The sequence below is a fragment of the Chamaea fasciata genome, unplaced genomic scaffold (assembly GCF_029207755.1).
Source record: "Chamaea fasciata isolate MVZ Bird 193981 ecotype frontalis unplaced genomic scaffold, bChaFas1.0.hap1 SCAF_1, whole genome shotgun sequence".
Lineage (NCBI taxonomy): Eukaryota > Metazoa > Chordata > Aves > Passeriformes > Sylviidae > Chamaea > Chamaea fasciata.
In genome coordinates this window covers 5,712,279-5,984,554 of record NW_027094086.1, presented here as the reverse complement: position 1 = coordinate 5,984,554, position 272,276 = coordinate 5,712,279, and the positions used below count along the sequence as shown (strand labels likewise).

General features: G+C 39.8%; 1 protein-coding gene and 1 long non-coding RNA gene across 3 annotated transcripts; one reads left to right on the top strand and one right to left on the bottom strand.

The window, feature by feature from the left end:
- Positions 1-45,691: 45,691 nt before the first annotated feature.
- FAM135B (family with sequence similarity 135 member B) lies at positions 45,692-174,710 on the bottom strand. Its single transcript, XM_066175549.1, has 22 exons — positions 174,625-174,710; positions 174,427-174,473; positions 173,458-173,553; positions 148,191-148,270; positions 115,201-115,340; positions 109,641-109,711; positions 107,150-107,323; positions 96,531-96,657; positions 73,513-73,666; positions 70,808-70,857; positions 67,605-67,760; positions 65,465-65,538; positions 62,476-62,630; positions 59,930-61,300; positions 59,254-59,419; positions 57,286-57,452; positions 55,939-56,030; positions 53,702-53,799; positions 53,225-53,376; positions 52,328-52,438; positions 49,732-49,845; positions 45,692-47,882 (listed from the first exon to the last, which is right to left on the bottom strand). The coding sequence occupies exons 3-22, from the start codon at positions 173,532-173,534 to the stop codon at positions 47,677-47,679; spliced, it is 3,735 nt and encodes a 1,244-aa protein (XP_066031646.1). The 5' UTR covers positions 173,535-173,553; positions 174,427-174,473; positions 174,625-174,710; the 3' UTR covers positions 45,692-47,676.
- Positions 166,927-170,912, top strand: LOC136284978 (uncharacterized). Of its 2 annotated transcripts, none has more exons than XR_010719336.1 (4): positions 166,927-167,016; positions 167,642-167,756; positions 168,166-169,342; positions 169,510-170,911. It is a non-coding gene; the product is annotated as an uncharacterized lncRNA (long non-coding RNA). The 2 variants fall into 2 exon arrangements; XR_010719338.1 differs by lacking the exon at positions 166,927-167,016 and adding an exon at positions 167,104-167,194 and having other exon boundaries at positions 169,510-170,912.
- Positions 174,711-272,276: the final 97,566 nt, after the last annotated feature.

Genomic DNA, 272,276 nt, shown 5'->3' with positions numbered 1-272,276 from the left:
AAGATCACAATTTTCTTGCCCAAAGAACTTAAATTTAGAGAACAACCAGGTTGTCTTCCTCTTTCTAATTTAAAACCAAATGGTTATCTCAGTTAAATCAAAGTGTATTATAATTAAGGGAGGTTACACTTTGCCATCATATTTGTCTGGGGGATGCAGCCCTCCACAGGATGGATGATTGCAGCATTATAACTGATTTCCTTCAGAGGATTTCTGATGACCCTTCTGACAAAATCTCCCCACCGTGCACAGTCCCAAAGTCTGCAGCAAGAACAGAAGACACTGGACACTGGCTATAGGAGTCTTGAAATGAGACACTGTGAATCAGTCAATCATAGAATCTTAGAATCATTTAGGGTGGAAAGGACCTCTAAGAACACCAGGTTCAACCATTAACCCAGGCACTGCCAGAGTCCATCACTAAACCATATCCCAAATTCCAGACCACACACCCTTGAAATAACCTCCAGGTTGTTGTTCTGAACCACTGCCAGCCTGGTCCAATGCTTGACAGCTCTTTCACTTAAGAAATGTATCCTAATATCCACTCCAAATCTCCCTTGGCATAACCTGATGCCATTTCCCCTTATCCTATTGCTTGTTCCTAGGGACAAAGACCATTATATCCTATGATTTGAGAGTAGGGTGGTGTACCAGAGCAATACCGGAGGTGATCGTTTGTGTAGTACCACACTTGGTTTCATCTGTTTTGGTTTTGTTTTACTGTTTCCAGACAAGTCACTGTCATTTTCTGTAATCAATATGACTTTTTTATTTCCTTGATTTTCAAGGCAGGAAATTACGCTAATACTCCTGAGAGAGTGTGATGTGATTTTCATGCAACAGTTCTCAGTCTTTCTCCCAGATTAGCTTCCTTCACTGGGGAAATTGATACTGATAGTGATGTTTTAGTGATTTAAATAGTATCAGATGGAGTTGTCTGGAGAAAAAGAAAAAAACAAACAAAAAAAACAAACCTCACAAGTAGCAATTTACCCAACAAATCTGTTTTGTGTAAACAATAGCTTATTTCAGGATTTTATATAAACTGATGACTGGTTAAAAGGATTTCCCAGGTGGCCATAACAAATGTAGCTCCTTCCATTAGCACTTCTGGTGTGGTGGGAGAGCTATCTCTAACGTGAGAGGAATGTGTATTTTGATGGATCATCCTTTCATTCATACATGCATGGCAACCCACCCTGAAAGAGCCACAGGTGGTAAAAGGAGTCATGGTTTTGTACAAGGGATGGACCAGCATCTGTCACTGACACGCAAACATGGGGCTTTCCCTCAACAAACACTAAAACCAAGTGCAAGATAAAATCAAGCTCCCACTATGGAAAAGCTTTAAAAATTATTTTGAGAAATTGAAATTTATTAAGTCTTTTTTGCTCTTAAATACCCTTTGTCAATGGAACAAAACCCATCTGATAAAATACAAAGTTTTCTTCACGGTAATTCTGAATGTTGACTCTCCTGTAGGTAAAACCACTTTGCAATGTGGCTTAATTCCCCTTTCCTCTTCTCTTCTCTTCTCTTCTCTTCTCTTCTCTTCTCTCCCTTCTCTTCCCTCTTCCTTCTTCTTTTCTCTTCTCTTCTCTTCCTCTTCTCTCTCTCTCTTCTCTTCTCTTCTCTTTCTCTTCTCTTTCCTCTACTCTTCCTCTTCTCTTCCTCTTCCTCTTCTCTTCTCTTCTCTTCTCTTCTCTTCTCTTTCTCTTCTCTTCTCTTCTCTTCTCTTTCTCTTCCTCTTTCTCTTTCTCTTCTCTTCTCTTCTCTTCTCTTCTCTTCTCTTCTCTCTCTTCTCTTCTCTTCTCTTCTCTTCTCTTTCTCTTCTCTTCTTCTCTTCTCTTCTCTTCTCTCTTCTCTTTCCTTCCTTTTCCCCTTCCTCATCCTTTTTGCACCATGTCATGATGTGGCTCTGATTTACTTTGTCAAAAGTTCCACTGGAATAGGTGCCCACTGTTGGGCCTTCTTTCCCCCTTAGTTAATAGTAAGGTAATGTGAAAATTTATGTGTTTCAAAGGCAGGTTACCTTGGGTTTGGGTCTTCTCTCTTTCTTGCAGAGCAGGGTTTAGCTAGGAGGTTTCCAAACCTGATCTGAAGTCAGTGTGTGCCTTGGCTCCCCTTGAGAAAATGTGGGAGTGATGGTTCCTCGTGGTGCCAGATTTTAATGTGTGTCTATGACATGAACTTCAGACATCAGCACTTTGTACTTTTAGGCCAGTCTAAAAAAAGAGCTGTAACATTCCCAGGAGACTTCACATCATCCCTCTCACATACCTGCTCCAAAGGAGTTTTAGATCCCAGATGTCCTTCTGTAGCCAAAGTCAAGGGCACAGCTCAAAACTGGTCCCAATCCCAACCACTTAGTGCCTGGCATGGTTTGTCACACTGTCCAAGAACTGTTACCACCTTGGCTGAGCTGAGCATCCCTGGGCTGTTCACAGCTCTGGAATACAGATTAATTGTTGGCATCCCTGGCCAGATGCTCCCATAAGGAATTTCTAGTTAATTTTAAGTCAAAGATACCTATATACAGAAAGAATGGCTTTCCTGCATGTTCTCATCACTACTTCCTTTTAACTGACTTAGTTCTTCCCCCACTATAGAGCAATTTTAGGCCTCCAATGCCTAGTTCATGCCTTCCCCTACATGGCAAGAAAGATAAAAGTTAAGCATTCCATGGCTCAGTGAACGTCACTCCTAGAGCATTAAGCTTACTGACTCTGAAAAGGGTGGCTTGATTCCTTCCTTTAACATAAAAACGAGAGCACATTAAACTCTTACTTATTGCTCCAGTGGATTTTTAGTGCTGTGGGTGGAAATAAAAGCATAGCTAAAGCATGATGAGAAGCCTGTACTGTGCTGCACTGTACCCTCTGGGCACACTTTCCCCTAGGGCTATTCCCTTCTCTTTTCCACAGGATCTCTGCCAGCCCTGTCACCTAATCAGCTGGATGCCTTCCAGAGGAGGATTAGCAGCTGTCTCACGGCTGCTTTCCATTTTGTTCCCCTGCCTGAGGAAAACCAGGCTGTCAGCCTTGCACAAGCACCCAGATCTGACTTGATTCATCATTTCCCAGAAACAAATCTCTACTCTCGTATTTAGTGTAGAGAAAATTATACTCTACTAAATAAATCAGTCTTTCTTTTTTCATTTCTCTCCCCCACTTGTGTCCTTCCAGCCCTCCCTTCGCTCCCTCCCTCCTACGTGTACACGTATGAGCTGCACTGTCTATTCCACCTCCAAATTCTGTGGTAAGCTCTCAGGTGAGGCTCTTTAGAGAGAAACTGCCACATAGTAATTGTATGGCTAGTGATATTTGGGGCAAAGTAATGACAAACAACCCTAAAGAGAGATCCCTAAATAAAGTTCTGCTAAATAATGCAGACTGGGATGTGAATCTGGACATGTAGCTGGTTGGTTGGTTGGTTGGTTGGTTGGTTGGTTGGTTGGTTGGTTGGTTGGGGTTTTTTCCTGCTTTTCTTTTTTTCCTCTCAAAATCTTTCTGTGGAGACTATGAGAAAATTAACTCATCCAATCATAGGTGCAGCTGCTTCATAACACCAATCTTCCAATCAAACACAAAAGTGAAATGTAACTCTCTTCACTTAGGTAACACAAAGTTCAAGAAAATACTCAGGCTGATGACAGCCCCAGGGCATTAATGCATTTCACCTTCTGCAGCGGCTCCTTCCTTTTGAAAGTTACCGCCCCTAACCCAATCCAAGAAAAACATACCCAAAAGTCAACCTAGTCTTGAAAGCAGACATCACTGCTCTGATCAGGGTGGCTTCTCCTCAAGGAGGAAAGTAAAGCAGGAAGATTTTCCTGCCATACAAGCAGCAGCTGTGCTCTCCTAAAGCCACCCCACACCATGAGATCTGTGGAAGGAAAAGGATTTGTTATTTCACCTCTCTCTGGCAGGTGCCACAGCAATACAAAAGTGTCAGAAGACTTGGCTGCAATAACAGCAGAAAAAGGAGTGGGGAATATCTCTAAAGGAATTAGAAGCAGAAGGAAAACAGATAGTTTTTGTTTTCATCACAGCTTTGTCCTATGTGTGTGCATGTGTGTACAAGGGATGGAGAGGAAATAAAAGACACTTCCTTCTGCTTAAAGCTTTTTTAAACATGACTTTTGAAAACTTACTCCTCCCCACACACCTGGTATCTTGTAAGAAAAGTGTTTTTCCCCTCACAGTGAGATCTCAGAATTAGTGCTTACCAACACAGCACTCACCATCAATCATGCATTGTCCATTCTTATTGAGTTCCTGCCTTTGCCATGTCAATATATTCCCATTTTATTAAATCCTCTTGGTTTGTGTTATTCATTCCCTCCCACACTCACTTCCTCACAGTTTGCTCTGGTTGTGGTCTGCAGCTTTCAACAGAAATAGCACAAAACCTCCAGCATCTCAGAGTCAGAGCTTTCTCTGAGAAAAGAAAAACTAACAACAAAACAGCAATAAAGCCATTCATATAATGCCTTTCATATTCCCCCTATAAGAAATTCACTGTCACACAGTGTTCTTCACTCAGGCATTGTCATAGTTTGGATGAAGAACTAAATGCATTTCAATATCCCATCTCTAATCCCCTAAGATTAAGCTGTAATCATCAGGCAATGAAGTATCCTGAAGGAATGGGTGGGGGGAGAAGGAAGGAGGACATGGACAACTCAGTTGTTTAATTTCTTGCATTTTGTGTTAAAATATTTACATAGTAATTGAATTTGCATTCCCTCTTTCACAGGGTGAGTCTTAACACCATTGTAAGGTCTCTCTCTCTCTCCATGAGAAGGCAGAGCAGAATTCCAGAATTCCTGGTATCTTAATCTGCTAGACATGGAAATGGGGAGAACTGAGCATTCCTTGCAGTATGTTGGAGGATTTGGAGCACTGGATTGCCAAAAGAAGTGAACCCTGAGAAGAAACTGAAATCTCAGGGCAGTCGAGAGGTAAGCTCCAACATCTTTGAAGGAACTGTATTTTTAGCCCCTTTCTCAGCACTTGGGTTTTGCTACACCATGTTCACGATAATGTCCTTTGCAGGTCCTATAGCATCTCCTTCAGTGTCATGAATAAATTTAGGAGCTGGGGAACCTGAACATCTTAGGGTCCCAGTGTTCATTTCCTTGTGCAGAATCCTGGAGGAGTGATTCCACCTTTGCTCTGCTGTCACCAGAAACACACATCAGTTTAATCATTGCTAAGGCTTCAGAGGGTACCAGAAGTATTTATTGCAGTACAATATATTAGCTCATCCATAATTTCTGACAGAGTTCTACTGCTATATGGCAGTGCCAGGAAAAGAGAAGCTGTCTCATAATGGTGTCTGCCTAGAAGAAGGCATTGAGCATGGGACTCAACTCAAAACCTCTCAGAAATATAAGTCAAACCACTACAGCTCCCATCCCCAGGTGCTAATTCACCAACACCATTATAAGGAGGTACCAGCACCACCCTGCCTTTCTTGGGCTCCCAGGAGTAAACAATGAATTCTGCTGCTGACTTTCCTGGCCCTGTGCTCAGTGCTGAGAAACTTCCAGCCCAGGGGCTACGAGGGGGCTCTCACAGCCCTGTCACATCTCCACTGACCCCAGCACCAGCCCAGCACTGCAGAGTGGGCAGGAGAGACTGAATGTGCCACAAAGGGAGAGCACAGTCAGGCACAGGGAGAGCAGCAGCAGACAGTGCCATTACTTAAACAAAATGGTGCATCCCCTTGCTTTTTGACCCAAACTGGAAAGGATCCTGCAACAATTAGTAATTTCTCCCATTGACCAACCATAAGAGACAGGTAATACGAACTCACTAAAGGGCAGAAAACTGCTGCTGCTTTCAGATCATTATTTAATTAAGTGCGGCTTTCTGAACAAGCACCTTTTTTTTCTTTTTCATTACTATGAAGTAATGAACCCAGGGCTGACCCCATAGGCTTCGAGGCTTTAAAGACAGTAACTTAATGAGGCAACTTACATTGTGTTTATCCTCCCACCGCAGGTGCAAACACTCCACGGCCCCCGGGCAGGAGCTGAGAAAGGAGCCAGCCCACCTAGGATTCAGGATGCAACTTCGACCTTTCTGTGAGCAGATCCAAGTTAGCCAAATTAGCCTGAGGCTTTTTCTCCCGTGGTTTTAATTGCCCTGGATCATTCTCAGAAGTGCAACTGTTTTAGAACCTAGAAAAATTTAAAATCTAGATTATTTTTGTCAACGGCCTCCCCTCTGCTTCCCTTTCCTCACGCAGAGAGACTCTTTGCTATTTCTCTTCTATGTCTGAGGCTTGGAGACAGGCTCCCGGTGAACTGTGCCATGATTTTAAGTTAATAGTGCCATCTAGTGATGTAGAGAACAGTGTGCCTCAGAGTCGCTGGGCAGAACTTCAGGGCTCCGGGGCTTCCCCAGGAAATAAACACCTTGTGTAATATTTAATATCTCAGGGTGACCTGTGCCAGGAGCGGGCAGAGTCCCACGCACTGCTAACGGATACCCTGGAGGTGGGAGCAAATGTGAGGAGTCAGTACCCAGACCTTGGGAGAAAAAGAAAACCCACTGAGATTTGTGTGTGAGGTCTTAGGATATTTTGCTTAGCCAGAACAGGAAGGGAAGAAGGTAAAAAATATGATACTGTGATGCTCTTGAATATTTCTGGCACATATCTACACTTGTATTCCATATATATAGATATGCAGCACACACACATATATATATGTAAATATAGGTATATATATATATAAAGATATCTTTCTATATATAGAGATATATAGAAAGATATACAAAATATTAATAGATGCATCTATCTCTAAATAGAAGCATCTGCCTCTCCCCAGTGGTATAAATATCAGCTGAATTCTCAAAATTCAGCAACCCCATTCCCAGAGGCTGTATTTCATTAGTCAATTTCCAAACAGGGGAAAAAGGAAGGTGGACACACACACAGAGTAGCCAATCCCAAATTCATGATCATTTGAAGTTTTTCACTATGGTAAATTAATCAACTCTATGCAAAATCTAAGGGACTCTTTAATACATCCCAGAGGTTGAATTTGCAAAAGTAGGTACACTAAAAGTTTATTCTCACTCCCTTTGTGCATTATTTTCTGCATTCTTCATGTACCTTTCAGAGTTTGCCTTCATGCCTGTCCCTTAAGATATGAAGGACCTAAGGACTTCTTTTTAAACCCAGAGCGTGCAATGACAACACTTTGTGTGATTTATTTTAATGAGAAGGCAAAACACTATTATGCAGCCAGACTCCAAACAAACCTTTCATTCCAGCTGCTACAGGAGGATGTTGGATGATACATTTCTGTGCCTTCCTACAGCTAAGGGAATGAAATGAAGTAAAAGGTGTTCTCAGTTTCCTGAATAAAAAGTAGGAAAAGTGAGTCTTGAAAGAAGGTTTCCGGGGACTTGAACCAACATGTTTGTGTCAAAGGTCTAAAAGGAAACCTGGCTGCTCTTTACTTGACTTCTGTTTATTCTGTACTTCGTGTTTTGCAGTTTCCCCTAGTGACTTCCAATAGTTTGGGTAAAAAATGTCTGATTGTTTTCCTTTCCCTGCTCATTATTTCTTTCTGGTTTTAGTTACTGTTGGTGTTTGTTTGTTTCCTTGTTTTCCTCTGACATGTGAGAGTTTACCCAGAGGTGCATGGTGGGATGTGCTGGTGATGGGAGTGAAACAGAATTTCCTCCAGAATCTGGATGGCAATTCTTCAACATGCACTCAGGGTGGAAATGTTTTTCAGGCTGAATGCAGAAGGCGATTTGTAGGACAAAGCTCTGCAGACCTGTAAAGTATGGTTTGCCTATTTAATTTTTTTTCCTAAATCATTTCTGGCTTTGCAGGAGGTGGGTACACTGGCAACACTCAACATCTCTCTAAGCCTTTTTCTTTGACGTGTCATATTTGGAGATTTTGTTCTCACACTGTCAAATTTAAGATTCACGTAGACTCTTTGAAAGTATTTTTTGCTCCAGGGTTTGAAGTATGTTTTGCAGACCAAACATTAATTGCATTGTTTCCTGAGTTTGAGGACTGGACTTTATGACCCTGCAAGTTACCTTGTACTCCTAAAATTGTTTTCCTCTCCTATTTTGTGGGTTTTTTTGTTTTGTTTTTTTTTTTTTTTTTTTTTTTTTTGGTTTTGTTTTGTTTTGTTTTTGGTTGTTGTTTGGTTTTTTGTTTGTTTTTTTGTGAGGCATAGTTTTCTTTGAATCTTAAAATAGCTGCAGCATCTAGCTTAAAATCTAGTTGAAAAACCAGGCTAGGATCAAAGGAAGCCTGGAGATATATATCCTGGGACTTGATTTTTCTCTCTCCCCTCACCGTTTGTTGTCCCAAATTGCAGAAAGTAGATGTACTCCTGGAAGACTCTGTCTGAAAGGCTGATCTGAGGAACAGCACATGGCTTCAGTGAGGAGCTGCAGGGTCAAAGTGTTCTTTGAATGATTCAGGCAGGGAAATTATGTATACATGTGGCACACAAAGACTAACTACAGTCCTGCAGTCCCTAAGGGTCCTGCAGAAGAACCTTCATGCACCCTGATGCACGTAATTTGTTACACAGTGGGTTTGGGTTTTAGCATCTATGTGTACCCAAAGGAAATGCCTCTCAGTTATCCTGATCAGTGGGTCTTTTGGATGCAGAGATCAGTTTGAAAGGTCCAATGTTTTGTCAGAAGAGGCAGAGGATTTCACACCATTCTGAGTTGCCATTTGCCTGCAGGTGAAGTGCATTGCTGTGCCAATTAGAGCAAATTATGAATGGGGTGACCTGCCACGACATGGAGATGTCAGGCAGGATTTACTTTGCCTTTGCAGTACAGAGAAGGTAGATCCCATACTAGTATCTAGCATTTTCATGTCTGGGTTTTCTGCAGCCTTTGGAAATAAGTTTGCTTACTTTTTCTTTTGAGGGAACATATTTGGGATCACATCTGTATGAGGTGCCATAGTGCTGTGGGTCATGGCAAAGGCCTTGCAGTGACACATGCACCAATTGCCTTCTCTTTCCCTTCCCAGTATGGATCAGCATTGCACCTGTCACCAGTGAACAGGCTACAGAGAACCACAGAATATTTGGGTTGGAGGGGACCTCAAGGGTATTTTAGCTCCAACCCCCCTGCTAGACCAGTTTCCTCAAACGTGAGCCAATCTGGCCTTGAACATTTAAACAAAAGGTAAATATATGGCTGTACTTCCTGCAGATTTTTGCAGTTGACTTTTTTTTTTTTTTAAATCTGAAGTCTAAATTGAGAACCAGACTCTATCCCCTGTCCCCAAAATTTCCATTCCCAGATTTCCATCTATTTTTTTAAGATCATTGGTAAATCCCTTATGTCAGGAGATTTGTAGTTATTCAGTGTTCTTTGATGTGTTTTCACCTTCTGTTTGCTCTTCAAAGAGAACATCAGACTAATAGGTTGGTAGGCAAAGCCTGTGCCATGTCAGCTCTGTGACACACATTGTTCTGTCCCTGAGTGTAGATGAGTGCTCAGGAACTGTTGTTCTCTGCCTGTCTCAAAGCACTTGTGTCAGGTTCCAAAAGAGGGCTGTGCTGTCATGGGACTGAGGGAGATGACGGTCTTGTTTGGAGCAGTGGATGTGAAGCACGTCCAAAGAGATGAAGTCACTCCTGTACAGCACAGAGCACTGGATTCCTCTGTGCCTGTGTTTTAGCCTGTTGTATTAATCAAAAGATAAGAGAATGAATGTGAGCTCTCTGAACACTCCTGCAGTGAGGCATCTCAAAGGACAAAACTCAAACACAGACATTCCCACCCCTGTCTTAGCCTGGGCTTTACCACCAGTGCTCCACCCCCTGCAGGTGTCTCTGAGGGTAAAGGATTTGAACCAGGTGATTTTAGGGTCCCTTCCAATACAAATCATTCTGTCATTCTGTGTTGCATCAGAAGGATCCCACACACTCTTCACAGTCATCCAGCAACCATATCTAAGGGTCCAAATATTTAAATTAGAAGACTCTAGGCAGTACAATGGTCTTTAGTTCCCATTTTCAGTTTGGGCAACTGCCTCATATACCTTATGGAGAGTTTGAGATGTATATAACTATGTGCAAAGGTATCACAATGCTGAGATTCATATATTTTCCCACTGACTTCAGAGGGAGCCAGAATGTCATAAAAAAACTAAAAACGAAAACAAAACCAAGAACAAAACAACAACAAACCACACACAGAAAAAAAAAGTGGAATTGTAAATAAGTAAAAACCTAAGTAAACACAGAATGTGTTTTTATGACTGGAAGTGTAATGGTCCTTTCAATAATGCAGTATCTTTGGATCACCAAATCCAGTTTTTGAAAAAAAAAAACCTCTTTGGAGCCATTTCAGATGAATATGGTTAGTCTAATTAGTAGTGGGTATATCACATTCCCCTCTTATTCAGAGGAGAATACATTCTGAAAGGTTGCTGCCTTTGAGCTCATTAAGGTTGTATGTGCCATTACATTTACAAAACTTATACTTTTGCTTATTCTTTGGGAAAAAAAAAAAAAAAAAGATATCTACTTGGAGCAGTATCTGGCATATTCAGATTTTTATATATTCACACCATCAGGACCTTATCTCATTGTCTCTACTCCTGTCTACATTTATAGGAAACACCTTCAACCCAGAACTAAACAATGCTACAAAAATCACAATTTCTTTATGCTTTGATAGCTCTTGAAAGAGAGCATTTACAAACATAAGTCTTGCTTTTTATAAGACTCTTATCCTCATTTTCAGCTATGATGCTGAGCAGGGTTACAGCTCTCCTAATTCAAACTCTGTCCCAGCAGCTTGGAGGGAGCTGTACAGAACTTAATGGAGGGTGGTGGCAGGAATTGATATGGATCACAAATGCAGAAAAAGAACTTAACATTTTTTATTAGAATCATGGAATAGTTTGTGTTGGAAGAGACTTCAAATATTATCTCATTCCAACCCCCCTGCTATAGGCAGTGACACCTGCCACTATCCCAGGTTGCTCCAAGCGCCATCCAACCTGGCCCTGAACACTCCAAGGGATGGGGCATCCACAGCTTCTCTGGGCAACCTGTGTCTGGGCCTAGTCTGGTTGTTCTTTTTTACTTTGTTGCACACTACTGATGCTTTTGGGCCAAAATATCTTTAAAATACCTGTGTAAACTTAAATCAGGCATTCAGGTTTTTAATTTCCCATATTTGTTTTCCCAATTCTTCCTATAAGAACAGTATGATATGCATGATACAGTGTGCACAACCACACATGCACTTACAGTGATGCCACATAATTCAAACCTACACATCTCTCCTAGCACCTTGTGCTGGGATGGTAAAGGACACTTGATTCCTTGGGTCCTCAGACAGTACAAAATAAAGGACAGAGGGGAAGAGTAGGACAATGTGAAAAAAGATCAAATGTTCTAATGATTTTAACAAAGAAAGCAGTTGATAGAGGAAAATTGAAACCAAAGAGCATGTAAGGAGAAAAAATAATCCCACGTATAACATGCTACCTGTATTAAGACCCAGACAGAATTCACTTTTCATTTATTTGGGTGGAATTGGTGTTTCAGAACATAGTCTGCTGCCACTGAAGTCACCAAGAAATTTCATAGCAAATGAGACTATTATACAACATAGGTCAGCATGGGTTAACTGAGACCATACTTGAGGACTCTACAAGGATGGATTTCGAAGCTCATTTTAGAGTGAAGTGGTGGTAATTTGACCATGATGAACATTTAGAATAGAGATAACAAGGATAGAGACCTGCATCTACAAAATGTGTGAGCAGTACTGAGGTGATGGTAATGCCCTTTAATACATTCATTGCTGAGCTAAAATTCTGTAAAAGCACTGGGAGCTTCTCAGAATTAGCAAGCCAATGTCAGAGAAGGGAGGAATTCTAATTATTTAACTGAGTGTGTAAAAGAGAGAGAAAAAGAGTAAAGAATGCATAAAGTTTAAAAAGAAGGGAATTCCAGAGAGTATTTTTTTTATTTAAAACAAAGAGCGTATTGTGAACAAAGAAAAGGACACCATTAATGCAATTACAGATCTAGATGCATGTTGTAGACAGAATTGGGCCAGTTGTTACCAGAAGACCCAGCATTCATTATAATTCACTTAGAAAGGAAAATCAGGCTGTTGAAAAGGCAGCAAGCTAGTGGAAGAGAATTAGAACCCAATGTAAAAAAGGAAGAATAATAAAAGACATATCCAGAATTTCATATCTTTCTTTTTTCTCTCCACATCTTCAGACCCAGCTCCCCAGGAGGAGATACCTTCTCTGATCAGTGCCCATGATCCCTCTTGTACCCTGAAAATACCCTAAGGTAAAAAATGGGTTGCCAAGTCAAGAGCATTGTTTCAGTAGGAACGGGGTAAAACTGGTCATGTGTCGCTTAGAGTGTGAGGTAATAGTTTCATACTAACCTTTTTTGGCTTGTCCTTGGTGGGAATACTGGCAAATAAGTCATGAGAATGAAAACAAAACAAAAAGGAAGGAAAAAAAAAAAATGGCAAGATAAATAGGGAAGCCCTGTAGATGGATTTCAGGATGATCTCAGACACGGATGCCTTTGTTCTGCATTGATCTAAAGACTTGATTTCCTAGACCAGAAGGCAGGCAGAACTCTTGTTGACATTTTTTTTTTCTGTGGCTTCATGGGACATTATTTGTGAAAGAATCATCCAAAATATTAAAATTTAACATATTTCAATCATCTATGCTCAGTTGAGCTTGGTAATTATTTATCTTTTTACAGGTAACTGCTAATTTAGGTTAATAAATTATTTTCACTGAATTCTACAGCCTGTGTATTTTCAGATAGCAAACTATGTATTTGTTTAATTTCAGAATTTGTGTGCTGTGGGACTGTGTTCTGCTTGAGAGCAACTGCTGTCATTTGAAAAATAGCTGAAAATGTTCCAGACAAAGAGAATGAACCCAAACCACATGGGAGCCTGGTTGTCTGTGACTGTGGCCATGGCCCCTTCTGAAAGTGACTGAAGGCTCCAAGCAGTTTTCAGCACTAAGGGGCCACCGCTTAAGATGCTGCCAGAAACTTCTCCCATGTCCAACAGAGCCAATGCCACAGCTTCACGGTGGACCCAACACTGGCCAAGGCTGAGCCCTTCAGTGACAGTGACACCTCTGGGATGATGTAATTGGAAAGGGGTAAAGTTACTGCACAACAGCAGCTTAAGGCAGAGAGAGGAGGGATAATGAGGGATGTGAGAGAGACAGCTCTGCAGAGTTTCCCCTGCAGCCCCTGTAGGACCCCACAGTGCAGCAGGGGGAAGCCTGAAGGAGGCTTTCATCCCATGGGAAGACCACAATGGGGCAGGGTCCTGGCAGGACCTGTGACCCATGGAGAGAGGATCCCAGGCTGGACCGGGGTCCTGTCAGGACTTGTGCCCCCAAGGGAAGCACACAATGAAGCAGACTGTTCCTGAAGGACTGACCCCATGGGAGAGATGCCACTGGAGCTGTTCATTAAGAGCTGCAGCATGCGAGAAGAGATCACGCTAGAGAAGTTCATGGGTGGCTCTCCCCTGTGGGAGGGACCTTGCTCTGGAGCAGAGGGAAACTCTGAGGAGTTCTCCCCCTGCAGAGGAAGGGGCAGCAGAAATGTGATGAACTGATTGCAGCTCCCATTCCCTATCCTCCTGAATTACTGCAGAGGAAGAGACAGAGAATTTGAGAGTGAAATTGAACCTGAGAAAGGATGTTTGGGGTGTAATGGTTTAATATTTCAATTTATTTCTGATGTGGTTGGTAATACATTAAATTAATTTCCCCTAGTCAGTCTGTTTCCCTATGATGGTTACTGGTGAGTCATCATTCCCTGTCCTTATCTCACCCCCAAGCCTTTCATTTTATTTTCTCTCCCTTGTCCATCTGACAGAGTAGCTTTGGTGGGCACCTGGTGGTCAGCCCAACACAGCAGTAGATGCTGGATGGCCCACGCAGTTATCTAAATCAGTGTACCCAGAGAGTTGGAGCCTTTGGCCTCCTTTTGTGCAAACTGTCTGGAAGTAAATTTGTGTTGCTATAGAAACACTATACCTGGCACATGAATTGTGTTGGCAAGGAAAGAAAAAAACACAACATGCATTCCTTTAAAGTTCCTCTGAGCTGACCATGCCCTTAGGGAGGATCTGCGGCAGCAACGTCTCTGACTAGTTTATTTGTGTCATTGAAATCCCTACAGGAATCACAGGGCTGGATGCTCTCCCCCTGAGACCGTCTTCTCCCCCACCAACTGTTTGTCCTTTCCCTGGTTTAGACTCACAGTTGGTTCTGAGAACTGAACTCTCTTGCTAGACGTTTAGGCTATTAAAGTCTTTGACTACAGCCACTCTACCCCTATGGCATATTTCTTTTTATAAGCTTAAGACATCCATGGCAGCATTTCTTTTCAAAGAAAGTTGAGGTAGAAGCACCCAAATTATTTGTTTTCTCACAGTTTTCAGACAAAGAGTGGAAGGACTGAAAGACAGAAGAACCTGCAGGCACCCACCCTCTACTATCATATCCATATCAAAAATACACCGTTGTTTTGTTCTAGCAAGAAGAAAATTTCCATACCTCCAGTCACCCATGAAGTACATAACCTTTGTGTTATGAGGGAGTACTTATCATATTTGAACAGAAGTTGACGTAAAATTCTAGAGAAAAGCAACTGACTTTTTTTAGCGTTGCACAAAAATAGTACAGGCTGCACAATGCAAGCCTGAGATATTGATGTAGAAGCAACAGCAATAAAAAGATGGTGCCTTCAGTCTTCAAAACATCAGAAATTTACCTTAGTAATTATGCTTACACATTAGTAATGGATTAGGAACCGAGTTACTTCATTATGAAAATTACATGTATTTGTATTCATCACATTTTATCAGTTGAGAGCAGACATTGAAATAACTTGTTTAAGAAGTTGATAAGAATATGCAGCATGCCAGTGGCATTTGCCAAGAGTACAGTTTAGTAACAACATTAGTTACCAGACACCCAAGATGTGCTTTCTTCAGTGTTTGCACTGATATTGTTATCTGACCAAAGGCTAAGTAAATGGAATACACTGGGGAGCAAGGAGAGGTGAAGGAACACTGATAACTTCATCAGGGAAAGCCAGAGCACTGAACCAGCCCATCAAAAAAGGACCAGACCATTGTCCTGGTCAGGAACCCACCATGATGTGCCAGACCCTCCCCAGAAAGTTGTGCAAACTAAAGGGGTTATTGCCTAGAGCAGTTAACGCATTGGGGAAATGCTGCTTTTTCCGCAGTTTTGTGATAAAAGTGCTGAAAACCTGTTATTTTTCATGTGACTGCAATGGCACAAAGTTTAATGCATGGCTGGATCACTCATCACGGCTGGCAGTCAACACTGAAAATTTTTCCTGCCTGTCTTGAAGCTTACTCAAATATGAAGCCTTCCCCCAGCCTTCTGTACTTGTAGCTTTTATGACCATTCATGGCAAATTTTGGAAATGTCTGGTGGTTGTGAGCTTCACAGATCTTTTGAAAGCCTGCCTTGCGTCAGCCTGGCAAACAGGGAAGCTATGTTTCAAGCAGTGAGTTAGCCACTTCTTGGAAAATCTGTCTTGAATTTGTGCTTTATTCATCATGGATGTACCTGCACAGAAGTCAGGAAGAGACTGATTTCCTTTCTATGTCTGCGTCCCAGGACTGCACTGACCACTTCTGTTTTGCATTGAGATGGAGCATGAGAGCATGCATTTATGTGTACTGAGCAAAAATATTCTACTTTAAATTGTACTGGACATTCATCATCTTCACTTTCCCCAGTAGCTATCCTGCACTCCCAGGGAATGACCTGGGATGCAATGAGCATCTATTTTCAGCTCTGTTTTGGAGGCTAGAGCCTGAATTTGCATAGAGTCTTTAGGGAAAAACTTAGTTCCTCAGTTTTATTCCTTGTTTTATTTAATTTATGATATTTTATTGGTACTCACAAAAAATGAAGAAAAAGCATTTATTTTCTTCATAAAATACATATAAAATGATGTTTCAGAAATAAGGTGGGGGTTTTTTTTCAGATATTAAGCTTGGGATTGCTTCCTCAAATGGTTCTTCAACAGCTTCTTCCACAAAAGTTTATTCTTAAATATTTGATTTCAGATTCTGCAAAGTAACACAGTGCCATAATCACCATTTAATTGATGTTTTAATCCTTCTGTTTGTCTGAGTGACAGCAAAAGGGATTTCAATTAAACAGCAGTTTTGCTGTGCTAATATTTAAAAGCCCTCTAAAAGAAAAAAAAAGTATTTGACATTTCACAGCACTGACACCTTCCTGAAAATATTATATATTATTACTTAATGAAATGTGCCTTGAAAATGCATTTTTATGCAATATACAGCTTTCAGTTGAATTGCAGATTTTTTATCCTTTAAAAAGAAGATGCCAAAACGTAATTGAATAGACCAGTGATTAGGTTACAGGCTTGGTGAATGCTGTTTGCAAAATGCGTGATTTTCTTGCATAGCTGTGAGAAACTTCTAGGTTTGAGTTTTGCTGTGTATTTTCCACATATAAAATGGAGAAGAGTTTGACATAATGATGTAGTCTAATGATACATATGACACAAGGCATAGTTTTTGGAGGAGAAGCTGGAGAGCAGCCCTGTAGAAAGAGATTGGAGGATCCTGGTTGATGGCAAATTGAACATGAGTCAGCAGTGCCCTGGCAGCCAGAAGGGCCAATCCTGCCCTGGGGGCATCAGGGACAGCATCACCAGCTGGGCAAGGGAGGGGATTGCCCTGCTCTGCTCTGCTCTGCAATGGGGTGATCTCATCTCGAGTCCTGGGGCAGTTTTGGGTGCCTCAATATAAGAAGAATATAAAGGTCTTGGAGTGTGTCCAGAGGAGAGGAGAGACCAAGATGGTGAAAGGCCCCCAGGGCAGGACAGGAGGAGCAGCCGAGGTCACTCATTTTGTTCAGCCTGAGAAGGGATGTTACACTGCACCAAGCAAATGATTCAACATAATGAAAAGAATTTTGGTTTAACTTTGAACATATAAGAAAGCCAAAGTAGAAAGTTCTGTGCCCTTTTCATTGACATTGGCCCAGAGCCACCACAGGGACACTGGTTGGGCTTTGGGGATGTTTCCCAAAACCTGTAGCTGTTTCTATTGGCAGCAAGCCAAGTTGTCCCTCTTTGATTGTTGGATACTTAAGGAGGGGCATAGAGGTGCTGAAGTCCTTCCTGAGGTGTCTTAGTCAGGTGTCAGATGCTTCTCTGGCACCTGCCCAGAGCTTTGTTCTTTTGTCTCTGTATTGTTCGTTATTTTCTATTTTATTAAAAACCTTGCTTTACAAAATGCACCCAAGGAGCAGTCTGGCACTATTGTTAAGCCACTCTGGGAGGTTGCAGGTCAACACTCAGATTTGATACATCTTCATGGGGCTCATTACTGCTGGCCATGTGTAAGACTCTATCAAAGGGAAGGCTGAGGGTGCTCTCCTTGCAGTCTCCACCTTCCTCCAGAGGAACAGTAGAGGAGGAAAAGTGATCTCCTCTCTCTGGTGACCAGCGATAGGACCTGAAAGAATGGGGTGACATTGTGTCAGATGAAGTTCAAACTGGACTTTAGGAAAATGTCCTTCACCCAGAGGGTGCTTGAACATGCTTCCCAGGGAAATGGTCATGGCACCAAACCTACCAGGATTCAAGCAGCATCTGGATGATGCTCTTACTTACATGGTTTAGCAATAGGCAGGCCTGAAAGGAGCAGGGAGCTGGACTCGATGAGTCTTACTGGTCCCTGTAAAATTGACTTATTCTATGATTCTCTCCTTCTATGTTTTTCCAATAGGCAGTGGCTGAAATTTTTCCAGAAGTTAGCTTTAGCTCAAAAATTAACACATTCCAGTTATAAAGCATGTCTACAGATGTATTTATCACAACTATCTCATTCTAGTTTATTTCAGAATAATCAAAGTGCAATTGCTTTCTTCCTTGTCAGCCACTGCCGCCTAGGTGTCAGTTCAAACCATCCTGAAGCTGACACCAAGATTTGGTTGACTTCTGTGTAATCAAAGAAGATTGAAGGAGATTTTGTTTGTCCTTTCAAATCAGAGTAAGAGAAAAACATTATTAATGACTGAAGAAATTAATATGTATTTAATTATGTATTAATGTAGGATGCAGATTCTAGTTGAGATAAATTTTTCCCTGGAACATCCTCAAAGTTGGTATGGGGAGCCAGAACATACACTGAGATGGAGCTCTGACCTCTGCCATGACCGAGGTCTGATGGGAGGGTTTGAGTAGAAAAAAAACAATTCAAGTAAAAAAAAAAAAAAAAAAAAAAAAAAAAAAAAAAAAAAAAACAATAATTATTTAAGACTAATACAGACCCAAACCAATTGCTGCTGATGGGGTGGGGTATTTACTGTGGTCTCATCTGCAGTTAAGACTTATATTGTCTTTTAGATTAGGATGGTGACTGACAGTGGAAAAAAAAGGAAGTTAAATGAAAGAGCTCTTACTTTTCTTTGAATAGGCACACCTCAACAGGGTTGCTCTGACCTGTATTTAAGGTCCAACTTGAGTTTCCCTAATTAATTTAATTTCTCTTTTCTATTTTATTCTGTCTTTCTCCTTTCCCTATCAAGAATTTCTCTTGACAGATCTTGAAGGTAAGCATTAAGGACAAAAAGAGCTTCCTGGGCTGCATAAAAGGAAGCTGTCCAGCAAATCAAGGGAGGTGATTCACCCCTACTACTCCACTCTTGTGAGACCCCATCTGGAGTATTGTGTCCAGCTCTGGGGTCGCCTGCACAAGGAAGACATGAATCTGTTAGACCAGCTCTAGAGGAGGTCACAAAGATGCTCAAAGGGCTGGGAAAGTTTCTGTTGTTCAGCCTGGAGAAAAGGACATTCCAGGGGAAACATCTTCCAGTATATAAAGTGTGTCTACAATAGAGCTGGAGAGGGACTTTTTACAAAGACATTTAGTGATAAAACAAAAGGAATTATTTAAAAGTGAAGGAGGCTATATTTAGATCATAAGGAAGAAATTTTTTACAGTGAAAGTGGTGAGGCACAGAAACAGGTTGTTCATAGATGAATTGTGAAGGGCCCCTCCAAATCAAACCATTCAATGATTATATGAAATCTGATTTCCAAAACCTCTTCCTTTAAATCTTTCTTTAGCAAATTTCTCTCTGCAATACTCACTCATTTATTTTAATTAGTGAGAATTCTGTAGCCCACCACAACAAATAGAATCAATAAAATAAAAAAAAAGGAACAACCTGGTCAACATCTTTGTTGTAACTATTTGGTTTTTTAATAGATTTCCCCCAGTCCCTCAGGAAATGAAACATCCACAGCAACAGCCCACATACTGTATTGACATATTTCAGTTCATTTCATCTCTTTGGCTTACTCATTAAACAGTTTACCAAATTGAGTCTCCAATACGAGCACCCTCTCCCTCACTGCCTTTTTGTTGTGTGTTCATTTGCTTCTCTATTGAGGAAGAAATTACCACATAGCCGTTTTTTGTTTTGCTTCCTTTTGGGTTGTTTGTTGTAGTTTTATTTTTCTTTAGGCATTTTTTGGTATGTGTATCTCAGCTTTCAGATACGTCTCACATACTGATTCCTCATGTGCCTCGATGACAGAATTTAAGACACTGCACAGTTCATGCAATACAACTGAGCTTTCATCCTAAAGTAGGCTATTTAGTAAATCCATCAAAGTAATAAAAATAGTAATGACAGGTCATCTTAGGAGTGATTCTTACTCCGTAGACAAAAGAGAAGTCCAGGATTATTAACCTTGAAAAATGACAAATCAAATTTAGTGATGTTACCTCACTATTGATTTCACCATTCCTGTTGAGGGAATTCTCATGAAAATAATAAAGATCTTCCAGTGCTGTATTTACACTGTCTCTGAGAGTCCTGAGATTTTCTGGAGTTACTTATGATGGCATCTGTGTTACTTACAGAGTTGCAATGGATTATTTCTCTTAAGATGTGACTTAAAAAAGGGTAAGGAGCATTTTCAATAAAAGATAAGCAGGTTCCCTTAAAGCAATATACAGAAAAGATGTCCTCTTAGAGAGTCTTCAAGGACTAGAACAACACTGGGAGAAGGTCGCACCATACTCAGTAAGTAACGAAAGGAGAAAAGTGCGTTGTTTGCCTGCCTGCCTGCCATGGGGTACATGGGTAGGAAGAGACCTGTTGCCTCCACTTTGTAAAACTAAACTGTCTTGGACACAAGGGTTGCAAAGAGCAGTGAAAGGGTTTGCTCTGAGCTATAGATATCTGGAGCATGATGTGCTCCCCTTGACCTTTCAAGTTTCCTGAGATTCACAAATACCTGGAGATAAGGTAGCACAGTGGCAGGAGGGAAGGGAGAAATTAGGAGTGCATTGATAGGGTAATATCAAGGGTGGAAACTGATAGTGGGTTTGGAGAAGGCTAATGAATTGCTATTTTAGAGAATCATAGAAGGATTCAGGCTGGAAGAGACATTAAAGATCATCACATTCCAGCTCCCCTAGACCAGGTTGCTCAGAGCCTCGTCCAGCCTGGCCTTGAACACTCCCAGGGATGGGGCATCCACAGCTTCTCTGGGCAACCTGTGCCAATGGCTTACCAGACTCAATAAAACATTTCTTCCTGATATCTAATCTAAACCTGCACTCTTTCAGCATAAAGCCATTCCCCCAGTGTGATATTTTCAGTATCTGTATCTGTTAAAAGCCTGATAGCATTTTCCTGATAGCAATAAACAGTAACGTGCAGTTGTGCAGAAAGTTGCCATTTCACTTCACCAGGTGCAGTTTGGTGACTGCAGGAATTACATTTAATTGGGTCATTCAATACTCAGTACTTCAGAAAATTTAAAATGCTTTGTTTCGTGTTTATGAAAGAAATCTTCACCCAAGGTCCTTGCAAATTCCAAAATGATAACAATATCTGAAAGGGTTTTTTTCATAAAAAACATTTGACAAAATACAAAAATGCTTGGTGTCCATATTTATAGTTTATATCTTAATCTTTTATTATATTTCTAAATGCAGACTGCTGTCAGACAGGTAAAATGCTGTGTATTGAATTCCTGTCTTTTCAGTCTGTATTTTAAAATGTTGTATAGATATTGCTAACAAAAGTGATATTATTTAACAAATATAAAGTTGTTTTAGTCATGTGTCATCTTGGATGACTAATACAAGCCTAGTGCTGTCAGTAGAACTGCAGAATTTTGAGTGGAATGGGATGCATCTATTCTAATGGCTTTTCCTTTCATATTTGCTGGAAGCTCTTTTTTCTTGTATCAAACCCTCCAGTCTCAAGATGAATCAGTAAAAGCTTCCTGATTTAAAAATCCATTATTGTTAATGGTGTTTATGAAGCATTTTAATTGTTTTATAGCTTCCTATTATTTTGCAGATAGCTTTTTTTCATTGGGTTAGACCTTGAAATACACTGGCATGAAGCTTTTAAGACCTGTGTGCTCAGTAGACATTCAGGGAATAAGTGGATAGCCTTTTTTAGCGGGATGGGTCATGTGTAATTCAGACTACGTAATTCATATTGGGCAGGATGAGAACAGCAGATGTTATTGTTTTCTGAAAAAAATTCTGTGTAATGGAAAGTAAAAAAATGGACCAGTTGAATGGAATTTCAGAGTAATGTTTTGGTAAAAATGGACAAAATGCTTTTCTTTCCTCATATTTCTTTTTCGGTTTTTTACACACCACTCCCTGAGTCATACAAAAACCAAATAGTAACAATGTCAATAATGAAATCAAAAAAGGCAGCCTTCTACAAAGGGCATCCAAACTTCTCCCACACACCTCTGCCTGCTCCTCCCCACCCCTTGCCCCACTAACAATGTCAATCTCTTTATATAAGCAAAGCCTTGTATCTCAGGAAATAGCCTGGCTTCTAGAAAACAGCTGAGCTACTTACAGCAAAGTGGATTTGACTTTATCACTAAATCGTGAAAAAGCAGGATTAAGGATTGTTTCCTTTTCAATTTCTCAGGCTTGCGCTTCAAAGCATGTAGAAGCCTAGCATAAAGCATGGCTTCAGTGCTGGGAGCTAATCCCTTTCCTTTGTGCAGCAGTGGGGAATGGTTTTCTCCACTCTGAGATACTGCCCTGTATTTACCCATCTCTGCCAGTGTCACTGAACAAGTTTTCTTCCTCCTTCTCTTATCCCTCACCATGTTTATACCAATCTTGTCCTGTGCTTGCTTCCTTATGCCCCAGATAGGCCAGTTGGGGTGGTTTCATTCAGGGGATAAAAAAGGCACCAACCTAGTGAAAGCAGTCAGGAAACTGTAATTCTTCAGTTCAGCCCCTGATGGGGATTTGAAGGATGTGTGGGCAATCGGGGGAAGAGCCTTTATTAGGGCCATTGAGAGCATGCAGACATCAAAGTATCCCCAACAATTCCCCAGCTCTCAGAGACAGAGGTGCTGGCAGCTATCATGGCTTCATGTATTATGCAGGCAGTGGTCTTTGATCAGGGGCAAACTGAGAAGGAAAAGCACAGGAAATAGCCCAAGAGGGTTGATGTGAAGAGTGCCTGCTCTTCTGCAGTTACCTTTGCTTTCAAGGCTCTCCCTTCTGCCTTACCAAGATTCAAAAGCTGGAGACGAGCTGCTTTGTGTTTGATTCCAAGGTAAGGCCTTATGGAAAACAAAAATGCAAGGAGTAGGCAAGAGGCTGAGGGTCTGCTTCTGTGAGAGAGTTTGTGTTAGCTCTTTGTTTACATCTAGTGTCCTAATTTAACAAAAAGTGAAAACAGGGACAATGTAGAGCAGAGGAGAGCAAAGGAAGGATTCCTGCAAATATCATTGTTATTATTTGCTGTTGCCCTACCTTTTTGTCTTGCCTGAGCAAAAAATAAGAGCGTACATGGGGAGGAAACAGGAGTTTTCTGAAGGATGGATCCCTTCCTGTCCTGCTGCCATTTCAGCTTGACTTTGGCTACACAGTGGTTATTGCAAGGTGAGAACTCAGTCTGCAAGACAAGCTTCTTACTTTCCACTGAACACTGGCCTGATGAACTATTAAAAGTCTAAGGATTGCTGAATTTGGGTCCATCTAGAAACCACTTCCATGGAGGTGGGTCTATTTGGGGCAGAATCACTTCTGTTTGCCACAGACGCCTGGCAATCCTGAATAGCTACAGCAGATAATCAGCAGATAATCAGGCTGCTGGAGGGCAAATACACATCTGCTTGTTGGATCATTTGGCTGTGTCTATGTCCTACTCAAGCTCTGACATCACCTTTCTATATAACTCTGTGGATTTGTTAAAATGGTGCCTGGCATGGTTTTGGTCAGGACCAGGCAACACTCTCTAGACCAGCCCCAGGCATTAACCAGTCAATGAGGGGGCTATGGGGCATTTCCAAGAAGCACATCAGATGCATCCATCTTGCTTTGGAAGGCAAGAGAGTTTCACAGGATAGATTTGACTTCTGTGGTCAGTGCCAGAGGAAAGTCACAGCACATTTAATGGTGTACTTGTAGCCTTGACTCATTTCTGTTATGCAAGCACTGGCTAGTAAACTGAAACAACCCAAGATCTGGGGTGAAAACTGCTCCCATCCCACCCTCACTTGGAGCTTGTCCTCTCTCATGCTGTTTTCCTCTTGCAGCCATACATTTTGCATTCCCATGCCTGCAGCAGCGCAGGTTCATCCACAGGTAGGATGGCAGCATCTGTACCCAGGTTCCAGGATAGCTTTGGAATTCCCACTAATGTTATGAGAGACCTCCAGTGAAAGAAGTCCTCACACTCAGGACTTAACCCTCTGAGATCTTCTTTATGAATATGTTTGCACAGGCTTGGTCTGGCTGGAGTTTGTTGTACACTTCCTAGCAGCTGGTCCAGAGGTGTGACTGACATTCATGATTAAGCCTGTACTGGTGACACATTCACATTTTATCTGTTGCTGAACAGTGTCTGCAGATCGACGAGGCCTTTCTTGTTTCTTCCTATGCTTTCAAAGTGAAGACATCAGGAATAGAAGGTTTTTTTCTTTAAATTCATCCACTGTTTTCTGGATCCAATCCCTTTTCTCTCTATTTCCCCTTCTTTTTAAAAGATCAACCCTGCAGAACTAGGGCAGAAGTAAAGCAAATTTGGATTGTGAAATGAGAAAACTGAGGAGTCTAGATATTTAACCTATAGCATACCTTATTTCTATTGTTTGGAAAATGCATCTTAATCAGATGTTCATCTATTTTAGGTGTTAAAATGAGTAGAACACATGCTATCCAACTCACCTGGAAAGTACTTATTACAGCAAATAGCATATGCCAACCTGCACCAATAATAATAATAATATTTAAGTTAAAAAAACCCAAAACAGAATGTTATTTGTAAGAAATTAAAAAAGAAAAAAAATAAACACCCGCCCAGTGTGTTCCTGACTTATTTATATTTTTAAAAGACTTGGTGTCTTCTTTACTTGCTGAGAATAGTCCCACAGCAGATGTCTAATGGCACTTACCAAGGTCCTGGAGACCAAGTTGGTAATAACTAAAAAGTGAAATAATAATTTTCTTGGAATGCTGCTGGGTAAAATCCACCCTGTTACCGTGCACAGGCTTTTAAGCAATTTTCAATCTGTGCCTCATTACACAGTTAGCAACATGTTCTTTCTCACCCCCAGCCATTTGGAAGGATAAGCAGGAGTGGAAGGGCTTTTACCTCAGCACTGTTTTCAGGGTTATTTTCCCATTTTGTTGTGCTGATGAGGCTTTTCTCTCAACAGCTACAGATTTCATCCTGTGTTGGTCTCAGGGAAGTGAAATCAAACTCAAGAAGGTAATTCAATTGCATGTCTGGCACATGAAAGCTGACAGTTTTCAACTGTGCAGATTGTTCCATTTCTGAAAGTTCCCAGTTACCTTTCGGTCATACTTTGAAATCGCAGGGACTCGTGGGCAGGAACTGCCAGATTTTCTTTTAAACTTTGTTGAGTTGCAGTGTTTAGCACAATGTGGTGCAAGGCTCAGCAAAATTAGGACATAATGCATTTCAGTCGGTGAAATTTCAGGTGAAATTCTGCTGTTGGTAGAATATACACTGCAGAGTCTCCATGGTTCCTTCTGGGCATAATATTTTACCGTGAGTCAAAAACTCGGCTTTGGAGACTGAATTTAATGGTATTGCATGTATGACTGGGAAGTAAATAATATATATTGACTGAATATTGATTTAGAAAGTAGGTTAATATTTCAGATCCTGAGATAAAGACTGAAACTTGCAAGTCCAGTGTGTCTACATTAAGTGACAAAACAATAACCACAATATCATGCAGGTATGTACATGTTTTTAGCAAACATACTAAATTTCTTCTTTGTATATTGAACTGCTTTAGTATGGGTTGAAAATAATGTAAAGGGAAATCTTCCTTAGTGGCAAAGGATTAAGAATATTTCAAGTCTTATTCAGAGCTTTTCCTCCCTGATTCATGGTGCCCTTAGAAACAGCAGCATAAATGAGAAATTATTTCTTTTTAAGGTATTGGAATGATGTAGGCTTCTAGTTTTTGAAGGCAAATAGAACTTTGATTTTCAAAGTTACTTGAAGATGAAACTTAAGCCACATCATTCATGTGTTTTGAAAACTTAAGCCATGAATATCTGTCTTGGGTAAACAAATATCATTGCAGAAAAAAATCATATTTTCTCTTGAAACAACTCTCAAATTTCAACTTACTTGAGAAATTTGTTATGCTTTCAGCTGTGAATGTTCCTGCTTCTTCTTCTTCACTCATAGCAGACCATGATCATTTTAATAAATAGTCAATAGCAGCTTCCACTCTCAATTTTATTCCCTATTCTTGACCTTTATTTTAATAGAGGTGGACAAGATCTGCTGAAAGGAGAAAAGGTCACTGCTCTGAGACACGATGAGAATCAAATTTTGATTTGGAAACACAGGCCTATATAAAAATTATGATATTTGATTGAAAGGGATATCTTAGCTTGCAGAGAGAGTTCTGTAACCTCAGTTACAAAATCACTGACCAAAATCTTGAGGCAAGCTCAACTTCTACTTCTCTTTATTCCAACCAGAAGGTTGTTTCAGACCATAGTGTTTGGTGGCTGGAAGCCTTTTATATTCAGTTAAATTATATACGCAGCTTTTTTCTAAGGGTTTGGGGGTTTTTGTGTTCTATTTTTCCCTTCTTCTCCCTGTTACCCCTTCTTTTTTACAGGCAGCATTTCTGCCCTTTAACCATGATTATTTCTTTTAGATTAAAGCCAAGCTCTTTAGATTTTGAAATGTTTTTCTTCTACTCTTTTCATATTAGTCTATTTATATACTCCTTCATCTCCTTATGTCAAGTAATCATTTCTTAACATTGATTGAACAGAGCGGCCAACACTGTACATTCAGTTTCAAAGGAGATTTCACTGGTAGCTATTCTGACAGATAAGATCTATGACCTTTTCCCTGTCTTTTAAATTAATTATTGTGTTATTTTGTCTTGGCTTTTTTGTTGACTTACGTTGAATTTTGTCTTGGATTTGCAAGACGCACAGTCTTTTTTCTTAATCCTTAAAATATTGCATGCTAATCATATGCAATGGATGGATTTGTATTTATTCAAAGTTACTTTTTCTCCAGAATTCCTTCTGTCCTGTGCATCAACAAGGTACAGACTGTGAGAAGCTCATACCTGCTCCTCTGGAGTGCGCCAGAAAAGAAACAGGAGAGAAGGGCCAGGTCCTATTCACCCACTCCCTTTCTGTTCCCACAGGAAAAAGAGGACCTAATGCTGTTACAAAACCAGCCTGAGTATTCAAATAAACTGTTTTATACATCCATCCTTCTAGACCTTTTCATAAAGTAACACCCACAGCACAGGAGATATTTTAGCTGGAGAAGAGAAGGCTGTTAGATAACCTTATAGCAACATCCCAGTACCTAAAGTGTCTACAAGAGAGCTGGAGAGGGACTTTTTGTGAGGTCATCTAGTGACCAGAAAAAAATGGAATGGCTTTAAACTGAAAAAGGACAGGCTCATTTTAGATATTTGGAATAAATTTACTCTAAGGGTGGTAAGACACTGGCACAGGTTCCCCACAGAAGTGTGGCTGCTGCATCATAAGAAGTGTTCAAGACCAGGCTGGATGGGGCTATGAGCAACTTGGTCTAGTGGAAGGTGTTCCTTTCCATGGCAGAAGGGTTGGAACAAGGTGATCCTGAAGGTCCCTTCCAAACTATTGTGTTTTTATCATCCCTTGGTTATCTGTCATAACCTTTTACATCTGCCTGCTTTTCCTCATTACCTACCTTCCTCTTCCTCTTCCTCTTCCTCTTCCTCTTCCTCTTCCTCTTCCTCTTCCTCTTCCTCTTCCTCTTCCTCTTCCCCTTCCCCTTCCCCTTCCCCTTCCCCTTCCCCTTCCCCTTCCCCTTCCTTCCTTCCTTCCTTCCTTCCTTCCTTCCTTCCTTCCTTCCTTCCTTCCTTCCTTCCTTCCTTCCTTCCTTCCTTCCTTCCTTCCTTCCTTCCTTCCCTCTGTGATCCGTTTGTCAAAATCATTGAAGGAGTTTTTTTAAACAGGTGTGGATAGATGAAGAAGTTTTGCTCAAGTGTCTGTCGTACATGAATCCCCAGGGAGGGGAACTGCAGAACTGAGCAAGTGCTTGGGGTTTGGTTGGCTCCACAGTCACACCTTACATGTCCTCAGACACTGACTGACTTATGAACTTCCCACTGTCTTCAAAGGTAAGACTGCAGAAGCTTGAGAGCATGGGGGCTTAGATTGTTGAACAGATTAGACATTATAATTATTTAATGGTCCTTGTAACAGCAAGGTCAGGACAAAATAACTCTGCTCCCTGGCCAGAGCAAGTGGTGTTGTATTCTGCCCTGCTGAATCAAGCATGCCATATAATTTAGATCTAGCACTGAGACACCTACAATTCCCCCCCAAAATAATATTTCATTTGAGAGGAGTCCCAGCTAGTTCTGTCAGGATGAGTAGTTATTGCTAAGCATAAAAAAGCCTCAGAAGAGAGAGGGTAACATGGACAATTTGTTATCCATCATATCATGGTACTGCAGAAAATAACAGCCAGGAAAGCTGAACTAACTGCCCACTACATTAATTCCCATGCTGCAAGTTTTCAGGAGTCTGCTGCATCTGGAAGCCCCAACAGGCCACAGGCATTTTGTCAAAAAATATCAGTTACAGTTTGACAGCCACCAAACAGCAAAACAAGAGTGGGTTTTGTCACTGAGCTCTGATTTGGCTCCAGGACAAAACTTGCTCAACCCAATGGGAAGGGACAGTAGCTCAAGCTAAGAAATAAAAATATAAGTCTGACAGTACAGACCTGTCTGTAGTGAAATCAGATGTGAGATGAGAATTTTTTCCATCAGGTTCTCCAATACAAATGTAATATTTGTATTTGAAAACACACAGCCACTGCAGTGTAGAGAGTGGGTACCCTGGGGGACAGGCACCTTGGGAATCATTTGTTACGATTTGCATTTGATGTGCTTGTTTATAACCCCACAAGGTGCATGTGGCACACTGATAAGTGAGAAGATCATCCACCTCTGCCACTAGTGAAGATGGAGTGGATGAACAAGACCCCTGGTGAATTTTTTTGCCCTTTTCTTTAATTCAGAGTGAGACACAGCTACTTGTGAGCCCAGACTGAATTCAGCAATACAGAATATCAATCTGAGAAAAATTCTGGATCTTGTTTTATACCTATAACTTTCACCTCCTCTGTCTTTCATCATGGCATATAAATTTTAACTTTGTAACATTATGAGGTTTTAATCCCCTCAATATTTCTAATTTAGATCACAGTTAGTTTAGCGTTCAGATGAGCACAGTGATCACTCAGTTCATGCTAACTCCTTTAGAAAGCAAAGTAAAATATTGACTGCTTACAAGCAAGACTGAGTAAATGTATTTTAAAATTTAAAGGGGAAAATGAGAGTAGGAGGAGAATTAACAATTCACTTTATTTCTTAAGAACTCCAGGAATTACTCAATAATTTTAGATTTCTTAGTGTTAGGCATTCATTTCAAAAGCAATAAATAATCATTATCAATTAAGTCTATACTTATGCTGAATTACTCTACTGCTAAAACAAAATGAGCAAATTATCATATCTAATGAAGGCCAAGCTTGCACTTCAGTGTTTGTTTTGTTTCAGGTTTGCTGGGTTTTTTTGGTTTGGTTTTTTTTTTTTTTTTTTTTTTTTCATATTTGTTCTCCTGTGCATAGGAGTAAGAATTTAATACCTAAGTGAATTCTATCTCCCCATCAAATTTAGATGAAATTGGACTCCAGCTGAAATGCTTAGCAGGACGGTATATGCATCATTTCCTGAACAAAATAGTCTACAAAACAGCTGAGGGAATATTGAAACTCCTTTACCCTGAAAGAACAAGTGGAACAGTGATACTTCTTCACCAATCACTACTTCTTTAAGATCAATTGGAAACCTCTTCTCCCTGGACTGGCAGTCAGAGGATATGTTTAATTGATTCCACTCTTCCATTTTGTCTTGTTCAAAGGAGAGGTCAATATGTGCTCTAACTGAGGAACCATTGAAGAATCTCTGTTAAAAACCTTGAAACTACAAAACCTATAAGCACTCCTCTCTCCTAGGAATATTGCTTCAAAATTGCCCTGATGAAGATTAATCAGGTGGTTAAAACATTGTGACATCATATGAGCATTTTCAGGGTCTCTCAGTTAGATTTGTTTTGTTCCTGCTTGTTTCTCTTAGCACTTCTGCGTAACAATGTACTTGTTTCCTCTGTGAATGATAAGCACTGCAGAGATAGCTGAAACAGTTTTTATAAATGTGTCTGAAGCTTTAAAAGCCTCTGACAGAGTCTTGACTGAGTGTTCTCTAACAAAAGGCTTTTAAAGTTTGTTTGTTTGTTTTTCTTTTAAATTACTATTATTTATTGTTCTTCATTAATTTCTCTCACTTGGTGTGTTTCACTCCACATTAGGACTGTGCTTTGTCTGGCCTCTGATACCTTATTTCAGCCATTTATCATCTGACTTGGAGGCTGCACCCTTGGGGACAATGTGCTTAGTTGGATCTACAAGAATATCCAATTAAAAAAAAAAAAAAAAAAAAAAAAAAAAAAAAAAAAAAAAAGTTGAGGGAAATTGAGTTTTCTGAGTGCAGCTCTAAAGATGTACCACAAACACTTCTATGAGCCATGAAGACTTTGCACTCCTTGGGTCCTTTTCCAATTAACCTGTAGCAGAAGATGGGAATAAACCTGATAGACGCCTTGGTAGTGAAAAAAAAAGTTTGACTCAAGTTGATTCAGTTCCCGTCTGGAAAAATAACATGAACAAGTAATTTGCATTCCTGTGGGAGGTACACTGGGCAGGAGGGCATTCAGCACTGGTGAGAGCAGTCCCAAAGGGGAAGAGAGGTTTGGGGTTCTGGGGGTATGTTTCTGTGTTTGGGTGTGTGACATGGGAATTTTTTTGTGGAAATTTTCATCCAAGAGAAACTGAATGGCATTATGGCATTGCAGGAGGCTCAAAGGAAGATAGGAGAATTCTGTCTGAGGATGTTTTCCATAACTTGAACTTCCATTTTCCTTTTCAATTTCCATTTTCAGTTATGAAAAAAAGCTCGATTGAAAGCCTTTCACAGGGAGGCTGTGACATTCACTATTTTAGGTTGGTTGAAAGAAAGATCACCCTCATAAAATTAATTTCACCCTACATTTAGATCCCAAGATAAAGCCGGAAGTAGTGTCTATGCCCTGAATCCTCCCTCCCTCAGGATTAAGAAGGAATGGAAGAGGAAGAACAGTGGTATAACGTGATCCTGTCATTTGCTGAGAAAGGCAGAAGAGCTGAAACATTTCCACTTTAGTTCTGACACATTTTTACCCTGGATTTTGTTTCTGGAGCAGAACTATTTACTGTGACACTTGAATCTGACCTGAGCCGGCGAAAGTAGGCAAATGGACTTGTTTCATCTCAAGCAGAAGAGTTATCAAGGGTTTCCTAGAATGCTTCAAGAGAACCCTAGCTTGGAAAAACCTCACTGTCTCTAGCAACTGTTAATTTCCATCCATTTTAACAAAAAGAGAAGCAAGCACATAGGTAGCTGTTCTGCTGTCCTTAGGGAGCAGCCAAGGGGTAACAGAGGAATAGTGAAATGCAGGTCCAGTTCCTGCATCTGTTTTTCCAGAGACGTCCACAATGGAAGATTTCAAAATAAATATCTTGCAAAAAAAAAACAAACCAAAAAAATCTAGAATTAAACAAAAATAGAAACTTGTTTCTTAACTATAACACTACCAACAGCTGGCTTCCTGATAAAGAGGTTTAAGAGGATTTCAGTATTTGAATATGATTTGTCTTTTTGCTGTTGTTTGTGTTTATACCACCAAAAGTATGGCAATAGAGAAAACAATTGTTCTAACACAGAGCTAATCTTTCTCTGTGTATGAATCATCTCCCAGAAAAGGAAGTGTAGAACACAAGCAAGCCAGAAACCTAAAAAGGTTTCCAGAATGTACCCAGCTTATGCTTTCAGCTGAGCTTTGACATGTCACCAGTAGAATGGATTAATTTTTTCAACTCAAGCTCTAGAGCAGCATTCCTTAAAATAGTTAGGGATGTTCAGACTGAAGGAGAAATCCAGCCAAGTAGCAGATCTGTTCCATTTCAATTTCTGTACTTGCATATTCTGTACTGGAAAAATACAACCAAGATTTAACTTCATACCAAAAAAAAAAAAAAAACAAAAAAAAAAAAAAAAAAAACAAAAAAAAAACACAAAAAACCAAACAAACAAACAAAAAAACCCTCTTCTTCTGCAATCATAGAACCATTAAGGTTGGAAAACACTAAGATCATCAAGTCTAACCATCAACCCTGCACCACCACCATGTCCACCACTAAACCATGTTCTTAATTGCCATATCCACACATTTTTTGAATGTTTCTTGGGATGATGACTCCACCACTCCCCTGGACAACCTGTTCCAGTTTTCAAAAACCCTTCCACTGAAGAAATTGTTTTGATTTTTGGGAGGATGTGTTAATGCCAAAGCTTCACTGGCTGTTTTAAAGAAAACTGTAAGAAGCAACAAGTTGGTATTTGACTATCACCTCATGGCAATTCCTGTATTAAGAGCTTGATCTATTGAAATGTTCTAGTTAAATTTCAGGAAGCTCTGTGCCCTCGTGCTTTTTGATAGTGAAATATCCTAATCTTAGTTCAGTTATTTTAATAAGAAGCAGTGAGTTCTGAAGAGCTTGTTCTAGAAAAATCAGATTTGTGAGAAGTCAGTGTTCATCTTCTGAGAATATCATGATGTAACGCACAAAGCAATCCATGGGCACTAAGACACATGCTGGGTCTGAATCTCCAATTCATGTCATCAGCAACTGGAAAAACATAAGAAAACTGTGATTCATTTACCCCCAGGATACATGGTGATAATCTAGAAAAGAAAAATTATTTACCAGCAGCAACATTTCACATCAGAACACACAGCTTTGCCTTTATATCCATTCACTCTGCACTTGGTTCTGTGCTTAGCCATGGTGTTACACTTACCTGAGGTTACTTTTGGCATCATCATATCCTTGGCCTGTCACAGCCCTGGCAGGTGCACAACTACATTCAAGGGAATGCACAGCTCATTCTGTTTGTATGAGCCAATACTGACCTCGTGTGGCTGCTGGCAAGGGCAAGATGCGTCTTCCTCAGACTTCTCTCCGGACTGTCCACTGCCTGTAGGACTGAGAATCCCTGTGATTTTTTAAAAGCATCTGTAAATGATTTGCAGCTTGGGAAGCCAACCTAAAAGTAATAAAATCTGAATCATCCTTCCTGTTTTCCTTCTGAATACTTCCAGTGCCAATGGCTTTCCTGTTGTGTATGAAATGAGTTTGCAGGTTATTTGGGAGTGTTAATGCCACCCCACTGGTTCACTAGTCAGTGGCCTTTCAGCTGTGGAGGAAATGACATGGACATGCAGGTGCCGGCCTGGGCTCAGAATTTATATTGAGAATAAGAGCAAAGATGTGCTGCCTGTTTAGCCCTGCCAAAGATCTTGCTTGTCAAAGCCACTCACAAGGAGATGAGGCAGGGTGCAGTTACACAACCACAGAATGCTCTTGGGAATGTTCACATCTAACCCAGACTGAACCAGACAGGGAGAGTCTGCAGTTACTATTAATGGTGATATAAAATAACTTTCTTTTTGACTAGCTATGTCTCCCTGCCATGTACAGATTGTTTTATGATTTATCAAAGCTTCTTAACGATGCTCTCTCTGAGCTGCCTGCTGCTTCTTTACAGTCAGTACAGTAGAGCACAGCTCTAGAGAGGTATTGCTGTATATGTCCCACTTTAAGATCAGACAGGGTAATCCATAAATAACTCTGCAGCTAAAAAGCTTGTGGCAGCTTTGGATTATACAACCAGGCCAAATCCATGTTTGTAGAAAGAGTTTGTACTATTTAAAGTGAGACAATGTTATGAATTTTATGTCCCAGTTCACCAAAATAATTTGAAAGTTGGTAGAGAAATCACCACATCTGTGTAACACAAATTGATGGAGCATAGTGATGGATTCCAGAACTAATCTTGCACAGCGCAAGGCAAACTTTTCGTGTTTCTATGTCTCTTTTCAGTCCGTGCAATGAACACCTCATGGTACTTATGGGATGAATATACCCTAGATGCAGGTTCAAAAATTGCTACTAATAATTAATTAATGGGGGAATTTGAATGCAAAATACAGAAGACATAATGGGAGGGAGAAAAGGCAAGCAATGATGAAAGACAGCATTTTCAGTCTGGATGTTGGCTGTTATTTTCAATGTCATGGCTCAAGGAAGAAAAGCACAGGCCAAGTTTCATCTGTCTCCATATGTGGCAATTTTGTATGAATATGAAGCTATTAGTTGCCTACAGTAGATTTAACTGTAGGTGTAGTACAGTGTGCATGTACTCTGTACCATATGTACTCTGTACTCTGTGTGCATGTGTTTGTGTGTGACAGTGTATGAATGTTTCTCTTACTCAAATCAGAGAGGAAACCTCTTTGGAGAGCAATAATAAAAACCTTATCAAGCCAATGCAAGCTCTCAGGACCCATTCAAGCTGAAGGACAGGTTGCTAAAGCCACCAACCACCACTCTGTGCAAATCAGTGTCTGACCAATGAAACCCAGGAGGATGAAATGCAGAAAACCCACACTGATTCTTTTCTTCAGTAATTAACCCTCAATTCCAGCACTATTTAACTCAAAGTCCAGCAGACCATTTTTGGCTATTTTTTTTGCTAATTGCAGTCTAAATTGTGTAAATAGGTGCTTGGGTCTTCCCTAATTCAGTCTCTTTGAATTTGCCGTCTGACTTTTGAAGTCAATTGCTCAACACAATGGGTACCCTCTTTGGTAACAGTCTGGGAACAGGGATATGTTTATGTGGGAAACACTGGCTACAGGAAAAAGAGGGAAAAATTGGAATATAAATATTGTGGGAAGGGACACAGGTTCCAGTTACCGGTGTGAGTTGCATCTGGAAGAATAGGACCAAAGCCAAACCATCCAAAAGCTAGAACTACAGGGAACACATTGTGCTTCCAAGTGCTGGAGACACTTTAGACCAGATTTGCTTTGGGCTATAGAGAGTAATATTTTACCAGATTGCCTACTTGCATTTGGTTCTCCAATTGTAAAGGAAAAAACAGACTGTCCCTAGGCTTGAAAAGACTATAAAAGCTTCTGTCACCCGTGCTCTGCCTCACATTGCTCATGGAGTTGTTTGTGATTCTGCCGATTTCTCAAGGGCACATGCATCCTTTACTGTTACATTCCCCTAAGAGGTTATTCAAAGGGCCAAACAGAGCCTTTCTCCCGTAATAGTCACCTTCCTATTGCCTTTGACAAAATAGAGGCCTTCTTTAAAAGTTTTGCTCTTATGTTACTTTATTGGTCTGGGAATCCCACATGTCTATGACTAAAACCTAACCAGGATGTGGACTGTTGTTGGGGGTTAGGTTTGTTCCTTCTTTCTCTAAAGAATTTTTTCCCCACAAGTTACCAAGGAGACCAAGTGTTGGATACTTGAGAGTACTTAACCGAAACAAAGAGGTGGACAAAGGTGGAAGGGGGAGATAACGCAAGTAAAAGACAAAGCTTGAGGCAGCGGCATGCTTTTCTTTTTCCGGAGTTCGAGGAGAAAGAGAACGGCTGTTGCTGGCTGGAGAAGTTTCAGTGTGGCCAAAGGGATCCAGTCCTGGGAAATCTACTATCACCGGTTCGGCCTGAATCCTGAGTTTTCCCTGCCACCCGCGGGAGCTGGTCCAGGCACTGCCTCGCCATCGGCTTCTTTGGCGCTGCTCCTCTTGCTACAGCATGACCCTGCACCCCCTGCACTGCCGGGACACCCTGCCCCTGCCTGCCGGGACACCCTGCCATCCCAGCTACCAGCCCGGGACTTTTCCACTATTTCAGCTTGGTGTTGAGGATCCTGCAGGGACACCGAAACCAAACTGCCCTGGGTTTTGTGAAACAAAGCCCTCAAGGTTCTTGGTACTGTTGTCGTTTGTCATTAATGCTGTAGTTGTTTGGTGGGGGGGGGGAGTTTTTTGTGTGTTTGTTTGCTTTGTATTACATACTAGTAAAGAACTGCTATTCCTATTTCCCAAATCTTTGCCAAAGAGCCTCTGATTGTAATTTTACCTAGCAGATACCCGTCTTCCCAAACCAAAACAACTGTGCTACAGATTTTTTTGAAAACACCTACTTAATTTTGGACAGCCATGACATCAAATCACTGTGTTTCTTCACTAGGAGACCCCAGCACAAAATTAGATTCTGATGAGAATATAGTTTACCATATTACCACAATTAGATTCAGAAGAATAGTAAGGGTTATTTAGAATTTTTTTTAAATAATGCATTAAAAATATCAATTTGGACCAAACATCATAAAACTGACATTGGTTTGGCTTTCCTGCACAGTTGTGATGAGTCTTTCCTGGCACTGACCAGAGCACCTGCTTATCTGCTTATCCTGATTGCTTTGAGGTGCATTCTGCCAAATCACAGAGAATATGCCAACTCCTGGATGTAACGTTTTGAGGATGGACAAACAACTTGTTGAGATTAAGGTGAGGTCAATTCATTTTCTGCCTGTGAGAATGGAATGTAATTATAATCAAAAGGAAAATGCATTTAACCAATGCAGTAATTATGCCCTGCCTGCTGCTGGCCCCTTTGCCATTAGATATGATTGTGAAATGAGTTAGGGAAAAAAAACTATCTATACAGACACAGGCACGACAACACAGCTTCTGCTGACTGCTAATCAGTTTGCAACAGGAAAGCAGCAATGCCCTAAATTTTGTATTCCCTCCCTGGTTTTCTAAGGGCTTCCATCAACTTCTCAATGCATTTGCTGTCTTTTGGAGTCTCTGGGGACGACACCTCTGAATAATTATTTTTTCACAAGAATTGCCTGAAAGGGTGTAAAGCACTGGTTAGGACCAGGAAACTGGACTGGACTCTGTTCTGCTTCACTTCCATCCTTTGCATTTCCCAAGTTAGATACCATGGGTTGTATCCCATCATATAACACTACACTACCTGTGCTGCCATCAACAGCCTGTAAATATCTCTGGAGAAAAATTAAACAAATAGAGAGGGATATATCCCTGATAAAAGGATAAACAGACGCTTGTGTTGCTGATGTACAGCTGTGACTAAATTTAAGTACAGATGCATTTTTATGGAATTTGTGAGTTAAGACCAGAACTTATGGCTGTAGTCCCTGTCTATTTGACTAGAGTAAAAGCAGAAATATTCTCTATTTTTTTTGGTTAACGGGTAGAGACATGACCATAGAGTCATGAAGAAACAGCAAATCCCTTCAACCCCAGCCCACTGGTTTCCATAACTTCCTGGTAACAGGGTGCAGCCAGGTGTAAGGAAGTCCACAAACACAAAATGAGGGGCCAGAGGAACTCAAGTCTACTTCTGCATAACATTCCTGAAAGTCGTTCTTAAATATTGGACTCAAAAATACCTACAAAGTGTCCTAGATTTTGCTAATTTTCTGCCTTCGAGGTTTTGCTGTTTCAAGACCTTGTTTCAAGGTCTCGTTCATTCCACTGGTCAAAAAAGAGCTCCATGTTCAAGGCCTTATGGACCACGATTATTATACTTAATAATTGTGTATTCAATAAGTCAGAAATGGTTTTCATTCTTAAAACAGAAGGAGAGTCTCAAGCATAGAATCACAGAATATTTTGGGTTGGAAGGGACATTAAAACCATCTTGTTTCAATCTCCCTTCCACTAGACCATGTTTCTCAAAGTCCCATCCAACCTGGCCTTGAGCATTTCCAGGAATAAGGCACCAGCCACAGCTATTTTCTTGTAGCTGAGCATCCTTTTTTCTGCTTCTCTTTATCACTCTCATCATGTTTGCCATGACATACATGGACAAAATAGTTTGGGGAATTTCCTAACAATCAAGAGCCACAGAAAGTACGGACAAAAGGAAGCAAAGATTTTATTGACATTTCTTTACACAGAACACAAGCTACACAAAATGCCACAATAAAGCATATGTAGAAAAATAGTAGAATCATATTGGCACTGATGACTATTCATTATTATTATTATTATTATTATATTATCATCATCATCTTATTGTACAGGTTTCATCATAACCATAATAAATAAGCATTAAAATTTCACAGTGGCATTATAGGCTTTACATTCATGATCTTATTTATACAAGGGACCATGTCAGATTTCTTCAGCTTTTTTGTATGGTCATGATTCAAAGTAGTAGATTTAGAAATTAAAAGCCCTTTCCCTTAACCTATAAGGATCTGTCCACAGTAATCCATTGACTTGATCCCTTGGAGAGGTCTGCATTTGTCTTAAAAGACATTACTTTTAAAACACATTTGACCAACTGGAAAATTGGCCTTAAAAAGAACCCAGAACATTTGTTATCTTGTGGTAGTCTGACTTTGAGATGCCATGGATGCTGCTGGTTGCCATTGTTAAGATCTTGTAGCTGTATAAAGCTCTTCACCAGGTCAATCCACTTGCAGATTTGGTCCATTATAACAAGAGTGTATTTGACCAGCATTTCTCAGGATCAGACCTTTAATAAAGACTTTGTGAATGCTATTGAGTCTGAGTCTACATTCCAAGAAAACTGATTTGCATTTCCATTTTCCTAAAATATCACAGAATTGACTCAACTTCACATGTTTCCACTTAGTGAGATTACTTTTGGTTTTTTGTGTAAGTCTCACTTAAATCTTGACAGACATAGTTAAAGAAAATTGAAGTGTGTAGCAGTTGACAAATGTTCATTAGGGAAAGGGAAGTAAATTAGACAGAGGCAGACAGAGCATGTGTTGTAAATCTTGGTGTCTTAAAAAATAGTACAGATTTTCTAAGCTCTTAGCCTCTAATTATTGCCTCTTCTGTCTGATTTGAAATCATTCTGGAGAAACATAACTGCCTCAATCAAATATAATAATGTCTCATTTAAAAGTCCAACCTCTAGTTTCACATGACAGAATCAGCTGTACTCATTTTCAGACCACAGAAAGGGTTATAATTAAAAATACCATAGACTACTCATCTGCAAAGTTCAGCCTCAATATTAAGTTACAGTATAAATTCAAATTTGCAGAATGTTGTAGTTACTGTTACATGCACCAGTTATTTCATGCATATTGCTTGCCCTGAACAATCAGCCCCAAAGGAAGTACTTGGAGAAGGATATATCTCTGATGCTTTGCTTTGCAGCCTGTGTGCACAAACATGGGCATGAATCCAATGCTAATATTTTACATCCACTTTGCAAGAGTACAAATGGTTATCAAGTTCAGGGGCCAACCTCTCGATTTTGTATAGTATTTTTATGATTAAAAACCCCATAAATTTGAAATGTATAAGATGAAATTACTCATTTGAAACTCAGCCCACTAGTATTTGGCAGTTGCTTATCTGAAGAAAACTTCAAACCATATTATTTCTTTCAAAAAGCTTTCTAGCCTTGCCTTTGTTAACTAAAAATTGTAACAGTGTGCATACAGAAAACCACTTTCAGAGCTAATCATTTACAGGAAAGAGTAGGGTTTAATTCCAAGAGGTATTTTCTTACCATTTAATAAAGTAAGTAAAAGGTTACTCTTTGAAACACAGGATAAGGATCTTCACAGAACTATGCTCCTGTCCATTGAATTCTAGACCACATGTCAGTTGAGGAACAGTGAAGGTCCAGTTTTAGTTGTTACCATTGAGCTGGGAATTAATCCATCAGTGTGAGGAGCTCCATTTGAATAGATACCATAAAAATGTGGTTACTTCTGCTGCCATTGTTAACTTTAACCACTAAAAAGTCAAAGTCTGATTCTGAGAGCTACAATTTTAATACACTTTGAAGAGAGTGTCATTAAGGTTTACAATACTTCAACGAAGAATAGGGTTCCAGTGTCAAAACCAGGGTAACTCTGTTTGTACATTGCATACAGGGAAAGGTAAGACATCAATCAAAAGCTGCCTCAGGGATGTTTTTTGTTTGTAACACAAACGAGAATGTTTAATTTTAAGTGCCTGAATTTGCAGCATGGAACAGAGGGCTAAGAAAGAGGACAGAATTCATCTACTTTCTTTATTGGCTAAATTAGACTCATCTAAATAACCTTCCTCTAAACAAGAAAGAAGATCTCCCAACAGACAAGTCTTTCCCACTGAAGGCTTGTACTGTTCATTGAAGGTAATTCTGTATATAGAGAAAGTTTCATTTTCTGCTGTCTCAGATGCCATGGCAAATTGTCTAAGCATAATTGAAAGATAGAGATTTAAGACCAGATTTTTTTTTAAAGGACTTGAGTATATTTTGAAGGAGTTATAAAGATGATTGATGCCAGAGTCTAAGACAATAATGAATCGATTCATTGTTCAAGTCCAAGAAAACAAGTTTTAGGTTAAACTCTTCCACTTTTAAGGAAATTTATTAGTAGAGACAAATTCAAGTAGAAAAATGTCAACATAATTTTCAATTTACTTCTGAACTTTTTATTTTGGAATATGCTGATGTGTGTTTTGACCTGATACTTTTACCAAAAATCCAATTCTGAAGTGATTTATTTTGATGAATTGGATAGGATTTTGGAAGGTGTCCTTTTTGATGTCTCTGTCATTACTTCCATCTCAGTGAGATATACTCCTGTCACATCCTAGACAGGAGGAGGGTTTATCTTTGCCTTCTCCTCAGTCTGTCAGAGCTATATCTAGACTATGACTCACCTGGAGACCCAAAAAGGAATGGCACAAAACATCACTGTATGTTTTTTCTTGGCCAAACAAACACAGCAGAAAATGAACACAGAACACTCTACAAATACTAGACAGTTTTCAGTGGTGTGGGTTTATTTTTCCAGACGTTTCATGGCAAAGGAATACCATAGCTTGTCTAGACTTCTTGACTGATCTTGTCCATATTTCATAAGAAGATTTAACTGCAGAAAAAGGAAGTAGCTAATTTCCAAAACTGGATGCATAGTCAAATATATAGAAGACTAAAATTAGTAAGAAGAGTGGCAAAGCTGATAAATCATAGATCTACCAGCTTAAAAAATGAATGCTTGGTTGAAGAGGATGGATGTCAAGGAAAATTAAAAGATGGTGACAAGCTTCCTGTTTTAGGAGACAGGGTAGCTCAGTCTGACATGTTGCATTGACCACGGAAACCATGGGGGTGGGAGATAACACACATCAAACTCGGGAGTGCTTAGATAAGCTTACTCAGCTAATGGTGTGCCAAGAGGTTGACAAATCACTGCACAAAACAACCTCTCGCCTCCAACGAGGTGGATGAAGCCAAAAAAATGGCTCCTTCACAGGACCTCTGGAGGACAACTGACATAAACTGCTCCCGGAAGCAAGAGAAACCTGTTAGGCTGAATGATCACCACCAACTTCCTCCTAAGGACGGTGTGGTATGGTCTATATACACTGTGTATGGGAACACAAGTTCACCTCTAATGGGAACAGCATACAGCTCCTATGGGAAAAGACACTTTCTGTGTACATCCACAATTCATGTGTATTTAGGGTATATATCATATGGGAGAGATGACATATAAGAACTATGCCTTAAATTAGCATTTTTGCTGAAAGTGATGACTCGTTTTACATCAAAAACGTTCCCACTCAGCCTTTCCCAAGCATGTAGCTGCATATTTGATAGTATCAGAAATGCCTTGGCCTCTTTGCACAGCTAGGAATGGTGCACATAGCCTTATCCTTATGAAAGTAGCAAAGAGTAAGTGTCCTCAGGGCAGGAACAGGTAGCACTTATGTTTTCAGGAAGGAATGATAAACTTCTTAAATTAGTTGCTTGAAATATTGGAGTTTTCAGCACCAAAAGTTCTTATACTTATTAGTGTAACCCCATTTACAGGATGCATAAAAAAGCGAGGCCATCACAATATTCCAACCACCCACTCCAATATAAAAGAGAATTACTGAAGACTGGATTTATGTGGAGGGTTTTTTTTGCTCCTTTGGATAAGTTGTTTGTGTTTGTAGCTGAAATCTTTCAAAGACTGGAAGGCATGATGGATTGCAGGAAGAGTTCACTGTATCACAGTTTCATATTTGAAGAAGCAGAAGATACTTGAAGACATGAAGCTCCATGCAATTAGCATATAGACACTGGACTTATGGAACATATATGCATGTGTGCAAATCCTATTCAGACAGATATGGTTAGGTTGCTACTCAGATAAGAATATCTTGCAGCACTTGGGTGAAAGTAGAGAATTGAATTTTTAAAAGCAGACAAATCAAGTTTCAAGGTTGTAGCAGAAGTTAATTTAGTCTGACCTTTTGCATAAGAAGAGTTTATATGTATTTATTCTTTATGCTTTTATCCTGTGAGGGGAAGGCCTGACTCATTTGCATTTAAAGCATTCTAACTGTTTAACACTGATTAAACTATTCTCATAAGCATTTCTATTCAGTGCATGGATTTCTCTTGGGGAAGTACAGATGTATTATACAGTCTTCCTAAAATGGAGAAGAAACAGCAACAACTCTGGTCACATTAGGCTTCCTCACTATCTGCACCTCATAGGAAGATGGAAGATTCCAGTTGTGGCAACAGGAGAATGACTCCAGCTCTTCAGATTAGAGCCTGAGACAGAGAGAGTATGTGATGAGTGCCAGCAGCCAGAGGCCCTCCTGAACAGGAAAAATGCACCAGTCGGCAGCAGGGCTACCATCCAAAGAAGTCTGCCAGTTCCTGGTGCCTCTCAAAACCAGTTCAGGGTTGAGAAACTGGATGGGGCCCAACAAAAGATCTCCCAGATGGTGAGGGGTCCAGGCACATAGCTTCTGAGGACAGACTGAGTTAGGCTTGTCTAGTCTGGCACAAAAGACACCTAGTGACAAAGACCTGTCTGAAAGCATGGAAAAGGAAGTTACAACTGTACCAGAAGCAAGAACAACCCCATGGAATAAGAAGGTGGGATAAAAAAGGTAACAGAAAGAAGCTGCAGCTCAGAAAGTTTAAATTGGATTTGTTGTTGTTGTTGTTTGTTGGTTTTGTTTGCTTGGTTGTTTTCCCTGGTAGTGATATACAGCAGTTGAGAAGGTATTCCAGAGTCCCTGTAGTACATCACCAGCAAGACAAAGATATGGCTGACCTTACTATAAGGCTCATGATAATCCTGCTTTGAACAGGAATTATACAGGGATACTTCCAGCACTTTCTTCTGAAACAAAATATTCTGTCATCTGTAACACGTCTGGACAGCTCCATAGCAGTCTTCATAAAATGCTGAGAAAATTGACTCGAATGAATGTGTGAGCACGATGTTCCACTCCTGGATAAATGGAATGGCAGTGCTGGATATATTTGTGAATCCCTGTCTGCTCTGACTTCACAGTACAGGGAGGGGATGCAGTCAGGTCATGGAAAGGTGATCAAGCAAATATGGGAATGTCTGGACAAAGCAGAACAGTATTTTAGGGCAATTTAGGCATCTCAAAGGAATAGCAAATTACGGGAACCATGAACAGAGCCAGGGGCACAACCTTGCTGTGGTTGTTTGACCCAAAAGGCAAAACCAAACCAGAGAGTGAACTGCAGCTAAACGAGTCCCCACTATGAATTACATTACTCCAAACATTAATGGTCTAATTTTCAATGCAGTGATTATTTGTCCTGAGACTGTGGTACTACAGCCATAAAGCAACTGTATTAAAGAAGATGAACACTAACTCCAACAGACCTGTATTAATATTGGTTTATAACTTGAAAACAATTCAATGATTAAATAAACACTGAAAAATTGGGGGAGAAGGTAAATTCAGCTAGAAACTATCAATTAGATAACCTTAGCTATCAAAACTGCTGAGCATATGTATTGAAATAAAGAAAAACCCTCCATAAGAATTCTTTATGGGCATGACCTTTAGCATCTAAATAACCAGCTAGAGTGAAATAGGCTAGGCTGTTCTGATGATAATTTATAAATGGAAATTTAAGTCCACAAAGAAAATAATCATTCAGCTAGGCTGACACATTTTGGCATGCTGAGACTGCCTCAGAAATGCTCCATGACTATTCATTATACATTAAATTTCATGGGATATTTGCATAAGCCTTCACAAGAGTCTCACCCTGTTATTAGAAGTTCTCATCTTTCTCCTTCATCACCACTCAGCTATTTTTAATTCAGAGGTAGAAAGTAAGATAACTTTTTTTAAAAAAAAACATGTAAAAGTACCAAAGAAAACTACAAATTCTAATGAAAATTTTTACTTGAATTCCCAGTTTTCACAGTGTCTTGTGATAGCTTTCTCTCTCAAGTGTGGCTCTTTTCTGGCAAGGGAACAGTGAAGAGGATTGGTATGGGGATATTTATGAAATGCTTTGAAGTAAAATAGTGCTCAGAATTTGTGTAGGTAACTCCAAAGCTCTGTGCTGAGGTTTCAAGTCTTTTGGAAAATAATTTTTTAAAGCTAAAAAATTTCAACTTCCTCCATTGTCAACGGACAGACCTGATTTTTAAAACAAATTTTGAATTTCATTAAAGAGAAAATGAGCATTCATTGGAGGCTGGGAAAAGACCCATTTCCTGCCAGATTTTAAAGGAGCCTTATTAATATCTTCAGTGTTTGCTTTTGGTCAAGGTGTGCAGTCAAAACTTGCAGTCAAAACAAAAATTATGAAAAACTGAAGATGTCATCCAGTCCAGAAATGCTGAGCCTTCTGTTTCTGTCTATGCCATAGACACTGAGAAAGTGAGTCCTATTATAAGTTTCCTGGACAAGGAACAGAGGCAAATAACCCTGAATGCCACCAGAGCAGAAAACAGGAAACCAGGATCACTCCTGCAGACTATGAGAATTCCAAAGGTCGTGACAGAAACAAAGATGCCAACTGTGCACTTACTTTGCTAATTTTTATGAAGATAATTCTTGTTGTATATTTCTTTCCATGTAAATACAAATCTGAAAATGAGTCCATGCTGATTACTATACTTTGATGAAGTCCAAAAACTTAGATATTATTTATATTACAATGACAATGCAGATTTCTTTGCAATATAGTCTACACAATTGAGTGGATTTATATTATTGAGAGGCAACATCCCATTAAAAAGAATAAAAGAAGGAAAACTGAGGGAGGCCATTCTGAGAACCTTAAAACGGAAGCTCAGCTAGACAGCTACTGCCAATATTTCCCACCATGTTCTGCCAGTAGAAGGAACATAAAATCTGTGTCTTATCATTTGACAGGAATGACACTTCCCAGATTTTTCTGAGGTTCCACAGGAGCTTTCTTCCATACCCCACAAGATGTAAGTTATGTGGGCCTGATCCAAGCCTATAAACAATCCAACTCTGAAATCAGACTGAGCCATCAGAGAATTCTGTATGAATAGGAACACTGGCACCTTTAAGTATATTTATCCATCAGCCAGAGCACTGGTAGGAGTGCAGAACATCAAAGTGAACATAAGGAAAGGCCCACCAACTCCTGCAGCAATGCAGAGACCTTTTCCCATGTCCATTCTCCCACAGTCAAGCAAACAGAAGGCTGGGAATGCTGTCCAATGCACAAGGCAAGGCAAGAACCTCCCACCTGAGTGTAAGAACAGCTACACTGGTTTCCTGTCAGACCCAGTACTGTGAAAGTTGGTGTGTGAGACCTGAAAATAAGCAAACTTCTTTGAACAGACTGTATACGCACACAGCAGGCATGTATATAGGTGTAAAGTCACTTCTTTCTAAACATTTTTCAGAATTTTCAGTTTGCAGGCTCCTGAACATTTTCTACAAGTGGACCAGACCCTCACACAGCACACTGGAGGTTGCTTATAGTTAGAGATTGCTCTTCTTTCCTGTTTTTCCATATAGAAGTACTAGTCCTGGCTCAAAAGTGCTGCACTATATAACAGCTCGACCTCCATGTGTCATTATATTTAAAATTCTCTAGACAATTTACTGAGGAAGAAATAAGTTGTGATATGCCAGTGTAGATGGTACTAGACTGCTGAGGCCAAAAAGTCAGCAAGAATTCCCAAACAAGAAGTGGAAAACACAGGTTTCCTGATAGAATTTGTTTACTAACTGGGTAAAAACCAACTGTTAGCATTTAACAGTTAGTCTGTGAGGGAAAAAAAAAAAAAAAAAAAAAAGAAGAGAGAGGGACCGAGACACAAAGAGTATCTACCTATTTAATTCGAGTACTGAAGTATTGTTTAGGAAACTTGTCAACATTGAATCACACCATGGAATTGTTCACATATGATTTCTGCCTTTATGAGGGCACAAGATTTTTACATGTAATACTCCTTTTCAGGTGGTTTAATCTCACCCTTTGGTATATACCTTCTTTCTCCTTCCTATTTTAAAAAACATGCATTAGTTATGAAGCCAGCCTTTTTCCTTTACCAGCATTTGCCAGTCTGCTTAAAACTCTGTTCTTAAACTAATTTTGTGTAAGTTTGTTACCTTTTTCTTTTGATAAAAAATTATTTTTACTTTTTTGCAACTACAAATATTTCCCTATGGCTGTGATATTTTTTTGATTTCATTTTGTATTCATTATTTCACAAATCTCCACCATCTTGATCCTAGTTTACTGATGGGAGTCTTGACACCTATACACAACTTTTTAATTCTTTACAGACATTGTTTGAAGATATAGAGACTTGTTCATTTGTATTTTTAAACAAGTTGTATTTGCATTAAAAATTGCCTACCTTCCAAACAAAAATAATTGTGAAGAACTATTCACTTTCTTTTTTTTTTTATTTTTTTTCAAAAAAACTCCTGTGAAATTGAAAATTTATCAAAATGTTATGAAAATGTGCAGAAAGCTATTGAAATTTGTCACTTTATGTCTGGTAACTTTGTGAAAAAATCTTAATGTAAATTTGACAAAAAAATTAAGAGTTGGGAAATATGTTCTTTTTCATACTCTTAAAAACAACCTAGACATCATTGCATTAATAAAGTTTTAAATAGTTCAACCAGCTGTAACCATATAATAATTAAGACTGTATATAGCACTGCAAATGGGCATTAACAAAGCATTTAGAGAGTATTGCAGAGGATCTGAAGACATCCTTATTTTTTTATGATTTCCATAATCCTTACCATAATATATCTCCAGCCTTTTATTTCCAAATGCTTGGGGTTTTCAAGGGTATAAATAGATTTTGAATTCCTTATCAGTGTAATAAATTAAAAAAAAAAAAATTGTTGAGACAAATGTACTTAGATACAAATGTAAATGTAAAAATTGTACCTTTAAGGTTATAACAAACACAGTCAGTTATGATTCTCTATAAATGTAAACAGAAGAGATGTTAACAGATGCCACTGATATTTTACAAGTAATCCAATACAGTTCTCTTGGTTTGGCAGCTTCTAACTTGAATGAAATTCTTCCCAAACTAAAGTTGGGGTTTCTTTTTAGAGACAAATGTCAGTATTTGTTCATTCTATGTAAAATATTTTACTCCTTTCCGTTATTTGAATGTACAGTTTGTATTTTACAAATTATTACCAGTAATGGAACCGTCCAAATATTTTCTTCCAACAAACAGAAAGACTGAAACTTTTATAAATGGTTTTCAGACTTTTCAGTTCATTACAAAGAAGGTTTTAACCTGAGTTCACATACAATTGTTTCCTTGTGTTTTAACTACCCCAAAAGTGCTACAAATGTAGAGCTTTGTTAATACATAAATAAGCAGTAAATCAAGGACAGACAAGTTCCTGGTTTAATATTCAGGAGAAACGAGAATTATTTTGGTCCAATCACATTTGGAGAAATAACCTTCTTTTTCTGATTCTGTACTTCAGAAGTGGCTCTTGTCTTTATGTGGACAAAAAAACATAGAAACTGAGGAGGAATATTTATTTCTTCCAAAAGCACCAATACTTGGAAGCTTGAATGCCTTAAAGCCATAGCACTTAATTCTCTGAAAGAGAAATGGAAATGGAAAGTTTGAAAGTCCCACCTGATCTCATTCCTAACATTGCAGTCCTTTAGCTAAGGGAGTTCCCTTTTGCTCAATGGAAAGGTTGGCCTCTGTTACCCCATACTTCAGGCACTATTTGAAGTAGTTGAGTCCCGCCACGAGGAAAAACTTCTCCAGGAAAAGTTCAGAGTCCAGCACAGCGATGTGGGCAGCGCGGCCTATCAACGTGTTGGCGGTGTTGGGCAGAGCATGGAACACGTTGTGTCTGATCAACGTGCAGTCCTTGGCCCCAATCAAAGGCTGGAGCAGGTTGTTGATCATTTCTGCGTAAACAGGACCTGAAAAAGAGTTGAGATATCACACCTATACAACAGAGCTCCCAGATCATCTCTTTTCTTCTGGTACCATTTAATTGCAGTCGCAGTGAGAAGGAAAATGGAAGCAAGGCCAAAATAAATGTAAGAGGCAGCAGTCTGTTGCACTGCACCAGGTAGATGTTTTCTACGTAAGGAAAGGGTTTTAGTTTCACCAGGACCTTTTAAAGGAAGAACATTAGAAGTTTCTATTCCCTCCTGACTGCAACTGACTTGGTGCCAAGACAAAAACACTGATAGGTCTCTTTACCTGTTCCTCAGAAGTCTAGCTATTCTCTATCAGGCTGTTTGCCAAAAAAACCCACGTAAATAGTTCAATACTTAAGGGAGAGCACGAGGCTTCTAGGAGCATTTTTGGGGTGTTGTAGCAGGTGTGTGGGACCTGTCCCTATACTATGTTCATCCTTATTCTTTTGTTCTTGTATTATTTTCTTCTTTTATTAAAACCTTTTTGCTTTTTCAAGACACACTCAATCATGCCATCTCGCTAGTTATTTTAAGCCATTTTCTGTGAGGTGCTAGACACCCTTAGAGGTATTAAACCCTCACAGAGCTAAATACATTGGGGTCTTTAAGAGATTCAATAACAGTCCAGTTCAAAGATTTGCCAGGTGCCAGAGTGGTGCTTATCTAATGGAGGCACTGGCCACAAGGAGGGATCTGCTGAAGCTGCTTAGCATGAGGCCTGAGACATCCTCAGCCTTTCCTCTGTCAGTGAAGAAAATGCTCTTGTTTCTTTTAGGGGAGTGGGGTTGGACTCACAACTGCCTATGAATTCAAATGTGAGAGGACCTGGCAGGACACAAGTCCATTTGGGTTTCCCTGAGGATTCTGATGCAGGAAAAGCATCATGTAGAGATAGCTGAGGTGTTTATAGAGGCAGAAAAAATGGCTCAGGAAACATTTACAGATAAATGATCTGATGTATTGATAAATGTACTGATCCGGCTCTTGCTAGGTCAAACATGGCCCTGAGGAATAACTACTGTAGGTCAGTTGAAGAATTTCCTTTTAATTCATGTCTGAGATAGGATAGAAAGAGCTGTCATTTAAGTAAGAGGTGTGAAGGCAACCATGCTGATTATTGGGCCTGTGTGTCTCTTTCTACTTCCAAAGAGTACCTCCATTTCTAGGTAATCACATATGTGAAATGGGGATGAAATTGCACTGAACATTATTCCTGGATGTGGTGTTAAACTGAAACCATGAAACATTTTATAAATGAAGAAGGCTGCTAATAACAAAAGCAATACACACAACCTGAGCTCACAGGAGGGCCTCTGGTGGAGTGAGTCCTGATGTATTTTACAGATTTTATTACAAAACAATATTATTTTAGATTTGTCCCCTAAATTATCTTGCAATCATTCAAACACTATTGAAAACAAAGGGAAAACCCCCTTACTTTGGATGTGCTAAGAAAGATTTCATTGCGTAAAAAAAGGGAGAGAATATAAGTAAATCAGTAGACTACAGAAAAACATTGCCAAGAGCTAGCTTTACTATCACTTAAGAAAAAAATAAAATTAGAGGGAAGAGGAGAAAGCAGTAAGAACCCTTTGATTATGACTTGAATGAAATTTGTTTTCATCAGGCAAAGAGCTTCTTGAAAAGCTTCTTGTATTGATTTCAGTAATTTCCTGTGGGAACCAAACACTTTCTTCCTTATCAAATAAACATTTGAGTTTTCATCATGTTGATGAAAAATACTTCTAATGTAATGACCTCAGTTGCACAGAAATGCAATTCTTCAACAACCTTGGGAATATATGGTGGTACCGCAACAGGAATATGTAAAAGATCTAAAACATACCTGTATGTCTGTCCTTCAGTGCATTTTTGCACATTTCTATTCTTGCTGAATGAAAAGGTACATATCTGTCTTGGGGTGAGGCCACTAACACAACATTTTTAAAATACTGAAGACCTGTGGCAAACATATTAAAAAAATTAATCACAATTAAGCACAGTGCTGAAAATGAATACAGTGTCAGTATGACTATTTCATGTTCAAAGGCTTTTGAAAATCTACAGTGCAAAATAGATTTTAATTATTAAAACATGCAACACAATCTTAGATTCATAACAGCTTAAACACATTTCTGTTGCTTCTGTGAATTATTTGTTACTTATCAACACTCACACAGGTTAACTGTATGTAAACAAGGAAAAGTAAGAACTGTCTGCAAAAAAATACTTGTATTAAAACCTTATTCTTGAAAATATTTATACCTCTAAACAGGATCAAGTTCAAAAATAACAAATTAGTAACATTCTCAAACAAAATAGAGGGAGAAGAAAAAGAATTGCTACAATGTCATACTGTTACATTGGTGTTGAGCGAATCTTAGGGTCCATCCAGTCCCTGCATGGAGCAGTCACTTGACAAATCCAAACTGCTGGTACATCAACTGAAAACCCCAGATCCTCCCTCTTCCCTGGAGTTGATGGGGCCACTGATGAACTCCTGATGTTTGACCTATCTATGGTTTCTTGAGTTCTCCCCACATTTATCAGAAAGGTAAGAAAATGGACACTGATGACATAACCTACTTTTTCAGAGAATATCCTGAACACACAAGAGCTGTGGGTTTGTCCTTCATCTTTCCCTCTCTCTTATGGGAAAGTAGTCGAGAACCAGAGCCAGGGTGGATGGTGCTTTTAGCTACATGGTCTAGTGGAAGGTGTCCCTTCCCCTTGCAGGGGGATTGATACCAGATGATCACCAAGGCCCATTTATATGTATGTGATGCCACAACTATGATTTCTAGACTTTCATAGAAAATCTGATGGTCACCACCACAGTGAGAAGTTCTTCTGGCTGCTTTTCCAAAACCTGACCTAAGATGTTTATTGTTTTCTCCTTGGGCAGTCAAAGCAACTGAGTTTGGAACTTCAGTCTGAAGTAAAAGGTAGGAGAAGCCCCAGTGTGTGTTACCATATCTAAAACCTTAGTGAAGAGGTTCAGTAGGGAAGACTATTTTATTCTGGGTTTTGTTTTGGTTTATATTTTTGCAACAAGAATGAGGAACATTTGTTAAAGAGATTGAAAGGTAGTAGGGACTTCTACTTTAATAAAATATTCGGAAATTGTTGGAGGCTTAAAGAGTCATCTAGCAATGTAGCACAACTGCTTCTAACATTTCTCCATCTGTATGTTCTCCCCGCTTCTTTTGGGAGTAGGGTGCCAGACTAGGGACGTCTCTCTATAGAATCAGTATGCCAACTCATACATTCACATATAGGCATATCTGCATCTTCAGATATTTTTCCTAAGCATCTACCCAGATGATTCTGACTTTACAGACAACTCTCTCCACATTAAAATTTCTGATTTCTCCATTTTCAAGGACAACACGTGCATTTGTAGCCTCTTATATCTCCAGTCCATCAAGCTAACAAGTAGTAAATCGTTTTGACTCACTACACATGCTTGGGAATTCATTGCTTGGGAAGTTAAAATTCATTGCTTGGGAAGTTAAAAGGGAGCTTTTTGTGTAGACCCAATTTTATGTTAACTTGATAGTAGTAAAGCAGTCATCAACTGTATTCCATGGAAATAAGAACTAGGGAAACAAAGGGAAAATTCAAAGAACACCAGTTTACATCAACTTCCCGTCATTGATTGAGTTTTGCAGCATATCGGTAAGATTTAGATGTTTTATTCATATTAACATGGTCTTTGTTTCCTATTAGCAGTGTACAAAAGTATGAGAAAAGTATTAAACTTCAAGTAGTAACCTTGTCACTATCTACTTAGCACCAGTTTGCTCACACACAATATTAAAAATAACTCTTAAAAGAAAACAACTGCTTCAACAGAAGGATCATGCTTGCTTTCTTTTCTTAAGAAAAGCCTGATTTATTTCATTTATTCAGCACAGACTAAACAATAGGAAAAAAAGATTCTCTATTCAGACATCCTTTTTCTAGTGTGAGGCCATACATCTCTCTGTAGTACAGAAATGTCAGAAAAGACATGAATAAAATTTGCTCTCCATCTCACAGAGTAATTTTTCCTAGAGACAAGAGATGTTAAACTTACAAAAAAATAATGAAAAAGGAAAAATGGTTTTCATCTCATAGCATAAATTAAGCAATGATGGCCTGTCAAGAATGATGTTTCTTGCTCACAGAATATAAACTTAGGTGCATGTTTACTGCAGCATGAAGGTCTTATTTAGTGCTAACTGTTGGGCAAAGACATTATCAGATAACTTTCACAGAAAAAAATGCACAGATGAAATTGATATTAGATTTTAGACAGGACAGCCCTTCTAAAAAGCATGTTTAAAGAAAGATCATTAACAAAATGCAGTTTTCCTTTACTTCCTGGAGAACAGGCCAATCCAGCACAAGCCAATGGAATAGCCCTTGGTGTTTACAAAGGCACACCAAGCCCTACTCACCCGTTTTTTGGCTGAGCTGATAGAGGAAACACTTGCGCAGATCCGCATTGTCCCTGAAGGTCAATTGCAAAAGTGACCCTGACTTTTTCAACTTCTGCATTAGCCATAGACCTGGAATGAAAATTGGTGCATGTTTTTATCCTTTATAAATTGTCAAGAAGGGGAGTTAAAGACATGTTTCTACAGTAAGGATAGCACTGTAATTTAGTGGAAGTTTTGTTTGTTCTTGTACTCCTAATCAATAGGGAGAAAAGTCTAAGGGTCTCACAGGATAGAGGAAACAGTTTTTAACTAAAAGAGGGTAGATTTAGGCTACATATAAGGAAGAAATTCTTTACATGAGGGTGGTGAAACACTGGAAGAGGCTGCGCAGAGAGGTGGTAGATGTCTCATCCCTGAAAATAATCAACGTCGGGTTGGACAAAGCTTGGAGCAAACTGATCTAATTGAAGATGTCCCTGCTCATGGCAGGGGTGGAACTAGATGATCGTTTAGGTACCTTCCAACACAAACTATTCTGTGATTCTGTGGCTGTTTCATGGTGGCAGGAAAACACACAGGAAGTCTGAAATATGGGACATTACATTTCCATAAGTATGTCTCTTTTTCAGCCATGGAGATGCCTCTCTTTGTTTGCAGCAGAGAAGTGGATGACTAAGTGGAAACAGGTTCATCTCTCACTGCTGTACATCCCTCAGCTTTCCAGGGAGTAATATGATGGACCTTGTAGATATTGAAATTCCAATTTTTTCTGCATGGGTTTGAAGTCTTCAGCAAATTTTTTCCCCAACTTCAAGGTAAAAGTCATGCTACAATAAATTCCTACCTCCACTTGTTGCCCTCTCATGCACTCTGCCATGGACCACAACCAGTCAAAGCTTTCCCATCAGCTCTTACCTGTACTAACCAAAGTGCTGTTGTTGTAAAGGGTTCCCAGGTGAGGCCCAGAGAGGGACAGGAAGGTGTGTAACTTGTTGAGGTAATAACGAAACCTGGGACGAGTTAGTACAGATCGAATGATGACGTTACCAAGGGAATGTCCAATAAAACTGTTGGGAAAGGAAGAATTACATTAACATGAAACACCATCTGTGTTTTATTTAAAATAAACATAGGGCTGGCACAAATGGCTCTGAAAGGAGGACTCTGTTGGGGCCAGTAAGATCCTTTAAGTTATCATTGAATGGTTTTTTCAGCCTACAAGATTCTCTTTCATATGAATCTTTCTCTTTCATTCTCATCTACAAGAATGTAAAAAATAATCTCACTGATTCAGTGACCTTTGACACAGGGCACTTTAGGAGAAGCTCATTTCACTGGACATTGCTCATGTAACTCAAACAGTTACACACTATTTGCTGTCATAAAGCTTACCTTATTCGGGATATGGAGAGGTTGTACAACTGGATATGCTGAATAATTTCATCCAATAATCGGTCAGTCATTGTATCAAAATCAGCAAAAGTATCAGTCTGTTGAAAAAATAAATGAGGTAATGAATAAAAATATATGACACTTATTGCAGACTGATGTTATTTTCAAAGTCAAATACAAGCAGAAATGTAACGACCAGTGTAAATTTTCTGTATACATGCTCAAGGGGGAAGAAGGGAGATTTTTCTCAGTCCCCAGGTCCTCTTTTAAATTGAAGTTCTTCTTTGAGACAGGTTGCTTGGTGATTCCAGAATCATAAGCATGATGCTAAAGCAGCCTGACTTGAAAATGCTGAGAACTGCTAATGCTCAGCTGCTCTAGATACCAGGCTCTGAACATGGAAGAAAAGCTTTTGACGTTTAGGATTCAACAATAAAATACTTTACAAGATTATACATTGACATGAGGGTTATGCTGATGCTAAGGATGCTATCACAAAATTATTTGGCCATCTTAATCAAATGCTGTGTGTTTGTTAGTCAACAGTCATCAGTAAGAAAATGAGTGCTAGAGACAGACAAATAATTTGTTGCTCACAACAGTACTGCCAGTTGTGAGACAATAAAATAAGCAATATATTTTCAGTCTATACAATTACGGGCAGATTTTATTTAGAACTTTGTAATTTGGCAATACAACAGGACTCTAAATCAAACTCGTAACTAATGAGATGCCACAAAACAATCATCAAATCTTGGAACAGCTATTCAGAGCAAAGATATGAGTAATTAATGCTTTTGAAACATATCAGTAATTAATGCTTTTGTGACAAAACTCATCTTGCTAATTGCAGCTCTTGCACAGGAAAACATGACGATATTCACTTTGCAATACAGACTTAAAATAAATGTTCTCATAAACTACAAACAGTCCGGTAACCTTCTGCCTGTTTGTTATGTCTGCACTGATAATTAATGATTTCCTCCTAGGCTCATTATCTCAAACCTTTCTGGTTGTTTAAAAGCCCAAGAATATCAGCCTGAATGTGAATCATAAACAAAACATGTCAAACATCATATTCCACCTGATGATATTTCCATCCTTTACTATCATTTCAGCCTGATTGAGCTTCCCAAATGCAACACAAATGAATGCCTAAAAAAGTGATTTGAATTTTCCTCTATGAGGCAAACCATCTAAGTTACTGATTTCTTGTGTCATTTTTGGTATGGTTCTCAAAGAAGTTAAAAACAGTGACGAGATGCTTTACAACATTAAAACAGCCACCAAGCCACCCGGGCTCCACTTCCAATGCTATGAGAACTTCCCCATCTTCCCAGACAATAAGATCACTAAGTAGTTTCCATTATGGACTCTGGATAATGTTAAATACAGATGTAAGATGCTTCATTCTCTGAAAACATTCCCTTCTCTTGGAAGAGGCCTTGATGGAAGTAGTCTTGTGGCTATTTTCCCCTTGCTTACATTCACTTTCCAGGCCTGCTGCTGACAGAGCTGTGCACTGGAAGGTGGCAAGTTCACATACACCAAAAAGCCACTTCAAAATATAAAAGCTTTTGAACAAAGAAGGTTTGAAAGTTTTTAGTCAGATTTCTCAGGCACTCATAAATCAGAATAATGTTTCTGACTGCACAATGGAAATCCTTATCTTGTCCATAAAGTTAGGCCTTTGGTCATAAATACGGCTTCACTGCCAAGAAAAGCACAGGATTCATTTCTGTTTCTCTGCCTAGACCAGCAATCAATTTTTTGGAAGGCATTTCTTTATCATTGAAGGAAATAAATCCCACAAACACTGCAACAATGGAGAAACAATGGCTGATGCAGCAAAGGGAGCTGACAACACCTACCAGATATTCCACATACTCCAGAGAATTTAGCATCACTAAACATGCTGCTTTCCATTGGTGCTGTGTTGCAGAGGCACCAGGCTGCCAAGTTTGCAAACTGTCAGGTTAAATCCATTTTCTTCCTCTAAGGTCTAGTCCTATTACTGCTAATGCCATTGTCTTTGGCTTTAAAGCCAGGAATATTTTCCAAGAGGTTTGAACATTGTATCAAATTAGAGAGGAATAGAACCAGGCCCTTTGCACTAACTACTACATACAACTCCCTGAATTCCCCAGTGCTTTTGTTTCACTCAGCTGGTGAAAAGGCTTTTGCTGAAGGCACTATTTCAGCAATCAAAAGGAAGACAGAAATTAGCTCTGTACTACCTGATTTCTTTCAGACATTAGGAAGTCCAGTTTTCCACCAGGGAGTCCCAGTTCTATAAAAGTCTTTACCAGCCGCAGATCTGCGCTGTTACCTAGGAACAAACGGTACTTTATAAGATGCAATTCAATGGAAAAATAACCAATATGGAGTCAATTTAACAAAACAACCTCGACACCACAGAGCTTTTTCTAAGTGCTGCTAAGAATGTTATCACACCTCAGGATAATGCATTGCAACAGCAAGAGAACAGGAATTCCCACAGCTTTCCCCAGGTGGGCTGGATCTCACTGGCTGCTGGGGAGAACTGCATAAATGGTGGGTACGAAAGGGCAAGGATCAGGTCCAGAATAAATCTGTCCTCTATTGGCTGAACAGCAGAGGTAAGAAAAAAAGACAGAAAGCTAAGGTGAGGCCCCCAGGGAGATATCAATACCTGTGCTGGGCTACAGGGCTGTACCTTCAGATGCAGAGGGGCCCGTCTCATGAATTCACAATTACAGGTGGTGCTGAAATACTACTAGAATCCTATATTTTGAGAGATGCCTCATTCTGCACTAGGAAATTCCTATGTTTTCTGAAATATTTTGTGGGTGAAGAAGGTACCACTACCTCACAAGAAGGGCATTCCTGCTACTGAGATTATTAAATGGCAAACAGTCCTGACTCATGCGGCTGGCGGGTGTTTTTCTTTCTTTTTTTTTTTTTTTTTTTGAGATTTCAGAGCCTCTACCACTTCTCTGTTTCTCTGTAGTTTCAGTGTTAACATCTACACCTTTCTAATTGATATCAATAATTTTTCAAGAGAAACTTCACATTTAACGTAACTGCTTCCTGCTTAGAAAGCATATACGTAAAAAATTCCAAGACCTGCTTCCTCTGCAGTAAAGAATGATTTTTATTTTCTAATTTTATGAAGTCAGCCACTATCTAATCTATAACAGTGTTTTGGGGGGTTAAATAACATTTCTGTCCTGGGGACATACTGCAAAACTACCAAGCTTCTGTGGAAAAACAAGGAGTTACTGCAATGCACTCTTCTTGTACAGGGGAGGACTGATGTGCTTTAGTGTAGACTGCTGTTGAAAAAAAACCCCAAAAACAAAACAGAACAAAACAAAACAACCCACAAAAAACTAAAAACAGATAGCAGGACTCCTTATATTAGCAACAATATTTAATATTCTCGTAGATCCTTTATTAAAATAGACTGAATAGCATAATAATGAATAAATACTTAGCTAAAACAAATATTTAGACTCTCTGTTCTTTCTTACTTGCTGAACAACTGGATTGTTTTGGAATTTACACCAAAATGACTTTCAAACAGCAATTCTTCCTGGCCTTACCATCCAATCCATGGACACAGACAACCAGGTGAATTCCATCTTCCAAATTTTCTTCCTCTTCCTCTGGTGGAAAATATGGGATATCAGAAGCTAGTACAGATAAGTCACTGTACAGAAATCCTTCAATCTTCATTTCTTTTTTAAATTTTTCTTTGGCCTGATAAAAACTGGAGAATACATTAGTTAATCACAATAGAAATGGGTGGTCAGCAACAAACCTTCAAACTAGAAATGAGGACGCTTGTCTTTGCAAGAAATTACATTTTCAACTTTCAAGTACAGACCTGGATGCAATTCCTTATCTATTAGGACTGAGAGAAGTCAGAATGAAGGGAGTAAAACTCTGTTTCTTTGTTATTTGTCTACACACAGGAAAGAACTAAAGTGCATTAGCAACTCACACTTGCAGAGGAATGAAAAAGTAGCAAAAAGTAATTTTCTGGTATCTCATAAAATGATCCCAAGGTACAGGATTAGCAATTTTGCCCCTTAACAATGTTATTGGCCCTATAGGAACTGAAATGCAAATATATATTTTTGCTACCATCAGATGCAGTTAGAGTCAGGTAGAAGGTGTTCTCCCTCTTCCTCAAACTAGAGTTAAGGAATGCACCTCATGTGGTAGATATTTTTAGTTTGGTTTTTTTGGTTTGTTTTTTTTTTTTTTTTTTTTGATTCTTTTGAAAACATTTAATAGCATTTAGAAGAATATCTCAATGCTGAACGAATTAAGATAACATCTTTCCTACTAAAGGTCTAAAATTTGACATTAATTCACCCAGAAGCATTCTTCCGGCTGAAGATCCCAAGCTCTTCAGCGGCTTTTTGACTTAGTAAAACTTATCCAGATAATTTAGGAATTAATAATCACAATATAAGTGTAGAATTAAGTAGAAAACTGGGACGGACAAGCTTCAGAGGTATAACCTTTAAGGTCTGGGGATCTCTTAAGGCAATTTGATATAATCATAAAATCATTAAGATTGAAAAAGACCTTCAAGATACTCAAGTCCAATGGTGAGCAATTATTTACATCAGCCCAACTAATTTTAAGGGACACAAGAATGAAAAAAAAAATAGCTTTTGGGCCATGGATCTAGAAGCTTTGGATTCATGTGCATGAATACATGCTCATATGTTCTGTTTCACAAAGAAGAAATAAATTCTGTCCTTAGATTTGTCAGGACTTAAGCATAGTGTATAAAACTTCAGGATGCTTCCAAAAGAAAAAAAACAAAGCCTTGGGTTGAAAATGAATGTACATGTAGACAGCCAACATTTTGGGCAGCTGAATGGATTGAGAAATTTCAGTTCTACTCTTTTTCATCAGCCCAGCAGAGGCACCAAACTATATTGAAAAATATCAGTGCTAGTGTGCCAATCTGTGAAATGGGTCCCTGTGACATCAAGGTCACAACCTGACACTTTTGCTTTGGGCAATGAAGCAAGAAACAAAAATAATGCCTCTTCTCCAGCTATCCATGGTTTCAATTCTCCCATTTTTCCAGTGAGAAGGTGAAGTTGAGACATATCAGCCAATCTGAATTCCCCATTTCATACTTTAGCTACTGAGTGCAATTACTGAAGCAGAAGAGTAAAGCAGTCTGTGGCACTGCCCCAGTGATCTGACTATTTGGGATCAATACTCTGGTATGCATAGCCCTGATTTCAGGAAGGAGGGTCAGCTTACAAAGATTATTTAGATACCTAAATCTCACTATTTGTCAGGAGAATCGAGGACCTGATGTATTTGACAATCTTGGTCTCTATGTGTTTTCATCCTTCCTGAATATATAAATTAGTCATTGTATATGAACCATTTGTCTGTTTGGATTATTTATACAGAAATTCCTCAGGCAACTGTCTCAAATGCAAGCTTCCTGTATGCTCAGTGCATTAGGGTCCTGAACTGTGTCAGGGTCTCCTGGCATTAAAGGCTACATTAATGAAGCAATTAGTCATTCTTACTTCAGCATCCTTTCGTTGGTCTCTTCATCCATCTCCTCTGAATTAGAACAGACGACGCCAAAGGAGCCCAGCGGCTGACGCGTGATGGGGAACGCCGCCTGCTTTGCCGAGGAGCCCGCCATGGCTGGGGTCTCTTTGAGCACGGAAGAAAAGGGAAGACAAGTGGCTGTGCAAGAGATGGACAGGTTAACCACATCAGCAGCCTTCCTGCTTTCCAGGGCTACTCCCTCTGTCGTGGCCAAAGGAAACCCGGTGCCGTTCGCTACAAGTTTATTCTCTTGGCTGTTGGGCTCCTGAGGATGTTCAGCCTGGTGGGACCCTGCAGCAGGGTCTGCTGAGGCAGGTGAGTCATTGAGCTCAATTTCTTGCAACCCCTGCACTTCTGCATGCACTGCTGGGCTCTCATCAGTGAGAGAGCTGCCACATTCTCCTCGCAGTGAGCCAAATTCAGTGGAGGTGTCTGAAGGAGCTGTAACAGGGTAGCAAAAATCTGGTACCACCTTTAGGCTTTGTGAAAAACTCTCCTCTCCTGAAATGTTACTATTGGAAGAGCCCTGTTGTATTTTTAAACTGTCCGGCTTAGGTTTATCCTTTGGATCCTCAATGCATGTATCAACCTTATCTATATTTTTGTCCAAGTAACTACAAGCCCTTGGTGTTTTTAAGCTGCACTCACCATTGCTCTCCAGTGACAGGCACTCAGAGACATTATCTTGGAGCTGCTTCGGACAAATGGGGGGTCTTGTGTTTTCCAAACTACAGCAAGTCTCTGGAAAACCTTTCTCCTCCTCCCCCTGTAACTCAGTGTTACTGCTACTGTGTTTGAGGGGTTTGGGATGTCTTCTGAGTTCTATTTGTCCACTCTCAGTGGTCATTTGACACTCAGAAAAGTCCATGATCATTTTTCCATCTTTATTCTCTGTTTCCATGCAGCTTCTTAAGTTTTGATCTGAATCTCCTGAGGTGGCTTTGCTGTGTTTTGATATATCCACCTCCTCCGTGGGTTCTTCTGGGCTACTGATCTGAGGAGCAGAGACAGATTTCGTCAGTTTGGTAAGCTCCACTTCCCTCTCCTCTTCCTCAAAGGGCAAAGAGCTGATGGATGTGAGCGATGCCTGGATACCGCTGGGCAGGCTGGTGTTGCTCTCCGTGTGGCCACCCTCCAGGGAATTGCGGTGGATGGCGTGCCTCCGGACCAGGTGCTGCAGGATTTCTCTGTCACTGGGCAGCTCCAGGGCCCGGCTGCGGGCATCAGACCACGCCACTGAGCTGGGTTCGCTTTCAATGCCTGAATCAGATATTATCGAGGAAGATCTTTTTATGACCCCTGACATCAGGGTAAATTCTTCACTCTCCTCACTTCGTTGCTCCTTTGTGACCGATTTCACTTCACAGCTGTGTGCCGGCAAAGCTTTCAAAACAGGGAGATGAGCCTTGCTGTCTGCACCCTCTGGTTTTCCAAGGCTAGCCACTTCATTCAGTGCAAGCTCAGATGAAGTGCAATTAGTTTCAGGGTGACCAAATTCATCTAGTTCATGCATTTCAGTCCTGTCTTCCAAACCATCAGTTCCACATGCTCCACACTCATACTGAGCACTGACAATTAGTATGGGCTCACTTTTTTGTGAGTACTTATTGCTGGATTCCATGTCTCCACAGATAACATCCATCCCAAGTCTATTATCTTTTAATAAGACTTCCTTGGATGTTTTAAAGTCTTCTGACATGTGTTCTGTATTGCCTGGCTCTGAGTCAGAAATAGTTTCCTCTCTTGAAACAAAAATATTTTCAGGTTTCCTTTGGCCTTCATTGTTTATTGTACATACCTGAGATGTGGGGTGCTGGTTAAAACCCTTAGCAGCAGCTTCACTACTGCTGTGTAGGCATGAGGGATTCCTGTTTATCCTGTCTGTGTGTATTAGTGGAGTATCTTTCCCAAAGTCTCCTTTCATTACTGCAGTGGCATCATCTGATGCACTGTCTTCATTGTCCAGTTTTACATCCATTTGAGTATTTGCAGGAACCTCAAAATCTGGGAAAACTTCCTCTGAAAAAAGAAATTAAAAAGAAAAGGAAAAGGAAAAGGAAAAGGAAAAGGAAAAGGAAAAGGAAAAGGAAAAGGAAAAGGAAAAGGAAAAGGAAAAGGAAAAGGAAAAGGAAAAGGAAAAGGAAAAGGAAAAAATAAAGTAAGTAGTATTACCTGTAAGAACAAAACAAATCACCCCAAAGAATTGTGAGACTTTGAAAAATGATTTAAAAGTCTAAAATATTATTCTATCCTTTTATATTATTAAAATTATACATGAATTAAAGGCATATTAAAAATGCACATGCCAGAGTGCACTTAACTAAAACTACACTCACTGAACAGTTATAGTTAGGCCAAAGAGGACAATATTAATAAAATACACTTTCCTCAGTATAACTGTACATATACTGCTAGTTTTTCGAGCATAGATAAGCAAAACAAAATGGATACTTCTTTGTATTCCTGGTGTCAGTTAATATTGTTTATAGTATAGCTCTTACTTTGAATCAGTTTAATACTCAGTTTAATAATTTAAATACCTTTAATGAGTATTGTCACAATTTAAGCAGTGGAATAACTGTGGAAGAATGAAGATTTTTTATCACAGGCTGTATTCACTAGACTATGGACACCTATAGTCTTAATATATATTGCTTCCTTGGTAATCTTAATGGTTGAGTGAAAAGGAAAAAAGGTAGTAAGGGCTATGAGATTTCACTAAATAACTATGGAACTAAATAATTTCTTAATTAAAAATTTGATTTGGGTACTCAGAGGGCAAGATATTTTGTGGAAGGCAATGCTGCCTTTCACGGGAGTGTGGAAATTTACACTGAAATTGTGGGTTTTGTTCTGAGATTTCTTACCACTAGGTGTCATAGTGGGGATATCAGTCTAGTGTTTATTCTTTATATTAGTACTGTAGCAAAAATCCAAAAGATTTTATTTTCTTTGTAGATTTTTCCTCCAGCTCTTTTTCTAAACAAAGCTTAATTTAAAGATGAAAAACGTGAAAAAATACTCTGCTGTCAGGGAAAACACTAAAAATCAGCTGTATTATTTAGCGGGGGGAGTAATTTTTCTTTTCCAAATTCATAAGCCCGAGGGATGTGAGATCACTTGTCCTGAGCTGGGGAAGTACCTCACTCAGCTCAGGCTGTCTCATGAAGCTGTGCCCTGTGTGTTTCACTCACCTTTGCAAGGCATGTCTGTGTACCTGTCTTCAAAGATCACTGGCAGCGTGTTCCAGTCCCCGTCGATGTCCAGGCACTCCGCCGGCAGCGGGGGCATGCTGGTGAAATAATCCGAATTACGAATTTCTGTAGAAATCTGGGCGTGGCTCTGGATCCTGGCAGCAAAGTACAAAACAAATGGAGTCCTTGAGTAGCTGCTGTGCTGTTTCTCCATTACACCTGCAAGCCCAGATATGCAGGCAGAGGACAGAGTCAATGTGTTTAAAGGTAAGCAGCATTGCATGATCGGGGGTACTCAGAACTCTCAGAAGGTTTCCATCTCTCAGTTAGAGATATCTATAACTTGCACAATCGCACCCTGAAAAATCTCAGTGTTTTTGAAATTATTTCAGATCCCACTGCCACAGGCTCCTGTTAGCTGCCATAACTCATTGCTGTCCTCCCAAGGGTCTCAGCTGCTGGCTGGGGTTGGATCCCTCAGCTGGTTTCTGGTCAGGAAATGAGATCTGTCCTTCTGGCTGTGGTCAGGGTTTCAAAACCCAGATGCAGGAAGCAATAATCAAAAATTTGGTTGACCAGTACAGGGAGGAATATACCCAAGGAAGATGCATGGCAAGTCCTCTGTCTCACTTATATCAGACCTCAGAGCACTCACAGAGAGGTGTCTCACACATGTACAAATCTGGAAAAGCTAAGGCACATTACTCAGCCACTGTTTCTTGACAGAATCACAGAACCATAGAATAGTTTGGTGTTGAAAGGACCTGCAAGACCATTTATTTCTATCCCCCTTGACATGGGTAGGGACACTTTCCACCAGACCAGGTTGCTCAACCTGGCCTTGAACACTTTCAGGGATGAGGCAGCCACAAAGTTTCTGAACAACCCATTCCAGTGCCCCATCAACTTCACAGCAAAGAATTTCTTTCTAACACCTAATCTAAATCTACTCTCTTTCAGTTAGAAGCCATTTCCTAGTGCTACATGTCCTTGTAAACAGTCCCTCTGGCTTTTTTGTAGCCCCCATCTGTTTCCATCGTTTAGGCCACTCAAAATGCTGCCTGACTCTCCTTAGTGAACGTGACATTAAACTGGCAGATGAATATGTGTTTGGATATAATAAATACAATAATTTTTATTTCTGATGAGCTTTCCTATTTAAACATCTGTCTTGAAAACTGGGTAAAACGTGAAATACAGAAAGTAAGGCAAAAAGATTTTCATTGATGGTCAGTGGAAAGCAAATCTGTTCTTCATCTTAAAGCCATTATGCCTTGTCTGATAACTACTTAACCTTGTGAAAAAGATGAATAATTGATATTAAAGTGAGAGAGGAGAAATATTTTTGTCTGTAAAATCTAAGGAGGAATGTGACCTCCTAGAGGCCTCCACCCTGTGCCACACCCAGCCTATTGGGAACGGTGTGTCCTCTTCTGCCTAAGTAGTCAAATGCTGTCAGGTACAACTGTGCACAGCTTCACACAAACCCACAACAGCATGGGAGGCAAAACCCAGCTCCTGTCTGGTAAGAAGGAAAAATAAAACAGGGGGAAAATCCTTACTGCTTGAGGTGGCTGTACAGCACCTGGTACACTGAGCCCTGATCTCAGCTGGTGATTGTATGAACCCAACTAATAATCCCTACTACCACTCCCAGTATCAATAATACTCTGACAGCCAAGACTCTGTTTTTCCAACTACATCATCTAGCAAATTCGGGAAGAAAACCTAACTCTGCAATGTGGCCTGTATAGACCAGATTTTCTACACAGACCGAGTAATAATTTTTTTACCTTCCTTTTATATGTTGTGCCTTTTTTTTTTTTTTTGGTGTTTTTTTGTTTGTTTGTTTGTTTTTGGTTTTGTTTTGTTTTGTTTTAAACTTATTCTTCTTGATAACCACTGAGAAAACCATGGAGTTTATCTGTAGGAAATGGGCTACTTCTGTGACAGCCTGAAGAAATAGAAGCACTTCATGCAATTAGGCTTTCCCCTGTGAGGGTTATGTTTGTTTCAATGGGGCCATGAGTGTGTGTGTCCTCACCCCAGGATCCTGACATGGGGTTTTCCTTGTACACAGCTCCCTAAAATCCTGACATGGGAGAACCAAATGAACACAGCTGGGACCCTGCAGCTATGGTGCTGCTCTAATTTGGCAGAAAAAGGCAGCCTTGTACAACCCATCCACTAATGAAGTCAGGGCCCTTTCCATCAACACTGAATCAGCCTTAATGTCCCCAGTGACAGCTCTGGGAAAAGCAATTTTCTCCTTTGCACTGGGTCAGAGGCAAATGTCTCACTTAAAAATCATCATTGTGACAGGACCTGATGTCATGGCCTTTCAGCCCCTTCTGAAAGATGGGTTTCACACTGATAATGTTGTGGTCTGCTCATGGTAACAAATAGTCTGGATAACCTTCATTACCTAGATATTTAAATCTTAGCATCCTTATTTGAACTCTGCCTTCAGGGGTCAGGTCCTGAGTATCATCCAAATCCTCCACTAGGTTTCATGGGCTAAAACCAAAGGCAGGATTTGCCCTGGTGTAGCTTTAAGACTAGCTCCTCACACTTCACAGTTTGGTTACAAGCAGGAAAATTTCCAGCAGAAAGAAATGCTTACCTTGAAATGGTTTAGGGATGGTAAAAAACCAAATTTGTAAATGTTAAGATTTGTTGCTTTTCAACAGTTATTTCTCACTAAAAGTAGCAGTACTAGATCTGGTGTCTTTGGTTTAGGAAGTTAATTGAAGGATAGTAATATATGTATTTATATATATATCTTGAAATTAATTATTTCTGGGGTCTGCCTGATCAGTCACTTACTTTTGAAATTCATTACAATATGGAGGTGAAACAGAGACAGTGACCTCTGTCAAACCAAATTCGTTCATACCCTGCAGAAAAAGATCTCGTTCTTGATTGCAAAATATTTTAAAGTAAATTTTTAGTCATTCCAGAGACAGGAGATTATTAATGAGTTACTTACAGGCCTTCCTGGAACATGAGCACAGCAGGTTTCTGGTGCTCGGTGTAGAAGAAGGCTTCTGAGAATCTTCTCACCTGAGAGAGAGACACAAACAAATTAAACCTAAAATCTGCTGAAAGGTGACAAGTGCCATCAGTCTAAGAACACAGCATTGACTATCAGGACCAGATTCCTTAGTGTTGACATTAAAAAAGAGTTCAATTCTGCTTCATTTTCCCAGTCCAGCACGAAGCAGCTGTTGTTGCATATTTTGCTGCGAGGTAATAAGACTCCCTTGACAATAAATCAAAGTTTGGTTATCTGCATCTTCTGGCTACTTTTCTCAAAGCTGTCAAATTTACCATTTTCTCCTGTATTGTTAAAGCTGGGAAGATTTATTTCTTTCCCACTGTGCAAAAAGCAGTAGTGGAGTGACTTACTAAATTAGAACAATTCATAATTGATCATCTCTTCTATGGGAACATCTGCAGTGACTCTCAAACTACCATGACAGCAAAGGAAGTCTTACATATCAGTCCAGAGGAGAATGAGCTCTATCACAGTAAAAACACACCTACCTATGTCATGATACAAACTGAGAGCTCTTCAAATCCTTTCATGGACATTAGATGTGTTCTGTGTTGGATAATCAATTACAAAAGAGCCATGGATCTGAAGTGGCTGGCAGAGCACAGAGTGTGAAATAAGCTATAAAAAATTCAGTGCTCTCATCTGCCCTGGAATTAGCTTTGAGTTTAAATGAATCTAGCATAATATGCAATCAAATGTACTGAGCTGTTAAACTGCAGCCTATACATTCCTAATAATAATTGTAAAAGTGACCTCTGTTACAGGGACAGAAAATGGAAGTGAAAAGCATATGTCAGAGCATCTCAGCATCTCCCTAAATCCCAGCTGTGCTTTAGCAAATGGCCTTACTGAACAAAGGATGAGCATCCCTTCAAAAAGACTGTGTCTTAACAGTAGGACTTTTCATTTGGGGCTCTCAAACCATCTTACAGAGGTGAAAAAGTATAATTACACACAGTTTATATGGGGAGGAACCGGTGCATACGAAGTTTTGCAATTTGACAAAGATCAAGAAGGCAGCTGGCATCAGTCAAGGCTGGAACAAACCAGAGGTTGAGATTTACCTTGTTGGAGCTGGGAGCACACAAAGTTGGGTCCTTGACTGAAGGCCACCCAGACCCCCCCAAAGTCAAGGGAGACCTCATCAGACTAACCAGGGGAGTTTCATCATCAGGCACTTAGCCACCTCTTCCTGAATTTTATGCCCCATTTTTGTAAGCTCCAGGGAAGACTCACTCTGGTCACTCTGACCTCCACTGACTTTGACAGGAGCAGAACATAAGCTGAGGTGTCAATACCTACACTGCACACTCCTAATGCATGCACTAGGTGAAGGCAGGTGAATCCTGCCCTTTTCTCTACTGTCCCTACTCTAATGATTAGATCAGACTTTGAGTTCAGCTCAGGTGATGTGCTGCACTGCTGTCTGGTCAATAACCAAGAATGTCCTGATGGAAGACAGAACACTTGCTGAACTAATCAGATAAGCAGATCTGACAACACTCGCTTGAATGACAAGTGGCTTTGTGCCTTCTTTATTCCCGAGTACGAGAAGCAATTTCAACATCAACAATATTAATGTTTTGTTCTGTGCACCACTTTGTGAGAAAGGCAAATAGCTATATACATGACAGTGAAGGAAACCAATACATATTCCTTGTGGTAGTTTTGTGAAACCATTTGAGATGAAATTGTATTTTTTATATTTGTCACTGTGATATTTGGATTTTTTAAAACATGTGTTTATGATTTATGGATATCTATCAAGTATAGGTGACATACACCCCTTCCCACCCACCTCCTGTTCTATGTCTGATCAAAGTAACTCATTTTATGTAGGATCCTGGGCCACAAAAATTCAACCATGTTCATTCCAGAAACTGAAATTTATAATTTCAAATCCTGGGCTTTGCCTCTTCTTCCCCTCCTCTTTAAGTCTTGTTGTGCTCACCCCATTTCATGTAAATAGTCATAGAGGCAGAATTGGATTGGAAATACACTTCCAAATAAATCTCTAATGTTTATCTGAAGGTGACCATTACTGAATTTGCTTTTAGCTTCTTAAGATTACCCTTAGCATGTGATGTTCCTGAGTCAGATAAGCTGTGACTTCTGGATGGAGCGTTGCCACCTCTAGGAACTGGGTCCACAGGGCCAGGAGGTGAGAGCAAAGCCAGGCCAGGTCCTTGCTTATCTGTTCTGCCATCTTCTCTGGATTGCACAGCAGCTGAAGGACAGAAAGGGGAAATTATGAGATCAAGAATATTATGGAAAAGAATCAGTTTGTACATCAGATTAAGTCCTTTCAGAAACAATGGCAACAAGAAAAATTTTTTCTTGATTTAGGAATATTATTACTAAAGCTACCATTTTCAGTTATTTTACCCCAAATAAAGCTGGTGAGACATTTTATTTTTCTCTTTAATATCACATATTTTAGTGTAAATGGTCTCAGCTATGCAATTAGAGAGCAAGAAGTGGGAAGAGATAATTTTTTACAGACACTTTACTGCAGGTGTAGTAACTGGGAGTGGGGGAAATCAGTGTGTGGGTTCCAAAATATCCACCAGATGGTGCTGGATGCTCTGAAATAGTAAACCATGGCCGGACTGTTTGCAAAAGGAGCCCTCTCAGCCCAGTCACATTAGAATACAGATGGGTGATTGAGAGGGAACCAAAGAAGAAACCTCTCACCAAAATACTGTGTCCTCATCACATGCTGAAAACAGACATTCCAGAGTGTGCTGTTGCTCACTCTGTGTGTGTCCACTCTTGTGTCCCTGTGTGCCCCCAGCTCTGTGCTAAAGCTCTGCAAGGAAGCAGATTCTCTGCACACCAAATTTCCTCATTTCACAATTTCATAGAATCACAGAATCGTAGAATGGGTTGGGCTAAAAATCTTCTTCCAACTCCCTGTCATGGGCCGGGACACCTAGCACAAGACCAGGTTACTCAGAGCCCACTCCAACCTGGCCTTGAACACTTCCACAGCTTCTCTGGGCAACTTGTGCTTGTGTCTCACCACTGACAATAAAGGATTCCTACCTTATATCTAATCTAAACCTTCCCTGTGTCAATTTAAACCATGCCCACTTCTCCTAGCCCTACATACCCTTGTAAATCATCCCTCTCCAGCTCTCCTGTAGCCCCTCTAGATACTGGAAGGTGTTAAATGCTCTCCCTGGAGTCTTCTCCAGGTCGAAAAAACCCAGCTCTCTTAACTTGTCGACTTGTTAATTTCTTTAATGAGAGACAGATATTGCATTTTATCTCCATGTTATTCACTGGGTTTTTTGTTTTGGTTTTTTTTTTTTTTGTTTTTTTTTTTTGTTTTTTTTGTTTTGGTTTGGTTTTGTTTGTTTATTTTCCTTAGGACTGCACTCTAGCTGAAAGCTTTTCTAGCTGAAAGCCTGCTTAATTTTCACATTTTATTATGGAGGTAGTTTCCATGTTGGTGACACTGCAAACTGAGCCATGATTTTAAAAAATTGTCTGTGTGTGAGAGAAGCAGAGAAAATTTGTGTGCCGATAAAACAGACATTGTCACTGTGTTTACATTGTTTGGATGCTGTTCTGTTTTAATGACTTGTCCAAAATAGCACAAGCTCCAGCACCCAGTCAGGTACAGGAAAAATCGGGGGATATACTGGGAAACAAAAGATCTTGCTCAAACATTTCCCTTAGCAGAATCAGGGCACTACTTCGTTTATGGCATCCAATTTTATATGCTGTATGTCACTGTTAATTTTTTTATTTGTTAAGTCAGTAAGCTGTTTCTTACATCATAAACTGAAAGCTCAGTCTTCAAGCAAGATGAATTATTAATGCAAGTCACCTCAGGAGTAGGTGTGTGATGGCTATTTGTCCAGTGTGCCAGGTATCAAATGTTTGAGTTTGTCAGGGAGGGAGGGAGGGAGGGAGGGAGGGAGGGAGGGAGGAAGGAAGGAAGGAAGGAAGGAAGGAAGGAAGGAAGGAAGGAAGGAAGGAAGGAAGGAAGGAAGGAAGGAAGGAAGGAAGGAAGGAAGGAAGGAAGGAAGGAAGGAAGGAAGGAAGGAAGGAAGGAAGGAAGGAAGGAAGGAAGGAAGGAAGGAAGGAAGGAAGGAAGGAAGGAAGGAAGGAAGGAAGGAAGGAAGGAAGGAAGGAAGGAAGGAAGGAAGGAAGGAAGGAAGGAAGGAAGGAAGGAAGGAAGGAAGGAAGGAAGGAAGGAAGGAAGGAAGGAAGGAAGGAAGGAAGGAAGGAAGGAAGGATGGATTTCTAATTTTGAGAATCTTACTGCACTGAGAATTAATCCAAAGGAGACTCTAGACTGTGTTATCTGCCCTATACCCTTACAACTTCTAAATCTAGTCAAGATAAGCCCAATAAGTTATGCTTCTCTAAATCAATTTTATGTGAAATTACATTTCCTTCAAAAGTATCCAAGTCAGGACTTTAAATGAATAAATTTTTCATTTGAAACAGTTTTAAAACCATGGTTGACAAACACTAGCTCACAGTTTGTAACAGGAATGAAAATGGATTTCTTATTTGGTTTGCACTCATCTTCCCTCCGTTAATTGTTACCAAATTCACTTCCCCAGGGAAGTGGTAGAATCAACAACCCTGGAATTGTTCAAAAAATGAGCAGGTGGCACATTATTTATATGGTTTACTGGGAACTATGATATTGGGTCAAAGGATGGACTTGATGATCTTGGAGGTCTTTTGAAAACCTATTGATTCTATGATCCTATGATAAATAAAATATATGAAATCTCTGGTTTTTCCAGTGATCAGCTGGTGCTTGCATTTCTTCCTGGCACTCTTGATGACTTTTCTTTGTCTCACTTGAAATAAACTTGGCAGAAGCAAGTTCAAGAGAGTAGTTCAGTCACTTCTGTGCCAAAATGACTTTTTTGCTCCCATGATCCTCCAAACACATTTAGGTATTTTTATTTGAAAATATATGGTTGTACAACCTGCCAAAGTACCTTTTCTCCTGTCAGCAGAAAAGCAACCTACGCCAAGTAATTTTTTTTGTCATCCTGATACTCAGTGTAGGCTCACTGAAGGATGCTAGAATAATCCAGCTGGTGGCTTGGTAAAAGTTACAGGAACACCTTATAAGCTACTAATCAAAGTTATGCAAAATAGTTCATGGGAGAGAAACAGTAAGCAAACTTTCTGATGACACCAAATTCCTTTTTTTCCTGCTCTGATATATTGCTGTGTGTCCCAGTGCACTTGAAAAATGGACTTGAAAAACCTATGGGCAGGTTCTGATGAAGGAAATACCTGCAGCTCCATACAAAGCTGTGATAATGTCTCTTCCACAGATAGCTCCTCTGGGGGAAAAAAAAAAAAAAAACACAAAGAAAGACATCAGGTTTGAGAACAGTGGATGTGAAATATTAGTTCTCTGCTGTTTATCTATAAGAGAAATCAGTCATTTGGTATTCTTCCTGACAGAAAAGTTCCTGTTTGGGTCTGGGTACAACACAACCGACTTTGTACTCCTGCAGGTGCAATTTCTGCTCATGCAGTCTGGACCACTGAACCAGTAGAAAATGTTATTTTTTTGGTGACAAAGACAACAGAATTTGACTCTTTGTTGACTCTCTTTTACTAGAAATTTGGTTTTTAGCCTTTGGTATTTACGGCCAACTGTAGAACTGAATACAGATTCTGAGAAAATGATATGCAAGGAATGGTTGTCCCTGGTGTGCTACAGAGGACTGTGTATCAACATCAAATTCCTGACTAGTGAAAAATTGGGCATCTCTGTACTGCCTTGTGAAGTTGGAATTACCTCACCACTGCAAGCAGCAGTGTTTTGATGTAGTCCTGAGAGAATCCAGCACAGGGACAATCTGCTTTAAATGCACCACAAACTATCAGGAAAAGGAGGACATCAATCAACTCCCCAACTGTAGCAGCTTGATTTTGAAATGTGGAATTTTCTAATGGCATCCGTAAAGAAACAAAGCAGGAACAAAGCAGAACACCTCACCGACCAACCCCCTCCTCAATCCCCAATTTTCTCTTCTTAGACAGCACTAATAAATGGGAAAGGACAGACCAAGATGGGTTGCGCCTTGAAAAAACTCAATCTGAGCTGGTAAAATTTGGGAAATAAATTCCCACTTTTAATGTCTAAAGTAAGCTACTTTCTTTTTAAATATACTGCTCAGGAAGCTAGGGGGGAAAAAAAATAAAGGAAGTGTGCAGAGGTTTATATTCTAGGATTTATCTTAACCTTCTGTAAAAACCTATGAGATTAATAAGACCGATATAGATATTACTACTGAATGAGCCATTTACATTCTTCCCCTGGTCAGTGGAGAAATATAGCAAGTACAAGGTGCAGTTTATGCCATCCCAAATTAGAAAGAACTACCTGTGTCAGATGACATATTTTTAATTGGGTGTGTTTCACCCCAACAAATGTGAGACAGATATAAAAATTTGATTTATATTCATCTTACTGCATGAATCTTACACCCCATAATTTTACTGACTTTTGCAACAGGTGTCAGAAGAGCAGCCTTAAAACTAAATCTTTAGTAGATTTTCAGACTGTGAATAAAATGATGCAAATAACACTCTGCTCAGGAGGCTAAAAAGGGTTTTTGCATTTTGCACATTTTCATGTGTTACAAGAAGTGCATTTGAAAATGAAGTGCCTGCTTCAGTACCAGTATTCATTTCAAAACCAGGAAAATGCTGTTTAGAACATAAGTATGTGCTCTGGGGTGATCCTGGAGTGGTGGCCACTCATCCTTGCATAGCTCTTCCATCTCACAACCTAAAAACCTGTCTGGGTGAACCACAAATCCTCTGTTATCTATCCCTGATTACCAAGATGCATGAAGCAGTTTTGGTGCATGTTGTGTTCTGTCTGAGAGCTCATAAGCTGCAAATTAAAATGTTGCTTTGTTGTTTTTTGTGGATTTTTTTCTCTTATAGTTGGATTGAATAACACACTGCTACCTACCTATGATTTTTAGACTGTCTTGCAGGGAAATATATGTTAGGGAACAAGAGATAAAGTGGAAAATAGGATCTATCAAGTCCACCAGTGTGTAAAGCATAGTGCATTGTGTTTGATAGTTCTTATATACAAGGACTATACTGGAAAATTTTACTCCCTTTTAAAACCTGCTGGCCAATGCAATCAACCTTCCTGAAGTAATTATCTCTGCAATGTAACGAAACTGATAACTTCAAAACCTGCACACCACAGAAATACAAAAATACAAAATCACAGATGTGAAATTATGAGGCACATTCCTTGAATTCAAAGAAACAGGTGAGACAGCAGGATTTGAATGAGATTAATGAGCCTCATTTTCATGGGACCTCATGCTGTCATTACAAAGATGACTAAACACAAATTCCAGAACTCCATCCTGTAAATCCAGCCAGCACTTGCACGTTAAACCTAATAGGCCTGACCAGCCAAAAAAACCTTCAGCCAAGAAACCAGAAAATCTATTAAACAATTGAATTAGGAAGAAAATCAGAATAAATTTGAAGAGCAAGTTAAAATTGATAGTAGAGAAATATATTGTGAGTTATAAAGAGGTATAATTTAAACCCACTTGTATCACCTTTCAGATTTTTTTTCAATTACAAAAAAAAGTTTGCTCAAGAGAAAAAAAATATGTTAAGAGTCTTCCCAAGATTTCATGGCCATTCAGAACTGGAAGTTGCATTTTTCAATATGCAACTGAGACCAAAAATCACCAAAAGGCAAGCAAATATTCTGAGAAATGTATCAAAATATTTTATCTATCTACACATCAGGCCACATCCTATGAAAGGATTCACATAATTTGAGGAGTGAGTCATCTTTAATATCAAAAATAAACACTAATCAGGAAACACAGATGAAAATCCCTTTAAGTTTCTGAACAGACCAAAAGTTTTGGTACTAAAATATGTGCTTTAAAATGCAGCACTATGAAATATTCAGTGATTTTAAATGTCTTTTCACTTACCCAACTTCAGCTGTGGTAAATCAGGAATCTCATTCATTATGAGGTTGTAGTATGTGTGAAGACCCCTTTGAGCATTCAGGAGCAGAAGACAGAGATCCTTATGCCACTTGTATGCATGCTGCATGCAGTTTTCAGATGGGACATAAAAGCTGCCCTATGTAGCAAAAGTATCAAGAAAATAAAGTAGAGAAATTAAAATTCATGGTCTCCATTTGTGTGACAAAAACCAGGGGTTTGTGTTTCCACAAAAACCCAGTTGTGGACAGTCATTCATGTCTTTTTACAAAAGTATATAGTCATAGGACAAGGGGTAATGGCTTTAAACTAAAAAAAGTGTCATTTTAGACAGGATATTAGGAACAAAATCCTTTACTGTGAGAGTAGTGAGGCCCTGGCACAGGTTTTCCAGATATGATGTGGCTGCCCCATCCCTGGGGGTGTTCAGTGCCAGGCTGGATGGGATTTGGAGTAATCTGGTCTAGTGGAAGGTGTCTGTGCCTATGGCAGGGTGTTTGAACTAGATGGTATTTCAGGTCCTTTCCAACCCATGTCATTCTCTGATTCTTCAATTCTAATCAAGCAGATGGCACCAAAGAGAGATTTTAACTATCCCAACCTCCCAGCCACCCAACTAGCTAGATGTGTAATCCAATAGTATCTCATTCTACATGTTCATTTTGCCCAAACCATAACTAAGCTGTTAGGTCTCAGCAAGGCTGTCACATGAAAAGACCCTCAGACCAAACAGTCCAACAGAGAAATCTGCCTCCAAATCTAATTAATCTAATCCATCCCCCATGTCCCAGTGGGGAGCCAATGTCTCTCCCCACAACACAGAGAGTCCTGTGTAAAATACCCTCTCTGCTGGAGCAGGAAGGGTGGAAAGAACTGTAAAGATGTCTACACTGACTTTCCTTTACCCTCCTTATCGCGTCCTGCCAAGGTTATAGCTTGATGGTACCATGGTGTGCTTTGTTACCTCTATTAGTGAACAAATGCAGATGTCATTGCTATCCCATCAACAAATATCAGCCACTCTATACTCCAGGATCAACGTCTGTGTTACTATATTTCATTATTTCAATATTACCTTCTCTTGTTGGACAGTGTAATTGGACAGACCACAGCATGTCTACCACAAATGTTTCCCAAACAACACTTTTATATTTAGAATGTAAAATGAGTTTTATTAAGGCACCATAAATTAGAAGTTTTCACTTCTGTGAAAAGATGCTTGTATAAATCACTGGTATTGGAAATCGGAACTGCTTAGGTTTAAAGTGAAACTACTTATTAATCCTTGGCTTTGTGAAACATGGACAATTTGCAACTTAGTCCACTGCTTATCACTGCTGGGGTAAGAAAACAATTCCTACAGGCCAGCCAGGTGCTGACTCCCTTTTTGGGCAGTTCCAAAATCTGCACATCTCCAGGAACAACAGAGAAGAACCAACCACATGCCAGTGCATCTCCTCTGTTTTTCTGCCTTTGACTTCCCTATTCCACAAATGCTGGCCTGAGCCAGGATGTTTCTCTCAGCTTCTCCCGAAAATCCTCAAGGAGTTAACTGCAATTCTGTGGTAGGCACAAAGGGAACTGCTCTCTAGACCCACAGAGAAAAAGCTGATGATAATTGACAGAATTGGCTGTTCTTCAAAGGTTTCAAAATCTCCAGCCTCAGCACGATTATTTTTTACTCTCACCATGGCCAAAACAAAAAAGGGAGCATAAAGCAATACTGCTCAAAACAATAGAAAATTGGAAATAGATTGATGCACAATGTTACAATGTTGTGAAAATATGCCCTCCTTTATTATCCACTTCTGATTTTTTAAAGCAAAAATTAGTCTGGCATTTAAATGCTACATTGATGAGAAGAAGGAAGAAAGTGAGTTAATTTCATAGGTTATACGAATACTATGACATACTGTTGTGCATGACTACATTGTAATAGGTCTATTTTCAGCCATTTCTTGGCAAAGACTGTAGTTTAAAAATAAAAAGTAATAGGAAAATAAACCTGCAGGTAGGCTTAAAACTTGCTTGAATTAATGTTTAAGATATTACTCAATTAGTCTAGTTTTGAATTCTTTAGCGTTTGTTTTCCTGCCTTACGGTGCTTTTTCAAATTTGCCCTCAGCTGATTTACACTGGACAATTCACGACATGTTCTAAACTGCAGACAAAGAATTAGCACTGAGTACAGCCACAACAGGCAAGTAAAATTTTCTCCAGCATTTCTCTCCATTGCAATGTAAACTTTCTTCAAATTACTGTAAGATGTGGAAGGTATACCTGTGTGAATAGAGAGCTGAAAAGATTGCTCCAAACTCTCTTTTCTCCACAGACAAGGTTGGGCTGCGCATGAGTAAGAGGGCATATCATTAAGCAATTTGATTAAATTCTATTAAATGGCAACTGGCTCTGCAACCAGTTGTTTAATGGGAATATCCATTCTAATTTGAAAAATCTTTTTGTCAAGGTGGAAAGTGAGCGTGACAGAAAAAAGGTGACAAGCTTCAAATTTCTGGTTCTTCACTGACTTAAAAGATATTACTGCTCTCACAGAATTGCTTCTGCTTATTCTGAAAGTTGTCACACACATACAGGATACAGAGCAGGACATTACAGAGATTATTAAGCCCACCTCAGGGACAGTTTAAACTAATGTGAACTAAGGTCTGTGCATCTTCATCTGCAGGGACCCCAGCAGGGCAGGCATCTGTCAGACGATGCCATTATAAACTGCTGCAGCTAAATCAGCTTATCCATCACTGTTCAGTAAACTGAGAAATGTCAAGAAATGTCTTCCTCTGGGATGGTCTAAAGATTGCAGACCTTTCACATTTGCTATTTTAATTGCCTCTTCTGTGCATTTATTCAGGAGATTCCCTAGTTCCTTGCTAATAGCTTGAAACATGGATTCAATACAACACTAACAAATGGAGTTGGGTAACAAATATCTCACATGCTTTTCTAAGGGAAAACATGGCTGCAAAACCAGCTCTCAGAAAAAAAACAGTGGCTATGACCCATTAAACAGCTACAAAGTTCTCAGCTGTCCAGGTTTGCCAACACAGGATGACAAATACTGGTTTACTTCTGGCTAAGACAAAACTCTCAGCAAAAAATAATACTGAAGCTGACAATCCCACCTTGCACAAAGCCTGATGGCTGTTCTGGGCTTGTAATATCTGTTGTAAAAGTACATGTTGGTTTCCTTTCTAAAGATTCTCGTGACCTTTTGAACTAATTCCTCTGGTTATTAAATATTGCTATTTTAATCATATTAATCGGTAGGTAGACAGATTATTCTATGTTGATTGTAAAAGACATCTGTGCTGATTTCCTTTTCGCCCTCTCTGTCTGTAGTGGTAGGCTGCATCTCTGGTTTTTGCCCTTTTCCATTTCTGAAAATTTTGGGAGGACATGAATTCCTGACATATTTCACTTCAAGACTTAAGACCTAAAGGTACTCTGATAGCAAAGATGGATGACAACATAGAAGCCAATAGTACAAAACAATTTTTTCTATTGTGACAACATCATTAGGGCAAAATAGATCCAAAATTCTCTTAGCCCTCTCTTTGTTCTAAATGTACTTATAGAAATATCTTGTATTTTTAAGCAGTAGCCAAATAAAGTTCTGCCTGAGTTTTGGCTGTTCTAATTTTCTCCTTGCATAACCTTATAACACCCCTGTAGCCCTCCTGAGCTTCCTGCAACTTCTTCCAAAGGTCATAAACTGTCTCTAGCTAAAGAGCTCTGAAGCTCTTTTCTCATGAAGAATCTAAGCATATAGGCCTAATGTCTCCATTTCCCTGTTTCCTGTGATCATGGATTCATAGAATGGTTTGGATTGGAAGGGATCTTAAAGATAATTTAGTTCCAAACCCCGAGTCATGGGTAGGCAGACCTCACACCAGATGATCACATAAAGAAAAACCTAGACAACTGTGAGATAAAAATGACTGCCTAGTGTTTTGGAGATGTAAAGGCTTCAGTTCACTTTGATCGTGATGTGCAAAGTTGGACCCCAACACTGGACCATCACTGACCCTTATCCATCTATTTTTCAAGCTGGTCTTCTGCTAGATTTACCCAGCTAAGTAACATAGCCTTCAGTACCAACAAGCCCAAACAAACTAAACATTTTTGCAATATCCCTCTTGAATACAGCCTTTTAAATGAATAGGTTCCCTGTGCAATGCTCTTATCAGTCAACAGATTCCTCCTATAATTAGACTGTATTACTTTATAAATGTACTTTTCCTTTATAATAAGAGAAAGGAAAATTGCTTGCAAAAAGCAAACACCTTCATCAAATAAGGTTCATGTCAACTCATTATTCAAATGCAGAGAACAATCTGTGGATATTCACTGTGTCCTACGTCTATTCAATATCAAAAGGCACCAGCTGAATTTTATGCTTTGTAATGTGCAGTAAGTAGCTTGTATTTGTTTTGTATTAAAGCAATTTCATGAGCTATGTTAACTACGTGCAATGTTCAACAATAGCACTAACAACTGGTAAATGAGACTCTTTATGCTTAATCTAACTCCTAACACATTTCACAATTCAGATTCAAATTGCTTGTCAAGAATTTTAATATACTAAAAAGCCATTCCAGACTAAATAGACAAGTTTTTCAGTCTCCAACTGTTTTCCAGTAGCAGAGAGAACTGCCCTACCCTACGTACTTCTGGGAAAAATCTACAGAACTGCTTGAAACTGAGGGATAAATCTCAGGGCCCCAAGATAAATGTAGTTTCTGAGTTCACAGCATCTGCCTATTTGTCTGCAAGCCCGTTTTGACTACCTAATATAAAAATTTTATTCTGGCCTCAAACTCAAGGGCCAAGGCTTTACTCTTTACTTTCGATTCTGTTTTCTAAGATAGGAGATTTCCTGTTATTTGATGGTTGGAAATTAAGTAACAGTTATGTGTTGAGCTAAAACTTTAGTGTTTCCAGTTCATTAGTGAAAGTACTTGAGCAGTGGTGGAAGAAATAAAAGGTTTTATTACGTTTTCTGAAACTGGTTGCATATCAGAAATTATTTTTGTCCTAAAGAGGTTATCATGAAAATAGATTAAAATGAATGCTCAGAGAAGACTGAAGAGGCAAGGAATGTCTTTTGAGCCATTCTTAAGACAGAAATTACATGCAATTTAAAGAGAAAAAAAGAATCTAGATGATTGAAAATGAAAAACTGTTAATGATGGTATTTCATGAGGAAAACAACAATCAACAAACAACAGCAACAAGGAATCAATCTGCATTTGGGTCAACCAAGAATATTTTTATAAATCTGTATGGTATATATAGAAAAAAACCCCCATACGTATACACATAGAGTCATAGTAGAGGTTTAGATTGGATATTAAAAAAAGATTTCTTCACTAAAAATGCTGCAAGCTTAGGAACATGTTGCCCAGGAAAGTGGTGGAATCACTTTCCCTGGAAGTTTTCAAAAATCCCTTGGATGTGGCATTTGAGGATGTGGTTTAATAGTATAAATGATGGTGGTGCTGAGTTGATGGGCTGGACTTGATAAAGGTCTTTTCCACCCCTAATGATTCTAAATGTTTGTATATGTATATTTACATATCCATTCAGTTATGGAAAACTGCCAAACCCAAACAACTCCCCCTCATTAATTCATTCATCAATACAAACATCTTTTATGTCCCTGTGCCAGGCAGTGAAAAATTATTAGCAAATCTAAAAACAATCCCTGTAGTTCAAAGACATGGAAGCCCACAGAGGCCAGATTGTGGATGCCATTCTGTGGTGACACTGTTTCTTCTCAGCCCAGTTTTGGGATTTTAAATATTTTTATTGAACAGAGCAACCATAGGATACATATAACAGGCATGGGACATAAATCTTTGTCCTATTTGGCAGAAAAACAATGCATTTCTCTTTTTCATCTGACAGCAGCAGATATGTGAACACAACATTCCTGAGGGGAGGGTTACACCCACATAAGCCAGCTCCTGTAAAATTCTTTCCTCTAATATCCACCGACGGACAGATAACATGCTTAAAGGAGGTACAGCTATGGAAAACTGAGAAAATTAATATTTTCCATTAAAAAATTAAAACTGATGACCAAATATTTAAGATAAATAGAAATAGTGGACTAGGATGTGCATATTCTATCAACTTAATAAATTGCTTTGTTTGTATTGTTTTACTAGTCTGTATTTGATATGTTGGTTCATTATCCAAAATTCTAAAATAACAGTAAAATCATTATGTTATATTTAAATTCTATTTCAGTTACATTAAGAACCTAATCCAAAGCTTCAATAACAGGCAATAATTAGAAAGGCATTGACAATATATGGAACTATTTATGTTATGCCTCTCACTAAATCTGTTATGTAAGAAAACGTAGGTTGGTATTTCATAAATACAATTTGACATTTATATTACCTCTAAAAATTAGAGCTACTTTGTTAAAACCCCTGGGATAATAATGCAGTAGAAAAAATATTTGACATTGCAGTCAGATTTAGTGACAGGTTCAGTGATAATTTACAGTTTGTACAAAATTAGCAGTTAGAAAGTATTTGATTTGAGGCCCTCAAAAAATAGGAACTATCAAGCCTGAAAAAGTGCATTTTTTTTGAACAGAGAGAAGAGAATTCCCCTGATCAGCTCGAATGATTGTGTCTCATGGTTTCAATACTATGAGTCGCTGTTCTAAATGGAGGCTTTAGATTTATTACTTGCAATTGGCCAAGGAAGAAAGAATGGCCAGGAAAGTATTTTTTTAAGAAAATTACCGTCTAAAAATATCCTTCTAGTAAATCAAAAATATTTCACAAATTGCACTGATTTCCCTTAGAGTTCCTCTAGGAAAAAAAAAAAAAAAACACTGATAATGTTCCAAATGTCTCATATTGATGCCTTAAGAAGGATAAAAAACTATTTCTCATTTAAAATAAAATTTCTGGCTTTTTTTAAAATGTTCTTTTTATCAAGATAAAGTTTATATAGCAATATATTTTAGAATTTAAAGGTTAAAACAAACCCCAAGAAAACAAAACAAAACAAAACAAAACAAAACAAAACAAAAAAACAAAAACAAAAACAAAAACAAACAAAACAAAAAAAAAAACCAAAACAAAACAAAACAAAAAAAAAGCCAAAATACTTTAGTTCATGCACAGATGTTTTGGTTTCTCGTGGTTTTTGTCCCAGATATTTTCTTTTAGGGGGAATTTCACAATTTTTTAGATCTATGCAACTATTTACAGTCTATTTCCCACATCACTTTAAAAACTGAACCTAGTGACTGGAGGCTATATTGCATCCTATATATCATCACACGTGTCTACAATCACAATGGCTCTTCATGTAAAAGCACATATAGGGTATTCTATAAAAGTTCTTGAACAATTCTAATTATGATAAATAAGAAGGGGGAAAATCCTTTTTCTCCACCTGATCTCTATGGTTATACATCACCACAGAGAAAATTAAAGCCATAAAAACATTGCTTTAGCAGTAAATTAAGCACTGGGGGAAATGTCTCCTGAAAGGCATGCCCGCACCTGAGGCATCCTTCTTCTAAGAAGAGCACTGAATCACCTGGTACAGGAAAAGTTGTATGAGTCATGCATCACAGAATCACAGAATCTCCTGATTTGGAAGGGACCCATTAAGATTATTGAATCCAATTCCTAGTCCTCAACTGCTTCTCATATATCTTCCCCTCTAAACCTTTCACTATCTTCATAGACCCTTCACAATTTTCATAACTCTTCTCTGGACACTCTCTAGTACCTTTATATGTTACATTGTGGTACCCTAAACTGCCCCCGGGACTCAAGCTGTCCCAGCGCAGAGCAGAGCAGGACAATCCCCTCTCTTGCCCAGCTGGTGATGCTGTCCCTGATGCCCCCAGGACAGGGTTGGCCATTCTGGCTGCCAGGGCACTGCTGACTCACATTCAATTTTCTACTGACCAGGATCTCCAGGTCCTGTACCACAGCTGCTTTCCAGCCCCTCATTCCCCAGTCTGTCTGTACATCCAGGTCTGCCCATCCCAGGTGCAGGATCCAGCACTGCCCTTGTTAACCTCCATACTGTTGGTGATTGCCTATTTCTCTGACCTGTCAAGGTCTCTCTGCAGGGCCTCCCTGCCCTCGAGGGAGTCAAAAGTTCCTCCCAATTTAGTGCCATTGACAAATTTACTCAGTAGTTATTCAAGTTCTGCATCCATGTTGTCAATGATGATGTTGAAGAGAATTGGGAAAAGGATGGAGCCCTGCAAAATCTCACTATTTACACTGCCACCCTCATGTCACCCTTTCCACTACAACCCTTTGGATGTGCCTTTATTTCTCTCAGTTACATCTGTGTCTGACAATGACATATTAGTCCATATCTTCATATTCCTGTTACTAAGAGTCTGCGTAGGAAACGTTCACAAAGCACACTGTGATATCCTTTGGCTATGAGATGATAGAGCAACACTGAATAATTACTATTTTGTGTTGAAAAACCACCCAAAATATTCAAAAATAACTATTTATGAAAAAAGGGGGACAGATTAGATACAAAGATTTATATAAATATCTTTCTTTCTATCTATTTGTCTATATAAAGTTGGCCTTTATATGTAACTTTAAGTATTTATTAATACATACATACCTACGGTGCAAATTCTGATCTCCTAACAAAAACTAACGCAGTGGAGTCATCAAAAAGGGCCTTAACACATTGTCCTTTCTGATTTAAGAGAGTCCATGCTGCCTACCTACAGATAAGGAAGGCAAATCCACTCCTGTTTCTGTGATCAAAGACCCCTGAGCTGAAGAGCTGGCTTGTTATTACTCATCTCTGCAGGCAACAGCATAAAACAATAAATTTTTATAAGAACACTTGTTAACATCTTTCTGTCTCTCCCACCTGTATGTACACATATACACACACACATGCACAGAAAAGGAGACCCTGTTCAGTGATATTAACACAATTGTGCCATTACAATTGGCATTCAGGACATCAGAAAATGTCAAAAAAAATTTGATTCAACTTGTATGCCTAGCAACAAGGAAGGATGGGCTGAGCTGTGGCTCTGGCTGGGGTGGAGATGGCTTTATGCTATGTAATTATACAGCTTAGCAGCAGGAAGAGTATTTCTCTTTATATCAATGCTAAATATTGTCCAATATTAGGTATATGAAAAAAGAGATAAGTATTTAAATAAAACATTTTCCCCAGGATTTTATAGATTATTAATGGCCTCATTTACAAAAGTTTACAGTTAATTACATAAGAGTTAGTGAGCAAAGCTCTAATACATGTCACAGTTTGTTTGTATAAGAGTGGTGAGATTAGCATCTAGCAAAACTCTTATATCTAGACAATAAACATGTCCAGCTCAGCTCATCACCCTGGACTCCCTTCATAGCACAGAGAGAGAAACAGACATTTTTGGAGCACAGCTCATCCTCTCTACTTCAAATGTTGTTGTTGTAGAATCACAGAATGGTTTGGGTTGGAAGGGACATTAAAGGTCATCCAGTTCCAACCCCCTGCCATGGGCAGGGACACCTCCCACCATCCCAGGTTTCTCAGAGCCTCAGCCAACCTAGCCTTGGACACTTACAAGGACTGGGCTTCTCTGGGCAACCTCTTCCAGTGCCTCACCTCTCTCATAGGAATTAATTTCTTCCTAATATCCAACATAAATCTACCTTTAAAACCATTACTCTTTGCCCCATCACTTCACACCCTTGCAAAAAGTCCCTCTTCAACATTCTTATAATGCACAATTCCCTAGAAATCCTCCTTGCTTTCAACTGTGTATGAAAGGAAAGGACTGTGTATGAAGGAAGATTAAACTAGAAGCTCAAAGGCAGACAATTCAGAGTTGAGAAGAGACGTTCCACTCTAGTGCTTATTAAAAAAAAAAAATTAAAAACTTAATTAATTCATATAGTTTTGAACAGAGGAAAATAAATGTGGAGCATCCTGAATTTGAATAGGTATTTTCTTCCCTCAGATAGAAGAAATGTTTCAGACATCATGATTTGGATTCTTCACTCAGCAGTAATTGCTGACTCTGATAAGCTGTCAATCTGCCCCAGAGCATATATTTTTGGGCCTAGTGTGAGCTTGGAAATCCTCTTAGAGAAAAAAACAGGAACTGAAGGTGTGTCGGGAGGTGAAGGACTCATCCTTACAAGACAGAATGGTCACAGCTGTTACAAGAGCTGGCTGAAGCTGAAGATACTTTGCCAATGCACATGGGCCAGTGTGGACCTAACAAACAAATTAAACTCAGTTCTCTTGCAGGTGCCATTTCTCTCATGGTGTGTGGCAAAATATGCTATCAAACACAGTGAACTTCTATCGAAAAGCATATACCAAACTACTTGGCTCTGTGTTGCCTTCTGAAGTTGACATGAAGGAAATGGTCACTCTGACATGCTTTTTATTTAATAAAAGCAACAAGGACTGCAGTTTCCTATTTAGAAATGCCAGGCTCTATTATGTACTGCCAGAAAGAAAGTGACTTCAGGCTTCGATCTCTGTTCACATATGACAAGAGCTACAGGAATAATTGATTTTACAGTTCACTGCCCAAATGGGAAAAAAAGAAACGTGTTAAGTCAACTTAGAAAGAAATATTTCCTTCTTCAAAGTGAAATGAAACATCCTTTTGTGGTTCTTTTTTCTTTTAAGACATTTTCCTTAGTGATTGCAAGCTTTCTAATCCTTGTGACTTCACATTTCAAGACCTGCCACTTAAGCACCACAACAAACCTTTTACAACCTTATAATGAGATACAAATACAAATTAAATCATACCTTAAACTCACCCGTACACTATGGATTTAGATAAATTGACATGTGCCAAGTCATGTAACATAGTACAGGATGCCATAGCAATTATTTAATGCGGGGAGCAGTAAACATTAGGGTGAAGAGGAGGTTTATTTGGACAATATATTCCAATCTATTATAGTATATGCCTATTTCACAGTTTCCCACAGAGGTGGTGCTGAACTCAGCAGTCACACCACTCCCTCCTGTCTCTGACCACATAGTCTGGGGTTTCTTTCTTACCAGGAAAATGGCATGTCAGTGGGATATACATTATGCAGGAGGAGAACCAGGCTGACACTGCATTGTCTGCACATCAGTCAGATTCTAGAAATAACCCAAGTCTCACTGCACTTGTCCCACTGATGTTCCATTTGGGCTTTCTGAAATTTGGGTTCTTTTTTACCTTTGCAAAATGTTGACAGGAGTCACCTCTAAATTAAATATCAAAGTGATCAAATATTTGATGAGTTCTATTTCTAAGGCACAGTATTATCACTGGAATCAGACTGGTTAGGGTTATCCTGACTGATACCCTGCCCCTAAGCACAGGATGATGCACTGAAAACAGTTTCATTAATGAAATGTCCCTATTGTAACCACTCTTGCTCTGTTTATGCAGAAGGTCATGCCAGTGAAAACTTATTTGAGACTACTTGACATTTCCCAACAAATTGTGCTTGAGTTGTGTGAAGACCTTGGGCACATGAAGCACACAAAGCTGCCATTTTAAGCTTAAAAATTTAAAACCTTGACATCCTGTTACTCTCTTAAAACTATTCTCAGCTACAGATATGTCCATGTATGGGAGAAGAATTGCTTACTTCAAACACTGGAGCACCATTTGTGCAGAAGGAAAGACTCAAAGGCAAAGACGAGGATCCTCTTGTCCAAAGAAAGGAATATAGAAAGAACCAGACACAACAAACATGCAGAAAGGATACAAAAGAGATGATAAAAATTAAGTCGCACTTAAATGAGGTGATGAATTGGCTTATTTCCTGTTCACATTTTGTAGAAAAGATGTTTATGAACTAGATCCTTCCACAAGCAAAATCTGAGGACAATTATTCAAGCATCATATAAATACAATAAAAATAGGAAATATTTACTTTTCTTGGGAAACCTAAAATTCAAAGAGGCCATATGCATTAAAAAAAAAAAACAGTCTATTTGACTATATTCCACATCAATCCAACAGGCTGAGCTTTTGCTTGTACCAACACTCACTGGTATTAGTTGTGGGGAACATACATCTACTGTCTTACAACATGGCATGGTGGCATCAAGAAACTAAAAGAACTGTGAATTATTTTAATGACAAGGGTATAGACATGAGAGCCTTGGGACTTTTGATACTCCTGTCTATTAGCAGGATGTTTATGAACTGCACCATTTCCTTCCCAGGCTACTACAGCAGGTGCCCAAGATCACTGAACCCTGTCATTTTGCTACCACTGGCTTGGCTTCTGAAATTATATAGCTACAATCTGAAAATAGGTTCCTAGTAGGTTATTTCAGTTCTTGATCATGCAGACTCTCATAGAAGGGAAGAGATATGGTGCCAACCATGCCCACCCAAATCTATTTATTGCGATCTTTGCCCAGAATTCACTGTTGAAATGCCTACAATCAGAGCAGTTGCTGCATGCTGGTTAATTACCTTTGTCTTCACAAATGGAGATAAAAATGAAACAATCACAACACTATTTCTGATCTTTTCCTTATCTTTGCAAATTTAAACATTAGCAACAGTGTCAAACAATGGCTAAAGGAAATACTTTACTGTCTTTTGACAGCGAAAAATTACTTCAACCTTTATGAGTTCATTTTTTAAGCAGTATGACATTTCGTTACCAAGGCAGAGTTTTTATTTTATTGTTTCCTTCAGCCTATTACACAGCCACAAGTGTTACCAAATAGGTTCCTATGATTCATATGCAAGTGGAAAGAAGTCATGACTCTATTGACAGGACTGTCATTTTTTATTATTATTTAAAAATGCTCCTGCATATCACAGAGTTTCTACTTGGACTATGATTGACTTCCATTTTTCCCCAAAGAGGCGAGTAAAAGATTTTGACTTTGTCAAACTGGATCAGAAGAGTAATCCAACAAGTCTTGTGTTTTGCAAGCAATCACAGTCAAGTATTTGATACTCACAGAGAAGAGAGAGGTAAACAAAGAGAACAAAATAAAAGCCCTGACAGCTTCAGAAATTGTATGCCTTCAAGCAAAGTCTTCCTCAAATTACCCCAATATTGATTTATATCACAGCCCTCACAGTCCCCATCCTTTCAGAACTAGGACTGTGTCAGTGCTGTCATTTTCCACAATTGTGTCAAATCCTACAAAGTTCACAGAAGCACCTTCCAGCAATGTGTTATACCAGCTCACTTATGGTCTACAGAAATGGGGTAAAAAAGAATCTTTTTATTGGGTCTAAATGTGCAATTTTTCAGGTTACCTGAATTTTGTGCATTATTGTATTGTGAAAAATAATCAACAGAAGATCTGTTGCGAGAATATACTCCAAGATCTGTTGTAAAAGCAAGTCAAATAAATTTCCATTACTTCCCTAGTTATTTTGCTGAAGATAATTCTAAGACTCAGAGTCCCATCACTAAGGTAATTGAAATTGTCAAAGTGACCCAATGAGATATATTAGATTTTTCATTCAGAAATATTTCAAAACCTGTTTTTAATGTGTATTATTTTATTAGTATTATTTTATTATTTTATTTCAAATCACACTCAGAAAAAATCATTTACAGCCTGGATTAAAGGCACCTTCCTTCTTGCAAAAAATTAGTCTGCACAAAAATTTCTCCTCCTTGGCCCCGGTGCTGTAATACTGGTCTGGTTTCTTCGATGTGGGGGATGTGGTTTCTATGCCTTTTGCTGCCAGGAAACGGCTCAATATCCAATCCTGTGATTATGCCACATTCCTGAAGTCTTCACTTATGACACTCTCAGGGAATGAATCATTTATAGGTCTTTCACATGCATGCAAACATACATCAAATGGAAAAGCCAATGATAAATTAATATACAGTCCTTTTTATCACTGCAGAAATCCATAATTTGTGTTCTAACACTAAAACAGAAATAATGGCTAATCAGAATATTTCCTGGGTATGTTACTTTAAGGCAATTACACTGATATGTTTTAATTTACTGCAACAAAATAGGGAACTTTTGAATAGCTGGAACTGTATAAATTTGCATAACTATTACATCTTCACAGGTTCATTTTCATAGCCCCATAGATACCTCCTGTATTATGCATAGTACATATACCAGTCCTCAAGTAATTTACACTCAAAGACAATCAAATTTCATGAGCTATGAGTAGCTCACCATTTTTTCTGCAGGCCATAATTTTATGGTTTTAAATAAAATACTTCTAATGAGTTCAGTAGCGGAGAAAGAGACTGATTGGCAGCTCTGGAGAGTTGAAATGTATTTGTTTACAAAAGAAACAAAATATGTTGAGCAGAACCAGAGCTTTTCCACCCACATGAACATTTTTTAACACCGCCTTGGGGGTGTCCTGCTGTCCTGCTCAGTCTTTCACCCCTGCTTCTCATCAGCCAACTCTGTCTGCCAATGCCAGGAAGACTTAATCCCAGCAGAGACATTGCAGATTGCATCCAGGCCTAACAAAAACCTGAGAGATGGCAAAGATTTCTGCCTTGGATCAACAAAGAAGAGATATATGGTGCCTTCAACTGACTTTATGGTTTTATCCTACCCATGGAAAGAATTTGGGAATATCTTGGGAGATCTTTTAGCAGCCTTTCAATACTTAAGGGCAATTTATAAGAATTATGGGGACTGACTTTTTAGCAGGGATAAGACAAGGTGTAATGGTTTAAAACTAAAAGAGGGTAGATTTAGACTAGATATTTTGTGATGAAGGTGCTGAGACACTGGGCCAGATTGCCCAGAGACCTGGCAAATATTCCTGGAAACATTCAAGGCCAGGTTTGAGGGGGCTCTGAGCAGCCTTTTCTAGTTGACAACAACCCTGCTCGTTGCAGTGGGTTTGGGGTAGATGGTGTTTAAAGGTTCTTTCAATCCAAACCATTCTATGAGTCTGTGAAGAAGACAAGGAAGGAAAGTGATGGGTAAAGCCTTATCTGACTTGGTCTTATCTGATCTGTTAGGAACCAGAGGCAGCAGAACAACACTGCAGCTCCTCCACATTTCATGACACACCCAACTAGCCTGGGATCATGCAGGGCTGAGTTCACAGACATTAACAGTACATCAGACCCTAGTAAAATACCATATTGTGGAGCTGGGAACAGTAGAAGGAAATACTATTGTAAAACTAGGCTGACTGGAGGCTTGATTTCTCAAGGTTTATGCCAGTCAAAGAAGTAGCATAAGCTCATTTGCCTCTGTGGCTGGCTAACCTTAAAAAAGTCTTTAGACCCCTATTCTCACCCAAGCACTCATGTGTGTAACTGCATGAATGCACACTTTTCCTGGTTATGCAAAGACCTTCCTTGAAGCATTAACCAATTTTGATCCAAGTTTCTTCTTTTTTGTCACTCATTACAACACTTGAGTACAGATTCTGGATATGTGATTAAATCATCTTCAGAAGATGATTCTTGCCCTTAAGAGCTTCTAAAATTATTCTTCTTTTGCCATAAAGCTACAAAAAAATTCTTTGTTGGCTAAACTTTTGTCTAATGCTATTCACCTTATCTGGCAGTGCTTTTGAGGATCATAATACACTCACCCATCTCTTTCTCTTAGCCCATTCTTTTCTGATTGCCACACTGCCGAATCTTGTCTGATCCTTGGAGAAAATATGAGACCATTTGAGTGGGATCAGTTGGTTTTGCACAAACTGGTGTTGCAGGGACTGCACTTCTAAATGTTCCTGCCTAGGACTGCACCAAAACTCACAGTTCTTACCAGCTGTGAAGCTGTTTCTTGGGTCGTTATGACTGACATGATAGCTGTGAGCAGAGGTGTAGGCTTTTGCTGTCACATGAAGACTTGTTTCCACAAAACAAGTCAAAGTAGTTAAAAAAGAGGGAATCTTTTTTCTCATTCCCCAGTTCCTGAGCTGCTGTCTGGGACACTTGCCAATTGCAAAGGGTTGGCTTTCAGATGATGGATCTTGGCTGTGCTGTTGTTGGCATCTTTGATCACCTTGGAAAGGCCATCAGCTCAGAAGCTGAGAGCTGATGTGGTCTCCCTTCAGGAACTCTCTCATCATCAGTAGTGGAAATTATTGTTCCTTAGGAGCTAAGGATTAGAGTTCCTTAGGGCAAATGAACATGATTTTTAAGCAAGGTACCACTGGAAAAAATGCTGAGAATAAAGGAAAGGCGAATAATAAAACATTCTTTCAAAAGGTAGAGAGCAGCCAAGTCCCGTTCCTGGAGTGAGGAGTAAAAAGTCAGTTCCCACTGCTCCTGCACTTTACTTCAGGGAAGAAAGAGAAAAAAAAAAGGTATTGCAGAAGCCCCTTCCTATAAAATTCCTGAAAAATCAATGCTGAAATCTCCAGAAAGGAAAACCTTGAATTGAAAGAATGCCAGCCAAGTGAATGGTACTAACCACATAAATGGATTTGGACAAAGTGAGAAATTACGGTGATGAAAGCCAAATAAATTCTTCAGTATATAACTGTAATAGTAGCTGTGAAAGAGAAATAAATCCTTCATGCTTAGTCTGCCTTTTACCACACTACTCACAACTCTCTAAATTAGCCATAATAAAAATCCTTTCAGTTATATACCTAGGTAAGATTTGGAAAGAGAATGTAGCAATCTGATTATTTCCAATACAGAAACAGTGCATAAAAACAGCAAAAAATACATATGAAAAGAGCAACTTCCTATGCAAATTCTATTTCTTAACAAAAGGAATAAATTATCAGTCCAATATGAGCAATTCCCGAGAATTTTCTCCAGAACAAGGCACCATCACCCTCCTACCTGGAGTCTCACAAGAATCTCGAGTTGATTTCATTGCATTTTCATTGAATACCCATAGCAAAAAGACTGCAAGGCTTTTTTAGCACCATGTTTCAGGCCTAAACCCAAATTAATCTCAGTTTTGAACTCTATAAAAATGCAGATCATTGCTTTGCTATATGCTGCATATGTTGGATCAAAAAGTAAGAACCATAAAAAAGAAATATGCCAGTGATTAAGGAAACCAGTTATTGTTACATTATTAGTGACATGTTTTCTGCTACAGCTAGGAAATCATTTAGTTCTTTCTAGAGATCAGCCATTTATCTTCAGGCAACCAAAGATTAAAGACTTCATCAGTGATTATCACAAATAGTGCCTTGAACATACTGATTAAAGATACTTGTCATTTTACCTTATAAAGAGTAGTATATCAGCTGTCTTAGTATTTCAGAATAATTATGTGTTGGACATCTGCTGGAGTCCCAATCACAGCTAATCACCATTTGCTTCAGCAAGACACCCAAGGAATCTTTTAAAACTACCCATAACAAATGCATTCTATAGCATGAAAGTAGTGTTTGCCATTAAACACCATTCACACCAGAGCAGAGAAGTTTGAGATGAAAACTAAAGGCATTTCCACAAATAATTAACAATTCTAGATGAAATTCTGATGTAAAATACATTGAGCAATTATAAGAAAAAGCTATTTTAAATACTGGAAATTTTTTAAATTATTTTTTAAAAAGCAGGAATATGTATCAGCTGTCTGAGAACCACAGAATCATATCAATTTTTGCAATCCCCACAATGGGTGCTCCTCTCTGATGCACAATCACTACAGAATCAAAGAATATTCTGAGTTGGATGGGACCTACAAGGATCATCAAGTTGAACTTTTAAGTAAATGGCGTGGACCAGGATCAAACCCACAACCTTGGGGTTATTAGCCCTATGCTATAAGGAACAGAGAGAATCTCAGGGCCTTACTACTTTGAGAGCTGAAAAAGTTAATCATTTAGCCAAAGAGCCATAACTATAGAGAAGAAAAGATGACTAAACCACAGATGACTGCTATGACACATAAAAATGTGGGTTTGAATAATGTTTTGGTGCAAGGCTAGAACAGCCAAGGTTTTGCATATATAGCTGAAAAGATGAAAATATTATCAAACTGTCTGTGGAAAAGAACTCTTATCATCAACAAATTTTATTTGAATGGCACTCCTGGTTCTTGTGTTATGCCAGACATAAACCTCAGGTCTTTTGGGATTGCTACATCAGTGCTAGATGAAAGAAGAACACTTCTTATCAAACACCAGTGCCTTATTAATGAGAAATCATATGATTAATCAATCTGATTACTTAGAAGTCAATTTATCTGCAGTGTAACTGCTAGCCAAGTGAAAATAAGATTACTGTGAGTAGAGTTTATTAATAATCCCCAGTATGCCATTGATTCAACTTGATTATAACACAGCAGGCATGTGATGCACAATATTACAAAGACATTAAACCAGCCTGACAACAGTGCATACAGAAGAGGTTTATGCTACAGGGTAAGGCACAGAAATCCTGAAGTGTAAGTGGCCATCCAACTTGCAGATCTGCAAGGAATAGTTTATTTTATTGTAGATAAATAAAGCTGCTGTGATTTTCCAGTATCCAGCTCTTAGAACAGTTGAGATCACCTGAAAGAGTGAGTCAGTGTGGAGTTGAGACACAGACCTTGTAACATCCAAAACAACCCCTTGAACTTCCTAACACAGAAAAGCAATTGAGCAGACACAAAGGGGAATTCAGGTTCCCCAAAGGAAAACCAATCACACATAGCTCATGAAGCTGTTTCACCCCACTGGCATCTCCCAAGACTGCAGTAGATCTGATCCTATTTTGAACACATCTACAGTGATATATATTCCCTGTGAGCATAGGTTGTGGGCTGAAAATAACTTGAAAAAGTTCTAGCACTTCTTATTATTTCATAGATTTGATTATTCTGTAGATTTTTCCCCTCTAGTTTGTTGTCCACAAAATTGTCTTCCTTCATATTTATCTGACAACACAAAAAATACATTTTTTCAATAATAAATATCTTTGTTGTCTTAGTCGGGCTTGAAGGGAAAAGTGTAGTATAGATATAGAGAAAATATTAGAGAGGGAGGCAAGAAGGAAAGGAGAAAAAGAAGATTCCTGTTTGCCAGGTAGTGGAAGAGGAAGAGACAGAAAGACTTTAAAAAAATCACCTAGGTTTAAATAGAATTAGTTATTATAATTACTCTGCTAAGCCAGGAGAGGAGGAAAGTGTTAGTGATGTCCAGAATTCATTTGGTGAGATCTAGGGAAAATGCACATGTACAATTCAAAGCTGCTGGCATTTAATTAGTCTCCACAGTGAGAAGTCACAAGTGCAGAATGAGAAGCCTTTGGGATCTGTCATTAAGCAGTGGCACCTCAGCAGCCCAAACACAGGATTACGTCAGGAACTGGAAAGAAGAGTTGATTGATGCAGACTATCTTTAAAAGTTAAGGCATTCAATTGCCTTTTCAGTGAGGAGAAAGCAAATCAGTAACATAAACTAGATGAGCACAGTCAACCTGTGGACCTAAAAAGAGCATTAACTCTCTGATGCATCCAAATCCTATCAGGAAAGGAGGGTAAATGGAAAGTATGACCTATATATGATATATCAAGGTAACAGTCTTCTGCTTTGAATTCAAGAGATATCTGGAAAATATAACTTGGCAGTTTTAACATCATATTTCTGCATGTTTCTGGCTTTCCTGGGGGTTTAAGACTACTGTAAATCTAGCCACCACTCTACTGTGTTCAAGTCTTTTCTGAACCTTGAGTGGTGAATTATCTTTATTTAATGTGGGGGAAGGTTCTTCTTTCCTCTCACAGAAGCCTCCCCTGCTCCCATTCCCCTCTGGTACAAAAAACCTTGCCACATATACCCAAAATACCATGCCACTAATTCCTCTACTGCATAGGATGACACTAGTGAGAAAAAAAAAAATACTTTTGTTATCCAATCTGCTTCTTGAATTTGTAGAATTTATACCATACCTATGAAATTGAATAAATTATGGAGTTAGTAAGGCTTCAGACACCACAAACTACAACTTTCCTGGGGTTTTATGCCTAGACCTGGGGGAAAAAATGCAATGGTAATGATTTAGAGTTCCTACACTTTGAAAACTTCTGCTCATTTGTAATAGTTTGGAAAGTATTCTGGAAAAATAATCTATCTGCAGCTGTCAGGGGAAAAAGAAGCTCTTTTTGGTTTACTCACAATAGCTAAGGCTAAAATAAGGAAAGTCTTGACTGTTTGCAGTCTTACAGTAAACTGAATAATCAGATTTGGTTCCCTAGAAAAGATACTAAATAGAAGATGCTTGTCCAGAAGATGCATTTTAAGAAGCTTAAGACTGAAGACTTCTTAGATCAAGGAAAACACAGAAATGCACATGAAATGTAGAAGGAGATGAAAATAGAACTAAACAAAATTAAAACCAGGATAGATCAACACTAACTGTTCCATGGCAGTTTATGACAAAAAAAGAAAGTAACCAAAATCCCTAAAAAATTGATTTTCCCATGTCATGCCTCTCGGTGAAGCTTTGTCAGCCTTGGAAGACCAGATCTATTAATGCTTCACCCTAGATTTAGCCAGTTGCATCAAATCAGAATACTTTACAAACAGAAATAGGTGCGGTATAGTTTGAGTTCTTATATTCAACAGTTACTAATTCAGACATGCAGTAGGGAAGGTCCAAATAAAAATATATGTAAAGTAATCAGAGAGGTCTGAAGATTTCAGGGTTTTTTTATTTCATGCAAAGGGTAGGATCCATTCTCATGCCCACTGGCAGTGATGCCAAATTCTAAAAACCAATTGAAGTTTAACAAACACATTCAAACCACCTGGAATAGTATCCACAAGTTTTTAAAGGGAAGAAAACTTGACTCAGTGCCAAGTACTGCAGCTCTGTAAGAACTAATACAGACTGATATACAAACCACTTAAACCAGCAATCAGTACTCCTTTGCTTGGAGTTAGGTCTAGCCCCATAACAGTTCCTTTTCTACTTCTAAATTTTTTATTTCTTTATGTTAAGCCAAGAGAAAATACCCTTTGCTCATTGTCATGCATCAGGCATAGGCAAAAAGGCCATCACGGTCTATTAAATTAAACCACTCAGCTCAAGAACAGATGCCATGAGTTATGAAGGTTTCTGAAGCTAAGTAAATGCACATCTGGCCGTGTGGACTGTGCAGCATTATATTTATGATGGTTTGGTGCATGGTATTCTGATGACTGTGGGGTAGCAGCATGCGAAATCCAGTTCTTGGTAGAGCAATTTCCTTTTGGTATTTCATGGTTCATCTGCTAGGATAAAATTAATTGTATTGGATCTGCCGGGGATGGAGTCAACCTTCCCCATGGCAACCCTCCCAGGGCTGTGCTGGGCATTGGTGGCTACAGAGGTGTTGGTGACACTGAGGGTTTTGGCTCCTGCTAAGCGGAGCTTGCACAGCATCAGAGCTGTCTCCATCAGCAGGCTGGCAGTGGGCAAGATCCTGGGAGGAGACACAGCCAGGCCAGCTGACCCACAGTGACCAAAGGGATATTCCATACCATAGGATGTGTGCTGAGCAATAAGAGCTGAGGAAAAGGAGAAGGGGGAGAATTCACTATTATAATGTTTGTGTTCCAGAAAAACCACTTCACGCCCTGAAGCTCCACTTCCCAGGAAATGACTGGACATCACCTGCTGAAGGGAAGGAGAGAATGAATCTTTTGTTTTGCTTTGCTTCTGCATTTGACCTTGATTTTGCATCATTAAACTGACTTTATCTTTACCCATAATTTTTCTCTATTGCACCCTGTCCTGTTGAGGAGGGGAATGATAGAATGGCTTGGTGAGCACCTGGCTTCCAGTCTAGGTCAACTCACCACAATTACCCTGCCATTAAAAAAAAAAAAAAAAAAAAAAATTAGTCTACAGAGATAAGTAGATAATAGAGCTTCCATCTAAGGAAGAAGATTGGGAAGAAAATAAGGGTTTTTTCTAATTACAATAGACCAAGATTTTTCCATGGAGTCTAAAAACAAAAATGGGAGTGGAGAGCTTTCCATTTCTCTTCTTTCAACAGAGACTTGTCCAGAGGATAATGAAAATAGGCACCACTCTCCAAAGAAGCCTCTTATGTAATGTACAGAGATGTACAGAGATTGGCCTAAAATACCAACAGTTATTTAAATGTCTATGATGTGACTGTCAACCAGAGAGGGAGAGGTTAAGGTCAGTTTGTTCGCCAAAAGCATACACTGACCCAGTGTTTGGGAAAGCAGCCTTGGGCCAAACATTCTCTCAGTCCTAGTCAATTCCCTGGTAGTTCCTCTGCACCAAGTGCTCTAGGCTTGCATATTTTGAATATTTATACAGAAAAGCTTTGACAGAAAAGGTTGAGGGAAGCCGAGGGCAGCATGTTAATCAGAAGCCTTGTATCAAGGTTTCTTAACAGGTTAATGGTAGCAATATTCTCGAGTGAGTTTCTAGAGCTGAGGAAACATTTTTGACAAAAAACCACAAAAATAAACCCCCAAAGCTAGCGCTTAAAAACACATCAAAAAAATTTAGAAAAAAGATCAATAAAAAATCAATTAATCACTTTAAAACATCCAACTTTCTCTTTAAAATTGCAAAAGAGGTCTCCTTTTTTATCTGTGGTATGTAGCAAGATCAAGACACCCACTAACTGCAGGACCTGCCATGAATAAGGCATTGTGTGTAACACCCCATCACCAACACACACAATACTCTGGACAAAAAAACCTTCTTTCACAACATCCTTAGTAATAACTCATATCCTCTGACTCCCATAGACAAGAACTGAAAGCCAGGACCTTTTCCTGAATAATTTATTTAATCTTACAGCAAACACCTGGGCAGGTGAATCCTGTCTTAAAAGTGTCACTGTCAATGGGGGGTACATCCACAGACCTTGAACCATGAAATGGTCCATGCAGGTGGGGGCTGAACACCCAGAAATTGTGTATCTAAGTGCCAGGTGACTCATGCAGAAATGTTTGAAGGGTTGTTCTTCCAAAAAAATCCCTCTACAGGAAATATAAAACCACAACATGTTCTCCACAGACAATGTGGACACTCTGTGTGATTGAACTGAAGTAAGAGAGCATTCCTCCTCCTCCTTACCTCTGAAGAAGTGGGTTTGCAGTAGCCAGCTCCAAACACCAGATTTTCTAATGACATACTGGACTGGTCTGGTCCTGCCTCCATGTTGCCTTTACCAAGCCATGAACCTTTCCCTGGACGAGCGAAACTAAAAGGAGAAAAATTGAGAAGAAAAAAGTAATCAGAGGAGCATTGTTAGAGAAGAATCATTGTTGTCCTAATATTATTCCCTTGCTTAGAAAAGATCTACAATTTTGGTGAGTTTTGCTTTTGTTTATTTCAAGTTGCACTGTAAATTCACGTTTTCCTTGAAAATGATTATTGTCCAGTGTGCAGTAGCTCAGGCAATGTGAATGAAGTTTGTTTTCTAGGCATTCAGTTGAATGGTTTGAGTGTTATCTTTAACTCACTCCTTTACCTGCTGTCTTACAAATCTTTGTCCAGCTCAACATCTCACAAAAAAACTTTTCCATCTATCCAATGGATCACATTCTTATGCAACCTCTCATCAGCTTGCACCTAGATGGATGCAACATCTTTGTCTCTGGTTTTAACCACATCATCCTTCCTCTCTGAGTTGTGCATGACCTCTCCTAACTACCAATATCTTTTCTAGCTCATCCCGAACTTATTTTATAGATTGGAATTTTGGTTGCAATTTCTCATTTTCCCATGGCATTAGCTTTCACTACCAAAATGATAAGACTTCAGGCAAAAAACTACATCTATTTTTTATGGGTGCAATGTGATTTCACTGTTATCCAAATTCTTCCTCAAATAACTGACAGAATATAAGTTGTTTTATTCTCAGTGCTGACTATTGTGGTCAGTGCTCTCTTCTGACTATATTTATACATTTCCTATTAAGAACCAAGAACACAATATGGGTGGAATAACCTGTCTGGAGTTTATTCAGCATCAAGTCCACCAGAGTACTGATGCACAGCCAGGGCTCATACTCTGGATTAATCTGAGCAGTACTTACACCCCAGATAATGATGGGGGCTGCCTTTATATTCATTGGAGAGGAATTGGCATTTCCAGTATATGAGTCATCTCTTGCTGAAGCAGTGATATCAAACAGATCAGAGGAATTTTACTCTCCAAATATTTAATTCTAATTGTGGATTGTAATGGATGACTGCCTCATCAACAACTGGAGATGAGATAACCCCACTGTTAGTCCCTCTGATAACACATACTGTACACAAGCTACATCAAGATTTCAAGAGAGAAATCAGTCCCCTTGTGGGGAATGCAATGAGTCAAATTACAAACTGTGATCACTAAATTGCAATGTGAGTAACCAGAAGGGTTCTTAAAAACATGCAGGCAAAAGTGGAACTGAAATAATGAACTGTAGAGAAAAAGAGAAAACACATTTGCTGTTGGTACCAAGTGCAGAGGTAATGCCACTGGCTTTGTGCTACAGCTCCCAGACTGGGATCGCCATCCACAGGTATCTGATGCCCATCCAAGCATCCCAAATCCCATTTTACCCAGGAGATCTGGTCTTCTTGAAAAATCAAAACTCCCAGGATGGAGAGTACAAAAAGCCTTTTAAATGTGCCAGAACTAAAAGCCAGAGGGAAGTGCCATTCCTGCTGCAATGCCTTTCCAAACCAACGTCATTCCTCTGTGTAGATGTGTATCATGTAGCCACATCAGTTCAGGTAAAACTAATTAATTGATATTACACCCGATTCAGTTTTTAAGGACAGATTAAAGTGGTGAGTGCTGTACAGAAACACACAGAAAAGAGAGAATCATAGAATCACAGGACATCCTGAGATGCAAAGGATCCACAAGGATCACCGAAATCCAACTCCTGACCCTGCACAGGGCAGCCCCAAGATTCACACCATGTGCCCAAGAACGCTTCCAAAATGCTTCTTGAACTCTGGAAGGATTTATATTAAAGATACAATTTAAAGAAAAAAGTTTAAAAGTCATTAATAGCCATACAACAGGTGAAGTTCTGGTGTGAAACAGTTTTACAACATTGGAAAAGGAATCTTAATCAAAATTACAAATTGGACCAGTTTCAGAATGTCAAACACAAATCCCCATCTTTTCTGTGGAACAAAACTGCTGCTTGTTATAGATAAATACTGGCAAAAAGGCCATTCTATAAGAGGGAGGATGGGGTAGAAGAAATAAGTAAATACCTATTCTTGCTTATGTATATTTCATTTTATGTGAACAGAGCAATTTCCAGCTGGTTGCTTCTAAGCAGCATGAAGCCTTTCCATGTATTTCCTACATGCACCATTTAAGATAAAAGCAATAAATAAATAAACAAATAAATAAAGATATTTCCAACAGACAAGAGGTATGCACCTCTCTGAATAATTTCAGCTGTTGTTGAACGATGATGTCTGCTGTGGTCTGCTGGAAAGGCTCTAGTAACCAAAATAAAAAATTATTTCTGTGGTATCAGAGAGAGAAGCTTAAACAAATGTCTGTGCACATTAGAAACTCCTCATTTGAATATGAGCAAAGCTTTCAAAGGTTTAAAGGGAAAGAAGAGCACTTTTTAATGCCTTTTTTATTTATCTTTTGCTTTTACAGTGGAGAAGGTTTTTAATCTGTTGGTTTTATGGAAATTGATTTCACATAGCACTGTAAAACAAAAACATTTTTTTTTGGAAATATGCCAAAACATCATTTGTCTGCTGAGGGAATTTAAGAGGAAGGTTTACAAACTGCTGAGTCCCTCTAATGTTTTCTGAAGTACATTATGCTTGAAGGAAATTTTTATTAGCAATAACAGGTTAATTTGCTACACCCTACACCTTTTTTTTTTTTCTGTATTTATTACTTCTAATTATTTCTGCAAACATGCTCATTTGTACGAATCATGAACCTTGGTTACTTATGTGTCCATTTGGACTATCTATTTAATAGCACTGATTTAATATCAACGTTTAGATCCTTATCCGCTATGATAACCTCAGCTTTTAATTGGAGTCAGGATAAAAAAGGTCAAAAGAGGTAACATGTATGTGCCCAAGAGGATTAAAATGTGTGCAGAACTATTAATATTTTCAGTGAAATGTTTTATGGGATATTTTTGAGCTGGCCTTTTGATGACCTTATCCATGAGACCATGGGTGGTGAGGCCCTGGCACAGGTTACCGAGAGAATTTGTAGATGCCCCATCTCTGGAAGTTTTTATGGCCAGGTTGGATGGGGATTGGAGCAACCTGGTCTAGTGGAAGCTGTCCATGCCCATAGCAAGGAACAAGATGATCTTTAAGGTCCCTTCCAACCCAAACCATTCCGTAATTTTATGATTTTATGCCTTTATCCTTCAAAGGAGCCTCACAATTATTACAGCAGTCATCTGTGGCCACACAGTACAGTAAACTGCCTTGAAAAGTCCATTTTTTTCCTTCGTTACAGCCTGCAAGAGCCAGCAATCAAAATTTAAGACCTTTCTGACTCAAAGGTTATGTTCAAGCAATTATTTCCTGCAGTCATGGTTACCTTCTATGAATTTGTGTCCATGACTTTGTGATTTATATTTTAGCCTCTGTAACATCTTTTGTTGAATTGCACATTGTAATAAGTGCTGAACTTTCTGGTTCTTTTGAACTTGCTGTTGCAGAATTCAATGTAGCAACACTAGGTTCTCATATAGCACAAAATATTAAATAATCATTCCCTGTTTTTTTCTGTTCTGTAGACAATTCTCTTACATAAAAATGAAATGACAGTTTCCTAGTATAAGAAATTGAATGGCCTTGATAAATGTTAATTCAGATGTGTTATTGAAGCAAATCAGAAAAAAATACTTTTAGGGCAGTTTAATAGAAAACCATCTTCCCTTTCAGATTAATCTGCCAAAAAAAACCCCAAACTTTTCTTTTATTTTTTAGTTTTGTTTTCGGGCTTTGGGGCTTTCTTTTTTTCACAGGGGAAGGTTTGGTTGTTTGGAGGGTTTTTGGTAAGGAAAACAATTTCTTTTCATGAATCAAAGCTTTTAGCAGAATGGGAAAAAAAAGTGAAATCCAATTTTTTCATGGAATAAAAACCTATCTTGCACTGTATGAAATTATCAAACTGTAAAAACACCAAACCAAACAACTCCATACACACACAATGGTCACATTTTTAAGAAGTTCTTGTCTTTCTAAGAAAGAAATTACAATCTTGTGAGTAAACCAGGAGTGGAAATTCAAGAAATGAACTTGCATCCCATTTAGGCCAGATCCTTGGAGAAACCACTTCTATTTCTCTCAGTCCCTTATACATAAAATATTACTGCTTTAAAAATGAAAATATAATTCAGTCCCATAGAAATAGCATTACTCAGCATTAATCCCTCATGGTCCCCACTATCATGTGTTTGCATTTCACCAGGAACTGCCTTCTCCCACAGATAAGGAAAATTGTAGTGACAACAGCAATTTCCCTCATTGTTTTAATATAAAACTTTAATATAACTTTTGGCAAATTCCTAGTGGCACATGACCATAGAGTACATGGGTGATCTGTTATTTATTTTTAAGAATAGTCTGTGGATGTTTACAGATTGTGCTCCTCTAGACATGGTTTCCTCTTATCCAAGGAGTTTCAGTAAAGTTATAATCAATGACTGCAAAATGTTCTGAGCTTTTTGGGTGAAACTGATAAGATTTATTAAAATAAAATTTTAATGAAAATAGGTATCTCTCCTTAGATACCAAAAAGAGACTGGGGGGAATCTGGTTTGAAATCTTTAGTGATTTTGACTGCTGGAAAATGCTGGCTCATTTGTCCTGAACTTAACTTTAGTTGCTATAAAACTTGAAAGCAGGTAAAACCATGTGGTGATATTTAATTTACTTTTGAGTGGTATTTTTCTTTTTAAATTTGACTGAGAAATTGTCATGTTTTTCTTATGTGATTTCTCAGCTGGTAGCACAGGAGAATGGCATGCCAAAGTGGTGGTTTATCTTTGCAGATACATAACGAACTATCAAAAAAAGAAAACTCAAAAGAGAAATTGTCCAGTTATTATAGGTAAGTTCTTAGAGGAAAATAATATAAACCAGTATTCTTCTAACATATTATGAAAGGAGTAGCTCTTTACTGCATAAAAACTCTTTTTTTTTTCCTACAGATTAATTTATTTGCAGACAGGGTGGAGAGGGAAAATAAGTGAAGAACTTTAGTCCCCAGTACAATATTTGTGCGGTTTCAGACACGAGCTGCCCATAAGTAGGAGCCAGCTGCACTTACAGCTGTAGGGAAATAGACCTGCATAATCTGCACCCAGATTCAAGATACACAAGGCAGCACAGTGTGTGTATCATTTATAGATGGATCAGTTGTGCTTTTGAGGAACAGGAAGATGCCTGGAAGTACATGAATTTAGGTGAGATAAAACTGCTCAAGAAGGGCCAGGGTTGGCCTAATTCCTCAGTGCAGTGATGCAGAGAACTAGATCAGAGCTGGATCAGCAATCTTTAAATACTTAGTGTTCCTTTGAGTCTGTTTCCTCTTCAAGAAAGAACAAGGTAAAGGCACTGAAAAACTGAGTGTCTGTGTCTTGGGTGCTCCACCAACAAAATTTATATTATACTTTTCCCCCATCTCAGATTCCACCAAGATTTCTTGTTTCTCAAATAGTGGTTTGGAGAAGAGTAATTAAGAATTAATTTTAACAAGTAAAATCCTGAAATCCTACTTCGTTTTTTCACATAAACTTATGTATTAAAGTGGGGAAAGGAATAGAAAGTTGAGGAGACTCCAGAAAGCTGGGGGAAAAAAAGAACAAAACCCCTTTCCTCTGCAAGCAAGAGGAAACAGGTTTGCCAGCTGCCCTTGGCGAAGGATCTGCTTATCTGCAGCAATTTCCAGACTGCCTTTTGTTAAAATTTCTTTGGTGTTTGGGTTTTTATTTTTTGGGAAGCAGTGACAGGCTCTATAGAATTAATGAACCATGTTTCTTGTGTTTGCTTCCTAAGTGAGTCCAGTATAAGTAAGGCACTGTGTTTGCAGCATGCCTGAAGACTAAGCAGACCTCTACACCACAGGCACACACATTTTCCTTTGGGAAAAAAGCAGAAATATTTTTTGGTAAGTCTGAGTTATGCTGGAGCAAAGTGTCTTTTCCAACAGCTGCAGCTCGGCTAAAAAGCACTGGCTGCACTTACAGTTCTGTCTGGGGAGCTAAGGGAGAAGTCAGTTCCTCGGACCAGAAACCAAACTCATCCATACAAATGAGAAAACTTGAGCTCAAAACCTCCACTCCTCTTCCTCCTCACCTTCCTCTTACCGGTGTCTGCTCACATTTAGACCCTGGTTCTTAGGTAAGAGAGTGGAAGGTATTCAGGCTGTTTATGGAGGCCAATGCCCCAGAAGGGGAGCAGCTTCAAGCTTGAACATTGTTCCCTTTTTCTCGTTATCTTTTGACAGGCTGGCCCTGCTCATCTCCTGTCAGCCGTAAAACGAGGTTGCCAGGGGCAACCCCTCAACTTTCCAAAGAGAATTGTCACTTGTATCATACTAGGATATGGCATCCAACTCCTGCTGTAGGTTCTGCTCTCTTTCTCCCTCATTCTGAAAGGCTGAAATATTACTCCATGATCTGCAGGTGCCAAAAGCACTCAGTGCAGACACCACAGCCAGCACAGCAGCTGCCATAGCACAGCTCCTGGTGTCACAGTGTCCTGCTGTGCCTTGTCAAAGGGTTTGGGTTTAGGGGAAGGTGAGGGGAGCAGTGTTTCAGGTCAAGACAACAGCTATCACAATCACTGAGCCCTACACCCCAGTTCTCCCCTATTATTCCACTCCTGCCTGGAAAGAAAAGTCTTGAGCTTGTCTCTGGCAGTCCAGCTTCCTGAGCCACTCCTGGGGTGCTTTTTAGAGAAGTCAACGATCTCTAAGGATCAGAGAAAGTTTTTAACCAAGTTCTGGCTCAGTGCTCTGTAAGGACAAGTAAAAGCCAAGCAGTCCTTTCCCTGCTGCAGAGGGCTGCAGCTACCCAAGGAGCAAAGATGAGGCAACCCAAGGACCAAAGCATCACACCATGCTTGTGGTCATACCACATGCACAGCAAATAGGATTGCTCTGGAGATCAGTGGGCCCACAAGACCCTCATGAGTTTCAACAGATCCAAGTGCCACCCCTGAGTTTGGACATTCCCAGGTCAGAGCACAGACTGAGACTCATTAGGATGAGCCCTGAGAAGAACTTGAGGGTTCTGGTGGATGGAAAACTGGAGATGAGCTAACAATGTACCCTTGCGGCTCAGAAATCCAGCCACATCCTGGGCTGCATTCAAATCTCCATGAGCAGGAGGTAAAGGGAGAGGATTCTGCCCCTCTGGCACCTCCAGCACAGGAAATTATGGGATATTGTGGAACACTCAGAGCAGGCCCAGAGGAAGGCCACATAAGTGATCAGAGGGCTGTAGCATCTCTTCTCTGAGGACAGGCTGAGAGAGCTGGGGTTGTTCATCCTTGACAAGAAAAGGCTCCAGAGTGATATTGCAGAACGTTTCAGTACCTCAGAGTAGCTCATAAAAAAGAGGAGGAGAGGTGTTTATACTGAAAAAGAGATTTATTTCAGATTTTAAGATTAATTTTTTCCTGTGAGGATGGTGAGACCCTGGCACAGGTTGCCCAGAGAAGCTGTGGATGCCCCATCCCTGGAAGTGTCCGAGGCCAGGTTGGATGGGACTTGGAAGAACCTGGGATAGTGGATGGTGTCCCTGCCCATGGAAGGGGAGTTGGAACCAAAATAACTTTAAGGTACCTTCCAACCCAAACCAATCTACAATTCTGTGCTAACAAAGCTGGAGATGAGTTCACTCAAAGTCTGCCTCACCTACTCCTACCCAGCCTCTCATTTTCCCAGTAAATCCACAAAGCCATTAGCAGTTGCCATGAATTTGAACCCTGTCAAAAAACTGTTTAGAAAAGCTGAATCACAAAATTTCCATCCAGATGCCTGCAAAGGATCCCAGATAAGTGAATTTCACTCAGTCTCAGGTTGGTAAAAGGTGAGGACTTCAAAGTCTCAAAGCTAATGTAATATTTATTACATCAGAATTTTTAACCAGGACAAACATCAATATCAAAATGTTCCCTTGTTGAAGATGCAGGAGGTAATAGAGGCACCCTGGAAAGGTTTCCCCAGCAGGATCTGTTTATGAGTATGCATTACCCTGAAGGGAAAGGCTTGAATTGGTCTTGCTGGTTTTCCTCTTTAAACACAAATAACATGGAAGAAATTGAACAAGAGTATCTAATTTGTCAACAAAGCTGACAAAATATGAAAAGCTGAGTCCACAGGGCATTTATGAGCTTCAGGCAAAGTGGTGTTGCAGAAAAACTTCAATACAGCAGTGAATTTTGACTTTACATAATTATTTTCAGGGTAGGTCTAGAACTGTTACAATTTTACATAGGAATCTATAGATATGTCTGGGAATAATGTGTATATACACACAAAGTATGTACCATGGTGGGGCAGTCCAAGGCAGCAAATGAAACCAAAGTGAAACACTTCACAGATATTTCTTTTTTTTCCTTCATAATGTAACTATCCTCATCTTTGGATGTGTCCAAGGCCAGCCTGGATGGGGCTCTGAACGGTCTGGTCTAGTAGGAGATTTGAGGTTTATTTTTTTTATGTAATGTGACAAAAAACCCAAAACAAAACAAAAAAACAAACAAACAAAAACCCAAAAAAACCAAAAAAACACAAACAAACAAAATTGTATACTTTATTTTTTATGCTCCTAATAAACTCCAATGATAAATGATAAAAAGGGAAGCTCTGAGCAGTGCGAAACCCAAATAAGTTTTAATTGGCTGGTTTTGTTTTAAAGTGCTTGGAAGAGCCATTTTTTTTTACATTACTGTCTTCATCCTGATTTATACTTAGAGAATGCAGGATATAAAAACTCTTTGGGTTTGGAATATTTATCAAGAAGAAGATAAATCCTGGCTATCACACTTTAAAATGATTTTATGGCCTTAAGCAAATGAGACTGTATATTGTATTGTCAAAAATCTTCATTCCACCACACTAAGTAAATACATTGTACAGTTCACAAATGTCCACAAAATAGTACTTTAAAAGCTATAATGATGTAACTATGGAACAGTTGCTCATCATGTGATTTATGCCTAATAACAGTAACAAGGCTGCATAACCCCATTCATTAGAGGATAACACAGAACTGAAAACAGTCATTGAGCCACTTAAGCTATTGTTCTTTCATCCTTTCCTATAGTAGAACAATGAGAAAATTATCTGATCAAAACTATCTGGTTAGAAGTAGTCTGTTACAACCTAATTCACTGTTTGAAAAGTCAACACATAGAAAATCAGATATACAGCAGTTTCCTGTATCACATCAGCAGAATACAGATATGTCAGTCTGATCTTCTGCTAGGAGACATATCCCTGCCACATCTCACAGAATCATAGAACCTTAGAATGGTTTGGTTTGGAGGAGACCTTAACCTCGAAAAGTGTCCTCTTCCCTAAAGTTTATCTAGTTTCAACCTTCCTGCCATGGGCAGGGAGACCTTCCACTAGACCAGGTTGCGCAAAGTCCCATCCAATTTGACCTTGAACAGTTTCAGGGATGGGGCATCCTCAACTTCTCAACTTCTAACAACCTCAGGCTCAACCTCTTCCAACCCCAATTCATTCTGTGGTATCATGTTCAAGCAATGCCTTTACCCCAATGGAGAACTGAAGCAAAGTATTAAGTCAGAACACAAAACTTGAGGAAAACAAACTCTAGAGATTCATCTTTCATCTCTGACAATGTGCTCTTCACACAATATTTGACAAAATTAAGATTTCTTTGTCATTTAGGAAAAATGACCTTGCTGGAGTTAAAGGAAGCTGAGCAAATCTGAGCACTGCATTTTTCTTCAAAACTAAAGGAGTTCCCCCGCTCCCAGCCCTCTCTATCTCATGTACTGATAGGACTGGGCTCTAAGTAAATTGCCAGAAAGACCTTTGCTTCCCTTTACCTGCTCTAAATGTTAGAAGATACTGATTTCCAACCCTGTTTTACCTGAAGGAGTTCTGAATTATTTTCTTGTCATTATGGATCAGATAACATAAATCACACCTAGACCCCATGGCAGCTGGTATTATATTTGACTTGTGCTGCACAGTCAAACCAGATGATGCTGCAAAGGGAAAATACAGTGGAACCTTAACCAGCACTGAGTCCTGCATGCCTCCTCCTAACCACTTCGTGAATTATATTCCTGCACAGAGACCATGGATGAGTCCAGCTGTCCTGAATGTTTTACAGATCATCAGAGAGGAAAAATGCAACTGCTTTTAGTTGTTTTTGGACTAAAGAGGAAAAACAACCAAAGAAAACACAATTTGGCTTTCCTCATTACAGATGGGGAACAGAGATCAAGACTAAACCAAATTCTTAAACACTTTCCCAAAAGTGTAATTTTTTTACTAGACCTCCAGTGTCTTACTAAGGGAAGAAGCCTGTGTCAGACTTTTATTCTAAACCCCAATCTCCAGACTCTCAGCCCAGGACCAAAAACCATTAAATCAACTTATCCTCTCTGCTTCTCCCATCCAATGAGCAAATCGTAGGGGAGATCTCAGCAGAGGCCCCTCCTGTGCCTCCCCACAGCCATGGCTGTGCCTGTTACCTGATCAGAGGCTGGTGCAAGGCCACGAGGGAGGCGTGCACAGTGACGGAGACCACAGAGAGGTGGAAGTAGTCGAACATGACGGGAACATGGTGGTGCAGCCCCCGGCGGGGGTGGAAGTGCAGGCACAGCGTGCGGCTGCTGATCATGGGCACGGCGGGGACATCCCTCAGCCTGCAGGGGAAAGGGGGCACAGGGGTCAGTGAAAGGCTGAGCTGTCACAGCCTGTGACATACACGCAGCAGACAGAGACGGCTTGAGGTGAAATTTTATCGCTCCCCAGCTTCAAAAGGGTTAGCATAACTGAAGAGCATCTTGTGCTGCACTCGTGCCAAACATAAATATTAATACTAACATAGATATAATTAATATAAATAGAAATACAAAATAAATAAAGAACATATGCAGAGTTATACATTAATATATGGTATAAAAGAAGAACAGATGTGACACAATCCTGGTTTTCTCTGGTGATTGCCCTTGATGTCCAGCTATGCATTAGTAGGCACATCAAGATCTAAATAGCAGAAGGAAATGCATTTAGAAAACTGTTCAGATTATTTGAGTGTTCATAGATGGAATACAGCACACTGCTTGTGTTCTTCTGTGTATGAACAATCAGCTCAGGCAATCTGTGACAGTTAGAAGCAGTCCTGTGTTAGACTGGAAACAGAAAATATTCAGAGTACCTTCTCAGTTTATGGATCTGAAAAAACTTTTTGGAAGAAGCCAAAATTCAAAAGAGAAATTGAAGTAACTGCAGAGAAACAGTACAAGTTGGATTAGCTTCTCTGGGTTTTGGATTTTTTTTCTTTTAAGTAAATAAAAGTCAAGACTTTAATTTAAAGTTTGTTTATAACAATTCTAGAATAACCATCCTAGTGTGCAGTCAACCTCACGACATCTGAGTCATCTGCAGCACAGGAGACTGAGCTGTAAACCTGGAGCTTGCCTAAAAAGATCCTTCCAATGCAAGTGAAATTTCTAAAGAGTAATTTTTTCAAAGCATTAAAGACACTTCTGAAGCCTATTTTTTCCCAGAGCTGAGAAAACATAGGAATAGATGGTTGAGTGGTGCATGGTTAGTTCCAAGAAATATTTCAATGATATTTGCCGAATATTGTTTTCTAAAATTCACTTTTGTTTATAGTAAATCACACTAGTGTTTTGGATGATAACAGAACTTAGGTGTATGGCTTAGAGCACAATTCCATAACTTAAGTGTTTCAGTTCTTTTTATTTCTGGTTGTAACTTAATGTTTGGTTTTTTCTCTCTTCAAGACCCACAAGCACTGATAGCCAAGTACCCCCTGCCTGAGAGAACAAGTTTTCTCTTTTTGTATCTTGGAGATAACAGAAACATATTCTTGGAATTTGTTTGTGTAATCTCTGGGTATGAAAAAAAATCCCACGGGGACAGTCTCAGGATGAAACACAGCTCAGATGATTTCTCTGCATCCCCTCAAACTCTCCATAAATGCTACTCAAGTCACTGGAACCCTTTTCCCTGATCCAGTGAGGCTCAACTGATGCCTTGAGAAGGCTGATCTGAAACAGAGACTGGACAGAGCTAGAGAATAAAGCAGATCTTTATTGAAAGTCCTTGGGCAGGACAGGAGCCTGACCAGGGCTACACCCAGGGTGGACTAACGGCTAACAAAATGGCTAACTGGTCACAAGATCTTACATTTTTATAAGTTTTGGTCCATTTGAATATTGGGGTTTAATTGTCCAATTACAGTTTCAGATTGTGAGGTCTTATCCTTGCTTGTCTCTTCAGTCCGCTGTTGTTTGTGCTGTTGGGCTGAAAGTTGTCCTTTGTCCTCAGCAGGAAAAGGATTTGTTCTGTCTACCTACTCTGTGAAGAGAGCTTACTAGCACTTAATATGAGGCTCAGAACTACATCCCTAGGCAGCACAGAATCTGAAAACAAAAAAGCTAAAACTTAAGACATCACAATAACATCTGGGATCACACTTCCCGCTACGTCTCAGGAAGGTATGCTACTCCCACTTCACCTAAGACTACAGAATCAAATTCAGTTGGAGGAAATCAAATTCAATAGGAAAGCTACTTCCTCCTAAAATGCAGAGGCTATGTTTTAATAGAAGAAAAGTGCTTAGTATGTTCATTACTCCTGTCTTCAGCCAGAAAATACATCATTGACTCTTGAGAAAAATGCATTCCTGAGTCACAGACCCTGACCACATGGAGGTCAATAATGATATTCCCTTTAACAGCAGCAGAGATAGAGCAACTCTTAAAACCTTTGAGAAACTTACAATCCAAGCAGAAAAAAATGTTCTTCCTTTAAGCAGGAATATGAGATGCTCACTTCAAATACAGAGAGAAGAAACAGGAAAACTTCAACACTAAGGCAAATGGAAGCCTTGTAAAAGGTCTCCCTTTTAAAAAGGACTCATTTCATCAAAGTAATTTTCCAATTGAGCAGACCCCCACATTACCAATTGAGCTTTAAACCAGCACTTACTGTTGTTCACTATCAGTAAAGTGCAGGTCCAGCTTGAGCTGAAAATCTGCCTCATTCAAAGCATCTTCCACCTGCAAAAAGAGAGAGACAAGGTTACCTTTGTAGGTTGGCACCCACAACACAGAAGGCAAAGGTGGGTGGGTTTGTCTGATAAGAACAAAGGCAAAACCACACTGCAGCAGCAGCGTGACAGCACAGAGGCACAAAGAAGCCAGTGTGACAGTGAGTCGAGGTAATTGCTGAGGGAGTCAGTGGGAGTCAGAGCAGTCAGAGGTGTTATCTGCCCCCGGGTGCCATGACATGTCAAAAAAATCACTCCAGACAGGAGAAACCAGAGAGCATCAAGCTCTGCATTTGTTGGATCCTTGCTCTTGCACACCAAGAGCCAGAGGAGCATTTCTGAGGCTGCTCTCTCCCACTGAGTGAGCCTTTCTTTGAGTTATCTAATCAGCTGAAATAAAACAAGGACTGGGTTTTCCTGGATGAGAAACAGCCACAAATTCGTGTGGTTACCTACCTGTAGCTAATAGAAATTTCAAAGTTTGCAGCTTAAAACATTTAGAAATAGCTCAGATAATTCTGGAAATTGCTGATCACTCATCATTGGTCTTTGAGCTTATGTCTACGCAAACCAAGGCTTTCCTGCTCCCTGGTCACTCTTTCAGGCCCTTAGCAGATGGCTAGTTTGTCACTGACTCTCATGATGACCATTTTCTTTCTAAAAATCAAAGGCCTTGGTTGTTTTTAAAACTAAACCAGAAGTTTAACTCATTGCATGGCTGACTGTGTCTACATGTGGCAGGATTCTGGACACCAAAACCACTGAAGAAATCATGTGTGACTCACTGGTACCTCCATTCTATCTCATCTAACAGGTCTCACCATTAAAATTACCCTTCTTTTATGGTCAATAACAGAGTTTAATTGGATTTGTGGAGACAGTGACAGAGCTAGTAGTTCATTACCTTCACTGGGAAAGAACTAAATTGGATAACACATCCCATCTTGGCACAGTGAAAACAACTGTATTCAATGGAAATAAATAAATTAGAATAGAAGAGAATTAAGCTGTCCAGAATTTTCTAATTCACTCATTTGAAATGTCAATTCTTCCCCAAGAAAAACAGGTGTAATGGAATAAAAAAAAGAAAAAACTTTCTAACAACTTAAATGGAAATATGAACACAAAAAAATTACATATTTTATTACCAAAATAGTCTATTTTTCTGAATGTAAACATCCTGTATAGCATGATGGAATACAGCAGGAGGTGCACAGAAATAAATGTGGAAAACTGAAGTTATTCACTGAGTGTGTGGTATTATAAATACAACTTATTTTTACCCATTTTTTTGCTACAAAAAGGTGAGGTGAGATGCATGGGTTCTGTCTCCTGTCAGTGGCAAGCAACAAGGAGAGGCAAAGAGTGACCTGCTCCATCCTGAGGTACCCACTGGAGAAGGACAATTAATTTCTGTTTGTGCCATTGACAATAGATCGAGCTTAGAGAATTATCTTGGTCTAGACATATTTGCATTTTAGATGGCTTTAAACAGGCGAGATAAACTGCTTTCCAAAGCTGATCATCATCTTCTTAACAACAGAGCACAGACTAAAAATGCACGGTAAGCAACATCAGAGGCATCCACCCTGCTCTGACAGGTAGGATTCATAAAATAAATAATATAAACCCCTTGTAGCCAGGATTTCGAAACTGCATCGACAATTTACAATCTTTTCCTGTTGAAGTAAGAAAATTGAGAATCAAGGATTGATTGTGCTTTGAAAAAATCTGAAAGATGTTAAATTTAATCCCTTCTGAAGTAATATGGTATTTCTTCTAGCATGGCCACAGGCATAGAGATGTGAAGGGCAAATTCCAACTTCTATATACTGAAAATGCGTTTTCACTTTTGTGATTGTCTCAAAACACCTCGAAGAATGCCTTTTATAAAAAAAAAGAAAAGAAAAAAGACTTTTTCCTTTTTAATGAGTTGCTGTCACTAAAAATCACAGCTGCTGGCAGTAGCAAAAAAAAAGTAATTATTACGGAAGCTACATGCTGAATTTAAACTAGGAATTCAGTATAGTGCTTCAGACAAAGCAAACCTCCTCCTCCAAATAAAGGGGATGAAATTTTGGGTCTGTGCCCAACACTGCTGAGCACCTGCAACAGCCACTGAGATCTGAGTCTGTGCTCAAAACAAGTTCAGTAGCTGGTGACACTCAGCCCAAACACCTTGAGGCAGTGAGCAAGTTGCCTGAGAGACCAAGAGATATTCTTCATTGCATGTGGTCATGCAGTAAGTGCATAAATTAGATATTTTTAATCCCAGAACTGTATTGAAATCAGACTGATCAGAATAGTGCAAAACCCCACATAAAATCTATCGCAGTTCTTACTACAGTGGTAAGACTTTCCTTTTTCCCTCCCTAATATTTAACCATTTAGCCACAGCGTCAAACTGAATGATCTGGATGTCACAGATCACTTGAATTTCTCTGGAAAATACAAAACTTAATATACTGTCATATTTCAGCTTGCCTCACTCTGTTCTCTCTCTGCTACTAAATTTTCCCTGAATGGGGCCAGCAAGGAAGAAGCCAGACAAGTTATCTGTTCTACGGCATGATGAAAGAGGCAAAGCTTCTTCTCTAATAAGAAAGTAAGCAAAAACTTATGAAAATACATTAGAGTTCTTTGTAGCAATAAATTCTGCCCCAGCCCTGCAATATTGTTTCCTTTGAATTCAAAAAATGCTGTATACTGGGACAATATAGAAAAAGACACCAAATAAACCAAAGAGTTTTAAAGCACCATTCAAATGGTGAAAGGCACGTTCAGTGTCACTTCTAGGCAAATAATAGTGCTTCTTTCCATTTAATACCAGGGGGAAAAAAAAACCCACATATTTAAGGGTATCTAAGGTTATGCTGGAGGAGGAGGGGGAGAAAAGAAAAAACAACAAAAAACAATAGCAAATAATCTAATTTGGTCATTAACATTGGTTTCGTTGTTTGGTTGGTTTTGCTTGTTTGGATTTTTTTTTTTTTTTTGTCTGAGTCTATTTCAGCAAAACATCTCATCAGCACAAGTACCTGAGAACCAGGAGGAGCAATGCTCCCCTTAATGTAATATTGGACAATTCCAGCTCTGAAAGCAGAAACTGCATGGAGTGTGTAAGATCAATATTTCCATTACCCAGACTAACTACTTTGTCTATTTATCATAACTTCCATCCACAGAAAGAAACAGTGAACAGAACCTTCACCCTCAACCAAGAAAAATCACCATGGCACACAAGAGGCACAAAAAAGAATTCACATCTGTTCTGTGCTAAATAAATTAAGAGTTATGAACACAGATGATATTTAAAACACTTTAAAAATCTCTAGCTGACTTGCCAACACCACATTGCAAGGATTTCACCCAACATAGGAGATTATGTGACAAAAATAAAAAACTGTCTCTGAATAGCCGTGGATGTAGTAGCGGCACACGTCGTTCTCTTCCACATTTATAACAAATTTGAAAAGCTGTGGAGGACAAGACATCAAAGCAGAAAAAGGAAGCTAGGAGCACTGAACAGAAGTAAATTGTGCTGTTATGTTCAATATACAAAAAAATTTTTGCAGATCTTTATTTTTGTTTATTTGGTTCTTCAGAGTGACTTCAGCAACTCATCTGGAACAACAGACCTGTTTATCCTCTTATTCTACATCCATGAAAACCCAAAGTTCCTTCACCACATAGAAAAATTGAGTTTCTCTGTGCAAATCCAATCTTTAAGTACAGAATAGGGCAGGTGTCCTCTTCCCAAGGAGTGTCCAATAGAAAGCCAAGTGGTGCTGCACACAGCAGATCAAGAGACACAATGAGTTTTAGCTGTGAGGCATCTTGTGGGCTATTTTTTATTTTCCATTTTGTGAGGTGCACAACTTTCCTGAATAATAATGCAAAAATCATCAGAAATCATCCCTGCTCAACACAGCAGAAACTGCTGTAATTTGAGAGGAGGGATATTTAGTCAGAGGTATTCCACAGAGGAAGAATAAAATTAATATGGAATAAAGCATGCTGGGACATTTTCCTAACAAATATTGATAGGCTTGCATTTAGTTTTTTTTCACATAAGCACAAACCAACAATTCTAGGGAGGAATAAATTGATGACACCATCATATGAAAAGGAAATCAAACCAAATCAAAACAGCAAAAGGAAAGTGGGAGAGAAAAGGAAGCATATTAAGCTTAAATTGGGTTCTTAAGCTGTTTTAATTTAGATCTCTATATAACACATACATATATACATATATAAATATATTTTGAAATTGGACAAAAAATTTAAATCTCATCATGATCAAATAGAATGTTATACAAAGGGCAGGTGAGTGTCTCTGGCTCCGAGCTGAACACCCTGCATGTGATTCACATTGACTGTGTAACTCACAGTGCCTCTTTCTGATGACAAGCTGACTTGGCAAAGATGCTGTTGTCTTGTCACTACGGAGAGCAAGTATCAATGCCATACACTTTGTAGGAGTCCTTGGGCTGACAAAGCGCAGTGATGGCACACTGGACATCCCTGAATGCCATTCTACTGTGACACTCTCTCCCCTTTCTATTTAAAATTTCAGTAAAATAGTTTTCTCCATGAAACAAGATTGCTCCACTCTTGTGGCTCCTGGGAACAGGAATAGCTGTGGGAAGACTTTGGTTTCACATCAGTGAGATTAAACCAAAGGAGCTCTACAAGCTGGGTGTCTCAGATGGTGTTCTTACCTTGTGTGAGTGCTCCTGTTGGCTGAAGGAGGGGATGAAAAAAAGGGAGAAGGGTCTCAGGATGGACATGTTGCTGCTGAGGCACCACAGAAAGCAAAAGGGTTGTACATGGACAGTAAGGAAGGGAAAGCTCCAGCAGCTCTCCCAGGGGCTCTTGCAGTCAGGGGCACCAAGGACAAAGGCCAGAAGACCTCTTAAGGATAGAAAGGGGCTGGGTATCTGTAGAAAATTTCAGTCACATGAGAGAGGAGGAGAAGACAGAAATAATAATGGATGGCAGTATAGCTGGTCCTAGAAAGAAGCAGCAGTTTTCTCATGTGGGGCTGTTCCGCACGTCTGTGTTAAGTGGGTGATCCAGTGCATAAATGGCAAGTTATGGTTGAGACACTTGAGTTTCTGATATTCTGATTTACCATAATAACAACTTATTCCACTGGAAAGCCAAGGTGTAGCCTGCTTCTCATAAACAGGCACAATGCAGAGGGTCTACCTGACCTCATGCAGTTTTACAGTGGCAGCATGTGCAAACAGACAAATCACAGGGATTGATGGGCACAGGACAGTCAATCTCCTTCTAATGCAGCTGCTGGCATATTGGTCAGATAAAATGTGCCTTTCCCTCCACCAGCTGCATTCATGAGACCACTGGTAGAATGTGGACTTCTTCACAATTTCTTCACAACTTCTGAAATGGAGACACCTGTGCAATGCACATCTAGAGTTAAGTAAGAGGAATCCCAGCCCTGCTGGTTTTTATGTACATCCCAAAACAACTCACCCTTTCACCATCCAGAAGCAGGTGCACTCTGAAGTTCATGGACTCATTTAGGATGATCTCTTCATTTCTGTACAAAATCTGAAATATTCTGCTGTAAACACTGTTTTCATGAACGCAGGCTGAGTAAAGGCTGGAATCACCTGCACAAAACACAGAAAGACTCCTGGTGTGATTTCAGCAGGGAGATTATTTTTTATTCTATGATTTCACTCCAGGGTTACTTAGGTAGTACTTGTAATTAAACACTCATATTCTCAATAATTAATGGTAGTAGAGCAGGTTGTTATTGTGGGTTGCAGGTTCACAGACGTGATATTTAAAGAAAACAAATGTTAAACTGTAGACAGGCTGGATTTCAAAGTGAGAATACTTGTGACAGCACTTATCCTATTAACTTTATTTCTAGTAAAAGCTAAAGCACCAAATGCTTAACTCGGTGCACCCAGCACCTGTGAAACTTCATATTTTATCTGCAATGGGCATCTTTCAGAAGAGGGAGTTTTCTTGTCATCTCCAGTACTCCCAGAAGTTGTTACTTGGGAGTGGGGACAATAGTCAGTAGCAGATCTTGAATGTAGAAACTGGAAGTGCAGAGGCATCTTAAAATACAGAAACATAAAAATATAGTCTTTGTTTTCAAGATGCCCGTGTAATCCCCCAGGTCCTTGGCACATATGAGAGATGCCAATTTGGTCCAAAAAAACTGGATAAATCAAAGGAACTCAAGAACCAAAACTCTAAGCTTCTCCATATCAAATTCAGCCAGTAGCATCCCCTGTGTGCTGATGCATCACATCATCACAAATAAGCATCACATAAACTCAGGTGAGATTTATCCTTTCTAACTTTTAGATGCCTCCAGTGTATGTATTTTATTTTGGTTACAATGGAACCCATGGAATTTAGGACATCAGTTAAAAAAAAAAAAAAAAAAAAAAAAGCATGCTTTATACTGCAGAAAATTTTTGTTTCAAGTTTACTGCTTTTTGAGAAATTCCTCTTTCAGTAAGAGGAAAACTGTGGCTTGCTGAGCTATACAAACCCACATTGGAGGTAACAACTTGTACTACAGTTAAAATCTTCCAGAGGTGCCTGTAATGACTGTGTGACTTTTAAATTAACAATTGGGAACCAGAGTTAGGAACTTTCAAGGTTTGTCTTGGCTGGTGATCAGAGCCCTCTGCTTATTCTACTTTCGTAGCCCCAGAGCAACAACAAGTTGCAAAATTTACTCAGAGTTGGTTTTGTCCCTTTCCAGAACTCAGTCCTGTAGGAATCTGAGCTTTTGAAATATAGCAAATGGCATTTTGGAACTCTCCTGAGAAGGGGTGTTTAAAAAAGGTGTAGCAGGATTAGTCCTTCAGAGACAGACAGATGTGTGCTCATCATCAGAAAGTCAGAAGGCAATAGATAGTACAGTTTTTCAGAAGGTGCTCCTTGGAATTTGCCCCTTTTGTAGAATTGTTTTGGGGCCACAAGCTGTGGTAAGGTAAAAGTCCAGGAGCTGCTTTTTTGTCAAGAGTTCCAAATCAGGACAGGCCTATTCTGCTGAGATTTGTACATAATTTGCTATCATAGGTCAGTGAGTCACAACTGACAGAGGATTAAATATTTTATGAGGTAAAGTTTGGTTAGAGGGAATAAAAATAAAAAAACAGAAAGGACTTCAAAAAAACCAAATCAACCCCAAATAAAATATACCAAAGAAAGGTAGACAAGTGAATGGATTTTTGTCCTAATAATTAATTATGTGGTGTCAGTCTGCTGGAACTGGAATAGCATGGACAGTGAAATATCTCAAAGAAGAAAAAAATTACTAAATGACAATAAGACCAATAGGACTTGAACTAATTAATTAGCAGAATCATAGTGCTGTCATCCAGGCTACATTCAAATAATTTTCCTATTACTGGCTTTATCAAGCACACCCAGGAGCAGCCCAAGTATTTCATCCTGCTATTGTCTTCCCACCACCCAATCTGCACACGAGTTATGCATAAATCCAGGCAGCCTAGATAAATACATATTTATTTTCATGTGCTACACCAGTAAGGCTAGAATGTTTCAGTCTGATCAGCTCTTCAAAAGCATGCAGTCATATTTATTTTAATTTAAACCTCATGATATTACAGACACTGAAAAAATCATATTAGAGGTATAATGCATTCTTACTCCTAGCTGGCAGACAAAGGAAACTTTATGTTATTTGATTTGGATATTGATACACTGGCACTCTTCTTGGACGGAAAGTTTAATCTCATTTTCTTTTCAAACGCACTCCTGAGCAGACCACTCCTTGTGTGTAATTGCTTTAGGAGCTGGATTTGCAAGGTGGCATAAGGAGTCATTTCTCTTGTTGGAAAGGTCAAAGTCAATGTCGTGCTACAGTGTTTGGGGCTGCCTCAAATCAGAGGGAGTATGATGTTACAGGGCCAAAAATCTCTCAGTTTTAAGCAGGGAGTGACTGATCCTCCCCTAAACACATCCATCCCTGCCTATTTAAGTGGCCACAGGTGATTTCTTCTCCTCTTAGATTATGACCTAAGGCTGCAGCAGGAATTTCCTCAGAGGACAGCTTGGCAATGCTGACAGCGCTGCAGGAATCCTGCCTCACAAACCAGAGGGGAATGACAACATCTCCACAGTTACTTTCCTTCAGGCTGCAGCACCTACTGGTGCATGCTGTGCTTTCAGATACAGACAGGGACCAGGCTATGTCACTCTGCTTGAGCTTCTTGCACTAACTAGAAGCAGTTGCTGCTCCAAACGTATCCTTCCTTAGTCTACTCCATGAAAATATCATAATCCTGGTATCTTAAACTTCCCCTAGCTCCTGGGATTCCTTCTGAAACCCATGTCTCTCTAAACCCCAGGTGTGTCTTCTGATAGACAGTGGCACTGAGGTTGGCATTTGTCACAGCTGCCATAGTTCAGGGAGGGTTGCTGGCAGAAGACACAGCAAGTGTATCCCCTGTTCAGGAAACACAGCAGATGTCTCCCTGTGTTCACACAAGGTCCTCTGTCCTTTGGCACAAAGCACAGGAGGCTGTGACAGAGAAGACTGGAGTCTTCCCACATCTCTTTCTAGTACAAGCTCAGCTGTTCAAAAACCTCAGCAGTGGCAGGCAGCCCAAAGGAGACAAACACACTGTGTGGAAACTGCTGGGAGCTCCCAGTCCCAGGTGAGACCTGGAGCTAAAACTCTACTGCCCTGCATTTATTCCACAGTTTCAAAGGCTTGAGCTTTGGTGAATTAAAAAAGAAAACCTAATTTTGTGGTACTGAATTTCTGATCAGTAAATTTCCCTGTCAAGAGATTTATTTGAGACATGTGCAGTATTCCTTATGCTAGAATGAATCCTCTTTCCTGTCTCCTCTTCCTAAGTGTCTATTCCATTTACTGCTTATTGTTTTTGGGTTCATAGTTCTTCAGTTTATCTGCAAAGTGAAAGAGCTCTCAGGGCTGTGAGAACCATTGCAAGTATGAAGAGGAGAGTTGTGTTCCACAGGCATTTTGAGAATGAGAAAAGCCTGTTTATGCATCCCTCTCTTACTATTCTTTCTGTGTCATCCCACCATCATTCCTAGAAATTTCTTCACAGGATATTGGACTTTTTAAAAAGGAAGGGTGAAAAAAGGCACTTTGCTCTTCTGGATGCTTTGATACACAGGGTGCTTGCACAGACCAGTCACTACACCATGTCCTGCTTTCCCTCTCTCTCCATGCACAATCTTCCAAGCTTCCCCAGATACACTCTGTCTACCTAACTTTCCCATCTGGGTGTTTCTATAGATGGAGGTTTCTAAATATTATTGCAGCACATCACACAGAAATTACTCATCTCTTTAAGGATTCAGAGAGAGGTTATTTAGATCCTGGAGGCTCTTCAAAAATTCTCTCCAGATAATATTACAAGAAATGAATTGATGGATGGGTGACCTGTAAATAATTTTGTTACATATTTAAAACCTGATTTAGTGAGAATAGAAACCAGGTAATTCTGACCACTGCCAGGACAAGGGCACTGAGGTGGGTTGGGGTGGTGGATGGGGGAGGGGGGAGGGAGGAGGGGGAAGGGGAGGGGAGGGGAGGGGAGGGGAGGGGAGGGGAGGGGAGGGGAGGGGAGGGGAGGGGAGGGGAGGGGAGGGGAGGGGAGGGGAGGGGAGGGGAGGGGAGGGGAGGGGAGGGAAGGGAAGGGAAGGGAAGGGAAGGGAAGGGAAGGGAAGGGAAGGGAAGGGAAGGGAAGGGAAGGGAAGGGAAGGGAAGGGAAGGGAAGGGAAGGGAAGGGAAGGGAAGGGAAGGGAAGGGAAGGGAAGGGAAGGGAAGGGAAGGGAAGGGAAGGGAAGGGAAGGGAAGGGAAGGGAAGGGAAGGGAAGGGAAGGGAAGGGAAGGGAAGGGAAGGGAAGGGAAGGGAAGGGAAGGGAAGGGAAGGGAAGGGAAGGGAAGGGAAAAAAAGTGGAATGAAATGAAATAGGATAGGATGAGTTCACATAATGCCTCAGAACATATGAGTATTGGGATAAGAATGTAGAGAGAAGTAAGCAATGGCTAATAAAGTCTGTTTTAACATCTTTTAGAAGCAGCACTGGAACCTGAAGGACACCACCAGAAACCTTACCCTTGTACAGAGACGTGATAAACCCCAGTCAAACTCCCTCATCAAACCCACTTAAACCACACAGCTTTGATGTTGGTAGTAGGTATAATTTGATAAGTTAGATACTGAAATCATCTCCTGTTGACTGTTGCACTATTTGTGTTTTGAAGGAGTGTGATGTGCCAGAACAATTGGCATTTCTAGTTGAAAGCCCCACTGAATGTGTTGCTGAACAGACTGGCAGCATCCCTCAGCTGGAGCAAAGCTGTGACAGGGACTCAGTTTTCAAATGGGGGTAATTTCCCCCAAGAGAACCCTCACACCACTCCCATTCATGGGAGGAGAGGGAAACTTTCTAGGGAAAAGTAATGGAAGGTGGTGGTAATATTCTGTAGGTCAGAACTGAACTTTCCTTGAACTTTCTAAGATCCTAATGCACACACCAGATAGATTAGCGCTCCTACCAAACTCCAATGGTCAATTATCCTAATTGTTCACTCCAGCAAATCCAAATTATACATTTTTCAACTCTGAGCATTTATAGCATTCTTTGTCTGCTTCATCATGACTAAATTATTTCCCTTTCCTTTAAAATTGTTTTATCTGAACCCTCTTTTACTCTTTTTTTTTTTTTTTAACTGCTATAAAAATGGTATGAGAAGTTTCATGGTTGTTCTAGATCAATAACTCTCCTATGGAGTAAACAATGACATGCATATCTCAACCTCTGATTTCTGCCAAGGAGAGATTCTGAAATGGCAAAGTCTTGGTGTAGCTGAGACTTGATAAATGATTTCCCCAGAGCCACCAGAGTCACACGAGCCCTTGCTATTTGCAAAGCAATAGGGTGGGCTGGTCCTTATGCCCTCTGCATTGTGTCTGCCACGTCAGTGACTGGAGTGCTCCAATCTGGCCAGCTAGAATCTTTCTGTAATTATATTTTTGATTGTGCTTCCTCATGATGTCTCTACCTGCCAAAGAAAACTGGAATCAATGTCAACCAATAACCTTTTCAAGGATGGTAAGCACCCCAGTATGCAAACCCAGATTTGCTTAGAAGTATTAACCTCTGAGAAGGTTGGAAGTCTGTTCATATTTATTTTTTCAAGGCTTTGAAACATAAAAAATTCCTCATGGCATAGCCCTTAACGAAGAACTAGTTAATTAGGGAATACTCCTCTGAAAGGAGGACACCTTGAAAGCCATGAGTGAGTTTGAAGAGGTTAGAAAAGGAAAGTTAAAAATCCATCATTACCTCACTTCACATTATTTTCTAGCTCCGCTTCCAACAGGCACTAGAAGCATGAAAAAAACCCTTGGAGTTAATTCTTTGGTTTATTTTAAAGTTACTATCTTACTAAGAATAACTTTTAATAATGTTATATTTCTCCACACAAGGAGTGTGAGGCCTAAATGAAACATGAAAAATGTGTTTCTCCAAAAGAAACACATTAAAACCTCCTGCACAGCAAATTATATCCTACACAACTTTTCTTTAAACCTGTAGGTCTTGGCTACAGAATGGTGAGAATTTCAGAGGAAAACAACACACTTATACCCCTCTGTGCATTTTTCACTTAGTGTAGTTTAACTTCTGGGTTTAACAAAGGAAGAGCAAAGACAGGATTTACATGAACTCTGTGCTCTATTCTGCAGTCCAGAAAAGTATTATTGATTCATACTTTTTCAAAGTAAGGAAGAAGGAGTTGTGACAATTTAGTCCTTACACGCTGCTGCTAAAAACATTACACTGTTTCCTATTCCCAATGCACGGCAAAGAACAAAGAAACTATTTTTTTATTATTATTATTATTATTATTCTAAATATAGAATACAACTCCAGGCCTTTTAGAAGGACAACTTCAGGTTTACAACCAGCTTTCTTTAGAATTAGCTGTCTGCAGTTTCATGAGCACTGTATCAGAGGTCTAAAATAAATAAGGAGTGCTTAAACAGTCAAGAAAAATCCATATGGAAAACAGATCTAACTTCAGATCTAGCCTCTTTAATGTCTTTATGACTATAGCACTGGAAATTAGATAATTACTCAAATGCTGGCAACTTCTTGAATCTCTCTTGCTATCTGGGAAAAGCAAGATTATTATGCTGCTAATCAGATAAATGGAAAAGCAGAATTCTGCTTTAATGAAAGAGATGCTCTTCAATAATGTAGGGAAATCAAGACAGTGCAGCTGTAAAAAGAGCTTTACTGTAAATGTTTCTTTATAAATACCAGTACACACTTAAACATTTGTATTTCAGCCCAACTCATGGCCATGAGAAGGATATCATACTTGTGTTTCCACACAGGAAAATCTCAGAGGCAGATGACACCTCTAAAGGCAGATGGGTTCATTCTCCCAGGTCACTCGTGCACAGACAGAGGGAGGGCACTGACTTGAGAATGAGCTGTGAACGTTTTGAAACTTTCCTACCCACAGACCTTATGTTACAGCCCACACAGACATGTGGTGTCAGTGGTTCATGTGATCTCCCCAAATCTGCCTCTGTGGAAAGCTGTGGGTAAATCCCAGCATAAGGCAGTTTGAGCTCAGCGTCATGTCCTGGCCCTGGAGCCACTTGGAAGCAGTCACATAGTCAGTCAAACAGGGGTGCACAGGGAGGGTGATAATAAATGGGTAGAGAGAGTGTCATAAAATAATCACAGACTCACACAATGGTTTGGGATTGAAGAGATCTTAAAGATCCTCTAGTTCCAAATCCCTGCCATGGGCAGGGACAGCTTCCACTAGACCAGATTGCTCCAACCCCTTCCAACCTGGGCTTGAATATCTCCAGGGATAGGGCAGCCACAGCTTCTTTGTGCAGCCTGTGCCAGGGCCTCAACACCCTCACAGAAAAGAAAGTATTTCTTTCTAACAATCTAAATCTCTCCTCTTTTAGAGTAAAACTGTTGCCCTTGTCCTATTCCCATTTGTGTAAAAAGTCTCTCTGTCTCTCTTTTTTAAGTACTGGAAGGCTGAAATGAAGTCTTCCCAAAGCATTTAAAATCTCTGTCTGGCCTAGCTGTAACCCTACCTACTTGTAATCTGAGTGATCTCTACAGCACACAACATACTGGTTGGTACTGCCATAAACATAACCCAAATCTCTCTCATGGATGACCCTCTCCCTCACCGTCCATACGTATGCTGTTCTTTTCCTTGGCTTTTACCATCTGAAATTCCCACTAACCTTGCAAGCAAAGCTGGTTCTTGCTCAGAACCTCTTAAAAAAAATCTAAGTCACCGCAAGTCTTCTATTATTGTCAGAATTCTTAAATACTTGCAGGCCACACTATTTTGGTATATTTAGAGAAAATTTAGACATGCAAGTATTCCTCATATGAAGAGTAGGCCATCTTTCCAGAACCTAAGTGAGCTCTGTGCTGCAGAATATAAGCAAAGGAGATCAGAAAGCCTTGTGCAAATATCCCTGTTTATCTAACTTTCTTTTTTCCCTTTACCATCTGTTGGAGCCATATGCCTTCTTAAATTAAAGCTAATTATAAGTCTCCAGCAATACTAATCAAATAGTGGTAACTGTTGCAAATTTCAACTGGAATTTACATTTCTCCTTGATAAAAATTCCTCCAAACCAGGTTCTGAGAGGGCTGACTTTCTCTGGTTTTCTGGACTTAGGTTTATACATTAGTTAAAGCAGTCACACTCATGTCCATGTTAACACATGGGAGAAATTCATAAAAAGCTGTGGAAGTAGTAAGACGTAAAGTACAGCTCCCATCAAGCACATTAGGTGGGGTGACTTTGGGACAGAAAATGACTTTGTCTGATAAATTGCCAACGACACATTCTGGAGCAGAGCTCTTTGTGATTTGAGTTTTCCTTCACTGCCCCTGTGCTGCTGTATTGAGTGAAAGAGAGGAAAGAAACAACCCTGTCACAAAATCATCTGGCTTTTAGAACTGAAGAACTGGAGCAAAGATAGATCCAATACTAAAATTAAATTCTGGAAGAGAGATTCCAGCCTATTTAGAGAACAATATATCTCCTAATGAGCTCAAAAAAGACGAGACTTCACTTTCATGTCCAATGAGCATTTGTATAAATGTCCATTTGTATAAATGTCAATTTGTACCATTCAGGCAAATGTTTTATAACTGCCTCTAGTGTCAACATTATTCTGCTTAGCTGTGTAATGTGAAAAGATGAAAAAAGACTGAAGGGTAAAAAATAATCCAGTCCTAAATATGGCAAATGAACAGTTGAAGTGCCTTTTGAAAACCCCAAACATGAAATAGCTCCTGCAGTATCACAAGACTCTGGCAATTTCAGATTGTTGTACTGACCTTCCAGAAAGTTTAGAACTATTCTAGCAGAAATTATGACTAATAAAAGAAGAGAAAAGTGTAATTAACATAATATGGTTTTAATTCATTCCACCCATCAGGTAGAGAGTTATTTCCCATTATAATCACCAAGACTCCCTTGTGTAAATGAGGGGTGCACAAAAAAGAAAAAAATCACTTCCAGAATTTGATTTCAACTAGTCTTTTCCTCTGGCTATCAATGGCAAGATTCTCTTCCACTTTTCTCAGCACCGTTTACATGATGCTTTGGCAGCTGGGAAACCCCAAATGTTTAGAGGTCCAGAAATGTAAGAGCTGAAATACATAAAAGTGTGACTATCTGTATTTTACAGACAAGCACAGATATTGCATTAATCCACTGGTTATTCCCTCAGTGTCTCACAGTATATCTGGTGCCATCACATCAGCACAATAGCTACGGATTCAAAATGAAAGGTGCTGAGTTAAAATCCCAGACCTTAAGTCAAACTGGAAAATAAAGATTTCCCTGATGTATCTGTAACACTTTGAAGTTTTCTATCAATGGTATATATTGGGAACTAAATGCTTCCTAATGTGTTATTTCAATGCCTTCTGTGTTCAAGAAGGTGATGGATGGAAATTGTACATTTACCAAATTTTATATTGAGCAATTTGGCCAGTTGCACTTTACCCAGAAGGTAAATTACTTTGAATTGAATATGTAAAACATTTTGTGACAGTATAATAAAAATTATGAGAGGAAATCTGATGTGTCAGAGGTAGGATGTAGTTCCTAACATTCCACTCTAAAATAAAAATCCTGAGGATTCAGAGTTAAAGACTTCAGACTTCCACTGGAACAAACCACCAACTTTGGATTACAAAAGTAAATATATAAAAAAAGGCTTGAAGGTCCTACAGATTTTTGTCTCTGTGTACAAAAACAGTAATGAGGCATTTAGCATCCTTTCTATGATTAATCTTCAGTGTTAACTTAGATACCAGAAACCTGACAGCTGTAGCTGCTGCTGCTACAGCTGAGGGTCTTCCATTCTGCAAGTTCATTGTTCAATGTGATGTTCAAGGTGGGTTTGTAACACTCACATCTGTAAAGGGATCCCTCTACATTAAGTTTTTCCTCCACATTCCACTGGACCTGTACAGATCCCTTGGTCATTCATGAGAGACATGATCCTACTGCCCAGGTGGTCTCTGATTCTAATCACTAGATTTGGTATTTATATATAATGGGAGAAAAAGTAGAAACACACCAGTCCTTACTTGCCTGTAAAAAGGTGGAAGAGCTCTACAAGTCCCCAGGTCAAGATAATGTGCTGTAAATGAGATGTTCCTCTCCTGACCCAGGTTCTTTCCATAAATTACAATACAATTGTTACCCTGGAGATATTTCACATGCACACTGCTGGTTTCTCAAGGCAAAAATTACAAAACAGCCTCCAGATAGGAAGTGAACAGGATAGAGACTGGCAGAGTCAGACTACAGGCTACTTGAGTTGTGTCAAGGCCTCATGTTTTCAACACAAGTGTCATCACAACACTTGAAGCAGACAGGTGTCACTTAGATAGTCAAGAAAAACTATACAAAGACAATTTTATCTCTATCCAAAGAGGCCAAAGGAATAAAAAATTCTCCTAAATTCTAACACACATGCACAAAAAAATAAATTTCATTTCCTTTTGGTGAGAAACAATTTCTGTTAAAAATAAAGCCAATATCATTATGAAGTAGCTTTCAAGTAAGTAAACCATATTGCTAATCTGCCACAGGAACTGTTTCCATAAGCCATAAACTTCACTGAAACCCAAAAATGTTCTTATGTTTGTTTTGTATTCTTTAAATACTTCTTTCAGCAGATATTTTTAAACTTCCCATCCAGCTGAGACATGAGATTTCTCCTTTCCTAGGTCAGCCAACTCTTGCCTGATTAGTGATTTAATTGCTGTCTATACAGCTCAGCACAAAAACATAATAGTTTTTGGGTTTTTTTTTCTTATTTATTTGCTTCTCCATTGCTTCTGCGATTGGATTCCATCAAGCTCTGCCATTGCACTGGTGATTTTTTTGTTGTTGTTGTTGTTGGGTTTTTTTTTGTTTGGTTGGTTTTGTTGGTGGTGGTGGTGGTTTTTGGGGTTTTTTTGGTCTTGGTTTTGGTTTTGGTTTTTTTTTTTGGGGGGGGGGTTTTGGTTTTTTTTCGTTATGCACATTATCAATTGAAATCCTCAGGCTTCATCTGTATCACACAGATATAAATAAGCAAGAGACTAATTCTTTGTTGTCAAGGCATGTCAGGCAGAAGCCATTTGGGTTTCTGTCTGGGGTTTCACTAAATTGCATTAGTTTACTCCCTTCCTGTGATGTGCCGAAAGTATCATTAGCTGTTCTCTCTCTTTGGATTGTTTCCTTGTTAGACCATTCATTGCCTTCAGTCTGAGCTAAGGGTCACTCACGAAAAGGATCTGTTATTTCTTTCTCAGCACTTTGGGTTTTCTTTGGCATAAACTTTGCATAGACATCATAGTTCTGAATTAAGCTCTTAAATGGAGTAATCACCATAAGATAAAGTCCCTTGAACATAATCCCACTTGCCTTTCACAACTAAACCTGTCTAAGACTTTGAAATTTAAATGGGCCAAATCCTCCTGATACAAAAAATCTCATATAACCTCCCCCTCCACTCAAAATTTTAAATGCCTTTACCTCCCCAAGTAAAAAAAGGTGCCAAAAAAGGCCTTATAGCCACTACAGACAGTAATCTTGCACAAATTTATGGTCAGCTGCTCAAGATAATCCTGAAAATCAATGGCAAACCTGAGAAGGAACTGACAGAATGGTTTGGGTTGGAAGGGATCTCAAAGCACTCTGATCTCCAGAGAGATCTGGATCCCTGTGCTATCCTCTTGAGGGACACCAGGCAAACCATGAGGCAACTCTGGGCCTCAGTTTCCCACATATTGACTTCTCCTTTGCTTTGTCCCCCATCTAACCGGTTTGCACTTGGAGAGCTGAATGTTTCTTCAATATTTACCACACTGCTTTCAGCCACTCTATCTACCTTGGCTGAGAAATGCTGCTGAGCCTGGGATGTGAGTCCTTTATGGCTTCCACAAGGGATAAATTGTGCCAATATTTCCTTGGATATTTTTGCCTAGTGACAATCATACTTTCCTTTGTCTAAATTTATCCATCAACATTCCCAATGATTTTGAAAGTAATGACTCCAATTGCAGTCTGTGGAGACAAGTTTAAGCTGACAATATTCAGGACACAATTCGCAAGGTTTGAATTGAAGTCCATTTCCTGGAAGCATTATAACTTCTCACAAAGTTCACAGAGGACAAGAGAGACTGTGTTGCAGCTGCTTACAGCTAGCCCCCTTCCTAACTTTTAAAGTCTTTCCCAAAGAATAATAGTATATATGCAAATGGCATAACTTTGGGGGGAAAAAATCATTTCTGCTATTATAGTTAATTCAGAAAATGCAATGGTGGGAAAGTCTGAAAGAAATACTGGAGATTACAAGTAGAAAATATTCACAGAATCCCAGGGTCACAGAATTGTTAGGGTTGGAAAGGGCCTCTGGAGATTATCCAGTCCACTCCCCTGCCAAGGCAGGTTGCACAGGAACTCGTCCAGGTGGGTTTTAAATGTCTCTAGAGAGACCACATGACCTCCCCGGGCAGCCTGTTCCAGTGCTCTGCCACCCTCCATACAGTTTTAGTTTATAGCCTTTGCTCCTCATCCTGTCGCTGGGCACCACAGGAAAGAGTCTGGCACCATCAGTTGGCACCCACCTTGGTGATATTTGTTTGCATTGAGCCTCAGTCTTCTCTTCTCCACACTAAACAGGCCCAGCTCCTGCAGTCTTTCCTCTAAGGAAGATGCTCCAGACCCTCCATCATCTTTGCGGCCTCCACTGGAGGCTCTCCAGTAGCCCTTTGTCTTTCTGGAGCTGAGGGGATCAGAATTGTGCACAGTATTCCAGATGTGGCCTCACCAGGGCTGAGAAGAAGGGCAAGATCACCCCCCTTGAGCTGCTGACCACACTTTTCCTGAGGCACCCCTGGATACCTCTGGCCCTCCTGGCAGCAAGGACACACTGCCAGCCCAATATTGCCCTAATCAGGAAACCACATACATAAAGTAGGGTAAGAAGACTCAAAGCCAGTAAAAACAATGTCTCTTCTTTCCTCAATACTTTCACAATGCCTAAAGCCAAGATGATGTTTTCCAGTACTCAAAGAATAGTGATTTCGGTTAAGCTTGTTCTATAGATACTATGATGCTGAAAAAAGTAACAGTGTCTTTTGAGTAAGGCACTTTTCTACATGCCAATGTCCATGCAAGGTCGGCTGTCCTGGAAAATGAGAGTTATGGGAAATCATGTAAGAGTCCATGGACAATGAATCACTGGGAAAAGACTAAATGTTAGCTTGCACTTATTCAAAATTAATAAAGGAAATTTAAAGACTTGAGGGGAACAATTCATGCAGAGAAAACAAAAAAAAAAAAAAAAAAGATGAACTTTTTGCAGACAGATTTTTCAAGATTTTTCCATCCCATTGACTCTATGTATTTGTGAGCCAAGCCTGTAGCAATGATCAGAGCTGGAAGGTGTCAGTGGGAGCTATTGTGAAACCCCTTAACAAAATAAACTTCAAATATGAGACATACAGAGTCAGATAAGGTGTTTACACCAGTGTTTTGATGGGATTTTGTGCTCCTCCTTAATGTGGGTTTTTTAAAAAATACAGGGTGGAGGGCAACACAGAACCACGGGCCAAATTCTAACCCTGTTCCAGTGACCTCAGCACTGAACTTGACAGTAGAAACTCCTGTTCCAGCTTGACCAGATACTTGGTCTGGGGTTCTGAATAAATTACAAGTAACTGGATTAAAATCTTGGCTTCATGTTCCTAAAGCTGGATCATTAATACACACAGAATCACCCCTTACTGTTCTATATTGAAATCTGGGCAAGGTCTCCCAGTTCTCTGAAGCATTATCCAGCCAGCAGACCTTTCTGGAGGATGAGATGTTTTTCAGAAACTCATGAGTTTCAGAAAATTCATCAGTTAAGTAAATTGGAGGAAAAAAACCCTCCTTTTTTTCTTTGAAAAAGAAAAGCATCCTTTCTCTGTTTTTTCTTAGTTGCAGCTGAAGTTCTGTACAGGATAAAGGCAAGAAGGTTCTTTCCAAAACTGAATCCTGCAGAAAGTCTGTCTAAATCAGCCAGAATTACAGCTGAAGAGCTGAGTGAATCTTAATTTCTACAACCAGATGAATAATTTAAAGCTCACTAACATCAACACCTGGTAAATGTTTCTTTAATCTTGTTGCAGTTTTCTTCATTTCTACATTTCTCTGGCTGAAATTACTCAAATTCAACTAGCTTTCTTTCATACTTTTAATATGGACATCGATGTCTTTTTGAGAAAATACTCTGTCAGGCAAGAACTGCAAGTGCACCAGTTTCAAGATTTCCTGTAAAGCTGGGTCAGCACCTCTGAAGAGAACTCATGCTGGAATGGAAACTCTTTCTTCAGTGCAGCTGTGCCTTTCCTGCTTTAGAACACTCTTGAGTCATTTGCCATTCGGTCACTTCTGGGAACTCTCTCAAAATATACCAAAAAGAGATGGTTTCCCACTCAAGCCTGCAGAGCTGAAAAAATGAAAAACTGCCTACTAGGATAGCTTTGTTTCTTTTCTGCTACACTTATCTAAGATGTTTTGTAAGGCTGAACCCTTCCTAGTTGAGAATGGCTTTTCCCTTCATGCTGTTCCCTTTCAACTGCAGTTGTATGTCAAGATCTACTTCGCACTCAGATTATCTCAAAGCTTGCAACAACAAGGATCTGATGGAAAAGAGACACTTTGATCAACCCATCCAGTCACTACTTTTACTTATCCTTTATCTTTTCACTTAACTCCACTTAATGAACTTTTAAATCAAGAATGCTGCTGAGGTCCCCTTGGCCTGTGCTGAATTACATTGGCAAGGATGGAGTGATATCACAATCAGTGCCTTAAATGTGAGATTTGGATCAGTGGAGAATAAACTTTTCAGTGGAGTATAAAGTATGTTATGACTGATCCACAGAGAGACATTACTCCTTCTTGAACTTCTTTGGCAAAACAGGATTTGATAATTTCTCATTTGTACAAAATCATCACCAACACACTATTTTGCCCTGTCCCTCATGTTGGAGTAGCCATTTGAATCAAGAACTATAAGTGAATGCAATCAAACTTGTGTGCAGGAATAGGCTGGCTGCCTGATGTGTCTGCATCCCCCTTTTTCCCTAGGCTGCTGTTGGACCTAAAACCTTGAAGAGCAAGGAGAGGGTTTTATCCTTTTAATCCATGAGTAAATTCTACATCACTACTCAGCCTACAAAGCACCTATTTAATCTATGGTTATCACCACAGTTATCTGTAAGAAGACAAAATACCTCTTCCTACAATTCCCCAGATATATATTCAGCATCTTCTTTTTCTGTGCAAGTCATCAGGACTTTGTTTGCAAACACCACGTTAGTGACCTCACAGAAACAGGCAAACAACTCCATTCAATTCACTGGAGTTTTCATTAACTGGCTGGCTGAGGAGAATATATCTCCTCAGACACCCCCACAACCTTTAGCCCTCCCTCTCCTAAAGATGCTTGTCACTAATGAGTCTCAGCTTCTTTGCATAAGCCAATTTCCCATTCCACATAGCAATTATGTAAATAAAGGTGAAGTTCCTGATAGCTTCCATTGGTTCCACTTAGCTCACAATTAAAAAGAAGAAAAACATTGAAAACCTTCCATTTCAGTCTGGGAAAAGAACTGCTTACCCAGAAAAAGGAAAAAAAAATATAAAAGGAAGAATTTAAATGGGCTTTCCTCTTTATCCCAAAAGGACAGCAATAAATGGATGAAACACCACTTCCAGATGATTTTCAAAGGGTTTCCTTCATTGTATGTAGTCATTCAATTTCCTTTTGCAGCTAACAGCTGCCAAAACCAGGAACTGTCAATGTAAACAGTGAACAACATTCTACATTAAATCCCTTTGACATAACATGAAAGCCTCCAAATTTTTTGAATGACTTAGAGGCAATGCATTGTATGAACATTTTTTTGGCCTTTATCACATCCTCACAGTATGAATTTTCCACTTTACTCCTCACAATACTAATTGTAGTTACTGTTCATGTGCCTTTTACAGGTGGGAAACTGAGGCAGGGCTTGATTTGGACCTGTTTCCTCAGGAATACTCAATTAAAGTCAATGGAAATTAGACTTTTGAGGGATATTAAAGACCTTCATCTAGGTGCCTAACATTGGAGAGGAAGCCTGTTGGACAGTAGGAAATAGAAATCATACTTCACAGTTTAGCAACAGTATGAACTCCTTTTTCTCCTCTTCCTAGTATTGTAGAAACTCTAGACTGGAAAAAAAATCTGAAGTTTAATTTTATTTCATTAAAACCTAGAACTCAATTCAACAACAAAAAAATATAACATTTTAAATCCCCGAGCCATCCAATTGTAATGCACAAAAAAAGAGAAATTCATTATAGAAGTCTAAACCTCTATTTTTGCTTCCTGTGTGTAACTCTAGTACAGAACCACACAGGCTTTCCTTGGATCTTGTCAGAGATACTTTGTAGTGTCTTCTAGTCTGAGCATCTCAACTCTGGTGAGTGTATTTTCAATCAAATATTATTATGTCTAGTAACACAGAAATCCTTATTGTGTTATTTGTACCACAGATTTTTCATTTCCCACAAATATAATCCTTCTTTATTAGTGTTTGAATGGAGTTATTGCACTGCTTTCCACTGCCTAAGACGAAGGGAATTAACCCTTGATATTTTTGGGAAGGTCATATGGGGAAAACTAAAATCCTGATTTCCACATTCTTCTTAGAGACTACTGATGAGGTTCCCCAGATCCACCTCATATCAGCACTGCCCTTTGGCCGCACCCACTAGCCTTCATCAAAACTTTTAGAGTGGGATCTGTCTCATTTTAGTCACAGGAAGGGCAAGCAACAAATTTGATTTTTTTTTTTTTGTTTGGTTTGGTGTAGGTTGTTTGTGGGGTTTTTGGTTTGTTTCTTTTTTGTTTGTTTGTATGTTTGTTTGTTTTTTCGTTGGTTGGTTGGTTGGTTGGGTTTTTTTGGTTTTTTGGGGGGATTTTTGTTTGGTTTGGGGTTTTTTGTTAAATCAGTGGGAAGTAGGTAAGACCTAATAGCAGGAGTCACTGTAACCTAAAATTCATCCTTCAGACATGTGGAATGAAATCCTTCCAGGGTTACTTAGGAGGGAAGCTTGCACTACAACTTTAGGCTACTCGGTCTGGCTCCAAGATAACCCATGTCTGTAATTATTGCTAAGATCATGTGAGAAACTCCCATTCTTCCTCCTGAGACTAGGAATCCAATGCCAAAACCAGCAGACAGAGAGGAAAGAGATGATTCAAAGGTGTCAGGGGTATGGTAGAAAATGTACCTACACATGCAAAACTCAAACCTAAAGCCAAGTGATGTTCACCTTCATAAATGGCTTCTAGGTGAAGTGAGAGATGAGAGATAACAGATGGGCTGACATAAATAGACAAATCCAGGAAATTACTGGATGATATTAGTCTCCAAAACTGGAAGCCCTCTCAGCACAACTTGGCTGAACTTGCTGAGACCTTCATCAAAGCACCATTGCTGTTGGAAAACCTTATACTATTCAGGGGAAAAGGGGAGGCGCAGGGAGCCCTCACTCACTAGTTTCCATTATTTTCTTGGATAAAACTTGACCTCTGGTTATACATCTCCTGAGAAGGCTTGCAGACAAAACAACATTATTGTTGGCCAACATCTGTGCTGGGCTTTGTGAGGGTTTTTCTGGGGTGAAAATTATGGAAAATAAACTTGGCATGATATCAATAATTGCACAAGAGTGAATAGTGCCAATCTTCCAAAGATAACAGCCAGCAAACTTCTTTCAGAGCAAGAGGTAGGATGCAATGTGCTGACAAAGAGACATTTAGCACAAGTGCAGGTTCTCAGGAGATAAGTTAGCTCAGGGAAGGTGTTTATTGGGTCACAGAATGCACCAGGATAGAGCCAGGCTAAAGATCTTCAATATTTTGGTTTTGGTGCTTGGCAGTACAGACAAATGCTCCCATTTTCCTCACAGGAACTTGGCCTCAAAGCTGAGTTACCTCACAGTAACAAGACATGCTGAGATTTGCAGGTGGAAAGTGTTATACAGAAGTGGCAAGACCTAGCAGTTGTTAATGAAAAAATACCAAATATCATAGATCAATATACCTGAGCTGTTTAAAATTAATAGGCTTTCCTCCCACATTTTAATTGGTTTGCCCTGTTGCTTCTGAAGACATAAATATGCATCTCCCTCTATACAGGACAGGCATTAAGGTCAAGTTTCCCAGAAAACTGAAGAGCATTGCCAAGTAAACAAGAAGGTGTCATTTGACTAAGAGCAACCCTAAGGTGGAAAAGGTATTAAAGAGAAAATTTTTCACTAACGTGGTATCTGGCTGCATATGTTGTGCTACTCAGGTACTGTGCAGAAGGGATGTAACTAAGCTGGTGGGGGAAGTGATTTTTGCTGTTTGAGTTTTAGAACTCCTTTCCTCTGAACAGCCTTTGACTGCACACTCATCTCAGCTGGTCTCTGTTTCATATTCACAAATTTTGCAGGCAAGCTCCGATGGTCTTGGAGCAAGTGAGGCAGTGCAGCCTCCTCCCATAGGGTGTCAGCCTGGGGAGCTGTGCATTCACCTGTGCTCAGCATGGGGCTCATCTCCTGGACCTGGCTCCAGAGGTGTCCATCACTCACCAGACTCTCGGAGGAGTTTCCCATGTTGGAGTGCAGGTGAATAGCAATGCTTTCACTGGGCAGGTAAAAGAAGTGTTTTTATTTTTTCCTTTACACATAATAAGAGAACAAGTCCTAGGCCCTCCCTTCTCTCCCTCACTGTGTCACCCACACTGGAGTTCTGAGGGCGAACACCTTCCAACATTCAGCCCCTTATTTCTTGCCACGCAAGACTGCAGTACTGCTGAAACTCCAGAGCCTCTGGCTGCATTCAGACTGTCAAAAGCAGAAGTTTGTTCACTGCTGAAGATTTTCCATGCATACTGGTAAATTCTGACATATTAATGTGTAAAGGTTCAGGGAAAAATATGCTCACAAACAGAATTATTCCCCTAATTTTGAATGTTATACAGCAGCTGTGATGAAGTTGCAGCATACTTCCATTGAGGACATCAGCCACATTTAAAAACCTCCCAGCTAGAAGAAAGTCAGTGGTTTTAATTACATTAACAGACTCCTAGATTACTGTTATCTGTTATCTGCGACTCATCACCCAGTGTGTAGTAGAAATTGTAGGTCAAATATTTCCCTCTTTAGATCTGCTGTTTTATTCCCTAAAAGGTATACTAATCATAAAAAGTTTCAAAACCATGAATAATTATCTACTCTTCTGCACTGTCACATATCCCAAAAGAGAAAAAGTTCTATATATTAAGTAATTAAGTTTCACAGTACCCTTATGAAACAGCTACAATTAACCCCATTACACAAATGGGGAAACTAAAACAGAGAAGCTGATTGCCCAAAATCAGAGCAGAGGAAAAGAGCCCAGCAATCATAGGATTAAGGACTAGTAAATTCTCCTGCGTCCTCAATTCCTTCAGATTCTCCTGGGTCCTCAACTCCTCCAGCTATCACATTCCACACAAACACACAGCTCGGTGCTACAAAGACTCAGGGATTTTTGTTTCTGTTAAATTCTTCCCTGGGGTTCTGCTTCTGGTATTCACTGGCTTGAGTTATGGCACTAGATATGGGATGTTGGACACATACACTGGGTACTACCCACAGTTTCCTTTTTCTTGTGTGTTCTTTAACCAAATGAAAGACAGTAAAGCAGGGATCCTCCCTACACTATGCTTTCAACTGAGTTTCTTTTGTAACAGTAAGATATGCTGAAATAATTTTCAAGGACCTAAATATGAATAACAATTTCATGACTGTTTTTTCCAACACAATGAGAAAGACTTATTCTTGTTCTTAAGGGCTAATGTGTTCATCTCCTGTATGATTTTTTTTTTCTAATTAACTTTTCTTGTTTGCTTTTTGTTTGAATATTAGCTTTTAATACTAACAGCTGATACCTGTTAGGTAATCTACAATATCATTCCTTTAAGATGAAAAATCAGAAGATGGAGTACCGTCCCTCATTTACACACTTTTCATGTCATGCTACACTTTCTAAATTATCCACAGCATTATAAAATACGCTTGTGAAATAGATCTCTCAAAGTTATAGCCTGCAATACTGGAGTAAAAAAAATCATGTCTCAGAGTTTCTGGAGACCGATTTTATCACTTCCTACTCTGACACAGAAAGATGTAGTGTGTCGACTGCTCCACTGAACTCCCCACTTTACATGCAGGCCTCAGAGGAACATTTAAATGGACACCATGTAATTTCAGAGAGTTTTATGATCTTACCAGTGGAGGGGGTTGTGGTAGCAAATTTTACTACTCATTATGACTTCCCACATAGATATGGAAGGGGAAGAATAAGTTACACATCATCTGCAGTAGAACGTGAGCTTTTACCAACTGTCTGTAAAGGCCAAGTATATAATTTTGAACTTCCTTGGTTCCTGTTTCCCATTGCATCATTTTTATGCTACAAGCTACACAATTTAAAATCAAAGTGAGACCATGGGTTTTCCTAGCATTCTTCCCCAACCTATCAAACAGGATAAGCTGTTTAAGCAACAGCTTATCTAACAAATAAGCAGGATCTTTTTAAGGCAACAGGATTGTTTGTAAGTTTTAAGTTATAAATCACCACTTTACTACACATGACTTTACATCAGTCACTGGGGAAAGTACCTGCTTCTGACAGATTAGGTCATATTCACAAATCTTAGGTTACTATAGGATAGAGAAAGTTGTTTGCTCATGACATAAGAAAGCAGACTCAAATTTACATTATCCTAGATACAGAAAGGAAGAAATCAAAAGGCTAAACGTGGTTTGGTTCCCTCAAACCTTGCCCCTGTCTGAGCCTTTTGGCTTGTTGTGTTTCAAGTACATCCCATTATTTCTGCAAGTGCAAAGACAATGGAAATTGTAAATCCCTAATCAGGATACAGCTTGCTGTTAATTCATAATAGAGGTGAAAACTTAGTATGAAATTCAAGGCAGAAAGGGCAGTTAAGTGAATATATAAACACACAAATATTATTCTGTGTGTGAAAACTGTGGGAAAGGAACTGCTGAGTTTCAGCACTGTCTGTAGGCTCCATGGTGTCACACCAACAGGAAATGCAAGTCCAAAGAGGATGAGGAGAGTCAGAATCGTTCTCCTATTCCTCAATATGTTACACAAAACTGATTTCTTACTCACCTGAGCCCTCTACCTTCTTGCCCAGTTTGTTGTAGTTCCACTGACTTCCCAAAGATTCCTCCAATGTTTTTAGTTACAGAGGGAGCAAGATCAGGTCTTGCAGGCAGCAAGAGGCTAGAGGCTGTCATTCCAACCAGACTTGTTCTCTAAGAAAACGGACCCCAGGCAACAAAGTCTAAAGCAAAACTGCTGTTTTCCCCTGGGACAAATGGTCCAATGCCAGGGCTGACCAGTGCATCTAAGCACAGTTTTATCCATCACACACACCCCATCTATTCCATTTAGGCATCAAATTTAAATGTAAGGACTTGAAGGGCAATCTCAATCCTGCAAAAGTGCTTATGCCTAAACGGACCAATTTCTTTACACACTTCTTCACACTTAATGGGTATATAATGCAATTTTAAACAGAAAATTTAAATTTCTGCATTCAAGTCGTTTTTTTCTGTTCAGTCTGATCATGGCAATTCATATATAAAATCATAGACTCATAGGATGGTTTCAGTTGGAAGGTACCTTTGAAATTCACCTAATTCCAACCTCACTGTCATGGGCAAGGACATCTTTCACTAGATTATGTGGTTAAAAGCCCTCTCTAACTGATTGTATCTGAATTTTTTAGCTTCTTTTAGCAATGAGAAAAAGCAGATGAATACTAATTAAAACTGTATGAATGGACATCATATATCTCTGATTACAGCTGCTAGAAAAGGATTGAGTGTTCCAGTTGTTTCCTCTAGAAAGATATTCACAGAAAGCAGGACAATCCTTTCTCTGAAGTGGAAATGGAAAAGAAAAAGAAAAACTGAAACAAATGAGAAACCTAACCAAAAAACAATAACCCCAAACCACCTGCCTCTTTTAAAAATTAATATTGAATATACTTTTTAAAAGATATGTCACAATACACATACTGGAGCTGTGCTCTGCACACAAAGCACTGGCTAAAGCCCTATGCCTTAGGTTAAGAGTGTTTCAGACTAGCTATAAAAATGCCCCTTTCTGGACATAAAAGAATTCATGCACAAATCATCCATAACTTTCCCTTCTTGTGGCATCATTGCCTTACCTGGGACATAGCTTTTCTTCAGATGGAATATTTTGAGGCAGCTGCTAGAGAGTGTATGACTAGCAATTTGGATTCCTTTTGCTTATCTTACATGTTTAGAAGGTTATTAATTGATATAAATATTTGCATCTCTGATGCAGTGCCATCATTTTAAAGATAAGACATAGTTTTTCCTGCTGTGTGTGTTTCTTGTTTTAACATCTAGACTGCAGGAATTTTTCAGAACACTCCCTGTTAGTGATATCAACGGGAAATTAAACCAAGCAGCATTCCTTGGCTAGAACAGTAAATTAAGCAAATCCTTCTAAAAGGCCCACATATACACTGGAAGGCACAGAAAATTCTCTAAGTTTTTTAATTTATGGCCACATCTCATACACAGTGTTAAACTTCAGAGATACTGACCACAGAGTAATGTCCAAGAGATCTGTTAATAGCACAGAATGCTTTGCTGAACCTCAAATTAAATTCCTGGTTTGTCAAAATTCAGACCCAGAATATTTTTTGTTCATTTATGAAATTTATGGTGAAAATATAGTCATAGTTTTAGTCTTACAAAATATAAATAAAAAAACCTATTACATCTGTTCCAAAACTTCCTTTTCAATTAATAAATTGCAGTGCCACTACAATGGAAGGAAAATGTTAATTCATTTTTTTACATAATATAGTTGATTTTTTTTCTGTTAGTGACAGAAAGAATTTCTAAGAAAAGAATAAGACAGTCGTTCTCACTTTGGAGTCTTCTCCTTGCTCTTCTTTTCACCCTGAAAAAATCTTCAGGAATATTATTTAAAATCCTGAACCAAGATGCCATCTTTGATTATTTGCTGGGAAAGACAAGAACACCATCTTCTTTCTATGCTGACTATGTCACCTTTCCTACCTTTTATTATCACTTACCTAATTTTCATAGATACATGAAGGCACAAACTGCAATCACAGCCTTTTTGTGCCAAGTTTTTTACAGGCACAATGAAAATGTCTCTCTCTGCAAAAGTTCCTGCAACTTCTTTTATAGTAAATGGACAGAAATAGGTGTGATTCAACTCATCCTAAAATAGATATGTTAAATTACTCCCTCAAATTACCTGTTTCTCTCCTCTGGCTATAAAGGGAGACTGGTTGATTAGCTTAGGTAGAGACACCCACAGCACAGATTTCAGCACTTAGATAAGATTATTTTTACCCTTAGCCACAGATTTCCAAGGCTTCTTCCATCTCGCAGCCATAACTCAGGTTACAGATGATTTACTGCCTGCCCTTAGAATAAAGCCTAACATATCATTACAGGACAACTGTTTCCTGCTGGTTTAGAAATCTTAGTGAAATAGGGTTTGTTAGAAAGCTCATTTATAAATCATGCAAGATATCCTCCTCAGGGAAGAACCATTATTACCTCTAGCTGGTAAGAGTACGTATAGATATGTTGTAATGAATTAATATTGACTTCTTATTTAACAACTGTTGTTTAAACTGACACCTGTCATCTATAGATCTCAGGATACTTAAATCCTAATTTTTAAGATGTTCTGCATCCCATAGTCACTAGGAAATCCTGACCACCTGTATTCTCAAGGAACCATCAGTCCCTGCAACGTCTGTAATCTGTGATGATTTCCCAAGCAGAACACTCGGACATAATCCACCATCCATAAGGTTTTTTTAAAGAAAGTCTTAAAAATACCTGTAGTTCCCATGCAAAAATACAGTTGCTCCTTCCTGAAACCGTAATAATTTATTTGCTACGTGACCCCAAAGTCTTTCATTTCAGGTGATGCTAACACTTTATCACCTTGGTTGTGCAGCAAATTCTTTATTGCAGTACTACCTGCTAAATATGAAAGTAAAACATGAAGAGACAGAGGTAAATGAGAATGTAATCACGCTAAAGGATTTTGTTACTGGAGAACCCCTCTAACAACTGACTCCAGACATGCTGCATGCTCCTTCCCTCACTCCCCTCTGCATTTTAGATCCATAAAAAGTAATCCCTTATATGGTGATTCACAGCCTTCAACAAAGATGCTTGTCCCTTTCTTTTAGGAGTTTACCTAACTAAAAAATGTAAAATGGAGCTTTAAGAAAAACAGAAAGGTGTCAGCAGAAAAGAACAGGTGACACCAAGCTGGGCAGGAGTGTTGATCTGATGGAGAGCAGGAAATCTGCACAAAGGGATCTGTTCAGGTTGGATGCATGGACCTCAACTGTATGAAATAGTGAGGTGGGAGTTCCTCTTTTCTCCCAGGTGACAAGTGATAGCACAAAGGGAATGGCTTCAAGTTGAGCCAGGGGATGTTCAGAATGGATATGAGGAGAACCTTCTTCACAGAAAGGGTTGTAAAGCACTGGAGGAGGCTGTCCAGGGAAGTGGTTGAGTCATCATCCCTGGAGGTATTTAAAAGATGTGTGGATGTGGCACTGAGGGACATGATTTAGTGGTGGACTTGGGTCACCTCAGGGGTCTTTTCCAAACTAAGTGATTCTGCGAAAACTCTCAGTTGTGCTATTTACCTATCTCTTAGCTAACAAAAATCCAGCACAGGTGCATCTTCTGCAGAATTTTCTAGTGTTTTCTAGACCTATATTCAGCGTGTCATAGTCCCTGTGATATATCCTTCCTCAAGGAAATATGAAGTTATTAGAGCTTCCAGTTACGTAGGATACTGCTTTGAGTTCACACTGACTTCAAGTGATGCAGGACAAACTTTCAGTTTTATCTGTCAAATCTCTAGAAAGACAATATACCTGCTCTTCAATCTTAGCACTAAATCTGCTGCACCAACGTTCCAGGCACTCAAAGCTCACAGGAATTTACAGCTCCATGAATTGCTAGGACAAATCCTGGTTTTGGCCCTGATGACAGACTTCAAGGAGCTTTGTTAAAACAGGGTTGTCTCCTGCACAGAATTCTGGGTACATTGTGTGGGGTTTTCTCCTCCTGTGATATACGTAAAAATTTTATATTTTGGTTTGTAACAGCTGATTGTCAAGATTTTCATGATTTGTTGCAAACTGTTCATTTTTATCACCTTTTTAGCACTCAGTGAACAGGAAATATCAGACCTCATTGCAGACTTTAGGCTGTGATTTTTAATTTAGTTTGCCCATTTTGACATCTGAGTTTCAAGTTTCTTTCTATTGAAAATTTAGTGTTCCAGACTGAAAATATATATATATATATAAAGACCAAACCAATACTAATAAATAGTGACTTTTGAAAAGTTAGACTCTGAAATCAACAAAGCAGGGTTGAACATGTTGCATTTATCTTCATGTACTAAGTTGCAAATCTGCTTTTAAGGAAGTTTGAAAACCCAGTTGCTGAAGGTTGAAAATACACATTCTTTGGCAGAGGAACACTCATGCAGACCCTCCAGGGCTAAAATAAGCCTACTTGTAAAGTGCAAAGACAACATTTTTCAGGCATGAACTCATTCAATGCATAATCATTTTCATATTTAATGTTTGAAGAGACTGGTTTTAATCTTGAAATATTATGTTTAGCATAATTATATTTAGAATAAATGGAGATGTTATATTTCTAAAGGAGACACCATAATTTTAAAATTGCGTGATCAAAAAGTTCAGGATATTTTCTCTCTCAGCGTGACTTTTGATTAAAGCTGCATTTCTGAGAGGAATCCTTTATCTTAACCTTGCCTTTTGACATTTTGAATCAGCCTCGTGGAAAGAATTATATAAAACTACCTCTCTACCCATGCATAGATTCAGTGATGATAAAAAGCAAGATGTCCTATTAATATCCTTGTACTAAGGATCTTAACATAAATACAATCTCGGATTTGTTCTATGAACCAAGGTTCATTTCTCAGAAATGTAGAAGCTTGAGATGATGGAATAACTGACCTGCTTGGGATCAGCAGAAAGTTTTCTTTCTTAAATGCTCTGTTAAAATAAACAGAATCTATGTTTTAGGTAGTGTTTATTTCTGTTTCTAAACTCATTGCTGGTTCCCTAAAAGCCTTGCTTAGTAGGAGAAGTCATATCTGAAAAGAATATTGTTCTTCAGAGATTTGTGTGAGCAAATACTAATTCACTGTGTTTTTATAGCTCTGTAGCTGCCACTCCATATATTTATTCCAAATATTAATTTAGGTGGCAAAAATCTCTGAGTGAAGTATAGACACTACAATAGCACATAGTTTTTCACCAATGCAGAAAACAAGAAAACTGTTTTCTGGGCGCAATTTACCAACTGAACTGGAGTAAGTGACTTGCCAGTGTTTAGAGCAATGCTGGATTTTAAGGGAATCTCAAGACTGAAATTTACATTAGAGTGAAGGCAGCAAGAATCACTGTGTGGGTGAATAAAAGGCATGTAAGTGAATCTAGAAGAGAAGAGAGCTCCATGAAGGCCAGTTCACACTGGAGTGGTAGGTCTGAAACAGACTGATTTAACCCCAAAGGTGAAAGTCATCGTTGGCCCCAGGCACTAGAAATACAGTGTTGGCTCTCCACATCTGAACAGCTGGAATCTGTCCCAGCCAGGCATTCAGGTGGCCACTGGTGTTGAAATTTTGTGTTTCAGACTCACTGTCCAGGGGAAGGGACTTGTGACATGTGTTGGTGCTTGCAGATCCTTCCTGTTTTGGCTTTCTACACTGATCAGGTCTCAATTTTTGGTTGGGATGCTATTCAGCATCTCCAACACTGCAGGGCCTACTCCATTTCCATCTGAATGATCTGACCCAGCTTCTGGAGAGGGGAATTGAGGGTTTCCAGCTAGCTGAGGGTCTACAATGGAAATTCTTGTAGCCACAAATATTTTTCAGCTTCCATTCTTTGGAATGGAAACGCCAAAAACTTTTTGACTTCAAAAAGTCATTTATGAAAGGCTTTGACTGGAAGATGATTGAGACATGCACATAGAAGTATCAAGTTAGTCAGAAAGATCTTCTGCTTGCTGCTTTTTATTATTTTTTCTCTGTATCTTTCTCATTTTCTCTTGGGATATCATGGAATTAGTTCTGTTTAGATTGTGAATTAACAAGTCTTAAAATGTCTGGCCATAGAATCAAAGAATGATTTGGGTTGGAAGGGACCTTAAAGAACATCTCGTTCCAACTCCCCTGCTATGGTCAAGGACAGCTTCCACTAGACCATGGGCCCCATCCAATATGGTCTTGAATATTTCCAGAGATGGGCTCATCTCATATGACCTCACAGATGAAGTTTTCACAACTCATCCCCAAAACACCTTCTCTCACAGTGAATTATATCCCTCTGGATATCATTTGTATTTATCAGGTATGCTTTATTTTATATAGAAAATGCCTACTGTTTTTCAGATTACTTTTAATAAGCCTGGAAAATAAACCCAAATATTTTCTAAAGCATAAATTTCTACACCTTTTCTTCATACTTCAAAAACAGTAACCTTACCTTCACCTAATGGAGGAAGAAATTACCTTTCAAAAAGTTATTGAAACTAATGACTGCAATTTTATACTGTTCCACAAGTCATGGTGCTGTTTCTTTCTGCTCTAATGAGCAACTAACTGCAACTGTTTGTTTTGACTGCATTAAGAAGCCATTTACAAGAAAAGGTTTCTCCTTAATAATCAAAGTAGAATTCCTTCAGTAGGAACTGCTCTGAGATAGTCAAACATTAAGGAAGAGATTAAGATCACCGCTTGTTTATTAAAAACAGGCACAAACAGTTAATTATGGAGTATATCAGAAATGCAAATAACCCTTCAAATTATGTCTTAGGTGAAAGGTAGCCACAGATATAATTTAATTAAATCATTTAATTTATAGGAAAAGGAATTCAGTATGGATGATCATGAACTTGTATAGCTCAGACAGAGGTTACAGCAATGTTCTTTGTTTTAGGGACATGGGTTATTGGTGGGCTTTAGTGCATTAGAGTAATGGTGGGACACAATCTTAAGAGACTTTTTCTAACCTAAATGATTGTATGATTCCACAATTTTCTGGTGCTCCTTCTTCTTTTTTTTTTTTTTTTTCTTTGCATACCACAATTGAAATTGTGCTTTTTCTTGTCACCCAAATTCAGGTACTCCATTTTATGAAAAAGCATAAAATTATGGGTACACAATTTTATATCATCAATAAAAAGAGTTAATGTGTAATGGCAATCACAGCTACTTTTTCTTGACTTGTCTGGAAGAAATATTGTATATTATCTCCCTGCCTTTTATGAGAAAAATGAAGAAAGAACCACATTCCTTGGCTGTCCTTGGCTTTCTGCACTTTTAAACAATAACCCAATTAAATTGACTAAAATTAGATGGAAGACTTCTACAGTCTAATAAAGATTAGCATAGCCAGTGATAATTTTTCTTAAATACTTTGTATTACTTGTAATTACATTTTCAGGTCAAATTTTCAAAAATATTTGTCTATTTGGAGTATTGATAATTGATAATGTGGTATTTCTGGGTAGAGAAAAAAGGAGATCAAGACACAAATCAAAGTCCTGAGTAATTTCTGTAGCTATATGCCATGCAAAATAATTTTTTTTCTTAACGTTCACCCAGCAAAACAATTTCCTTGGCCTGTAAGGTGAACAAGTAGGCAAGCTGGTAGCAAATGAGTATCGCTGGTTGCAGTACATGGGAGTGATGCATAGTGGGCTGAAAACTTACAAAGAAAAGAAAAACAATTGCAGCTTTCACTACTAAAGAACAATTCTGTTTCAAAATGGAAATGCATTCAAGTGGCGTGTAGACTACGGCAAAACACTGCAGAAAAGGTGGAAATTTATAATCCTTCTGAGATTTGGTTTATCAGGTGTCTTCAATGTTTTAATTCACTCTCCAAGTCTCTGTTGGCAATAATGCTGCCAAGATTTAACCCATGCATCCCATGTCCTTTAATTTGTCCTATTTACTGTTCTGGTGTCCATTTTCCTCTCTTTTGTACAATGCAGAACATCAAGATAAAACAGCTAATCCTAACCATTTCTGAGCATTGTTCTTTCTCCCATGCTTTGAGGAATGACCTTGTGTGGTTAGGAGCAAACAAAAATGCTTTAAACACATATTTTTAAGATAAGCTCCTGCAGTTTTCCTGCAGCTTGTGCCTGTAGCCTGGAAATCAGTGAATGACTGTATGTTCATTACTTCTTTGAATCTTTGCCCCAGAATTTATACAGTAACTTAAAATCTTATGGGAGACATTTAGTAGGTCATAAGACAATTCAGCCAAGAAGCTGATTATACAAATAATAACGTTAAAGGTGTGTCATGGGTTTTGTAAAGAGCATATTATTCTATTCCATCTGGGTGGAGCAGAATTGCTTATCTTTGCCCAAATGGGTCAGTGTCACTTATCAGATGGTGGAGTGCTACTTATCTCTCTTCATTGTTTCACTACTTCCATGGGAATGTCTTCTGCTAATGGACAATTAAGAGCTCATCAATGACATTACACATTACACTGCACTATTGTAAGCTGCTCCACACAGGGAGGAGGAGCCAAACCATCTTAACCTAGATTAAAAGGAGCCACAGTCCCACTAGGTATCCAGTTTTTCCACCTGATCCCTGGAGGAAGACCGGACCCATCTCACCATTACTGGACCCTTTTTCTTCAACGGGACCATCTCTACTCCAACAGAACAACATCTGCCACTCCAGGAGGACTTACTGTGGACTGCTTCCAACACCCTGACCAACAGGGTGTCAGGTTGTATTTCTGACTCTGTCAGGGTTTTCTAGGATTTCTTGTTTATTTGTTTGCTTATTCTTCTGTACTACAACATCTGTATTTTTATATCCCTAGTAAAGAACTGCTATACCTATTCCCAAAATCTTTGCCTGACAGCCTTTTAATTGCAAATTTATGATAATTTGGAAAAGGGGGGGAGGGGCTTACATTTTAAGGGAGACTCCAACCCTCCCTGGCAGATACCTGTCTGTCTAAACCAAGACAAGGTGAGATGGGATCTTCACCTTCTCTGCTCTTCTAGCTGTTCATGCTTGGGTCCCACAGGCTCAGCCCACTGTCTGCTGCAAGCAAACACCATCACATGCTGACATTAACCACCCATGCTGCTGAAGAGCACCAGAGGCTAAAGCCCCATAAATCCACTCAGAAAGGCATTTCTAGAGTTTAAATTCAGGCTACTTCTGCATAAACTCAGCCTTGTAGGAGTGGTGCTGAGGGCAATGGAGTTTGTGTTGTTATGAGCTGCACATGAATGAGCAGAGAGCATAATTTGTTCTTCACAAGCCCAAATCAGCCTTCACTCATGGTATCTATTAAAAGACAGGAAGCTGAATTTCGTGGGGGTACAAAATCTGCATGACAGCAACTAAAGACTGTGCACAAAAAGCCCTGTTCCCTCTCTCCTTTTCATTGCTCAAAAATGAGGAACATAATCTGGAACACAAGTCCTGTGAGGAGCAGATGAGGGAGCAGGAGTGGTTTGGTTTGGAGAAAAGAAGACTCAGGGGAGACCTTAACCTTCTCTACAACAACCTGAAAGGAGGTGGGGGTTAGTCTCTTCTCCCACAAAACTTGTGATAAGACAAGGAGAAATTACCTCAAGCTGAGTCAGAGGAGTTTCAAGTTGAATACAAGGAAAAAAATTCTTCCCTGAAAGAGTGGTTAAGCATTGGAACAACCTCCCTGGGGTAGTGGTGGAGTCAGTATACCTGAAAGTGTTCAAAAAAACAAGTACAAGTGCCACTCCACTGTATGGTTTAGTGGGCAAGATAGTATTCAGCCCAAAGCTTGGACTTGATCTTGGAGGACTTTTCCAAATTTTATGATTGCATGAATCTGTGAAAAGTCCCCAGACACTAGTCTTTGGGGAAATAGACCTTGCTAAAAATGCTTAGGATATGAATGAAATGTATGTTTTTATTAATATATTCATGTTCACAGCATATTCCTGTCCATGCACCCCGACTCAGCACAAGCTAACAGTCAGAACTGAGGACATAAGTGACCACAGCACAGCTCTCCTGTGATTCGACTGACCCACACAGCCCATTCTCTTCCTAAATTTTACACAGGATATAGATAAACTGTGGACCTAAGTAGGTCACCAAGACTTCCTGTACATCCTGTCGGTCCTGTGCCATGGAGGGAGTTCTTTCTGCACCAAGACTTCCTGTACATCCTGTCAGTCCTGTGCCATGGAGGGAGTTCTTTCTGCACACGTTTGGTCAGTCACCACCAAGGAACAACCAAGTACAGACTTCAGTTTTCCCACTGCTGAACTATTGCAAACTACAGGAGTTTTTGCCTCTGCTGCTGAAAACATCTAGTGGGAAGCCAACATTGCTAATGCTGTCAGTTCTCAAGGTTTTATTGTAAATCCTGTACATTTAATAAAAATAAAAAGCCATTGGAAGATAAATACTGCCTCTTATTTATTTTACATACTTACATATTTTATATATTTTATTACTGCATATATTCAGAGATTTTACTTTATGAATTTACATAATCATTTCCAAAATATATTCTCAGTTTTCACAGATCCTACCAACCCGATAAGGGAAAGATTAAAAATATTTCCTTTAAACCAAACGCATGAATTCCACTTATTTTATAGTCATTCTTGCTGGTGAGGTAGAAGTTTATTCACTATTTTATATCACTCCTGTTTTGTTGTAATGCTGTTTTAACAGGAGTGTCTTACTGAAACATGCACAGCAATTTAATTAGCCCTATCCCAGCTATCCAAATACTGAGAGAGATCAGTGGCATGAAAAAAACTCCACATTATGGCCTGTGTACCTTTAAGTTCAGTCCCATTAAATAATGCTCTCTTGCAGATCTTTGAAATCAATTGGGAAGTACTTGCAAAGATAGCCAAGGAGAAACTGTTTAAAGCCTTAATGGCTTAAATATCCCTTGTCTTGATGTTAGCCCTATAAAGCTATTAAAGTCCAGTCTGGATTGCATTAGCACCATGAAAGTCAACTGCTAATCCTGTAACAGCACTGCCAGCCTCGCCTCTCCCTGGCCCATGTGTCCATGTGAATTGTTTCTAGAAGAGGTGAAAGAATCTTCAGTGTTTTCTCAATGATGATGTATGAAGGAGAAGAAAATATTATTTTGTAAAAAAAATAAATATAAAACATGGTTTGTTCTGAACAGGAGTAGTTTGGCTTTTTTATTGTTTGTTATTGAGTGTTTTCTTGCCCCAATAAAGAAAAATTCTAGCTGTCTTCACAGGAGGCTATTTCATTACTGTAAGACTACTTATGCCAGAAACTGCTGTAATTTGAGGCCATTTCCAGAGATCAAAGAAACTCCAGGGGATTCTGGATATGTCAAGGGCAAATTACACTGGAATATGTTGTAAAATAATATTGTTTCTTCCTTGAAGATTTTTCACAACAAGATGTTTTCCCAAACCTAGACTAAATTATTTATATATTAATTGATTTTCCAAGGAAATTCCTTTATTCAGCTTTTGAGTTTGATATTTTTTAGGTGATTTTCTCAGATTTTAGTATAACTATTTATGTTTTATAAAACTTGTCTAAAAATTTTGCACCCATCTCCTTCTCCATCCTACTCCACCTGCAGTCATGTCACATTCCTCTTACCAGGGACCTGCTTACCTGTCTGTCCGGCAATTGTAGCAAACAGCCTGTGGGGAATCCTGGATGGGATCTTCAGTCCAGCTCTTATCTGGTAATACCTGGAGAGAAAGGATGAAAAATTACACACTGCTAAAGAAGTGACCTCTTGATCCAACATAAAATTCTGTGGGAGCACATCTTGGGCATCTGCACCCAAAACTGCTCAAGAGAACAGGATCGCACAGGATCTTTTCTTCTGCTTTTTTACTTTAATTAAAGTGGGTTTAATCTGGCCCCGTCTATTTTACACCAGGCAGAGTGGACACAATGGCCTGATGTGTGAATAATGAAGAAAGATTGTGAAAAGCACTTGGCCTTCTGTAGGAAAAGGAGTCATAGAGAAACATCTATGATTTAAAAAAAAAAAAAAAAAAACCCACACCAAAAAAAACCCAAAAACACAAACAAACAAAAAATAAACACCCAAACCTAACTTCAGTGGAAGGACAACAAAAGTGCTAATCTCACATGTAGGGACATTCAAATTATGCATAGTAGCTATCCCTCTGCTTCTCCATATCAAGTCTACCTTATCAAGAAAACACTAGCATTAATCATTTTACCAGAGAAGGTCTGGAGTCTCCCTTACTGGAGATATTCCAGAACAGTCTGGAAACACTCCTGTGCCTGTGCTCTGGGGTGACCCTGCATGACCAGGGGGGTTGGATCAGATGGCCCACTGTGGTCCTTGCCATTCTGTGATTCTGTTAATCATATCTAAACCAGTTTTATTCTGGTTGTTTTCTATCTCACAGGGGATCCCTGCATTAGGTAAAGGAAGACAGAAAAAGAAAACACCAGCAATTTCACTGGTCTAAGTTACACACAGAATCATAGAATACCCTAAACTGGCAGAGACCCACAAGGATCATCAAGGCCAACTTCTGACCCTGCACAGGAAACCCCCAAAATCCCTCCATGTGTCTGAGAGGATTGTCCAAAAGCCTCTTGAACTCTGGCAGGTTTGGTTCTGGGAACTCTTCCATGGGGAGCCTGTTCCAGTCCCCAGAACATGACCTCAGTCTAAACGGAGGGAAAAACTCATCCTAGTCTTCCTTCATCACCACTTCCATGGATGCGGAAGATGAGACAGTGTTCAGTACAGTAGTCAGTCCAGGATATTGTAGCTCAGGATACCTCCACCTCTTTGCAGATCTCCCACTAACCTGCTGTAACACCATGCTGGAGCCAGTCTCCCTTTCTCTGGATTTTCCCTCTTTGTTTATAAATTCCTTTAATCCACTAGTATTTGCCAATAGTTTTGGTCCATTTTTTTTCCTTCTAAATGCAGAAGTCTTTTCCAACCTGAACCATTCTGTAACTTTATGAAAACATCAAGTTTTCTGTGAACTCCTGTATGAGCATCTCACGCAGGCTACACATACTAATAAAATTTTTGCTAAGTATGTAATAGTGAATGAACTATATCTGTTTTTCTGAGGTTAAAAGCTGACAAAAGGAGTTTGATGGGGACAAAACAAAACAAAACAAAAAGCACCACTCCAGAGGCAATGTTCCATGTCCTTCACAGCTAAAAGTCCATGGTACTCTACCTGCTCCAGCTGGCAGCTCCTTCCCAACTGGGATATAATTCCAGCACAACCTTAAACATTTCTAGGTATCTGTTTCAATCAAGAGCTTGGGCATGAAAACTCTTTGTTTATATGTTAGTTTTCAGAAAAGAAACTAAAAGCAGCTCATATTCTAAATACACAGTATTTAGCCAAACAAAACAGCAACCAAATCTAAGCTACCTGATCTTTTCCTCCATTATGCTGTTCTTGCACTATGCACGAGTTTTTAATTGGTGATATTGATCCTGATTTTTTCTAAAGCAAGAACAAGAATTATGCCTTAAGACCCTTTGAATTTTCATTATAGTTTTATGCAATACATCTTTTTTACTGACAAAAATACTCTGTGTGGACTATTCATAAAGTCTAATTACTTCCCAATACCAGTAACAGGGTATTAAAGGGGTATTACATATTACTGTAACAGGACACTCCTCCACATGCAGATATTTAAGATTTACCATGTGACCATTCCACTGGATCAGCACCAAAGAATACTCTATAACTGTTATAGACAACTCTAATATTCTATAACTGTCTGGCTACTTCTTTTTAGATTTTTGCTGCTCAGAATTGTGGTGGGTTTTCCTTGGGTATCAGCCAAATTCCCAACCATATGCACTCTCCCTCCCCCTCATCAACAGAACAGCAGGAGAAAGTGGGCTGAAAAACAGGATGGGATAAAGACAGGGAGATTGCTTACCAGTTACTGCCACTGGCAAAATTGATTCAACTTCAGGGAAATTAATTCAATTCATTCACAATTGGATAGTAAGAAACAAACACAGATATTAAAATAATACCTTTCTCCAGCCCACTCCCTTCTCCCAGGCTTGGCTTCCTCTCCTCCCAAGCAGTTCAGGGGGATGGGGAATGGGAGTTAGTGTCAGTCCATAAAAGCACCTCTCAACTGTTCCCTCCTCTTCACACATTCCCTGCTCCAGTGCAAGTGCTTCCACAGGCTGCAGCTCCTTCAGGGAATATCTAACTGGGTACCTCCCGCCACATTCTGGTAATGTCAGGCTTGCCTCATTGTGTGTCTCATGTTCAGAAACATCCCACGCAGCCCTAAATATTTCCAGTATAAAACTGATTTCCAATGGCTTGGCTGGTGCCTCTGATTAAGCCACCTAAAGACGGGAGATTTAATAGAGGTGCCTAGGGTGACACTTTCATATAATGGAATCATAGAATCATGGAATGGTTTTGGAAGGGACCTTAAATTCCATCTCATTCCACCCCCTGCCACGTGCGGGGACACCTTCCACTATCCCAGGTTCCTCAGAGCTCCATCCAACCTGTCCCTGAACACTTCCAGGGGTGGGGTGTCCAAAACCTTTCTGGGCAATGATGGCCATGCAGTAAAAACTCTCAGCAGACTTAGAGACATTCAGCTCCTGGAGGATGCTGGGCAGACATTTATTTCCTCATTGCCCAGACAATACTGCCTTGGATATCAAAAACACATGAAGATACCTCAGTACTGGTGACTTCAGAACAAGGTTAGTTCCAATATTCATTATGTCCTTTGCCAACTGGACCAGGTGCAAGGACACAAAAGAAATAGTTCCTCATCTTATTTAAACCTTTTCCTAATAATCCGCTAAATTTTGGTAAATTCATTTGGGTGGCAGAGGTATTGTAGGGGTCACAAGTAGCTGTGTTCCTGCATACCCACCAAAATGAACTGGTCAAAGTAAAAATACACATAGCAAAGTCATAGAAACCTAAGGAACTCACAGACTAAGGTCAAACTCTGAGACTAAAGGTCCAGATGTAAAGAGAATCCAGAGACTAGCAAGTTCTGCACTATTAAGTATTGCAGCCAAAAATGTAACTCATATTTTTTAGGTGACCAAGCAAGTTTTAGTTCTTAATAAAAAGAATGGCAATAAACACTTACTAATAAATTATTTATTGCAGATTGTTTGGCACCTAATGCCAAAAAGTCTGGCCTTCTTATAAAGGACTTTGGTATAAATCATCATGGAATTAGATATATTCTTCCTAAAGAAAGGCTTTGGGGAATGGTCTTCTAGTCAGAAGACACAAGAGGCTTCTATATGTCCTGTTGTTGGTTCAGTTATGCATATGAGTGCATTGCAAAGACTTGTACCTCAAGGGGCTCAATTGGATTAAAGGCAGAGGACAGAGCTGAAGAGGACCTCAGACCCCCCCCAACACCTCAGGGATATTCATGGTAAAGAACACTCCAGGCAGTGAAAATATTAAAGGCTCAAACTTGTAGATTGAATTTAAAATTACAGAGAAATACTAGTGCTCACAATTTTGCAGTTTATTCCTTTAAAAATTAATATTTTTCCTGAAAATATTTTCAGTGACAGTTTCAGGCAAAATATTCACAACAGCTCCAGAGGAGATAAATCAAAGAGATAAATATCATAGGCAGTATATAAGCAAAGAACAGCTTCACCTTGGGTGGTCAGAAAAACCCAAGGACATCTTTATTTGAGTATCACAAGAATGCTTATTGTCCAGTTAAAATAAGCAACCTCCATACAGGAAACTGAATAAAACCCAACTGAATAAACACTGTTGTGTGGTTGCTGGTTGTTAGGGTTTTGGGGCTTTTTTTCCTATTTTTAATCTACATATCAATATTTAAATCATTAGACAAGCAAACATTATCCATGTGTCCTCAGAGCTTCCTCTAAGCGCTTGTAAGCAGGGAGGAATTGCCAAACAGTGACTTTATAACCAAGCAAAACCAAAAATATGATGGTTCTTGCTCCCACACTGTGAAGCTGGATGTTACTCATAATAACTTGTGCATTGTGAGGAGGGGTTTCCTGATCAAAATACAGGAAATCAAATATGTTGTAAAATACACTGCAAGATGCAGAGTCCCACACAATTTCTTCAGTAGCAAACACAGATACATGTTTCCACATCCCTATCCCACTGTCCCACACCTCTTTGCTGTATCAGTCTGAGTGACACTGAGACCAACATGTAAGACAAAACCATGTTATTTTGAGCATAAATAAAATATTTTTTCGTGCCTCCACAAAACCCCACACTGTTGGGCGACTGAATACTGTCCTCAGTCCCTGCTAAGGGAGAGGACAAGGAGGAATGGCTTCAAACTCAAATAGAACCTATTTCAGTCAGATAGTAGGAAGAAATTCTTTATTCTTTACTCAGGGTGGTGAGGTCCTCGCACCAGGTTGCCCAGAGAAGCTGTGGATGCCCCATCCCTTGAAATGTTTAAGGCCAGGTTGGACGCGACCCTGAGCAATCTGGTCTAGTGGAAGGTATTTCTGCACTGGCAAGGGGTTGGAATGAGATGGTCTTGAAGGTCCCTTCCAACCCAAACCATTCTATGATTCTAACAGGATGGCAGAAGGAGAATGTTTTTTCAGGGTGCCAAGACCACTCCTCTGTTCCAGTGAGGCACTCTGAGCTATAAATGACATAAATCATGCTGAGAAGCAACAGGTACACCTGACCATACTGTGCCTGGTTTTCTTCAAAACAAAGTGAACCATCTCCAGCTGGTTCTAAATACTCTCATCAAGGAGTAGCCTCATAGTCTGGTCATCCTCACCAGACTCTTCCTATCCCCTCAAGATAAAGAGGGATCAGTTTTGTCTCCTGAGCTCTGCATAATCTGTTCTCACCTGAGAGGAACATTCACTGTGTGGACCCTGCAGCAGCAGAGCCTTGAGGGTGAGATGATGCCTGAGTGGGGGCATTTGCAGGGACATGGCTTCTCCCTCTTTGTGTAAGTAGCTCTCTCTGAATTTCAAGCCTGGGGAGAAATCCTACAGACAACTTCATCTCTTCCCAGCTAAGTGACCCTCTACAAAGTTATGTGAAGCTTGAACATAAAAACAACAAAGAACAGAACACAATCTGGAAATCAAAATCTCTACTTAAACCTGGAGAATCAGACTGAGGTAGACATTGCAAAGGCCACCAAAACAGTCACAGGAGGTCCCTCACCACAAATGTGTAGGAAGGCACTGCCTGGTAGTGATACGGAGCTGACAGTACTGATAAATGAGATATTGCCTCCAAAAATAACAAGCTATTTTTCTTAGAGAACCTTGGTAAAAGTGGCATGTGAATTGGAAAATACAGACTTACAACAAATCCAAGAAATCCATCAAGCTACAGAAGGGTTGGCAAAGATCAGAAGCTGAAGAGTCATTTGGCAAAGGGAGTGGAATGGACATCACTTGGCTCCCTGAGCATGGCCCCAGAAATACATAAGGCTTTACAGTAGACTTTAAAGAAAAGAATAATTAGAGAATAAATGAGAAACTGCAGTAAATTCCTGTTTTACTGCAATTAGGCTGAGTCTGGCTCATTAGAGTTAAGCTAGGCAGCACCTCTTTTTGAGTAAACGTCTGGTTTGTGGTTGTTTTTTTCCCCTTTTTAAAGGGAAGAGCAGAGCAGAAAAACTCGTTTAGACTTCAGTATAGTAGGGAGAGCACAGAAAATTTCCAGCTAATGTGGTGCAGGCACTGTGAAGGGAAGATCAGGAAACAGCAAGCTGATTTTAAGAACTAAAGGAATTCGGTACACTTAACTCAGCAAAACAAAGCAATCAGATCCCCTCTCCATCTATAAATATATTGGGAGGAAAATAATCAGGAAGAAAGAAGACTGAGGTACAAGAAAGTACAACATTGGCACAAGAACAAACACATATAAAGTGCCCATGAATAAATCCAGTTAAGATGTAAAAACTGTAGCTGGCAAAGGAGCAAGATTGTGTAAAAAAAATAAAATAAACTAAATCAAAAGAGCTCCTACCAGAAGCAGGAATGAAAAAGCCAATTTGTTTTTAGGGGAAGCTCAGTAAATTTCCAAATAATTTATAAGACATGGATCCTTTTAGTTGCAGGACAATGTTATTTATGCAGGCAGTGCATACTACTCCAAGTCCCTTCTCTCTTGCAAGATAAACTGCATGGGTCACCCTAGTAGCAATGAATTTGCCATCCCCACCCTCACTGGCTATTTGTGAATTCCAGTCTTTAAAATTAAACAATTTGAGTGGCTTCTTTGTTTTCCTGTGGCTGGACACATATTAAGCCCTGCTGGCCTGCACTGACTGACCTCACTGGCTGCGTTTGGAGCCTCCCTCCCTCAGGAGCCTGGCTGCACTGAAAGATGTGATGGATGACATTCCCTGCCCGTGCCTCCCCATGCATGGGGCAGAGTTGCTGACACCTCTCAGTCTCTTGGCACTGAGGTGCTCAGACCTCCTCTCCTAATGTTAGGAAAATAAAATGTTTTCACTACAGATAACTCATCACGTCATCTCTAGTGATCTAATCATGGCACAGGGCAGTTCCTCATTCTAGAGGATTTACATCCAAACCAACAGAGAGCAGGGTGCGCTGGTACCTCTTACTGATGCATTAGACTCCATCCTTCCTTTCCTTTCTCCTCTCAAATTAATACCAGAGTAGCTCAGCTCTTATTTAGTGGTGCAGGTTGCTGCCTACTTGTCTTCCCCTGCAATTGGCTTGTAATGGCACTGTAAAACCCAGGTAAAGAAAGGTTCACTGGTTTGAGAGAAGCAATTTGTAAGATAATATTGATGCATCACGCCACCAAACCAGATCACTCCCACCAGGAGCACTGACAGACCAGACTGCTCCTCCCTGACCATTTCTGCAGCATGGAAATCAAAACCTTTGGCTCAGTAACAGTGTCCCAGAAGCCAGACAAGTTCGAATTCCACCCACTTTGAATTATACCTGAATAGCTCCAAGGCTTAAAATTTCATCCCAGGTTAGGCTGCATTTAAATAAACAACCCTTAAACTAATAGAGCTAATACAAAAGAGCTGTGTGCTGAGCCTGGTGAGTCAGACTGGAGTTCCAGCTTCTCCTCAGACCAGTGTTGGAGTTGACCTCGAGGAATCCCTGGATATCAGCAAATCTTCTCCACTGAATTACTGCTTCCAGAGAGCCAAATACTGCAGCATATTGTTTTGGGAGTCAGTGAGAGCCTTACAGGCAAGGAAAATATGGATTTCTTCATGAAAACAGCAACAGAGGAGAGCTCAAATTTCATTGCAAGGCTTAACTTCACGGGTTCTGAACTCAAGATCCTCAGATGAAAAAAACCTCATTCTCTCTCTAGCAACATTAAGAGACATTTCTGTCCCGTGCTGATGGTCCCCAGCAGAGGATTGCCATCCAATGAGTGTTACCATCCAAGGGCTTCCTGATAGATACTCCAGAAGTTTATGCAGGACAGAGTAAACATCTCTGGCCATCCAGGCTGATTCTCAGAAAAAAGCAGTAATCTATAATCTGCCAAACACTGGGGACCAAAGCTTAAAAATAAAGCTTTCTATGTGGTTAGCTTCCTGCTGAAAAAGTAAAAACTGAAAAGCAATACCTATATATTGTATATAAATAGGGAGAAAACCAGAGCAAAGAAGGCAAGCAGACCATTGTTTATTACTCCTTTCTCTTTAGTGAAACAAGTCAGCTGTGTAGCCACAAAAATTCTGTAAGTTTGCATAAAACAATGGAGAATTTTTCTTGTTTGTGGTAATAAGGTTACATACCTAACAGAGTCAACAACATTTGGTGGATCTCTAAAGTGCATGAGTCATACAGAAGTGCACTGTATAAATACATCCCTATTCTGTATATAAATGTTCTGGTGGGTTCTTTGGCTATTCAAACAGAAGAACATGGGGAAAGGTGATAATTTTACACCTAAGATTGAAAACAGACAGAAAAATCAGACTGTGGAGCATATCAGAAAAAAATGCCACATTGCAATATAAGCAAGCTCAATGTGCAGTACCATGTACATGAGGAAGCCCTATAATATATTTCAGACACATCTAAAAAGTCCAGACATTTCTCAATTAAAAATTATTTCAAGAAGCTTTTCTGACCTAACTCTACCTCAAGCTTTTGGCAGGCTCTAGAATAGCCCAGAAAAAAAAGGGAGCGAGTGTGGGACACAGAAGCTAGCAGCAGGCAGGAGGTGGTTGTTCACAGAAGTCATCACCATTCCCACTGTTAGAATTTTTTCTCACCTCTTTGGCAATAGGAAGAACACCTCAGACAGTCCAGGGAATCTTACACTTGCTTTGGAGGCTATTAGAGGTAGGAGAGGAAGGCTTTTGCCAACCCTCAGTTTTGCACACACAGCGACAGATCTGTCTGGCAGCTCCCTCTGTGATGCCCTGAGCTGCTGTGCCAGGGCAGGTCAGTCAAACACAGCTGCAGTGCTCTGACCCAGACTCCACAGCCATTTATCACATCGAGTTTCTACAATTCTCATCCCAGTTTTATTCTCAGGCTCTTTAACTTTTCATGAAGGTAGGTCTAAAATTAATAGTGTGAGGAGGTTGAGCCATACCATCCTTGCAGTGCAGTGAGTAATGAACTGGTCTCTCAGTAAAAGACACAGTGGGTCTCTGAAAGCAAACTTCTCACCTACCAGGAGTCTTCATCATGCAGATAAGATGACATTGTTCAATTTTAAATGCATGGCAACCTTTTCATTCTTTCCTTGTTTTTATTATGATACAAAATCCTGTTTTAAAACCAGATGCTGCCCAGTTCTGCAGGCTTGAGAAGTGCTTGGTGTGATTCCTTCTCATGCAAGCAAATAGTACACATGGGTTGTCAATATCTTCTGAAGGTTCTCAGCATATTCCTGGATCAAACATGGACACTTATGTCCTGAGTCCAGGATTTAGGGCTGGGAGCTCTCAAGAACAGAGTGCTCTGGGCATAATGCGGAAAAAATATACCCAACTTCTGGTAGATGAGCTCTCGTGTCCACAAAAGTATTTCAGTGCATCGCTGAAGGAGAGCCTACTCTTGGCACTCGATGATTTTCAGGCAAGGATTTCATTTGGATCCAACCTTGATTGTTTTTATCTGTCCAGCTTCTTGTAGTTTCATCAGACCATCTCTCCTCTGCAGAAACTTGCAATCCCACAAGCCATAAAATCTCCAGCCCATGAAACCCTGCAGCTCTCTGACAATTACATCTACCAGCTCACTTTACATCTCCTTTTATGCTCACCTCAGGGGCTCTTGCCCTTTTATGCTCATCAAGGTATAAATGCTGTCTTTTATTTAGTCCCATATTCATACTTTAAAAGCAATTTGCCCTCTACTTCCCTTTCATTCATCATAGCAAGCTAGGGGTGAAGAGGAGTGGGCAGTAAAATGATGAACAAAGAGTAAAACGATAGAAATGTGCTTTATTGTTGGAAAAGAAAGGCAGTGAAGGGAAAGGGCAGAAAAATTAGAACCCCAATAAGGATATAAGCACTTATATTCTTGTCTCAAAAGCAATAGGAAACCTTGAAAACATAGTTTAATTTAGTCTCACAGTCAAGTAGTAACCTTTTCCAATCTGCTCTTATATTATATGAAGAGCTAAAGATGAGAGATTTTGTGCTTTTCTAACTGAAGCACCTGGAAAAACCTACACTGATTATCTGAGAGAGAGAATTAACCCTCACCTGTTCTGGGTGCAATCAAGAAACTATAAGAATTATTTAATAGATATAAATTGAGCTGAATATTCCTGGAGATCAATTCAAACCTTTATATTACATCTTTTTTTTCAGTAGAATAAGGCAAACATTGTGTCTCATGAGATTTCTAAAGTGCTTCTGTAATGCTTGTAGAGTGAAATTGGTAAACAGGTTTGGATATGTGGTTATTTACACTACATTTTGTTTTGTATCCCACTCCTGGCAACAGGAGAAAAATGAAAATGATAGGCATGAAATGGTTTCTCAGAAGCTGTTGCTTTAAAAATTGCACATTTTTTTTTCTCACATCTCAGAACTTCTCATAATGTTGAAAGCCAAAGTGACCTTTAAACAAAGGTGCAAACTACTGGGGACATAATGTCTAATCCAACAGACCCAGGAGAGACTTTCATTTCATTCACAGCCAGTAATTGTGCAATCCCAAATGAATACAAAAGCTGAGTATCTTTTAGCCATTGACCCTGAATTAGATTCAAAAAGAAAGAACTTTAGGGAAATGAGCAAAGGGGAGATGCAATGTGACCTGACACACAGTGAATCACAATCCCAGGACAAGTCACTTTATTTAGTTCATCCAGCAGATCCCTAAATCCTGCTGTCACTAAATTGGTCAGCTCAAATACCATAAAGTCTCACACAAGCTGAACACTTCCAGTGGTGGAACAAAACTGTGCAGACAGATCAAGTCGTGTGGCCTCAGACTCATTTTGTCTCATGGCTATGCCTGTACCTCTCACAATTGCAGGATGGTCTCCAGGACCATGATCCATTGCTCTGTTATTGATCTGCCATCAGTGGACTCAAGTTCAGTCTTCAGAACCTGAGAGGAGCTGCATTATCTTACTGAAATTGGAAAATGCCTCCACTAAGGCTTGACATTTGCTGGAGCCCAAGGGGAATTCACACTCGCTGCCACCTCTGTCCCACAGAGGTGCAATTACCTCTGTAATTTGGGGCTACAGGCCCTCCTTCACAGCACTGACCCAACACATCAGGCCTGTGCTCAGGTGCATCAGCAGGTGCAAGGTGGGAGCATCTGGTCATAGCACACAGCACATTCCCAGGAGAATGCAGAGCTGCATGAAACTGAGGCCAGGGGTGGCTGATCACACAAAGCAAAGAGAAATAAAAAACTCAGCATTTCTATCTGGGTCCAGCTCAATTCTTAAGGTCAGAAAACAGATTTTTTTTTTTTTTTTCCCAGAAGTACAAAGACATTGCTTCAGTGGTTTCTGCTGAAGTGCACCTTTATTTGTTCTGGAGTATATTGAGGGGAGTATTTTTTTTCATTCAACTCACAGAATTATAAAATATCTCAAGTTGGAAGGGGCCCATTACTGGGTCCAAGCAATCATTGAGACCAGGTCACTTCTAGGACTAACTAAAACCAATCCACATGACTGAGAGCATCATCCAGACACTCCTTGAACACCAACAGCCATTTCCTAAGATGTCTCAGGTGGGTTTCAGAGAGGACTTTGATTCTAATCTCTTTTGGAACCTGATTCCTAGAACTCATTACATCTCAATGTTCTCCCATTAAAGAGAAAGAGATTACAATGGTCCATTTCTTCTCAAAATGATATTCTTAATCACACAGATAGATTTATGAGGGTGACCCCTGTCAGATGTAGACAGAGATTGACATCCTACTGAATCATACATGTAGCAAATAAAGAAACTGAAAAACAAACAACAAGCAGTATTTCCTATTCTGAAAGACTAAAGACCTCAGAACAGAATCAGAAAAAAAAAAAACCCACTCAAAGAACAGCTATGAAAGGTGGACACTTTTCAGTGTCAGAATAGAATGTGGAGCAAAAACTACATGTTTGTACAAACCATGGTTTTGTTTTTGTTTTTTTTTTTGATGTCTCACACAGCCTGTACAACTCCATAAGTAAAGAAAGTGATGTGCCACAAAACTGTAACACCTCTGCTCCTGTTATAATTACTTTCTAGGACTGGAAGTAGAATTTTTTAGCAAAGGACAAATTATGGCTTCAGTGTCAGTCAGGAAAGGACCATTTGAGGTTGCCCTCTCAAATGATAAAATAGGATGTAGAACATGGAGAAAAAGTGCATAAAAACCAGGACTTAACTAAGTAATCATTAGAGCCTATACATCTAAGAAAGCAAATTCCAGTCCTTGAAAAACAGCTTGAAAAACAGTGGCAATTGATGGATAGACTAGCTGTTAAAAGGAAAATTTAATGGGGTGCAAGAAATTAAGGAATTGGAAGAACAGTTAAAACTTAGGAGTAACATCAAAGAATTCAGGAATGCTTAGAGAATATGCGGTAGAATTTTTGCAAGCAGAAATAAAATAGAGGGTTGATGAGTACAATAATTTTTTATTAGGAAAGGAACAAAACCATCAAGAATTTACAGACTCGTACCAAGAAATAGAAAAACTGGTAGCACAGATGCAAGAACTGGAGAACAGAAGTAATGAGGTCTTAGAGACTGTAAGCTGGTTGGAACGACAACTACAAAGAATTGAGGAAGTGGTAAGAGAATTAAAAGAAAATGAAGAAAGATGACAACAGCAACAGTACAATAACCAGATTCAGTGCCTGCTTTACAGTTTAAATTGGATGACACAAGACAAGGCTACCTACAGAAGGCATCTCTGATCAAGTGCTAAAGGAACCTTTGGAGGCCGAACAGGAAGCACTAGTGACAAAAGAGAGATTGCAGCCTCATTAGAACAAATAGAACAGTGTAGAGATAATGTGATAATTAAAAATCAGGAGATACTACAGCTGAAGTGACAGTCAGAGATGCAGGAAAAGCACAGGACTTCCACCATCACTCAGCTTTGGTCAGAGAATGCACACCTGAAGATGGACCTGAGTGTTCTGGGTTAACGTTGGTCAGCTGCCAGTTCTCTCACTCCCCTGCCTCAAAAGAACAGTGGGAGAAAGGAAAATAAAAAAAAAAAATGTTCTTGGGTCAAGATAAAGATAGAAAGAGCACTTACCACTTACCATCACAGGGAAAACAGACATGGTTTGGGGAAAATTATTTATATTTGAAAACAGAGTAGGCTGATGATAAACAAAAATAAACTGTTTTCCCTGCACCAAGTTTTTTTTGTTTTGGTTTTTTTTTTTTGAGGCTCAGCTAATGACATTCTTTGATTCCTGACTCTCCTCCCTGCCTTTCTCCCAGTCTCAGCCTTACTCCTTCATTCCCAGCTCCTTCAGCTCTTTGCCCCAGGGATTGTCTGTGCCCGGGTGGTGCAGCCCCGGGCTGTCCCCGCACAACCCCTCCCTGCTGTCCCTGCCCCCAGCAATAGCACAGGGACCCTTCAGCTTTCCTTTTCCAACAAACAATTTCAAGAGACAGATTCGTGATAAAATGTCTGCATTACATTTTCTTTCCTAACCTTTCTCAAGAAATGGGTCATCTCTGTGTCTACCCACTCACTCCAGAGAAACAAAACTCATTGCTAAATGTGGGATCCTACCAAAATTCACCCGTGTTTCTCACTGAAGTGCTGGCAGCATTGAAGGGACACTTCCCCCTCTACCAAGAAGCATGAATACTCTCTTCTGAAAGCACACTCAGTGCTGGCACAAGCCCGACAGCTCTAGAGATGGAAATTCTATTTTCTGCTGAATGGATTCAGCACTAACAACTACACTGAAATCTCTTCACAATGTTTTTTTGTCAATATAAGTGCTTAGTCCTTTACAGAAAATCTTTGCAGAGAGGTGAAAAAAGTTTTCATTCCCAATTGTGTAATGAATCTACCCCCTCTGCTCAAGCTCTGTTCTCATTTTTGAGCTAATCCTAAAAATATTAATATTAATAATGTAAGAATTCACTAAACCTTGTGTTTCAGAAATTTTGTCCCAGAAGAAATTATTCACAGACAAAAAAAAATAGAGCAATACTGAACAGCACAGCAGTAGAGACAAATATTGATGTGTTCACCTGAGCTGCCACCAAATTCTGGAAACACCAAGAATTTGCAGCCACTTATCTCAACAGCGGCAAAGGCTCCAGGTTGCTTGCAAATCTGCTCTTGGTATGAGGGGGGCTTATTTTCAAAACAGCTACAAGTGAAACCCACAGTTCCACCAGGATCCATGGAAAAATACTCTTCATAGAGTCACAGAATCATAGAATAGCCTAGAATGGAAGTTACCTCAAAAGATAATCCAATTCAGCCTTTCATGGGAATGTAAGCCAGGAGCAGATCACTCAGCACCCTTGTCTAGATCAGTCACATCTAGAAAACCTCCAGGAATGGGGACTCTACAATGACCCTGAGGTTGTTCCAATGAATGATTATTCTCACTGTAAAAACTTTCTTTCTTATAAGGGATGTAACCTGTTCTGGTGTAAATTGCCCTTTGTCATCTCCATGTTGCTCCTCATGAAGAGACAGTGTGTCCTCTTTATAATTACCCTGGAATACTTACTGGAATACTATGATAAGATTCTCCCTGAGCCTTCTCCTCTCCAGGGAGATCAAACCTTCAGTCAGAAGAGCTCTCCTTCTGCCATTCCTCAGAGTCAAGTCTTTGGATATGTCATCCCAGGGCTAGGACCCTGCACTTGTGTTTGCCAAGCTTCACACAGTTGCTGTTGCCCGCTGTTCCAGCCTGTCCAGGTCCCTCCTTACATGTCAACCTCACCACCAGCTTGGAGTCCTCAGCCAACATGGTGAGGGTTCAGTCAATCTGGCCATCCAGGTCATTTGTGGATTTGCCATCTACCTTAGAGAATGAAAGTCTCACTGTCTCACTTTAAAAGCTACTCTACTATCCTTAATTTTTGCAGGATTTTCAGTGCCTGAACTCAGTGGATTTTGTATCTTGCTAATTTGGCTAGCAGAGAATCTTGAAAAATAAAGGATATTATCTTACACCAGGCTGACTTTGGGATTGGACCATCCTAACAGGCTTGACCATCAGCTAAGTTCTGCAGAGTCCTGAAGAAGAGGAGCAGGTCAAGAATAATCTAGCACTGCTTCCAAGCAGGGAAGCATTAGGACCTGAGAACAGGGGGAATCTTTATTGTCTTTTTACTGGCAAGGTGAGAGAACAGAAAATTTTCAGCCTTGAGAAGACAAGGCTCCAGGAGACCCCATTGCAGCCTCCCAGTACCTAAAGGGGGCTTATAAGAGAGGAATTTTGTACACCAGCAGATAGTGACAGGATATGGGATTTTAAACTAAAGAGAGGAGGTTTAGATTAGGTATCATGAAGAAATTACTTACTCAGAGGCCATAGCACAGGCTGCCCAGAGAAGCTGTGGATGCCCCATCCCTGGAAGTGTCCAAGGCCAGGCTGGATGGGGCTTGGAGCAACCTGGGATTGTGGAAGGTGTCCCTGCCTGTGGCAGGGCAGTTGGAAAAAGATGAGCTTGAAAGTCCCAAAGCCAAACTATTCTATGATTTAGCATTCTTTCTTTATACTTCATTAAGTTTTAAGTGATTGAACTACCCAGTGCTGCTCCTGTCTGAGAATCTTCACACTCAGTCCTTTCCTCAAGCTCTAGTGGGGCTATTGCATCAACTTATCTCTTTCCACTGCTCCACAAAGTTTATCTTGTGAGGAGGACATCTGAGTCCTAGAAATATCTATACCAAAGAGATTACATTAAACAGATCAACAAAAAAATTTACAAAATAAATTAAAAATCCACCGCTTTCTCAGTATCTGTGGTGAGTTTTGGTTGCAGACACCACTCCGAAAAGTCACATTATAAACTGACTTCTCATTTGTTGCAAGACATCCTTGTAAAGGTTTATCATGCACAGCCAAACAGGAACAAGAGATTACTAAACAACAGTTCATTTTTCAGCTGCATTTCATTTGTAATACCTTTTATTGGCAGATGTTATCCCCACAAATAAATTAATGTTCCACCGTAACAAAGTGGACATGGATTGATGAGAGAAATTGATTTGTGTTTGTTAATGTACTTTTGCTGCAGCAAGCACATTAAGTAATTAAAGTGCTAAAAGAGATCTTCCCATCCAGACACACAATATACTCAACTCCATTAATGCAAGGACAAAGGACAACTGATTTTTTCATTGCATCTTGAGTGCACCGTGTCTGCAGAATATACACATAGCTTAATTGCATCCATAGAATTAAACAGTTCCAAAACCAGTTAATATAGCAAGGAAACTCAAAAGGATTACGTGTCCAAGAGGGAGTAATTATTTTGAGCTGACAGCAAAAAAGCCATCTTAAAAGGACCTGATCAAGAGATTGTGTGGAGTTTTCCATTCTGAAAATTAAACTTTGGGATATTTTAAGCTGAATACAAAGATATCTGATAAACAAAAGTCAGAACAAACCTTTCCCATACAGTTATATTTTCTACTATCACAGCAGCTGATCATTTCTAATTGTACCCTATAAAGAACAATCTCCTGAGATATTATTCCTACTCCCATGTTTGTAGATAATAGTTGATGAGCTAAAAGGTTGTTCAAGCCCACCTCATGTAATTTCCCAAACTCACTACTCATTCCAACAAATAGCAACAGTCAGAAACCTTTTTCAGCTTGGAACAGTTACATTAAAATGCACCTTACAGAAGTGCAATGAAGTGTATGAACAGTATTGCCAAAGGAAAGGATTGCTTCAAATATGAGACAGGGAAATAGAGTTAAACCACATCTCCTGGACATTAGGCAGTGCCTCCTCTCTGAAAAAAATGTGCTTCAAGGACATAACAGTGAGAGAAAATATTAGTGTAGAGTTTTTTCCTCATCTAACACATCTAAGGGCTAGTCAGACATTAGTGATGCGTATCATATAAAATATCATCTAGAATGGGATTTAAAAAAAACCCAAACTTGTCACCTGGAGTGTTTGTGTGCATGTTTATGTACATGTTTGTAACTAAAGAGTTTGTAGTTGAGTCTTTGGTAATGTCTATGTTTTATATGCCCATCCTTCCCCTTTCTTTTAAAACCATATTTCCTGGAGTGAGGCAATTTGACAAGAAAATCTTGTACTATTTGCGATTAATCTTTGCCCACAATTGCTATGAAAACCATGGCAAGTTGTACGCCAAAGATCAAAAAAATATTAAATATGTAACAGTTTATAAAAGTATTTTAAAAATACTAAATCTACTATGAATATTCACTTATTAAAGTCAGTTGTTGCTTATCAGTGATAAAGGAGTGGAAAGGAAGTGTGTTCTTTGTAAGCCCTTATGAAACACACACAAACACAAAAAAAAAAGCACCCCCCAAACTGGGCTAAATGTTGCATTTGGCTGGCCAAAAATCAAACCTTTGCCCCTTAACACCTACATACTATCTCCTCTGAGGAAAGCAAATATCACCCCAGTTCAAGTGAAGCGAACATTGTTGAAGTGACATTTACATTGTTGCTTTGATGACTTTCTGAGTGAATTATGTCAGAAAGTTGCTTCGATCTCACCTCACATGATTTATATTTATACACAGCTATACCTGAGATAGTGACTAGAGTTCCTAACTCTGAGAGTTACAGATGGAGCCATGTCTGCAACTGGAATCACTCAGCTCTCTGTCTGTGTAAGTTGTGGAAGGAAGCCTAAGCCCTCAGGCTTGTGAAAGGATTTATGTGTGTGTGCTTCAACATTTTATTATTTAAGAACAAGTGAAGTGACACAGTTTTAAAGCATCTTAACTAGAACAAGCCAGAAACATGGCACCAGCATAGACTGTGTCAGGGCAATTATTCTGAGCAAGAGAGAATGCCAGACATCAGTGAATGAGAAGGTCTGGTAATAAAATAACTATGAAATACTTCAAAAACCCCACTGCGTTCCTCACATGCAATTTTTTAGGGAATTAGAATTTATTCTCCAAGTTTTCATGTGAGGGTGATTAAGGTGTTTTTAGCTCTTCTGGCACTTTTCCTCTCAAAAGCACTCTGCAAACAACAACTGATAGAGGCAGCTGAAGTTACCTGTATTCGGAATTTGCTAGCACATTGTTACATAGGTGGGCTGGAACTAGATGGTCTTATAGGTCCCTTCCAACCCAAACCATTCCATGGCTCTGTGGCACACCCTGTGTATATACCTAGGGAAAGCATGGAGTGACCACCATCAGCAAATCTTGTTTTTAAATACAGGACAAGCTCTTAGAAGAACAGTTAGACTGGGTCCTCACAAGGGAAAAAGTAAAATCCTTTGATTATACTCAAGCTCTGAAATTTGTTGTCCAGAGTCTGGGGAATCTCTGTCCTTGGAAGTTTTCAAGATGGGGCTCGACATGGCCTTGAGTAATAATCTGAATTCAATAATTCCTGCTCGAAACAGGCACTGGGCTGAAGACCACAGAAGTTCCCTTCCAGCATGAATGATTCCCTGACTCTAGGATGGGTATGACCATAGCCTTCCACAGCACAGAAACAATAAAAAAGCTGTGCAGCTTCTTTCTGCACTCAGTTTCAGCCCATGAAGTAAACATTGTTTTAGTGATTTATCATCAGGATGATGGTCTCCAGTAATTCACCTGGCTGATTAGCTTACAGCACAAAACAGGTTTACTTGATTATCATTAGAATGTGATCTTAGCTGAGAAATGTGGTTTGCTAATAAAATGAGGTTCTGCTTTTCAGCTGTGTGCAATGCTTCGTGCCTTAAGTCTTGATGTCACTGCATCCAGTTCCTCAACAAGTGTGTCACATCCTGGAGGAGCTCAATTTTCAGTGCTGCAGTTAATGACACATTGATTGTAAGAATTTATGGGGCTTGTGTCATCAATTAATTGAGGAGATAGAGGATAAAACACTTAGATCCAAGTGCATCAATGAAGATCACATCTATTTCTAAAAGACCTATGAACAAAGAGCAGCCACTTTTTGTATAAAATCTATTGGTTCAAGTAGAAGTTCACCTCAGACATGCATTTAGTAAATTAGATTAATGCATTTGATTAGCAGAACTTAAGGGGGACCAAAGCCAATCTGTGATACTCTAGGGGTTGATTCTTTAAATTTAAGATTTTATAGAAATTTTTTTTTTTTTATTTTATGAGTTGGATTCATAAAAATAGGAAAGGCAGTGCCAAATTGCACATCAAGAGCTTTGAAGATAATCTTATATTAGTCAATTTTTAATGTTACAGATGATAGAATGAACTGTCTTCCAGGTTAATGGCTGATGAGCATTAAAAGCTGGCTAAATCCCAAAAGTTTCATTTTTTTTCTTCTCTTTTTAACTCTATTTTTTCACCCAAGACTTTAATCTAACATCACAGCTTGCATTTTATTTCCTAGGAGAGTGGATCCCATCTGTTTGCATGACATTCCTCTTGGCTAGCACTGTCTATATGATATATTTTAATGTTTGTCTTCCAGGAGCAAGCAGAATGCCTTCTCTGTCTGTATCCTTACCTTTGATTTATGAATTTTCCTGGTGTGTACAAAGCTTTCCACCTGGATGCCAGAGTATCTATACCAAACTGTTCTTTCTGTAAGTATCACCACCTTTTATCTTTTGATCAGAAATTGCTTTTCAGCATTTACTGATCCTTCACAATGTCTTCCTTAAGTCCCTGTTGTTTATTTTCTGCATGTGGGGAAGACTAGAGACTAGCCTAACAAGACCAGGATCAGAAAGAGAGATAGGAAGTGAATGTATTGATTCACTAGAATCTACTTTTTTTTTTTTTTTTCCCCCCCTCTGATATGCCCATGAATAGAGGCCAATTTGCTGGATGTTGTGCAGTGTGCACTTTTAAGTTGTTTTAATGACTAGTTACCACACTAGTGTTCCTGACCAAGAGAGAAACAGTTGCTAGCCCATTTGCAAAGAGTGGCTGAAGTAAACTGAGCACATTCTCTCTCAACACGTGACTCAGTTAACTCATGTTGTGTTACAGGGGTGCCACATGGGAGCAGAACAAGTGGTGAAGCTGGACCATATGGGTTGAGGAGTGGAAAGATGACATTTGAAGTTCTCAGAAGCTCTCAAATTGCTATAACATTTCTGGACTCTCCAACATGTGTTTGTTCAAAATTACTGTGTTGTCCAGAATTTTCCCTCTGACATTGCACATGCCTGGTTTCCACTCTGTATTAATGATTACTGAGAACAGAATGTGGAAAACAATCACAAACTAGCATGTAAAGCATTGAGCAGTATCTATGCAGGCCCTTTATTTCTGAATTTGTACTTATTCTGTGATACTGCCTTGGTTAGACAACCTTTTAGGAGAGTTGGAGCTGGCCTTTAACTCAGTTGTCAGTAGGTGACCAAGTGACACAGAACAGTTACCTAATGTATTTAGGGTTGGGTAAGCCAGAGTATTGCTTATTTGAAGGAGAAAGATAATTTCCAGATACAAGAGCACCCTACTCTCCATTGACTAATCAATTACCTGTAAATGGAAATTGCTGAGATGCTGCTCCTCACCTGCAAAACAGCCTCACCTCTTAGGCTCCAATTTATTTTCAGTATTTTCCCCCTACCACTGGCACAGAACCTCCCAATTGTCTTCAGCAGACACAAAGTGCCTAGAAATAAAAGATGACTATACTAATTAACCAAATAAGAAAATTGTCTTCACCAGCTGACATGATAATAACCCCTCATTCATGATCTTGATGAAGTTGCCTTTTGCTACACTTCAGGACACTGATATGATCCATGCACACCTGCACTGCAGCTACTTTCATGACTTTAGATTTGTGCTCAACTAAGTTCCACCTTGTCAGTTCACTGCAGCAGGTTCTCAACTATCACTGCATGACCATGACTGACTCCTGAGGGGTTTTATGCTTTTTTTTTAGATTATTGGATGCTGCCTTAAAGTGAAGATAATATGTCATCATGGGAAGAAAAAAGTCAGTTCTTTCAATGTATCTGTTCCAAGGGACAGCACTTATTATTCCAAAAAGGAATCACTTCCATCACTTTACAGTGCTTATAAGCCCTCTTCCTTTTATTTCCCCCTTTATTCTCCATTTATAATAAAGACAATTCATGCATCATAAATGCACTAAGTATTTTCAAAAAGACAGATTTATAGTCCAAAAGTGATTTATATTTTATTACAGGTGAGAGTCTGAAGAAATACATATTTTTATGAACAAAGTAACAAGATTTGCTTCTGTCCTACACTTTCAAGCTATATTATATATATATATATACATATTCCAACACTGTCCCTCAAGGACTCTGTGAAATAAGGTCTGAACCTCTGAACACAATGTGTATTTTTCAGGTACCCTTCTGACAAGAGAGGCACTGATGGATTGCTGAACCCCAGTTTGCTGGGAAAAGGAGCTGCTGCATTTTGTCTCAAAAGGAATGACTTCATGGCTAAGTTCACTGAAGCCCAGTTGTCCATCTGGTAGTTAACAAGGATGTTTTGCCACACAAAAGCTTAGTCTGTTAAATCAGAAGATCATCTTTAAGCAGCTCTGAGTGCTACTGATCCCTGGTCTAATCCTTGCAGGGTTTTGTAAGCTCTGAAACCACTGATCTTTTCTCCAGGGCAAAGGTACATTCCTTTTAGAAGAAACTGGACTTCATTTTTCCACTCATTTTTAATCACCACCACTCCTCACACACATAAACCACCAGTGCAAGTGTCAGACACTTACAAATTGCAGCCTGAAACTTGAGGATTGAGAAAACTGATAAGCAGTTGATTCAGCCCTGTCATCAGTAACCAGTGACTTACCTTGGTCCTACTTTAATACTACATCATTGCCAGAATCCTACTAGTCAGTCACTATTTCACCTTCTTTGTGCCCTCTATTTCCCCACAAACTCTAAATATTACTCAATGCAGTAGTTGTGGGGTTAATTTTTTCCCCTCCGTCAAATAGATTTTGAAAAGCTTTTAGAAAAAAAGGTGCAGAAGGATTGCTTCTGACAGAGGCAGACAAATCAATTAATTGATCTCCAGCAGTCAGGGATAATTTTATTTCCTACTCTATTAAGGAAAATCAGAATCAGTTAGCTAATTTCACTAGAGAAAATGTCACCAGTTATTAAGCAGCACATGATGGAAAGAATTAAAGATGGAAAACTCAAAAATGTTTTTCCTTCCAGAAATTGCATTACTTATTACTCAATCTTTAGAACTCTGGCAGCAAGCAGCATTGCAAATCCTTTGGTTTGGCCAAAGAAAAGGTTTTCCTCCCCTGTAGCAGCACCTACAGAATTTAACCTTTGATGTCTGTAAATACTGACACAGTTATACTTGTGCTCCAGAAGAAGATACATTTAACAGTAGCTGACCAACCTACCAGCAACACAGAATTTACTGAATGTTCCTGATATATATTTGCCAAAAACATAAAACCATGACAAATATTCACCAAAAAAACCCCAACCAAATCCTGATTTGTGTTTAATAACTATTCATACAGGTAAAGAAACATGATTCAAATAACACAATTTGTAGTTCAAATGGTTTAAGGAGCTTCCATTTCTCATGGGGAGATAGAGGTGGCAACTGACTGTGCATGCATCCAGATTTCAAAATAGCGTCCAGTAAAATCAAAAATAGAACACAGCCATTATCGGCAGCCTAACACTTTAAGGCACTTTGACTCTGTGACTTGTGGACAGCAGATCATGTCCTTAACCAAGCTTGATTAACTATCACCTAATGGTTCCAGAAGGGCTGATTCTTCCTAAAACATGTTGATTTATTCATTCATTTATTTGAATGGAGTGCTCTTCTTGAAAAGACTTGCAGTTGGCACAGCCACACTCTCCCAAAGGGCAATGCCTTCAGAAGGACAGTTAGCCAAGGCTAAGTGTTTTGGGAAATATTATTCTTATTTCTGCAGCTGTCAAACCAGAAATTTCAGCTTTGTCAGGACAGGATACAATAGTTCTGCATACAGGAGCAGGACTATTCTGTATTTGTGGGCCTATTCAGGGTTTTTATTATGATTTTTTACTTTGTTTTTGTACCAAAATATTAGGAGGAGAAGTAGATTTTATAAATTATTATTAACGCTCTTCATATTTGTTCATGCTTTTGAGATTAAAAAAAACACAGGATGTTGGGTTCCCACAGAAATTAAGATGAATTTCAATTTCTCTGCTTTTCTGATAGACAACACTTCATAAATCACCTTTCTGACCTTCATCAGGACAGAATTATATTGATTCAATTTACAAGTCACTCCGAGAAGAATAATGTTAGTTAAATAGAAAATGCACATCGTTCTTAATTCTACCACACTCTCATCTGTGGAGAGCATGTACATCCAAGATACCCCAGATGTCCATAGTCAATATCAACAATGGCAATATAATAGTGTCAAAATTAAAAGTGTGCCCAAGTTCAAATGAAATTTGGCAAGCTCATCTACTCTTTCTTTCCACATGTTCATGCTACAGTGAAAGGGCCTGCTGAGCAGATGCAGTCAGCCAGAGGATAGTGACCAGCAAATATGATACACAAGGTTTTTGCTGGAAATGTAAAGGTTAAAATGATGGAAGGAAAGAAAATGCCATATTGTGCAGGATACATAGAAAGAAAAATTACTGCAAACAAATTAATGCAGTATAACCTATAGTATCATGTGTTTGGAATATTAATCAGAAAAGCAAGGTAAGTACCAGTGGGAAAAAAAGCAAAGGTAATTAGGAACTCATTAGTGTGACAGCTGAATATATTATCTGTGTTAGTGCAAGGTTTACCCCCACGCCAGAGATTTGATCTGACTTGTCAAAGCCAAGGAAACCATTTTACAGAAATGATTGAATGCAAAATGAGACTAATACATGAAAACACAGGCAGGTCATCACACTGGAACATGGGAAGATTCCTGGCTAACCTCTAAACATCCCCTTGTCTAAGTGCAAAAAATCACATAGCCCACAGATGGGAATGGATTTTCAGTTGTGAGGAAGATCAAAGACATTACAGTGATCACCAGAAATCAAGGGGAAAAAAAATAACCTATAGTTAGGGCTGTCTTCTGTTATCACAAGAGGCAGAATGCACATGAGGTTGGTTGGTTTGGGTTTTTTTGTATCTTGGATAAACCAAACAGCTCAAGCATAGACGTTTCTTTTTCAGTTTGACATCAGTATTTGACATACTGAGAATACTCTCTAACGTAAAGTTGGTGTATATTCTCTTGGAGAGAGCAACAGAATGACAGATGCCAGCTGTTAAAACCAAATAGAGCTGTGCTTCCTTCATTCAAGTTCCCAGCATTTTTCCCACACAGTTCATCAAAGTAAATCTAATAACAAAATGCCTCTATACTGATGGAAACAGCTCTGCCTAATCCATCCCAATACCTGAAACAATTCCCTGGTTTTTGTGAGGGAAATGATGCTTGAGATAGACAAATCAGCGGTGAATCACCTCTGTGCCAAGCTGAGGCTTAAAAGAGAGTGTGTTGTGTTCCGTAAATATCAGTTGTGGTAGGTGAAAGAAAATAATATTCCTCTAGACCTACTGTCTTCCATGAAGTACATTCTTTTGACCTGAGTGTCCTGGTCTCCCCCAAAAGTGCTTCTTTGTCTAATTTTTCTTCACTGAAGAACACCTGTGGGGTGCAATATGCAAGCTGTGCAACAGCTCACACCTGGCCAGGCTTTTTCACAGCCATCAGGTTGTTAAAAAACTACTAGGAAGAGTGGTTAAAAAATAACAGAGATAAAAGTTTAACTAGACCAGAGCTGTACATGTTCTTCTAATTTGTGGAGATGTGAAAAATCAGTGTGGTCACCAGAAGCAGAGCTTTAGACAAATATGAATATTCATTTTCCTTCTGAAATGGTGGGATTCAGCTAAATTTCATTAAAGAATATAATCATTAGATTTATGGCCCTAAAATGAAATTGTTTGCATTATAATTCAATGCAGCTATCATTTACCATGGAGACTCAAAACCAGTCCAGAAGCATTTAAAAAAGCCATTGTTCTTATATTTGAACAGGGGCTTAAAATAATTGGCAGCTTTACAACATTGTATTGCAAAAACAAGCCAGTCAGTCTGAGTTTATAGTGAAAGTAATGTACATTGATCTTCCTTGACAGCAATGAAAGCCCAATGACATCCTTCTCTGCCCGGGAGATTGCATGAAATATAACTGCACTTGGCAGAAAAGAACCTGTTTTGCAATTTAACTCTTTTCTGTAAGCTACTCCTCTGTTTTCAGCTGCAAATTAATGGAAACATCAACTCACCCCCTCTGGAAGAGGTCCACATTATGGAATTTGTGTAGCTCCACCGAAAACTCGACCGTTCCCTGAACCTCAGACATGGTTTTTTCAGGTCATCACCTAAATAACACACATATAAAGACATTATAAACATTTGAAGTATTTAGCTTAGCAAATCCATGAATGGATGATTTTATTTTAGTCAGAATCTTGGGGTCCATGCAAAGTTTGAAATTGACCGATATCAGTTGGAATCTTTCCAATGACATCATTTGGCTTCATCCTCAGGAAAACTCACTAAAAGCCAGATCAAAGCAGTAATTAAGAGAGGTAAGAAGTCTAATTAAGCCTGAGGACAGAATGATAATATTATGAAAAGCATAGGAAGTAAAAAGTAAATAACATATTATGTGCAAGAATCTCAAAGCAAATTTTAATTAACTCTCTTGCTGCTCTTGTATGGGAAATTGATTTTTTTTTTCTTCTCATTTTATGAAATGGCAGATTTCCAGGGTCAGAACAGCTCATTTCTGTAAAAGCACAGGCCAAATAGACAACAACTCTAGATAGATGAGAGCAGAATTCAGATTTCTCTTGCTTTTGACCCCTCCTACGACTTTATTTAAGTCCCAGAAGGGAAGCTTCTGAGGGAATATGAATAATTTAAATATTAATGAATGGAAGACATTCTTTTAAAGAAAATGCTGACAGTCATAGCACCTAATAGGCCACCACAATCAGATCAAGATTTTGAAGCATTACAGCCATTTACATAGTTCATCTCATGTGCTTATTGAATCATAGAATAATTCAGGTTGGAAGGGACCTCAGGAGGTCATGCCTCACTCAAGGAAGTTTCCAAACCGGCTCTATTTCATACATAAGTGTAGATCCTTAATATTTCCCTAATTATAGCAGAGGCAAGCCAAGGACTTTTACAGCTTTAGGACAGATTTTCAATTATTTTTTGCCCTTCCCTCCTTCCCCCCTTACCCCTGCAAGTGTACTTCTGGCAGTCTGCCAAGCTGCCTGGAAATTTTCTGTAGGATCAATGAGAGGATAAAGTTTAATTTTTTTTTTCATTAACACATTCATAAGCAACATTTTAGTTGTTGTTTGACAGCAGCCAAATGCAGTCTCTGAGGAAGACCCATGTCAGGGCTCTTAACAATTGCCCTTTCTGAAACATACAGGGCTTCAAAAGGATACGTAGCTCAGATGAAAAGTGAAAAATTTCTCCAAAGGTGTTAATCAATAATTTTCATGGCACTCATAGATTTGACCATGTCCTTTAATGAAGCAGGAGTGAAGAGGATTTTGATACATGAAGTCCTCAGATAAGCACTAGGCTTTAGCTTTCTCAAGGCTTGCTCCTGATTAGTAATTTTCCAGCTGACTGGCTTATTACACTGATTATTTTGAACTAAGGTTTTTTTCTGGCTATCATCTCAAGTGCTGCAGTTTTTCAAAAAGATCTTATTCTGGAGTTAAGAGCATATTAATTTTTCATTCACTACTCTCAGACTTTGGAATGACAATAATGTGATGTAAAATATATGTAATATATGTCGATAACTGTGAGAAAGAAAAAGCGAATTCCTAAGCCACACATCTGATTTGCCTTCGAGGTTAGGAACTCTACATTAGCTTGTGTCAGGCCAGGATTTGGGTCTGATGAAGGTGTATTCAAACTCTATTACATGTCAGAGAATCACAGAATAAACTAGGCTGGAAAAGACACTTGAGACCATCGAGTCCAACCCATGACCTAACAACACCTTGTCAACCAGAACAAGGCCCTGAGTGCCACACCCACCCTTTGCTCAAACCCCTCCAGGGACTGTGACTCCACCAATTCCCTGGTCAGCCCGTTCCAATGCCCAATCACTCTTTCTTCCTAATATCCAGCCTAAACCTCCCCTGATGCAGCTCCCTTGTCCTGTTGTTGCTGCCTGGGAGAAGAGCCTGATCCCCATCTGCTGCACCCTCCTGTCAGGGAGTTGTGAGGGATGAGGCCTCCCCTGAGCCTTCTCTTCTCCAGGCTGAACACCCCCAGCTCCCTCAGATGCTCCTCACAGGGCTTGTGTTCCAGACCCTTCACCAGCCTTGTTGCCTGTGGTTTAATGCAAAACCAGCACATTGACCTTCTCTGGACCTGCTACAGCACCTGAACATCCTTCCTAAACTGAGGAATCCAGAACTGGACACAGCACTCAAGGTGTGTCCTAAGCAGTGATGAATACAGGGCAATAAAAGTAATACTTTTTGTTTTCTTTGTCCCTCATTTCAGCAGGAAATGCTTAATGCTTAATGCACTAATGCTTTGTCCTTTTGCTTTTTTTTGGCACAGATTAAGAAGTTGCACACAGTCTATAAGCCATGAATATGACATTTCCACCAGGTTATGTGTGCCTGTGTGTGTGATAGTCTTGCCTGAGTCTAAAAGCAGACTGTGTGGGAAGCTAGTAGGAAACCATGCAAGCCACAAAGCAATAATCTGACAAGGTATTTAGTCTTGAGGAGAGTGCTAATTAAAAGAATTGCCTTTGGCAATATATCTGCATGTTGGGCTGAGGCATATTTCCCTAGACCACAAGCTCAGGATCAAAGGAAACTCCATGCTTTTGAAGACACCAGTTTAAAGAGGAGAGGTGTGAATGGAAGGCCAGCCAGTTCAGCCCAGTACCAGTATTATCAAAGACAGAAATAACAATGAGAAGTTAAGATTAACTAAGGTATAGGAAAAATTTAATGCATGGAAATACATACATAGGTCTTCTCTGTATTTACACTATATTTTTCAAGCTTTACACCCCTTCAAAACAAATACAGAACTTATCCTGAAAAAAAAAAAAAAAAAAAAAAAAAAAAAAAAAAAAAAAAAAAAAAAAAAAAAAAAAAAAAAAAGCCAAGCAAACACAAAACCTGTTTCTGTAACTATTTCCCTCTCTGATCACCAGAATTAAAGTGTAAACACCTGCTACACCAGTTTGAACTTCAATCCACCCCACCAGCACACCAGAAGATCAGATTACCCAGATCTATGCCCTCAGCACTAGAACCTGGTACTTAGGGACCACCTCACAAGTAATAAAAAGGGCATCTGGTGCACCTTATTTTCATGGCACTTAGCAAGATTCAAAGAACCCTGCTTAGACACATGGGTATAATTCTTCAATGCAAGAAGCTATGAAATTTGACAAAATAGCTCCAGGCACCACTGGATCAAGAAATTATTAAGTCATTAAAATGATTTTAAAATAAAATCACTAATCATAAAAGCACTAATTTTTAACTTTTGTACCAGGTGCCTGCTTAAAGGAACCTTATAATAATACTCCAAAATCCAGGGCTCATGAAGGACCTCTGATCAACCCTCGTGTGGGACAACCTTGGGTTATAAATAGAGCAATAGTTGGTAAAAATAATACTAAATGTTGCCATGACATCAGCATTGTAAACACAATAGGGAATGCTGCCAGTATTGAAATATCATCAGTTATCTAATCAGCAGTTTAAAGAAAAATATAGAGGTCATATTTGGGAAGGCTTTAGTACATTTGTATTTCTGAAATGTCTGTTTCTATATCAAGATCCTAGCATTTTTCAAAAGAGACCTTAAGACAGCACTAATAAATATCAATGCAAAGCTAATAAAGCAACATGGGAAGTTTGGCCATCTGCTCTTGTATAAGCAGTGCCTGTGGTCACTCTGGTCACTCCAAGCACAGGATTGCTTCAGATGGCCCTGCCATTGTCACTGGCTGTGCTGTGCTACACGCACCACTGGCATGAGTCAGGGCACCACTTTGACAGTTTGTCCTTCCAGCCGGAGTTGGCGTCCTAGCAAGGAACAGTCAATTTCAATTGTTACTTTACTTAGAGCAAGGACACACCAAGTGAAAATCAGAATCCTTTATACAAATAAAGCCTATGAAAATCTATATGTTTAAAGACTGGAGACTGTCTCACTTGCATTTTTAAAGGAAGGCTGGATTTTACTCCCCATGCTCCCATTGCTCTCAGTGGAAATATCTTCTGCATTGGAGACTGTTCAAGAAATGATACTAGCTAAAGGCAACCTTTTCAATTTACAGTATTTGTACTTTATGGCATTTTAGGGTTCCAGTCAACTGACCAAGCCCTCTGCCAGGAAGCAATTAGTTGATTATGTAGCACACACACCACTGTTAAAGACCTTGAAGATAAAAATGAATCTGACAACTCCCCACTGAAACAGCAATCACTGTCACCCCAAACAAAGGGAGCTATGAAAGGTGAGATGGGGAGAGAGAGCACATTGGATAGAAGGACAGGACACTGCATAATCTGACAGTCCATGAACTTTCTGGCATTTGCATAATTACATCCAAGCAAAAAAAACAAACCATACTTTTTAAACATAAACCACTTTTGTTTGCTTCTTTGTGTTTGTTTTGTTTTCACCATTCTTCAGCATCTCCATTTCAGAAACTGGTTTATAAAAAAGGGGAAAAACAGGAAAAATACACCAAGGACAAAAGAATGAAATGCCATGTGACCAAGGGCAATGACTCATGAACCTAGAAGCATTCATTTAAGAGAATACAGCTACCTCTCAAGAAACACAGCACATACTATCTGCAGGATATCACCACTGTCCTTACTGGTTTTAAAGCACTTTTTATTTTATTGTGATTTTTTTCAGAAGCTGGCACTTGTTTTAAGCTAAGCATTTATATCCATTTAATTAATAATTTATTAGGAATTCCTTGATAAAGTGAATAAAGTCACAGTGAGATAACTTTATTCTCTTCTCCGTTAATGCCTTCACCCACTGTATTTCTAAGTAAGAAAAGAGGAACAAAAAAAAGGAGGACAGTAAAACATACACATATGCTCTGAGATGAAAGGATTAGAAGAAGCAAACTCATTAGATCAAATCTCTTTTTCTTGGTTGTTTTCCTTTTTAATTGCTCACTTTCATGCAGCTGAACTTGATCCCAGTCCTTAGGACAGTGATTGCATCTCAATAGCCTTGCCTGAGCATACATTAGTTTCCTGAGACAAAGCAGTCACAAATGTCAGAAGTCCTTCCACTACAACGTTGTCATTAGCTGTTCTCCACTTACAGAACCTGTCAGCTTTTCCTGCCAGCACATCAGCAAAATGAGAGAGGTGAGGTCTTCACCTTCAAGGTGATTTCAAATGTTAACACCTCATTTCGTTAAAATAAATCAAGCCAGTATTCCTCTTCTAAGATTTTGGGTGGCAGTAAGATATTTCCTTTACACTTTAAAAGGAGCCAATCTAAGCATAACACTAAAGATACAAAAAGTGACAAGGCTTGTCAATGCCATCAGTAGCCAAGTCTACCACTTGATCACAAACCCATTTGTATTTTAGCTCTCTTCCTGAATGTCCTGATGTGTCACAGACTCATTGAGCTATAAATAGCTCACCCATATGTTCCAAATCCAGATCCACCAGAGCCATTTCAGTTCTAGCAGCCTGGTCCACCTGCCCATTGTTTTCATGTTCTTCAGTGTCACAAGTCCTAGGTAGATGAGCACGTGCTCTCTGCTCAGTCCATGATCATACCCACATTTCCCAGGCACTCAGGATTTCCAGTCTGAGCCTGAGTACTACCAGTGTAACCCACTTACCACATGCAGCATTAGTTGCATGATGCCTGGAGGGAACCCTCCCTTTGAATGCCCAGCTGACACCAGAAAACTGAGATGCAAAAATCACCTGTGCTTCAATACCAACTACCTCTGAAGAGGCTCAAATTTCTTAATTTGTTGCTAATATTTCTTTCTCAGTTGGAGTGTAACAGGCTTTAGATCCCCCATACCCCCTGTTTCCACACCCTAGAGGCAGGCCTAGAGCATCTCCAGGCTCTTCTGGACAGATGTTCCAGATGGAGCCATTATCCCTGTCTGGGTTATAAAGCACATTTTTTACATCTTCTCATGTCTGGTCTGGCCCAAATTATCACCCATTTAGCTTCTGCAAGTATTTTCTGCTGCTGAGCACTCCTTTAAAAGTCTTTCTTCTTCCAAGTCACTCAACAGAGAGGGAGACTATAACCAGTATAAATCAGATATGTGTTCTCCTGGAACCCGCATTCTCCAAAAAAACATGACACCTAAGAAATCTTGTGCTTCTGTTTTGTTAGTTGTTATTTTATTGATCACACCCCTTGAGATATGAAAACATCTACCTTGCTATTTTAGTCTTAAAATTTGAATTTTCCTGTATTTACCATACTTTGTTTTATAGCAGAAATTTCTTTCAAAATAATCTGGATCATCCTTCTCTTCTCAAACACTTTCACCTGCTGTGTTGCCCCAAAAAATGATGTCACTAATGTACTGCAAGTGTTGGGATTATACACCTTGTTTTATACACCTGCAGCTACACTGCAGCCTGTATCAATCCAGGACAAATGGTAGGATTATGTTTTCACTTTTGGAATACCCAAAAGTGCCTCCATGAGAAAGCAAATTGTCCCACACCAGGAAGCCTCAATTGTCAAATTCTCAGACTTGTCTGGCCTGCTCATCAATAGCTGGTGCCTCCATGTCTGTCCAGCTCATTGTTGGTGGATGTATGATGTCAATGGATCTCATGAGAAATTTCACCACATGGACTGTGTGGACCAGATTTCATCCAAGTCTCTGGATGTCAGGTCATTATAGATCACCTCCAGCACAGCTGATTTCCTCAGATCCTGCATATCTCCTTCCATGTGTATTCAATTCCTTTGAGACTTTGCAAGTCTTTCCTTGAGGAAAAGTGGATAAAGATTGTGCCTGCCAAAGACTGAGACTCCTTGTTAATTGTCTCCATAAGAAGGTACCAGAAGTACAATCAGGCCTTCAGATCAGAGTCCAAATACCAGATTAAACTCAAGATCAGTGTTTTAGTAACAAACCTCCCAGGCAAAACATCACGAAACACTGCAGAGCACAGCAAGCTGCAAAGACAACACCAATCTTTAAAGAGAGTTGAAAAAAAAAAAAAAAAAGCATAGCATAGATCACAGAAACTGATATCAAGAACAGATTAATCAATATTGTGACCCACAAATGTTAACATATGAATCATTTCTAATATGCTTTTATCAATCTATCATCTCAAACTCTTAGAGCTCTGAAGGTGCTAAAAAGAAGTGTTGTAATTTAAACCCAGCTGGCAACTAAGAACCACACAACTCATTCACTTCACCCCAGCAGGATGTGGAAAAGAGACCTGGAAGGGTAAAAGTGAGGAAACTTGTGGTTTGTGACAAGAACAGTTTAATAATTCAAAGATAATATTAGTAAAATACATTAGTAAAAAGAGTATTTAATTTTTTAATAGAGTGAAATAAAACCCAAGAAAGAAAAATTATCCAAAAGAAAAACAATTTTCCACCACCAACTGACCAATGTCCAGCCAGCCCCCAAGCAGCAGCCCCAGGATACCTTTCCCCCTAGTTTATCTGCTGAGGAGGATGAAATATAGTCTGGAATATCCCTTGGGTCAGTTGGGGACAGCTGTCCAGGCTGTGTCCCCTCTCAACTCTTCGTGTGCCCTCAGCCTCCTCTCTGGTGGGGTAGTGTAAAAGGCAGAAAAGTTCTTTACTCTGTGTAAGCTCTGCTCAGCAGTAATGAGAACATCCCCGTGTTATCAACCCTGTTTCCAGCAGAAATCCAACACAGCCCTATACCAGCTACTGTGAAGAAAAATATCTCTCTCCCAGCTAAAACCAGCACAGGAGACACTATACATACACAGTTGGACTTAATGATCTTCAAAGTGTTTTCCAACCTGAATGATTCTAGGATTTTATGATGATAACAAGACTTGTTAGTCTTGTTAGACTTTTGGGTCAATGTGTGTTTATGATTTTCTGTTTGTTCTCATGTGTATTACAATTAAGACATCAGTCCCAAGTCTTCCCTGGAAATCAAGTTATTTTCCACCACGATAAACCTTCTAACATTCTCTTAGTCATGGAAGTGTAAGGGATTGCTTTGTAAGTTCTCCAGTCTCCAACCACCTAACATTACCCAGCATAATTTACAGAATGAGACAGCATCACTGATAATCCCTTGCAGCTCTTTGGATAAAGTTTTTAGGTTTCCAGTCAGCTGTAATCTTTTGCATACTTTCTCCAGTATAGAAACCAAAGTAAAGATTTATGATACAGGTAAAAAAACAAATACAAGGCACATAATCTTGCTCGGTCACATCAGTGGAACATGCTTTTTATCCAGTGCATAAGCTTTTAGCCTGGTTTAAAATTATAAAGACTAATTCAGTTTTCATACTCTAAAGAGCTAACTCAGTTTGGATGCAAGCCCTGAAAATAATCTTCCAATATGACAAAAAAAAGTTTGCTGTTTAATAATCTCAGGAAAATCAATATTCAAACTTTTTTCAGATGCTTTAGACATATGTTCACAGAGTGCAACACCATGAGTCACTTTTTCCAAAGTTCGTTGATTGTTACCACTGAAATGTAATGAGTTAGAGACACAAATATTAAATGATCCTTTAAAAAATTACTCAGAGCCCAAAGAGTATTCAGAGTGGAGCAAATAAGAAAGGAGCTGTGTTATTTTATTGTTTTGGGGTTGGGTTGTTGTTTTTTTTTTTTTTTTTTTTTTTTTGCATTTACAAACTCCAGGGTGATTTGTCCTTTACCATCACAACTGTAATTCACAAAGCACCAGCGGTACCCAGTTCACTGGAAGTAGGTGACCATTCAACCTCCAGCAACAAAATTAGTGTTAAGATTAAAACCACTTGAACACCACAGCTGAGAACTTTCACTCTAAATCAATAGCTTCAAATATATGGACCACATGGAGTAAAAACAGACTGTAACTAAAGAGTCCAAAGAAAATCACTCAGGAAAAGAAGTCAACAACTTACTTCAATTCCTTGCACGTTCAGTTTGTGAGACCAATCTACACTAGAGATTTTGAACAGGTCACCAGGTCCAAGAAGGCTGAGAAGCAAGTCTAGATGATACCTTCCATAAACTGGTCATTTCAAGGGTATTTAGATAGAGGAATAAATCTACTAAGAGAAAAACCCAAAAAAAACAAGTTGTGCTAGAGGATTTTAAAGCAGAACTGAAGAGGGCCAGAATAAATGTCAGGTGCCAGTAGGCTGTTTGTATGAGATATAAAGCCTTTGAGCTCTTACACAGGATTAAATGTGAACACAGCTGTGTAAATTTAGGTCAGAGCATTATAAAAAAAGAAGAAAAAAAAAAAAAGAGCAGCCTCGATTTGTCATCTCTTAGCACGTGCCTGTCACGACACCAGTGCTGAGTTCAGCTGAGCACAAATCCCTATCTGCTTACACTAGTTAATAATAACCTGCTGTTGGTATTGTGCAAAAAATGAAGCAGCAGGGGAAATTCAGACAGAAGAAGAGGAAGAGCAAAACAGAAGGAAAAATAAGATACTACAAACTTTCCCCTGGACTAGCTTCCCACTGCTACATAATCCTCTCTTTTTCATGCCTTCCTACCTGTTCCTTCCCTGACTTACTTTCCTTCTTTATGACCTTCAAAAGAAAAAGATGTTTTAAAATTTTATGCGCAACTGAGAGTTAAAATTTCAGACTCTTCAGAACATCATCATCTTCAGTCTTCAGCAGTTTTTGTGTCTTATTCCCACTGTTCACCTCAGTCTTTTTTTCTGATACTCCTGTTGTCAGTCTTAGAAACACAAAATGCATCAAAAGGCAGCAAGTTATTTGTAGCCTATTTAGGACACTCAGACTGAATTATCCATCGTTCTCACATTTGACTGAGCTCCTCTCCCCAGTTAAGGGAGATTTTTTCTTCTCAGTCTGGGCTCTTTTGTTGGTTTCATACAGGAAATAAGGGCTCTTTAGGGGATTGACCTTATTTTATTTTCATGTACTCACAGAAGAGTCCCACAATTTATTTTTATAATTATTTTTTTAAAAGTTCTACTCCAGTTCATACCTAACTGAAGTCAAAACTGCTTGGACATAGGTCTATATTAAGTCTTTGGTATCAGAATGTTTGGCCACATTCAAAACTTCAGCAACAGCTAAAGGTCAATTCTGTCTGTCTTCTGAATTCTGAATGTTACAGAAACTTGAGCAAGATCCTTCTTGTAAAAAGTCCAGTATCAGGTTCTGTAGGGCTGCAAAGGAGAGGTCAGAAGATGAATGAGATGCATCTTCTTGCAAGAGATATGGGGCTGCCTGATGCATAAGTAAAGGAGCTCTCTGCTTTGGACCACAAACTGTTATGTCAATAGACACATCACCAAAGAATCCAGGTAGGAAACAGAGGGACTTGAACATCAGCCTGATGCTACAAATTAGTCACAGCTAATAAACTATTGACAGTTATGACAAAGAAAGCCTACTGAGTTATATGTTTTCTTGGCACTGTTCTGACTGCATTTCCATTTCTGGTCATGAAAAATTTCATGGCATTGTCTAACTGTGCTGTAAACTCAACTGTCCTTGTCAGACCTTTAATGCTTATTTTGCATTTTGTGTGATCAAATTCAATGCAGAGTTTCTTGGACAAGTTACAGTCTCCTTCGTTCTAAGTGAGCACATACTTCACATTAATTGCATTGATTATCCTTATTTGTGATAAATTTAAAGCACAGGCACTTGCCCGTGAGATTCCTCTCACAAACTAGAAATATCTTCATATGTATGAGGTGTTTAGAGCCTCACTGTATCAGTAGGGATATGGATAATTCCTTCAACAGGATTCATGTCTCCATTGCTGGCTTATAAAGGAGCTGAAAGCAACTTTCCTAGGTGCAGATATATGAGCCAAGTCCACATCCAGTTAGATGAATGTCAGTCATAGCCAAATTCCACATATAAACAGGATTTTGAATGTTTGTGCAGAATTGCCCATGGAAAGGGTGAGAGAGGTAGCATGTGTGTATCTCTATATATACATTTGCACCTTCTGTTGGACTTGATGATCTTGCAGGTCTTTTCTAACCTTAATGATTCTATGATTCTTATATGTGCTTAAAAAGGAAAAAGAAAAGAAGCAAATCCTCAAAACTTGATGGTACCATGTTTTTCCTTTCTTTGCCTGAAAACACTTTGCCTTTTATCACACATGTGTAGACACCCAGCTGGAATCAACAGTCAGATTATCCCTGGACAGAAAGATGCTCAGCACTTAGGAGATAGGAAATGTCAAAGATAAGGCTGGCCACAGAGTCTCCATTATCTCCTTACTTAATGCATCTGGATCATGTTATAATCAGACAATGATCAAAAACACTTCTGCCTCTTGCAGTGTTCAGGACATACAAGGTCTGGGAATTAATCTGGACATTACAGGTGAGTTTCTTTGGCTTTTCAGACTTCAAAAGATATCTTATAAGGGAGGTAAGGTATTGTAAAAAAGAGACTGCTGATCCAAGAAAATATGTACATATTGAACAAGTCAGGTTCTCCGTTGTCTTGTTCTCTTGATACAAGTTTTGAGCACATTAAAGGCTCTTAATACAGCCCATTATATTCAATAAAATTATCTGAAGTTGCTAGAAAGGAAACACTATCAGCAGATGGTAATATTTCATGTGGAGTCAGTGGAGCCATTGATATTTGTCAGGAACAATTGAATTGAGTGTTTGCAGGGCTGGACTGAAAGATAAAACAAGAGGCGTCATACCCTCACACACTGAACAAGAGCAGAATTCAGGGCCCTGGAAATTTGACAAGCACTTGTGGTGCTATTACCATCACCAGAAATGCTTAAACACTGGAACAGGGTGGGAAAATGTCCCTGGAAGTGTTCAAGGCCAGGCTGGATGGGCTTGGAGCAACCTGAGATAGTGGAAGGTGTCAGTGCCTATGGCACAGGGGTGGACTAGATGATCTTTAAGGTCCCTTCCAATGCAAATCATTCTATAATGCTGTGATTCTAAAAAGATAAGGATGTTGGTGAGAGGGAGGTGGTCAGAGCAACATCAGCAGAACCAGGGTCTTGGTATTACTGGAAGACGGAATATTTGCAATACTGAAATTAATACAACATGTATTTACTTTCAAGATCACAGAAAAAAAAAAAAGTTAAAAACATTTTTTTTATATTTAACAATTTTTATATTTAACAATATTTAACAATATTTAACAATATTTAACAAATTGCACACAAACTTTGAGGCAGACATTTATAACAAGGGCCATTGACTACAATAGCAAGTAAAGAAGCTGCAGACCATTTTCCATCATAACAACTCTTTGCATAGGCAGTAACTATTAAACTGGGATGTGATAAGGGAGTAACAGGTGCTGTTTTAGAGCAGTGTGATTAAAGTACAGGCAATAAAATATGCAGAGCCATAATCAGAATTTTGACTAGTTTTAAGTGCTTGGGGCCATGTTGATATAAATAACTGCATCAGGTTTTCCTATAGAGCAAGAGCTAAATTAAGTGGTTTACAAACAGAGGAAAAGGCTGACTTATTTGTCATGGCACTGCTTGATCTGTGACAAAAATAGAAAGGGCCAACTGTGCCACTGCTAGACATGAAGCCAACACAACAGGGCCTGAGGTACAGCAGCTGAATACAGCAAGGCCAGCAGAGTCTATCAAAACAACAGGAAACATATTTCTTTCCCAAATTCAGCCCAGCATCTTGGCAAACTCCCCCAAAAGGTTTTGTGCAGCAAGAAAGTTTGCTTCACAGAAGGGCTGTATTTTTTTTCCTGAAGGCCATGACTCTTATTCCAGCTGCAGAACAGCTGTTCCTCATGCTGTCCCTGTCACACTAACAGGATGCTGCTCAGTCACCTTATCTCCATAAGGTCCCTTCTCAAGTGAGTAAAAGCTGGCAGAAGTCAGGGTGAGCTTTTGAGGTTTAGTGGGACATGGAGATGGATTTTAGAGTACTGGGGGCACTGGCAACCCATTAATGATTGAAAATTCCTGATTCTCCACAGCATCTAAGTGTTAGCTTTGGTGTGGTCTTTAACACAGGTACTTGAGTTGTAAAACAGTATCTGAAGAGGAAGGTGGAATTCTAACCAAATGAAGATATCCAGCTTGGGGCTTTTCCCCTGAAATATCGAAATTCCCCCTGTGCGTGCCCAAGTATTTCCAGGCAAGTAAACTTGGACAACACAGGGGGAACTTTCTAGAAAGGTGGCCACTGAGGCACCAGTACCACCATCCTGCCACGTCACCTCCATGTCTCCTGAAGTTCTGCTTTCCTGGCAGTGCCTGTGAACAGAATGGATGCCCATGGCACACTGCAAGTGTACATAAACCAGCCATGAACTGCAGTTTTCTGATGGAGCTGGTAGAGGAGATTTCATGTGGACATTCATATAAGAAACCCCATCAGGCAAAGAAACCTGCAGATTTTGTAAGAACAAGGCTGGGCTTGAGTCACATCTTCATAACGTTGCAGTGAAGTTTTTCCTCTTAGATCCACTCCTGCTTTCTTCCTAATTTTGTTGCCAGACTGTTTTTCCTGACAAACAAAATAAAGAAGGGCTTACTTTATCACCTGTATTATTGATGCTGGGGGGTTTTTAACCTCCTTTGTCAAAGCTCTATGCCCACGTGGACACTCTGCCTTACTGGAGAAATACCTAGAAAAACTAAGGGAAATAATTTTTTTTTTTTTTTTTTTTTTGTCATTGCAACATAGCAGTAATGAGTGTGGTTTTGATACAATATAGCAGTGATAACCACTTTTACTAGTTTGTAAAGCTTAAAACTAGTGCTCTGGGAGCTCCATTTAATTTATTTTTGGTTTAGGTAATGCAGACACACAATTTCAATTGGCAGCCAGAACCAGACTATGAACACACCAAATACTTCAATTTTGTAAAAACTCCAACACCTCTCATATAAACATGTATACTCAAATAAACATAACATGAGAAAAGATTCTAGGAAGCCATCACATGAGAATTCTTCCCAAGGCAAAATATTGCAAATTTGAAAGTTGTGGAGAAATTCTGCAAGTTCCTTGCCTTGCCTACAATCATGCTTTGTCATTTCAGGAATGAAGAAAGTTTTTCAGCACGTTCAGAAAGTTTTTCTCATGTCTTTAGAACATTATATATGCATTCAAAATACACTATATGAAGGCATCCAGATATTTTAATAAAGTTTCAGAAAAAATCAGATGGAAAGATACAACTCTGCCTGAGAAAAATGAAATTAAACTGTTCTCTGCTAGACCTTCCCATATTGTCTGCTATAATCTCAGCAAAATGAAGCAATGAACCCAGTGCCATGACAATTTTGCAGCCAGTAAAGGTGTCATTTTATTAATTTTACTCTCATTTTGCTAATACACTGCATATCCAGGAACAAGAATACCTTGAGGAAAATATATATCACACCAATATCTCATACAACACTGATTACACAATCTCACACCAAGCTGCTGAACTAAAAGCCAAACAAAAAAAGTTCCTGGTGCTCCTGGCCAGGAATTCTCTAAGAACAAAACACCAGAAACAGAGCAGAGAAAATTTCAGTTGAATCTGGGAAAGCATTTTGGATGAAACACTTATTCATAGAAGATTCTTTTGCAAACAAGGCTGAGATGGAGCCCAAATTTTTAGTTTTATGACAAACAATACTATTCAGATTTCTACTAGCACATGGGAACTTATCAGAATATTTGCTTCTTTCCAGCTTAAAATCAAATGTCATTTTGAAAATTATTGACAGCATTTCCTAATTAACTGAATTATCTATAGAGGACTAGCATCCAAATCCTGGCATTGCTAGTTTTTTGAGTTCCTTGTATTTACATACCTCACAGGGAACATTCATGATCTCTTAAGAATGAAGACTCAGCTTAGGAGAGGCACTAATTAACTAACAAATGTCAGACTCAGATCAATCATCTATATTAAAATTATCAGAGGACTTTTCCCCCACCTCCAAACAAGACAGTGAGGTGTGAACTTGAAGTCAAGTGAATATAGTTAATCAGAAAGCTGTAACAAAAATAGGAACATCAACAACTAAATAAAAGTCCCTGTCATGTCAATATCCCTGTTCAGAAAATGTTTATTTAATACAAATAATAATACAAATCTGCTCTGTTCCTGTGGGATTTTCATAGCCTAATTCTTGGCAACAGATTAATCATTCCTGGTGTTCCACAATCAAATTCTTAACCCTCATTGGTTTTGGTTTTTGTATTAGAAATACAATCAATACAGAGAACATCAGGAGCACTTAGAGAACACTGAGTGCTATGTGCAACTTCACAAACCCTACCAAATATCTCCGATTTCTTATGGCCTCATTTTACCTCTGCTGTAGAGGGTCTAGCCAATTTTAAAATTCCCTATGACTCTTCTCAGAGGCATAATTTTATTTCCAGAACTCACAGTAGAAGTGATGATGGGCCTGCAGAGCTGAAATGAGCTGAAACTACCTTCATGTTTGTATATCACTTTGAATTTCAGACACTAGCTTGCTGTGCAAGCAAACATTTCAAATTTGATCTGAAAATCAACAAAACACAAGGAACCAGAGGGCCTCCAGGGTCTTTTTATTGCCTTTTTAAAAGCAGTGGCATTGTGCCTCTTATTTTGCCCCCTGAGAATGTTAAATCTATGTAAGATACTTTGGGAAAAGGGTAATTTAGGACATCTCTCAGACTCAAATGCCAGAGTGTCAAAGTATTACTATTTTCACCCATAACACCAGACATGAAATTATTAAAGCTCTATTTTCAACAGCAATTAAACAACTAGGAAGAAATTCCAATGCCTAAACATAGAGATCTAGTGTCATTTTATACCCCCTAAGATATAAAAAACTAAAATTATTCCCAACTGTCGGTTTACCCACGATGTGGGAGAGCCCTGCTTTCTTTGGAATCAGCAGCTAAATATCATATGAGGCATCTTAAAGCCTCTCAAATGACAACACAGATTTATGATTAGGGATCTGAGAGTTTTCTCTAAAATCTGCAAACAAATAAAACCTAGAAAGTGGTTGAACTTAGGCTGAAATGGCCACCAAGTGAACTAATTCAGCATCTACTGACTCCATCTCTTTTAGAAGTAATGGAACACTTGGATGACTACACACAGTGCCTTAACAACAGAATGGAGGTGCCTCGATGTGGGAATTCATCGCGTTCTCAAACTGAAACCTTTCTCACCTATCTTAGGTACACACATATGGGCTACTTGTCTACAAATGGGTGAAAAAAAAATAGAAGTATTCGATTCCCCTGACCCATTTCTCTACATCTATTTCACACTGAAATGAGTCACACCACTTGTTTCCACAGATTATCAGGAGAATCTCAGTGCTTATCTCTGATGTGGCTTCTTAAGGAGAGATGGGAAATCCCACTTCTGGAAAATGGGTATTGATCAAGACGTAGATACCTCCCTGTCGGAAGTACCACCAGACATCCACACGTATCTTCAGGCACTTACAATGCTTTTGGAACACTAAATTTTAAATTCCTAGATTTCACTGCTCTCTAAAACACAGCTCAAGACAATCCCTTTAAAGGACTCAGAATTTCAATTTATATACTTATCAGACAAAAGACTATTGCTAGAAATCTAAATGCAACTTTGTCCTACAGATGTTATATCTCAAACAGAAAAATAAATAATAACATTTAAAAACGGATCCAAGATTTTGTGTAGGGTTTTCACATATGAACATCACAGTAGTCACTCTTGGTCGTTTAAATGAAAATTTTATCTTATTGACATTTTCCTAATTTCCAAGGGCTGAATGGAGAAGAAAGGTAAGATTAAATAATATCAGAAAAGATCCCAGATGCAACAGGAATTATACTATGAAACAAAGTCCTGTCCACTCACAGGTAGAAGTTCCTTTCACCAAGTTCCAACTGCATTTTTTTGCTTATAATTTTCCAATACCACATAGTCTGTTTCAGACCAATTTCTAGTTTTGATGTTATAAAATATCTGTTTTCTTCAGTTGATAGAAAGTAATCAGATATATGTATACTGGAGAGCACTTTGGTGCTCCTCTGGGTTAAAGAAATGTGAATTATTGCTGGAACAAAGTAGCAAAACAGCAAGTCACATCTTCCCCAGGAGTGATGGTCTGTCATTCTGGGCAAGAAAATATACAGAGTTATTTTCTCCCACTCATGTTATCATCATCATCAATATCAGTTTTCAGCACCTCACACAAAATCCCTTTTTCATATAAGAAAAAAAAAAAAAAAGATTAAAATCTGAGAAAAATAGTGTGATATCAAGGGGAAAGTCTCAACACATCTTTGGAGTTTTAATCATAATCATGAACTTGATGTATTAAAGAAACATTCATTCTGGATTTCTGATTTCATCCTCCTATTAGCAGCCAGACATCCATGAAATGTAATTCTCACACAGTGCTGAAAATGAGGAAAACAGACGGTACACACAACTGTGGCAGGCACATGATTTCATTGGGCCATAAATAGCAAGTTGTGAAATGTTCTGTTCTTCTGCATTTGAATAAATATCACTATGAAGCAGATGAAGACAGGAGACCCAAGTATTTACACTTGTGTCATGAGGAAAATGCAGTCGTGTTTCCACCCTGACAGCAGAGACAGATGATGGCAGAGCAGTTCCTAAGCGCTTCATGGTTTATAACAGCAGAGCAAGAAAATCACATTTGGGCCAGGATTGACATTTCACCTGGTCTAGAACCTCCCTCTGATCCTGCAAAGGAGAGTCAGTGCTGACTGGGGCAGAGTCCTGCTTGCAGGACTCAGCTCCCACAGGATGAATACCCTTCAGACCGCTCCAGCACTCCCTACTTGGTATTTATATGCAGAAATGGGCCATCTGTGTGTCTTCTGAGACAAAATTTTGGCAGCAAAGACAACATCACACACTGAGTAATAGCCCAGTGATTCCTGGAATATACTGACTGCAATAAAAGTAAGGATGTTGGGTAAAATTCTGGTTATACTGGTGACAACAGAACAGCTTCGTGAATGTTAAACAGATATTTAGAGATGTCAGAAAAATGAGAAAACAGAAACCACTGTATCTGTCTTCTTGTTCAAAGTTGCATCTGAGGTCACTGTTAAAAATTTATCAACACTGGAGAAACCGGAATACTAGTATTATTTTCATTATCTAGATCTTCACAGGAATTTGCTGTTGAACATCTGAAATACCAAGTGAACTTTGATATGATACCTGTGAAATTTTAAAGCATCTTCTACTGTAGAAATAAAATCCTTGCAGGATAAATACATTTAATGTTGTACATCCTTGGCACAATGTAGACTTTCACATTTACCCCTCTTTCCAAAAGTCTCTCCCTTAGGTAGAACTACTTTCAATAACTTATATACTAATTGCAATTTTTTGTTTGTTTCTTTTTCAGGATAGAAAGCTTGTTTCTAGTTGCATGGTTAAAATAAGGATATACTAAGACACATGATATGATTCTGTTGAAACATACTCATTGCACATAATCTTAATTCATGCCCATGCTAAGCCAGAAAAAAAAAAAAGTCTGTGCCTGTAAAAGTAAAAAAATAACTTCAATTCTGCACCTCACTTATGAAATATTACAAATTTGGCCATCACTAAAACTTTCTCCAGAAAATGTTTGCCCTCTCATCCAAAGCAGAAAAATGGCGATTTTTTTTTTTTAATATTACTACATGTCACTATTAAGATCATGAGATACAAATGACTCTGAAAAATTACAAAGAGCATTCTCACGAACCTGTCAAGCTGAATGGGCTTGTGGGCTGATACTGTACAAAGAACATTAATTATCAAACAGCATTGAACCTGAAAAACATGGCATCTGGAATATTTCTCATCAGTCAGGTGTTCAGGCAGTGAATACTGGTGCAGTTTGACTGAGATCAAGGGGATTTGTACCTTCTTGCACCACTGGGGGATGTTTCCCACTATATGTTTAAAATATCTTGTCCTTTTCTGTTCTGGTATAATAAGCCATTATTTCTGCAGCCAAGGCTTCTGAAAAACATGATTTCTGTGTCAGAGGGATAAAAATACCCCTGACACGCAGATTTCATTTAGAAAAGCATCAGAAGATTCACAGTTTGAGCTGGAATTTATTATTGATCCTTTCAGCTCGATGCCAATTTGAAATTGTGCTGTGAAACAATACACTTTCCTTAATCAAATCCGTACAGCAGCATTAAGAAAAAAATAAAACCACACAATTTTAAAATGAACCACTATTTTCCAAAATATGTTATGGATCCACTATTAGACACAGAGATGAAAACGTGGGCAGGAATTTGGATTGGGTAAGAATTTTCAAAACATGCATTTTCTTCTTTTTACTTTCTATTTGTCAGAAAAAGAATTAATTTCTGTCTTGAGAGCATCATGCTGCAGTCATAGAAAAAGTGTAATAAGGCCTATAGAGATCTATAGGCCAAGTTCCATAATTAACCCTTGGAACTTGACAGAACACTTTTAAATCTGAAGCAAAGAGTTCTTGTAAAGAAAAAATTGTCATGATTCAACTTCTCCTCTATTCAGATTGATATGAATAGAAATTTCTGAACAAAAACTAAACTTTGTTTTATTTGTAGATTTGTAATTTTTTTTTTTGGCATAAAAAAATGCCCAAATTTCTCAAACATTTAAAATTCAGAAGCCCAGAACTGCTTGGGTATTTATAGCCATAGTATGCTAAAATTTAGCTCAGGAATGTGTCCACTTGCTTTCTTCCACTGCATCCAGTGCCTTACCTGAGGTTTTACCATCAGAGCTCTCCTTGTAGTTGCCATTCAGGATGAGGTCCCACTGACATAATTTTGGCTGGGCTGAGCACCTGTGTTGCCATTTCTCAGTGGAATGGGAGAGGGCAACTTCAAAACATGGAACCTTCTGATCAAGTCCCTTGATTGCCCATGCCCAGCATCTTCTGGACATTTTTAGAGCCCATGAAAAAGAGCAAACTACACCCCAAACACAGTGTCTGCGGCTGATTTAACCCCAAACCCAAAATGCTGGTTGCAAAGGCTGGAAAGGGTTTGGGGACCAAGAGAACACCTTAAGGATTAATGTGGAGATATATGTGGCTTGATCACAGTCAACGCTCATTTATTACTGTATTTCCCCACTCTATGCCTTGCCTGACAGCTCCTAAATTTAAATTCATTCTTTTGGCTTCAACAGTTTAATAGTCCTTTTCTGTCACTCCCAGCCCTCAAACAGAAGTTTGCCTGCTGGAGCACAAGCTGCAGAAGATATGTGTGCTGGGAGTTCCCAATACGCTTCTTTAGAGAAAAAATTACTTTCATCAATATCTTGTCTAATAAAAAGAACTCTGAAGTGAACACAGATACCTCCCAGCCTTACTGTCCTTGGTTGGTGGGGAAAATCTTCCCGTAGAGGGATAGAGGAGACATCAACATGACTGTATCTTTAACCCTCAGACATCTCACCATAGCCATTCATTTCTCAAGGTCTTTATCATCTGAAACTCCACCACTTTAGAAACCAACAAAAATTCTCGCTCATATCTTTTATTCCTAAACTTTCTAAAATTTGGCTATTTTGAAAGAAAAACTATAAATGAGGAGAGAGTAGGACTTTCCTGGGGAGTATCATTTTTGGTAGCAGGCACAGTTAGGAAGCTGCAGCTGCAAGTTCCAGCCTTTGTACACCTCATTTATGACACAGCCTTTCTCTGCAATAATCCTTTTAGTGATGTTACAGCTGTTAGGGTTGTAATTCTACAGAACCAGCGTATCACAGACTCCCTCTGAAATCACCAGCCATTTCAGAGGTATAAAAGAACACATTGGGTTGCAGTGGGAATTCAGTACACTAGAAAGCTTGTGAGGAAGCCTGCTTTTTAACAAGCACGTTTTCAAAGAGTCTCATTTTACAAGGCTAGTTTGTGAACTGCTGGCTAAGCAGCCAGGTGGTGCAGCTGATTCTAGATATAGCAGGTCTTAAAAATTACAACATCACTGTATAAAAATAAGATGGGAAGAGCATAAACTCTGAAGTGGAGAAAAATTAGTTTCCATGCTTCAGATAATTTTGGAGGTAGGTTAAAAGGTCTCTGGAACCTGTCAGTAGCAACTGACCATGTGTGGCCTCTTCTGAACAAATCTATGAATGTTCATGGATATGCATAAAGAGTCTCACAGAACCACAGAATTCTACAATATCCTGAATTGGAAGGGACAACAAGGATCATTGTGTCCAACTCCCAGCCTTACACGGGACACAACCTTAAGAATTCCATCATGTGTCTGAGAGCACTGTCCAAATACTTCTTGAGCTCTGTCAGGCTTGGTGCTGTGACCACTGCCCTAGGGAGCCTTTTCCAGTGCCCAACAACCCTCTGGGGGAAGAACCTTTTCCTTGTATGCAACCTAAACCTCCCTGGACACAACTTCAGGTCATTCCTCGGGTCCTGTCACTGTCACCAGAGAGAAGAGATCAGTGCCTGCCCCTCATCTTCCCCTCATGAGGAAGCTGTAGCCTGTGATGTGCTGTTCCCTCAGTCTCCTCCAGGCTGAAATAGCCAAGTGACCTCAGCCACTTCTCACTTTAGAGAATCAGCTTTTTTAACTGCTGAGGATTGTGAGGGTTCTTTTTCCCTTGAGCATTTTTCCTCATCAACAGACACAGAAATTTTGCTTCTACAGAAAAGTTCATCTGAGATTGACTTGACTTCTGCTGAAATCAAGGACAGGTTGAACATTAAACACAGCTTGTGTTTTGACAAGAGAGCATGTCAAACCAGGAGTCAGCAGAAGGGAAAATCCTCTCTTATTCCATAAGGAAGATATGATAGAGAAACCAATATACAGCTGGGAAGTACATACCCAGCAGAGGATGATACTACAGTGATAACAACAACAACAACAAAGTATGATAATCTTCTGGAATCTAAAGGTAAGTACCTTTCAAAGAGCCATTCAGTGGATTATCCTAAAATCCTTGCTATCAGCATGTAGGTCAGTTAATCCAGAGTTGGGGAAAGTCCCCGGGCACAAAAAGAAAAAGAAGTACCAAAATAAAGGGAAAGAAAAAAAAAAAAAAATAGAGTACCAGAGAGCTGTAGAGGCACAGTACATAAGCACACACATGGACAAGCATCACCTCTCTGCTCACAGAGCAAAATAGCTTCACCTCTGATGTTATTTGAGCCACCAGAAGCAAATCTGATCTCAGCAGCATTCTGCAGTAGGAGCATAAAGATGATAATTGAAAGTTTATTACTTAACACTTGGCAAAGCTGTTTCCCATGGCAATTTGATAAATACCTTGACTTTTCTGCCCGTCATAACCTCAGACATTTATTGCCTCATTTGCCATAACAAACGTTCAGATATCTCCTGACTACCCAGCTTACATTTAACAGACCATGCAGAGGGAATGTTGCCACCGTGGAAAAAAGCCCAGATGAGACTGGAATTTCAGGTGGCAGGAGGGACTTCAGCTTTTCAGAGAACTGCAACCCATCTTACACTAGTAAAGCTGCTGAGGTGAAACAGAAATCCTGATAAAACAGGCAGGGGAATCAGAGGATCCTTTCTGCTGGCTGAGTCTTTCCTCACTCTTTTCAAGAAGTCATAGGGAGGGCAGAGACTCACATCTCCACACAATGCCATAGGGCAGACAGAAGAAATCATCATGGGTGACCTCACTGAGACTGTTCACATCAAATATTTATTGCTTTATTTACTCCAAGCCAGCCCGTGATTAGGCAAGGTCATCTTAGACAGCAGGGCTATGCAATAAAAAAAATTACGGAAGTAGGGGAATCCAGTCTCAGAGTAGATAGTATGTCTCCAGAGCAGTGGGATTTTTATGGCCAAAAGCATAAACAGAAGGTGGGCTGACACTGCCACCAGTCTGAGTTGTCTCTGCTCTGTGATGAATTAATGAATTAGTTGCTCAGAGGCACAGGGCAGTGGAGCAAGACAGGGCTCTCCTCCCCTCTGTGGGGCATCAGGGCCAGCATGTTCCCAGCCAGCAATGGAAAATACATATTTTGGAGCTGAGGGCATCTCAGAGAAGAGAGAGAAAAATATCTTGATACTTACTTGAGAATTATGGGGTTGCCATTAGCAAAGAGATCCAGCTCAGGAAGGTTGTGCACCTCACTCATTGCAGCTCAGTGCAATCACCAGGTATTTGGGATCACCAGGTGTATTGTGCCACCTGCACAGGCACAACCTGCCCTTCTTACAGTGTCTGCACATGCAGGTGGTGATTGTGAGGCAAATTTGTCCCAAGTTACCTCTCAGTGACAGTAAGTGGCACCTGTGGCACCAATATGGGTAGCACCCACAGCTCTAGAACCCTCAACATCTGGAGAGGATTTATCATTTACAAAAGGAAGTGAAATGGAACAAAATCCCAAGGTAATGAAAAAAGAAATGGAGTTTTCCAACAGAAGGCAGATAATACTCATAAAATCATAAAGATGGAGATCTCCAAGATCATCAAGTCCAGCCTTCAACCAAGTACCACCACACCCACTAAACCATATTGCAAAGTGCCAGGTCTGCTCATTCTTTGAGCACTTCCCAAGATGATGACTCTACCACTTCCATGGGGGTCCTGTTTCACTCTTTAACACTATTTCAGTGAAGTAATTTTTCCTAATATCCCACCTGCACCTCCCCTGGTACAACGTGAGATCATTTCCCTTTGTCTTATCAGTAATTGAATGGGAGAAAAGGAAAAACATACATGGAAGATGATTGCAATGGAAAATTTCAGGCCTGTTGTTTTCAGAGCTTACCTTGGTGCTTGGGTACTTCCAGCACCTGAGGGAAGATCAAAGGACCTCAAAGAAACCAGTGGATTATAATTTCCTGTGGAGCCAGTATTAGAAGTTTATTCTTTGGTCTGCATTTCTCTGATATTATTCTAATTAGCTGCATTATGATGGGGGTGCCTAGAGGCTCAATTATTTCAATTCACCAGGGATGCCTGCTGTATTAATTTTTAAACAATACATTTTAAATATTTACTGAAGTTGTTAAAAACCTGCAACAAGATGCCAAAGCTGTCCTTAACAAGAAGGATTCAACTATTTTCTAAAAAGTTCTGCTTGTTTTATCATTCAGCCAAAGTTCAAAATTTAAGGGGAAATATTAACCTGTCTTTGAAATAACACTCCAACCTGAAAGAATTTGTGCTGTGGGTGTTTTTAATTTCTTTTTTCTGTACATTTCACCTGGAGACATTTCTGATGAGAGAATTCATTCTTTTAATGATAAATTCCACACCCTGGATTAAAAGAAGTGAGACGACAAAGTCAAAAAAATGTAAAATATTGAAAATGTGATTAATTTCCAAATATTTAGCTTTTTTCTTGAAATTCCAGATCTCAGATTCAACTGGATATAGAAATGTTCATCTTCTGGTTCATAAAGGTAAAACAGCTGGAAAAAATAGATTTGTAAGTTTTAAAAGTTATGTAAAACACATAATTGTTTAATTCTGAAATTTAAAACCATGTAACAGAAATGTTTATATACACCTATGTATATATTTTGATCAGAGATTTGGTGTTCAGATAGCCTGTGGGATCTCCATCCATGCAGTTACTTGAAGATCACCTGGAAATGTCCCTGAGCAATCTGACCTACAGGTGGCTTTTCACCAAGCAAGATGTTTTGGGTGACTTTTAGAAGTTATTTTAAATCAGTCTATGATTCTGTGCCTATAAATGATAAAGCATCTTGGACAAACTTTGGTGAAATTACAATGCATGGTGTGCATCTCCAAGAAGGAAACACATTTGGTCAATCCTTACTGCAGGTCCAAATTTCTCTGTGGATTTATAGATGCAGAGAGATAAAGTCACAGATGCAAGGACATGGCTGAATGGGGGACCCTGAGCACTGCCCCGACCATGTTCTTCATAGACTAGATCCCACGAAAGCAATATTAAGTCATTCATCAGATAAAAAGGTTAGATTTTGAATCAAAATCAACAGCAAATTTAGGAACTTCCTATAGCAGACTTTCCCTGGAATAATCTTGGACAAGGCTTTTCTTCTTATTTGAGAGCACTTTTTTCTGTTACTGTTTTTAAAGAAATTATTTTGCCATTGCTGATGTGTTTCGTTAGGTTTCAATTCTACTGTTTATTTCCCTTTCTCAAATGAAAATTCCATCACAATCAAGACTTACTTGCAATATTACTCTCTTTTGTGATGCAAGCAGCATTTTTTCAATAGGAAAATATTTCTTGACAATTTTTTTTTTCCCTCAGCTTGATCTGTAATATTTATTCAGCACATCTGTGGTGTGTTGACCTTGGCTGGATGCAGGGGCACATCAAAGCCAGACTGTCACTTCCCTCCTCGGCTGGACAGGGTAGAAAGAAATTAAGATGGAAGGTTTGTGGGTTGAGATAAGGACAGAGAGAGATCACTCACCAGTAACCATCACGGGCAAAACAGATGTTACTTGGGGAAAAAAAATTAATTTATTACAAATCAAATCAGAGTAGGATAATAAGAAAAAAAACTAAATCTTAAAACACCTTCTCCCCCATACTTCCTTTCTTCCCAGTTTCAATATTATTTCCAATTTCTCAGTGGTGCAGGAGGATGGGGAATGGGGACTGTGGTCAGTTCATCACATGGTGTTTTGGCCACCCCTTCGTCCTCAGTGGGAGGACACCTCACACACTTCCCCTGCTATGTGGGGTCCCTCCCAGGGGAGACATCCTTCATGACCTTCTCCACCCTGAGTCCTTTCCACACCTTTCACCAATTGCTTCAGCACGTGGGGTCACAAGTTCTGGCAGCAAACCTGCGCCAGCACAGGCTCTCCACAGGCTCACAGCCTCCTTTGGACACATCCACCTGCTCTGAAGTGGGGTCTCCCATGAACTGCAGGTGGATCTCTGCTCTATCCCCATGGACCCTCCTGAGCTGCAGGGAAACCTCTGCTCCAGCACCTGGAGCACCTCTTCCCCTTCCTCCCCTGACGCTGGTGTTTCCAGAGTTGTTTCTCTCACATATTATTATCAGTCCTCTCTCTGGCTGCAGCTGGATGGGATTTTTTTCGCCACTTCTTAAATACATTGTCCCAGAGGTGCTTCCACCATCACTGATGGCCACATCTTTGGCCAGCTGTGGGTCCATCTTAGAGCTGCCAGGGACTAGCTCTGCCAGACATGGAGGAAGCTTCTGGCAGCTTCTCAGCCCTGTAGCCTCCCCTATTAAAAAACCTGACCACACAAACCCAACACAGCACTCTATTGCCTGCTCAGTCACTGCCATACCATTGCACAATGGGCACTAAATTAAAATGGAAATAACCTAAGAATAAAATCCTCATCTAGCCTGAAGCAGTGGAGATGAAATAAATAGATATATGCTCAATTACACATAAAAGCCAAACTTTTAATGTAAGGTACAAGATTTCTAGCAACTCCTCAAAACCAGATGCTTCTTTCTGTTAAAGAATTCACATCTTAACTATTAATAGGGAAGTCTTCTTATCTTCTAACTCAGCTCTGCAGAGTCATTTCTCACTTGCTTCCCTCTCTGCTTATCTAAGTATTTCTGTTCATATGCCATTTTGATATCAATACCCCAAGGTAATTTTAGTGGGCTTTCTTCATTCACAGATGAGGAATTACATGGGATTGGTAGGACTGAGAATTCACCAATTGAAGTGACTCCTCATGGTGCTCTGAGTTATTTTAATTGATATAGGCAAATCCAATGACCTGCACCTGATGCTGAAAGCAATCCAGTATGGGTCCAGCACATTTTTAGTCTAAGGTGTTTCTCAGAACACTCAGGATTTATACAAGAAGCAGGTTAAATCATTGACATACGAGTTCTGTCACTTTTTCTGCAGTAAGGAACTTCCCTACAACAGTTTTCTCTGTCCATTGAGAACTCTGCATAAACAACAGAGAATCACCTTATATACAAGCAGAAGTTGATAACATCAGCCAAACTATTTCGTTTAGATGACAATAGGCATAAAAGGCAGCAAATTATGATCAGAGGTAAGGGAAATATTTATTCTGGGGGATTTCGCTGAGGTAACTTGCCCAGACAGCTGATGGAATCTCAATCCCTAGAGATATTTTAAAACTCTTCAGGATATGGGCCTGTGCAACTGAGTATATCTTCAAAGGCCTCCGTGCTTTGGGCATGGGATGGGCCAGTTCTCCAGGGGTGCCTTCCAACTGAAATTAGTAATGATATGACAAAGCTTTGCAGTCCTTTGCAGCCATGGCATGATGACAGACAGATATATCTAGTCATGGTGCCTGACTGTAAATCTACAGCATAAAGATGATCTCTCCCAAAAGGCACAGCTAAATCAGGGCATTTAAAACTGCACATCTGTGTTGTTACAAAAGGAAGAATAAAAGGGGAAAGGGTATTTGTGCTGTATTTGCTGGCATATGTAGAAAAATGTCATCAGCTGTAGAGAAACTCACCAACTGTGGAGAAATTCCACAGCAGAGCTACTATGGCCCTTTCTATAGGAGCAAGAATATTTCAGAGCAAAATTAAATTAATAACTCATCAGTCATAACTGCAAGAAAAAATCAGCAAGTGTTACACAAAGGCTATCAGGTCCACCTCCTCAATGTCCTTTTCTTGTACTCCAGGACTCTGCAACATCCCAAATACAACCTTGAGAACAATCAGACAAGCAAGACGGGCTGTAAGCACTGTCTCAAGAGGGAAGTAGGTGGAAGTGCTGCAGCTTTCTGAGCTTTCACAGCAGGGCCCTGGCAAACACCTACACAGAGCTGCTCCCAACTGTGAGACCCACAGCTGGCACAGACCCACCTGAACCTCTTTTGCCCCTCAGCCCTGCAGGCCTGAGGGAGGGGGGAGGAAATGAAGCAGTGCCTGTGAGAGGAGCCCAGGATGGAGACGAGTACTGCAGGATGCTGTTACAAGCACAGGGGTCTTTGGCCTGGGAGATCCAGGGGTCAGACTGTGAAGGACTGCAGGATGCACAAGCCAAGGGACACTTCTTGTTCCTTGCCTCATATTGTCAATGTCAGCCACGGTGTAAAGTTAGGAGTAAGAGCAGGAGGGGAAGAAATGAAAGTCCTGATGTCATTGGTGCAGGACTGACTAAAGAAAAAGACTATTAGAGTTGCAAACTTTAATCCATACCTGTGCTTATAATACACTGCAGCAGTATGTGGACAAATTAATAGACTGGGTCAGCCCTGAAAAAATCTCCACAGCATTCTAGCTCTTTCTGTATTTACATATTGAGCCTAATTGAAAGAATATTGAGAGAAGGCAAAATCTGAAAATACTGACTAGCACCTTTCATTTCCTTACATGACAGAACCCTTTTTTAAATTGTAGGAAAGCATTATCTCTGGAATCAAAACTTAAATGATATGTGTTAATTGTAAATTTACTATTTTCTTCACTGCTAACATCTATAGGTTGGCCTTTGCAGCAGAAAGATCAGCACCTTTCTCCTGGGTTCTCCTCAAAATTTGTGTTGTGAAAGATATGAACAAAGATGAAGAGTCTAAAGCAGGATGAATAAGAAGACTGGAAGGTGATATAAGTTTTCTGGCAGGGTAATATAAAGATCAACCTACAAGAAAATGTTGTTCCTCTTGTCACCCTATCATTCACCACTCTTAAGGCATATAGGAATAGATGTAAAATATATCTCAATGTATTAAAAATACTAGTGGATATTTTTTTTATCTTCTCCAAGTTTTAGAAGAAGAGAGATCTCTATTTCATATAAAATAATAAATTTGGAGGGGCTGCAAGGCACATTGTCTCCAACTGCACCGTTGTTAATGTTTAATTTTTCAAGTACAAAACAGGACAATTTTATTAAACCAATAAAAAGCCAGTCTAAAACTTGAAGCCCTCTACAACCCTGGCAAACTTCTCTTCTGGGAGAGGGGAGATTTATTTCTGTTCCAGGTAGCCTTCTCTAATGATCAAACCACCTGAACAGAGAATTTAAAATTCCCAAAATCTCATGGATGACACTTGAGCTTTGATGTTACTTAACTCTAAATGTGAGGGGAGGCGTGGGGGCTGCAACTGTAAGAGCACTGCAGGCAGAGCAGAGTTTTTCTGTCTCTGCTCACCTCTCCTTTAAAGAGTTTCTGAACACCTGCAGCTCACATTAACTGCAATTTGTGAAAGCCAAACCAGTCTGGAAATCAGCCCCAATGCCCACACAACAACGTGCATTAAAATGAAGCACTCTGGTACTTCAACATCAGCAAGTCACTAATAATCTAAATAACTAATAATTACTGAAAACCACCTGTATACAGCCCGCCTGAAAGGCTTCTACTGCTGAAATGCCAAGAAAGCAAATGCCTCACTCTTTCAACATCTAATTTAGCTTAATATGCTATCTGCACATCTGCTTTTCCAAAAAGCTATTAAACAAATTATATTGTAATGCATACTTTTTTTTTTTTAAAACAACCCACCAATTCAGAACTTATTCACATTCATCTGTATAATTTTTGTGTCAGGAATAGACTGAAATACTGATAAAGCCTATTTAGGAGCTATTCACTGTTGCTAAGAGGATATCAACACAACTGTTAGCCAGAACCAGTCATGGTAGAGAAAGAGAGAATAATGTTTCAGTGGATTTTCTGTCCAGCTTCATAGCCTAAATCAAAGGAACAACAGAAGCTATTTTCTTTTGTTGTTAAAATTTCCCATTAATACTTTGATGTCATTTAATCGGTTGAACTGGCATTTGTTCTAAACAAATGCACCAATGAGCTCTTTTAGTGCAGTCAATAAATCACCATTAGCCTCATATAGAAAATAAAATATGATTTTCAAAATGCAGCACGAGCACCGATGTTCATTACAATGGGCATGTAGTTAATACATCACAAATGTGGGGTCACATCAGCTCTAACATACACAAGATTACTGTGTTTGCAGAAGAGCAGGATGGTGCATAAATTCCCATTTCAACTCGTGTACCTGCACATGACAAATGCTGGAAATTTCATAAGGTAGATTTACTTGTTGCACGTATCCCCAGCTGCCAAGGTCACTTAGCAATGTATTTTGATACTGCTTTAAGGAGATCTTCAGAACTTTAGATTTGTACAGTAATGTGTTTTTTCATTTCACCTGAGTTGAAAGCATCCATGGCATTGTCAGGAGGCAGAAAGTCCCCCAGGATTTTTAAGCATACTGGCACTTTCCCACCAACAGTAAGCACGGGACATTAAAATGATGAAAGCTATAGACTGCAGAGCAAGGGTCAAACTTGACTTCTCTTGCATAAGGCAAATATCATGGGGATCATCTCTTTTAAAATAGTTGTGAGCTATGATATGCAAACTTACTTTTTAGTAGATTACTTACCTAGGTGTGCAACTTTTATTTAAAAATAGGTTTGTTGTTTTGTTTTGGTTTTTTTAGAGAAAAGATAAAGAGATTTTTTTTTCTTTTATCGAAAGTGAAAAGTGAAGAAGGCTAAAGGAGGAACTGAAAAGGCACAGTGTGTCACCTGACATGTGGATGATTCCTCCATCTGTGAATTTAGGTACAGATGGCCTGGGGAGATCTTGGAGTCTCACTCTCTAGAAACATTTCAAACCCACCTGGATGTGTTCCTGTGTCACCTGCTTCAGGTGACCCTGCCTTGGCAGGGGGGTTGGACTGGATGATCTCCAGAGGCCCCTTCCAACCCTAAAAATTCTTCCATTCTGTGACTATAACCTATATGACTACATACTACCTCTATGACTACAAACAGGATCACAGAAGCATTTTTTGTTTCCTTGTTGTGAGATGCTGGCTCTAGTGTTACTGTTGTTTCCTTATTGTTTAGATGCCAACCAAAGATCTAAAAGGATCTGGTTTCATGGGAGACAAACAAACAAACAAACAAACAACAACAACAACAAAAAACCCAAAGGAAAGAAAGTCCACTTTTTTATGGCCAACACCACGTGTGGCAAAAAATACTGTTAATTTTGGAAGTCTGTAATAGAAGCGTTCCAATTTTAAAGTCCTATTTTTTTCTCTCCTATTGCTGCATGAAAGATGAAAATAAACAACCACTTCCTAAATTAGAAATCAAAAATATTTAAAAAGATATGTGAAAAAAATACATTACAGAATCAAATTTTGAGAAGTTAATTTTTCTTCCCTTCTTGAGTTTCAGCTCAGAGCAGTTTTATACTTTTCTTACCAGCACAATAGAAATATTCTCAGGAAAAAGGATGATGTCAGAGGGCAGGGACAGTTCCAGGACAAGAGAAAGAAGGCTGCACACACAGCCTTGACAAACTGGTGTCACAGAATAAAGGTACCACACCAAAAATGAAGATTTTAAAGGAATGGACTCAAGTCCCTTCAACCTTTCCCTTACACATGAACAGTGTCTTTTAAATGACAGGAAAATTGCTATCTCTCTGCTTTAAAATCCTCAGACCAACAAGCCATGACAGCAGACAACAGGAAATGTGAATATTGGCCCAGCCCGAGCTACAGGAATAAGATCTGAAAGATACCACACTTCTTTGGCTCTGGTACATATGAAAATTGATCTTGGGAGCTGTGCTTTATTGGCCTGCACACAAATGGCACAACTGAGTGAACAGGACTCTGTACAGGAGGAGAAATGAGTTGTTGTTTCCCCCTTTCTCCATGCTAAAATTCTCCCTCAATTCCAAGGAAATTCTCTTGGCTTGATGAGTCAGAAAACAAAGGAAGGAAGAAGAAAAGGAAAAAGAAAATCTTCCTTTTCAGTGCATTTTATATGTGAGAAATAAATATTCAACCATGGACTGCATCTGATCTGCAAATTCAAACCCAATAATCCACTCTTGATGCTTCAGGATTTAGTAAAGGAAGGCCAAGACCAGCCCTAGCAGCAGATACTGTGTCAACCTAGAATGACAATGGTGATATGAATTCAGGCATCTAGCCAACAAAGGTGGGAGATGGAACATCATGGAGCTTGTATTGAATTTGAAGTACCCAATACAATTCTGTTTTGGGTAAATTCATAATTAAATTCTTAATCTTTCCATACACAGTCAACACCTGAAAGCAATAAAGCAACTCCCATCCCCTGCTTTCCAGCAGTTTTCACACTAAAATATATCAAGTTCTTATATTTTGAAATATATAATATTCCAGTTGTGTGGAGTGAGTGGATTATTACACTTTAATGCAGCAAGAAATGCACACAAGAGGGATCTACATCCTGTACTTTGTGAAGTCAACATCTTCATTCCTCTCTGCCTGTCAACAGCCCAGAATGTTCTGTCACTACACAAAGGTGGGTAAATGTTTTAATAGGAAGCAGGGTTTACTTCTTCAGTCCTCAAGAGGGAGAGAGAATAGCTGGGTATTTAAATATTGCAAGATGTGAAGACCTATTTGAATTTAAGGACATCCTTGTGAACTGACCACAGGCATGGGTACAAGAAATGCTATGGCTGAGGATGAGGCTTATTCAAGGTATGTTTGCTACACACTTACGGAAGAAATGCAGTCACAGAACGGTTGGAAGGGACCTTCAAGCTCATCTTGTTCCAACTCCTGCCTTGGGCAGGGACACCCTTCACCAGACCACACTACTCAAAGCCCCATCCAACCTTGAACGCTTCCAGGGATGGGGCAGCCACAACTTCTCACACGTGCATACAGCAAAAAATACACCTACACAAAATTCTACACCCATGTTGACTTTATAATGTGAGTGCAGGAGAATTCTTTATGTCATTTCCATGCTTGTTGCTTTTTTAATGATATCTAATGGCAAAATCTAAATGTTTTAAAGACCATATTCCTATTGTTTATGAGCATGGCTAGCTATCCCCATGACAGAAGTGATAATATTAGGGTTTTGTTCCACAGCTGAGCCACAGTGTCTGAAAATATCCCTAGTGCTTATCCAAAGCGTAGAGAGAATGTGAATGAAGACTTGTATAAACATGACAAATATATGTCAACACTGAAAAGCAGACCCTGCAGTTTTAAGATTTTTTTTTTTTTTTTTTTTTTTTTTTTTTTTTTTTGGTCATTTGTGCTGAAAATGTTTCAAACTTCAGCCAGGTGTTGGGCTGTAGTTTCATCTCTCACTTCAGCAAGCCTTGGTACTTGCCACTGAGGGAGCAGCCCTTTAAATTGTGACTCATATCCAACCCCTTAAAAGGGCAACCACAAGTTTAATGACCCTGACAAAAATGAACAATGCTATAGACGAAAAATCAGTTAGAAATCAAAGTACATCTCTACAAAAGCCCGGGCTCCTGCAGCAAGCCTTGACAGTACCAGACTCTGCCTTTCTCTATAAGAATTGTTCAAAACCAGCATAAATCTCACAAAGGTGATTATTGTTCCAGAATTACAGGGAATATTTCTTGCTTTGGACTTTTTTTTTTTATTTTAATGTTTCATTTAAGTTGCCCTTAATAGGCATTCATGTCTCTATTTGAATTAAAGAGCATTGAAAGCAAATATTTCTTACAGACAGAAGAGTGAGACTTATGTCAACCCTTTGCTGCCTGTAGAAGGTCAGTGTGGAATTCTACTGAAAAATTCCTCTCTTATACACATAAGAGCTTTTATTCCATAGAGTTCAAGCAGATCAGAAGAGCTGTCCAACAAACTACATTTTTCATCATCATTAGCTGATCTCCAAGGTGTCGTGTGGTTGTCTGATGCTACTGAAGGCTAAAATGTTTCAGATATCCTTGGACAGAAAATATAATGAATATGCACTGGGTTCGTTGCCAGATGTCTCTGAAGATACATATTTTACTGTTCTGCATAATTTAGAGTTTCTAGGGTTTATGTACAGAAATACCACATTTTCATAATTCATCTGAAAAGAAATTAAATTAATATCTGCTCATTGCCTGTGAGTATAGAGCGGTTTTCCATACAGTTGGGGGTAAGTGCTCAAAGAATAAAGTGGCCACACTTCCAACCAAAAGAAACTACATAAACATTTAAATACCCTATGAATTCGAAAATAATTTTCCTATTATGAGTTCTGCCTGTTTTTCTCAGTCACTTTAGCCAGGATAATTGGTCATGAGACAAAGACTCACTACAAGCATCATTTTTATTCACTAAACAGCAGTGGATGTTCTAGTCACTAAACATTTTGATGAAATGACCTATCTATTCAGCTCTTGGATCTTTCCACTATTTGTGTCTTGGCTGGATCCAGAGGAACAATGATCAGCTCTTCCAATCTGTGATTGCAGGGGTCCCTGTATCCTTTCCAAAACTTCATTTCACAGTCTCACTCCTGCATAGATATTTGTTCAATACAAAATAGCCTGGCACTCTGCTCCTGTCTCAAGGTGGAAGAATGATTTCCTGTACATTGGCTAACCTTGTGATTTTGTTGTGATCTGAATTTGTTTCTGTGTTGAAACACCTCTTAGTTTCTTTGTGTTTCTATTCCTTTCACAGAAAAAACAGAGCTAAACCCACCCCAAATCCACAGAGTCAATACCACTCACTTGACCCAATGACTACAATTAAGGCTCACATCCCAGCAGATTACTTCACACACTGTTTTTTCTCATGACACTTCAAATACTTCCTTTTTCCTCCAGCACACCAGGCAATTTGTACTTCAGCAGTCTGTAGGTATTGAACTGGTTTCTGTGCAGCTTCACCAACGATTCCTACTTCATGCCACAAGTGGTCTTTTTTAGCTCATATTTAACAAAAGAACTTTGGAATTGGCAAAGTGGAAATCTGGCTGATGATCTTGGCAAATCACTATGAACCCACGCTTATCCTTACTGCAGTCTCATGATTTTTGTCTAGACCTGAAATCTCTCTTAGAATGCTTTTGGAACTCTTTTTGCATAGCACTGATTAGAGGTTGAAAAGAGAAATCTTTCCAAATCTTTATTGCTTTGATCAAGGATTATCACTTTTCTAAGCCTTCCCAGAATCACAGAAAAAGAATTGGAATGGACCCACAAGGATCACTGAGTCCAACTCAATGGAAGGACATTGAGATTCTTGAACGGGTCCAGAGAAGGGCAACAAGGTTGGTGAGGGGCTTGGAGCACAAGCCCTGTGAGGAATGACTGAGAGACTGGGGTTGTTTAGCCTGGGGAAAAGGAGACTCAGAGGTGACCTCATCACTCTCTACAACCTCCTGAAAGGTGGCTGTAGTCAGGTGGGGGTTGGTCTCTTCCTCCAGGCAGCAGCTGACAGAGAGGACACAGTCTCAAGCTGTGCCAAGGGAAATATAGGCTGGATATTAGGAAAAAGATTTTTACATAAAGGGTAATAAAGTGTTGGAACAGCCTACCTGGGGAGGTGATGGATTCACCATCTCTGTATGTATTTAAGAAAAGACTAGATCTGGAACTTGGTGCCATGGTTTAGGTGAGGTTAGGGTTGGGTTGGACTTGATGATCTTGGAGGTCTCTTCCAACCTAATAGTTCTGTGATTCCGTGATTCTGTGATTCTGTGTACTCTTGGCCTTAAACAGGACATCCCAACAATCCCACCATGTGCCTGAAAGACTTGTCCGAATGTTTCTTGAACTTCAGCAGGCTTGGTGCTGTAACCACTTCCCTGAGGAGCCTGCTCCAGTGCCCAACCACCCTCTGGGTGAAGAACCTTTTCTTAATATTCGACCTAAACCTGCTCTGACACAGCTCCAGTCATTCTCTCAGGTCCTGTCAATGTCACCAGGGAGAAGAGATCAGTGCCTGCCCCTCTGCCTTCTCCTGTGAGGAAGCTGTAGACTGGCAGGAAGCTGTATTTTTCCTTTGTAAAATATATACAAAATATTTCACACAGCATGACTATTTTGGGAAACAGCTTGGACCTGGTCAGTTTACCACTTTAAAGAAAGATCTATGCTGGTTATCTGCATGCTAACTTTCATTACAATAATAATTTTTAAACAGCTTCTGCCTGGAAGCACAGCCAAAGAGCAAGGGATTTAACGCAAACAAACAAAAAACAAACCAAAACTAAACAATTATATTAAAGAATGAAAGACAATTTTAAAGGCTAAATGTGTTAAATTTTAATAAAGAATGATCAGCATAGAAAGGCTTAATTCTGTACAGGGTCATATCCATACAATCTGACTAGCTCTGGTAGGAAGGGACAAAAAGCAGAACTTTATTTTTTGAAAGTCTGCCAGTTGTAGTCTCTGAGCTTCAGGGAAGAATTAATACTTACTCTCTTCTCATCAGTATTGGCAGTCCCCCTAAAACAAAGTGCCACAGAATACAAAACCACTTATTAAAGCCTGGATCTTTATATTAATATGTGAAAATGCTTGTCTTTTTAAAAAAAAGTATTATTATTAGCTTCTTTCCAAATGTATTCAAACATCAGATAAAAAAAAAAAAAGTTATCAGGTAAAGTGCTTTTAAGGTTATATAAGTCACAAATCATATTTGTTAACTTAGCTGACCCTAATATGGTAATTAACATAGAATTAATCTTGAGGAGATATAAAACATATGAAATCAAGAAAATCTGGAATCCAGCCCAGCAAAAGGGTTATATAAAAAGGATGTACTGAAGCATTTAGTCAACAACACTGCACTAATCTTTTGAAAGCAGATTCTAAATGGTAAATTTTAAAGTGATAGAATAAATGAAACCTTCAGGACTTTATTCCTAACCCCATGAAGCAGAATATTAATTACATCTTCAGAATGAGATACTTTCATATGCATAAACATGGCTCACAGGTTAGCCATCCTTTTGCTAGAGGGTTATGTCAACTGGGAATATTAATTCATTAAAAAAAAAAAAAAACCAACACCCAAAAACAAGATAAAAAAACCCAGACACAGGCTGTCAGTTTCATTGCAATGGAAAGAGACAAATCTGACATGAACATTTAGTGGCAAAATCATTGACTCAATCTCTCTAGCAAAAAAACCTCCAGCTAAAGTCTGGAGAACAGGGACATGCTATTGGATAAAGAGATTGATAACCTGGTTTTAAAAATAAAAACAGGACAAATGATCCAAGGAAGTGGAATAAATTCACCAAGAAATGAGAGCAGTGAACAAAAAAATGGTTAAGGAGTTAGAGTCCTCTTCAGGAGGACCCACAGTCTCACACAGAGAACGCACAATCTCAAAAATGATGAAAACTAAGGAGGTATTTGCTATACTCTAACCTCCAGAACCTCCAGGTGTTTTTCTGTCAGGGAAGAGGACCTATCCCTTGTTCCTTTGCAAACTTTAAATCTTCAGTTTCTTTGAGGCTCCCAAAGTGTTGAAACATGATCTAGAGATGAGCATGAATAAACTGTGCAAGAAAAACAAAGCTGAAATCTGAAAGTATCATGATACAGAATTATACCACCGTGAAGAATAAAATTGTGTGAGCAGAATCAAATGGACAAGGCACCATCCAAATGCACTTGCCTTGGGAACCTTTGGAACTCAGAGCTGTGGTTTATACAACACATCGACAATAAACAAAAACAAAACAAAACCAAACAAAAAACCAAAACAAAAATGAGGTCAATCTTCAAAGAGGAATGTGTTACTTTCTCCTGATTCTTCGGAGGTCAAACAGGCATAAAGGCAGTATATTTTTTCAAGAGATGTATGGCTGCATATTTCCCAACTGGTGATTTCTAAAGTCCTCACTTTATCAAGCCAAATCAGAATGGACCCATTAGAACACAGGAAGCACAAAAATCCTGTTGGATGGAGAACCTGACTTTTCATGCCAATAGTTTAAATATACTTCCATCATTGCTCACAAAGACTCACAAACACATACCTGAATCCCAAAAAAGACTAAGCAAAGTTATCAGAGGAACCCCTAAAGATACCTAAATATGATAAATATGTTTCATATGTTGTATCTGGATTTAGAAACTGGTAGACTTTGTAAGGAGGACACAAAAATTAAAGTTTTATTAGGCACTGAACAATTCCCATATCATTTTGACCCCTTCTTTGCCTTCAGCAGGCAACTCTTCCCCTTGCCTGTTTGTACAACCTTGGCACTAGGGGTCCATCATAACCAATGTTTAGCTCTCAAGGCTCAGACAACTGAACATATTTAGTCTTATAAATAGAAAAAACATTTGCGTCAGCCACTACACTATGTTAATTCCCTAAATTGCCATATTTTATTACTCGTTATAAAACATCCCTTTATCCCCCTTCTCCCCCCGCCCCCCATCAGGGAATGATCTCTTGTGTAAAGGAGATAAATGTGGTTAACTGTTTAATTAATCCTCATGTTAGATCATAGTTTCTTTCAGAGAAATACTTAAATTTGTAGAAGATAAAGAAAGAATGTCAAGAAAATGGAAGCTCCCCTTTCTCAAAAAAAAAAAAAAAAAAAAAAAAAAAAAAAAAAAAAAAAAAAAAAAAAAAAAAAAAAAAAAAGTTCAGATCTTCATTGGCATTGGAACAGGCTTCCCAGGGAAATGGATGTCCCATCTCTGAAGGTGTCCAAGGCCAGGCTGGACTGGGCTTTGAGAAACCTTGTTTAATGGAAGGTGTCCCTGCCCATGGCAGCAGGGCTGGAGATAAATGGTGTTTAAGGTCTATTCCAACCCAAACCATTCTATGAGTCTATGACATCCTTTTCTTTCCCATTTCTCAGGAGAAGCTTGCAGAAATTATGATCCTCTGCCTATTATGTCACACTCCCACCACAGTGGATTCCCATACGAACAAAAGAAGATTTTTGGCTTCCATTACAAAACAAACTTCCCTTTGTTCTTTCTGTTCTCCCAAAATAATCTCCCACAATACAGGAATGTTACTGCAGTACTGAATAACCTTTGCAATAAACAAATTTATAATGGGTGCCTTCAGTGCCCTCATATAGCAAAACTTTCTTTGAATATATATAGAGAGGCCATATATATTACTATGTATACACAAATATACAATATGTAGTCTTATAAGCAATATGGTTATTTGTATTTAGTGGAGAACCAGATAATCAAATAACTATCATCATATTTCCCAGGGCAATGAGGCAGCAATTAATTTGTTAATAATTGTGCAGTGCTTTGAAAAGGTAAAGAGCTCAAAGTGCTGGGTACTATAATTAAGAAATTCCTAAATGTTGATAAACTGAAAACCAACATTTCATGTCTGAAATTGCTGCAGAGCTGTTCACCCTCCATCTGTGGATACTGTTCTTGCAGCAGCTATTGACTGCACACAGCAGTAAGCTTAAGAAGGATTTGTTCTGAAAAACTAGCAGGTGAAATGCAGATCTTATTCAAGGCAATAAATACATTGCCCTGACATCAGAAGGTCTCTGTCTTCAAACTATACCAGCTACTAGGAAGAAAATTACCCCATTCCAGCCAAAACAAGAACAGACACCAGCTTTCATGGTGATTTTTTCAGTTTAGGCAGCAATAGATGATTTTAAGTAAGCAGTTTGTTTTGTGTTTTTTTATTAGCTCAGTAAGCTGCTTTGTCTGCACAAAATGATTGACTGGAATTATTGACTATGTATAGAGAGAGTCATAGAATGGTTTGATTTGGAATGGACCTAAAAAAATATCCAGTTCTGAATCCCCTGCCACGGGTAGGGACACCTTCCACTGGACCAGGTTGCTCAGAACCTCATCCAACCCGGCCTTGAGTATTTCCAGGAATGGGACATCCACAGCTTCTCTGGACATCCTGTGCCAGTGCCACACCACCCTCACAGTGAATATTTTCTTCCTAATATCTAATCTAAAGCTCCTCTATTTCGGTTTGAAGTCATTGCACTTTGGCCTATCACTACATGATCTTGTAAAATGTTCCTCTCCATGGGCTTCAGCAGCTTTTTATGGGAAAGGCAGGTATGGAAAAAAGGTTTCTCTGCTTCTGTGCTTGGAGATCAGCTTCCAGAGCTTAAAATACCCAGAACTAGTGGAAACTCTTTAAAATTGAATGCTTATCAGAGTATACTCATATTTCAAATCAAGATGAATTTTCACTTCAAAGCAGGTGCTGAAATTTTTGCTTAGTCTCATATTCACTGATATCATCAGAGTCTCTTTGGCAATCAATTTGCCACAGAGTTCTGTCACCTCGCTCTGAATCAATCTATGGAGGACAGTGACCTGCAGCAAGGAGTGACTTGGAAAGGGATCAGCTTGGTTTACCACAGTTATTAACCAGCAGAAGAACAGCATTGCTGTAGCTCAGATGCTGAAAAAAAAAAAAAAAAAAAAAAAAGTGTGAGGGAATTATTTACTGTTGTCTACTAGAAATCATGAAGAAATCAACCTGTTCTTTACCTGGAACCAGAAAGCTCAACTGATAGGGTGTCTGGCTAGAAAAGACATTAAGTAAAACCACCCTTCCATAATGAAAAAATACCAAATTAAAGGCAGTATGACTTACCTTCTATATTCTCTTTCAGTACCCTGTGCAAAATCTGGTCTCAGAGGTTGTGTATAAAGGATTTATATAGTGAACCTGTTTGAAACACCTATAAAAACAAAATCTGCTTTTCCAGGCAAAACCTATACTGAGGTCAAGGTGGATGCACAGCAGCTCAAATCCATTTGCAGTCTAACTTGATTTTGAAGGCACAAAAACCAGGGTAGAGAGTACAGGTGCAAACTCATGTGTAAATCCATACAAGCAAAACTTCAGGGGATTAGACTTTTCTACCCACAACATCTTCCAAATCACTCTGCTTTGTTTTGCGGCAAGTTTTCATGCTGTCTGTCAAACCTGGAGCTGGCACCACTGGATTGATTGCTCCCAAAATGTTACCTTACATTTCTAGCAAAATTAAACAAATTTAAGCAACAGCTCAGCTTGCCTTCAAACATATGTACAGATCTACCACTTCATTTGATTTTGTGGTACTAGTCAAAAGATCTACAGCCTCTTCCCAATCACACCAATAAATCATTGAGCTGAAAAACAGCATTTGAAGCATTATAGTTTAACAGTCACTTCTGGTATTACAAGCATGGTGAGCACAGCCATGGAGCCTGGGTAGATGGAAATCCAAAACTCTCCAAGGCTCAGTATAACAGTAGGGAGCGTGCTGCATAAAGAAGAAACTTCCAGCTTGAGTGCAAGTAGGTAGGCAAAAAATAGAACAGGTTTGCTTATCATAAGCCTCTTATATGTGGGGAGAAAGCCACTAACAACTAGGAAAATGAAATTAAATTAATCAATCCTTTGTCCAAAGAGATTTGGCCACATAAGACTGAAGAAACACTATGAAATGCAAAGAAAAAAACCCCCCACTATTCCTCATTTTTTGGTCAGCTATCACGATAAAATGGACTACCCTGAGCAGAGCGAAACAAGGTACTGCCTCAAAATAACCTAACTCAAACTGACACCACGATGCCTTTGGAGATATAGGGTGGAAAGGCCCAGATTCTGCAGGAAAACAGCAGCATGGAGAAGTCATTCCTTATGTTGGAAATGTCCAGATGAAACAAAAGAAATTAGGTCATGAATGTTCCCCACAGCATTATGAAGACATTGGAAGTATAGAAAGCAATCATTGGGTTTGTTGGTTTGTTTGTTTGTTTGTTTGTTTTTAACTCATTACTGGAGGTATCCTACGTTTCTTTTTCAGATTTGCACTGGAAGTTTCTTGTCTCAGTGCACCACAAAGGCAGGAGACTGTTTTAAAGCTACATATGTTCATGTTATAGTTCCAAGACAGAATTATCATCATCAACTTCACTTGATAAAGGTTGCTATCAGTTCTTAACCAGTCTAATTAAGGCTGTTTTTTCCTGAGTGGAAAGATCACAGTAAAAAAATAAACCTCTAGCACCTACGCCTCATCTCCCAAGTTTTTGTATAGTTTTGAGAAGCACACAATGCTGTGTAGCACTTCATGTACTTGGAAAACTTGGAGATATTGCAGGAGAAATATTGGCTGAAGAACAATAAAAGATGATAAACTATCTACCTGGGTATGGCTATCACAATAAAAAGAAAATTCAGTGTGGGTTTGTGGATTCAAGGTTACACTTTTACAAAATATAATCATGTACTGTGTCCGTCTCTTATCCTCTGAAACCCTTACCAGCCCATCACTAGGCATCCAAAGAACTGCAGACGAAAGAATAAACAGATCCAAGACAATGAATAACTGATCCCTCTTCTCCATTTGACACCAACTGTAGTAATGAGACCTTCCTTGGGAAACAAACAACTACATAATTAGTCTGCTATCCAGAGTGTCTTATATTCCTCATTTCAAGCAACATCAATCACTTGCATCCCACGTTATTTCCACTCAGGCACGGCATCCTTCTTTCTGGTATCACAGAGCATTAGTTCTGTGAGAAATGCCAAATCACATAAGTAAAGTGGAACAGAAAATTGTTTACAACACTGTATGGAATCCCATAATGTTTTATATTTTCTGCCTATATATATATATATATATATATATATATATATATGTATGTATGTATGTATGTATGTATATGTTTCCACTTCACATTTGAGCCTTGGCAGGCTCAGAGTGATGCTTTACTAGCTCAGTTAAGGCATCAGTTCACACTCTTACAAAATGCTCATGTAACTCCCTAGTGAACCAGTCAGATGCTGGAAAATAGTTTCCAGATCACAACAGCACAAACCAAGCAACACAGCACCCTTTATAAAACCTGACTATTAAAGGATAAAGGAGAAGAAAGGGAAGGAAAGGAAAGATGTAATCTGGACCTTTAGGGGACTGCACACCATTTATCTGTCACGGTCTCCAGGCTGGCTTGCTGGCTGATGACAAGAGCTACAGATGGAAAAGGTGGGAGGGAGTTAAACGGAAAGCTGTCCAGCTTTTCAGACTGTCAACAGCTCTTCTCTGTTATTTTTTTGTGAAGTTTTTATCCAGTTCCCCTGGGGAGAATTGTTCATAGCTTTAATTACTCTCAATTAGTATGAAAGAACATTGAAACAGAAAACAAAGACACAGCAGTTCTTCTCTGCTCCTGAATTCTGTAAGGATCATGTCCGACCCAACTCCCACCAGCTTCACAGGGACCCTCAGAGAACAGTTGCAACAGGTCAGCACAATTTAGGAACAGCTTCTTTCAGGGTTTGGCTGTTTGAAGTTCAATTATCAGCCAGAGGGACTCATCTTTTAATGAGATCCACACAGTCCCAAGCTGAAGCTTCCAAACCTGTTACACTGAGCTTGACCAGTCAAGTTTTGTCTAGTGACCTTTTCTCCCAGGTTGAAACTCAACAATTCCCTCAGAACAGCCTGTACAACTGAAGAAAACTCACTAGAGCTAGATTTTAAATATGACATTGTTTTTCTTCCCTAGCCTTTCCCTTCCTATCTTCAAAAGCCATCTCTGTGTAAAGCGAACTGAAGAGAGTAATAAGGTTTGACAGAGATCTGAAGCCTAAATAATATCTCACCAAGGCAAAAAGTCTCCTGAGCCTTTTGTGATAAATAAATAGCACACTGTAAAACACAAATGAGCATCACTGTGGCTGCGATTTCATTGTCCCTATGGGGAACCTGTGCCTGGCACAGGGCCAGCCCTGTAATTCAATACTGAGAGAGGGCACACAAATGGACCTCGGAAGGAGGATCAATTTTAATGTAATCCCATCTACTAATCAAAAGAGACTGAGGGATTAACATTCACTAGGAAATGTCTGCTCAAAGTTGTCGTAGCTCATTGATAAAGATAGCTTTGTTTTAATTAAGATACAAAATGCCTATTCCAGGTCTAATTTTAGCTGCAAATAATCAGTTATTGATGATGTGTCTGGCTGAATTGTTTTAACCTCTCTAGAATATTTTTTTAACTAGATCAGAAAGCGTGGGTTGTTTTTTCTTACTGCAAGGAGACCACGTTGTCATACTGTCTTCATCCTCCTGGCATGAGTTGCCCACAGTTTCCTGTTTTCCCAATATTCATTGTTAGTCCCATGCTAAGCCTGACTCAGGACTTTCCATCCACCCCTGTCTATCCACCTGCAAGGCTGCATCCCATTTTGTCTAGCCCATGCCATGCTGAAAGCAGCAAGTCGATCTGCACCCCTCAAAAGGCCAGATGATGTCTCAAAAACTCAAGATGTGCCCAAAATAGTTATCTCCTGCATTATCTCATCAGAGAGAGCAGAAAACACCATGCCTGGTCTAGGCTGGGTAAGTTTTCCAAAACAAGCAGCACTGACTTTCTTGTAACAGCAATAATGTGGCAAACAGGATCAAAGCAGTGACTGTTCCTCTGGGCTGGGCAGTGGTGAGGCCACACCTTGAATCTGTGCTCAGTGTCAGACCCCTCGTGACAAGAACAACATTGAGGTGCTGGAGCATGTCCAGAGAAGGGAACAGAGCTGGGGAAGGGTCTGGAACACAAATCTGGTGATGAGCAGCTGAACCTGAGGGTATTTAGCCTGGGAAAAGACACTCAGGGGTCTTATCAGTCAGGATATTATCCTCACTCAAACAAGTCTGAACAGTTTTTCTGCAAATCAGACACAACAAGCACTGGCCTCTGCAAGATCATGGTGGCAAATGAGAAACCTCTGCCATAATTTCACCAAATCTTTGGCATACACCCAGGTCCAGAATTGGATTTTGCATCTGGAACCTCTGTAACAGGCCACAGATGCAGCCAGTTTTGTAGACTCATTGAAATCATAGATGGGCTTGAGTTTAGAGGGACTGTAAAGACCATTCAGTTTCTATCCCTCTGCCATGCGCAGGGACACCTTCCACTAGGCCAGGTTGCTCAGAGCCCCATCCAACCTGGCCCTGAACCCTTTCAGGGATGGGCTATCCACAGTTTCTCTGGGAAACCTGTCCCAGTGGTTACCACCCTCACAGTGAAGAATTTCTTCCTAACATGTAATCTCTACTCTCTTAGTTTAAAACTGTTACTCCTGGTAACAGATAGTCCTGTCACTATCTGCCCATGTTCCATCATATTGATATTAAACACTGAAGCTTGAATGTGTTTTCTGATCTGACTCAAATCACAGCACATTCTTTTTTCCTAATGTTGGTGTTCAAGGAGCTATATACAAGCATACAAGCAGCCAGACAAGGAAGGAGAGACTAAATCCTACACAGCATCTCACAGCCTGACCAATCCTCTGCTGATCTCCCACCTCCTTTATTCAGACAGAATGCTTTCAAGGTGTGATTTAACTTAAAAGCTCAGGCTTTACCTCTTTGACAAGCGCTCTGTTGCCTCCATCCTACTGCTGCAAGCAGTCCTAACTCACCCCAGACTGTATCCCAGGCCTGTGGATAGCTCTTTGTTCCTACCTTGCCAACAAAGTACATGGCCTCTTCCCCTCCCATCCACTCATTTGCACTCAGCTGGTGCCACTGTGACTCATCCCATTCTAGTACAGACTTCAGAAACCTGTTCAAGGCATTTAATAGCTCATATCACAGTAGCTGTGGCCTTCATAATTAGTTGTGACCATTTAGAGAGGAATAATTTTAAAAATTACCATTTCCTCTCACTTCTTTCCCTGGCTTAGAAGAGGATGGGTCCTCCCAGAAGACAGCTGGCAGGAGAGATAAGAACATGTTCCTGCCTGACAAAATTGGTCCCCACCTCAGCATAGAATCAATCACAAAATCACAGAATTGGTCAGGTTGGAAACAACCACAGTGGGGTCATCTGGTCAAACCTCTCTGCTCAAGCAGGGTCACCCCAGAGCACAGGCACAGGATTGTGTCCAGACAGTTCTGGAATATCTCCAGTGAGGGAGACCCCGCACCCTCTCTGGGAAATCTGTTCAGCACTCAGTCACTGCACAGGGAAGAAATTATTCCTCCTGTCCAGGTGGAACTTCCTGGGCATCAGTTTCTGCCCGTTCCTCTTGTCCCATTGCTGGGCCCCAAAGAGTAGAGCCTGGTCCCTGTTCTGAGCCCTCCCTGCAGACACTCTCAGACAGGGATGAAGTCCCCTCTGTCATCTCTTCTTGAGACTGAACAGTCCCAGATCCCTCAGCCTTTCCTCATAAAAGAAATGGTCCAGGCTCTTCACTATCTCCACTGGATCTGCTCCAGGAGCTCCACATCTCTCTTGTCCTGAGTAGCCCAGAATTGGACACAGCACTCCAGATGCCCCTCTCTAGGGCTGAGTAAAGGGACAGGACCACCTCCCTCAACCTGCTGGCAATCAATGACCCCCCTAAAGCATCCCAGGATAGCCCCGACCTTGGCCACAAGGGCACTGCTGGCTCCAGGGGGTCTGGATGGTTAGAACTCTGGAGGAGAAGATAGGGATGGGAAAAAACTGTCTTTCTAAGGAAAGATGATGAGATTTTTGAGAAACACAGATTGGTTATAGGGTGGAAAGTAGGGAACAAAGGTGTGGAGAGGGAGGGCAGTGAATAAAAAGAAGAACATGGACAATCTAGCTTCTTTTTCCAGAAAATACAGCAATCTCAAGCATACCTAAGATGAAAGGTTTACAGATTTCAGTAAAGATATGTTGTTTATTTCCACAGCATTTCAGACCTGTTTAGTACCCAGAGCTGAACATGCTTACAGAAACAGAGAAATCAATCAACAGAGGGCAGAAGCTGAACATCTTTGACACAAAAAAACCCACAAGGATAGACCCAGCTCAAGAACATCCTTCCCAAACCGAACAAAAGGGGAGAAGGAGATTTAATTTTGAAAGGGAAGAACTACCCTCCAAAACCAGAGGCAAGTTATCACAGCTTTTTGCTCTTGAAAAATGGGAAGAATGGCAAAAGAAAAGGCAAATCCCTGGGAGCAGTACCTGGCAGTCAGCACGGTGGTTTGCTGGGATTGACTCTGAGTTGTGACAGGAATGTGGCAGGTTCCCATGCAGGGACAGCATCGACAAGGACAAAGGAGAAGAGTGCAAGACAGCAGGAGGCAATAGTCAGCACACGTCCATGAAATTGGAGATGGGCAGGACAAAGCTGCTGAAGCACCACTGAAGTCAGGACATGTTCCAGTCAGGAATTATGCCTGGGCACATTAATGCACAGCAGTAATGGAACAACACCATTTCAGAGAAGTTGAGGGCTATGAAACAATTTCTCTTGTTTCTGCAGCAATCTGTTTATGGGACCTGGAGATAAGAGTAGGCCCAAGCATTACAAGAAGTCCATTATATTGAAAGGTATTTTACACAACTCTGCCTCCATTTTACATGAGACCTAGGGGAAACCATGGAAGATGCTGGCAAAGAGGGGAAAGAGGAAGGACAATCTATGAAGAGGGGTTTCTAAGCTGAAAGAATAAAAGAAAGGAAAATGCCCATTGGAACTTTCCTACCTTTAGCCTTCCTGTTCTAAACCTGTCATCATGAACACTGGGGCTTTTAACAATTACCTTTTACAATCACAGCTACACGATGATGGAAAATGTTAAATCCTATTATGGAACAATGGGGGTTTTTCTTGAGAGAGACATGGAATGTTTTAACCTACTGTGGCAATGCAGATCAGTCTCCTTTGAGCCCTGAAGAAGAGATTGCTAATAATTGATTTATTATAGGACAATTTCACCATGCAGACAGAAGAAAAGAAAATGTTCCTAGTTTTGTTTTCCATTGTCACAAGTATCTTATTTTTCTGTGCATATACTGAGCCCTGGCATCCTGCAGTACCTTTGTATTTCCTTCCTCTCCATTTTTCACATGGAGTTCAACATTCTTATTTCTTACACCCTGAATAAATGGAACTTTAATTTTTACTAAAGAAAATCTCAAAACCTAAAAAAATCCTAAGAAATTTAATTAACAGGTTGCATTGAGTATTTCTTTTTTTTCCTAACCTTTTTTTTTCCTAATGCAGCACTAAACCCAGACTTTCTGAATGCTTTTAGCGAGGAAGGAACTGTGACATTTAAAAAGCAAATGCAGAATACACGTTCCATGTACTAAAGCCTAGTGTTATGTGCACTATGACCTAAGAATTTCAGTACTGATAGAGACAAACATAAAATAAATAGAACCCTAGGAACATCTCTACATATGGATAGGGATTTATGACCCAAGAAATAGATGCTGGAGTTCACCTTCTCACTTCAGAATACTGGAGACAAATACCACGTTGCAGTACCAATAACAGAGGCTTCAATGAAAAGGTGAAAAATCATCCTGAAATAACAAATTAGACAAACTGCATCTGTTGGACAAGCTGGCAAGATACAGACTGAATGGGTGGTCTGCAAGATGGGCAGGAAATTGGCTAAAAGGCTGCCCTCAGAGAGTGCTGATCAGAGTGTGTCCAGCTCTGCTCCCCACAGTTCAAGAAAGACACAGAAAAATGGGAGAGGCTCCAAAGCAGTGCCATGACCTGACCTCTGAGGAATGACAAAAGGAGATCTCTGCCCTGGAGAAGAGAAGCCTCAGGGGGAATCTCATCACATTATTCCAGTAACTATTCCTGGGTAACTACAAAGAGGACAGTGTTTCTACATGAGGAACCACATGGAGAAGGAAAGGGAAAATGGTTACAATTTACACCAGAAAAGGTTTCATCCCTGTAAAAGAGGAAATTTTTACAATGAGAATAATCATTCCCTGGAACAACCCTGCATGGTCATGGTAGAGCGTCTGTCTCTGGATGTTTTTCAGATGTGACTTGTGACATGTAGCAGGTTGCTACATGATCCCCTCTTGGCTCCCCTTCGCACAAAAGGCTGGGCTGAATGAAATTTGGGCATCCCTTCCAATCAGGGTCATTCTATGAGAATGAAAAGTTTAAAAATGTGTTTCCCAGAAGGCATGATTTGTTACAATTTCTCTCAGATATTGCAAAAATAAACCAGGTGAGAACCTTTCCATTTTCTCAGTCCCTGTGACCTCTGTTTAAAACCTGATTTAAAAGTCATCCTCTCATCCTCTGACCAGAAATAGAGCACTTTTCCCTTGCTTCCCCATTTTCATTTTTAAATTTTCCTCTGATATTTTATTCCTAGTTTTGGGAGGGGTTGTTTTGGCTTAGTTTGATTTGGTTTACTTTTTTTCAAGCTACATGGTTTAAAATTGTTTTTTTGTTGTTTTTTTTTTTTTAATCTACATTCAAAGTGATGCCTTTGACTTTCACAGAATGCTAGTTTTCTCCTGTATTTAGGAAAACAAAAGAGACAAATGTAAACTGTTTCACTTTCTGTTATTCTAGATACTCAGCAGTTAGTTCTGCAGAGCACAACTGCACCCAGATTGCCACATGGGCTACCTTGTTGATATCAAAACCAGGAGTGAAAACCTTTCTCATCCAATAGGAAGTTTTTTCCATCAACTTTGCAGAAACTGAGAACATGAATACCTCACCCCTCAGCTAAGCATTTCCTTAATTCTCAGCTGAAATAACATATTCATTTCACTCAAATCCAAAGCACAGAAACCAATATCAATTCTGGTCACCTGCTTCTGGAGCCTCCAGCTTGTGTGCTATGGACCCTTGGGAGACAGTGACCAAATTAAAATGCAACACTTCAGGAGAGGCCATGCTTCTGGTGAGACTTTGCAATGTTTTGAAGAACACACCCGTGGGACCTGTAGCAAGAAATTCTCAGGCTGTGAGTGGGTGGGTTGTTTGTGTTCAGACTCCAAATGAAAGCCCTATATTTCCCACAAAACTTTTTGACAGAAGTAAAAATATTTTGATGGATCAGAAACAATGAGTCTCAGTGAATCAACACTTTCCATTTCAGCTTCTTTTTAATGTAAATAGCTTCTTTTTCTAAAACAACTGCATTTTGACATTTAAAAAAGTGTTTCAAAACAAACAAATCCTGAACTTTCCAACTGAATCCCTTATTTTCCAGATTTTGCCCGAAACAAATTCAAGATCCACACTTCCCACAGGTTCATGTTAATTGAAGTTAAAACATTTTTATTTGCAAATAATTTCACTGTAGGGAAAACAAAAAAGCATGATTAATTTTTCTATTCACAAATAATCTTCATCCCTGTTCTTATACACCAAGTATTCTATTTATCCACAGCAGATTTTATTTCCTAAAGTATCCATACACAGAGAAAGGTTTTCTGAATGCTTTCTTTCCTCTCAAATAGTCAGAACTTACTTTTAAGCCAGTAAGGGCTATGAATCATTTGAGTTAATTCTTTCCATTGTACATTACTTTGTATTCATCAACAGTGAATTTCATCTTCTTCCAGGCAGCTTTGTTAAGGTGCCACAAGTCTCACCTAGGCATAATAATTCTGCATTTCCTACCATCTTTATTACTTTGCTGATCATTAAATCCATGATCTAAAAAAAAAAAAAAAAAAAAAGGATGCATTCAACTGTGATTTGAGGCTTACAATGGATGTGCTGAGATTTGACAAATATTCATAAACAAAACAAGATAAATATAGCTCTTAAAATTAAAAAGGAGGAGTTTGTCTTCTACCTCAGCAGTTCCAGTGCAACAGACTGAAGCAGCAAAATGTTTAAATGAATAGTTCAGGTTCCTGGTGATAACCCCCCCTCTTGACCTCTTGCAGATCTTGAGAAACCCAGTCTAGTGGAAGGTGTCCCTGTCTGTGGCTGGGGAGTTGGAATGAGATGATCTTTGAGGATCCTTTCCAGCTAAAACTGCTCTGGGATTCTGTGGTCTATCCTATCAGAACAACCACACAAACCAAGTGAACAACAGTCACTGGGGAGTGCATTGCACAGCAGCAGAGACAGATGGAAACAACCATTCAAGTGGTTTTCTTAAGATATTGTCAGCAATGTCTAAGAGGACACAGGAGTGAAAATTTCTGGGACAAGTTTCCAGAACATATCATCCACTGGATGGTAACCTCCAACTGGATGATTGGCAGCACCAGCCCAGCTGTGCAGCAGGACTGTGTAATCACAGGCTGGAGAAAGGTCACAAAGGTCATGGAGATTTTGAAGCTCATAGCAGAAAAACGTGTATTTCACTGATAGCTACAGCCACTCATGTTATTATCTGCAGCAGCAAAGCATCTCAGCACCCTCTGCACTACCAGCCACAGTCCCTGAGGACACCTCAGGCTGGGCTGGCACAGCACATTCCCAGCTGGAGAGTGGCTGTGTGAGAGATGCTGGTGTGGGGCACTTGAGGCACAGTGACCATGTCTTACAAACATCATCCAAGGTGACAGGCCTGTGTGTGGAGTGGGGGAGGATAGCCATGGGCCAGGGGCTTAGTTTACTCCCTGGATTCTTGGGGGTTTTTTCTCAATTCTACACACTTCAGGCTTTAGGTATTCACCTGGCATCATACTGCTGCTCTCCTTGACTTCAACGAGAGTCAGAAAGACTTGCAGTGCATGAGGCAGAATAAATCTGCAAGCACACACATTGGAAGTTCAGGCTCTACAGTCACAAAAGGAAAATTCCAGGAGAGTTCTCATAGAGACAGTGATGGCTAAGCCTCACAGAGACACAGAATCATAGAATTTCCTGAGTTGAAAGAGGCCCACAAGGATAATTGAGTCCAACTCCTGGCCCTGTATAGGATGTCCCAAGAACCCCACCATGTGCCTGAGAGCATTATCCAAATATTTTTTTTAACTCTGTCAGGCTGTTGCTGTGACCACATCCCTGGGAGCCTGTTCCAGTGCCCAACCATGCTCTGGGTGAAAACCCTTTTCCTAATATCCAAACTAAACCTCCCCTGACATCTTCATGCTGTTCTCTTGAGCCTGACTGCTGGTCACCATGGAGAGGAGATCAGTGCCTGCCCCTCATCTTCCCCTCACAAGGAAGGTGTGGACTACAATGAGGTCTCTCCCCTCAGCCTCCTCTTCCTCAGCCTGAACAAGCCAAGGGACCTCAGCTACTCCTTGTGTGGCTTCCTCTCCAGGCCCTTCACCAGCTCCACGGCCTTCCTCTAGAGAATTTCCAATAGCTCTATATCCTTACATCCTCAAACTCTCTTATTGCCACTCTAATAGCAGCTGTAGGAATTAGACCTTCAGGTGCAATTCTTTCCACAAGTTTGTTGATTTACTTAGTACCAGACATACTTCATTCTTTTGGAAATCAGCTTCCAACTCCTCTTCTTTCCTCACACAGAATAAGCTATTAAGGTACAAATAAGAACTGCTGGTGAATAATGGAAATTTCCTCCATTAAATGTGTTTTGTTTTAGTTTTTTTTTTTCTCTTAATGTGCAGCCATAACCCCTGCAAATACCAGAAGCGTGCCTATTGCTTTAAGAGGATCTGTGTGTTCCCATAAATGCACCCACACAAAGTGCTAAATTACTCTTCCAAACAAAGGGTACTGCATCTCTGAACCACCAAAGAGGTTGTGCATGAGCTGTCTCGGAAGCAGCTCTCTCAGGGGCAAGGAACAGATGCTGCTCTGCTTGGGCTAAAGCACCTTTCCCAACAGCTGTGCATCCCAGTGATGTCCTGCTGCAGCTGGGCACCAGGCTAAGCAAGTTATAGTGCCTCTGTTATCCAAACTGGCTCATGGATCTTTGCATTTTCAAGTTCAAATGCTGTTTCTGAACAGGCTACATTTTTGTCAGATATGCCATTTCTTCCCTGATTATATCTTAGAACCAAAATCCTTTAGTATGCATAATGTGAAGCAATGCTAGGATCGCTTCACCATTTTTCCCCTGTGCTAGTCCAGCAACCAACCAGGAGTCCAGACTGGGGCATCACACAGAGGAACTTGATGGCAGAGCACAAGAAATATGGTCTTGCCATGCAAAATGCCAAAACAGACTGGAAACCTGAATGCCAAAGGCAAGTAGGAATGTGTATAACTGATTGAAAACAAAAGATCACTATGTCATAAAGACAAGTGAGAAGGGTGTTAGGGAAAGAGGAATAAGGCTCTGGATGTCTGTCCCCTGTTCCATATTTTGACAATAAATAAGTTTACACTCAGTAAAAGGACATACATCTACAGTGTAAATGGCTGTTCCTCAATTACTTCTCCAGGCTCCTGTGCAGACAGTGAAGAAAAAGCTTGAGCATGACTTTTCTGTCCTAAAGCATGCATTTTAAAAGAGTTATCGGGGTGGTGCCTTAGAAATATCTGTTTCTCTTCCCTGTCCACAAAAAGAAAGCTGGTGGCTTCTTTGAATGAAGCTGATTCTACTAAAGTAAACTAAAATATATTCCACTCATGATCAGGATCTCAGACAAAATGCACTCCTGGGCCTGAACATTACCACAGAAGAATTATCAATGTCGTTTCAGCATGAGGATCTTTGTGTAAAAAGGTGAGAGGGGATGAGCAATTTCATCGCAGTTCAAAGTACTCCAAGATTATGCGAGTGATCCCCAAAATTAAGGGGGCTGGGGAAGGGCACAGCCTTTATCCTCTGATGGTCTGGCTGCACAAACTAAAGTCTCACAGGATGAGCTAGAGTCAACATCCCTCTAATTTTTTACCTGTGCAGCCATCAGAGGAAATATTCTCACCCAATGCAAGCCTGTATTCCACAGTGGGAGCAAATGGAGGGCAGCACCTCCAGAGAGTTTAACTCCAAAGGTGGGATGAAGGCAGAAAAGACGACTTCTAAAAAGAACATTATCCCCATCACAAATGCACCATGGTTGAATAACCATCTTTGATTATGAGATGAATTGGAATGGACAGTACTTATAACCAAGATACACTTCAGCACTCACACAGTATAGCTGGTAGTATATACAGATTTTAAATAACATATCTTTCTTAAGACTAAGAAATACTGTTCTTTCTAGCCAGAATAGGCTACAGGGATTCTGTTGCCAACCATAACATATAAAAGAACCTATAAAATTACAGTCACACACTAAGGCATATGTCTCACATTTAACTAATGTTTATCTTGTCAGGAAATTCAGCTAGACCATGCCAACATTTTGTTTCATTCATGCTGTCTTCAAAATCATCTGTTGTTAAGGGAGGAAAAGGAAGGAGAGAGGAAAGAAAATGCAACAGAATTATCCATATATATATATATACATATATATGTATGTATATATATGTGTATATATATATGTATGTGTATATATATGTATGTATATGTATACATGTATACATGTATATATGTATATATGTATATATGTATATATGTATATATGTATATATGTATATATGTATATAATAGGGACAAAGTTCAAAATAATCTCATAAATAAGGCTCAAACTCAAAAGTATCATAAAAAGGATTCCATAGTAACAGCATTCACCTTTACTTTATCTTGCATGGATTGAAGTTGCCATCCTCAATTTCATCTGAAAAATAAACAATGATTCTAAAATTCCAAGTTCCAAAATGTGCCCTTTGCACATCTACAACATGAAGTGGACACCTTGATTTCTGAAAAGCCTTATTCTGCTGAAAGGTTTTGTGGGTTTTGGTGCTTAGGAAGGCACTTTCACACACTACAGACCTGGTATCAGCCACTCCTGAAGAACATACTCATAAGAAAAATCAATTGGAAATCACAAGAAAAGCAAAAGAGTGAAATGGCAGCTACTTCTTTCAAAATTATCTAAAATATCTTTATTTCCCTCATATTAGGAAAAATATTTCCTTACTTAAAAGACAGCTTACACAAGTAAATAATTCATCATCATGAATTATGCAGAGATATGTGGACTTAATATGTTTACAAGTCCCAAGCTGTTTTACAAAAGAGGAAAGATTTATGTAATTGGCCCTCAATCTCTTTTCAAAATGTTCCTGTGATGTAAGGGTTCTGATCATCAGTGGCACCGGTCCTGAAAGAAAAGCTTTTATAGGCAGAGCATTTGGTGGGAAGATCAGACCAGTGGGAAATGACTAAATAAGGTGATCTTTTCTTAGTAATTGGTGATTATTTCTGCTGAACAAGTTGATTCTTCCAAAAGCCATCCTGTAAGCCTTGGGTTATCTCAGGTATGGTAGAAGGTCTCCAAAGCAGACATAATTAAGTCACTGACCTGAGGCATTATCTCCCAGAGCAGCCATCTACCATGTACAGACACAGGGCAAGCCAGACCCACTTCACTGCCAATGTCAGCACTTTCCCCCCAGCACTGCATATCCACAAGCCCCCAGAGAAAGCCACTTATGCTGAGGAATAAACCTGCCATTGATAGCCCAAGAAGGCTTTTGATAAGTTCATTTCCACCTCTGTCATGCTCTGCACATCTCTCTCCTTTCAGAGCTGCTGCCAGTTTCTCCTGGATATCTCCACGGTCAGAAGTCCTCATGGAAATGCCCTCTGCACATGCTTCCAGACCTCATGGCTCTCTCTCAAAACTCTCTCTGAAAGCTCCTGATGACCCTGGTCCTGACAATTCAGAAAATTTTAGAGGCCACTCACTTTCTGTTATAGATGTGTAAAAAGCTGGACTAGATAAAACCCCAAGAAGGCTGGTCTGACCCCACAGGTGACCCTGATTTTAGCAGGTGATTGGAATAGATGTTCCTTCCAACTGGAATTATCCTATGAAACTATCTTGTGAACAAAAATAGCTTTTTGCTATTCACTTCATCAGAGAGTAAGTACAATAGCAGTCTCAAAAAGAAGCTCAGACCAGCTAAGAAAGACAGGCAAGGAAGCTTGTCACTCCTGGTGCTCCCTTTTTTAAGGCAACCTCAACTCAGAGAAGTTCACTCAAGAAACACCTATCCCAAAAGAAAAAACCTCTGTGCTTTGCCTGCTCTGTCACCAGCTGAACCCTCAAACTCCAAAGATAGGAGACACAAAGGAGACTGATGTCCTTTGATCTCCTGGCTGCAATAAAGCAAAAAAGAAAAAAAAGATCAGGTGCATTGTGGAAAGGGCTTACCTCTGTGTTGGATCTTACAAAACCAGTTCTGTTAGCTGACATTTCTTCATGCAATATCCTGACACGTTCTGCTCTGAAGGAAGCACCTGTGCTTGTACAGGAAGCAGGCACATGACTTTGGGAGGGGAAGCAAGGCAGGAGTGATGATGCAGCCCCTGTATTCCTCCTGCCTGCAGGTGTGGTGACCAAAGTAGCTACAGCCATATCCTTGTCCATTCCTATCCCAGCCACAGGTCTCTTAATACTCAAACAAGTGAAAGAGTGCCACCACAGCTGGGTTTTATTACACATAGTGCAGGAATTTCAAATTAGAGCATTCAGGCCTTGCTTCTTGTCTTCACCGTCTCAGCACTCTGTGTCTGTATCCCTTATCTGGAGACAATGTCTCATCACTTATGCCCAACACAGTCAATTAACTCCCTCTTTTCACCGAGCACTTTTCCCCAACTTGGCAGTGCTTGGTTAGAGGTTGGACTTGATGATCGTCAAGGTTTTTTCCAACTTAAATTGTTCTATGATTCTATGATTCATCTACAAAGCGTTTCTCACCTTTGATCTACCATCTGACAATGTAGCAAATATCCATGTTGCACTGCTGATTCTGGCATTAGATGTGTCCTAATTTCATTTAACTAACCTATTTCAGGGTGCCCTATCCCCACTACATCTGGGCTGCTTTTAGCTCATTGTCATGAAGATTTTGAAGCTCATAGCAGAAAAATGTGTACATCCCAAACCGAATTTCACCCATGTAGAGCCCAAGTGGAGAGGCTGGGTAAACCCCAGGAGGTGGTAAGAAAAAAATAGATAAATCTCTTTGACCACATTGTGCAGCAATAACTCCAAAGCTCATAATTCAGCAGCAATCTTGACATCTGGTGTTTGTCCCCAAGCAGGAGCAGGGAGCAGTGGAACAGAGTAGCCATGGTTACTTACATCTCAGTCAGTCACTCCCATGTCATTGGGTGATTCCATGATCACAAAGTCCCACCCTGGGACAAACTGCCTTAACAAGTCATCTGGTGCAGCCCCTTTCACCCTATATAATCTTTGTAACTCTGGATAATGATTAACTATCCAGGGACATTAATTAACTTGCTCTGAGAGGCCTTGCACGCCTAAGGTGACATTAGGCAGTCACTCAAAGGAACCACCACAGAGCACTGCAGATCCAGCAGCTGACAAAAACAAAGGGAGCCATTCCCCCCACTGCCAGCGTCCAAAGGGTGTTCAGCATGTGCTGCTGTAGGCAAGAGGGTTATGCTGGTGTGTATTTTTAGTTCAACAGGCAGCGACTATTTCTGCACTCCAATGTCTGAGGCTGAGCTATCCCACCTTCTGTTTCTCCATCAGGGTATTATTATTAGCTGCACTAAACCGACGAGCTCCTCAGCACAGCAAGTTTAATAAAGCACTAATGTCACCCACTACCAACGCAAGGCACCTAAAGAAAACAAGACCTAATTTACAGTGCTACTAAAAATTAGCAAGAGTCTGATGATCATTCCTCACCAGTTTTTTCCACTGGATTTTTTTTCTTCTTTTTTTTCTAACAATCTTTCTTCCCTCTTCAGACAAAAGAATTGATGCAATCCAAAAGAATTGAAGCAATCCAAATGAATTCATGCAATCCAAAATCTATTCCTCCCTTCCCCACCAAAAAAGAAAGAACACATCTAAGGGCTTTTCACGTAACCTTCTGGAATTATATTCATCTCCATTTTATCCATTCACCCATATGGACTTCTTTCAGAAAAGAGTCGCCTTGCTGAAATAATGTCTCTCTGCCTTATCCTTCTTCTGCCTCACAATGTCCCTGACTTTGCTGCCTGGTTCTCCAGGCAAAGACAAGGAATGTTCAGGTGGTTGTGACATCCCAGACTAAAAGAGCAGCTTGATTTTGATCCATCCATGGCAGCCAACAAAAATTTTTCGACCGAGAGGGTTCAGGCTTCCATGCCTTTCTCAAACAATCTCTTCACAGCTTTGTGCATTATCTTTCCTTCTGAAAAGACTTTTGTGCACGGGGATGACTCCTGCTGTTCCTGAGGTCAGTGGCAAACATCCCACAGCCTCCAGTGGTGCAAGGGCTGGGTGGCTGTGGAGCAAAGCACTCTAGAACATCACACAATGAGACTTTATTTCCTCTAATATCTACCGGGTCAAACTGCACCCTCACACAGCTCAGCCTAAACACAGCTGCAAAGGGAGAGGGAAACAGAGAGAAAACAATGAGGCACAAACAGAAAAAAGAAGTTTTCATCTGAGATTTTAAACCAAGACAGGCAGGAAAAGAAAATAAATAGTGTTGTGCAACTGCAGGGCGTAGAACAGGTTTATTTTGCAGGGCAGTGTGCTCTGCAAGCACCTGTAAGAAGAGGTACTTGCAGCAGCAGACACTGCTCAGTTCTAATGAAATCCATCTGCCTTGTCCCACAGAGATCCTCATGTCCTATGACGTGGGATAGTTGGGCCCTAATAGCAGAGAGGAGCTGTGCAGATGTAAGCCAGTACCTGCAGCACTCAGGTGCTCAATCACACAGAGGGGGAGCAGTTGCTAAAGGTACTGGCAGACTTCCAGCTCAAAACCTGTAGCTCAGAGTCCTCTGCAGAAACCAAAATACCCTTAAGAACCCAATTTTTTTTAGAGCACACAAATCCGGAAAAGCAGCATACAAAGAAATGCGATCTCTCAAAAGTGAGTGTTGCCCCATTCTGCCCCATCACCTCTGAAACAAATGGGAGACTTTTTATACAAATAAAATCAGTGGTTTCATGCAGACACCTCAAAGCTGACACTTACAAGCCAAGGGCCTATTTAGCAAAAATATGAAGTTACATCATCTATAGGCATCATCTCCCTGCAATGAGGTCAAGTCAAAACCACTGAGCAGAACAAGAGGCTATGACTGGAAAGGAGGGGATAATTTAACAGAGATGGAAGTTTTCATACTGAAAGACCTCTCTTGTGTAAGATTCAGTGGATGGAAATCCTTTTGCTCTGGTCTTTAAGAAATCATTTTCATACAGCAGGATTGCTTTTCCTACTGCCACAATGGTTTTGACGGTATGGGTTGACAAACTGATGAAGACACAAGCAACATTTCACTCAAGCCACATGCTCGAAATAATACTCACGTTCTTTGGGGTCATAAAAAGGTAATGTGACTGTGCTTACCAGCCTCAGAAATAAATGCAATGTTAACAATGAGAGAAACCAAAATTACACATTAGAAGATGGTGCAGAGCTGGATTCTTTCCCAGTACAGATCTGCACAGCAATACAACGGGGAGATTTTTTTGGCCAACTAGCTGGACCGAAAAAGAGCCTGGTACTCCCCAGGCTGCTAAATGGTGGCATCAGGGTCTTAATAGCACAGGTGGCCTTGGTAGGACCTACCAAGCCAAATTACAATAAGAAAGTTCCACTTGTCATTGTGCTGCATTCTGTGAATCCTCCACAGCCAGTGACCAGAGTTTGAAGTTTCCACGCAAATAAGACAAACATCAATTTACTATCACACCACTGCTATGCTTTTTCAGTTCAAGTCTGTTGCTTAATACCTGCAGTTTCACCTCTAAATTCCAATGGAGTGCACAAGGTCTCAGCCATCCATGACAACACCACATAGTTATGAACAAATAAAAAGGAATTATGATGAATATAACTACTAGATATACATGTTATATATATAGATATATAGATATATAGATAGATACATAGATACTAGATATACTACTACAAAATCAAGAATTTGGTGGGTATATATATACCAGGAAAAGGTCAAAGTACTGCATTTTTTGTCTTATTCCCATGATCTTAAGGATGAGAAAACACAACAGGTGAGAAGAGCATATCAGGATATTGTATTTACCCTCAGTGCCTCATGTGCAGTAAGAGAAGTAAACTTGGTGAGTCCCTCTGTGACTACTGAAAATGATCTTAGTACTGAAACATATCCAGGTCAGAGGTGTGGGGGCTACAGAAACAAAGAATCCACACCAAGGCATGTCTGAACCCAAGAGAGAAGCAGAAATGCCATGAGATTTCTGGCAGATTTGTAGGAGGACCAGAGAGAGCTTCCCCCCCACAAATGGTATTCTCTTTCAACATGGGACAGCACGTGGATGTCAGCAGCATCTGAGTGCATAAAATAAAGAAATTCTTCCTTGTACACTTTGTTTGGATGCTCCATCTGCGGCAGTGGAACAGGGAAGAAATAAAACTGCTGAATAACAGAGTCCTTAACATTGCAGGCACTAATAATAGGATTAGAGAGAGAATAAAATCATATCCTCTTGGATTTGGAACATTTGGAGGAAGCCAGCTTCTGACTCACTCTCCCAACAAGTAGAGATCAGGCATGTCACAGTGCTGACCTTCTGAAGGAGGATCAGCCCAACAGCCACAACTGCCCAGGTGGTTCCAGCCCATTCCCTCCTGGAGCAGTGTTAGCAGAGGTCATGCTACATCACAGGCCCTGAGGTTCTGGAAGCATGTCAGACACTACCAGCATGCAAGGGAGGGGACTGGGGACAGGGGAGACCAGAGGAAATACACACAAAGTGAGACACCTGCACTATTTGTGCTCAGGGACACACTCCTGTCAGAGCTGTGCTGGAGGGAAGCACAGACACTCAGATTGTCTCACCAGTAGGTGAAACCATGAGCAAGGAAAGTGATGGACCCCACGGGTGACAGAACAGAGACTCAAGGCTTACACCACCCGAGCAAATAGACCAGGAAGGAATTCTAACCTTCCTGAGTGCTGAATGGGGTATCTGTTCAGTGGACACAAAGGTTCCCACTGCAGCAACAGGGGTATCAGTTAGACTAAGAGAACCCGCCAAGACCAGTCTGACTCTGCAAGAAGATGAAAACCGGCAAAAAAAAAAAAAAAGGTTATTTCTGTATCAAGTATGGATTGAGTACATAATTTTAAGGGAACCAAATAGACAGAGCAGTGTCCAGTTTCCAATGTAAAAATCCCATTGGTCCCCTCTTCATTGGGAAAACTTTTCCATGGTTAAGTGTCTGTCTTATTAAACAGTGACTCTAGCCAACCACAATAGAGTGTAAAGGGAAAAAGCATATTATTGCAAGAGGGAAAATAACAGAGTGTGATTATTGAATAGAATAATAATCAGCAGTGTACACATAGGCTCAAAATAAAATGAATAGCATTATTAAACTAAAGGCAAGGTACAACATTCTTCTTCAAATCATCTTTTGCTTCAGCTTACTACAGAGCAGGATCTGGAAAAAAGCATCTTTCTTACATTAAAAAAAAAAAAAAAAAAAAAAAAAAAAAAAAAAAAAAAAAACACCCCCCCCAAAAAAAAGCAAAGAAACAAAACAAAAACAAAAACAAAAACAAAAACAAAAACAAAAAAAAAACCAAAAAAAAAAAACCCAAACAAAATAACAACAAAAAAACAACCCTTAAACCCTGGCTGCCACATTTCCAAAATTCCTGCCTCAACCTGTTGGCAAATGCTGACTTTAGAACAGCAACTACTCTATAAGTCTTCTTTTGTTCTGAGCTCTGAGACCCACAGTGGGTGACTAATGAAAATTAGGAGTGAGATTTTAAAAGATGCTTAGTTATATCATGAGATATAATTTTTTTCCCCTTAGATTGATGCTAGTGAAAAATAAGTGAGCATTGAGGGAGCAGCTCTTAACAACCATGCACAAAACAAAAGAAAGACCGTGTTCCTGTCCATTACTGAACTAATAAAATATAATAGAAAAAGCCATAAGGGAAAATGAAAAAAAAATCTCTCCGAAGCTTCCCAGGTTAAGCAATGGAAAGAGCTGCATGACTGGGGGACACTGAGAATTAAATACTGGATATCTGAGGTGGGGAACATCCTTGCTGTTTCCACTGATACCAGCCTCAGCACCCTGACTTTCCATGAGTAGCCCTCTGTAGAGGATTTCTGTGGCCAAGCAGTGCTCATGAAAACATCAAGCTTCCCTGCCTTACCCAGAGTCATTTCTAACAGAAGTTTTCAGCCCTGTAGCAATCAAAAGTCCGTGTACAAATTCTGGCTTCTCTGTAATCACCTGCCCACCGCTAGCAGCAGAGTAGGATTGTGTAGGAATACTTGCAGAGTGTTAATGTGTGATACCCAGAGCCCCTTGACCTTCAATCATCTGCTTGTGCTGATGAGAGGGACACTGCTCTGTGCCTCACTGAGCTGCCCCTAGATTATGCACTGTACATCTCTGCAACACATGTAAACAGGATTGAGGCTCTGTTACTGGTGTCTCAGTGTCAGACACATGATCAGGTCTGTGCTCTTTTTACAGGCATTTTGACAGGCACTTTTATTCCCTCTCTGTTATTACAAAGAAGTCTCAAGATTTAAATATTCCCTGAATTTGAAGCAAACACCAAATGTCAAGCAGAAATACACCATGTAATGTGCCCAGACTCTTAAGGACTGCAGCCCTACAGTGCTTTAGTTTAATTAATGTAAGTATCCAAAATCATCCTCTTCAGTTAAACTTGGTGTCTGTGAGCCCTGTCATTACCATGTATCAAAGAGACCCTTGTAGAGAAGACCTGTTGTGATGAGGTCAAGATCCTCAAGAAAAATTGTATTTCAAATTGAAGCACTGACTCCAAATAACTGCCTACATTTTCTTTTTCTATCCTTTACCATATCAATTTCCCTTGGGATGGAACATAATTCCCAGGTAATTTTTACAGCATTTCTGCTTAAGAACTGGACATGAGGTCCTGCCTACCCAAATTCCTTATTCTGTAGCTTGCAGGAGGAGAATGTTTGTAAACATAGAGAAAACACAGAGATAAGGCGAGTGCAATTCTGCCCTCTGTTCTGTACCTATAAATTTAAATTATATTCCAGCTTCTGCTGATTTTAGGAGGATCTACAGACATGGCAAAATGCAGGACTGGGACTAAAAACCACTCCGATTTTCAAATCGGGTTGAACATGAGAGACAGGTTCCTCTTAACCTACGTACAAGGATATACACATACATATAAATATATATACACACAAGTATACGAGTGATTGTGCTGGGTCATACCCAGACCATCCCCATGTTTGAATTAGGAAGCATTTCCAGCTACACAGACAAGGATGATTTAGGGAGGACAACGGACACCAGAGAGGAAGAACAGGGTTTTAGAGAAGGAGACAGAGACAGCAGCAGCGTCAGATCTCTTTCTCCTTACTGCTGACAATAACAAACAAACAAAGAAATAAAAATAGTTCTGTGGAAGTGGAAAGAGCTCTCTGCAGTCATTACACAGCAAACACTCACAGGTTAAACACAAGGCTTAAACTTACTTCTTATTGTCCCCCCCTTCGTGCTCCTCAGACATACGCACTCATCCTCATCTATTTGCCTGAACAAGGACACTCCACAGCTTTGTACCTCTTCTGTCTATAAAATGACAAGGACTGTCCTCATGTGCTTTTGGATGAGAACTATTCTTCCTACCTTTTTAAATGTACCCACTCACACTTTCTCACAACAGATGAAGCGAGCATCTTTTACTGTGTGGCCATCAAACGCACATCTTTAAGATAATTTTTTTATTACTAATATTTCTTAGGAGTTTAACGGTTTAAGAGAAGTACTTTTGCAATTCTATACATACATATATTCTCTGGTATGACTGCATTGATATTGTAATAATTTAGTCTGGTTTTAAAGCACTTAAGGTGAATCTGACAGTTGTGGACTACAGCGAGGTTTCTAGTCTTGTCTATACCTCTCTGCTTTACAGCTCTCTGCTGAGTATGATGAGAGAGATTTATTTGTAGAGTGGGTAGAGACAGAAGTGCGTTGTCGCATAATTTTTTTCTTTAAGGGTTATTAATTACCACATCAACCTTTGCTCCACTGCTGCTGCCCACTTTTTAGAAGTGCAGCCGTTCCCTACTCTGATCACACTGCCCCCCCACCCCCCCCATCCCATTTTCTATCAACCTTTTAGAACATTATTTATTATTCCTTATGTATCTCGGTGGAGGGGAGAGAGAGGGACGGTATGGCAGAGATGGGGAACACGAGCTGGAAAACACGCTTGCCTGGAATTGTCATCACACTGCTGCTGGAAGGAGCAAGCCGGAAAACTCACAGGCAACACTCGCACGCAAACACACGCCAGGCACACAGCACATCGATCCCGGGGAGTTTGTGAGCAGCCCCGCAGCTCTTACCTGGGTTGTCTGGGATCCCTCTGCAGTGCAGCTCCCTCAGCTCCCCCTGCCCTATTCCCGCCGGGAGCTGTGGGGCCGAGGCTGTGCCCGGGTGCCGGTGCGGGTTGGGGTTGGCAGCAGCTGGCTGCAGCCTCGGCTGCCGGGCTCTGGCTCCTGCCAGGGCTGCTGCTGCTGCTGCTGCTCCTGATGATGCCGAGGAGGAGGAGAGCCGAGTGAGGAGGAGGAGGATGCTGGCGGTGATGCTGTTGCCATGGTTACCCAACTCGGCGGCGGCACCGCTCAGAGCAACAGCTGCCCCAGCACCCAGATCTGCTCGATCCCATGACTGCCGAGCAGCCCTCGATGTCTGGGCACAGGGACGGCACACCAGAGCCCCTCTCCATAGGGAAAGTGACAGCCAGGAGGATGGCGGTCACTCCTTAGCACGGATTTGGGGCTCTGGGAAAACAGATGGAGTGATGCATCCAAAATGTTTGCATTCTGCACTTGTCGGCAAAGAGCTCGCTGCCCTGTAAAGGTCAAACGCCAGCTTCCAGGAGGGAGAAGTTTCCTTTTTTAGGGGGTTCTTGCATTTTTATATAGACCTGAACAAAACAGCAAAGCTGGGGAAGGGAATGACTTTCAAAGTTGCCGCTGTGATGCAATTTTAAACTTTTTCTTTTTTAAACTAAAGGCCAACCCTCTGCCTTTCAATTGGGACTTAAAAGTTACTGTCTTATCACGTAAAGGTTTCTTTGCATAGAGAAATCCCCCTAGAAGTGAGTTCCTTGTGTGACAGAGAACTGCCTCTAACCACCAAACAGTGATAAAAAAACCTTCCAGAAAGGAACTCACTTAAACAGTACAGGACACTAATTCTTTCATGCATGAAGCACACAGGCTGAACTTTGCCTTTGTCTAATGATCTGAAAATAAGAAAGGAAAAAGACCTCAGGTGAATGGACTGCCACATGATCAAGATACGGAGTATTAACTGAGAGAGACATGTGAAATCAAGGCATTCAGCTGCCATTTACCTATCGAAGAGGCTTGTCGTGAAGCTCTCATTTTGCACTGGAACATCACAAGACACAACAAGGTCACAACAATCAAATGTCACTTGCATCCCAAAATGTCAGTGCAAAGCTACGTAATGCTCATAAGCCATGACAGTTCTTTCAGGAGCTGGTACTGTTTGCAGGACATTGTGAAACCCTGCCTAAAAAATACTGAAAAAAAAATCAAAAAAAAAAATCACTGGTGGAAACATTATAAAGAGATTTGCTTCCCGCTGCCAGATCTCTGCTTGCAACCTGAATGCTGTAGATGATATGAATCTATGAGCTTGAGGCACTAAGAAAATGAACTGGATGGTATTTCCTATTAAAGTATCAAACCTGGATAAATGGTTACAGAACCTGGGAGCCTACAAGAAAGATTGACAGGGATATTTTATAAGAGCAGGTAGTGACAGGACAAGGAGGAATGGCTTCAAGCTGAAGGAGAGTAGATTTGGATTAAATATTAGGGAAAAGTTCTTTACTGTGAAGGTGGTGAGGCCTGGGAACAGGTTGCCCAGAGAAGTTGTGGATGCATCAGCCCCAGAAGTGTTCAAGTCCAGGTGGAATGGAGCTTGGAGCAACCTGGGATAGTGGAAGGTGTTCCTGTCCCTAGCAGGGAGGCTAGAATGAAATGTTCTTTAAGGTCTCTTCATGCCCAAGCAATTCTATGATTCTATGGCATGCTGTTGGCAGCATTTCTCAACATATTCTAGAAGACAGTGTCTCCACACTGTGTTCATTTGCAGAGCCATAATCTAGTTCATATAAAATCATTTTCTATATATCTCATGACTGTGGGAGAAACTGGAACTACCTGACTGACGAGGAAAAAGTGCCAGCCAACATAGACTGTCAGACCTCCTTAGAGTAACTTCTGATTTCACTGCCTCCAGTATCTTATAAACCAATATCCCTGAAGATTTTTGAATTAATCTTCTTTTAGGCAACAATTTTGATGTCTGCTCAGAGATTATATGGAATAGCTGACTCAAAGGGACTTTCTAGCACTCTAAAAAGAAATAAGAAATATGTTATCTGTTTTAATCTTTAAAAATGTGATGCATGTAAAATCGGACAGGACCCTGAAACCCTTCTCAAGAGCTAAAAAATATTTGCTGCATGTGTGGCCCAGGACATTCCCTGCAGTAATTTTGAATGCAGGGCAAGAAGATCTCATTGCAGTGATGATGGTGAGCACATCTAAATCACCCACTCCATGATTAACCAGCTGACAGCAAAACCCATGGTTACTCTGAATAGATCACTGGGACCACAGACAGATCTTATTTCTGCTAAATCAGGATGTATATTGCAAAATGTACTTGATGAGATGTGTGTAACCAGTTTACAAGATTATATTTTCCAAGTTTGCTTACTGGGCCTTTCTTTTTTGGAGCTGCATCTCTGATTTCAAGAAGACACGTAAGAATAGCAGGAGAGAGTTGTCCTCTAGCTTAAGGTCCTTTGGCTCAGCATGGCTATGTTATACCACTGAGGAATTGCCCACCTTATTTCTCTTGCTGGTGCTAATTCTCAACACTGAGGAAAAATCCACCTCAAAGGAGATGCAGAGTCCACTAAAACAAATGGCTTTGATACCTCTGTCTGTACCCTGCTGAGTGGGCATCTTCAACTGTGCCAAGTGAGGACAAAGTGGATATAAAGGTCTAATAAAGCACGAGGAAAAAAAAAAAAAAAAAAAAGAAAGGAAAAAAAAAAAAAAAAAAAAAAGAAAGGTAAAATAGTTTCATTTTCCCTCAGTCATGAAGGAAAGTCCTGCACGGTGGGATCCATGACTTGCATCGTTCACTGGGGACATAAGTGATGTTACAGTATGTAAAGCATGCTGATTTCATAAGTATATATGGTTCAATAAAGAAAGGACACATCACAGATGTATTTGACAGAGTCAAGAGGAACAGCTGTGTTTTTAAGCACAGCTTTAGTTTTTAAAGATAGAACCTATGTCTTGCAGACCTGCTAAGGAATTACAGACCCCTCTGAGCATCTCAGAGGGGACTAGGCACGTATGTTTAGTCATGTCTGGATTAACTTTTTGCTTTAAATACTAAAGACAGGCAAATCAACTTAGCCCAACACAGATTTCTAAAGCAAGCCAGGTAAATTCTCCCCTGTGCCTTTTTTTTCTCTCCCTGTTATTAGGAAAACACGAGGGCTGACTTACTTAGCTGTATTTATCTACTACATCCTGAGGCAAAGATAAATCCCATCTGTAATCCAGTTTACAAAAGTATCCCGAATCAGCCATCTCAGCCCTGATGCCTGTCCAACAAAGTTTTAAACCAGAACATATCTTCTGGAAATGTCTCTTAACTGCCATCTTAGCCCCACAGCAGAGTGAGGTTTCAGCAATGAGGATGTCTCAGTGCCTGTTTAGCTGCTGAATATTCCCAGACTGTCTGCAATCCCTACGGCACAGACATCCTTGGACATGCTTAGTGTCCTATATCCCATCATGGGCAGAAACATTTATATTCTGGATTCCTTGTGTGGAGCCTTTGGGTTATTTAATAATAACCTGAAACAGATATTCCCATTAGGCATCAGGATAACTAATAGATGTTCAGTGGAGCATCCAGTCCATGCTGCAGGGCACATATTAGGCTGGTAAACATTTTTACAGGTTGCACACTCCACCTCAGTCTGTTAGTCTACACTACCAGAGCTGGAGTGTAGTAGTAGGGCAAGAAGATCTCAGTGGAGATCACTGGAGTGTGATAGTAACTGTGCAAATTCTAAGAGCAGGGTTAAATAAAAAAAAATACTTACCTGAAATAAGTTTAGAAGTACAAACTTTTTACTACCTGTTCATGCCTGACCAATTTGATGGTCTTCTGTGACAGAGCTGCAGTGTTGGTGGATGGGCCAGAGTGACATCATCTACCTGGGCTTCTACAGAGTATTTGACACTGTCCCACACAACATCTTTGTCTCCATATTGCAGAGACATGGATTTGATGGATGGACCACTTGTAGATAGAGAACTGGCTGGATGATGCACACAAAGAGTTGTGGCCAACAGCAAATTTTCCACATGGAAAGCAACAATGGCCACCCTCAGAGTCCCTCAGAGGTCAGTACTGGGGCTGAGGCTGTTCAACAGCTTTATCAGGGACATGGACGGTGGGATGGGGGCATCATCAGCAAATTCACTCACCACACCAAATTCTGTGGGGCAGCCACAGGCTGGAGGGAAGGGAAGGATCCAGAGGGATGCAGACAGGCAGGAGAAATAGGACTGTGCAAACCTCATGAAACTCAACAAAGCAAAATAGAAGGTCCTGCACCTGGGTCATGGCAATTCCAGACAGGTTGTGTGGAGAAGTGACTCAAAGCAGCCCTGAGGAGAAGAACTTAGGGATGGTGGCTGATGAAAAACCAACAGAATACTGAGCAGCATCCAAAGGAACGTGACCAGCAGGTCAAAGGAGATGATTCTGCCCCTCTACTCAGCTCCTGAGAGATCCCACCTGGAGTGCTGAGCAGAGTATTTGCGCTCCCAACATAAGAAGGACATGGAACAGTTGGAACAAGTCCAGAGGAGGCCACAAAGTTGATATGAGGACTGGAGCACCTCTCCCATGAAGGCAGGCCAAGAAAATTGAGGCTGTTCAGCTGAAAAAGAGAAGGCTGTTTGGAGAATCCAAAAACAATCTTCCACTATATGAAGAGGGGCTACAAGCAGAGGAGCTCTTTGTCAGAACAGTAGATTCAGCTCCTATAAAAGGAGTAACATACTCCATAACAAGGAGTAATGGGTATAAAAAGAGCAAATCTAGGTCAGATATCAGGAAGAAATTCTTTGCTGCGAGGGTGGTGAGACACTGGACCAGGTTGCTCAGGGGTTTGTGGATGCCCCAACCCTGGCAGTGTTTAAAACCAGGTTGGAAAAGGCCTCGAGCAGCCTGGTCTAGTGGGAAGTGACCCTGGCATGGTTGAGGGCGCTGGAACCAGATGATCTTTAAGATCCTTTCCAACCCCTTAACAATTTGTGATTCTGTAACACCTCAATATCAGCACATAAAAAATGACAAGATGAGGCACAAGATTGTGATTTAAACGTACACACAGAGCAAGGAAGTGAGTGTGTCTCATGTGCCAAGGAAAGACCACAACCTCAGCTTCCACCTGGAGCACACAAGGAGTGGTTGCAGGCAGAGACTCCATCCTGGCTGTAAGAGCTTTCCTCCAGCTCTGGCACACAGTTTGGTGCAGGAAACCTCTGTGAAAGCTCATTGTGGGCGTGTAACAGGTCACACCGTGGTTGGGGAGAAAAATGTGTGCTCCAAGCTAGCAGCAGGAAACACAGCAGCTCTGTAGGTAATGGATAGAGGAAGTTAAGCTTCTCTTTTAGTGAACTGAGCAGCTGAATCTACCTTTTGATTCCAACACAGTTTCCAGGGGCTGTTTCTCTCTACTTTATAATTTTAGGAAAGGGTATGATCCAAAGGGAAAGTCTGATGCAGAAAAAACAACACAAAAACAAAACAAAAAAACCCCCAAAAAATAATAATAACCCACAAGAACTCTCAGTCTTGGGGCTTTGATTACTTTTGGATCCTCTGTGTACTCTAGTAGCATTCAGATGGCAAGACCCTTTTAGGAAGCAAACGAACCATATTTTTATAGTAGGATTTGAAGCACCCTCTAATGTGAAATACACAGTCTCACATAATCCAGTTTCATGCTATGCAACAGAGAAGCACTTAAAGAAGAGAAAAGAAGGAGAAAAACAGGAGAAGGGATCGAAAGATGCCTTTCACACAGCTATTTGAGGAAAATATAACCACAAGTGTCAACTAAAATATATCAAAATTTATTTTGATGCAGCTGGTGACAGACTGGAAGCATTCAAAGTGAGATTGAAGGCACTTTGGGCAAGTTGATCCAGACAAAGTTACTGCTTTCCATGGCAAGAAGTTTGGAACTAGATGATCTCCAAACTATTTTATGATTCTAGTAAATATAACAGATTCTTAGGGGGTTCCACAGTACAAAAAATTTTTAAAATAATGCATTTTTTTAAAACCATGCAGCATTTTAAATCATGCAGTATTTTCACATATCATACCGAAGAATTAAAGGTAAAGTCTACAGTACTAGAAAAAGTATAAAGTATAATTTATCATTTAATAAGCATGTATTTCACACAAAACCCACACAGGATAATATAAAAAGGATCATAAAAACTTGGCTTGTTTTAATAGATGCATCCAAGAAAATTTTATACCTCTACTTGCAAGTCTTTACACTTATCCTGTTTTCAAATCACAGAGCCCTCATTCAGCTGCCATCCATTCAATATTTTGTTCATTCTACCACTTGGTTTTAGTCCAGCATTTTGTTACAGCCAGCCTGACAGGTAAACAGCCCTGCTTTAAGTATCAAAAATCTACTTTTTACCCACCAGTGCTTCCCTTACCTGGAAAGCAGTGGGAAACCTCAGGTTACAGTCCTCTCATTCAGGGCTCTGGAAGATTGCATACTGGATAGAAAACAGAAAGTAAATAAGCACACTTCAAATGTTTAACATGATACAAACATCTCATAAGACTTGAAGAAACTACTGCAGTATTAGAAGTTCAAAAAACAGAACAAAAACAACAACAACAAAACAAACAAACAAAAAACCCAAACACAAATGAAAGAATGATTTTGTGAAAAACACAGCCCAGGCCCAAAACCTCATTTTCAGACAGCCTTAGGAGCTGCAGAGCACTGTTCACTACTGCAGTACCTCACAGAATCACGATCAATATTTTTCTAAAAGCTTTTATTGAAAAAGAGCTGCCACTGCTATCTATTTTGTGCATGGAAAACAAGCCCTGGACTTTTTCAGAGGCACCCACAAAAGCAGCTGAGATTTTTAGGAGGTCAATGCTGAATTCCCTGGACATTGGAACAAGTTGTCCAGACAGCTGTGAAGTCTCCATCACTGGAAATATTCAAAACTTGGTTGAATGTTTTCCTCTGTATCCTGCTCTAGCTGATCCTGCTTTGGCCATGCCAGGGATGATGTGACCTCAAGAGGTGATTTCTGACATCAACCATTCTATGAAATCATGAACAAGTCCCACACCCCACTGCTCCCAGCATGCATTCCAGAGATTCCTGATCTCTGCCCCCTTGTTCAACAGCTCCCAACCTCTTCCTTGGTTTTATACACAACCTCCTTTTTCTTCCACACACAAACATATTGCCATACACCCAGAGTCACACCTTACACTCCTCCATCCAAGTCAACCTAAAGTATGCTAAACCTAAACCACTTGGTCTCTTCCTAGGCCCCTTGTTACCTCCTAGACCTCCCTCTGCCAATTTTGTGGAGTAAATCATAAGGGCAACTTCCTCTCCTATTTAGTTTGGACACAGTGCAAACTCTCCTCTTGCCTTGAGTGGTGCCTCTCTCACCTTGTGCCCCACCTTAGATCTGGCCTAACCCACATTGCCACAGAAAAAGGAAGGAAAGTTGCAGAGAATTCTGTTTTGACACAGACTGAAAAACATCCAGTGCATTCAACGTGTGAGAGGAACTTAGCTGTTTATGTCTAGCTGCTGCTGAGCACCCAAAAACTTCGTTCATTCAAAACTTTATGGGCTGTCTTATTATAGAAGTTCTGAGAGATGGATACAACAGGAAGACAATTTCTTTGCTCTTTGGAGTATCTGCTCCTAAGCACATAAGTGCAGTGTTCCAAAGAAGAGCAGATGACCCATTTCTAATGCAGGCAAAACTGATTATTTCTCATAGATTCCTCTATGGAAATATCTAAGCTATTTTGGCTGCAGTTTTCACAAATTAATTCAGTCCAAGGAAGATGCCCCTGCATAAAATGTTTCAGCCCAAGCAATTAAGATACAGCAAAATGATAAGCAATAAAAGCTAAAGTGTTACTATAAGAAATGCTGGACAACCTTAACAACACTCAGTGGTATCACTCCCACCTAAAAGACATATTAATTCACTAAACAGCCAGATGGGCTTGTTTGTTTAAGACTCTTCCCTAGAGGTTTTCAGGGGTTTTTTTTCAATATATATATGTCTTTTATAATGCAAAATACCAGCTGGCAGGCAGTACTAGTAGTACCTAACTACTAACTGGAGTTTGTATATAAAAATTATTCTAAAATATCAGAACTAAACCCTTGTCTAGCATTGCTTATAATAAGCACAATGTTTCAGCCTAGCAAGGAGAGGAGAAACATCCATCCTCATTTGTGTCTAGGAAAACCATGGTGCAGAAAAGCTAAATATGCTTGAGGAAAGGTATCTTATAAGTGGGAAAAGGACAGGGGAGCAGGCATCTTATTCCAAAAGGTTCATGAATGCAACAAATTATTCAGCCATGGGATGGCATTTTGTTGGCAAATCCTGACTGGCAAACCAGCACTTTTAGCAGTGAGGGAGTTTTCATGGTTGAGATTTGAACATCTATTTAAAGTTGCTCTGAGACCTATAACTTCCAACCACTGTTTTTCTTCCTAGGTCATTGACACCCCAAATCCCATTTAAATGGGAAAGACGGAAACTGCTGGAGACGTTTTGTCTTCCCCGGCTCAAGGTTGAAGTGCAATGGCATGAAGGAATAAGATGAGGGAAAAGTCAAGCTCTTACCAGTATTTTAAAGTCTGGGAAAAGCAAATTAAGAATTCATTATCCGAATTGACGAGTCCCATTTTTGCGAGAGCTCTATAGACTTCATTACAACAAAGCCAGAATAGGATATTTTTTCAGCATTCCCACCACCCTAGATAATGATATTGGTTGCTAGTGGACACTTCCTAACCTCACATTCATATTTGCTTTCAGCCAATAGGTCATTCATGAGGAGGAAGGAACTTAGTGCAGAAACTTTTGAGACATGTCTGCATTGCTTTGGAAAGAACTTCAGTCTTACTGACCTCTGAAATCCCATAGATTGTGGCTACATAGGACCAGTTCTCACTTGTCTTCTGGGTGGCTATCAGAAGAAATAACCAACCTGCTTTGTAGAGGTTATGCCAAAAACCCCTTCTCTCTTTGAATGAAAGGCAAACAATGTTTATGAAATACATGTGTTGTAACTTTAAAATAAACTGAACATTAAGGATTTTCATAAAGGGGACTATGCCAGTTATATGATGCTCTTGGGTCTATGGTAGTTCAAAGAAAGGTGAAAGATACTACACTGGATTAAAAAATCAAGGAACTCTGTCTTAGCACATGTGTAGACATCTGCTGTTCTTAAAGCTTTTTATTTATTGAAGAGACAGTGAGAACTACTACATATCTAAAGAGGTGAACCACAGGTGCAGAGACAAACTGCAGGACTTCAGAGGTTTGCAACAGAAAAAGATTTATCATGAAGTTCACAGGTAAATAATTCAAGAACATTTCCTCCTCTTAATGCCTTGACTGAACATATGACAACAGAAGTCAGTGGTAAGACAAGCCAACAAATGATTTCTCTCAATGTGGAGGAAAAAGACTGAGTAGATGTGGAGCTGGAGCTGGTCTGGGAGGATGATAATGGACTCACTGCATGTCCCAGTCATGCAGGCATGTCTGTGACACTGAGACCAAACAGCCAGGATACTGACAGACATAGATATCTGAAAATGACTAAAGATTGAAGAATTTGGGTGTTTGTGTCCAGCAACCTCTTAGCTGGAGGCTTGACAGGAACAGAGAGGGGTTTGATTTCCCAGTGAACTGAACCCCACCAGCAAAATCATATTCAGTGTTCAGTCAAAGCAGAATAGCCTTCTACATGCTCTTACCATAAATGTTAAGAAAAGATGTTACCCATCTCCAAAGGGAATAGAAAGAAAACTTTTAAGGATATTCTCTGTAGGTTGCACCTTTTATTCTTGAGGAACAGCTGCAGAGCACCTTATATAATTTAGCATGGTCAGAGAACAGGGAATGACTGCAAAGGCTGGATGTACATGTGAGATAAAGAAGGACACTTTCCTTTTCCTTCTCAGCTTTCCAGATCTGGGGGAAGGGAGGGGAAACACTTTTTTGTTTCCTCTCCCCCATTCCACCCTAGCAGGAAAAATTCATACACACAGGCAGCAACCAAGCCTTGAACAGAGCCAAAAGCCTTGGCACAGCTCCAGCACCAGAGTGTATTTTATGGTCTTCCCTGCCACCTAAGTGCTAAAAGAAAACTCCACATGCACACACCACAGCCTACACAGACCCTGCAGATGGGAGCATGAGGCACCTGGCCCTACCCACAGCAACATCATCTCAAAACATCTGTAATATTGTTATCTATAGATCCAGGAACCAGTGAGGAGAACTGAAAAACATGGCTCTTACAAACACTGCTGTGCCCTTAGAATCCCTGACTCAGTGAAGGGGATTGGAAGGAAGAAACACTGGGGCTGATGGACTGCAGAAAAAGCTCAGGGGTTCTCGCTGGACAGTGAGAGGGATGTGAAACTTGCCAGGAAAGGCCTCCAGGGCTGTACCAACAAGGCTACAGCCTGTAGATAAAGGGAAGAGATTATCCCTCCCTGCTTCAGTGCTCTTCAGAGCACACCTAAATACTGAGCCCAGCTTTGGTCCCCCCAATACAAGGAGAATCTGGATAATCCAGAGCATAGAGGACCATGAAGAAGGGATTCGAAGGATTTTCCAGGTAAGGAGAGAGTGGAGGACCAGTTCCTTCAGCCTGGCTAAGGCACTGCTTTGGATGGACTGTTCAGGGAGGTCAGCAGCCCCCCACTACTTATTGGGACAGATCATCCAGAAGCTGGAAAAAGGTTCTTTATGGTGGTGCATGGCAGGGGAACCAGAAACAACAGGCACAAACTTAAATTGAGAGAGATTCAAACCATTTTCCCCTGAGGACAGTCAAGCAGTGGAGCATGATGTCCAGAGGGGCTGTGTAGTGTCCATCCTTGGAAATTTTCAAGATTGGACTGGATAAAGCTCTGAGCAATCATAGCCAACCCCACAGCTGACTCTGCTTGGAGCAGGGAACTGAGCTAAAGACCCTCTGGATTATTCTGTGATACCTGTGGCTTGCCTCACTACAGAAATCACTTTTCCAGGTTTCCAAATCTTCCCTTAGTAGCCTGCCTTGCACTCAGTCTGTGAAATGAAAGCAGAAATTATTTTTTTGTGTATTTCTCAGTGATGACATCCTGGCTAACAGATTGGCACAGCAGGTACATGTCAGGCCAATAAAAAGGAAAAGGAAAGAAGGCTAAAGATAATCATGGAATTTATCAGAGCATTACATCACATTCTTTTTATTATCTTTTCTTCTCCAGTCACAAACACAGCAATAGCATTGACTTCATTACCCAGCTCTGAAATTAAATGGGGCAAGAGAGAGGCTCAATCTCTTCTACATAAAGAGGAAAGTAAACATTTCCCTCTGCCTTGAAAGCCTGCATGACCCAGTTCCCTGCCAACACCCAGATATAAGAGATATGAAAGAGAAAGGAGGGATAGATTGAGGTGAGAAGCAGCAGAAGTTCTTCTCACAGCCTGTCTGTAGAGAAGAGATGAGCCCTTATCTGTTATTTTGTCCAGTTCCCACCACAGAGCACACCTTTGTTTGCCCTTCCTGCATGGGACAAGGGATGGTAACAGCCCCTCTATGTTAATGAGGTTTTAGCATCATCCTCTGCAATCTACAGAAACAACGCAAACCAGCACATGGTGTTTGGATTTTAACAGGATCCTTAGGTTTGGGTGGCCACAGCACAGACCCACAACAAGCACTGCCTAACAGAAATCACAACCACTGTGTGCTGCATGTCACTGGACGCACAGCGGGGAAAACCTTGAGAGATCATTGCAACCCTGGCTGCCTTGTTATGAACAACAGGGACTCCTCCAGGGCTCCAGCCCTCAGGAGGCAGATGGACCATTCCATTCCAGGCAAAAGCAGGTTCATTCATTAATGTGGGCAGGTATCACCACCTGTATTTTTGTTTGAAATGGAGGAAAAAGTGATACCATTTTGTTTAGCTCTGTTCTCTCACCAAGCACAATCACTACTCATTTCAGGGTGAACCTTAGTAAATCCTCTGCTGAGGTATAGCTGTGACATAAGGAACCAACACAGTCATGGTGGGTGCAGAATTGGTGGGCCCAGCTTCTTGTGGGTGACACAAGAAGCTGGAAGTGTCTCTACTCAGGCGGAGATTGAAAAGGGCAGCTTTGTCAATACTGGCCCAGAACAGCAGGACTGTGTGTTGTGGTTAGCCCTGCTGCAGGATCTTCACTGCAGCCCTGGGGAAAATAAAACCTGGCAGGGAATTCAGTCTTCAAAGAGCTCTCTCTGTCCTTCAGAGACCTGGAGGTCTCCTAAATGCCACTCAAAGGACACCCACTTGAGTTTATCTCCAGCCTACCTTCTGCAGTAGCTATGAAAAATATCAGAACTAAGAATTGTTTTGAGCTACTTCACCATAGGGAGACTGAATTCTGCCCTGGAGGCCTCCCAGTTTCCAGGGGATTTTCCAGGAGAGCAAAACCAGTGTTCACCCAAGGCAGGGAGCTCTCTGCCTGTTCAGTGACTCTCTGGCTGGGCAGGCTGCAGGCAAGGGGGGATCGAGGCACTGTTGGCACTGAAGGGTCTCTCCTGGGACAGAGGGAGTGGCACTGCACATCCCAGCTTCCAGGAGGTGCTGAGAGTCAATTAAATATCACTAAATATTATTTAAGTGCCAGATTGGGAAACTCAGCTGAGCATCTTTCTCCAAAAACAATAGAGAAGTCCAGGATTCCTCACTCCATATGTTTTAATGACCTAGAATCACACATGATTATATACATATTTATATACATTCACACATACATCCACAAATACATTCTTTCTTTAAATATATTAAGTTTATATAAATGCACACAGACATTACATACGTGAGTATACATGCACACATTATGAATTAGTCCATAATCACATAATGACAAGATATTTATGTGTGTGTGCATGCGTGTGTGTGTGTGTTTTTGCAAATGCAACTTTAGGTATTACAGAACTAATCCAATTACACACAGGTTTAGTGCACATTTAGCATAAATAAGGTTCAATCCAAGTTCCTAGAATAAGTTAATAATTTTTTATGTAAAATCTCTTTTTCCCCTGAATTTGAAATTTAAAAAATACTTTGAGAAGATGACTAATACAGTGCTGGCTCTAAGAGTTAAGCTCAGTTTCAAAAAAAAAAAAAAAAAAGTTGTTTTCTAAAATATTCTCATATTTGTATTTTCCAAGCTCTAAATTACCATAAATTAACATTTTCAACTACCCCAGAGCATTCCAATGAAGGTTCAACAAATCTGTTTCAACCACAAGGAAAATGATCCCTGATTATATCAATCGTCCCAGTTTCACAGACTTGCACAGACTTTGTCAGCTTTTAAAAAAGGCTAAGAAATTTGAGATCAGATTGGAGATGAGATTGACTACTTATTTGTCCTCCTGTTTCTGTAATATGGCAAATGAATTAAACAAACTGCATCCTTTGAACTCATATGGTGAAGGACCTTAGAAAGTTGGTTTTTTTTTCCCACTAACTCAATTGCTTTGCCATTTTATTTTTAAATTCCCTTCCGATGCTCAAAGAACACCTTGGACATGAGCATGCACCAGAGGAAAAGGAGTCCTGAACACTAGAGGGCAGATAAGAAACAAACCATCCAGTTTATCCCTCATCATTCAGTCCCTGAAATAATTTTTTTTCTAGTAATTTTTAGCCTTTCTTTTTTTCATTCCACAAGCAATTTGTGATTATTTTCACTTTAAACATCTGTGCCAATGTTCATAATTGCACAGCATTTTATTTTCTCCTTAATATTTCTTGAGAAGCAAAAAAGAAACTTCGTGAAGAGAAAAATCACATTGAGACTTCAAGATTGAAGAGCTGTTACTGCAGCCAGTGGGAAATAACCCATGGCAATAATGTATTCACTATATAGAGAGTGAAAACCAAACTGGTACATACACTGGTGGTACAAGCATATCTGAGTTAAGGTGACCAGCATTCAGGGCTACATGTTTGCACATTAAAAATGAGATTCACTTGCTTGGCTCTCATTTCATTGTGCTTTTCCTCACTGCAGTCTTGCCCTTTGTTTCTTCCACCCCTGTAAACACTCTGTGCAATTACATGTCCCCTCTCCTATAAGCCCACACACTGAGTTTCCTGAATTCAGCTAAAAAAAAGATGAGATTTTTATCACTTCCAGCCATTGGTAGCCTCTGGTAGAGAGGCAGAGCTCACAGAAGTAGAAGTGACAAACACATTTACAAATGCAAGAGGGGTTATCACAGAATCATAAAACAATAGAAGGAAGGATTGGATGGAAGGATTGGATTGGAAGGGACTTTAAAGATCATCTCATTTCAAACGCCCTGCCATGGGCAGGAACACCTGCCACTATCCCAGCTTGTTTAAAGTTCCATCCAGCCTTACCTTGAACACTTCCAGGGGTGGGGTGTCCAGAGCTTCTCTAGGTAACCTGTGCCAGGGCCTCAGTACCCTCACATAAAAGAATTTCTTGCTAACAGCTAATTTAAATATCTCGTCTTTTAATTTAAAAATGTTCCCCCTTGTTCTATCACTATCTGCTCACGTAAAAAAAAATCTTTCCCTATTTTATAAGCCCCCCCATCTCTCTAAGCATCACCCCTCTGCCAGGATGGTGCCAGGAACAGCCAGCCTCTAAACATTTGAGACAATTCACCTCCCATCTCAGGACAGCTTGAGGGAAGGCTTTTTTAAAAAGTCAGTCATGGCCTCACATAAACCTCTGAATCACACCTGGGATGAAGCAATCCTGCTTAACTCCTTTGCACATCCTTAGCATGTCTCTTCTCACCACCAGGAGCCTGGCAGACTGCTGTTATTCAGAGGGATGCTTCAGAACTATTTACAAACACACCTCCTTGTGCAGCACTGCTCTTTCAGCAAAAATGCAAATACAGCCTCTGCAGTACCTCACACACACAACATTTACTGCTATGCAGATCATGCCTAGATGTTTTGGGAAGCTGCCTTCTCCTAAATGCTGAAATAAAAAACAAATCTGCTATTCTTCAAGGCATTCTTTTCTTGGCAACCCTCAGTCTAGGGTCACCCAGAAAGTATCGTGTGGACTTTTGTTCCCCCCTTGGCAGGGCAAATAAAAATAGCCAGGCTGTGCTGCCTGAGTATAAAGACAGAGAGATGCAGCTGCATTAGTGGGGCTAAAGCCTGAACTGGTACACATCAGGGGCTCTCAGGACTTACTAATTTGGGGTGCAGACACATGTGCCCGTGTTATACAGCCTCTGGCTCAGAGTGGGCTCTCACAGGCATGCAGAAATGCCCACCACAACCTCCGTGCATCCTGTCTTCTGGAGAGCCAAGACACTTCTCTGAACCACACAAAACGGACATTGAGATCCTGGGGAAAAAATCCCTTTGAGAAGCCTTAAAAGAACCAGACAATGCAGTCATTGCTGCTAAAGGGACAAACACCCACCCAGCTGCACAGTCACTCCTCCTCCCCAGAGGTACAAGGAGAGAAAGCACGATGGGAGAGGTCAGGGACTAAGGAAAAGACAGGGAGATCATTTACCAGTTCCTGGCACGGGTTAAACAGGTTTATATGGAGAAAATTAATTTAATTTATTCATAATTAAAATATATTCTGGTTTGGAGAAAGAAAGACAAGCACCACAAAAAACACCTTCCCACTCAGCTTTTCTCCAGAGCCCCCTTCCCCATTTCACTCCTGACGACTCTTCCCTGGCAGGGTGGGGATGGGGCAATGGTTGATCCCTCCCAGCCTCTCCAGGCTGCTCCTCCCTCCTCTCTTGTCTCTCTGCTCCTGATCAGGCCTTTCCCTAGGCTGCGAGAAGGGCTGGTGCTCCTGCCGGGGCTTTCCAAGGCTGTGAATTTGCTGTGAATTCAGCAGAGCTGTTATTGTGACATATCTGTGTGCAAAACAAGAACTCCACCCTGTGTCCCAAATGCAAGGGATACTAAATCACGTACTGATAAGGACAAAACTGCATCCCCTGAGATGAGATAAACAACAATTTGTGTCTTCGAAGTTAACTTATCTCCTTAGAGGTCTGCCTTGTTACCAAATTCCAGTGGACTGTGCCTCACCTTCGCTCATCCCTAAAGATCTGCATTTCTGTGCTTGTGAGAGCTCAGCCCATGAGTGAGTTCCCCACAGCACAATATAAGATATAAAAAAGCTATTAGAGAGTATCTAAAGGAGAACTATGATGGTGAAGGATCTGGAGGGGAAGTTGTATGAAACGTGGCTGAGGTCACTTGGCTTGTTCAGTCTGGAGGAGACTGAGTGGAGACCTCACTGCACTCTAAAACTTCATGACAAACAACCAGAGAGACAGGCACTGGTCTCCTCTCTCTGGTGAAGAGTGACAGGACCTGAGCGGTTGGCAGTGAAGCTGTGTCAGGTTTAGGTTGGATATAAGTTAAAGGTTCTTCACCCGGAGAGTGTCTGGGCACAGAAGAGACTCCTCAGGAAAGGGGTCACAGCCCCAAGCCTGACAGAGCTCAAGTATTTGACAACGCACTCAGACACTTGGGGTGATTCTTGAGGCTGCCTTGCACAGGGCCACAAGCTGGGCTCAGTAATCCTTGTGGGTCCATTTGAACTGAAGATATTCCATGAATCCATGGACACAGGACGGGTACAAATGGCAAAGCATTCTGAATTTGGATCAGGACAGGTAAGGAATTACCCATCCAGGTGTAAAAAAATGCCTGGTTGTAGCATCAGATGGAATTGTGTTTAGCATTTCCGAGCACCTGTTTTCAAGAGAAAAGTGGGGAAATGGAAGGAGAAACTAAAAAGGTGACTACAATCTTTGTGGACAAGGATACACAAAAAGCTCAACTTGGCATAGGAATATAAAGGTTGTGGGAGGATGTGGTGACTCATACTTGTAAAGGCTGAATGTCAAGAAAGTGGAAGAGTTAGCTAACTTTAAGTATGATACTGGCACAAGATCAATGGGAAATATAATGTTCAGAAATAGACTTAGACTGGAAAATTACAAGATGATTTCTAGCAATCCAGGGATGGTAATTTTGCCCAGGCAAGATTGATAAGGTTTGTCATAGACTGAAGGAAAAAAAAAAAAAAAGTTTCTTTTTATTCTACTTGACTTTGTCTTCTTCCTCGGATCTCTGAGGGGATTTGTTAGATTGAATTTCTACCACTGCAGGAGGGTGGGATATGTGCTAACAGCCATGTCTCCTACTTCTTGAGGAATCATATCATAGCAGCTCTAGGTTTCACACTGGGAGGTAGGAAGGTTAGTATTATTTATCAGGCATCAAATTATCCCGGTGATTGTGCTAAAAAAATGGGTTTGTTTTGGAATAGGTGTTAGTAAACTTAAGGGCATTTTATGCCTCTAGCCAAGACCTGGTATAATTTGTTTTTTAGATATCACTGTCAGCCAGTCTTTTAAGCAGCAAATTGGCACTTAATTCCCATTTATTTAAATGGAACTGAGGCAACCAAACACCTCAGTAAAACTGGCCCTTTTTTTTTTTTTTTTTAATTTAAATCCCTAGTCAACAAATATAACATAGAAAATCTGTGCTTCTGTCTTTGGCCTTTCTCTAGACTAAATTTTGAGCTCTGTGGTTCACTGAAGACACCTCAGTCAGAGTCTGTGCTTGCACTTTATTGTGGGATAAGTAACAACAGGAGCTGGGAATGCATAACTAATTCACATGTGCCAGCAGGTATGAATCCTCCACCCTATTTAATAAAAGAATACTCTGCAAAAGTACCTCTAGAACTCTGCAAGAAACTATATGGAGGGGAAAAGATAAATCCCAGCACATTCATTTGTCCTGGTTTTTTAACACTCAAGCAAATCTTGCCCATCTATTAATTTTGCATGCATTATGCACTCGGGCTAAGCGCTAACTGCACATTTGTACTTACCTAGAAGAAAGGAGGTCAATGCTAGAAGTGTCCTAGATGGCAAACTGCTTTGCTTTAAACTTAATCAAATAGTGAAATAATTAAAAAAGATAATGAAGCTACAATAAAGCAAGAAAATGTTACGTAATCAGGCCCACTCGTACAAATGGATCTGATGTTCCTGCTTATTTAACATCTCAGGTTTCCTCTGTTGAATAATACATAGTCTATTGAACGATTTAAGTTAGAAGACGGAGCTGAATGTTACATATTAAATATTAAGTGTATAGCAAGGAAAACAGTTGAGTTCCTTGCGGGCATACAACTCTGGGCTCAGTGGTTCAGAGGAAAGGAGGAGGGCATAGTCCCCATGTGGGGGACCCTGGTGGAAAATAAGGATGGAAGGAAGCAAAGAGAAGATTTCTGTGACTGGCAGGCTTTTTTCCTGCAATTTTAATGAATCTATACTGATGTGTGTCATAAAAATACGATGTAACTAAATCTCCTCACATTTCTCCTACTCTACAGAATATTTTTCATGGAACACTTCCTTTAGCAGCAAAAGGAGTTGTAAGAGACTGATAAATCACATCAGTCGTGCTGGTTGCATAATGTTAGAGTGTAGTGCAGTATTTTTCATTCTTGTCATTATTTATTTAATGTTTTCAATGGGGGAAAAAAAGGTCTTTTTATGTTCTATTATCCCTTGAAATGCAGAACTTCTCAAAGTTGAAAGGATTTTGACAAGACAAACTAAATGGAATTGATGAAATTATTTTGGTACAAAAATTTATTTGACTACATTACCCTCCTCTGACCCCCTAAAGGAGCCACAGCAGTAGAAGATGTTCAAGAACACACTGAACTTTGAAAATTTGTGAACTGCTGAAAACAGTCAAAGAAACTGGACAGCATATGGTGTACTGCAAAGCAGGGACATCTTATTAAGTGAATGGCTAAAGAAAAAGTGGATGGTTGAATGACAAACCCATATCACGGCTATAAATGAGAATTTTGGGAACTTCTTATAAAGTTTGTGCCTTTAAATATTTTTGATCTGTGTTTAATTGCTTAACAGTGCACAGAGCACCTAGTGTGGTCTAGTTGGACAAATTCAATTAGTTGTTCTGGACCTCTGGTCATCTAAACTGAAAAAAGCTGGCTGATACCTGGGGACAGGTCAGAGATTCATTTTTCTAAGAGCTGGTCATGGTAAATCTCCTGTTCCTGTGTAATTGCAGTTGAAATTTCAGCTGACTTTAGGACCGAGCACAGGCTAACAGTGTGACACTTAGCAGTTGTGCTAAAAAGTACAAGGATATATTTCAACCTTAATTTTCTCAAGTGGAAACTTCCCTGCTTGCTTTGTATGAAATGTGTGACCTGCTGTTACTCTGAGAGTGAACAGTGATGGATGTTTGTCTGGGCAGTGTGAGAAATAGGGCCCTCATTCTTTTATCTGAAGCAACTGTTCTCTCTTTCATAAACCTAATTACCATTCACTGTGGCAATGACTTTTATTGAATTATTTATCAAGATTTAGACACTGGGAAAGGCTGAAACAACACTGCTACCATCCCTTTATGAATCCATTAAAAAGGGAGCATACATCTTGCTCTTCAGCAAAAACCACATCAAGGATGTATTTTCTTGTCCACAAGTTGAAATTAAACAATGAGATATCAGAGAAATTAATTGTGCATCCAGAAATATACTTTCAATACACAGCACCTCTTACATGTTGTCTCCTTTTTATACTTTTCTAGAGAAAGGATGCAGGTGCATTTGTACATTCCTCAGCCTGTAGCTGTGCTGTATCAAATGCTGTATGAACAGCAAAAGAAACCTCACGTCTCTCAAAATCCACCTAGAGCAGTTTGCACACTTCTTTACTGCCCCACAGAATCCACACAGCACCAAGCTCCAGGTGCCAGGTTAATTGAACACCTGAGCTTTCTCATTCTTCATTGGTATTTTCTTAAAGGCAACATAGAAATTGAGGTGGGTCAGCAGGACTAAATGCAGATAATTAGGGGAAAAAAAAAAAAAAAAAAAAAAAAAAAAAAAAAAAAAAAAAACCACAAACAAAAAACTTAGATTAAGTGTGCCAGGTTTTAATTCCCACCAAAGAAGCAAGAGGTATTCACAAGTTACTTGATGGTTTTGTTTTGGTACAGACATGGGCAGATCCATTTAGAATGTAGCTCCTGAATGTGAGAACAACTGTGATAAAAAAGAATTAAGCATACAATCAGCCAGTTGTGATGGAGAGGCCACTGCACCAGTGAAAACATTTTATGAAGCAGAAGAAACCTGAGGCCTGCCTGAAACATTCTCTAAAAACGTTAAAGCTGAATAGGCAGTTTAAAACATTCAGTGGAAAACTTCAATTTTGTGCTGACTTTGTTCATTTTTTTAACAGCTTCCTCCTGTAGCATTTTCTGAAGAGGAAGATTTTCTAGGCAGTAAACATTTCTATGCAACAACACATTTGGGTAAATGTTTAATTTCAAGTATATTCTTATTTCCTGTGGTTTGCTGAATCATGTGTAAACTCAGCTGGAAGCCTCAGGTACTGCACTGAGCTTATGTGGGTGGGTTTGGGGCAGAGGGGGGCTCTGGGGGCAGCTTATGAGAAGGTGTCAGAAGTTTCCCCAGTGTCCTACAGAGCCAATGCCATCCAGGACCAAGGGATGACACACTTAAAACCCTCAAGGGGGAAATTTGAAATCCATCTCACCTGATGTCTATCAGCCTTCTGTGTGCCAAAGCATGAAATTGAGGATCCACTGCAAAAAACTTAGCAGCAACATTACTGAGCCTCTTGTTATCCATGTACAAACAGCTCATCCCTTTCTAATTCCCTTTCACTGCTGTTCTCAGGACTTTGTACATTATAATCACGAATTTTGGGGAAAAACCCCACATTTTTGTTGGTTGAATTTGAGCTCCTCACTGTTTAGTTTCAGTGACTGTGCTTAGTTGCAAATGTTCAGGTACAGGGAAAACACAGAAGCTCTTGATCTACTTCCTCAAAAATACTGATATTTTTTAAAAATAGTGTGAAAATTCATAGTCTTGCTTCAAAGAAGAACTCTCACAGTACTTAATATTAGAGTCATCACCCTTCTTTGCACTCGTCTGAGGTCTAAAATATTCGTTTTGAGATAAGGCATCAGTTCTACATAGTATCTCAAGTAAAATGCACTTTTTTCTTAGAAGTCTCTAGCACGCTCCATATCTATCACAATGTATTTTTCTGCTTTGCTGTTTAACTCTGCAGACAGCCAAACCAAAACTAATTGGGGTTTTTAGTTCAATGAAATTTATTCTATAACATTAAAACTGTAAAGGTAGTCTCATTTTTCTCTCCAAATAGTGATAACCATCCCACTCTGGACCAAGTGAGTGTTTGAGATGTTTTTCAAGAAAGTAAAAGATACTGTCTATGCATTTATATGCATTTAGAAGTTGATTTCCAATGTTCCCAACACCAACTGTGATTCCAACTGCATTGGACATAAAAGGAAACTTTAAAATTCAGCCTCCTTGAAAAAAAAGGAAGTCCACCACTCTGAGTTCTACTTCTGTCTGCACATTCTCTCTGACAGTCTTCATCCTTTCATAATCGTATTATCTGGTTTTTGAAATACCTTACCTCTTCTATCTCTCTCTCTATGTAGCCTGAGCTGTTGCAAAAGAAACCATGAATTTGCCACTCATCAGTGGTGAATGTGAATAATGGAAGCCAAGGGAAGAAAAGAAGAGGGTTTTTTCCCCCATCTTGTCTTTTCTAATATCTTTCTTTTAGGTTTTGTATTTTGGACAGTGTCTTTAAAAAGCGCTGAGAAAAAGGTGGGAAGCAAAGGCCAACTGCCAGGAGTAAAGCCCAAAATTAGTCTTGATTTCTGTTTTTATTTCCTCTCTGCATAGTTCTAAATTTGATTTTTTTTTTCACTTTCCTTTCAAGTATAAAATAGCAATAGTGCATTGCAACAGAGAACCTTTTAGAGATGTTAGGGAGTTCATTTGTGGAAGTGAAAAGAAATCAAAGTTAAAAATCTAAATCAACACAGACATGACCTCCAGAGTAAAGCAACAGATCTCCATCAACAATAAAATAAAGAAATCACTTTTATTTTTAATTACTTGTTATATTTCAATAGCAAATTGATGGAAGATTCCTAGATGAACTGGACTTTTGGGATGTGCCAAAATCTCTGCAGCAGGGCACTAGCAATGAGTCTTACCCCATGCTCAGCAGAATTTATCTGTGTGGGAAAAGACAAACCCTCCAACATGGTTGTAAGCCCATTAGAAACAAAATGAAGAGCCATGGGAGGGATGGATAGTTTTTTGATGTAAGCCAGAACAGCTAAATTGTAATTATGAAAGTCCTGCTACTAATTAGATAGAAACATGCCCTTCTCATCACCAAAAAGTACCAAGAGAAATTAATTTTCATATGAAAGGAAATGAAAATTTAATCTCTTCTCTATTTTTTTTTCCATCATTCCAATTAAGTGGCAAATACATCCCTATTACAAGTGTGGCCTGCAAGCCAGTCTGGACAGCCACACAGTGCCACAGTTGTCCTAAGCCTTCAGGCACTTCAGAAAAACAAAACTGATCAGCAGCATGATCTTGCTAAAATGTAAAATCTTTTCTTACCCACTTGTTAGATAACATGGTTAAACACTCATGCAAATTATCAGAACTCAAGTTTAAAGCCCAGGTTCTTGAAAGTTGCTTACATTATCTCTGGTGTTGTTGGCATATTCAGGGCTGAGAGACAATAAATTAACACTGCCAACTGGATGTCCTTGGGTATCAAATTTCATTGGGCAGACAAAACAACAATAAAGTGTGAGATGAGGAGGAAGATGAGGTTCCCTAAGGAACCTTCCAGACAGCACATTTCATCAGCAGATATGAAAATAAAAAAGCCACAAGTGAACACAAGGAGATATCCAAAGTGGAAGCTCACAAAAGCCATGGGATATTGTCTGAAACAAACCTGGGGAACCATATACCACAGAAATTAAAGCAATGATCTTCCATCTGTGGACAGGTATGAGCAAAGGATTTAGGAGATGGTTGAGAAGGGGAACCAAGATTCCAAGATAGGCAAGGAAAGAGCCACCTTCCAGGCATGGAATGATAAACAGGAGAGAAGTCTGACTCTCTCTTCTCACCCGCATCTCCTGTGTTTACTTCTCTGCATTTATCACACCAGAGCCTGAACTGACAAGCATCACTCTTCATGTTTGCAGCTTCACCATCAGTAAAGATCAGAATCCCTTTTCCTAAACTTTCCAGTTGTGGCTGCCCCATTCCTGGAAATGGTCCAGGCCAGGTTGGACAAGGCTCTGAGCAACCTGTTCTGGGGAGGGTTCTCTGCCCATTGCAGGGGGGTTGGAAAAACTTGATCTTTAAGATCCCTTCCAGTGCAAGTCTTTCTCTGATTTTAATGTTTTTAACTTCTCAGGTTATCTGCATTATGCATTTGAACCTCTGCTTCAGTAAGTATATTCAATCTCTATACATATTTTACTATTATTTTCTAGAGACAAAATGCACACAAGTACAAATGTTTGAGACAATACAAATCTACATGTGTTAGGGTTTCAGAGGTGTGTGGCAGAGAAGCAGGAAATATCAAAGACAAAAAAATTTGAGATTTTTTTTTTAATTAGAAGTTTCAAAAGTTCCAAAAAACTTGGTAGAGGATATCATCCTAATTTTAAAATTCCCATTTAAAAATGTAGCTTTCAGATTAACAGAATGCAAACACTGCCACAATATTTTCCCCATGTTGTTTTTGTCCCCTGCAAAAATATTTATCACTAATTATGCTTCACACAATCTTGTCATAAAGATTCTGAAATCACGTTAAGAGTGAGGACTTGCAAGGATTTTGATCTTTCTTACAGTCGGTAAGCACTTGCAATTTCTGGAGCCGTGCTGTCAGGGCACAGAACCAAGCCTATCAAAAGGTCAGTGAGAGCTGGGTAAGCAAAGACCATCTGCAGCAAAATGTCTTTGGTGCAGTCTCTCAAATACACCAATATTGATACATCTGCAATTCCACAAGGAGGAGACTGGTCAGTCTTCCCAGAGCAAATCCTTATGGAATAACAAAGGAAAAGGAGGAAGGGAAAGCGGAAAATGCTAAAATTCACCTGCTTTTGTTATCAAAAGTTCTCCAGAAGCTGACTCATAAGTGTTCAGGCTCATGGAAACCTGTAAACGCTTTCCTGAAAAGGTTTGCAACCCAGAGGACTGATTTTCAAATATCATAATCAGTTCTTCCAGCAGAGCCAGGACCAGGATCTTTGCCTGGGCTTATCTTTCCTGAGCTAACTGACTCTGCACAGACAACTGACTGCCTTTGTCCCGGATCTTTCTGCTTTCTTCCTAGGCCAGTGCTAACACCACTATCAGTACAACACAACAGTAGCCAGAGATAAGAAAAACAAAGTGACTGTAAACATATTCCCACTACAAAAATGCGATTGTCCTGATCATCTCAGTGACAAAAGCTGCTTTTTCAGAGTAATGGCAGAGCATTTAACACTGCCGATTGCAGAGGAAACTCTTCAGTACAGCTCAGGCCACTGCTAAATTGCAAAATGTGCCTGTGGCAGCTTTGAACACAATCCATCTGGGAGAGTTCTGCCAGCCAATGTGCGTGGGGTGTAATAAAAAAGCTATTAAACACTTTCTGAGTTGCATTCTCAACCCTGAGCTCCTTTTTAAGGGACTTAAAGCACAACAGTGTCTTGCTTGAAAATACTTTTGAAGAATCATTATGGATCTTTCACACAGGTGTTTCAGCTATCAGAGGAATGTTGTTTGAGAAGGTCATCCCGAATTCCTGTCTCCAAATGAGATCTTTACACGGAATTCTCTGCAAGCCCACAACCATCACTTTAAGTTTTAGGCTTTTTCTTCTATAACATGGCATGTTATAGTCTTGTTCCAATTGCTTTGAAAGAAATAGAAGTATCAAGGTATTTTTATTTTCCTGACATATAGAGCACTTCTACTGACTGAGTAGAAGATCCTTGCCTTGAACCTAGTGCCATGTACTTCATGACTTCTACACATTGTTTTGTGAAAGCCAACATTTTTCTTTTCCTTTTGCATGGTGTCCCCAAATCAAATTACAGTTGATTTAAACTGGTAGGAAAAAACAGTTATTGTAAAAGGCTGTGTTTGATTTATGGGAAATAGGGGGGCTGTTTGTTTACTGTTTTTAATTACAAATCTCATGTTTGAAAACATTTAATGATTTTTTTAGTTTGTTTTCAGAATCCCTTCCAAAAACTTATTTTGTAAAAACTGCAGATAATAAAATGCATTTAGAAACAATTTTTCTCTATGTACAGCTTTAAATTAAATTAAGAGTGTGACAATACAAATCAACAGCCCTAAAACTTCTGCTGAATTATGGGCAAACTCCCCCTAAAAGTTTGACCTCCTTTGCTTTCTTTTCTTCATCACTATGGATTTAATAATTTCTATGCCTGCAATACAAGGTTTAATCTTGCAAGGTCTTAAAATCAAATGCAAATATTTAGGCCCTTACATTTAGTTTTTATGCTGGCAGGTCAATTGCACAGGAATTTTGCTATCTCTGTGCATACCTGAAGCTCATCCCCTCTCTCCCCTTATCAATCTCTGACCAGGAACAGTCTTTTCCCTGCTCTTGATGAATGTGGTCCTGCCATGTTCATTGCCTGCTTGCCATGAGATTTCAAAGGCCATTTTCCTGGCCTGCCATGGGCTTATTTTCTGTCTCAGTAACCCCTTACCTGTCCTCCTTTGCCAAAACCAGTTTGGATGCCAACATTTCACCTCACTTTGTGCACGTCCCTCACTTTACCCCTCATTCAGAGCTAGTGAGAATTACTAATGTTTTCAATTGTTGTTTTCTTATCTTGCCATCGAGTTCCTGCCTTCAAGAAAACTTCCAGAAACCTGCAGTGGGCTACCTTATTATTTTCCTTCAAATACCTCCTTTTCAATCGAGCACTTCACAAATGTTGCATGGTTCAGAAGAAAAAGCATAGGACTTAACAATACCTGAATCCTAAAAGTAAGACTTGGAGAATTGCAGGAAAATGGGCTCTAAAACAAATATGGTGTAAAATTCTGCCATCTGCCCTTTGGAAAGGGTTGGGTTAAATATGTGTGATGAACCTTTATAGCCCCACTGTTCATGGATCAGAGGCTTCACATCTTCCCAACTTTTTTCCTTCCTAAGCCACAGAAAACACAAGAGTAAACCACTTTGCCATGACAGTCTTTAACAGGTCTATGTCACATGGGCTATTGTCACACTTTATGCTTTTCCAATTAACCTTGAAGTCTTTCCCTCCAAGGAAAATTTCTATTTTGCAGGACATAGAAAAACACCTGAATTTCTTGATAAATAGGAGTCATGTGGACTAAGTGAGGTTGGCTCTCTAGAGAACTCCCTTTTAGTCATCTGAAAAACAAAAGAGGGGAAAAATTTAACCCAAAAGTGTCCAGAATGATGTTAAAAGCAAAGGAATGTGCAGTAGTATAACACACTATCTTCTTTTAGTACCAAGTATGTCCAAACCCTGCCATTTTCAGGCACACTGGCTCAGCCTAAACTTTAGTAGCCATTCAACAGGAGATCAGGTTTCCACCCCATTGGGAAAAGCTAACAGGGTCTGTTGTTTCTGGTTAGGCCATAAATCCTGGATGCAGAAACCAATGCCACACTTTCTCCTCTAAAATAATTTTGAGCATTGATTGCTAGAGAAGGAAAAGATTGCTAGAGAAGAAAAATAAGCCATGGGGGTTTTTTAACATAAAACCACAGTCACTGTTATAATAAAGTCTTTCTATGTCCAATGAAGCAGAGCAGGACAAACGAATGGATGCTCTCCCCATGGAATTTTCCGGGATTGCAAAGCCTGTGTTGATCTGCAGTTAACACTTCCTACCATTTTACTCAAACATTGAATCAAACAAGGATGGAATCAAATCATGCATTTTCACTTCATCACCCACTGAATATACTTTCACATACAGAATCCTTCCAAGTATATCACTGAGAGCCAGACACCATCTACCCCACACTGAGTCTATGCAATCAAGTCTCCATTGAAAACACAAATATAGAGCTGGCTGAGTGACTGATAGGCAAATTAGTTCCTGGGCTAAGCCCTGCATGATGGGCTTAGCAAACTGAGAGAGTATTTGATACATTCTAGAAAACCAAGGAAAAAAAAATACAGAAAAAGAAAAATACATAAAACTCTCAATTCAAGAATTACAGCTTCACACTACTCTTCAGTAAACACAGATGTCAGAAATTAAAGGTTGCCTTGATGTCTTTGCCAGAGAAGGTGAGAAGCCATATTCTTTTTTTTTTCCAAAGACAGACTCCAGCTTTTTTTTTTTTTTTCCCCCCACAGACTCTTCATTGTTCTTTCACAGTTAAAGACACATTCCAAACTATTTGGTTTACTGAAGGTGTAGTGCTCTTAAAGATGATCGAGAAACAGATTTCCAAGAAACCCAGCCCCACAACTATAACCCAACCTTCAGATATGCATTGGTCTCATCAGTTCTCACTGAATTCCCCCTCAATAACTTTGACTTACTGTAAAGGCTGACAAAATCTTCCACATCCTGTTCCTGAGCGTGTACTGAATATAGAGCTATGGTTCATACATCACTAGTTTGAAAACTATAAAGAATCAAGCAACACCTCCACCAGATACTTTTTGCAAACAGGTATGTCATTGTTGCAATTCAGTGAAGCAAAGCAGATAGGAAAGAGAGTAATTCAAATTCAAATTTACTGTGTGACTGGACAACCAGGTGTTGGCACAGTTGAAGTATTGGTTTATTCAATGTAGTAGACACCTCTGAGGTCAGAAGAGAGCAACATATGATTCACCAGCTTCCTGTAGATTTGAAGTATTACCAATCTTAGCCACTTAACTATCCATGTACTTTCTTTCTTTATATGTAATTGAGGAGAGGAGACAAACTTGCTAATGGCACATCCAACTCCTGCATTTGGATCATTGATTAGATATATTGAACAGGACTGGACCGAGGTTTGAACTCAAAGGAACACCTCTGGTGTCCAGTCACCAGGCAGATGTTGCCACGTTCACTGCAACCCTGAGTTCTGCCCTTCAGGCAATTCACCATGAGCCCGCTAATCCCACAGCTGGACAGCTCATCCGCAAGGATTCTCTAAATGACAGTATCAAAAGCTTCACTAAACACCAAAAACACTGTCTTGCCTTCAACCACTTGGAGGGTGACTCTAACATAGAAAGATATCAAATTATTTTAAAAGATGATTCCTTTTACAAACCCATGTTGACTGTGCCTGATGACTGTATTATTCTTTAAATGCCTTTCAACTATACTCAGTATCATCTTCTCCAGATTTTTTTACAGGAACTGAGGTTAGAAAAGCCCTTCTGTATTTTCCTGGGTCTTTCCTCGTGCCTTTTTTTAGGCTGGAATAGTACTGGCAAGTGTCCAGTGAACAGGGACTCTCCAGACTCCCAAAATCTTTCATAGATGAAAGAAATGTCTCCTGCCATAACATTTGCTAGCTCCCTTAAAACTCTGGGACAAATCCCATCCGGCTCCATGGAGTTGTGAACATTTAGCTAATACAGTTGGTCCCTTACAATTTCAGAGTCCACAAAGGAAAAGTCACCATTCCACACTGGTGGTACTCCAGCTGGGGGGACCAGGCAGCTCAGTAAGGAACAATGACCAAACGGGATGTGAGGGTTTCATTCTGCCTTTGCTGGTCTCTTGAGCATTTCACATCATCCTGTGATGTGACAACAGAAACTCAGGAAGTTTGATCAATTTCAAATGTACAAAAAACAACCCCAGAGACACACAAGATAACAACATAATACAGAAGAGATGGTAAGGCTGGAAAAGGTGGAAAGTGGGTGGAAGACATCACCATGCTAATGGAGTGAAGCCAGCTCATATGGATGTTTTTGTTTTGGAACAGTACCAGAGGATCCCAAATACCAGAGGCTTGAGTTTAGAAAGATGGTGAGAAGCAATAGAACAACTCTCAAGAAATGTTAAGCAACTATTTAAAAATTCTCAAGATTGCCATAATATTCAAAAATCTTTCAAATAAAATGGAGAAGGATTTTGGAGATGCTGATTTTGTTTCAGTCCATTTGATTACTAGATACTTTTCTTGAGTAAAATCTCTTTTTCTTGATAAAAGTCTCTTCCACTGGAATCAAGTTCTTCAGTCAAAAAAGCCATGGAGTTAATCAGATGTTTCCGCTACCATATTTGTTGAGATTTTTTTGTAATGCTCTATACATGTCAGAAAAATTAAACATTCCCAGTTAAGTGTATTTAGGAAATTAGCACAGACCTACCTAAAACTTTGCAAAGGAACTGTCAAATTGGTAAAACTTGACTGAAAGGTATAATTCCATCTGATCCCACAAAAAGTAACCTGCTACTGCCACAGTTCCTTATCAATGAAGAAATTTTATCCCATCTGCCTTGGTATCTCTGGCTATGTAGGACACTAACTGAGAATGGAAAAGACTAAGCTTCACCAACACTTGCCTTCTTGGCTTGCAGCTGAGTGGTGCTGGAGCCTCTTCCAGACTCTCTCTGTGATGGAAAAGACTCTCTTTATTTCTTCTTACTCCTTACTATTTTCTAAAACAACCCAATGGGGAAAGCTAAGGGAACATCCCTCTCATTTCTCACCACCAGCCTGGCCACCATTTGCCCTCCACTTCCAAAAAACAAAGCGAGGCGGAGGGGGGGGAGCAGGGGTTACAACACAGCATCAATAGACATTTTGTAATATATCACTTCCTATCCCTTAGGTAGACAACTCCTGGAAGTTGCTAAGGTGTTGATGTAAAACACCTACATCTCTAAAGATTTCTTTTTCCTTTAAAATCCCTCCTGGGTTGCAACAATCCAGGCTTTTATAGATATCAATTAGGAAACATGTTTTTTACTTTGTGCTAAGAATTGTGGGTTTAGGGTATTGGTTTGTAGCTTTCTGGGAGGAGTTTGTTTGAGGGCTTGGTTTGGTTTGGTTTTGGGGGATTTTTTGTGGGGTTTGTTTTGTTTTGTTTTTGTTTTTTTTGTGGTTCTTTTTTCTCTGGGGTTTTTTTTTTTTTGTTTGTTTGTTTGGTTGGTTGGGGGTTTTTGTTTGTTTTTTGTGGGATAGTGTTGGGTTAGGACTGAACAGGGACACTGGGCACTGCAGAGAAAGAATGACTAATTTTGAGAGCACAAAACCCATGACAACAAGTCTGCATGGTGTAACAGTGAGATAAGTCCATTTCCAAGAGAAATGCACTGAGGAGGCACAGCAAGAAACTGTGACTCAGGAAGTCACTGAAGGGGAAAGTAATAAAACAGTGGGAGAGAAACCTCAGGGAAGAACTTCACGAGGATACTCACCCATTTTTATTCCCCCTTGGATATCCACTTCAAACTCAGGGCCAGTGGAACCTTTGATCTTGCACAGTTTGACTATGAGGGTCTAGTGAATGGTTGGTACTTCAACACATGGAGTGAAAAACCAGGGCTGATGCACCTGCTGAAAAAAGCCAGTTCTAAATGAACCATTCAGAAAAGAGGGGGATGAAGGAGCATTTGAACTTTCTCTAAAGCCAACTGGTTGTGTAAAAAGGCTTTTCGGAATAAAAGGCTCTTTTTGCTCTGTGGCATCTTCCCTGATCTGATCGTCCAGGACTTACAGCACTTTTGCCAGTGGGGAGGTAAAGCACCTTTGCATTGTCAAAGACAAGCAGGTTGTACAGTGCATTGCTGGGTCACTTTAGTGTCATTACAACTGATAGAAAGGTGTGGACCCCTTTCCCAGGGTGTGGGTGATGCCTTAGAGACATCCCTAAGGGTCCTTGCTGAGCCATAAAAATACCTCATCTTTATGTTGAGTCCAGTCTCAATTTTCAATCCATTTCAATCCATCTACCCACCTGTATCCTAACAGCTCAGCAGGAAACTCTTTGGCACAAATTTATGTTTAAAGGAAGTTTTAAAGGAACTTTTTTAAAGGAATTCTGTGCCTGGAGGGCTGTCTATCTTGGTAAGTAATACTAATTAATCTCTCTCTCTTTAGATAAAATATTTTCCAACCTTAGAGAGGAGTTTCCATAGCAGAACCATAATATAAATGAATGACCTCATTATAAAGATTACTTTTAGAATCATAGAGTCATTTATGTTGGAAAAGACCTTTAGGATCATTGAGTCCAACTGTTAACCCAGAACAGCCAAGACCAGCTTTAACCATGTCCCCAAAGCTTTACAAATCAACAAAGTTCATTTTTAGCTATGAAGTAGGACTGACTTTCTCTGTTCTGACACTAGACATTTTTGGGTTTCAAAAATGTTGTTTCATATTTGATTTCTGAATGGGGGACAACCCATCCTCCATGACAAATCAACCTCCTAAAGTTGAGTTTGAACAAGCCCTTGGCAGTGCTTTTAGCTCTGAGTACTTTTTTTAATATGAACACTTCAATATAATCTCTCTTTTGCTACCTGGCTGAGCTTCAAGAGTGGGGCAGCCACTTAACAAATGAGATATTTCTAAAGAGAAAGAAAGAGGGAGCAAGAAATCAGTTATCAGAGACAGCTCTGCATTGCCTTGGGAATTAAAAAAAACTAATGACCCCACAGCTGGAGCCAAAATGCCTTATTGTCTTCTCCTGTTATAAATCAGCCAAGCCAAATTCAGTCCAACTAATTACTGTGCCAACCACCTACAGCAGAATGTGCCTTATGAAGTTACTGGCAATGGAAGGTAATCAGTCACTCTTTGGGGCATCACATGGGAGCTTGGAAATGGACTTTGCAAAGCTTCCTTTCCACCATGTCAGATTGTGAACCTATAGATCTAGGCTAGCAGGTGCATCTATAGGTCCTGGCCAAAGTCTGGAGTCATCATGGAAGGGTTTTGAAGCAGAAGGAGGCTCAGCAGGGAATGTGAGCTGCAAAATGATGTCAGGAATGCAGACAGTAACAAGCAGAGGAACTAGAGGAATCTTCACTGATACTGCCTCTACAGACTCGCTTAAGCCTTCATCCTGAATTGTCCCCTCTTTACCAATGTTTCCAGCTGATGGTATTACTTGACCAGTTTATTCTCAGCCAGCTGTTTAGCAATTCTGCAGTGCTGCTGTCATTTTCCATTCAGTGACACATGAACTGACCACACTCCATCAATCTTCCATCAGCCAAAAACATGTTTGAAAGGTTCACCCCCTTTTGAGAAAGCCCAGCTACCTCTGCTTCAGGCTTTCTGATATGGAATTGCCCACAGAGTTTCTTTGTTGTGATCAGGCACTGACCCTGCAGGAATAGCGTTCAAATAGAAATGCTTATTCCAATCTCACTGTACACTCCAACCTTTCCAACAGACTGAATTTTTCCATTGAAATTTTTTGAGATCTCATTCAATAGACATATGTCTATCTGTCAAAAGAATAATCTTCAGATCATTCTAAAACTTTACCTTTTACCCCCACAAAATTTGACAAAGACAAATTTTAGTATTTTCCCCCAGGGTCTTAAATTTTCAGTATTTTTTAAAATCATATTTTTAGATGCCAATTGTGGCAGTTTCGTCAAAATGTCTGCAAGAGGCAAGGGGGGGATTGTGCAGTAAAAAAAAGCAAACCTTTCCTGCTGACACCATCCCTTCAATCCATTTCTGTGAGATCTCTTCACTATTACAGAGCACTCTCTAGGGAAACACCTCCCAAGGAAGTGGACTTCTGTGGGTTCAGGAAAACTGAGGGGAAAATAAATTCTGTAGTGACCTACACAGCCATGCAAATGTGACAGTCTGAAAGTCAATGAGCTGCTGTAAAAGTCCCTCAAGACTGTGCTGGCCATGGTGTCCAGAGCTCCAATTTCAGAAAAAAACAACCATGCCTCACTCCTACTCTTGACCTCAGCAGAGAGATGAGGGTTAGAGGCACCAATCACTGTTTCCTTCACCCCGCAACTTCCAGGACTGACTCTACAGTCCCCCACTCACCCCATCTGAATTTGCAAGCAATTCCCCATACACACTCTTGCCCTCCATTTGAGGATTCAGAGTGACCCAGAGAAGGAAATAAGTTGCACATTAATTAAATCCACATCTGCTACAGCAAATATTGCTGCTGCTAGCACTGCAGAGAAATGATATAAAAGGACCCCGGGCCATAGGAGAGAAATTCACTTGATTTCCTTCCAATGCTGCTGACTCAGACCTGTCTCCCCTGTCCTTGATCTCTTTCTTTTTCTCTTGCCCTGTTGACCCCATCACTCCAGGGTTTCTGACTGGCTCATTTTCAGCCTAATTCTCTTCTCCTTATTCAATGCCGATTGTATTCATGCCTGTCTCCCAGGTACAGAGGGAGCATGCTCTTCAGCCCCCGTCTTTGAATATATGAGCCCTTCTTCCTACATTCAAACTTTGATGGCAGGGCCCATTTTGCATTTTTAATGTCCTCAATATCCTGTTTCATTGGGTGAAATGTGTTAGTACATAAAAATACGGACTTAAATGTTAATTGTAATTCTTGGCTTTTAATTGTTAGCACAAGCTTGCTGTGGTGTATTTAGAATGCCAATTAGCAGCTTTTCAGGCAGGTTTAGGACAAGCATATCCCAGGGACCATTCCCTGAAGGCAGTGTGAGCTGAGGGAAGGAGAGGAGGATCAACCCCTTGGCATTTGACCTCTGGACTGGAGATCAATGCCTAAAATGTTTCATTTAGCAAATCAGCAGCACCCTTGCAGTCTGGTTGCTTCTCTTGCCATTGACAATTATCTTGACAGGTCCATTTGCTGGTGAATGGGTCTTATTTGCCTGTTAGCTCCTTCACTGGGCCACTGAGTTTTAGCTTTCATGTTTTCAGATTCTGTGCTGCTTAGGTGTAGTTCTGAGCCTCATATTAAGTGCTGGTGAACTCTCTTCACAGAGTAGGTAGACAAAACAAATCCTTTCCTGCTGAACACCAAGGACAACTTTCAGGCCCAAAAGCACAAAAAACAGTGGAATGAAGGGAGGAACAAGAAGGATGGGACCTCAAAACCTGAAGTTGTAATTGGACAATTAAACCCCAATATGCAAATGGACCAAAACTTATAAAAATTTAAGATCTCATGACCGGTCAGCCATTTTGTCACCATTCTTAGTCCATCTTGGGTGTAGACCTGGTCAGGCTCCTGTCCTGCCCAAGGCGGATCCTGAAGGCCTTTTAATAAATACCTATTTTATTATCTAGCTCTGTCCAGTCTGTTTCAGGTCAGCCTTCCCAAGGCATCAGCACCATTCAGTTCTTTTGTGTTGTAACTCCTGTGTCTTCTTGTAGACACCACCACTGGTCATGTCCCTCGAGGATCTGCCCTCCCTTCACCCCTTTAATGTGTTTGGGCTTTCTTTTGATGACAAGCAACCACTAAGCATTTGTTTCTGTCTCCCAAACCTGCCAGTTCCCAAAAACTGAACTGGCCTTTGCCCAATTTTGCTGTGACATCTCCATGGGACAATCCAGCAGCCAAATATATACAAGAGGTGCATTTTTCAATAATGTCTGGCAGATTGATTTACAGCCTTGTGTGGCAAGATCAGGGAAATCAAATACAATTTTCAGTAGAAATTTCCAACAAGATTGCATTAAAAAAAATTAAAATGTCCCTTCCAACTATTTTTCCAGCCTTCTTTCATAATCACTTCACATGTCCATCTAAGATGTGTACTGCAGCACAGATAGGAATGGGTAAAATAGTTATTGATTAGGATCAAAGGCGTTTCTGTGCATGAAATTTACATTCATACATGAATGGCCTTTTCTTCCTTAATAATGTCTCTTATTTATCCTTTTTCTTCCACAGCCATGGTGGAATATCCTCTGTGTTGCTTTCCAAGTCTCTGAGAAATATTCAGAGAGCTTTCCAAGTGCCTGAGACATATGATT

Coding starts and splice junctions, on each gene's coding strand:
- FAM135B (XM_066175549.1), bottom strand. CDS start 173,534: ATGTCTGAGGTTCAGGGAACGGTCGAGTTTTCGGTGGAGCTACACAAA. Junction 73,667..96,530: donor GCAAACCCACTTCTTCAGAG/GTAAGGAGGAGG, acceptor TTTGCTACATAG/GGCAGCTTTTATGTCCCATC. Junction 67,761..70,807: donor AGCTTTGTATGGAGCTGCAG/GTATTTCCTTCA, acceptor TCTGTCCTTCAG/CTGCTGTGCAATCCAGAGAA.